This window comes from Protomyctophum bolini (assembly GCF_963924005.1).
Source record: "Protomyctophum bolini genome assembly, chromosome: 15".
NCBI classification, from domain to species: domain Eukaryota; kingdom Metazoa; phylum Chordata; class Actinopteri; order Myctophiformes; family Myctophidae; genus Protomyctophum; species Protomyctophum bolini.
The window spans coordinates 33,013,722-33,302,079 of record NC_137876.1 but is presented as its reverse complement, the minus strand read 5'-3'; the positions used below and the strand labels follow the sequence as shown (position 1 = coordinate 33,302,079).

The following is a 288,358-nucleotide window of genomic DNA, read 5'->3' as shown; positions in this document are numbered from 1 at the left end:
ACATATGTTAAAAGTAGCCTGTGGCAGGCAAAGAAGAAATTATTTAAACTGTCTACCATTAGCTGTTTCCTAACCAAGCTAGGAATGAGCTACACATTTTTAGCTGGAGCAAGGCTTGGACAGTAGCTGTATTTAGTCACTGCCATGTTTAATTTCAGCCGCGATTATAATTTTTTGCATTACACTTTCTTTGTTCATTCGGTATTGCTTTGAAAATTCTTCATCATCGCAAATTTCAGGTTTGAGAAGGTCCCTTATTTTTCTAACCCATGCTCAGAATGAAATGAACACTATAGGGGTTTTGCTGTATACATGTGTGCATTGCATATGTATTTAGCCCTACACGTCTACATTTGTATCTGTCATGACACAGACATGTGTAGGCCTACTGTACATGTGTACAATACATGTGTGAGCATGTGCGTGCTGTGCACAGATACCGGTTTGGTCAGATAGTTGACCATTACTTCTCCCGCTCTGCTTCCACTTCCACCTCTGTTGGAACCGTTGATCCCAAGTTCAAACAGCACTTGGAATCCAATTTATTGTACCGTGAAGTTTGAAACATGATAAGAAACTTCACAGCCCCTCCACGAGCAGGACAAAAGGCCACGAAACCTTTTATTAAATGTTGTCAATTACTTGACGAGGGAAAGGGGAGGAGGGCAGGGGGAGGGCAGGGGGAGGGCGGGTGCAATCTGCAGGGAAAATCGTTTTCTCTCACACTTAATCTGGACCTTCAGTCTCATCTCCTGCTTCCTCTCCTTGCAGCATCTCCTCACCCAAACCATGTGGGGCGGCCATGTTTAAAGCTGAAGGTGTATGTCAGACCTCCAGGTAAGTCACGCTCAAACCACACACACACACACACACACACACGCACGCACGCACGCACGCACGCACACACATGTACACAAATGCAGACAGGCACGTAGACAAACACATGCACTTTAACACACATGCACCGTCCAGATTGGATATCAAAGTAACATTAGGGGAGAATGAGAGGTCTGATAGAATGCCCTGGCAACACTCTCTGCTCTGATTCACTGGGTAGCCAGGCAACACACACGCGCACACACACTCTCTCTCTCGCACGCACGCACACACACACACACACACACACACACACACACACACACACACACACACACACATTGTGTGGACCTACAAGTGGAATCGAAGACACACGTAAATACGACTACGTTTTACACAGACGTAAAGAAAATATCACATGCACACACCCACAGACACGCATAAATGCGCTTACAACACTTTCACACCCATGGTACACCAACTGGCACTCACACGCATGTGGACGCACACGCGTGCGTGCGTGCGTGCGCGCACGCACACACACACACACACACTTCACATCCAATCACATCACATCTATATGGAGTGAGAGACAGGCCTTCTGTCCTTGGTTTTGGAAAGCGTTCTATCTAAAATGATATGACGCTATTCCAGTACTCTGTCAGGGCTGATTTTATAATAACAAAATCAGATAGGAATCTAGTAATAATCTATATCTATATCAGGGTCAGATGTAATGAGTCTAGTAATAACCTATCTATATCAGGGTCAGATGTAATGTAATAATCTAGTAATAACCTATCTATATCAGGGTCAGATGTAATGTAATAAGATTCACGGTTTTCAGTGAGATTCTCGTCCTCTTCCGCCATCACAGTCCAGTGTGAAGAGATGAGTTAGGATTACACTCGCTCCCTAAGTGTTCCCTCCTTTCCTCATTCAGTGTGCACTCAGGCAAGACAGTAGCCTACATTCTTTTGAAAATAGCTGGGCCCAAAGGAACATACATGGGCCCCTGATGGCAGATTAATATCGGAATACTGATATATTATTGATTTGATTTCAGCCGTTACAATTCCAAACATGACCCACTTATAACCCATTTTGACCTGAGATCAGATTCTAAAAATGTCTTCTACATCCTGACAGCTATGTTTCCATGTCAGTCGTTCTTCGATTTTTCAAAAATAGCAGACCTACAAGCTCGTAGAGCGTGTAGATCTGCTATTTTTCAATAGCTAAAGCACAACATAATGCTAACACCAAAAGGGGGTCCCGCCCAGGGGTTCCGCAGGTTAATATCGGAATACTGATATATTATTGATTTGATTTCAGCCGTTACAATTCCAAACATGACTTCAGTCTATTATTAGTAGCTGAATGACTAGTATTAGAATTTTACTGTCTTTCTGTATGTCCAATGTATTTGCATTTACGTTCATATAAAGTTAACATAAGTATAACTAAATGCATTTTGAAATTAAATAAAAAAAAATAGGTTATTGTAAATAGGCTACTAGATGAAAATGGTTAATTTTGTTTTACTTTTTATTAATAGTAAAAGTTATGTTAGAAGATTATTATTATTTTTTGGTTATGTTTGTGTTACTTTCACAAAACATCCTTATTTGTCATCGAGTATATATTTTTTGAAAAATATAATAAAAGTCTAAATAGCTAATGGTAGAAAATGTCATTAGTGTGCATGAATATACAATATACCAATGTTTCTGAAAGTAATGTGGTGCTTGACATACAGTAATACTTTTAACTCATTTGTGAACGTAATATATTATTTAAACGTCATCGCACGCATGCACGCACGCACACACACACACACACACACACACACACACACACACACACACACACACACACACACAGATAATTTTCTTGAAATCTATCTTAAGTGGTTTCCCAAGGCAGATTTTAGCCTCCTGAGTATTAAACTGCAAGCAGGCATCGCTATACAGAATTAAATTGGAGATACAGTAGTATAGTAATGTCTCACTGCCACGATGACACGGCTTTGAGGCTCTCTGGAAAAAGGAGCAGAGTCAGCCGTCATGGTTTTCCAGGACTTAAAACATGCCATATCCGGCAGAGGGTGGAGGGAGGGTGGGCGGGTGTTGTGGGGAAATGCTGTCTTCCTCCTGCATAATTACTGAAACAACATTCATTCATTGTTTTATTGTGTCATTACTTTAGCTCCACTCTTTGATTCTGCTCTGAGGCGCCAAGTGTTTGAATAATCCATCTGGCACTGAAAACCTTCATCTCATCTGTGAAATGTTGTTTTCGGCCATGAGCTCTGAGCCTCTGCATGTGCGTTGGATGTGTGTGTGTGTGTGTGTGTGTGTGTGTGTGTGTGTGTGTGTGTGTGTGTGTGTGTGCGTGCGTGCGTGCGTGCATCAGCTGCTCCAGATTCCAAGTCTCTGTGATTAAACTGTAATTAGGTTGGTTAAACCCCCCGCAGAGCTCCGTTGCCGTCATCTCCACTCCTCCCTCTTCCTCCTTCACTCTTTCCTACTCACTTCCCCTTCTGTCGTTTTCTCTCTACCCCTCTGTGGCTGATGCTGCCGCAAAGGAGGAAGAGGAAGGACAAGAGGAAGAGAGTTTCGTGTTTTGTCAATCACTTTCCAAGTCTGTGTTTTTCCTTCCCCAACAACTGTTCCAATTGTCTTACTCTTGTCTCTGTCTAAAACAGTTGTTCAGTCACTCTGTTTCATACTGTCATGTCTTTGTTGTCTTATGTGTCTCACTCACAGTTCCAATGTTTTGTTTGTTGTTTGTTTTTGTCTTTTTTTCTTTCTCTCTCTCTCTTTCATTTGTTTCAGATGGATCGGGATATGACTCTCCAGAGCCCTTCCTGACTGGTGGAGGTCCGTGTTGGAGGACAGGCTCTCTGGCTCTGTTACCTGCCCTGGCTTCACTGCTACTGGGACTCCTCTGTTGGCTGTGACCCCCACTCCCTGTCTCCCCCTGGTGCTCCCACCCGAGGCTGCTGGACTGGGCGAGGCTGGGCTGCGCTTGGCTGGACTGGCTGTCCCTACCAATCCATCACCCCTCAGGGAAGGCCCTCAGTCTCCATCCCTATACCCCCTGTAACCCCTACTCCCCTCCACCTCTGTGTTACCACCAGCCACTGCCAGCGCCAGCTTTTTTCATGGCCCAGCCACAGACACCCATCCTATTGGCTCGCCTGAGAGGGTTGCATCCCTGGCCTAGAGCTGTCTGGGGAGCTGTCCTGGATCTGTGATCCCTTCAAGCCTGGGTTGAGCGGATATGTTGCACCCACCTCTTAGCTGGAAAACACAGAGGAAATCTTTTTGCACTCATTTAAGGGGGTTGGGGTGGGGTGGGGGGAATTGGGGGTGGGGGGGTCATTGGAATTGACTTTCGAATTGACTTTCGCCCTCAAATGGGGTAGATCTAACTGTGGCTACGGTTGCACATTTCAATGCAACTTTTATCATCCGATCATTTTTATCATCTCATCATTCTTATCATCTGATCATGCCAGGACGCATTAAGTGACAGGGCTGCGAGCATGAGAATTGGATTTAGCTCACATTACTCTCAGCTTGTCGAAGCCAGATTTGGAAGTGGTCAGGCTTTTGCATTGTGATTGGAATTATATATAATATAGACAAAGTCCAGCCACAATGTGCATTTAAGAAACGCGATGACACAGAGAGTGAAGCAAAAATAACACAGACACCGTGTTAAAGTGAAAGCGGCCACAGGAGACGCTACGCAGGTCAGACATTTTGAGTGCATGCGGCAACGTGATATCATAAAATCCTTCAAATCCGATCTCTGCGATCGGGTCTCTAAAATCTAATCAAAATCACAAAAGTGTAACCGTAGCCGGTTTTAATGATGTGGGGAGTGGTGTCTGAGATGTGTGTGGGTAGCTGGGGTGGAGGGTGGGGTTACCGGGGCGAGGTGTATATTTTCAGGAGGGATGTGTTGTTTGTCTTATTCATGTTTCTAAACTAAAGCATTTATCACAGCCAGCAGAGCCTGCACGGCCATCCATGGCACTGTCTAATGTTGGTAGGGGGCCGGGTGACTTCTGGGGAATTATGACTTTTGCTCATGTATGAATGTACCACTGGTCACCCACCTTTTGTCTGTCTGTATATTATTATGACTGTGGTCACTTACAGATCCTTCTCTCGGACAGGCAGGATAGAAGGGTGGGGTAAAGGATGGAAGTGAGTCTCTGGGGAGTATTCTTTAAAGTAAGAAGGTAAAGGTAAGAAAAGGAGGCGACACTCAGTTGCATGACCACTGTGAAACCCTCTGATCCAATCCTGTTTGTAACAATGATATATTTTTTCATGGTGATAAAAAGAAACACCCTTACTATTACTAGATGTCTACGAGTGAGACCCACTCTCCTGCTCTCTCCCAGAGACTTCCAGGACATCAAAGGAATAAATAACCTCTCTTCTCGCTGCTGTTTGCTCCTGTCTGCCTTGTGGGCGTTGATGGATTAGTTTGGTCTGGGAGATAAATGGACCTTGTGGCTGAAACTGACTGGAAATCAGCCCTCAGGGCCTGGGCTAGATTAAAATGGACATCAAATCTGACTGAAGCTGGCCTGGGGTCTGCGGTTAAACCTATAGGGGAAGCACATGGGCCATGGCAAATGTGACAAAGAATATGCACGTGTGACTGTGCGCGAAAGAGACTGCCACACACAGCCTCCGACTCGGCCTCAGAGATTTTTGTGCATCCATGGACATGGCATAAAGGGAATGGCAGAAAGAGAGAGGGAGCAGAGGAAGAGAGACGGTGTCTGGGGAATGAAACTTCTTTAATGTTGGGAAGTGAACATTATGATTAAGCACTGTGAACAAGAACTCACACGCGTACGTGCTCGCTCATGCGTGCACACACACACACACACACACACACACACACACACACACACACACACACACACACTGTACACAAAGACACAAGTACATAAACATATACAGTAACATTGGAAGCCACATGCTCACATTCGCACATGAATACACACATGCGTATGCGCACGCACGCACACACACACACACACACACACACACACACACACACACACACACACACACGCACAGTACTCTCTTCCTGGTTTCATCTTATTTTTGTAGCATTTAAAATCACTGTTAATTAAGGACTCCTGTGTGGGATGCAGTGATGGAGTAAAGGCTGTGGATGATTCACACAAAAAAAAGAGAGAGAGAGAAATAAGTCTTCTTCTTCAACTCCACTGATGCTGTCCTTTTTATCATTCTTCTCTGGTTTGTGATCCATGGTTGGTAGTAGTAGGATGCTTCCGGGTCTGAGTGTCATGTATGAGTTTGTCTCCTTTTCTGTTGTGGTGATTCCATTGTTGAGCCGTCCACCGACAGTCAGTCAGGCAGTCAGTCAGTAAGTCAGTCAGTCAGTAAGCCAGTCAAAGTTAGTCAGTGAGGCTACATTTACAGTACATTAATACGTTTTTGTTTTAAAACACAACTTTTTCTACATTCGTGTTTAGCGTCCACATGCCAAACATTTTGTAACCGCTAAAACTGACACTTTTCAAAACGCTACTGTTTAAAAAACGATAACGCAAACACAGACGTTCACTTCCTGAATCCTGATTGGGTCTTAATTGCCAGTGGTGAATTCAGACTTGCTAATGCATTTGGACGATCCTAACTGGTTGTTTTTCAGTCATTCCAAAAGTCTGAAATGCCATCACCATCTTCCTGGGTGCAGACCATCAAAACACACAGTAAAGAGCCCCAAGTAAAGGATCTTGTCATCAACTTCTACCAAACACACGTTACCACAATGCTTGGGAACAATAATTGACTGCACACACATCAAAGTAAAACAACCCCTAGCTAAGTCCACAGACTACATCAACAGAAAGGGGAAACATTCTTTGAAGCATTGTGTGACTTCATGTACTGTTTCATGGACATAATTGTCAAATGGCTGTCAAATGTAAAATGTGATTCAGGCGTGTAGAAGGGGCGGAGATTATTTCTGCAAAAACGCGAGATTGTTCTCAAGTTATTTTTAAAATGGAAACGTATTATGTAGCCTCAGTCAGTTAATCGAAAGTAAACATGGAAAGTTGGAGTGAGGAGAGAAACACAAATAAAGATTGTCTTTTTGTCTACTGGGAAAAAAACAGTTCAAGTGAGTGATTCTTTTCTTTTCTTTTATATGGACGTTTATTTGCATGGACAGAGATTATTTCTGCAAAAATGCTTATGTGGATGGAGATCGTTTTCGTTTTAAAACATTTTTAATATGAAAACGTATTATGTAGCCTCAGTCAGTTAATCGAAAGTAAACATGGAAAATCGGAGCAAGGATAGAAACACACAAATAAAGATTGTCTTTTTGTCTACCGGAAAAGCAGTTCAAGTGAGTGATGTTTTCTTTTTTCTTTATATGAATGTTTATATGCATTTTCTCTCAGTTCGTTTTCATATTCAAGGGGGATGATGATATTCATGTCATTCATGTCTATTCAAGTCATTTTCATTCCCAAGTCTATCTCCCTTTGACGCCAGAGACCTGGGACTACCTAACCGAGTTCAACCCATGAAATTATTCAGATGAAATCACCCTCCCAGATCTTCAGATGTTTCATCCTGCAGCAAAAATGACAGGTAATATTCACTGCTGACAATACAGACACACAATACCTTTCCTGTCCCATAGCCATCCGTTTTTCAGCAGGATGGCCTCATTGGCTATCCTCCCACCAAACATAACAGCCAGTATGTCCATTTACATAATTTTGTCCTGTCAAATTGTTATTGGGTGTGAGGTGCCCTGTTGACTCTACCGGTTTGTGAACATGGCACATACTGTAATTGCGACATATAGATTTATATTCCGCAGATGACCTGTGTCACACATACATTCTTCCCAATGTCCTATCTATCTAGTCAACCTAATAAAGAAGAAATGACAGCCTAAAGATAATCTATAAATGCCCTTGAGCTAAACACCAAAACTCCTACCTGTTCACTCATTATACTGCTCCTCTGAGCCTAGCTAGTAGCTAAATACATGGAATGCAAAAGGTTTCTCTCTCCTGTTGACCTCAATTGGTCTTCATGAGACCCAACATGGATAGAGAGACAGATCCACGTCTCTCCATTGGGGCTTATTAGGGCACGGTCTAGCTTAAAGCATTAATAACGCTGGATTGAAAGCATCATTTGAAACCACAGTTTCACTGAATCATCATCTCCTCCTGCAGCACAACATGGAAAAAAGCACAGCACAATGTTGTTTTGGGGGAAAAAACTGAAGCACATGAATAATAGATGAGTCTTGACTAGCCATGTTTGGCTCTTTTGTGGAAACGGGGCTAATGGCTATCAAAGTATCTGGTTTCCATCAAACAGATCCAGATGAGAACTTGAGTCAAAATGAGAAGAGGTGGGGGATTACAGTGAATGGAGACATGGGTATAAATGTATTTCTGTTAAGTGCGATTGGGTACAAACCGAATTAGCCTGGCGTAAAATGAAGGCTGATGAAGAGAGACCCCTGAGGTGAGGGGTGGATATGTATAGAAGAATTGGAACGGGGCCAGATGTGAACAGATGTGCCCCCTTGAAATCATGAGAAAGCAGTGATCTGGCATATGTCACTGTCACACATATACACGTGCATGTGTATACGTGTATATGTGTGTACGTGCACACACACACACACACACACACACACACACACACACACACACACACACACACACACACAGACAAGCTGTATATCCCCTTGTGGCATTCCAGACAATTAATCATTTGATTAATTCAGCCATTTTCATTGGCTGGCCCACTTATGGAACAGTCAATGGCTAGCATAAATTTGGCCTGTGATGTCTTTTTGGGCAACAGTCAATGATGAAAGCCAGAAATGACTTCTCCTTTTTCACTTTTCATCTTTTAGTTTTTTCCTTTCAGTAGAACTCTCTCTCTCTCTCTCTCTCTCTCTCTCTTTCTCTCACCTCTGTTTCTTCTATCACACTCTCTTTCTCACACTCGCACACACACACACACACACACACACACACACACACACACACACACACACACACACACACACACACACACACACACACACACACACACAGACACACATATAGGAATTATTAGCCTATAGGGCTAATCTGTCCTTTCCGCTCCTCTGTACTTTTGTCTGCTCGTGTTCAGTTCAGTTAACTGGTATGATTTAAGAATTATGGAATTAGGGCAGCGCGCTCCCATCACTATTAATGAGGAACGACATGATGAAAGGGCTTGATCCCGAACCTGCCATCTGCTTAATTTACACTATCAGTGTCGAGCACCCAAAATAGCAGATCGACAAGCTCACAAAGTCACATTGTTTTGTACTAATCTGGCGTATACGTCAAAGTATAAACCTATGAAGTATAAGGCTCCTTTTCTTTTTGTTTCGATTTATTATCTCTGCCAAGGCCAGGAGGCAGAGATTATGTTTAATAACTAAAAAATTCTACAAAAGTCACTGTTTGTTGCAGAAGCATAATCTTTTCACCAAAATTAGTTACATTATCATGGGAGTATATGAAAATGAGCGTCAGAGTTTAGTTGTTTGCCTGTCATTGGCTTCCACAATTATAAGAGGGTCCTATTTCTTACAAACAACATATATCTTGAACAAAACATCCAATCAAACCTAAATTAGTATTGCATGTTGAGGGGCCTTTTGGAGGTGCACTTATAGAGGCTGCCTCCAAAAGCCCTTTCACTCCTGTATTGCATTGCACCATATGCCCTCCCAGTTTCCTCTGCCTTGACAGCTGCAACCCATGACTTACACAACCCTGGTTAGGCAACCCAGCCTGGTGGAGAAATGTGCGGCCCTTTCCCTTTTTTCTAGTTGCTGTGTCTTTCTCGGGCACACACAACAGCAATACCCGTCTCGGCACACACATACACAAATACTACACTCTTATTTTCCTTCTCCCTCTCTTTTTCTCTTATATGTTCTGCTCCAGGCATATATACACATTATTACAGAGGAAATACTATTAGCTCTTCAAGGACTGCTGGATGTGGCGTGAAATGGTCAAATGTTGCACAGCATTATAAAGTTAAGTGAGGACCACACAAGTGTTTGTGTGTGTGTGTGTGTGTGTGTGTGTGTGTGTGTGTGTGTGTGTGTGTGTGTGTGTGTGTGTGTGTGTGTGTGTGTGTGTGTGTGTGTGCGTGCGTGCATGCGTGCGAGTGCACACGCATTTGTATGGGTATGTGTTACAGTGTTGGGCATGCGTATGAACACACGTTTGAACATCTATGCATACAGTACAAGTGTTCACATGCACACACACACACACACACACACACACACACACGTGCGCACACATGCGCGCGCACACACACACACACACACACACACACACACACACACACACACACACACACGTCCAGATGTACCATGTGTTATAGCTAAATAATGCATGCTGTGTAGACTCTATTAAAGATACATGGGCAGAGAGAGCTTGGCACCAAGTGCTGTGGGCATTTTGTTGGGGCAACTCTAGACCATCCCTTCAGCAGCTTGGGGTTATAATAAGCAGTTCAGCTTGTACTGTATTTTGCTGTAGGTGACCTGTAGGGAAAGAAATTAACTTAGCTGCAGTGAAATGTTTGCCTGTGAGACTCAACTGCCTCCAGCTGATATGTATGCTGGCCCCTTGCCCAGTCAGCATGTGTCTTTGAATTCACCTTGTGCCAGGCTCTGCGGTTGTAAACATAAAACTTGCTGAATTACAAGGCAGATTTGTTGATAATCGCTCGAATTTCAGTGAATACGCTTAATGCACTTTACCCTACCCAGTAGAGTAGACCATCAGTAGACCATAGCAGCCTATTCATGTAAATGAATGGGGGGTCTGGGTAAAGGGGGAATGCTGCCCCCATGAGGGGAACATGGGTAAGGTGCCCCCCCCCCCCCCTTCTTTCTTATTTTTTTGCCATTGGAGTCATATGACAGGACATAGTGACCCAAATCCCATGCCCAGGACGGACTGTCGTGCTGTGGTTGGCTACAAGTTGGTCAAAAATGCAATCATCATTTCATTTAACACTCCTCGATTCTGTAAACTACCGGTAGTCTAGAATATTTAAATTGGGCATAAACACAACTCAGCTTTCAGTCAGTTTGATTGATTTAAGTATTTATTAACAGTTTGCAGAATTACAGTACATTTGATTTCAAGCACAACTCAATACAAAAAACTTAACTGTGAGTGGACGACGCAATAAAGCAGTACACTTGTTTCAAGTGCAGTCTCAAAGTATAGTTAATGTTGGAATAGCGCAGATAATTCAGACATAGAAAATAAACTATCTTATTTAAGATCTAAACATCCTAACCTTGCTATAGTTTAGTAATTGATGTAAATTATGAGGAGTTGTTTCAGAGCCGATGCTAAGAAGAGCATCTGACTCTCATGTCTCCCCGCACCAGCTGCTAGAGAGACAGTGGACAGTGCTGCCTGACAACCATCCAGCCAATCACAGCGCGACCGTACCTCTCTGGCTATGGGATTTAGATATGGAGATCCTACCCTTCCGAAGTGGCGGAGGAGTAGTTGAGTGAAGGAATCCTGTCGCCTCGGCCAAGTTGACTTACCGAAACTAGGAGGAATTCCAAAGGTATTTCCTAACAAGGAAGCTTGCCTGTAAGTATTTTCTACCTTTACCTTGATAACAATCGCAGTGTCACTCCTGTTGCCACGCAACATTTATTTGCCTGGTTAATAGAAAACGGAACTATAGCGCGCTAGCAAATGAGCTAACTGCTGTGTGCGTGTGTGAGAGAGAGGTACCAGAATCCTACTGCTCAACGACAACTTTTCAAAACAATGTGTCAAGTTTGTAAAGTTGTACTAACTACAATTGATTGATACGGCTGTTATTTTAGACATGTATTTAGCATGATGGTACTTTGCATTAGTAGATCATTCCGTGTTATTTCAATTTGCCACTCAGTTTAACGTTACCTGTTTAACGTGTCAACTCGGTAAACAAAGCAATTAGGCTATTTTTCAAACACAACAGCCCAGTCAGCCGATTTCTAATGCGATCAAAATGGTTTACAATCTCCCTGAACAGCCTACTGGTACACTTTGACTTAATACTTTTGCACAGTCGTGGTTTGTAAGAAATGCGACTTGTATAATGACATCGGCTTTGCGACATAGGATGATGTCACCGCCGACTGTTGACTGTGTAGATATGGCTGTTGAGCCCATAACTCTTTGATGTCGCAACGTAACGTAACCAAACATAGTTAATTCATTGACTGGTGTCCCCCGGGAGGACCGTTACCCTTTGCACCATATCTCTTCACAGACAAGCTCTGTGCACTTGTAGATCTATAGTCGACAACCTACGCCCTGTCATGTGGTGTATACCGGAAATTGACGTGCAAATGAAATCGTATGGGCTGAAAATACCACCCCGTATGGGCTGAAAATACCCCCAAAGTCCTAAAGTGTGAATAATGCGTTTTAGGCCAATGAGGAAGAAATGCACAAAGATAAAGACGTCAGAGTTTGTAGTCGCCAGACCTGGAGGAACAGGTTTGAGTTGATTAGCAGGAAAGGTGTGTCCCATTCTTCCAGTAGGAAGACACGGGCTAGACATAAGTTATATTGGCCTGGCACTGTGAGGGAACCGCAGTCAAGGCAACATGAATGGGTATGTATTGCAACAGCTTTTTAAATCACCCCAGAGTACCCAGTAAAATTATATTGTGTGTTTGTTCAGCCAGGGTGGGAAATTATCACCTGCCAACACTGGCTGGTTTGGCTGTTGATGTTAAGGTAGCCGTAGCCCCTTGTGTGGCCCTTGTTTACCTTTTTCTGTATTTGGCTTAGAAAAGGTAAACAAGGGTCCCGAAAGGTACTATTGTTAAGGTTGTTCTGCTCTACATACAACCACCATACAATGTGGGTGTATGTATAGATGACTGACTGGTGTAGTTCATGAGGAGGGAGTAAGTATCGTTCAGTGTCAAGCACTTGTGGACAAAAGGTGAATGTACTGTCCCTCTTGACTGTAGCTTGCTTCAATATTCATGTTTGGTGTATACCGGTAAGAGGGATTCTCATGATAACCTATGTTTAAATATATCATATTTGTATAGATGCTTAATTTAAACCAAACTATGACGTTTTATTGACCCAACAAGGGTCGTTTGTTCAATACAGTAATTCTTTACCAAAAGAATGGTGTGCAGGCCCTGGGCCTACCCCCTTCCATGATTGACCCAACAAGGGAAAGAAAACGCGTCCAGATCATGTAGGGTTAAGACCATGTATACACAAGGATGCTAGCTATTATTTGGGATTGCAAAATTTCAAGTAATCTATCTGTCAGTATTGACATTCTCAACAACAACACTGTTTGTTGTCATTGGAGTACAACAGTATCTGCTGTAAAAAAAGACTCCCATGTTTGAGTTGCTAAAAGCAACTCAAATGCATGTCCAGGCAGGGCTAGGAGTGGCGGTGGTCGGACAGAAAACACGGCCCTGAGGCTGAGGCGAGCCTATAGGACCCAATAAAACCAGAGAACCCCATGACTGACTGTCTGCCAACCTTCCATTTGTTTTTGCATGGGGTGGATTTATGAGTTGGAAAGTGAACATAGTTCAGGGGGTTATGGCAAAAACAGGAAAATGTTATTTGAACTCCAAAGGAAGAGAGCGGGAAGACGGGAAGGAGAGCGGAAATATAGCTTACTAGAAAACCATCTGTGACACATGCTTTACAGATAACCGGCTTTGTCTTTTCCATTGCAGTCTTCTTCTGTGCAACATTAACTGCTTTTGTTTTGTGAATCAACAATCACAATAATTTTGTCCATTCTGAAAAGGGCATATAAAACACTGAATTTGCTAAATCAATTTATTCCCAAACATAAACGGCTTGAATGTAGTATTTTTATTTAAAAGAAAAACTGAAACTTCTGGAAGCTTTATATCGGTTTGACATCGATATTGCATTTTTCAGGCTAACATCGGCCGATACCGATATGATTATACTTGTTTGTTTTATTTTTATGTTTATGTGATGACCGATTAATCGCCAGTCTAGTTGTCCAGGTTTTATGGCCACACAAGAACAGTAGCTTGGACCATGGAAACAATTATGGAACTACAACTAAAGTTATCCTCAAACACTACTGCTATATAAAATGCCAGATGAAACACTGGCCTGAAACCATGTTGCCAGTCACTACAAAGCCAGTCTGTTGTCTCCGTTGTCAACTGTAGTTGTTTATGTTCCAGCCATATCAAAACCTTCCCGTCAGCACACAGCCCTGTGACTGACATTGTATAACTGGGACCTTGACCATATTAGAACATACACTTCGGATTAAACGCTAACCTTTAGTTTGTATTTTTTCTAGCAGGTTAAGTTTCCAGTGCTTTCATAATTGTAAAATCCTACTAAGTCAGCCATTAGTTGTGAATGAAGGCTTTATCATTATTATGTGAATTACAGTTTAATTCTTTCTCTGAACAAGTTTCTTTAAAGCAAGTTGAACCCAATGAATCCTGGTAAAAATGTGGAGTATAATATTCTGTATGCCTTCATACTTGATATGCATAAAATAAACTGATCTCATTCATATTGTATGCATGTACTATAATTATACAGTCTAGTTTGCCCAATTATCCAAGCTTTAGAAATAAAACTGGCCAATAACTTAGAATGTAAGTTTGGTAACTCCTTATCAAAATACATTTCAGTTGCATATGGTTAAAGACATGCATTTGCTTATTTGATGGGTATCATGTATGAAGGCAATAAGACATACGGAATATTATACATTACACTCTATGTTATTATAATTAAACACCGAAATGAAGGTCTTCCGCCTGCGACCATCGCTTGGTCTCATGACCCTCATTTTGCTATGTCAACCTCATTATCACTGCCCTCTCATAGTCTGCTTCCTTGTTAGCTATACTCCAGTTAACCCTAGCAACAAGGAACTGCTGCTGGTCTTTGCAATGGAATCTGTTCTCTATGCAACACCTGCTCCTTGTGTTCAGACCCCAAACATTCTCTCACAGGTGGAGGAAAAGAACCCAATTTGTTTAGGTTTTGCATTGTATTCCTCCCCTATACTGTGCTGTGTGTAGATTCAATTATCAGTGCTATGCTATATGTCCTGAGGTTATTTGTCTTGAAGGCAGGTTTGGATAGTTATCACCAGCAGAAATTGATTCGTACAAGACTGCAAAACACACGCAGTACTATTGATTTGTTATTTTGTCAGTTGGGGTAATTCACAATTCACATGTTGTTAATGTTGTTGGTAGTCTACACGTGTGGAAGTAAAACACTGGATATCTTACTATAGGCTGCGTGGGCAGCTTTTTAGATTATATCACTTTAATTATGTTTTCAGTGTAGACAAAGACATAATTCAACCACATGGACACAGACATGTGGAAGAAGCATGTAATGAAAACCACAAGTGGCTCAGGTTGTTGCGGGTTGTCATTCATGAGTAATATAGTGACTTAGTTTCTACAGTTGATTGTAGTTTTTCATGTTTAATGACCTGTTGCAATAGAACATAGTCAACATGTATAAAATGAATTGTTCCTAAAGCAACAATCAAGTGTTTCCATTAAATAAGGAACATAATAAAATCCTCACTGTTGTTCACCTATTTGTAATTTAACGTTGGCATTAAATGAACGCTGAGGACTTTACTGTGAACTAGTAGTGTGTCCTCCACACAGCATCTTTATTATTCTGATGATAACGTCGTGTCCATCTGTCCTCCTATGTGATGATACCGTCGTGTCCATCTGTCCTCCTAGGACTACAAGTTTCGAGCTCAGTGGCACTGGAGGAGCCTCCAAAAAGAAGGACGGCACCATGCACACCAACGACATGACGGTAGAGGACATCACCATGAGGGCCAACCAAGTGACTGATGAGGTACTGTTGAACACACACACACACACGTTGAGGAAGCAGTGTATACAGTGTTGTTTTTTCCATTGTGGTGTCATACAGGCTTTTTTTTATTATGCTAGTCAGCCATAAAAGTGGTAGCATTTCCTCCCAGGGGCCACGTGATCCTAAATTGAAAAGTTTTTGCATCACTGGGGGGATAATTTCAGGGTGCCTGATCAGCAGAATTAACTAAAATGTCTGTGCCTACTTTTGAGTCTCAAATTGCTTGCATGCTCCATTTCCAATTTTCTAGGGAGCATGAATTTATTTATGTTTATGTGCTGCTAAAGTTGTTCCATTGCAGAACGCTAAGACACATACACGCACACAAGCACATGCACAGACGCACATGCATACCACAATGGGTGAGAAAATTATTATTATAAAAAAAGTATTAATTAATGTCCAAACTGTTGTTCTGGCTCTAATGATTTGCATAAGTATATTGTTATGATCTAACAAACGACACACTTGATTGAAAAACCATAACCTTCAACACAAGCATGCCCATTGCATGCACCCACCACAGAGACCAGAGACATCAAACATTGTTCTTTGTTCCTTCATGTCCAAAGTGCTAATAACTATCCTCGAATCCCCCATTAATATCAGCAGTGCTGATATATTAGACTCAACACCTTTTTATCTGAGTATAAATATGTAGATATACAAATTTGAAATGAGCATACTGGTGCACTACTCACACGCAAGCACACACTGTTATTGCAGAAGCATTATAGCTGTGTTGTTGTTCAAATATTCTGGACATGCATAAATAAATTCAACAGTGCACTGCAGATTAAAACAAAAACAAATTCTTGAGGAAAAAGAAAAGCTGCACAAATTGAAATGAGCGAGCGTGCGCACACACGCACACAGTGTTGAGGAAGCAGTATAGCATTACGCTGGGGTAATTAGACCTGTTTGTTTCAGAGTTGATTATTAGGCAAAGCCTTTATGGGAATCGTACAGTGCTTCATGCCTAATTTACCCCATATATCAAGGCTATGATACCTTTAGTATCAATAGACACCAAAGGCTTGTTGCCTGTCTGCCTATTACACACAGAGGGTGCTGTGCATACACAATCGCACAATAATGTGAAAAGAACCTTTATTTTAATGCTTTTATTGAGGCAGAAGACGCAGGACCTACACACCACACCTTACTGTCACAACACACTACAAACTACATTATTTAAAAGCATCCCAGCACACACAGGCACCAGACACTTACTATTTATAACTGTACACATGCCACACACGCACACATCAATCTATAATTGTTACAGAATCTCTGCCTCTGTCCGTCCGTCTGTCCGTGTGTCCCGCAAATCTCAAACCATCTGACCGATCAACTTCAGACTTGGCATGCGTTTCACAGAGGACCCCAGGGAGTGCTGTGCCAAGTGGGAAGTCGGTCGGGTCGATGGTTGTCCAGAAGTGCTGTGTGGCAACGGATCTCATTCTCCAAAGACAAGACGGACGGATAGAGATCTCCAAATATGGGTATAATCGGGACACGGAGAGGTGCAATGGGTACTTTGACAACGGGTATTGCATTACCGGAGGGACATGCATCCCCAACAGGAATCATTCCAAATCCACATCAGCCTAGTACAGATAAATGTCGAGGAGCTGATATCGATAAATTTGACTCTTGTGTACCTGTACATGAGATGTAACAACTTAAATCTTGAATTTTGATATCCCCACTTTGCCTCTGTGGTTTTCGCTTTTCACACATCGAGCTCTGTCAGGTTTGTTGTTTAATCAGCACTCCAAGGTATCTCATGACTGAGCATGCTGCTTCAGATGGAGCCAAATAGATCATACCAACCTGAACCTACAAAGTAAAATGTTCGTTTACAAATGGAACCAAGTAGATGCTTTTGGGTCCACTCAGAGTAGAGAGTGGCTTTCACCTTGTAACTGTTACTGTACTAATCTCATGCTTCTTCTTTGTTTCGGTTGTCTTTTTATCTCTGTCTCTTAACCAGAACTACTTCTCCTTTTTTCTTGTACTTCTCTCTCCTGCTTCCTCTGGTGACCGCTCAGGTCAGGAGGCGGAGGTCATACATGGGAATTTGCATAAGATGGGTCCCTGCGTTTACTGGGCTTGCCTCTGGCTTTTTGGGTAACTGCAACTGATACAAAAAAAACCTGGTTTAATGTTATTTTGTTGTTGTTGTGTGGTGGTGTTTACGCATTGCCAAGCCCAATTAAGTCTCCCCAAACAGCCGGTAACACAAAGTTTAGTTGTCATCTCAAACATTTTCCTTGGAGCACCTCGGAGCTGGGATGTTTGTGTGCTGTGCGACACCTGAGCACTAAATTACCAAGTCTGAGGTATCCGCTAGGCTAGAGTCTAGACGTACTGTAGTCTTCTTTATCCACCCTGGTGTTGTTATGGCTTAGTACATAGATGCCTGCTTATGCTCAACATCTCCTCATTCTCCAACCTTATTTTCTGTCATTAAAAAAAAAACTCCTTTTCATCACCCTTCGCCTCTCACTCTCGCAGTTTTAATGGATTCCTAGCAAACATAATACAGTGAGAATGAGTCAACCTGGACCCGGCACGCTCTTGTTAACCGTTCATTACACATGCTGACAATGAGTCCATGTCTTTCTCTCTCTCCCTTACACCTGCACTCTTATGTCACCATCCACCTCTCCCAACAGCCGCTTCTTGGTATTAATAGATACTTGAAGGAAGGCTTCACATATACCCGGAATGACTGCATTCCACCCTGCTGTCAAGACACTGCTGCCTTTATGTGTGTGTGTGTGTGTGTGTGTGTGTGTGTGTGTGGGGTGTCCATACGTGTCCCTACCTAACCTACTTGCTTTACCCCACTTTTTTCTTATTCTTCTGTGTTTACACATGGCGCCGGCGGCCTGTGCTTTAGGCTCTGTTTAAAGCACAGGCCACAGTACACCATGATTAGCAATGCAACGAGTTGCAACTTGTAACCACTTGGCAACATAATCCCAAAACTGTGTCGACCTGCAACGGTTTCATTGCATCACAAATCATTGGTGTGTGGACTCACTAGGCTTTATACTCTATGATGGTGTTGCGTGGCAAAATAGCCCATCTGCAAGGTCACAATGTGCCTACGCATTGAGCATAGCTTGAAGTGTGTGTGTGTGTGTGTGTGTGTGTGTGTGTGTGTGTGTCCCACGCTTGTGTTAAAGAATGCAAACCAGTGTCACTGGTTGCTTTATATCAGATCCAGGTTTCCAGAAACTTTCCACTCCTATTAAACAATTCTTGATGTAGTTCATGATACAAAGGAAAGGGCAGTAAAACATAAAATTCAATATAATTTATCACAGTAATCCGCTCTTCCTCTATTACTCCTCTATACCTACCAGCCTCAAGTTGCAGGGGCAAGATCCCAGAACGAATTTGGGTACACCGAGATCTTTGGATAATGGAGCGCAAACATACTTTTCCTTAGCATAACAGCTTTTTATCATAACAAATGTTCTCAGCTTTGGTTTATGCAATATATCCTGACCATTTGTTTTGATATAAAGTTTGTCTTTAACCATAGAGATGTTTATAATACTGTTATTTTGAAAACCGTCACGTAACCCCAGAAGTGTATCCTCTACTGCACTTGCCCAGGCACCTTTATCGATACATCCCAGTGGAAACTTTTCTCTGGCATTCTGAGTAGTCTATTCCACATAGGGCAACCAATGCTGCCTCTCCATCTTATCACGGCTCCCTCCCATCCCCTGTTATGGCCAATACAGTAGCGTGTGCGTGCGTGGTGGCCGGTGGGTCAGTCTAGGATTTGTCCCAAAAGAAATTGCAATAGTAATCATTCAAGGTTTTTTATGATCCTTAGGGTCATCCAAATAACATTAAAAACTGAATTATATAAATGTTGGATCATGATAAATGTAGGGGTTGAAAGTTGGGTGCCATTAACACATTTAGTACATAATACGTCTGGAAACGTCATATGGATTGGAACCGAGAGGTGCCTTCGACGTCTGTGGACGTCCTAGCGACGTCCAAACGACGCGGGGCGAGATAATAATATTCAGAATTATTCCTATTTTTTTTTTTTGGCATTTCGCTTTTCGCTTGCCGTATGCTAACGCTCTGTGCAACTATTAGCTTGTCATTGACTCCCATGTTAGCGCGGCGGAAAGAATGACTCGTATCTCCTCATCCAGGGCGCTCTCCGTGGTGATGAATGGATCGATATGTTGGCGCTGCATTTCTGCTCCTCATCCGTCTCTCCCGCAAAATATGAACTCTTTTTGGAGCGTATATAAATATATTAAGATGATCGGAGATTGTGAGGTCACTTTGTCAGTCAACTTTTTTAAGAAAGTATTTCCGGTTCATGGCTTTCAAATTAAAAGCGATCACTACTCTGGCGATTACTCTGGCACAAGCAGAGCCTTTATTTTGATGCAGTTCCGGTACTAAATGTGTTTAACATCCTATATTATGCTTTAAGTTGCTTGTAATGTGTCAAACTGGGGGTTATTCGTGATTCAGAATCCATTGCAAGCATTCCTTTTGCACGAAAAACACTCCTTGGACATCTTTTACTTTCTCTAAACAACCTAAAACATGAACCTTTGTTGAAAAAAAACTAAAGTTGTCCTATAATGGTACCCAACTTTCAACCCCTGAATTTACCATGATCCAAAATGTATATAATTCACAATTTATTGTGTTATTTGGATGACCCTAAGGATCATGAAAAACCTTGAATGATTACTATTGCAAATAATTTTGGGCCACGCCCCTTTTTAGCTTAGATTGACTGGCCTATAGAGCGTCGCAGTCCCTCCCCCTTTCAGAACAACGAGTGGCCCAGGAAATGAATCGCAATGCATTTCCCCCATAGGCTTTACTTAAAGTATTTATTTAAAGACTGTTACGCCACGGACAAAGCCAACTCGGATCGTGACAAATCATGACAATGAGCACAATGTTTTGGGCCGATCAAATAATTTATAAGAAGAAAAACTAAACAAATAGTGTTGTCTCCTGCCTTTATTTTCTTCTTTCTAATGATTTGATCGGCCCAAAATATTGTGTTCATTGTCATGATTTGTCACGTTCCGAGTTGGCTTTGTCCGCAGTGTAACCGTCTTTAAATAAATACTTTAAGAAATGCCTATGGGGAAAAATGCATTGCGATTCATTTCCTGGGCCACTCGTTGTTCTGAAAGGGGGAGGGACTGCGACGCTTAGCCGCTTGTGTTAACTTTATCTGTCACCTGATCAGGGAGAGAAGCTGATATATTTTTACGAGGCGTCTGCCTCGTAAATGCTCACTAGTACACAGATGTCAATCTGAATAAATAAAGTTGGGTGTTGATTTTTGAATAGATGTATATTGTATGTGTTTTGTCGGTCATACATGTACACCTTTTTATGTTCACTTATACTGTAGATCTTTCCACTCTTCCATAACCTTCCCTATTAATTGTACCACTCTGTTTGGCTTTCTCCCCTATTCTTTCCTTCTGCTTTATTATTCCTGCTTTATTATTCCTTTCCATATTCCTTCTGCATTGTGTGTTGTCGGTCATATATCCTTTTTAGAGTCACTCTTTAGATCTGTCCACTCTTCATTATCTCTACTTCAATACTTTCACTTGTCCCCTATTTTTTTCTGCCTTTTATTATTGATTTCCTCATTGCCTGTGTCCCTTTTTCACTGCATATCCCTTTCTGTCAAACTGTCTTTGTTTCTGAATGTGTGCGTATATGTGCCTTCATAATTCTTCATGCATTAACTAACCACCACACCTGTTGTCTCCCCTCCCCCTTCCAGTCACTGGAGAGCACCCGACGGATGCTGCAGATGGCGGAGGAGGTGAGTCCTGCTCCAACTCTTCATGCTCTGGATCATTTTACATTCGCATCCATTGTTAACCACCACAAAGCATGCAGCACTTTAGGTGTGGATGGCTCTTAAAGGAGAATTCCATGCTAGAAGGCTTTTTTACCTTTCTTTGTAGTCGTTACGTCCCCACCAAAGAGGTCCAGGTGTTTTTTGTGCAAAAACTCCTTATTGGCTATTTCCCCTACCATAAGCCCTCAATTAATTGCATTGAATTGAATGGGGCTATGGGGTGCTGTTCTAATTCGCTTATTTCCATCGAAATAAGTAGTAAAGTGTGCCGCTTGGGATATTATTTACATTATGAAGAGAGGATATATACAAAAAATAAATAATTTTGAGCGATGGAAATAAGCGAATTAGCACAACACCCCATATCCCCATTCAATTCCCATTCAATGCATTCATTTAGGGTAGGGGAAATAGCCAATAAGGAGCTTTTGCACAAAATAACACCTGGATCTCTTTGGTGGGGATGTAACCACTACAAAGAAAGGTAAGAAAACCTTTTAGTATGGAATTCTCCTTTAATAGAGTGAAGCTTGCCAAAAAAATAACAGATATAAAAGCTTACAGATGCATTGTTAGCTTGTAGATCCGTTCTGTTTGGCAAAAGCATTAATTAGGCAATAAGTTCAGTAGACTTTTCAGTCAATTTACTGCTGTAAATTGACGAGTAAAAACATTTGCATGGCTAATTTACGTACGTTCGTGTTTTACTTTGTATTTTTTTGCATGAGGAAGCGACACTGATGTATTAAAACCAAAATTAAGTATAGAGTAGAATTTTGTCAGAAGGATGAGAAACTAAGGTCTTCTTTATAACTATCTCACTTAAAAAACATTAAAACAGGGGAGACGGACAAATGTAAACTATAATTCAATAGCGAATAACTGAGCATTTTCACATCTTTTAATCCATAACTTTTATGTCCTATCAGAGATTCTAACCGGGCTTGAGAGACTCTGTTTCTACTGCTCACAAGAACAAATCCCTGCTTGGCCAGGGGAGATATTGCACTTAACTTAACCGTATGAACTTCAAGCCGTACTACTCGTGAACCTAAAAATAGGTGGTCTACCTGACGCATCACTAGGGTCTAAATTGATAAATAATGGAGCCTCCGGCTCCAACCCCTGCATATGTGCCCGTGTTATATTTTATTAACATACTCCCAACATACATATCGGTGCAGCTCCAATATTTAAGTTTAAGTTCGTGAACAACGTCGACTGTCCTTCAGACCCTTCTTTCCAAAGTCAAAATCACCTAATTCCTGCGTCTGAAAAAAAATATATTTTCTGTTGTGTATTCCAGAGCAAACAGACGGGCGTCAACACCATGGTGATGTTGGACCAACAAGGAGGTACACAGACATACCCACAGCAGTGGCACAGGATGCCTCCAGGATGCCTCTGATTTTCATTGCTCCCATTCTGTCATGACCGTGACAGCGATAGGCTTTAACTCGCAGAGTGATGCCGGCCTCAGTTTGAGCTGTTTGCCACTTTTGAGAGATGCACCAACTCAGTTTGGCACTTGCATAATACAGTCAATACAGTCAGTTAACTTTGAGTGTGCATGTGACCATTACGAATGGGTAAATTAACACCCTTGTTGCTTTTTTGCGACTTCTACCTTGATTAAAGTATGCAAATGTGACCCTGTATAAAATAGGCATATTTTGAAATTGTGTACAAAAATGTGACGTGAACCTAGAAACAATCATACCAAATGTATATTGTTCTAAGAAGTGGCGTGGTCAACCTCTTCAGGCACAGGATCACTTTGTTGTGTGTGATCACCCGCAGTCAGACGCTGAAGATCACCATGATCACTTTGTTGTGTGTGATCACCCGCTGTCAGACGCTGAAGATCACCATGATCACTTTGTTGTGTGTGATCACCCGCAGTCAGACGCTGAAGATCACCATGATCACTTTGTTGTGTGTGATCACCCGCTGTCAGACGCTGAAGATCACCATGATCACTTTGTTGTGTGTGATCACCCGCTGTCAGACGCTGAAGATCACCATGATCACTTTGTTGTGTGTGATCACCCGCTGTCAGACGCTGAAGATCACCATGATCACTTTGTTGTGTGTGATCACCCGCTGTCAGACGCTGAAGATCACCATGATCACTTTGTTGTGTGTGATCACCCGCTGTCAGACGCTGAAGATCACCATGATCACTTTGTTGTGTGTGATCACCCGCTGTCAGACGCTGAAGATCACCATGATCACTTTGTTGTGTGTGATCACCCGCTGTCAGACGCTGAAGATCACCATGATCACTTTGTTGTGTGTGATCACCCGCTGTGGCGTGGTCAACCTCTTCAGACACATGATCACTTTGTTGTGTGTGATCACCCGCTGTCAGACGGTGAAGATCACCAGGATCACTTTGTTGTGTGTGATCACCCGCTGTCAGACGCTGAAGATCACCAATTAAAAGCTTTTACGTCTTGTTATCGGCTCGTCAAGTCAGTGTATTGTAAGGCAACTTGTGAAGCATAAAAATAACACAGAAAATACCCTAACTAATATTGACGGTGTCAAATCAAACTTAATTCATATATAGCACATTTATTACACATTGTATTGTATTACTATACATTCAATGTTCCTGCTTTAGCAGGAAATATGTTTGCGTGCAACATATTTCAACGCTAGTGTTCAATATTGGTTTTCTGTGTGTGTGTGTGTGTGTGTGTTTGCAGAACAGCTGAGGCGTGTGGAGGATGGCATGGATCAGATCAACCAGGACATGAAACAGGCTGAAAAAAACCTCACAGACCTCTCAAAGTGCTGTGGCATATGTGTCTGCCCCTGTGATAGGTATACTATACTTCATGCCTGCATAAACCGCACAGACACACTTGGCGTGCTAATGACGTATATACACGTCTTTAGAATCAAAACCACGGGGTGCTTTGGACGTGTATAGGCGTCTTTGCCTATTCACTGCCATTCACTTCCTTGTTTATGGCCCGACTAAAAAGGCTCATAACTCTAAATCTATGGCGCTCTCCATGGTTTTGACCAAAAGGGCAATGTTCTTCATTCTGTCTTCACCATGCATCTCGTTTGGAATATTATTATTATTCTAGAGAGACATAAGACGAGGTAGTGTGACTGTGAGGTACGTAAGAACGGAAGATTATGCCTCCTGCTTTTGGGTAACGGAAGGCGGGGCTTTTCAGAGTAAAATCTGCCTCGTCTGCTGGCACTCTTGTGCCATTATTTAGAAGAATTCCCGGCAAAAATTGTTAACAGTGTTTCCTGTACCACAGAGGTCTGTGGTACAGGATGTTCCACAGATGGCTGAGCGGGTGCACACATTAAAATCCATGGTGGTAAAGTCAGACTGCGTACAAATGGAACCAAATGGACCCTTGTGGGTCGATTCTCAGAGTCAAATGAACAGGAGTTTTCTGTGCACTACCACTACACCAGGTGATTTCTCTAATTAGGACACCCTCAAGCAGAGAGGGAGGAACTAATTACTAGTGGAAGCACCCGGTGTAGCGGTGGGTTGGTACGAAAACAGCCTTTGGCACATCGTTGTGGCACCTCCGCTCTACCGTTTGATAATCAGGCTACACCGTGCACAACTAACCCTGCTGAAAAGAAATGTCACTCCCGTCAGTTTCACCAAAGGGTTTTAAAGAAGCCTGGCCTGAATGCCATTTCAGACTCCTCCACACACACACACACACACACACACACTTCTGCATGCAAGAAGGTGAAACTATAAAGTTGTGGGTTCTGGAGATTCAAAGTACTTGGCTTCTACATAGTCCTGAACCAGCCTTGGAGTCCTGCAATAGCGGCATTAACAATTCCAGCATTTATATTCATACAGAATCTTCATGACTCATACTTTCACTATGTCAAGCAATGCTACAATCTGGCCAACTTTCTTTTTTCCTCACTCACTGAACTATAATGCATAGCAATAGAGAATCCGTTTTTGAGTGCATTACCCACTTTCAACCAGCATCCCTATTTTGGACATTTCATTGTAGACAATTGCAGATCTACAAGATCACAAGCTTGTACATGCACTATTTACACTATTGTTTTTAAATGCGCCTTAAGAGGTTAATGGGTGTGTGTTTTATTACCCTGTTCTAAAGTTTTAATAAATCTTTCTCAAATGCTTTCACAATGGAGGAGCGATTTCTATGATGATTACCTGCAGATAAGGTAAAAGAACCATTAGCATGCTTTGAGAGCAGTAGTAGCAGTGTGACTATATAGTACTAACCTAGTACTGTTGTAGTAAAAAGCCTCTAACACAACTCTCGTACAATATAGTAACGTTCACCTAAGCACTTCCACTTCCTGCTTTTGTACTGATGGGCTGTTTTCTTTCTTCAGGGTGTCGTCCATAGAGCACGACTCAAAGTACAAGCGTACCTGGGGGATCGGAGGGGGCATCGGAGGGGGCGAGGACGGCAAAGGCGAGGGGGATGGAGCCGTGATCTCCAGACAGCCATCAGGGGTTCGTAACGGCCAAGCTCCCCAGGTCAACACCTCGGCGCCTTCAGGACCCTACATCAAGAGGTGGGACTCCTATCCAGATCTTAGTACTTTAGTTTGGAGATGTTCGTAATGTCAGCTGAAACATATACGTGTATAGGCTTGTCCAAAATCATTCACTACTCTCTTTTATAGGGGGTTTTGTGTAGTGGACTTTGTAATGAACTCATTGGCAAAATGAAAAATCAGACGGACACTACTCAATCAGTAGTGTCAGTAGTCACCCTTGTGGTCGCAGAGGCTACCTTTAATTAAATCTGAGAACACATTGGCAAATAAAGGAGAAACGGCACCCTACCTTAATTAGATAACTGCTGTCCACAATTAAAATGTGCCAGATCTGAGGCTCATATCACAAGTTCTCCCCTGGCCCGGGTAGACTGTTAATCTCATGCGGGAGACCAGGGTCTGAATCCTGGGTAGTTCATGAATGTTCAGAAGGGGATAAAGCACATTTTCTGTGAAGTTGCATCTGTCAACACCCTCAGAAAAGTTTTCACCACAAACACTCCAGCCAGTTACCTCAGTGATCCTCAGCACAAATATTTGACAAATGCGAGCCCTCTAGTTATGCTTTCTCAGACATAGACTAACCACCAACAGGCAGATTGCTTTATATTCAATCCCTCTCCAAAACACCCTAATTCGTTCATGACTATGCATATGTTAAAATGAATAGTGAATGCGTTTTCATGGGCATCATACACGGCCTAGTTAACTGTTGCTGCGGGAGACAGAAGCTGCTCAATATGTACACAGTAAAATCCTTTGTGTTAATTTATCTATTTGTAACTGAGTGTACAAATGGAATCCATTTGGAATTCCATTTGTAGTCAAATCAACACTGAGGATTTGACAGTGTTGCCCGCTGTGATAAGCTTGTAAGTCCAGGACAAATGTCCTCCCCTCAGAGACTCATTAAAGATTATATTCAGGCGGAGGGTTTATTAAAGGGAACGGTAGTCATTTTTTAAAGACTGACTGTAGGAAAGGTGAAGTTCTCTTGGGACTTAATTGTGGGCCACCAGACAAAGAGGGTGTTACCCACCGCACTGTTGGGACATACTCTTACGGGTCCTTTTGGTTACCGTAGCATAATTTGTACGCTCTCAAGAGTCACAAATGGATAAATGAACTTCTACTGTCTCCGTGGTGCAGGATAACCGACGATGCACGGGAGGATGAGATGGAGGACAACTTGGATGCGGTGGGCAGCATCATTGGCAACCTGAAGTCCATGGCCATTGACATGGGCGGCGAGATCGACAAGCAGAATAAATCGATTGACCGCATCACAGACAAGGTGAGACATAAGATGTGCTCTTCATCAAAGGTCATGGTCCTTCTGGCAATATGTGCAGCAATGTCCGTGTACCTGTGTACCTGTTTACGTGTGGGAGCACGAGTATGTGACTTATTTATACCAGTAGGGGGCGCCAGAAACAGAGAGAGGGGTAGTGCTGTGTCTCTAATGAGAGAGAGGGAGAGGGGGGTGGGGGAAATTGCACCACTCAGTTCACACGTGTGTGATTTTTTTTTATAATATGCTGGTATACTTATGATTTTTGCAGTGTATATGAACATTTTTGTATCACTGTTAAAAAGCAAGTAAACAGGAAAACAGGTTTATCAACAGATGGTTACTGGATGCGTTCGTGCTTTTTCCTTTGAAAGTATTAGCAGATGTAGTTTGGGGTTTCCCCTGTCCCTCACACGCCTCATCTTTTTCTCTTTCAGGCGGACATGAACAAGCATCGCATCGACGAAGCAAACCAGAGAGCCAACAAGCTCATCAAGTAGACAAAGAGAACCTGCTTCCATCTGCAACCATCTACTCTGAGTCTGAACGTCTATTCACAGTGAGATGAAGAACATTCAGAAGAAGCAGTAAGGCAATCGGTAACTGCTGCTGTATCAATACCAAATCCACAGGGCCTGTCAGGATCATATCTTAGCCTTAACAGGAAGAGTTGTGGCAGAGTTATGCTGCCGCTTTCTATCTCACCTTTCTGTTTCTCCGATTCGTTCTTTTATAACAAACCAGAGTGAAAACAATGTAGTCCAGAACTTTTCCATTTGGACACTCCTGTTGTTGCCTTTTCTGGCCTCGCTCGCAGTCCTGTCTATTGCGTGGATAAATTCAGTGATCCATAGCAATGTTGTTGCGATATACCCCCAGGCATTTGTATATCGCCCCCTGTTGGTCCTACCTTCACATGGCTGTAGGTGCTTCAGCCACAAAGCTATGGGAAATACTTCATGTTGTGTGATTTGTTCCTCTTGTAATTGTTATTATAAGTGATTGTTTTGAGATTACTTGCTTATTTAATTACTCTCGTGAAGCAAAAATGACTTGCGAATAAAGTTAGCATTTTTTTTAAACACACCCATTTGTCATTCATGTAAAAGCTGTAATTAACCAGTTTGTTTTACTTTGACTCATTTGTTTGTACACACACACACACACACACACACACACACTTTTATATTGACTAGATTTTAGCAAATACCCCCGGGTAATAAGCAACGTTATAGGAATGCAGTTTCTTTATTTTCTAACTTATATCAAGCCTATAAACTATGCTGATTACCTTCAAGATACTTGTGTGGTTCTGATTGCCTTGTGAGAAACTAATTTATATGTAAACCAATCCAAATACCTCCTAGCAAGAGACTATTATAATCCATATGAGAGAATTCCAATACAGCCTTAGGGTAAAGCAACTTGTTGATTTTACACTAAGGTTGAAATGTGAGAGCACGTAACAAACACACAATATCAAATGTGATGCAATGGATGGTCGCTCATTTTATAGGTGGACCATATTCACACGGTGGCCATTTTGCTCTTCATACTCTTAAGGAGGGTGGTAAACCCAACCCTGGCCCTTGTTTGAATATGTTTAATGGTTAGATTTGCCTTTGCCACTGTTTGATCAAATGCTGTATTTCACTGCCATGTAACCATGTTATGCCTTTCATGAGGTTTTCGAAGAGTTCTGTTCCAAAATGAGAGATCCAGACTTTTTATTTTATTTTGAAGAATGTTTTGAGGATTTTTAATTGTAGCTAAATAAATGCTGCCAGTGAACATAAAACAAAATGGTATATCTTTACAGTTCTTAGTTACCTTGATACCTTGAGATAATGTCTGTGTTTATATATATATATATATATATATATATATATAAACAAGCACATACACAAATATTTCAAATTTTCAAAATGTGTGGATATTTTGTTTTAAGTGGATTTATGGCATTTTGGAAGGAAACCCTTCATTTTATTCTAAGTGTGATACTGGTGTAAATACTTCATTATGGCTTTGTTATCCATAGCCTACACCAGTGGTTCCCAAAGTGGGGTCCGGGGACCCCCAGGGGTACCTGAGGGAGTTCCAGGGGGGACCCATCTATTTTGTTCATGTTCATAAAGTGCTAAAGTGTTTAAAGCAGTGGTTCCCAAACTTTTTTATGTCAAGGACCCCCAAATTGACACTACTTAGCCTGTGGACCCCCATTTGAAAAGATATGCCAGGGACCCCCATAAGAGAAGACGTCTACATTTAGACGTACACATTTAGACGTCTGTATACATTTAGACGTCTACATTTAGACCCCGAGTGCCTCCCCAGTGTCCCCCCGAGTGCCTCCCCAGTGTGCCCCCCGAGTGCCTTCCCAGTGCCTCCCCAGTGTGCCCCTGAGTGCCTCCCCAGTGTCTCCCCAGTGCCTCCTCAGTGCCTGCCCAGTGTCCCCCCAGTGTCTCCAATAGCAATACAAGAGCAATAATACAAATTAATCTTAATGTATTAATCTTATTAATTAATGAATCAAATTAATTAATTAATCAAAATTGCGGCCTGTGCCCAGCACCATGCCAAAGCTTTTTCCTGCAGGAAACACTGCTTGTGGTTGTAAATATATTGTTATCCGTGTTGCGAGGATGAGGGGGTACCTGGAAAAATATCTACCCCAAAAGGGGTACCTGGTCCAAAAAAGTTTGGGAACACCTGGCCTACACTACATACTATATTATGAAACTCATTCTTACCTCCTTTCTAGTTTGTAGAGGTAATTGCGGAGTGTTGCGGAAAATTGCGGAAAAAACGATGGGTTATAGCCCATGTTTGGAATGCAAAGTCAAATGATATCCGTAGTATACCTAGTAGAAGTGTGCCGGTTCGAACCCCGACATACTCAAATCTTTACTGACACTTTGCATTCCACACTAACATCAACTAGCACAGAAAATCTGTGTTGTAGTAACCAGCAGTTAGCTCAGTGTGAAGAGTGGCTGTACTTGTCATCCACAGGTCCACGGTTCAAATCCCACATTATTCATGTGTCTCTGTGATGCTTTGCTTTGCACACTGACTTTCAGAAGGACAACTTTAAAGCAGCACAGAAATTCCCCATGATTGTGTGCCTCAGTGGGCCAACGGATAAGTCAAATGATATCCGTAGTATACCTAGTAGAAGTGTGCCGGTTCGAACCCCGACATACTCAAATCTTTACTGACACTTTGCATTCCACACTAACATCAACTAGCACAGAAAATCTGTGTTGTAGTAGCGCGCAGGGTCCGGCCCATTCCTCTCTGTTATGTCATATGACGAGCATTTAACTTTTAATATCACAATTATTGTAGCTAATCATTAAACTGAATCTGGAAGTATTCCTTTATTAAATGATTCTTCATAGTCTGGAATTGTAACTGATCAATTTTCTTTTGTGACTTTCGCCTTTATTTTATATGGAGGGACAGTCAGTGGTGTAAACTTTATTTATATAGCACATTTCATACATAAAATGCAACTCTGTCACATTCTGTCTCTCCCTCAGTCTCCACACTGGCCTCCCATATCCCATTCCAGCACACCCAGTTCCATTTACACACCTGTCAACTACCTAATCAGCCCAGCAGTGAACACTTCTCCAATCAACCTGCTCACTATAAAACTGGACTCAGTACAAACACTCATTGTCAGTTCATAACCTGTGTCACAGATGTCCTGCCTGTTCATGTGTTGACTTTGATGTCATTCTGATTCATGCCTGATTCCTACCTGCATTCCCCTGTGTAAGATATCTCGTAATTCTTTATTAAATACTTTATTATTATACTCTAGTTTGTTGTGACTTTGCTCCTGGGTTCAACTCTGTCTGCATCCTTGACAACTAAAGTACTTCACATATTAAACTTTATTTATATAGCACATGTCATACATAAAATGCAACTCAAAGTACTTCACATGAAAATAAAATAAAAAATAACAAGCAGCGGAATGCCAGAAACAAAAAGTAGTAATCTACAATTAGAAAATAAAAATAGCAATACAAAACTAAAACATTAAAAATGGTAAGGAAATTTGTATTGGATAATACATTTTAGATTGATATTATTAGATATTCAACTTTATTGACATTTATAATTAAATTGGTGTCTTTACACTGTAGAATCCATTGTTGTTTGTTTCTGTTGCTTAACTCTGTTGCTTTAACTACATATAAGTGTCTATTTGTTTGTCTCTAAATGTTTTGATGAATTGAACAATGCCCTTTGTTCAATTCATGCCATACTATAGCACGCCGTTTTTCATCATTTTTGAGGATTTGAAGAAAATTCAAAATGTCAAAAAACATGGGTTATAGCCCATCGTTTTTTGAATTTTTGAAAAAAATGTTATCCTCATTTTTCATCATTTTTGAACATGGGCTATAGCCCCTACCGTACGGCATACTATAGCACGCCAATTTTCATCATTTTTGAGGATTTGAAGAAAATTCAAAATTTCAAAAAACATGGGTTATAGCCCATCGTTTTTTGAATTTTTGAAAAAATGTTATCCTCATTTTTCATCATTTTTGATCATGGGCTATAGCCCCTACCGTACGGCATACTATAGCACGCCAATTTTCATCATTTTTGAGGATTTGAAGAAAATTCAAAATTTAAAAAAACATGGGTTATAGCCCATCGTTTTTTGAATTTTTGAAAAAAATGTTATCCTCATTTTTCATCATTTTTGAACATGGGCTATAGCCCCTACCGTACGGCATACTATAGCACGCCGTTTTTCATCATTTTTGAGGATTTGAAGAAAATTCAAAATTTCAAAAAACATGGGTTATAGCCCATCGTTTTTTGAATTTTTGAAAAAAATGTTATCCTCATTTTTCATCATTTTTGAACATGGGCTATAGCCCCTACCGTACGGCATACTATAGCACGCCGTTTTTCATCATTTTTGAGGATTTGAAGAAAATTCAAAATTAAAAAAAAACATGGGTTATAGCCCATCGTTTTTTGAATTTTTGAAAAAAATGTTATCCTCATTTTTCATCATTTTTGAACATGGGCTATAGCCCCTACCGTACGGCATACTATAGCACGCCGTTTTTCATCATTTTTGAGGATTTGAAGAAAATTCAAAATTTCAAAAAACATGGGTTATAGCCCATCGTTTTTTGAATTTTTGAAAAAAATGTTATCCTCATTTTTCATCATTTTTGAACATGGGCTATAGCCCCTACCGTACGGCATACTATAGCACGCCGTTTTTCATCATTTTTGAGGATTTGAAGAAAATTCAAAATTTCAAAAAACATGGGTTATAGCCCATTGTTTTTTGAATTTTTGAAAAAAATGTTATCCTCATTTTTCATCATTTTTAAACATGGGCTATAGCCCCTACCGTACGGCATACTATAGCACGCCGTTTTTCATCATTTTTGAGGATTTGAAGAAATTTCAAAATTTCAAAAAACATGGGTTATAGCCCATCGTTTTTTGAAGTTTTGAAAAAAATGTTATCCTCATTTTTCATCATTTTTGAACATGGGCTATAGCCCCTACCGTACGGCATACTATAGCACGCCGTTTTTCATCATTTTTGAGGATTTGAAGAAAATTCAAAATTTCAAAAAACATGGGTTATAGCCCATTGTTTTTTGAATTTTTGAAAAAAATGTTATCCTCATTTTTCATCATTTTTAAACATGGGCTATAGCCCCTACCGTACGGCATACTATAGCACGCCGTTTTTCATCATTTTTGAGGATTTGAAGAAAATTCAAAATTTCAAAAAACATGGGTTATAGCCCATCGTTTTTTGAAGTTTTGAAAAAAATGTTATCCTCATTTTTCATCATTTTTGAACATGGGCTATAGCCCCTACCGTACGGCATACTATAGCACGCCGTTTTTCATCATTTTTGAGGATTTGAAGAAAATTCAAAATTTCAAAAAACATGGGTTATAGCCCATTGTTTTTTGAATTTTTGAAAAAAATGTTATCCTCATTTTTCATCATTTTTAAACATGGGCTATAGCCCCTACCGTACGGCATACTATAGCACGCCGTTTTTCATCATTTTTGAGGATTTGAAGAAAATTCAAAATTTCAAAAAACATGGGTTATAGCCCATCGTTTTTTGAATTTTTGAAAAAAATGTTATCCTCATTTTTCATCATTTTTGAACATGGGCTATAGCCCCTACCGTACGGCATACTATAGCACGCCGTTTTTCATCATTTTTGAGGATTTGAAGAAAATTCAAAATTTCAAAAAACATGGGTTATAGCCCATTGTTTTTGAATTTTTGAAAAAAATGTTATCCTCATTTTTCATCATTTTTGAACATGGGCTATAGCCCCTACCGTACGGCATACTATAGCACGCCGTTTTTCATCATTTTTGAGGATTTGAAGAAAACTCAAAATTTCAAAAAACATGGGTTATAGCCCATCGTTTTTTGAATTTTTGAAAAAAATGTTATCCTCATTTTTCATCATTTTTGAACATGGGCTATAGCCCCTACCGTACGGCATACTATAGCACGCCGTTTTTCATCATTTTTGAGGATTTGAAGAAAATTCAAAATTTCAAAAAACATGGGTTATAGCCCATCGTTTTTTGAATTTTTGAAAAAAATGTTATCCTCATTTTTCATCATTTTTGAACATGGGCTATAGCCCCTACCGTACGGCATACTATAGCACACCGTTTTTCATCATTTTTGAGGATTTGAAGAAAATTCAAAATTTCAAAAAACATGGGTTATAGCCCATCGTTTTTTGAATTTTTGAAAAAAATGTTATCCTCATTTTTCATCATTTTTGAACATGGGCTATAGCTCCTACCGTACGGCATACTATAGCACGCCGTTTTTCATGATTTTTGAGGATTTGAAGAAAATTCAAAATTTCAAAAAACATGGGTTATAGCCCATCGTTTTTTGAATTTTTGAAAAAAATGTTATCCTCATTTTTCATCATTTTTGAACATGGGCTATAGCCCCTACCGTACGGCATACTATAGCACGCCGTTTTTCATCATTTTTGAGGATTTGAAGAAAATTCAAAATTTCAAAAAACATGGGTTATAGCCCATCATTTTTTTCATTTTTTAATTGCCGTACGATATGGGCTATAGCCCACGGTCCAAAATGATGAGAAACGAGGATAACTTTTTTTTCAAAATTTCAAAAAACATGGGCTATAACCCATCGTTTTTTTCATTTTTGTCAAATCATCAAAAATGATGAAAAACGGCGCGCTATAGTATGCCGTACGATATAGGCTATAGCCCATGGTCCAAAATGATGAGAAACGAGGATAACTTTTTTTTTCAAAATTTCAAAAAACATGGGCTATAACCCATCGTTTTTTTCTTTTTTTCATTTTTGTCAAATCATCAAAAATGATAAAAAACAGCGCGCTATAGTATGCCGTACGATATAGGCTATAGCCCACGGTCCAAAATGATGAGAAACGAGGCTAACTTTTTTTTTCAAAATTTCAAAAAACATGGGCTATAACCCATCGTTTTTTTCTTTTTTTCATTTTTGTCAAATCATCAAAAATGATGAAAAACGGCGCGCTATAGTATGCCGTACGATATAGGCTATAGCCCACGGTCCAAAATGATGAGAAACGAGGATAACTTTTTTTTTCAAAATTTCAAAAAACATGGGCTATAACCCATCGTTTTTTTCATTTTTTTCATTTTTGTCAAATCATCAAAAATGATTAAAAACGGCGCGCTATAATATGCCGTACGATATAGGCTATAGCCCATGGTCCAAAATGATGAGAAACAAGGATAACTTTTTTTTTCAAAATTTCAAAAAACATGGGCTATAGCCTAGCCCATGTGAAAAACATATGAAAAACCATATGAAAAACGGCGCGCTATAGTATGCCGTACGATATAGGCCAGTGATACTCAACCTCAGGCCCGCGGGCCACATCAGGCCCGCGGGACCATTATGACTGGCCCACCAATGAAAATCTAAAAAAAAGAAGAAAAAAAAATCTGGAAAATGAAATAAAAATAAATAAATCTGAATGAAGTTATCTTTAATTACATTATTATAAGTAATACTATTAGAGTTGTACTATTACTCGAACGAAAATAAAAGCTTGGGGGGGGGGGGGGAGATGCAATGCAAATGAAAGACATATACTGTGTATCCCTATTCCCTGACATAATTTTATAGCTAAACGGACAGAATTCTATTTTATTTGAATGATGAAACCCAGCTGCCATTAATAGTTGGAAATTGCGGAAATTGTAATTGCGGAAATTGCGGAAATGGTGGAAATGGAAATTGCGGAAATGCGGAAATGGAAATTGCGGAAATTGCGGAAATGGTGGAAATGGAAATTGCGGAAATTGCGGAAATGGAAATTGCGGAAATTGCGGAAATGGTAATTGCGGAAATTGCGAAAATTGCTCTTCACTTATAGCTATCTTTTTTCAGGTAGATTGTTTTATTTTACTCAGTCAGCCATATCACTACTAATCTTTTTTCATGAAAAAGGTCATAGCTGGGTAATCTATTTTCAGGCAAATTGTGTTTATTGTATTTTATTTTACTCAGCCATAACAATTTATTTTCTGTTAACCAACTTGCTGGCTGGCAGGCAGGCAGACAGCTACTCATAGACAGGCAAGACAGACAGACAGCTACTCATGGAGAATTGGACAGGCAGGCAGTCAGCTACTCATAGACAGGCAGACAGACAGCTATACTCATGGAGAATTGGACAGGCAGGCAGACAGCTACTCATGGACAATTGGACAGGCAGGAAGGCAGACAGCTACTCATAGACAGACAGACAGCTACTCATGGACAATTGGACAGGCAGGAAGGCAGACAGCTACTCATAGACAGGCAGACAGACAGCTACTCATGGACAATTAGGCAGGCAGGCAGACAGCTATAGACAGGCAGACAGACAGCTACTCATGGACAATTAGGCAGGCAGGCAGACAGCTACTCAGACAGGCAGACAGACAGCTACTCATGGACAATTGGACAGGCAGGCAGACAGACAGCTACTCATAGACAGGCAAGCAGACAGCTACTCATAGACAGGCAGACAGTAAGACAGCTACTCATTGACAGACAGACAAATAACTACTCATGGACAGACAGACAGACAGGCAGGCAGGCAGGCAGGCAAAGAGCTACTCATGTTATGTTATTATGTTATTATAACAGCTACTCATGTTATGTGCAATAATTTGTGCAGTTATGGAAACAGCTCTTTGTGTTTATGCAAGAAAATGTAACACATTTATTTATTTACATATTGTGTGCATGCACATTGTACTTTGATACATTTTGCGAAAATAAAGCAATTGAAAGAGAGAAGTTATCAAGTATCATTAATGTCGTAATTTTATCTACTGGCCCCTGGCCCCTTGCCATTTTTGTAATGTGGCCCACAGGTAAATCTATTTGAGTATCCCTGATATAGGCTATAGCTCATGGTCCAAAATGATGAGAAACGAGGATAACTTTTTTTTTTCTAAATTTCAAAAAACATGGGCTATAACCCATCGTTTTTTTCATTTTTTCATTTTTGTCAAATCATCAAAAATGATGAAAAACGGCGCGCTATAGTATGCCGTACGATATAGGCTATAGCCCATGGTCCAAAATGATGAGAAACGAGGATAACTTTTTTTTTCAAAATTTCAAAAAACATGGGCTATAACCCATCGTTTTTTTCATTTTTTCATTTTTGTCAAATCATCAAAAATGATGAAAAACGGCGCGCTATAGTATGCCGTACGATATAGGCTACAGCCCATGGTCCAAAATGATGAGAAACGAGGATAACTTTCTTTTTCAAAATTTCAAAAAACATGGGCTATAACCCATCGTTTTTTTCATTTTTTCATTTTTGTCAAATCATCAAAAATGATGAAAAACGGCGCGCTATAGTATGCCGTACGATATAGGCTATAGCCCATGGTCCAAAATGATGAGAAACGAGGATAACTTTTTTTTTCAAAATTTCAATAAAAACTCAAAAGCACCCGGAGACATCTGCTGAATGCCCAAAGGTGCCGTGGCGTAATGGTGTGGAGCGCTTGGCCCGTTGCCTCTGCTACAGTCAGTTGGCTGGTTCAAGTCCCATGTCATGACATCAAGGTGCTGGAGGACCCCTGAAGAACATTTTCAATGTCCATCTAAATTCTAAAAGGCTTGTTAAATATGAGTTCCCGGTTATACCTTACATGCCAGTGTGGTGCAGGTGATAAACCGGGGGTTTGTAAACAGGACATTCAGGGTTCAAGTCCCCTGAAGAACATTTTCAATGTCCATCTAAATTCTAAAAGGCTGGTTAAATATGAGTTCCCGGTAATTCCTAACATGCCAGTGTGGCGCAGGTGATAAACCGGGGGTTTGTAAACAGGACATTCAGGGTTCAAGTCCCCTGAAGAACCTTTTCAATGTCCATCTAAATTCTAAAAGGCTGGTTAAATATGAGTTCCCGGTAATTCCTAACATGCCAGTGTGGCGCAGGTGATAAACCGGGGGTTTGTAAACAGGACATTCAGGGTTCAAGTCCCCTGAAGAACCTTTTCAATGTCCATCTAAATTCTAAAAGGCTGGTTAAATATGAGTTCCCGGTAATTCCTTACATGCCAGTGTGGCGCAGGAGATAAACCGGGGCTTTGTAAACAGGACATTCAGGGTTCAAGTCCCCTGAAGAACATTTTCAATGTCCATCTAAATTCTAAAAGGCTGGTTAAATATGAGTTTTGCAATTTCCGCAATTTCCGCAATTTTGAATTTTTTAAAAAATTCAAAATTGCGGAAATTGCGGAAATTGCGGATTTCCGCAATTTCCGCAATTTCCGCAATTTTGAATTTTAAAAAATTCAAAATTGCGGAAATTGCGGAAATTGCGGAATTTTGAATTTTTAAAAAAATTCAAAATTGCGGAAATTGCAAAATTGCGGAAATTGCGGAATTGCGGAAATTGCGGTAGTTTTTCATTGTCAAAATTCAAGAAAATGACATTGCCATTGTCCACGATTATAATCGAGCCCCAGTATGCAAAAACACAGACTATTCTGTCAGATGATGGTCCAAAATGCATTGCTATTTTATTATTAAACGTTTGACCTAATTCTTATCTGTAAAATTTTAGGTGGACAGGGTTCTTTCAGACATAACGCCCAACCGTTACTTTTCAGGAAACAGGGGGAGAGAGCACCGTCTCCCGATGGTCCTTCCCAGCACCTTGATGTCATGACATAGGACTTGAACCGGCCAACCGTCTGAAGCAGAGGCAACGGGTCAAGCGCTCTACACCATTGAGCCAAGGCACCTTGGGGCATTCAGCAGATGTCTCCTGGTGCTTTTGAGTTTTTATTTTTTATTCAAGCCTTGAAAAGTTCAAATTACTGCAGCATTGAGTTGTAGGAGGAACTCCCGATGGTCCTCAAGCACCTTGATGTCATGACATGGGACTTGAACCAGCCAACATGGAATGTCTGTACTGAAAGCCTGATGATTAGACCACTACACCATCAGTCAGACACTCTCAGGCAAAGTTTCCTGGTAATTTTGAAGTGATCTTTTGTTCGTTAGCCTTCAGTTAGTAAAGTTTAAATAACACAGCATTATATTAATCAGATGTTTCTTAGCGCTGTTGAGGTCTTCTTTTGTATGACAGTGTAACAGCCGGGAATCGAACCCTGGTCTCCCACGTGGAAAGCCAACATCTTAACCACTACGACAATTAGAGTTTTGAGGTAGTCAGGCTGAGGCTGAGGCTGTGAGCCACTGCTAGAATAGCAGTAAATGAAGCTCAATAACTAGCATTAAACTTTAGGAAGAGTGGGATTTGAACATTTAGGCCCAATCCCAATTCGTTTTTTAACCCTACCCCTCAGCCCTTGCCCCTTGTCCCTACATAATGAGTGTCAAGGGGTAGGGAGATAAATCATCCCCCTAGGAATTGGAACGTCCCTTGTAGATATTGATATACAACCTGTTCTCAGAAAAAAGCTGATCTGCAAGCTCACTGCAGGCCAGTGGTCCCCAAACTTTGATGGCATTTCTGTCTCTAGGACCCCCAATTTATATTGTTATATGAATGTTAATTAACTCTGAGTGTACAAACTATCATTTAGCCCATAACCCACTTTGCAATTTCCGCAATTTCCGCAATTTCCGCAATTTTGATTATTTAAAAAATTCAAAATTGCGGAAATTGCGGAATTTTTAATTTTTAATTAAAAAAAAAATTGCAACTACTAATACTTGTACTAGGTATTCTATGGATATCATCTGATTTATCCACTGGGCCACTCCAACTTTTTTTGAATTTTTTAAAAAATTCAAAATTGCGGAAATTGCGGAAATTGCAAAACTCATATTTAACCAGCCTTTTAGAATTTAGATGGACATTGAAAATGTTCTTCAGGGGACTTGAACCCTGAATGTCCTGTTTACAAACCCCCGGTTTATCACCTGCGCCACACTGGCATGTAAGGTATAACCGGGAACTCATATTTAACCAGCCTTTTAGAATTTAGATGGACATTGAAAATGTTCTTCAGGGACTTGAACCCTGAATGTCCTGTTTACAAACCCCCGGTTTATCACCTGCGCCACACTGGCATGTAAGGTATGTAAGGTATAACCGGGAACTCATATTTAACCAGCCTTTTAGAATTTAGATGGACATTGAAAATGTTCTTCAGGGGACTTGAACCCTGAATGTCCTGTTTACAAACCCCCGGTTTATCACCTGCACCACACTGGCATGTAAGGTATAACCGGGAACTCATATTTAACCAGCCTTTTAGAATTTAGATGGACATTGAAAATGTTCTTCAGGGGACTTGAACCCTGAATGTCCTGTTTACAAACCCCCGGTTTATCTCCTGCGCCACACTGGCATGTAAGGAATTACCGGGAACTCATATTTAACCAGCCTTTTAGAATTTAGATGGACATTGAAAATGTTCTTCAGGGGACTTGAACCCTGAATGTCCTGTTTACAAACCCCCGGTTTATCACCTGCACCACACTGGCATGTAAGGTATAACCGGGAACTCATATTTAACAAGCCTTTTAGAATTTAGATGGACATTGAAAAGGTTCTTCAGGGGACTTGAACCCTGAATGTCCTGTTTACAAACCCCCGGTTTATCACCTGCGCCACACTGGCATGTAAGGTATAACCGGGAACTCATATTTAACCAGCCTTTTAGAATTTAGATGGACATTGAAAATGTTCTTCAGGGGACTTGAACCCTGAATGTCCTGTTTACAAACCCCCGGTTTATCACCTGCGCCACACTGGCATGTAAGGTATGTAAGGTATAACCGGGAACTCATATTTAACCAGCCTTTTAGAATTTAGATGGACATTGAAAATGTTCTTCAGGGGACTTGAACCCTGAATGTCCTGTTTACAAACCCCCGGTTTATCACCTGCACCACACTGGCATGTAAGGTATAACCGGGAACTCATATTTAACCAGCCTTTTAGAATTTAGATGGACATTGAAAATGTTCTTCAGGGGACTTGAACCCTGAATGTCCTGTTTACAAACCCCCGGTTTATCTCCTGCGCCACACTGGCATGTAAGGAATTACCGGGAACTCATATTTAACCAGCCTTTTAGAATTTAGATGGACATTGAAAATGTTCTTCAGGGGACTTGAACCCTGAATGTCCTGTTTACAAACCCCCGGTTTATCACCTGCACCACACTGGCATGTAAGGTATAACCGGGAACTCATATTTAACAAGCCTTTTAGAATTTAGATGGACATTGAAAATGTTCTTCAGGGGTCCTCCAGCACCTTGATGTCATGACATGGGACTTGAACCAGCCAACTGACTGTAGCAGAGGCAACGGGCCAAGCGCTTCACACCATTACGCCACGGCACCTTTGGGCATTCAGCAGATGTCTCCGGGTGCTTTTGAGTTTTTATTGAAATTTTGAAAAAAAAAGTTATCCTCGTTTCTCATCATTTTGGACCATGGGCTATAGCCTATATCGTACGGCATACTATAGCGCGCCGTTTTTCATCATTTTTGATGATTTGACAAAAATGAAAAAATTCAAAAAACGATGGGTTATAGCCCATGTTTTTTGAAATTTTGAATTTTCTTCAAATCCTCAAAAATGATGAAAAACGGCGTGCTATAGTATGCCGTACGGTAGGGGCTATAGCCCATGTTCAAAAATTATGAAAAATGAGGATAACATTTTTTTCTAAAATTCAAAAAACAATGGGCTAGAACCCATGTTTTTTGAAATTTTGAATTTTCTTCAAATCCTCAAAAATGATGAAAAACGGCGTGCTATAGTATGCCGTACGGTAGGGGCTATAGCCCATGTTCAAAAATGATGAAAAATGAGGATAACATTTTTTTCAAAAATTCAAAAAACGATGGGCTATAACCCATGTTTTGTGAAAGTTTGAATTTTCTTAAAATCCTCAAAAATGATGAAAAACGGCGTGCTATAGTATGCCGTACGGTAGGGGCTATAGCCCATGTTCAAAAATGATGAAAAATGAGGATAACATTTTTTTCAAAAATTCAAAAAACAATGGGCTATAACCCATGTTTTTTGAAATTTTGAATTTTCTTCAAATCCTCAAAAATGATGAAAAACGGCGTGCTATAGTATGCCGTACGGTAGGGGCTATAGCCCATGTTCAAAAATGATGAAAAATGAGGATAACATTTTTTTCAAAAATTCAAAAAACGATGGGCTATAACCCATGTTTTTTGAAATTTTGAATTTTCTTCAAATCCTCAAAAATGATGAAAAACGGCGTGCTATAGTATGCCGTACGGTAGGGGCTATAGCCCATGTTCAAAAATGATGAAAAATGAGGATAACATTTTTTTCAAAAATTCAAAAAACGATGGGCTATAACCCATGTTTTTTGAAATTTTGAATTTTCTTCAAATCCTCAAAAATGATGAAAAACGGCGTGCTATAGTATGCCGTACGGTAGGGGCTATAGCCCATGTTCAAAAATGATGAAAAATGAGGATAACATTTTTTTCAAAAATTCAAAAAACGATGGGCTATAACCCATGTTTTTGAAATTTTGAATTTTCTTCAAATCCTCAAAAATGATGAAAAACGGCGTGCTATAGTATGCCGTACGGTAGGGGCTATAGCCCATGTTCAAAAATGATGAAAAATGAGGATAACATTTTTTTCAAAAATTCAAAAAACGATGGGCTATAACCCATGTTTTTTGAAATTTTGAATTTTCTTCAAATCCTCAAAAATGATGAAAAACGGCGTGCTATAGTATGCCGTACGGTAGGGGCTATAGCCCATGTTCAAAAATGATGAAAAATGAGGATAACATTTTTTTCAAAAATTCAAAAAACGATGGGCTATAACCCATGTTTTTTGAAATTTTGAATTTTCTTCAAATCCTCAAAAATGATGAAAAACGGCGTGCTATAGTATGCCGTACGGTAGGGGCTATAGCCCATGTTCAAAAATGATGAAAAATGAGGATAACATTTTTTTCAAAAATTCAAAAAACGATGGGCTATAACCCATGTTTTTTGAAATTTTGAATTTTCTTCAAATCCTCAAAAATGATGAAAAACGGCGTGCTATAGTATGCCGTACGGTAGGGGCTATAGCCCATGTTCAAAAATGATGAAAAATGAGGATAACATTTTTTTCAAAAATTAAAAAAACGATGGGCTATAACCCATGTTTTTTGAAATTTTGAATTTTCTTCAAATCCTCAAAAATGATGAAAAACGGCGTGCTATAGTATGCCGTACGGTAGGGGCTATAGCCCATGTTCAAAAATGATGAAAAATGAGGATAACATTTTTTTCAAAAATTAAAAAAACGATGGGCTATAACCCATGTTTTTTGAAATTTTGAATTTTCTTCAAATCCTCAAAAATGATGAAAAACGGCGTGCTATAGTATGCCGTACGGTAGGGGCTATAGCCCATGTTCAAAAATGATGAAAAATGAGGATAACATTTTTTTCAAAAATTCAAAAAACAATGGGCTATAACCCATGTTTTTTGAAATTTTGAATTTTCTTCAAATCCTCAAAAATGATGAAAAACGGCGTGCTATAGTATGCCGTACGGTAGGGGCTATAGCCCATGTTCAAAAATGATGAAAAATGAGGATAACATTTTTTTCAAAAATTCAAAAAACAATGGGCTATAACCATAGAGTATTAAAAGGATAGAGACTAAACTAACGCGAAGCTCCGCCCCCTCTGCTATTCATGTCAGTGGAAGTTGCTCAGTGGCGTTTTGAAGCACCCGGAAGGCTGCCGGAAGTACCGTCTTTTCGCTGATTCAGCATTTCACCGAGGTGCACTCTGGGTGCACTTCCGCATTTGGACACCAAAATTTGGTGTCCAAATGCGGAAGTGCACCCAGAGTGCACCTCGGCCGTGAACGCCATGTGAACGCGCCTGAAGCCTGAATCCATTCATGAACGCGCTCCGTGTCGAGTACGAGCAAAGACAAAAAAGAAAAAACAATACATAGATTTTCGTCTGTTTACATAGCGCACAGGCGCTGAACCAGAAACTTGAGAATTCTGACATTATCTAGGGATTTATATCGAAATGTTAGTAAAGACTTAGCAACTAGGTGGTCTATTTTACCCCTAAAATGTATCAATATAATAAAAACAGTTCCATCTGGGCAATGTTTAATGTTACAGTGTACTGTACACATGACATGATGGGTGCATTTGGTTCCATTGTACACTGACTTGAATTAGATTAACACTAAAAGACATTTACTGTGTATGAATTCATAAATTACAGACTAAATTAAAACCACAATCTTTGAACATCTTCTGTTTTTTAAACTCAGTACCTCACCAGTTGTGTAAAGATGCAACACAATCAACAAACTCAATGTGGGAAAATTATACAATTACGGTAGTTTAAAAAAAACACCATGTAGTGATCCCAGGAAAATATCGTTCCCATCAGAAAATAGGCTATTTACATTACTTTTCTTTAATTACCTACCCTACAGGAGTGGTTGCACAGAAAGTAGGCCTACAGTTTAATTACAAATACAATGCTAAAAGGATTGAACCCAAGAAAGGACTACCGGTATATGGCTTATTTTCCTAATAATAATAATAATAATAATAATAATAAAACGTTATTTGTATAGCACATTTCATGACATGAAATGCAGCTCAAAGTGCTTTACAGAGCAATGGAGAAAAAGGAAAAAAAAGCAAGCCAAAGACATAAAAAAACAACAAAAAAGATCAATTAAAAGCAATGTTGTACAAGTGGGTCTTGAGCTGTGCTTTAAAAATGTCTACACAGGCTGCCTGTCGAAGGTACAGTGGGAGTTACATTGGGGTGTGATTATATACCATAGAACCATATAAAATGGTTAAGTTTACTGTTGCTACTATTTAAAACGTCTCGCTTTGGTGACAGTAATTTGGAAGACGCACATATTACAGCAGTTACAATTAAGAACATAATATTAAAAGGAATGTATAGATTATAGAACTATCCTTAATTGCGTCATTATTCATGACGAGAGTCAGAAAAACACGAGCTCCCACAACACAGCAACGTGTCAGTTTTAGTACTATTAGCTGGTAAACCAAACCATGCAAACTCCGGTTTACGGTGGGCTTCTTATCTGTAATATAATAAATCAGTTATGTTTTGAGATGTGGTACATGATGCGAGCACTCGTGGTTAACAAAAAGGCTGCTTTATCCTCCAGAAAACAGAATGTAAACACAAACTGCCCTGTGCGCGTCCACTAAGCAAACCAGCGGCGCGCTTTCTTGTGCTCGTGCATGAATTTCATCCGCCTGCAGTCCCAAACTTGGCCACTAGGGATCAGCGCTTCAACATTGGAGTGCATAGCTGGCCCCTTGGCTATAACCCATGTTTTTTGAAATTTTGAATTTTCTTCAAATCCTCAAAAATGATGAAAAACGGCGTGCTATAGTATGCCGTACGGTAGGGGCTATAGCCCATGTTCAAAAATGATGAAAAAACTGAGGATAACATTTTTTTCAAAAATTCAAAAAACGATGGGCTATAACCCATGTTTTTTGAAATTTTGAATTTTCTTCAAATCCTCAAAAATGATGAAAAACGGCGTGCTATAGTATGCCGTACAGTAGGGGCTATAGCCCATGTTCAAAAATGATGAAAAAACTGAGGATAACATTTTTTTCAAAAATTCAAAAAACGATGGGCTATAACCCATGTTTTTTGAAATTTTGAATTTTCTTCAAATCCTCAAAAATGATGAAAAACGGCGTGCTATAGTATGCCGTACGGTAGGGGCTATAGCCCATGTTCAAAAATGATGAAAAATGAGGATAACATTTTTTTCAAAAATTAAAAAAACGATGGGCTATAACCCTATGAAAAACGGCGTGCTATAGTATGCCGTACGGTAGGGGCTATAGCCCATGTTCAAAAATGATGAAAAATGAGGATAACATTTTTTTCAAAAAACGATGGGCTATAACCCATGTTTTTTGAAATTTTGAATTTTCTTCAAATCCTCAAAAATGATGAAAAACGGCGTGCTATAGTATGCCGTACGGTAGGGGCTATAGCCCATGTTCAAAAATGATGAAAAATGAGGATAACATTTTTTTCAAAAATTCAAAAAACGATGGGCTATAACCCATGTTTTTTGAAATTTTGAATTTTCTTCAAATCCTCAAAAATGATGAAAAACGGCGTGCTATAGTATGCCGTACGGTAGGGGCTATAGCCCATGTTCAAAAATGATGAAAAATGAGGATAACATTTTTTTCAAAAATTAAAAAAACGATGGGCTATAACCCATGTTTTTTGAAATTTTGAATTTTCTTCAAATCCTCAAAAATGATGAAAAACGGCGTGCTATAGTATGCCGTACGGTAGGGGCTATAGCCCATGTTCAAAAATGATGAAAAATGAGGATAACATTTTTTTCAAAAATTAAAAAAACGATGGGCTATAACCCATGTTTTTTGAAATTTTGAATTTTCTTCAAATCCTCAAAAATGATGAAAAACGGCGTGCTATAGTATGCCGTACGGTAGGGGCTATAGCCCATGTTCAAAAATGATGAAAAATGAGGATAACATTTTTTTCAAAAATTCAAAAAACAATGGGCTATAACCCATGTTTTTTGAAATTTTGAATTTTCTTCAAATCCTCAAAAATGATGAAAAACGGCGTGCTATAGTATGCCGTACGGTAGGGGCTATAGCCCATGTTCAAAAATGATGAAAAATGAGGATAACATTTTTTTCAAAAATTCAAAAAACAATGGGCTATAACCCATGTTTTTTGAAATTTTGAATTTTCTTCAAATCCTCAAAAATGATGAAAAACGGCGTGCTATAGTATGCCGTACGGTAGGGGCTATAGCCCATGTTCAAAAATGATGAAAAATGAGGATAACATTTTTTCAAAAATTCAAAAAACGATGGGCTATAACCCATGTTTTTTGAAATTTTGAATTTTCTTCAAATCCTCAAAATTGATGAAAAACTGCGTGCTATAGTATGCCGTACGGTAGGGGCTATAGCCCATGTTCAAAAATGATGAAAAATGAGGATAACATTTTTTTCAAAAATTCAAAAAACGATGGGCTATAACCCATGTTTTTTGACATTTTGAATTTTCTTCAAATCCTCAAAAATGATGAAAAACGGCGTGCTATAGTATGGCATGAATTGAACAAAGGGCATTGTTCAATTCATCAAAACATTTAGAGACAAACAAATAGACACTTATATGTAGTTAAAGCAACAGAGTTAAGCAACAGAAACAAACAACAATGGATTCTACAGTGTAAAGACACCAATTTAATTATAAATGTCAATAAAGTTGAATATCTAATAATATCAATTTAAAATGTATTATCCAATACAAATTTCCTTACCATTTTTAATGTTTTAGTTTTGTATTGCTATTTTTATTTTCTAATTGTAGATTGACCTACTTTTTGTTTCTGGCATTCCGCTGCTTCTTATTTTTTATTTTATTTTCATGTGAAGTACTTTGAGTTGCATTTTATGTATGACATGTGCTATATAAATAAAGTTTAATATGTGAAGTACTTTAGTTGTCAAGGATGCAGACAGAGTTGAACCCAGGAGCAAAGTCACAACAAACTAGAGTATAATAATAAAGTATTTAATAAAGAATTACGAGATATCTTACACAGGGGAATGCAGGTAGGAATCAGGCATGAATCAGAATGACATCAAAGTCAACACATGAACAGGCAGGACATCTGTGACACAGGTTATGAACTGACAATGAGTGTTTGTACTGAGTCCAGTTTTATAGTGAGCAGGTTGATTGGAGAAGTGTTCACTGCTGGGCTGATTAGGTAGTTGACAGGTGTGTAAATGGAACTGGGTGTGCTGGAATGGGATATGGGAGGCCAGTGTGGAGACTGAGGGAGAGACAGAATGTGACAGAGTTGCATTTTATGTATGAAATGTGCTATATAAATAAAGTTTACACCACTGACTGTCCCTCCATATAAAATAAAGGCGAAAGTCACAAAAGAAAATTGATCAGTTACAATTCCAGACTATGAAGAATCATTTAATAAAGGAATACTTCCAGATTCAGTTTAATGATTAGCTACAATAATTGTGATATTAAAAGTTAAATGCTCGTCATATGACATAACAGAGAGGAATGGGCCGGACCCTGCGCGCTACTACAACACAGATTTTCTGTGCTAGTTGATGTTAGTGTGGAATGCAAAGTGTCAGTAAAGATTTGAGTATGTCGGGGTTCGAACCGGCACACTTCTACTAGGTATACTACGGATATCATTTGACTTATCCGTTGGCCCACTGAGGCACACAATCATGGGGAATTTCTGTGCTGCTTTAAAGTTGTCCTTCTGAAAGTCAGTGTGCAAAGCAAAGCATCACAGAGACACATGAATAATGTGGGATTTGAATCGTGGACCTGTGGATGACAAGTACAGCCACTCTTCACACTGAGCTAACTGCTGGTTACTACAACACAGATTTTCTGTGCTAGTTGATGTTAGTGTGGAATGCAAAGTGTCAGTAAAGATTTGAGTATGTCGGGGTTCGAACCGGCACACTTCTACTAGGTATACTACGCAATGGAATTGCATTTTTTTATTGCGGAGTATTGCGGAGTATTGCGGATGAATTACGGAGTGTTGCGGAAAAAATGCGGGAAAAAATTGCGGAAATTGAAAATTGAGGAAATTGCAAATTGCAGAAATTGCGGAAATTGCGGAATTTGCGGAAATTGCGGAAATTGGGGAAATTGAAAATTGAGGAAATTGTGAAATTGCGGAAATTGGAAATTGTGGAAATTGCGGAAATTGGAAATTGCGGAAATTTTGGACCGTGAGCTATAGCCCATATCGTACGGCATACTATGGCACGCCGTTTTTCATAGTATGTCTTCCGAAACCATGAGCTTAAGTATATCCTTTTTTCATAGTTTTAGAAATATAGTGCAATGGCCATATAAAGTTATTCAGAGTCAAGACTCAAGAGCTCATTCGACTGAGCCAACCAGAGTCAAATAACACTCAAATAACATTCTTTAGTAAAGTTCTTGCAGCACAATCAAGGTCACAAAGTAGAACATCCAAAAGTAAAGAGTGCTTAAATCCCACATATTCTGAGTTAATTTTCAAGTTTATTCTCTCAAAATGCATTTGACATTTCCTGTCAACATTCTGGATATTTTACATAGCTAGGAGAGTAGAAAATGCGGATAAAAACCACTGAACAGAAAGGGCAGGTAGGAGCACAGGAAAAAGGGAAGTGGATGGCTGTGAGAAGGCAGGAAGTGTAAAACCAGACGAAGCTGAAGAACACTTCATCTGGTTAAATATATATTTTGACTGATACAACATGACAATATAGGTCCCTAGTTTCTCAAAAGCATCTGCATGTAGGTATACACAAAAAAGGGATTGGATGGAGAAAAAAGTATGGCTACTGTACCTTTAAACTTCAGAGCAGAATATTTTAACATATGACACATTTTAAAAATGACAACAGCCAAGTCAAGATCACATCTGATCCAAAAATAAAATTAAATACATTTGAAATATTTCACCATGGCAATAGGGTAAATTCTAAAAACATAATACTTTTTTTTTGTTAGAATCGGGTGTTCAGTTGTCATGTAAATGCAGCCATTAACCACTTTAACTTTGTGCCAATTTTGTACATGTTATTATAGGCAAAAATTAAATAAAGAAAAATGAGAATTTTTGGAGAATACCAGATCACAGTGTGTTGCATCGCAAGATTCGCAACGCATTGCAAAATCATCTATTTTCTATAATATTTATAAATTGGGGTTGTGAGATTAACTCCATGATCATCAGGGCAATCATAGCAACTTTCTAGAAACCTGGGAGCAGCACAGTCTTGGGGTTATCTTTGTACTATACAAACGTCCGCAATCTAGCCTAGATGAGGTCACTTTAGTTATGTCATCGTTAGACGAGACAGAGCCCACAGTACAAGGCAAAAAAGGCAGTGTGGGAGAGTGGTGTGTATGTGTGTGTACTGTATGTACGTGTGCCTGCAAATCTCTTTGTAGAACAACTTATCATTTCCATAGATTGACTTTACATACTGTATGTATGTTTAGTTGGATTTGAATGGCTTTTCGCTTGACACTTGTAGATTCACCAACTGTTAATTAAAACTCTAATTCTCCTCCTTTCCTATCATTCCGTTCTTCCCTTACATTCATAGAAAGTAAAGAAACATCTCCCCCCCCCCCCCCCCCCCCCCCCCCCCCATCTCCATAATACTACTTGTAGATTATATTATATTATCTCCATAATACTACTGTGTGACCCTTGTAGATTATATTATATTATCTCCATAATACTGTGTGACCCTTGTAGATTATATTATCTCCATAATACTACTGTGTGACCCTTGCCTCAGTAGAATTGTGTGCCTGGTCCTGCTGTGTGGTTTAGAAAAGCAGTCAAGATCTGTCTGACCCACGCTTTGTCCTTGAATGTAGCTAATTTGAGTACCGTAAAACGTCCAATATTGGCCCAGGCGTTTATTTTCTTTTACAACTGAAAGCACCTGGCACTTGGATATACACTTGGCAATTATTAAAGGTTTTACGGGGCACTGAATCTAAATAGTGAAACTACATAGTTTATAATAACAAAATGCATTTCCATGTGCATGTAAGTAACTACAAGCCAATGAAAGACAAGGCAGGTCAACTTGGTCTTGATTGAAGGGTTAAGAATATCACCATAGCACCATGTCAAACAAATATTGAATATTTTACTTCATGCATCTGTTGAACAGTCAATACATGCTAATTTTGACAAAATAGCATTACTTTCACAGTGCAGAGAGCATTTATATTATATACCTGCAAATTTACGTGGTGCACAGTACAATCCCGTGCAAATAGAACCAAATGGACCCATGGGCCGAGTTGGTTCTATTTGTACACTCTCAGAGTTAAATGAACAATGATTCTATGGTGTGTGTGTGTGTGTGTGTGTGTGTGTGTGTGTGTTTGTGTACGTGCAGTAGAAAGCATTGCACTGTGGTTTGCATCACACCGATTCCTCAGATAACTTTTTACAAAGCATTTTTAGAGCCTGCCATACGTTCTGTGTTTTGTTTTAAGCGCTCCAAGATCAATCAGCACAGTATTATAGTTCACAACCATTTTTATAAGGCAGATGAATAGAAGTACTCGTGGGAGTCAAATACTCTTGAGTCATACTGTTTCATAACAGGCCTACATTTCATACATAGCAACATCAAAGCATGCTGGACTAAAGCAAAGTTCACAACAAAGGGGGGGGGGGGGGGGGGGGGGGAGTTCATTTTACAAATATTCTTTGGTTGAGTGTGAAAAAGAGGTTCCTGTGCTTTTATTTAATGCTTTGAACTTGGCAGTTTTGTTCAAAAGGACACGTTATAGAACAAAAATAGGTAGACCTCTGCAACGATATATTGGCTTGAATACAGGCTTGAATCTAAACAACCATATCTCATCTATGTTAAACCTCACAAACGAACGTAAAAAAAAAAAAACAACAACATAGTGATTAAAAAGCTCTCCGATTGTTCTCCACCGATTGTACACAAATACTTCCTCCTTCCAGGTCGCCTAGGGCAACGTCCCCAAAATGGCTTGCTATGTTCTTCTCTTACTTCTTCTTAGCGAAACGACTGAACTTCTTCTCCTTGTCTTTCTTGGGCTCCGGGAGGCCAGTGGAGGAGGAAGGAGGGGGCAAGGTCTGAGCCCTGGCCCCCGAGGGCCCTGCGGGCTCGTCTGCTGCTACGGTCTGAATAGCCTTCTCCATGGCTTGTGTCCAGCGCTGGAGCTCCTCCTGAAACCACAAGCACATCACAATGGTCTTAGACTGAACGCTGGGTCCGCCCAATTACAACTTTACGGTTGCGCATCTTGATTCTGTTTGTACAATCTCAGAGTTAAATTAATGCAGAGGATTTCACAGTGTAGATTGGGGTCCCAAAGATTAAAATAAAGAATAATAATATATAATAATAATAATAATAAACTTTATTTATATACAGTAGCACCTTTCAAAAGCAAGTTTACAAAGTGATTCACAACACAACTAACAACAAATCACAAAGGCAAAAAACACATGAGTATAAGCACAATCAATTTCCATTTAAAACAAAAGCAATCAAATGAGCACAAGCATTAGCCAAAGGCTCTAACAAAAAGCCATCCTGGTATCAATCAATAGGGGTTCGTGGTCTAATGTATATCAAACTAGGGGTCCTTGGAAAAAAAAAAAGAGTTAAGAATCACTGAAATAAATGATACGACAACCCCAATCTTCACTCCACAATGTGGTTCCATTTGTACACTCGTTCAGAACCAGTGGTCTTGGATCAAGTATAAAGTATGGTAGTGACTTGGAATGATTCACATAATGTAACAAGACATTCAAAGATGTGCAAATGATGAAAGCCAAAAGCTGCGGGGCATGAGTATGTGTGTGTGTGTGTGTGTGTGTGTGTGTGTGTGTGTGTGTGTGTGTGTGTGTGCGCGTGTGTGTGAGTGAAGCGGTATACACAATATAGAAGTGACTTATCGTTACATAGCGGTTAAAACTTACCTCATCTTTACACTGTAACAGATATTCACTTCCGTCTCCAAGACTGTGGAAAATAAAACAGTTGTGGCATGAGTTAGAAAAACCTCATCATCGTTTGTTAGTTTAAGGTTTCAAGTTGACTATTACAGTAAATGAAGACTAGGCAAACCTGTCAGGACTCGTTTCCCCCGTGAAGTCTCGTTTGAAGACGTTTTCAAAACTTGTGCTACACTTACTTACACTCCTTTCAAGACATAAATACAATAAAATAGTTGTGTCAGGTTGTTTGTTCCCCCGTTACTTGTTGGTATCCTGTTACAATGTCTTGGCAACAATTATCTTCACAGTGATGTGAAGAGACGGCACACAAACAGCACCATTACTTAAGGAAATAAACAGAAGAAATTGCATGTGCTTTTAAGACATTTTGTTTTGCGTTATTTCCCTTTAACTTATGACAGAATCAATAACAAACACAGCTACAGTACCAACAATTACACAAAAACTACACGCATAAATAAAAAACCTTATTTTCTTGCTGTCATGAAAGGAACCTTGGTTAGTGTTAAATTGGATAACCAACTGGAAATGGGCTTTTCTTTCTCTTGTAGATGGAAAATCGAATTTACAAACAAACAAACAAACCTGTGACATCCTCAAAATACAATTACCTACTTTTGCCAGTCACATTCAATCAATTTGAGTGTGATAACATTCTTTTGTCTAACATATTAAAAGAGAACTCTGCCAAGCCAGCTGTAAGGTGTTTCAACAGGATGTGCCCTTGGTAGCAATAACATTATCTGGACATGAACAGCATACTCACCGCAATTTGAAGACATGCTTCTTTTTCTTGTAGTTGCTGAGGATCTCCCAGCTGGCATTGTTGAGAGACAAGGGGTCCTCTCCGTGAAAGGTCACACTCTGCCCCAAACTCTTGGCATCCTTGTAGAAGGAGAGCTGGCCAGGCTTAAGTACACAGTACAAGTTGTTCCACGACCTGGGAGGAGAAGAGAGGAGAGGAGAGGAGAGGAGACAACTCAAGATATTGAGACAAGACAAGAATCATAATATCGATCTTGCCCGTTTCCTAACTGGAGGCAATAATGCAAAATCAATTTAATTTAATCACATTAAAAAGAGGAGCTTCAGAACAACTACAGCACAACTCATTGATTAAGTAATTCAGTTAACTGGAAACAAAGAAGTGTTTCCTCTGTAATAACAGTAAATAGCACAGTTAACTCAACAGCATGCTATCTGGAAATTAGGTCAGATCTTTTATAGGACTGCAAGTTGCTTGTGGTTGCAGATTTAGTTAACAGTTAAAAACCATCAGGCAGCGTTTGCATATAGAATAAATTAGTGCGAAAAGTGGGTGTTGACATTACCGATTTTCTTTCCCGTAAAGAAAGTACAAATAAAAATAGATGAACGAATTGCACAAATGATAACGAATCACCAAGAGCATCAAGCCTTTTAGACACTAAGAAGATGTGCAATACAACACATCTTCCAGGGTGAACTCTTAAAGATGTGCAATACAACACGTCTTCCAGGGTGAACTCTTAAAGATGTGCAATACAACACGTCTTCCAGGGTGAACTCTTAAAGATGTGCAATACAACACGTCGTCCAGGGTGAACTCTTAAAGATGTGCAATACAACACGTCGTCCAGGGTGAACTCTTAAAGATGTGCAATACAACACGTCTTCCAGGGTGAACTCTTAAAGATGTGCAATACAACACATCTTCCAGGGTGAACTCTTAAAGATGTGCAATACAACACATCTTCCAGGGTGAACTCTTAAAGATGTGCAATACAACACGTCGTCCAGGGTGAACTCTTAAAGATGTGCAATACAACACGTCGTCCAGGGTGAACTCTTAAAGATGTGCAATACAACACATCTTCCAGGGTGAACTCTTAAAGATGTGCAATACAACACATCTTCCAGGGTGAACTCTTAAAGATGTGCAATACAACACGTCGTCCAGGGTGAACTCTTAAAGATGTGCAATACAACACGTCGTCCAGGGTGAACTCTTAAAGATGTGCAATACAACACGTCGTCCAGGGTGAACTCTTAACGCTATCACTCACCTCTTCGTCTCAGCATGTACATTTATTCAGTTAATTAAACTCTACCTGTTGGAGGCCTTCTTCCCAGCACTTTCTGTGTCTTGTTTACGACCCAGCGTGCCTTCCTGTAGCGTGACCTGTGTTCTGAGAGGATCTACGGGCATGGTGGCGGCCCTCTCCGCTTCCCTGGGGATCTGTGCCTGCACAGAGGAGTCCAACTCCAGAGAAGCGCTCTCTTTCATCTCCGACACCATGAGTGCTGTGGAATCGCCTGCGGTTCCCTCCAGCAGGCCTGAACTGGGCTCCACTGCTACAGAACCAGACTGAGGGAGGAGGGGAGAGGCAGCAAACATGAGAGAGAGAGAGAGAGAGAGAGAGACACACACATAGCCAGGTAGAAGAGATAAACATATTTTTTGGAACAGACAAATGGAGTGTGACACAGGAGTGAATAAATTCAAACATTCATCTGCAAAATAAATAATTACACACAGTGATAATTCTTTGCCAGTTTGGAGGAGGGAGGGAGTGGAGGTGTGTGTGTGTGTGTGTGTGTGTGTGTGTGTGTGTGTGTGTGTGTGTGTGTGTGGGGGGGGGTCTCCATCAGAGTGTCTGCTTTACGCTTGAGTGACTATTTTTAAAACCACTTGCAATAAAAGGTGCTCATTAGTCAGTCTATTTTAAAGTATGGAAAGAAAGCCAATGCAATCTTTCATGTGGAACATTTTAAAAGCCTTTATATGCCAAAGAGCAACCTTGCCTTTTGTCCTCTAACGCCGTGATCCGCACTAAAATCCTCAGTGTTAATTTATCCATTGTTAGCACAAAGAGTCCTTTTGTTTATCCAAAGAGTGCACAAATGCAACTGAATGGAACCTTATTATGGGTCCCTTTGGTTACATTTGTACATTCCCAGATTAAATTAACATTCTACTTTGATATGGTTATGGAGAGACAGGTCATAGGAGATAAGCAGCAGCGGGCTGGAGGGCTGAGACAGCTCAGATACTGACCAGAGTTTGTTCCTCCACAGTGTAAAGCTGCGAAGAGTCCTCTACAAAGCCTGTGTCTTCTTTCCTGGAGGGCAGAGGGGCAGAGGGCGGCATGGGATCAGCACTGGCGGAGGCTTCAAAGAAGAGCTTTCTCTGTACTTTTTCTGTGTGCGTGTGTGTGTGTGTGTGTGTGTGTGTGTGGATGCGCGCGTGCGTGCGTGCGTGTGTGCGTGTGCGTGTGTGTGTGTGTGCGCGTGCGTGCGTGCGCCATGTAGGAAAGTAACTACAGTATGTACAATGTATCTACAATTACTTATGTAGGTACTTTTTCTTAACTTGAGTATTTCCATTTGTTACTACTTAACACCCACATATCAAATATGTATTATTTTACTCCAATATAATTATTTGACGGCTTTAGTTACTAATTTGGTTACTGTGCAGATTGATTATTACAAAACATAATTAAAGGATTAAATTACGGTGAATTATAAATTAAACTACCCAGTTTCCCTGTACTGTAAGTATATTTCAATACCCATTATTTTGTAATTTTGTACGAATATTTTAAGGTATTGATAATTACACTTAAAGCTACCCTCTTCCACTTTCCTGTTCTAGCTCGTATTCGAACCCGGGTTTTAATTTGAACCAATGAGCCTGACCGCTTGCTCAGGGGAGAAATTGTGTTTTGACCTTCAGAGGCAGTACCACTTGTTGTATTGTACTGACATACTCTTACTAGACATACAGATTTGACCACATAAAAGTTTAATCACGCAAAAAAGTTACATAGTACATCTTTAAGTGTGTGTGTGCGTGTGTGTGTGCGCGCGTGTGTGTGTGTGTGTGTGTGTGTGTGTGTGTGTGTGTGTGTGTGTGTGTGTGTGCGAGCGTGCGTGCGTGCGTGCGTGAGTGTGTGCGCATGCGCACGTGTGCATGCGTTTGTGTGAGTTTGTGAGTGTGTGTGTGTGTGTGTGTGCGTGCGCATGTGTGTGTGTGAGTGTGTGCGTATTACCTGCTGTCCTTGTCTGAGCGACTCTCCTCCGTGATGAAGCGCTCCATTTCCTGCTGTTGGTTCCTCAGCTCTAATAACTCCAGCTGGACCACAGATTCAATTTAGGATTAGTGATTTATACTTCAGTCAGTCAGTGTAGCACACTGATAATAATAACCGATCTACAAGCTCACAACGCAGAGAGACAGCGACACATTGTGAGTTTGTTGATCTGCTATTTTAGCACATCACCAAGTCCTTCCTAATTTAATCCTGTCTGTTTTACTGGTCCCTGTTCTTAAAGACAAGGCTGGGAAGTTAAACAGCATGGACAATTACAGGCCCATTGCCCTTGCCAGTATCCTGTCAAAGGTGTTAGAAAGAATAATTTTAACCAGGATTGAAATGTATGTTTTAACTACTGACAATCAGTTTGGTTTTAAGAAAAAACACAGTACAGACCTTTGTATCTATGCTCTAAAGGAGTTGATCGCTAAGTATGAAAGTCATAACTCCTCTGTATTTTTATGTTTTATAGACCTATCAAAAGCATTTGATAAAATCAACCATGAAAAACTATTCTGGAAACTAATTGCAAGAAGTGTCCCCAAATACATAGTCAGAATTCTTATTTATTGGTATGCCCAGCAAACCTTCCAGGTAAAATGGGATATTGCTGTCTCCATCCCATTTCACATGGGCAATGGGGTCCGTCAAGGTGGGATTTTATCCCCGTTTTTATTTAATGTTTATATGGATGACCTCTCAAGGCAGCTAAATGCTTGTAAAACAGTTTGTATTGTTGGGTAAAGTGTTATTAATCATCTCATGTACGCAGATGATCTGGTTATACTTATACTGCAGGGTTACAATTATTGAAAATATGCTCACAGTATGGCAAAGAGCATGCTGCATGATATTACTTATAATGCCAAAAAAATCTATCTAGAGAGGACAGGAAAGGTGGACAGGAAATCCACCTTTCCAGCATTCTGTCTCTCAGATGCCGCTGTAGCTATGTCCAAGGAATTATAATACCTCTCTGAGGATCTCAGGGATGACAGTGACATCCAGCGACAGTGTCGCAAAATATATGCTCAGGCCAACATGCTTTTAAGAAAATGTTCTATGTGCTCAGTAGATGTAAAATGTGCACAGATCTTATGTCACCCCTCTGTATACAGCCCATGGTCCTCGTACAGAGTAAAAAGAATGCAACGGCTCAGAGTGGCATATAACGATGCCATGAGGTTACTTCTACGTGTTCCTAGGTGGCACAGTGCCAGTCAGTTGTCTGTTGGTGTGCCCACATGTGACTTTGTTAATACAACTGCGTGTCCAGTGTCCAGTAACAGTATCATAGTGGCACTAACGAACCCTATGAAGAGCTGTTACCGGGTCACGTCCAGGCTGCGCAAGCACTGGCTCAGCAGCCTGCTGCTGATTAGGTTTGTCTTTTTGTACGTTGATCTTAAGTTATGTGATATGGTCTAATGTCTGAAATAAAGATTATAGCCCTTACCCGTAATTCACTAATAAATTCATAATTAATTTACAATTTGTTAAACTGGAAAAAGGGCTTTGTTAAGACCTCCATATTATTATGGTCAATGCCTGTGTGAAAAGTGGGAGCGATTGGTGCAGGCAGTGAGGAGCTACGGCAGTCACAGTGACAGACAGTGATGATGATGATGATGATGATGATATAGTATGTACAGTACGCTGCTATACTTACAGTGGTAAGGCGCTCCAGGGCTGAGAAACGCTCCTCCCAGGTGGCGGTGGACTTCTCAAAGGCTTCGTGCCTCTTGATGAGTTTCTCCACCTCGTCCACTGTCTGGCCCAGGTCCTTGCTGACCACATAGGGCTCCTGGGCTACCAGCCACGCCTCTGCCACTGAAGCGTCCCGCGCAAACTGGCACACCTCCAGCACTAGGCAGAAGAAGACAGGTGGTCAATACTGAATGTTGTGGGAAAACTACTCACTAATGTGAGGGTGCGTGCAGTTTCACAGCAATCGGCAGCTGCTTTCATGATTTGTGGCATTTTGTTCGAAACGAGGCACTTCTGATTGCCTTCCAAACTCGCCAATTGAAATGGAATATGAGAAATCTGACAGATACGTCTTGATCACATGACTAGAGATAAGGTGTACTGAATTTCCTGAAATCAGTGCAAAATCAGTAGGAATAGTAGCAAAAAATCTAGCAAAATCAGCCTCCTGGTGGCGCTATAACAGGATGAATAGAAGAATTTGGGGCGGAGACATTAAATGTGTTTAACTTATAATTCAACTTGAATGTAGGAACAGAAGGCCCGCAACACACAAAACAAAATAAAATGGTTTTTAGCTGCACAGCTTAAAAGTATAATGTCAAGAGAAAAAGCCAAATAATGAATAATTAAATAAATACAAGCAGCTGCTTTACAGATGTACAGCTGTATATGTGTGCACAGCACAATTAAGAACATCAGTAAGTAGACAGCTTGCGGTGTATGCTTGGAAACTTAATTCTCTCTACAGTGTGTTTTATTTAAGAGAATGTGAGTTATGTGACACGACTAAACAAGATGTTCATCTGATGAATTTCTAATTAATCTAATTTCTGCAGAATACAAAAATTAAACCTGAATCATATTATAGTATACTAGGTAAGTACAGGTTAAAAAAAATGTGTGTGTGTGTGTGTGTGTGTGTGTGTGTGTGTGTGTGTGTGTGTGTGTGTGCGTGTGCGTGTGTGCGTGTGTGGGAGGGGGGGGGGGGGGGGGGGGGGGGGAGTGTGCTGTAGCTGTAGTGCAGCCTAACACACACACACACACACACAGACATTAACTGTATATATGATGATTTGGGGTGTTACAGTACAGTACAGTACAGTACAGTGACCCCCGGGGACCGCCACACGGAGTTGCACACTCACTTCACACAGGTGTGGATTTTGATGAATGTTCAACTCAATGTACAAGAATAGGTACGCTATGGTTCAAGTGATTAACATACAGGCAGTAAAGGTACCTAATGTGTTAATTTTCATTTATGGATGTCATCACTGGCCTATGATGGCTAATTCAATAATTGTGAATATGAGATCATACAGAAAAAAAGGTGGATTTTGTATGCACAATGATAGCTTAGAGTAACTCACAGAGCCTGAGCCAATCCCATCGGTCGTCCCATTTGAACATCATCTCCTTTCTTTTCTCCAGCAGCTGCACCAGCTTCTCTTTGATCTGATGGAGACAGTCACCCACTCATAATTAGACACTGGCCTCATCATCTTAAGATTTACCAATAAAGTGAAGAGTGAAAAATATCAGTCCATGTTAAATTCAGTCCTGGCTGCATGGGGCCAGTTGCTCATTTGAATTATTTCATTTTCCCATTTGTAATAATTGATAAAACGCTGTTTTCTTCGTACAGCAATATGTCTTAATGAGCATGAGCTGAGTAGGGATTTGATCTTTTGTGTAAGAAAGAAATTGTTTCCACTGGGTTAAACAAAAACATCAACCCGTAGAAAATAATTTACCACTTAAACTCCTGTACTTCATTATATGTGAAACAGCGAAAATAGTTGATCTACAAGCTCACAACTCATCGCAACGTGACATGTCGTGAGCTTGTAGATCTGCTATTTTCACAGAATGTTCGCCAAATGAACATCCATTTTGGGCGAATGTTCATCCATTTTTGCTGAATCTTAAACCATTTTTGACGAATGCATGTCTATTTATCATTTATGACATGCCCAAATGCTAGTGTATAATGTGGTATAATTGTATAGTGGCTGAGACCTCACCTCAGAGGAGTCTCTGTGCTTGCGAGCCAACATGGCCTGACCCAGGTCCACACATTCTGTGAACTTGGGTTCTCTGGTCTCGATCTCAGAGCGGATCCCTTGGTGGTATTTCTGTAGGAGCTCCACCGATGACACATCCCTGCAGGAAAGCCAGGATGAGTTATTATTACAATAATTGTAATAATGTAATAATTATTACATAATACCAGTGCCCAATACCCAATATCAGTGGGTCTCAAAACCCCACAACTACTTGAGTTTACAAATGGAACCAAATGGATTTTTTTCCATGTGAATACTCTCTGATTTACAGACCTGAAAGGGTCCATTTAGAATCCCCTCAAGGAACCCAGAGAGGGTCCCTGGACCCCACTTTGAGAACCACTGCAACATCCCTAAAAATGATAGCACAACTCTTCTCTCTTTGACAAAAAATAGGCAATTAAAACAAGTTGAAAGAGAGATCCTTTTATGAAGCATATCTTGTGATTTTCCACTGTGATCACTCATCAGTAACCATTGAAAAGGTCTGAGAATCTCTTAAAAACTGAACTGAACAGAACTAGGAGTCTTGAGGGAAATAACAGAGTGCTGGCAGCCATATGCCTATTGTATCCTAGAAGTGTCTCTCGCATGGCTGATGAAAGTTGTTTGACTGCTTTGTGAGACATGGCTCAGAAATGTAGAGAAATGTATTCAAGCCTCTCTCACGCTTTACTTCAGGTCTTACTCGTTCAAACGTATCCACTCCACACGGCATAGATGGATCTGCACCAAGAAGCATTCAGCACTGCGGCATGGCCAATCAGAACAGAACATGCTCCTGATTCTGAATGCCCATAAATTATCATTTGCAACTTGATGGATGCTTTTGTCCAAAGGGATTCACAGTTAATTTATATGAATGCTTACATTTTTAGCATTGGTCTTCCTAGCTGGAATCTAAGGTCTGAACAAAGGAACCTGTGATCATCTCTCTCAGAGCCCTGTTGTCCAATTATTGATCAATGACAGTATCTAAGATGGTGATGGATATGCTTTTACCCATTAAAACCAATAAAGCATCTGTGTCACTTTATCATTTTAAACTTTGGCTATTCACTTTGGCTATTCAAAAAAATAGCAGATATACAATCTCATAGCGTGGCACGAAGTGACGCGCTTGTAGATCTGCTATTTCTGAAAAATCTTGAATGTGTGAAAATGTCCCTCTGTCCTTTCCGAAGCCCAACGCCCACTCACCTGGGCTTCTCCTGCGTGTCAATCTGCTGGATGGTGCTCTCCATCCACGCCATCAGGTCCTTGACCATGGTGAAGAAGCGGAACTTCTCTGCCGTGTCCAGCAGGCGCTTCCTGCGGCCGTCGCAGGCGTCCAGCAGACCCTTCCAGGCGTCCACCACCTCCTTTTCCGTGGCCTGGATGTCCACAGCCTTGTCCCCTGCATACTGGGCCTGTAGCCGCGCAGCTGTCTCCTGGAACTGTTGGACCTGGCCATGGGATTATAAAAACAACGTACCGTATAGTCATTCTTCATTTGAGAAATAGGAAAAAATTGCCTCTACGAGGCCACAATGAGTCGAATTGCAACATGTTGTGAACTTGTAGATGTAGGACTGTTTTTTTTATTTTTACGATATTATTAATTAAGAAATCCCAAAATATAAGGATGCCAGTGGTTAATGTGGTTTACATATTTTTATTTATTTAATTCAATTCAGTTAAATTGAGATGTTATCAAATGTAAATAGCAAACATATCAGACAATACATACTGTACATTTCCCAAAAGGAAAGGCATGTATTTAATTCAGTCTGTCTGATAAAACATTTCCCCACCAGTGATAAAAAATGAATGACCAGAGGGGGCAGAATCAAAAGCAACATGGAGTTTCCCCCCCATCCCCCTAACAAATTGAACGTTGGTGATCCAATCCAATCCCCCAGTATAATTCCAGCATAAGGCCTGTGTTGAATGTCGTTCCTACTCTCTGGCCTCAGCGCCCTGTTTCTTTACATGTTCCTATCTACATCAAGCCAAATGCTGCCCAAAAAAACAAAACTACAAAGATATCCACCATGACTGGGCCTGGGGTTTGTTAGGAAAAACAGTCTTTCCCTTTTCTGTTCAGGCCTTGTTTGTTTACTGCACACATTTCTATTATAAATGAGCATTCTGGGAACAAGGGGATATTTCCTCCATCTATTATACAGGCACTGTGGCTTTGACCCCTGCTTAGCTGTGGCTGCATAAGAAGCTGCTGAACTGAACGAGGAGTAGATAAAGATTTTACTGTCGAACTTTGATGATTCCAGTTCTTTGCGAGGTGAAGTGTTTGTTTTAGCGGGCATGGACTGCAGGCATGACTAAATTCTCTCAAATTGTGCCTTAGGCAAAAGAAAAAACAACTTCAATAACCCCTATCCTCGACAACCAAAGATACTACTTTGCGTGAACTTTAAAGTGTGGGAAGATGGTTTTTTCCCCCTCTACCTGCTGTGATTTCTCACACGCCTTAAATAATGGTAAGGTAAGTCTGTGAGTTGTTACCTGTTTTCCCAGTGCAGTGATGTCCCTCTCGAAGGCAGCATGCATGCGGTGGAAGGACTCGGCCTTGCTGAAGTCCTCTCCCACATCATCAGGGAGTTCACTCTGCTTGTCATGGATCTGTGCCACAAGCTCCTTCCCGTCATCAAAGTACCTGAACAGACAAAACACCCACAAGGGATGGGCTTATCATTGGTTCACGTTATAATATCATTACAGATTTTACCATTACGGTAATTTATTTTATGTATCAATCCCTGTAGCGGTTATCATCATCCTCATTATCTACAATCACCATTCACCACCTCACATTCTACTGATTAGTTATATTTTAAACCATATACCATCCTCACATTTTACTGCATAGGGGGGAAAAAGTCTGAGTCATTCTAATCTACATTCTCTCCCTAGGACTATAAAGATAACCTTGAGCCTTGTGGATCGACATTTACTCACCCACAAACACAAACCTTCCAAACATCAGCATCACTCTAGCTAGCTTGCTATCACTGTGTTACCTAGCTTGATATCACTATGTAACTCCTTCTGGATGAACCCAGAAACTTTACACATGTCTTTATCAGTATTATATCGGTCAATCCCACTTGGCCCATTACGGTGGATGAGCCGGTCGTACTTGAGCAGGTCGTAGGAGGCAGTGAGGAGCTGGGCTCGAGTGTCGATGAGCTCAAGGAGGTCAGCCCAGCTCTCATTGATGCTGTCCTTCCACTCGGCCATGGTCGCCGCTTCGGTGTGTCCCGCCTCGATCAGTTCGTCTATGGTCTGGTTGACAAAGTCCACACGCTCCTGACCCGCCATCCCAGTCTCCCGAGCAAACTCCCGGAACTTGTCCCTCAGAAGCTGTGCCGGTTTGAAGGGATAAAAAGAGAGAAGTCATGTCAGCAAAGGGATGCGTGACATTTAAAATAGATTAGAAGTACAGTATGTAGGCTAAAATTTGAATATTCTTTTTTATGCATATACTGCACTGTGTGCCTTTGCAAAGAAACTTTTGGTGAACACTAGAAATAATTGCACTAGTGCACCATAATGTGCATCATGCATGTACCGTACATATGCCTGTATGTGTGTCCGCCTGTCATCCCTGTGTGTGTGTGTGTGTGTGTGTGTGTGTGTGTGTGTGTGTGTGTGTGTGTGTGTGTGTGTGTGTGTGTGTGTGTGTGTGTGTGTGTGTGTGTGCGTGCGTGCGTGCGTGCGTGCGCGTCTGTCTGTCTGTCTGCCCTCAGTGTCTCACCGTGACATGGTCCAGGTCCTGGCCCATCTCCTGGGAGGAGGCCACCACGTCCCTCTGTGAGATCCACAGCTCCAGGTCCTCCACCTCGCGGCTCAGCAGGAAGTGATGGTAGGTGTGGTCCAGCTTCTTCCTGCGGTCCTCCGCCAGCTCCTTCAGCCCTGCATACTGTTTGTCTACCTGGCCTTGACGCCTGATGATGGCCTCACTGTAGAAGGAGACGGGACGGAGAGACAAAGAGCGGAGGAAGGAAGGGGAGCAAAGAAAGAAAGAAAGGGAAGGAAGATTATGGGGCAAGGCAAGATGAAAGGAGAGAAAGAAGTGGGTGAATTAATGATAGGATATTGGGCATAGAGAAAAGCGTGTCAAAATGAGTGGCTGCAAATAGACTTCTCCCCAGACCTTCCGGTGCGTTCATAATATGCTTGCCTGTGTCCCCAGTCATGTACAGTATGTATTCAGTAAAGCTCTCATTATTGTTCCTTGTTCACTTCCCATTGTTGTTTCTTTACTTGTATTTTATTTCCTGTTTTATTGTGAATATTTGTAATGTATATGAAGTTGTTTGTGTGTATGAGTATATATGAAAGTGTGAAACAGCTGAGGTTGTGTGGGGGAAAAAAGCAGTTGTAAGAAATATGTATGTTATAATTCTGTGAAGTTGCCCAAACTGAAATAAAAGCTAAGTAAAAAAACAAACAAAAAAAAGAGCATCAAAGCACTCACCCATCAGGATGGTCGTCGGCCAGCATCTTCTGGGCGCGATCAGCCAACGCTTGCATGGAGTCAGTGTAGTCATCCACCGCCTGCTTCAGGATCAGGTGACGCTTCAACAGCAGCATGGCACTCTGCTCATCCTGGAGAGATCCAAGGGAGCAGAGGTGGTTGGAGGACATGGAGAGATGATCGGGGGGCAAGAGGAAAGGGGAAAGAACGCATATGGGAAAAGTAGGAGCAGCGTGTAACAGAAACCGTTAACTCTCCAAGACATACAGTAATGAAACACTTTGAGCTCTAAAAGTTGAACCTGGCTGCGTGGGAAGCAAAACTGTTTAGAATGAAGAAAAATGTGCCAGTGAAATTATGCTAATGCATGCAATCCTGCTTGATCTTGGCACAACAACACACGCCTTGTTTAGGGTTAATGGTCCAAACAAATTCAATTTTCACGTGCTACATCTTGGCATCTGCACCTGCTGCCTTGAGTGGTTCAGGCTACTTTGCCTTCTCTCAAACTTAAAGTAAGGCCTGATTATATTTGCATCTGCGTGCGTAACCATGGGGTCCGTGGACAGCAGACACGTACAATACGCATTTCATTTCTGTTTATATCACAATTTGTCAGCATATGTGCATGTGATTCAAAAGTGCGTCACGGTCTCACAGATACTTCCACTTCTGCCTTCTCACACACTTTAATCTCTTTTGACAGTAAACAGTATTATCTTGCTAAGAATTGAGTTGTGTTTATTGACTTTATAAAGTAAGTTATAAAGATATAGGGTCTCCAGGCTCACACAACCTCTCAAGCAGAGTGGCCATGTTTCTGTTCTAGCACATGCACATGTACAATCAGACATGCACTTGTACATGCATGAAGTACACGTGGTTCTAAATATAACAGGCACAAAGATGTCTGCATCATTTGAGCTGGTGATGAACTTTACGTCATAGGACACTATATAGCGTACAGTTGTGGCTACACGGTCGCGGCAATTATAATTTTGTCCTATGGAGTTACGGTTACTTTGTTTATTCTCTTGCTCTGATTTATGCTACTTCACTATGACTCTTTGATTTATGTTGCTGGCTTATAAAAATGTGTTTTTCCTTCACAGTAGACGTCTCAACCCATTATATTTTCCTAACTCATAGTTAGCATACACTGCTGTCTTTCATCCTTAGATCTTTGTTCTGATCCATAAACATTATGCTGTGCCTCCTTTTTAACTCATCCTTAGAAATAGCCTACCCCTCTGCCCCCGGCACACACTTTCCTTTGATGCTTCTTTGCTAACACTGAAGGTCAGTTCATGGTTTCCAAAAGTTTGTGTCTGACAGCCTGTTTGTTCATGCTCCATGCAGCCTGTTTGTTCATGCTCCATGCACCTGCTGCTTGACATTTGAATCTACACTCCAAACAACTCAAAGAATGGAAAATAATTATTCCACTGAAATCAATGAGCTGTGCATGACTTCATACGCAACCCCCCCAAGGCGTCCAGCTAGTGGAGGCTGCAGATGCATAATTTGAACATCAAAAGCCTGCCACCACCCAGCCATGAACCATGTGCAATAAGAGCCTGAAATACAGTAATCTGCACTTCCCGGTCTCTGACTCATGTAAATGTGGCCCCCCGACGACGTGCACGCTCGTGCCCCATACCTTGGCCTTCTCGTCAGCGATCATGTACAGTTCCTGCTCTCCTATCCAGGCCTCTGCTTCGTCCGCATCGTTGTAATACTGCTGCGCCATGTCTGAGCCACTCAGCCTCTCCCTGCGCTTGGCGTTCTCGTCCTGCAGCCGTGACCAGGTCTCCTCCAGGTCCTTCACCTGCTCTGCGATGCGCTCGGCCTCCGGCCGGCCCTCCGCCTCGGCTGCGACTGCCATCCTCCGCCCGCGCTCCAGGACCTCGTCGACACGGGGCTGGTGGCCCTCGATCTCCCTCTGCAATGTCTAACGGGTGACGAGGACAGAACAAGGCAGGTCAGAAGTGCATATGAATATAACATACTGTATGTATGCAGTCTAGTACATCTCAGTAAAAACAAGGGGGGTGCGTGGGGGTTGTGGTTTTCGCTTGAGAATACTAGTAATCTAACCATTTAAAGGCTCGTTAAAATGTGTCTTACATCAACTTGTGGCATAAGGTATATAAATAGTATGCCTGTTTGGATGACATCTGTGAATCATATCCAGCTGCCAGCTGTCTTGTCATCTGAGGCCCGGTTTCCGGCTCTTTGATTGCCTTTCATTTCAACACTACATCACCATAGAAACACAAGTGCAGTAGTGGTTCACAGCCAAAGAGAGAACTCCCACTGTGTTCCACATTGGAATTAGTCACCTGGTTCTTTTTCAACAGCATTTGGACTGTTTGGAGATTGTGGCCATGCTCCTCTGACATGGCCAGTGGCATCCTCTCCTCTATCCACAGCTGAGAGACAGGTAAGAAGAGAGAGTGTGTGTGTGTGTGTGTGTGTGTGTGTGTGTGTGTGTGTGTGTGTGTGTGTGTGTGTGTGTGTGTGTGTGTGTGTGTGAGTGAGTGAGTGAGTGAGTGAGTGAGAGAGAGAACAAAAACAGGGACAAAACTGTTAAAACCGGCATCTTATAAAATATAAACAGTACTACATTAATTCTATCTCTACCGCTAGCTGTTAGCATAAACCCCAGTTCCCAGTGCCAGCATACGCGTTCACTTTAAAAGACGGAGTCGGACTTATAGAAAATCCTTCTTTCAACTGTTTAGCACTGTGAATATATTTGCAATCCCATAGTTGGAACAGTGGGGCGTTGCTATAGGCCTCAACCATTATATAGACTGAGTATACACTGGGGTGTATATATATATATACGGATCTGGGATATGACGCCACCTAGTGTTGACGTCCATATATATATGTACCTGGGAAAAAAGAGTTAATAAAATATTCTCATCTCTCCAAAGCTGAGCGGCCGCCGCATTTGCCTGACCCATCTCTCATCCCCTTCATCTAATTATTCTCCTCTGTGAAATTTGCACCGAGGCAGGTGTTTTCATCACATTTCAAAATCAAAACTCTGCACTAGCAGATCCATCCTCACCATCTCATCGGCCAGGTCTCTGTAGAACTGATGGACAGCCTTAGCTGCCTCCAGATGGCCCTTGCGCATCGCCAAGGGAGTGAGCAGTTGCTGGAACTCGGCTTGGAGAGCCTGCTGCTCAGCCTCCAGCTCGGGCTGGTCCTCCCTAACCCCACCGTGCTTCTCCACAGCCTGCTGAAGCTCCTCCAGCTCCCTCGCCCGGTCCCGCACCTGGTTCTCTTTCATCTGACATGGGAAGCGAGATTAGGGAAGATGATGAATGACATTCAGAATGCAATCAAAGATGTAGCACGTGGTAATCCGACTTAACACACAAAGTAACACAAAAAATACTCTTTTTCTTTTTTTATTCTATTTCTTTTTTTTTGTTAGATGGAGTAGGTGCAAATATTCTCAGCTATAAACCTTTAAATACTTTAATAATACAGTTAAATACAAATAGTAGTAATAAACAGTATCCCTCACGTGCGCGTCACCCACACACCTGGTGCTTCTTAAGCAGGATGTTGGCGATGGTCAGGTCTTTGACTTCCTCCTCACCACCTTGTAGCTGCAGTTTCAGCTCTCTCAGCCACTTTTTCATGTCGGCCAGGCTCTGGTCGAACAGCTCAGAGCGGTTGGCATCAAACAGCAAGCGTGCCTTCTCCTGGGTGGTGGACTCCAGCTTGTCCCACAGCTCATGCAGCTTGGCCAGACGTTCCATAACAATGGGCTCAAACTCAGGCTTGGACTCCATCAGCTCCTGGCCTTCCTGTATGGAGAAGGACAGGAATGTTTAGAAGGTTACACCTTGTTTGTGGCTGGAGACTCCTCCAGTGTTCTGGAGCACCAGTGCTCTCGTTTACATTAATGCACTTTAATTATCTGAAATTTCCTATAGACAATTTTTTTAATTTGTCTATAGGATCATTTTAAAGACGGAACTCAAAATTCGACATTTTTAGCTCCGTTGGTCAGTTTGTCTGTCCAGCCGCAACTTTGATCTCAAACAACATGTCTGGAAAACTACTGGCTGAAATGCCATGGAATCTTCTCTGCAACCGAAGAAAGCAGCCTGTGCTCATGTTAGTTACCGTACCTAATGGCCTTTGCTCTTGCGCAATGATTTCACATTGGGCCAAAATTTCAAATTGGCCCAATGTGAAATTACCCCACTGGCCTTGACAAAATGCACACAATATCTCAAAATCAAATTGGCAGATTACCATTGTGATTAGCACAGAATAATCCTATTGATTTTGGTGAACCCATGGCCTTTTCTGCAAGTTTGAACTTGTTAGTTATCTGAATATAAAGTGAAGATTGTTATGAAACTTGCGGAGTGCATTCATGCTGCCTGGAAGATGACCCATAAGTGAGTAACCTCATGACCTACTATGATCTAATGCCCCCCTATGGCCACTGCATGTAATGAGAAGCACAGACTCAAGGCAGAGGCTGCTTAGACTTGTTTTTATGTGGAATTACTTCGCTTTTAGTATGGCTGTAAACACACCATCAGCACAAGTCAAGCCAACGTGTTTCTTGATCCATAATAGCTCAAATTCCACTTCTCAATGCTAGTAGTTAGGATGGGTTAAATGCAGAGGACATGTTGACCGCATGTATTGTGACAAAGACACGCCCTTTTCATTCAAATGAAAAGATGTAATCACTTCTAATTTATGTACCACCACACACACACACACACACACACACACACACACACACACACACACACACACACACACACACACACACACACACACACACACACTTTCCATTGACCTGATCTGTTTTGTTGAGCCAGTCTTTGTTGGAGGCTAGTTCAGCCATGAAGGCTTGGTGTTTGAGCCACTTGGTGTGGAGGTTCCTGGCCTCGTCGTACGAGGTGTCCTGAGCTGTCAACATCTTCTCATTGATCCACAGAGTCAGCTGCACCATGGAGAGACAAATTACATCGTATAAAATTGACTCAAGACCCGCCCTTCTAACTTAAAAATCAAGTGCCTACTGTACCACTTAGCAAAATGACACAGACAGACAGACAGACACACAGATACACAGATACACAGATACACAGATACACAGATACACACACTAATCCAGGTACATACATCTCAGTAAATAAATATGCAATACTCTTGTACACAAAGAAAGGTAACATTCAAAGAGAGATCAAGATTAAAATGCATGGCATTACACTTTAAATGCAAATAGACTGAACTCACATCTTGAGTGTTTTGCAGGAAGTGCTGGAGATCACGGTTATCTTTGAGCTTCTCTGACACTTCCTTGGCTCTGTCTTTATTACTGTTATGCCTGCAAGTCAAACACACGCAGGTATACACACACAAAAGAAACAGCATCATCAATATAGCTCAGACATATTGCCCATCTCTCTGTCTTTCCACTGACTTTTACTCTGACCATCATTCTCCCGTGCCATAAAAATTGATGGTTTCGACCATCAGAAGTAAATCCATACAGTAGCAACGAGCCTCTCCCTTCTCAGAGAAACAGAGAAATACCAAATCAGCCCTCTTAGGCAGCTGCAGAGTGAAAAGTAGCTCCCTCTCTTTGAGATCAATAACCATCATTGCCGACGTCTGTCTCCCAGTCCGGATGGTGGGAATTAATGGGAGTACCTGGGCCCTCTCCACAGCCTACTATTGACAGTAATGATGCTGCGTATAGAAAGCTGCCTCACTGGTAGTGGGCTTAGCTACCTTGGTTAACACCAACATAGCTACGTTTGTAAGAGGAATAGAGAACTTTTGCTCATAAGAAGTTCAGGTGAGGTGGAATAGTTGGCACAAAAAAACATTCTGCATCTGCAACGCGGAGTGCAGGTAGCTAACAGTTCCTCATTAGCCAACTTTTCCTCATTAGAACCTGCACATCTTGGCTATTTGGGTATTTACATAAATCAAATACAGTAGTAGTAGGCTACAGATGTCCAAAAATATTTGGTTTGTTCTGCCCCTGCTTTCAATTGACACAAATTATGCAGTGCTTAAAAAGCTGTCTCAGTGTTTTGGGGTAAACAAGAAACTGAGTAAATTAACATTGACTGAAATACATTTGGAGTATAGCTAACTTTTCTTCACAGAAGTTCAGCTCAGATGTTATGTGGATAATTAGAGAAATAAAAGAAACAAGTGTAAAGGTTAAAACAGGCTATTAATATTACAGTTTCTATACTAAAAAACATTCAAGATATTAGATTTTTAAGCTTGTAATGAACTCAAGGACACAAATGCAGATTGCAGTCTCATTTGCACACCCTCATTATTTGAATTAGGCTGGAAAATAGCATTTTAAGACCAATTATATTATAAATGTATTGTGACATTTGTCTCTATTTTATTTAGCTCTATATGCCTAGTCATTTTGTGCTTTGTTTGAGGGCATGTATGAAAGTAACACAACATAGTATAATGTACACATTTACTTTTGTAGTTTTTCTCCCTCAATGTAATTTAGTATCCAATGTGATGAATAAAACCACGTGACAGACCTATCTCGGATGGAGTCCATTTTGTTTTGAACTTTCCCAGAGTTGATGTTGCCACTGTCCAGCAGCCGTTGTCCTCCCTGTAGCGTGCTCTCAATCTTCTCCTCATTGGCCTCCATGGTGCTCACAAAGTCCTCGTGCTTCTTCAGAGCCATCTCTGCCCCGTCCAGGGTCTCAGGTAGGTCTATGTGGGCCAAAGTGTACTCCTGAAACACAGACACAGTAACATGCGTTTGTCCCGGGGTGTTGAACGGCGGAGGGAACTCCAAAAGCACTCCTCTTGAATCATGGGGTTAAAAACACAATATTATTTGAAAAAAATGCAGTGTGCCGACTGACCGCGCAACATTCTTTCACACCGCATTCTTTTACCAAGCATTGGACTGTGTGATGTTGTTCAGGTTGTACTTGCTGACGGAGGATGTAGCCAACATTGTAATTAACAATAATTATGCAGTGAATCGTCTTGTTTACCTTCTCATCTTGTCCAAAGATCAAAGCAATAGAATAAAGGCTTTCCAAAGACATTATTAGATCAACAAGACGTGATCTAATAATGTCGTGGCTCCCATGTAGAGCTTTGACTTTGTGTGGCCAGTGAACTAGTTACTACTGTATGGCATATCTATGCCATATAACTCCATGTTTGGGCAAGGTTTCAGCATAATGCACTTTAATAACAATTTAGGCATTTAGCAGACGCTCTTAATCCAGAGCGACTTACATTAAGCAAGAACAAAAAAAGCATTGGAATACATCACATAAAAGCATTTATCATGAAACATGCGTAAGCTAAGAAAGTAACAGTGGAATATCTATATAATGAAACTATACATATAAACTATACATATATACTACTATGCTATACATATGTACTATGGCGTGCTATGACTACATACAATGCAATTATAGTGCTGTCTACATAACATGCTAGACTCTGTTTCAAATGCTATCCAAGTCTACAGAAATGCTATCTAAGGGGGTAGGGTAAGTGCTATGGGAGTCTGAAAAGGTGGGTTTTCAAACTACGGCGGAAGATTGGGAGTGATGCTGCAGTTCTGACTGCAATGGGAAGTGCATTCCACAGTTTTGGAGCCAGTTTAACAGTGATTATAAGAGGAATGATTATACAGTGTTAAACAGGCTGAGTGTTATAAGCTTATTACTATGAATTTATACTTGACCATATATGTCGTTTATGAGTGTATAATTATACAGTGTTAGAAGCTGATTAAAATGCATTATAAGTATGTTTCTAACACATTATAGACATGGGATGCATAGAAAGTGTTACCCGGTACCCGTTACAATATAATGAGCGCGAGAGAAAAGGAGGGAGTTACTTCCATGGCCACTGATCACAAGACCGATCACTGATCCGTCTTGTGATTTGTGATGTCAGCCCTGGACACACAGACTTAAGAAGAGTCAGGTCATGGTGAGTATCCAGTCTGTAGACTTAAGAAGAGTCAGGTCATGGTGAGTATCCAGTCTGTATTATTATATTTACCTGGTTGTTGAGAATGGCTTCTGCAGCCTTGGCGTCCCTCATGAACTGCTGGAAGCCCAGACCCTGGTCCAAGAGGTTCTTGTGACTGTCCCACAACTTCTGGAGTTCATCCAAGCCACGGTCCAGACCCTGAAGCCTCTTCTCCAGCTGCTGGTACTGAGGGTCGTCCTCCTGGCCCTGGACCACCTCGGCACCAGTGTCCTTCACGCGTTGGAAGTCCTCCTCGTGGTTGTTAATGTCTTCACGCACTGCGTCGTGGAGACTCAGCTGCTGCTCTGCCTCCTGCAGTGTAGTGGGCAGCTCTTCCGAGGCTACAGCCTTCTGGGTCTTGAAGAGCCAGGACTCCAAGTCATCCATGTCCTGGAGGAAGGTCTGCAGCTTGCTGACCTCACCCAGGGAGTCCTCTCTGTCCCTCAGGGTCTTCTTCAAAGTATTCCAGGCCTCATCCAGTTCTCCCCTGCGGGCCAGGATATTGTCCACATTCTCTGGGTGATCCTTGGCGAGCTGGTCTGCCTCTCTTCTTAAGAAGGTCATTTTAGTGTTGATGGCGTCCAGGTCTCTCTCTATGCCAAACAGTTTCCTCTGGATGGTCATGACTGCCGCCAGGTCATTGCCCAGGTCTTGCGTGGACTCGATCAGCAACGTCTTTTCTTTGATCCAGGTCTCTGTCTCGTCGCACTCAAGTCTGTAGTTGTGCAGGCTGACAGCAGAATCCACTTTCATTTTCTTGTCCTCCACCATTGCCTTGAAGGCCTCCCACCTGAAACACAGAAGATTGATCACTCAAATGCACCATAACTGAGAGTGTTATTGATACATAATATCTGCAAAAATGCAGATATTATCAAATTATTGCACGTAATCTACTAGAATTTCGCCGGCCTTTGGCCGGCGAATCCTAGTTACATTGCAGCACAATATGGGAAGAAGGAAATTGCGAGTTGACAGACTCCACTTCATGTTTCAGCTGTGTTTTTAAACTCAGTAGTGTGCCCTGCACATGTAGTAACGGATGGGTTATAAATTATTATAATAACAGAAAGTGTTTTTTATTTCTCATAAATACGCAAACATGGTGAAACAACTACAGTCACAGAGAGCAGTGGCAAGGTAGCTGCTGCCTGCTGACGATGCAAACAACAGCCTTGCCTGTCGTGTGTGTGTGTGTGTGTGGGGGGGGGGATAGCACTAATTTTCGACATTTTACTGTGTCATAAATATTTACATCTGTAGCCTATATTGTGATTACATTTGACCGTACATTTGACTCTTGTGTTATATTCTTGTGAAATATTCAGTAAAGTATTGTGGTGAAATATTCACCCCAAGTTGATAAGATATGCAGAGAATATAATACCAAGAAGCCCCAGTTTGAAATGCATTAGGCCACAGACCCCCATTTGATACCATTTGCTCTCTGGGAAAATCAGGGTCCATTTGGTTCCATTTGTATGCTCTTGGAGTATGATGACTGTGCTAACAGTATTATCATCAAATATGTCTCAGTTTGAAGATTCAAAAAAACATATTTCATATGTGTGAGCTTGTAAAGTAGAACGTTCAACCTAGAGACAGTGTTGGCAAGTCTGATCATTATAAGCTACTTTGGAGTTGTTTATCTATTGGTAGTCCTTGACATGGAAATGTTTGAGTTCCACTGCTCTGAAACAACATTAGACAACAAAGTGTGACAGTCAACACTAATTGATTATTTTAAGACTAATTTCCGGACCATTTCTGATTTACCTACTTTGAACTGGCCTATTAACATTTTTATAGACCTGTTTGCTTGTTTCACTCTCACATCCACGATATGTGGCAACCCTGGTCCCTGGTTTGTTTTGGTTTGGTTTGCGTGTGGATGTTGTTTTGTGTTGCTTTAGCATCTTTAGCACAGTAGCTATCACAGGGTGCAGCAGCTGCTGCTGTCATGAAAACGCAAGTTTCTGTCCCAGAAGCTCACGTTAGGTCTGCGCACACTGTACGTTGCTATGGCAAGCTGTCATCAAATGCTGCTAACGTTGTGGTCAGCACTGTTAGCATGTGTGCTATCAGGCAAAAGCTGAGATAGATATAAAACTACTGGCCAAAATGTCATACAAAACACAACACCTAAAATCGGAATGTGATTGTGACCTACAGACCATCATGATTTGCTTGCTGGACCTATAATTAATTTATTTGCATTAAATTGCCACTCGCCTTAGCCTGCATGCCTATTCCTGTGTGTCTGTGTGTGTGTGTGTGTGTGTGTGTGTGTGCGCGTGTGCGCAAGACAGACGTGCGTGTGTGTGCAGGCTGAGAGCTGGTGACTGTGATTGACGTGTGAGCTGGATAAATCAGTGAGAGTTGGAAAAAGTGCACGCAGAGCCAACTCGCAGGCAGTGCCTCAGGCCAGATGCCCGAGAATCGGCACAGGATTCTCTGAGTCACCAGTGTTGGTGTGACACACACGGCTTCCACATTTAGCTTCATACTGGGTGAAAGTGGCGTTCCAAAAATTATTTTTCCCCTCGGAATTCTTATTCACAATGAGATGGAGTTGAGGTGTTTGTGTTTGCTTGCTGGACCTCTAATTAATTTATTTGCATTAAATTGCCACTCGCCCATATAATTAAAAAGCAAGATGGCTGCCGATTGCGAGCGGAGAGACGGTGAGAGTAGTGACGTGTGAGCCGGGGGCGGGCCTCTGACAACAGCATGAACACAGGGCAGTGTTGCCAGGTTTGCGAATTGTAAGCGAGTTGCAGTGTATGTAAGTAGCGTGGTTAAAGTCCTTGTTTCTGAGCTTGTTGTGGCAACAGCACATGTAGACCAGTTTCTGTCCACCGCTTTTGGCACGTGACCAACTTAAGCTTTGTTAAATTAGATAGACAACAAAATAGAGGAAAACACCTTTGTAAGATTAACTGAGATTATTTACAGTATGTGGACTAAACTGTCAATTGAAAAGCTAGGCTTCTGTGGTCCTGAAAGTGCAGATAGGTTTCTTGTTTCTTTGTTTTTCCTTTCCCATCCTCTTTCCCATTGTCTGTCCAAAAATCTAAAATACTGTAGAAAACTCACCTCTTATTCAAGCGCATCTGACATTCCTTGACCTCTTTCATTTGTGGGTGTCTGCTATCCTCAAGCTGTTTTACTGCTTTGTTGACATCATCAACCCGTGACTGAACACCCACCATCTCTTGAGCTAGAATGCTCAACCTATGAATAAACAATCATTAGACACAACAAATGTAACAATGCAAACTGATACATGATGAAAACCCAACTAGTAGTCATAAACAAGTATTACGTTTGTTTTAGCCTGCCCTGAATAGAGATTAAGATGGGTGCAGTTATGGCATATATTGGAATTCATAATGTCATGCAACTTTATTACATTACAGTACATGACCGGACTGGGACTGCAATGATTATGCAGCACCCCTACCCACCTGAGACCTGAGATGACTAAAACGAACCAGAAAAAGAGATAGATCTGATACATATCATGTAGCCTCTTTCCACATACCTATTCTGTACAACTTCCAAGTCCTCCAGGTTCTTAGGCACGTCCAGGCCAACCAGCCACGTCTCCTTCTGACCCATCCACAACTCACAGGCGTCCGTCTCACTGAAGATGGTGTACAGGGCCATGGTGTCATCCAGCTTCTTCTGCCTCAGGTCAGCCAGAGACATGAGCTCCATGTACAAGTCCTTAATATCCTTCAGGCGTCTCTGGATGTCCGGGGTGTTGCGGAGCTCCTCCGGCAGCGCGTTGGCTTGCTTCACCAGGGCATCGATGGTGGCTCCGTTCTTGATCACCTCATTCTTGAGGTCGTTGTGCTTCTTCAGAAGCCGCTGGGTGGTGTACTCGTCGTGGCCCACATCCTCGCCACTCATCATCCGCTTGGTGTCCACCAACCAGGCCTTGAGGTCATCCGCGTCTCCCTGGAACTGGAAGAAACCTTGGGTGTCCTGGAGGTTCTGCTTCCGGAACGCTGCCAGCTCCTCTAGCTGCTCCCACTGTCGCCTGACGTCGTCCATGCGCTCCTGGACCTTGGGGGAGCCAAAGTGCTTGGCCTGGATCATCTTGTCGCCCTCGTCCATGACCTGCTGGAGGTGAGCGCGTCGAGCCCCCAGCTCGTCCTCAAAGGCGCTGTGCTTGCTCAGGAGGATGAGCACACTGGTGAGGTCCTTGCCATAGTCCAGGGAGGAGAAGATGTGCTCCTTCTCCTTAATCCAGCCCTCCAACTCCGCCATCTCCCACAGGAAGTTCCAGAAGCGCCGTGACTGCTCCAGTCGGGCCCTGCGCTGGGCTGCCAGAGAGCACAGCTCCTTGTAACACAGGTCCAAGTGCTGTACCCGGTCGCGGATCACCTGGGGGTCACAGGGCTTGTAGCCTGAAAGGGTAAGATTATAATTATCTTCACGTAACTCACTGAGTAACAAAAGGCACCAGTACAATGCATGCCAGAACATTATGCTGCTAATGATGTGGTGATTTTTGTTGATTGGCTATTTTGTTTTGGGAGATTTCTTCAGCCCAAGTGACAAATATCTGTAGTCCTTGTGAGTCTTTATTCTTAGCTGAGGCATTTGAAAACATTATTACTTTGTAATGTAATGCCCAACAAGAGACAAAATCCATTTTACATCACCCTGACCCAGAGTGGGGGATCAAACGCTCCATATGAGAGCAAATCCAACTCCAGTCATGTTTCACATGTACATTATCCCTTCTCTTTGACATTGGTTTGCTGTTTCTCTACAATCTACTACAGTACGTATTAAAAAGAGCAAAATAAAATATTTGAAAGATAAAATATTATTAATATTTACACTTACTTAATGAGTCTCCATTGGAAAATGTCAGTGCTGCAGCATTGGCATTTTCTACCCTCTCTGCCTGTAGGGCAATGTCATTTTCTACTAGGGCATGTTTCTGTAACAGGTCCTCAACTTCTAACAAGTGCTTTCCGAAGTCAGGAGACAGCAGGCGAGCCTGAGGGGAAAAACAAAAGGTGTGTCAGAGTGGCTTTAATCACTTTAGATGCTAAGTGTGCAGTAACCTTTAGTGCTGACCAACATCTATTCAGTTTCACAGTGTAGGTTTTGAAGTTCATGCTGACACACACGTTACAAGGACAGCATTCCTTCACTTAATATACAGTGAAAATGAATGGCTTATGAAATACAGTAGAGACATATCACATCTTTTTAAATATGTACATTCAAGCTGCAATATGGTTGATGCTGTGTATGAAGCATAGATCAGCACAGTGTCCATAATGCAGTAGGTTTCCAGGTAGTGATGGTAATATACATGCCTGTACTATGTAGTACTAGTCAGTGATATTGCTGTAATGAGTAGTGTTTAAATGAAGTGGTTACAGATCTGATTATAAAATCTATGAACTCAAAGCATTATGCTTTTGTTTTCTTGGGCTCACATGCTATGCTAGAATTAGTTACTACCACTATTTCTATTACTTACTTATTACTATTACGATATAGTGCAAATAGCCTGTGAAAATACAAAACCCTAAAGATGCACATTCATGGCTTTAGCAGGTTGGACAGTTGGTTAGAGCGTAGAGACAGTAATGCCACAGAGTTGATCCCTCAACCTGCCTGCTCACCAACTGCATCAGGATAAAAACCATCAGCTGAATGTCTAACATGAAAATGATGATATTACTTTCAATCTGCAGGGCACATTTTTATTTCCTTACTTATATAAAGTTATTTATTTATTTATTTGTATCCGTTTGGCTTTTCTCTTGGTCAGCACCTATTAATTTGGTTTTCAAATGGGCTATACCAATATATTATTATTATTATTAGTACTATCCAACAGCTCCCTACTGTACATCACCTTCATTTCATCCATCCAGCTGATGATGTACAACATCTCCTGAAAGATCCTCTGCAGTGTGAGGGTTTTCTCCAGGCGCGCCCTGCGGGCCTTCAGCAGCTCCTGCAGGTATTCCCACAGGCGCAGGACGTTGTCTTTGCGCACGTCAATGCGCTTGGCGTCGTGGTAGCGCTCAGACTCCAGCTCCTTGGAGATGGCCACCAGTGCTTGGACGCGCTCCTCGTACGCAGCGATGTCCGTCTCTATAGCGTCGTGCTTCTTCTTCGCTGCTTCTACAGCCGGCAGGTCGTAGCCAAAGTTATCCTGAGGAGACAAATTGGAGGCTGGAGAGTCTTTCAGGGCAGAGGAAATCTGAATGACCTTTAATGCAAAGGGTTTGTTGTGGTTTACAGGCAAGATAAACTGATGATCAAATTAGTTGTTCTTCATGGTTATGTGGTTATGCGTGTTTTGCATGTTTGTATAATTTAAATTATTTCTGAAATATCCTTTGAGCATGACATAACAGTGCTACAGACAAATAACGGTTCTAAATCCTAATTATCCATAATGTATAAATGATGTATTAGGAGTCAGGACAGATAGGCCTTTTCGGGGAGGGGTCAGAATAAATTATGGACTTAGACTGTTATTCGTCTCCAGGATGTAATCAAATCACCCATTCTCCTATATTCTTTAAATTATTTTAAACAGATTTCCCAAATTCATATCAACTAATACGTCATGGAGGCGCCCACAAATTGATTATTTTCAGCACAGCATTGCTATGAATGAAAAAGCCCTTTCTATTTTATTTCTATAGTTTTAAGACATTTACAGTGCAAAGTGAAAAGGCCAGGACTTTCGGTACCCGAAACTCGTATCCCGTATCACTGATCTAAGCTAAGGATGGTGTATATTAAAATGGCAAGACTAAAGGTCATTACACACTGGCGAATTGGCGAAGCGAATTGGCGACGCGAATAATTCGCATTTTTTTAAAACCAATTGAAGTCAATGGAAGCTTCCACATCAGTGGCGAATGTGCGAAAATGCGACAGTTTTCGCTCTTATTTGTTCGCTCTGGTGTCGAATTTTGCAGACATTCGCAGGCGAAATTCAACGGCTCTGACCAATCAGAATGCAGCCCAAACTTGTTGCTGTGTATAAACAGCGGCGTACCGTACAGTAGCTGTCAACAGAGCAGCCGCCGGTCCGGTTACGCAGGTCGGGATAGCACAGCAGCACACTGTTGCACACCTCCCCTCCTACAACTCTGTTGGGTGTGTGTGCGCTCGCGTGTGCATGCGCATTGCGCGAGCGTGCGTGCGTGCCGTGGACATGGCACATGGGTGTGCAACAGAGCAGCCGTCGGTCCGGCTACGCAGGTCGGGATAGCGCAGCGTGGACATGGCACATGGGTGTGCTAACAGTAGGGGAGAGCCGCCACGGATGTAACATTTTGCACGTTTCATTTTTTTACTCGGAGATCCGTTTATCTACATATGTAATATTTTCAGGCAACGGACCTACACTTGTCTGCTTCCATAAACCACTTTTTATTTTTCAATTGATCAAACAGGTCGGGAGTTATTAAACCGAAAGTGGACGCTGTTCCAGTGTTACATTTGTTGCGCCTGTCGGACTAATTGTAACAGCATGGAGTATAAATGTAACAACGCTAAAAAAACACCATTAAACATATCGTTTTCAGCTTAAAGCAATTATATTTCATTGAAGCAACTCCTTAGCATTGTTTTCATACCATGGATGTGATAAGAAAATGTATCAAACATATTGGGAAATATTAAATAGTATCGGGTGTACCAGTTTGGGCTTTTTTTTCAGTTCAATGGGGAAATACATTGATTAAACAAACGTTTGATTGATTGAGTTGTACAATGTTATACAACCCTAAACTAATTTTAGAATACACTACACAATACAATACAATTTTAGAACATATAATATTGGCCAATATGTCAAATATGTAAATATTACTTATAATGGCATTGAATGGAAGCGGACCATTTGTAACACATGTTACAATTGACCCTCCCTCCGAAGTTTTCTTTGCCGTTGCTTACAGACCAGAATGAACGTGAATTCCGTTTAAACACGATGCAAACTAATGAAGAACATAAGCATGAAGACATCCATGTGGATTTTTATTCACCAACACCAAAGAAAAATATATAAAAAAGTTAAAATGACCAGTGAACAGGCTCATCAAAAAGCTAAGATCTGCACTAGGCTATTTCTACTGTGCAGAGTCTGCAGACCCGTTTTTGACCCGAAAATAAAGACTTTATAACCGGAATATATGCCCACATGCACGGGCGCGGCCGGTACCAATTGTATACCTATGTGGGCCGGTACGAATTAATTGGACCCCTCCATCTGTGAAGTACTGGATACGGGGTTATTAAAGAAAGGATACCAAAGCGGGAGGGGGAGGAAAGGAGAGGAGGAGGGAGAGGAGAGGAGCTATAATCGCACAATACGCGTCGCATAGATGTGTACGGTGTATAGCCAAACGCGAATAAATTCGCCGGGCAAATATTTCGCATTTTCAGATCGCTTATTCGCATCGCGTCGCTAATTCGCCAGTGTGTAATGACCTTTAATCGTATAACTGTTGCAGTCACTTGACAAAGTTTGTGTATTTTCCACTTTCAACATAGCTTCCTTATTTTGCAACAATGTTGATCAAATGTTCACGGTAGTAGTACATACAGAATGGCTTAAAGACCAGTTGAAATGGCTTTGACCATGGCATGACCATAGTGGCATGACCATAGTGTGAATAATTTCCTAGTGAAACAGGGGCTGGGTATGTCATAAATAAAAAAACTCAATGCGGAAGAGTAATTGATACTCTAGGAGTCTAGGTATTAGTACATATCATGCTAAAAGTGTGGAAAAACTATTTTCATTTCAGCTGAACTTTAAGTGGTTTAATTAACTGAGATGAAAATTGTAGTTGTGCTGTTGCTGTTGTTGTTGTTGTTGTGTACCTGAGCGACAAGCCTCTGGTTCTCCAGGAGCCAGGTCTCTCTCATGGCAGCCTTCCTGTCAAAGCGCCGGGCCATCTGCTCCAGTTTCTCCTGTCTGATCAGCTCGTCCCTCAGGACACGCTCCCGCTCGTGCTCCGCCCTCTCCAGACGCTCCCAGCCCTGTGCATGAAACAAAATCACAGGAAGTCTCAGCAAAGTTCCACAACCCAACAGGGAGTGCAGTGTCTAGTCCGTTGAATAGCCGGTTGTTCAGAACCAGCACAAAAGCCTCTGCCCGGGCTCTGGACCTGATCACCATATCACTGATCTCCATATATGGAGCTGGCCTGCTCTGACATCACACCACTTCATATTTGGGCATGCCTGACACAGAACTCCATATATAGGGATAAAGGGACACAGAGAGATGGGTGAACGGGTACTCTGACACGGGTACAACAGGTATTGCATAGCCGGGTGGGGCATGGATCTCCAACTCCATCGTTACCGACTGTGCTCTATACAGCTGGGAACCGGTTCTGTAAAGACAAACGCTGTAATGACCAGGATGTCGCCAGAGGCTTTGCCAACAACTACTTAAAATGAATGTTCCACAGTATGACTTTATTCTCGGTTGTGAGACTGTATGTTAACTTTCCAGAAAAGGATACAACAATTGCTTTTCTTTTTTTAACCACATGAACCTTAGCATCCCTATTCTGGACTGGGCATACTAAGCGAACATTCCACGACCAAAACAGCAGATCTACAAGCTCATAATGTGCCATATTACCTGTGGATCGGCAATTTTAGGAATATGGATTTGTTTTTAGAGGGTGAAAAGGAGGGGACCAATAGACCCCTGGGGGACCCCCGTTAGATTAGGGTTTAAGTAGTTAAAGCAGAGTTAATTAATTTATATTAACTATGTTTTCTCAGTGTGGAGTCTCACCCTGTTGATATCTGCGACCAAGGCTCCTTCTTTAGGGGTGTAAACCCTCTGGTTGTTGGCCCGCATTCGACTCTGGATGGTGAATAGCAGCACTTCCAGGTTGCCCTTTTCCTGAAATCTGAAAACAAAGCAATCAAATCAAAACTGAGGTGGAGAAATCTAATAAAACTAAATGGAAAACAGCACAACTCACATACTGTAAATCACTGTCATAAAACAAATGTAAAAGTTACACCAACTTTATTCATAGAGCATCTTTCACACAACCTTAATTGACCTAAGTGCTGCACAGGTAAAGCAGAACACATCAATGCTAAAAACATAAAAGCATCCATGAATACATACAGGAGACACATAATGTAGTTGAATTGAATTGAATTGAATTGAATTACCAGATACTGTAGCACAGAGTTTCCCTTTCTAATTTGGTAAAACATTGTTTTTATAGAATACCCCAATATTGCATTACTATCTTATAAAAGCTGCAGTCTAGTGTACTGTGAACTCACTTGGGTGGCTTCTCTACAGTGCGGTAGGAGTTGAAGGCCTGTAGCTGCTGCTGGACTCCTGTCAGGGAGTTGGCTAGCTTCCGGTTGTTCAACACAATGATGGTTTGCTCGATCCACGTGAGCAGATCTGAGGCCAGCGTCTCATATTTGTCAATCATCTGCTCAGTCTCAATAGCATGTTCCAGAACCTAAAATGTAACGATTAGATGAGCCAAAAGTCACAGAAACAAATGCACACAGACAATTACAAATAGAAACACACACACACACACAAACACACACACACACACACACACACACAAACACACACACAGCACCATAGGTCCACATACAGTATATTCACCTTGCCAACTCTCTTGCCCTCAACAGCAAGTTGCTTCATCTTTGAGAAGTAGTGGTAGAACGCCACAACGTACGTGATGATAGACTTTTCATCAGGGTTCTCTGTATACACATCTGCAAGAAACGCACAACACAACAACACAACAGTCAGTTAAGCACTGAGAGCCAAAGCAGTGAACACAGTAACCCAACCCAGGACTCTTTTCTCCAGGGTTTATGCTCATAAATAATATAAGTTCTAAAAGAAGACCCGTTAACTTGCCTTCTGGGTCCAGTAGTTTGGTCACCCCAAGCTTCTGCTCCGCTACGTTGAAGGCGTTGTGAAGGTTGTGGGTTGGGTTGGACTTCTTCAGACTGTTATAATCCACTAGATCTGGCCTGGGAGAGACGGAGAAAGATGGAAATGGAAATAGGAGACAGAGAGAGAGAGAGAGAGAGAGAGAGAGAGAGAAAATGGGAGAGCACAAAAGAACAAGACAAAAAGAGAAGAGTGAAAGAGATGAACGATGAGTGGAGAATGAAGACGAGAGACATTGAGCAGAAAGGTTTTGCAGCGTGTTTACATTGATGGAGACAGGACCTGCGAGAGTGGATTGGGCGATTCATCTCAGCTTACCGGTGTTTGTGTATGAGGGCGTTGAAGGCCATGCCGTCTTTCCAGCAAGTGGTGAAGTTGGTGATGTTGACGTTGGGATATCTGTGAAAATAAAGCCAGGGGGCTGTCACTGGCTGTGCAGCGGTAACATTTCTGAGAAGCTTCTGGTGCAGATCCGTTGCCAAGTTCCATTGTGTTAGCATTAGCCACCATGGCTAAACAAGAGCTATTGATCCTGCAGCTTTAAGGCTTGACGATTGATTTGCATCGATCCCACAAACCTGTAGAAATGTAAAGGATACTCTGCAAACCATGAGCTCACATTTCATGTCATTCTTTCTGCTGCTCTTTCCATTGCTCGGCTTTAACCTTTCTGTGAGAGGGTATATTTCTATCAGACCTTCTTTCATGTAGTGTTTGTACAGACAAGCTTCCCTTGTGGGGCAATCAATATTTCACCTTCACTTTTTACTTGTCTTGAACTAGAGCTGGACCCAGACGCAGTTGCAATCAATATTAAAACCAATCCTTGGGAATCCTGTTAGACAGAATGTGAAATCTGCAGAACTATTCAGCATAGAGTAAATTGGGGGTTTGCAACATTTTTTCAGGCCGAGGGCCCCTTAGATCACACATATTGTATAAAATATATGTTGGACTCCAGCGAAGTTCATTCCCTCTTGTACAATGAAAAATAGCAGTAATTTAAACAATTTGATCTAAGCGTGAAGTCGTGTGTGACCAATATAATCTTTATTCATTTTTCGTCTAGTTTATTTTTGTTGACAAAATATTTGTATATCATATTTAGTCATAGTTTCAGTAGTGTTGTGATTTGGAATGACCTTCTATAAGGTCTCTAGAAGTCTCTATCAGCTAAGGTAATCTATCATGACGATAAAGTTGGATTACTATACCATTGGTATTTTTGAGTATTCTGAATGTGGGTATTGCTTCCCTCTTTGTTTAGTATTGATGTGTGAATTGTGTAGGATTGATGTTTTTTTGTTTTGCCCCACCAAATCAGATAAAGAGTTGATCTGTGCCTACACTGTAGTCCTCTGTCACTCAGCCTGTTAATTCCTGCTGCTCGAAAACCTGCTGTTACTTTGAACAGTGCACTCCATGGTGCTATACAACTACTTCTTGTACTCCTGCCATATTCCCTCCCACTCACCCTGCCGTCTTCATCTGGCACCACAGGAGAAGAGCGTCCTTGGCCGAGCGGGTCTCTTTCTGGTCGGCCTGACCGGTCTCCACGATGATGTCCTGGATCTGAAAGGAGCCAGAGGCCCAGAGCAGGAGAAGATGAGTTGAAAGGAGCCAGAGCAGGAGAAGATAAGTGGGGAAAAAAGCTTAACTAATGACTGTCAGGAGGTTGATATCAAAAAGAGTGATTCACAACAAGCACATCACTCATACATTCCAAAACATGTTATTTGGGGCAGTGTATCTCCAAGTGGTGTCTGGAGACCCCCAGGGGTTCTTGAGGAGCTTCCAGAGGGTCCCAAGCAAAATCAATTTGAAATAGCATAAACATCTTTTGAACCACTTCCGACCCAGCTATTTAAAAATAGCCAGTCTACATGCTCACGACGTGTCACATAGCTCACCGTTGTGAGCTAGTAGCTCACAGGGTTAGCGTTGAGCTTTTTTTAAACACAAATGTTCTGCAAATGAGGGTCTGCAGCAAATCGAGCTGGGAGTCCTTGACATGAAAACATTAGAGAACCGGGCGCAAACAGGGAGCATTTCATGTTCAAGTGACATATACACATCCCTTCGAAATACATCATTTATTTACATCATGAGACTAAATTTGTGTTTAATTTGTGTGTTTCGTTTTTTGTAAAACAAGACTGCAATGTCAGTTCAGTTGTTATACATCGGCATAGTTATTTCACAGTCTGGATCTGTGCCAATTGAAAACGTAGTCAAATTGATAGGAGGGCGAGGAGGTGGGGGCACTTTCATTATCAAGGTTCTTCTTATTTTCCACACAGTGGGATAGTAATTAGAGCGGTGATGTGATCTGAGAGACAGGGCCCACGGAGAAGACTAAATTTAGCCTGCTTTGGTTCTCTGGCTGTTTTCATATCATAAGGAAGGAGACAGGAGTGAGTGACTTGCTTATAGTTTGTCTATTCTTTTCTTTTTGGTGTGTAAAAGGGTTGAAAAATGCATACTGTTTGAACCAGCGCAGACTAAAAATAACGGGGTTGCTGTCAAATTAAAAATAAATACACTATTTTTCAACTAGTAGATGAAGCGAATCAAACTGACATGTTCTGATATTCTCCGTGAGCTGCTAACAATCTATCTATTTTCAGTATTTTGGTTCCCAGGGAGACGTGAATTTTCTCTTTCGAGTATCGAGCAAAGCATTTTGGGAATCACTGCACTAGATTATCCTGAATGATTGAATGTGTACGTTACACATGACCAGAATATAGAGATGTGTGTAGTAATGGTGGACTGTAACCACATGAACACTAGTGCCTCTATTCTGGGGCAAACATACAGCGGAAATAGCAGATCTACAAGCTCATGCGTAGCTCCAGAGTCCAGACTGGACCAAGTATAAAGCGTAGGGATTAAGTTAAACTCAGAGATTAGTTATTTGACATCATCGCCCCATTCAAATTCCTCTGAAGGAGCGATGCACAATTATCTTCACTACTCAGAATTGATATTCAGGATATTCCGACTGAAAGGCATTCATTTTAACAACAGCAGAACTGGGTTTACCTGGAAGCGCAGGATGATGGTCCAGATGAGACCCAGGATGAGGCGGTGGTTGCCATCCACGATGTCATGGGACCCCATGTTTTCCAGGTGGACTCGCTGCTCCTTGAGGAACTGCAGGGCCTTGTCCACATTCTCCAAACAGTGGATGCGCATGCGACCCTTAGTAGGCCTTGGCTGGGAGAGAGAGATGAGAAAGGGGGAAAGATGACAAGGACAAGAAAAGAGACAGATGCAACCATATAAAGCTGGGGATTATAGTTATTGTGTAGGACTTCAGAGGAAGACCACACACACACACACACACACACACACACACACACATACACACACACACACTAGACAGGACTGTTTTCCAGCTAGTCTGGTCTCTTCTTGTGACCACCGTGCTCTGACTTCTGGTGCGTTACCCACTCAAAATAACATCATGAAAAATGGAGGTGATGGATCACACAAAGTGGCAAGAGTCAATTTAAATTATTTTTATTTTCTACATAGCAGATGAGGCAGACGTTTCGGCTATCCAGCCTTCATAAGCACACTGAATTTAAATTGACTCTGTATCACTTTCGTTTTTCAGATTGTCTGGTCTAACAGCAGCATCGTACCAGTCGTTCCCCAGAGAGAACCTCCAGTAGTTTGATGAGCATGCGTCCATCTCTGAGATCCAGATAGAGGTCAGAGATCCGACAGCCAACCCGAGACAGGATGGAGTTGACCCACTTGGTGAAGGTCTTCTTCTGGACAGCCTCACGCTCATCTGATGAAGTTAAGAATAATATAAATGAAAAACATGATCTCCTAACACTAATATCTTTCTCTACTGCTCATCGCAATTTAGCTAAATTAACCAAGAGAATAGCAACAAAATTAAATTAAACAAAGATTTTGCTGAGAGGCAGATGACAATGGATACAATTTTGCAATGTATACTGCACATACATTTAATTTTCCTCACATTTTTAAAACAATACAAAAACAGTACACAAAATAATAAAGGAGGGAAAAGTCCCAAGAGGAGGCAAGAAGCAAACAGGCTTATATGAGCCCCCCTAACTATAACAATATATAATTAACCAGTATAATTAACCACATTAGTAGGACATGATTTGCAACAACAATTAGCCAACAAAGTTGGCACGCATAATTATATAGAATTACAACTGACATGATTGTAGCAAGGACATGAAAGGACATTTCATACTCACTCTAATGCAATAGCACACTGCAGAACATACTGTAGTATCAGCACGGTTGGAAAGTAACACAATAATTAATTGTGCTCTCGTTAGTGTAATTGAGCAGCTTATTCATTTAGTTTTTTTTTAAAACATTATAAATCTAATTCTACTTTCACTTGAGTAGACTTCTGATGAAGTATTGCATTCCACTACTTTTGGAAAGGTATGGATTACAGAGTAGCCTCCAGTTATGCGGCTCAATCAGATGGAGATTCCATTGAGGTTTGCGTTGAACCTATTTTCCCTCATAGGTCAATCTTTGAATAAGCTTTCTTATAAACAAAGCTACAGTCAGAATGCTACATTGATCCGTGTAACAAGAATCTGTTACTCAGTCTTCAAAAGAACTACACACTAACCTTACTTCTACTTGAGTAGTACATAACTACTATCTATGTTTGTAACAGTATTTCTACGACATTACACTACGACTTTCCATCCCTGCATATCAGCACACTTATTATCATCAATATTACCAATGAATATTCCCATAGCACAGATTAGCGTTCATTTTACATCTCTACTTATACTGTACCCCCGATATGGCTGATAAAGCTCTGTTGTAATTATGCTTAGAAAACATAACTGTGGAGTCGCGTAGGTGTACAAATGTAAATATCTCGGCACCTGTAGTGCAAATTTGGTATGAAAACGTACAAAGGTCCAAAGAGAGTGAACAGCACCATTTGACCAGACTGACACATTAAAACGCAGGCAGATGTGACACCTACTGACACCTAATGAAAACTGACTTCCGCTGTACCATATGTGCATATGACCCACTGTTCTCTGTTCTGAGGGTGGGTGATGTGATGCGGTAGCAGTTGCTGTGTGGGTGGGCATGGGGATTGATTAAATGTACTAATATTTATAAAGAAAGAGACTAATATTGATGCTGAGCAGATAAATTATCGTTTTCTGTAAAACGGTTAGGAGCAGGGTCAAGCAATGTAAATATGTAATGCTAATACACTCCCATTTATAATAATGATACATCAGACTTTGGAGATCGCTATTCTTGGTACTCAAAGATGCTTTACATAAACTAAAGAAACAACTCTGAATGAAAATAAATAAATAAAAGTGGTATAATAAAAGCAACAAAAAAGAAAACCCTCCATCCACTGTGGTGCATGCGGCTTTGTCAAGCATACATGAACACAATTGGAATTGGCCCATAACTTTGTGAAGGCAATTGCAGCCAAAGGGTATGAAATCCATGTTTGAATCCACAGTGCCCTAGATTATACAGGTAATTAGCTGAAAGATGGACGGAGGGACAGACAGACCCACAGGAGTGAAAAGAATAAAAAAGTCCTTCAGCTTTGCCTGTTCTCGCCTGGCAGGGATAAAAACATGTTTAACAAAAAGCACAATAAACAGTCTAAAAATGTGGGTTTTGAGGGTGTTTTACTCCCATTATTAGAATAAACAATTATATAGTAGATTAGTAGTAGTAATAACAACCAATAAGACGCACTGAGGGCTGAAACAACAGAGCTTCTTAATATGGTTAATACTGCTTCAGTTAAGAAGCAGGAGTTAAAATATGAATTTGGTGTCCGTGAGGTCATATGTAGAGTTGCTGGCCGGCTCCATATATGCAGATCTAGGTGATAATCCAGTCTTCTCCATATATGGCTATCCAGGGTTTGATGAGGTCAGTGTCGTGATCTTCATATATGGAGATCCAGGTGATGATAGTTAGCGCCACATATGGAGAATTGGAGATCCATGTGTTGTACCAACTTGATTCATTTGCAAGTGTGACTCACGTCGTGGCAACCACACTGGTTGCATGAGACACAATATGTTTTCGGGCCAGGAGGGCGTAAAATGTGTGCTAATTAGTAAGGCCAGACCAGTTAGGGCCCAGGTAGGGCAGGGCCTTAATTTTCGGGCCTGTTGAGAACTCTAGACTTCAGTATGACAGGATCACAACGTTTCGACCGCCTATGGGTCTTCTAAAAAGATAAGTCTTAAAAAGACAAAAGAGTGGCAGCACACTGATAGCCAAAGTGCCGATTATTTATTAGGATGCAGAGTAGGAACCAACGTTTGGCAGATGCAACTGCCTTCTTCAGGGTATGTGACACCCTATGGGTCTTCGTCAGGTATGATGATTTATGTCTTTATAAACAGCCAATTAGCTACTACAAAGGTTATGCAAAGCTCGGCCAATCACAGCGGAAATTAGGTAGGTTACTCCAGTGACCACACTAATAATTATTATTATTACATGTATTATTATTATTATTATGACCGTAGGTCGCCGTTTGCTATGAAAACCTGCATCTCCAAACTGTCGGTCGGTCACGCCTCCATATATGGTCAAGCCTCATGACATCACGCCTCCATATATGGTCACACCTCATGACATCATGCCTCCATATATGGTCACGCCTTGTGACATTACGCCTCCCTATATGAAGATCACGAGACTGACCTCATCAAACCCTGGATTGGAGAAGACTGGATCACACCTAGATCTGCATATAGAGCCGGCCAGCAACTCTACATCTGACCTAAAACCTCAAACCCATAGATCTCCATATATGGAGCTGACCTGTTCTGACATTCCATATCCTCCCTGTGATAATGCTGGGCGTTGGCCGGAGGTTCCAGGGAGTAGACAGGTCCACAAGTAAGTTTCAGGCATATTATTTACCTCCAAAGTGCAGTGACAATACAAAAAGTACTAAATACTGGCCAAATTAACATTCCAAAAATAGGAAACAAAATACACCTGCTGGCTAAAGTTTAAGAAAACACAACAGATCTTTAGAGACTGTTACAGGCTAGTTAACCTTCGATGAGGTCCTGGCTTGCAGCTCTCCCTGATGTCTCTCAGGTAATACTGAACTGCCTCCACCTGCAGCAATCCTGCTTTTATACAGGTGGGGCAAACCATCCCCTAATCAGCAATTAACTCAACCACACGGCCAACTAAAGCCTATGAGTAATCTTCCACACTACTATACTTTAGAGGAATATACACTCAAACATATTTCAAAGGCCCAATTCATTCACAGGGCCTAACATAAAGACCAAACATAATACACACAGGAACAAACACCCCTCCTCCTCTACAGTACTTGGCACCCTCCAATCTAGAGAGGAGTGCCAGTACTGCAGAGGAGAGGCAGGTGACAAACATACAGTACCAATGCAACTCCAGTATCAATAAATACATACATATAGGGCACAAGCTGGCCTGGCCCGTGACACTCCCCACCCGTTCCGCTTCGATGTCTCCCTTTTGACTGACTTTGACTTTAAACTCTAGACAGGTTCTCAACTGTCTCAACAGGCCCGAAAATTAAGGCCGGGCCCTACCTGAGCTCTCATTAAACCCTGACTGTACACTCAAGACACTGCCACCGCTGCCACCCTTAGATCTCCATATATGGAGCTGACCTGTTCTTACATTCCATATGTTGATCTGACCTAATCAAACCCTGTACATATTCCATATGGAACATATGGAATGTCAGAACAGGAAGGACGGGTGGGGTAAGGATCAACATATGGAATGTCAGAACAGGTCAGCTCCATATATAGATGGGTTTGAGGTTTGAGGTCAGATGTAGAGTTGCTGGCCGGCATCTAGGTGATGATCCAGTCTTCTTTATTATGGTTGATGGACTGACAACCATATATGGAGATCTATGTCACGACTCACGAGAAGCAATACCATATATGCAGACGTGGTAACGGACAGGAGATTCAGGTTTTCATAGTAAACGCGACCTTCGGTCGCAATAACACACTGATAAGGAAACCTGTGAAGCTATCCTCTATGACAAAAACGGTTTAAGTCAAAAGTGAAAGTTTTGGCTTAAAGCACTGCCCCATATACAAATGTCATATTTCAGATGAAAGCTGGCCAAGAGAAGACTTGGGGGTGACATTATAAGAAACTAGGACAGCGGTGGGGTGGTTTTCCTTGTGGAACAATACCAACTTGCTTATAGTTGATTGCACACCAACACATCCCTCAGCATTGACACACATTTGAGCTGGACTCAAAAACTTTGTATTTCCATATGGGCACACTAGGGCACACTAGGGCAGTGTGCTGTCACCTTTGTTATATTTTATACACAAACTATTGTCATAGAGGATACCAAGGACATTGTCAAACAGGGTCCAGTTCTAAATGACATCATCGACTGGTTTGAGGCCTCACATTTGTATCTGAATACATCAAAGAGAAAAAAGCATATTTTATATGTCTATTATCAGAGGAGAGGAGTATATATATATATAATATTTTATATTTTAGACAGAATGCTCCAACCCCCACTGTCTATTAGAGGAGTATGAGGTGGTGGCAGAGAGTATAAATAGTTCGGTCTTATTATAGATCACAAACTACAGTATGCTGGGACAAATGTGCTGATGCTATTTTTAAGAAGGGCCAACAGCGCAGGTACATTCTTAGAAAACTGAATATTTGTAACATCGATAACGTAATTCTGGCCAAGGGTGGGTGATTTCTGTCTCGACACTGCCTTCTCCTATAGTCTGGTCAGTGGTCTGGCACGGTTCAGTAGAGAGCACAATTGGGAGGGATAGCATGTTCCTCCGCAGTCCGCACACAATATATGCCCTTTGGGTGAAACTCCTCACTGTCAGATAAAAAGAAGCAGCTGGTGACTCCATGTATAACGTAGAAGACATGCTTGTCTACACCCTCCCCAGACCAAACAGTAGGGGTTGGCAATGACAGGGACAAAAAGTAAAAAAATAAATCATGTACCATCTGTACCTGACTGAGAATGCAGTCAGCCTGGTCAGGTACAGGCTGACCAGGATAGTGGATAGCATGTACAACATGTTATCCACTTTCAGGGGAGTTCCAGCCACTGCCTTCAGGTTGGAGCCGAGGCAACAAGCAATCTAATGTATTAACATGGCAATAACTCAATTAAACAAGATGCAGGAAGCAATGGGGAGTTTGGGAAAATAGAGCGAATAGAGTATGTGGAATACATCCACTAAATTATGTAGAATTACATGGACTAGGATGTGGAACACATGAAGAAGGGGATGTGTGTGTGTGTGTGTGTGTGTGTGTGTGTGTGTGTGTGTGTGTGTGTGTGTGTGTGTGTGTGTGTGTGTGTGTGTGTGTGTGTGTGTGTGTGTGTGTGTGTGTGTGTGTGTGTGTGTGTGTGTGTGTGTGTGCGCGTGCGTGATGTGGGTGTGTGCATGCATGTGGTCCCCTCATCTCCCCCGTACACCATGTTTATTCCAACTCCCAGATATGAGTGCAAAGGACCGCATCCTTAATGACTCTTGTAATAAATGATTTAGACCCCAGTGCAAGGAACAGCCTGAGAGAAGAAACACGAGGAGAAGGAAAGAGAGGGAAAACATGCACAGAAATAGAGGCATAGGAGGCAAAGACAAACCAGAGCAGGGCAGAGGAAACAGAGGGAGAAATGAGGGAGTGAGAGAGAGAGAGAGAGAGAGAGAGAGAGAGAGAGAGTGTAAAGATAAAACAGAGAAGTAAAGTTGGTTGGGGGGGCAGACACAGACATAAGAGGGGAAAAGTGATCAAGGAGAGAGAGATAGAGAGGCACATGCTTTTAGATTCAGTCTACAGAGACCAATCCAGGAGAAAATCGAAAATAAAGAACAGTAAAGAATCATTAGCTGTCCCCTGAACAACTCAGTACCCACTGATACCATCCATGGCCTCCTAGACAGTCAAAGTGAGCCTATAGCTGTGTTTACTGTTTACTTAGCCATAAGCTGCAAAGTCCATTAAATAAATCATGCTCCTCCCTACTCGCAAAAGCAAAACAACAGCACGTGCAAGAACAACCATGAAGGTAACCATCCTATGCAATAGTAATAGCGGTTAAAACATGCTATAGTCATGTACCTCAGGCTCTGTGAGGCTAAAAGCTCCATTAAGAGCCGCCTTTGCATCAGCAATTCAGAAACACTCGCGTCACATTATGTCAGCAGTATGGGAAAGGGGAATAAGAGGTAACACATAACACGACCAACCTTAAGGTGGTATCACAAAGCAGGCAAGAGAATAATACAATTACAATACCCACCATAAGGTGGAACCAGTACTTGTGTGGTGTGTGACAGAGAGCGTGTGTTTGCACGCATGGACCTAGTTAGAAACCCATGACAAATGTGGTGTGAGATATTTGGGATGCTATCTGTTATGGGAGAGTAGAGAGACGTACTGAGGAAAACCAAAAGACAGAAGAATTATGGGATTGAGGAAGAAGACCGATAAGATCAGTACACTTGTACTGGTCTTATCGCTGTGTGTATACGTAACGTACGTACGTATGTACGGGGGCGTGAGTTGAACACTACTCTACTCTAAGTAACTTTAGTCTAATACACTTTAGTGTAATACATGAGCTCCTTGACAAAAACTTCCCTGTGAATAATTCCTGTTCAGTCTCACCCCAAATTTTCATAGGGGTTTTAGGAACATATACACACAACGTGCAAGCAGGAATTAACATTAGCAGTGTGAAATAATAATAATACTGTCAACATAATAGTGAAAATGCATTTCAACAGTCTATTAAGTCTGTTCTGTATGGCACATTGCTGGAGCTTATAATAAGATGTAAACAAAAACAAGTTGTTTTTGCATACCCAACAGATGTGACCCTTGACCTTGTCAATAAATGACTCTCTCTCTCTCTTTTTTGTTTTACAGAAGCCAACTATTTTACTTTCAAATCATTCCTGTAAATGTGATGGCTGTTCCAGGCTTCTCTCTCCCCAGCGTGCCTGCCTGCGTTATGGTAGGTACAAGTCTTACTAAACACTGTTCTGTTTCACATGCTTTTACTTAGTGATCTCTCGTCCACCGCTTTGACTCCAGCGACAGACCCATGACTTATTCACGCTGATGGATTTTTCCTTTTCCTTCCCCCCCCTCCCCCCCCCCCCCCCCCCCCCCCATAGTCAGCTGCCCCAGTATTCCTGAGTCATGGCACGTCACACTGTCACACACCACTGTTACCTCCTTTTTTCTATTTAAAAGAAAGTTTTATCCCACGATTTTGCAACCCATTTTTTCACCCAGTGTCAATTATCGAATGTAATCCTGGGCGCTACACTTCCTCTGCCAACCTGGGGGGGCAGCGGACTGACCTCATGCTTCCTTCTATGCATGAGGAGTCCAAGCTGCTTCTTTTCACCTGACAGGGGAGAGTTTCCCTGGCCGGACTAAGTGCGTAGAAGGAACACGTTATTTCAACCAGTTCCTTTACCCTCCATCAGGCTGGCCAGGGGGAGGTACCGGTCGTTTAGAGACCAGGATTACTACTTTTTTATTACTGCATGTTTTTTGTGAGGGTACCTACCCTAGGGGACACGGGGAGAACATGCAAACTCCACACAGAAACGCCCTTTCGCCAACCCCCGCCTCGGGTATGGGCACTGATGACGCGGAGGAGGGAACACGCCCTCAGCGCCCACAGCGTCCCCAGTGGGAATCGAACCCAGGAACTTCTACCTGTGAACTCAACCCAAGATTTGGGTTGAGTTCATTAAATTTGTTTTTGCAACTCAGTTAACTCAGACAGCTTAAATGTGAAATCTAAAATGATTTAAGGGATAGCAAACATGTATCGTTGTTATGATGGGTTATGGAAAGTTGTAATTGCTTTCCTCCGTACACAGTAAAATCCTTAGTGAAAATTAACACGTTTTTAAGTTCTGGGGGAACATTCACCACACGTTGCAAGATTGGATTATTTTCAGCGAAGATTTGGTGTATAGGGGTAAAAGAGCAGACCAAGAGTCAAAGGTCAAAGGATATGTGTAAACAGACAAACAAACTAAATATATTAATTTACAATACACAGATGATGGTGCTGTCAAACTAATTTATGAAGCTATCTATGGAATATATGAACAAGTTTGATCTGCAACACAATTGCAAATAGTGGGGGGTCTCTGCTTTGCATGTCTCTCAGCTAAGGGGTCCTTAGCCAGAAACACATCGAAGACCCCTACTCTAGAGCAAGATTAAGGTCTCAATCAAATGGAGATGTGCAGTATACAGTACTAAGTAAGTACTAAGTAGTGGAGTCAACAGAAACCAAGTCAACACTGTCAATACCTGATGGACATCAGGAAATGAGCCAAAGGCTTAAGTACAGTAAGAGACAGCCACTCATTGTAAATTGTAATCCCCCCTCCTCTCACGGGCACTTTCTTTCTTTCTTTCTTTCTTTCTTTCTTTCTTTCTTTCTTTCTTTCTAGCATTGTGTATAACTACAGGTGCTGCTCTGGACTTCACCTCAGCATCTGCCAGGTAGAACAGATCCTCCAGTAGTATTGTCTGCGACTTAGCAATGTCCTTGATCATTTGGAGAGACATGGGGAGCCACTTTCAGAGTTTTCCCGCGTATCAGTTTCCACTGCACTCTTCAGAATCGGTCAATACTTGAAATCTAGCAGACTGAGGCACGGGGAAACAGGGTTTCTCTGGCGCTCTGTCCTTCATCTTCCTATGCTCACTAATGCATTCCTGCACATTGGGGAAGTTGGACAGCAGTAGTGAAAGCCAACAGACAAACCACAGTGATGGATGGACAACCACTCCACTAAAGTCCTAATAACACGGAAAGTGAGAAGTTGTTGTTGGAGATGGATTTTTTTGGATGTTTTGTTTATGTTGTCCACAGAGTCAAACGCGAAAAATCGAAGAATAAAAAATGTCAAAAAAGGATTCTAGAGCTAGAGAATAGAGATTCCATTTTTGGTAGGCTACACTACATACATTTTTAATAAAGTAAGACGCACAGAATGGAGAATAAGTAATGAAATGAGGAATTTTCTAGCTTGTAAAGCATGTAACACATGGCATGCTGACAATGAATGGCAGTGAAGGGGAAACAGCACAACCTTTTTAGGAGTTTGCTTCATGAAATATTCAAAGGCAAGTCAGCAAACAATTGGGGCATGGCGGTGGGATCCGGAAATATTAATAAATAAACACCAAATTATACGCACGCACGCACGCACGCACGCACGCACGCACGCACGCACGCACGCACGCACGCACGCACGCACGCACACACACACACACACACACACACACACACACACACACAGGCCACACAGGTTCTCACTACACTAACCTCCCACAAAAAAGTTGCATCACAGCCCAACCCCGCTGCCTCTTCTCCTCCCAGCTCAGGGGAGGGGGGGGGGGGGCATTATGAGCAAAGGAATTGGCAAAATAAATATGACTTTCATTTGTAGAAACGCACGCACACACGCACGCACGCACGCACACACGCAAGTGTGCAACTTCAAGAACTTCCACCCCAACTTTGTACCTTGCAACTGTCTGAAGCGTCCATCCAGGATGGAGTTGAAGCAGATGTTGGAGGCGCTGTAGCTCAGCCAGCGTGCCCGCTTCATGCTCTTGGCCGAGGAAGAGGAGGAGTTGGAAGATGGGGTGGCAGGGGGAGGATGAGGACGAGGGTGAGGATGTTGGTGTGAGGCGGAGGAGGGAGAGGGTCGCTGCCGTCTGGAGGAGGACGTGGTGGATGAAGAGCACACCGTGGGGGTGAGTCCCGCGGGGCCCCCAGACTCGGGGAGGTGCAGGAGTGTCCCATTCTTCTCCGGGTGATGCTCGGGCTCGGGGCAGCGCTGCTTACGCGAACCACCGTCCCCCTTGTGCAAGGCCGTCTTCTTGGGGTCCTGGGGTCCACGGTGAGCCGGCGGGGTGCTCCTGCTCCGGCTGGTGCTCAGACCCACCCGTACCGGAGCCGCCTCCTTCTCAGCGGGCGCGGGGCGGCCGGTGGATGCCTCCTTGGTTGCCGCCCCGCTACGGACGTTGGATGCGGTCTCCCTGCTGCTGGCTTTCAGGGTGAGCTTGACCTCTCTAAGCCGTGGCTGGCTGATGGGGGTGGCGCGCAGCAGGCAGGGGCTACTCATCCTGACCCCAGTCAACAACAACAACACACGGCCTGTGGTGTCTGGGAAAGGAGCTGGGCTCTCTCAACGTCCCTCCTCGTCTCTCTCCTCTCCTCTCACTGTGTCCTCCTTTCCCGCTTAGCGCCTCATGCTCGCTCCCTCCTCGTCCTTCCCTCCCTCCTTGCCACTTCCCTCACTCTCTCTCTCTCTCCATTTTCTCTACCTCCGCTGCTGCGACGATGCTGCTGCTGCTCTCCGAGGCTCAGACAGCCTTCGGTTCAGCTCAGAGTGGTTTCTCCAGCAGCGCCCCAGCCATGCATACAATATGATCCCGGCTGCACAGGTCCACGTGCTCCCAGCGAGGGCTGGGAGACTCCCTCCCCCTTCTAAACAACACTCCCACATGACGTCACCACACTGGGAAGTGGCGATGCAAGTCAGATGTGACTTGACAAAGTCAACAACATTCAAGAAGTAAGTACTGTAGCGATGTAATGTGCCAGTAATCGAACAGGCACACGTCTTTGCCAGGGGAAAGAGGGGGTACATACAGTAAATACCTCAGAGGAATGTGTGTTTGTGTGCTCATGCAAGGAGCTGTGTACAGTGCAAATGCCATTTACATCTAATATGGTTGTGCCTCAAAGGCATGGTGAGACGATGCCTGGGAGTTCACAAGCAATAAATCCTGACTAGGTGTCAGAGCGCTCTCTCTCTTCTTCACTCTCTCTCTTCTTCACTCTCTCTCTCTCCTTCCCCCTTTTCCTTCTGTCTCTCTCCCTCCCTGTCTTTCTCTTTGCTCCCTCTCTCCTTTACTCTGCTGACAGGAAACTCTGATTGCATTACCGAAACATCAGTGCAGAAGCACTCAAATACAACAGCACCAACAGCACCCACACAGCCAGCACTCTCCTCACTTAAAGAGACAGAGAGGGAGAAGGCATCCAGAGAGAGTTACTGGGTCTGGAGACTGCTCTGACCCTTCAAATCTGTCATATCGACATAGTCAACGTAGGACCATGACATCTGACCCCTTACGGTGTTGGTGGCTTTAAGAGCTGTATGTATATATGGTATGACACTCACCTTCCCTTAAACTTCTGTGATATTTACCTCCGTTCCAGAACTGCTGCTATTTAAAAAACGCCACACTGAACGAAAAGGGATGCAGCCTTCACAGGTGGGTCACAGCTTACAAGCTTAGGGAGAAATCCCTGAAATGTGTCCTATGAGAGGCAGGCAGGGCAGCTGTCCAGATCGGTCAGACACGGCATTCTGAGAATGTGCAAGCGATCCCAGTAAAGTAGTAGGGCACGGAAGGGGTGACAGGGCTCAGCTGCTGGGGTGTGTGTCTGGGACCACGAGATGCACACGGGACACACAAACACACACACACAAGACACAACACAAGGCCTGAATCTTGAGTCTGTAGTAGGTTTTGACCCACACACGACAATGTAGTGCAAAATAATGATGAAACATTTTGGGATGCCTTTTCGCAATTGTCACTTTTTCACTCAATGATCTGCTGATGATGACATCACCGGCAGGCATGTCAACCTAGATTCATTGACATGCCTAGATTTCAAACAATAAAAAAAAACCAATTCAACAACAGTGGCTACTATTTTAGCTTTCCAATATTCCAGGAAGAGAGACAGAGCTTGCCAGTGATGTCATTGGCAGGAACGTTTTGGAGAGCAACCACAGCCTGCCTCTGAGACAGGGAGCGAGTAGATGGAGGTTGAAGTGCTCCTTTTTACATCTGTGATGTGTCATGTAATGATGACGCACGCACTCACGCACGCACACGCACGCACGCACATTGCACGCGCGCACACACACACACACACACACACACACACACACACACACACACACACACACACACACACACACACACACACACACACACACACACACACACACACACACACACACACACACACACACACACACACACACACACACACACAGGCACACTTCAGACATTGACCACTTATACGCCATACAACGAACAGTGAAAATAGCCAATCAAAAAGCTCACAACACATTGTGATACAACATGTTGTGAACTTGTACATAGATGGCCTAATTTCTCATTCTTTTGAAAGTCTTTGCCTATAATGACATGACAACGGCAGGTTGAAAGAGGTTAACCCATTGAAACTGGGAAGCATATGTGTCATTTTAGATTTTAGCGTTGGCTATTAAAAAATAGAAGATCTACAGTACAGTAGTTTGTGAACTATACTGATTTAAAGACGTATTTGTAGAACCGACCTCAGGTCTTCAAAACGCACCCGTCTCAGAACTGTGCACACCATGCTGTCCCCTACCTCAGTGGTTCCCAAACCATGACCCAAAACAGAAATTAAATATTCGCCCGGGACCCAAACTAGTGAAAAAATTGCAGATCTATGCTTATAGATCTGCTATTTTCACTAGTTAGGGTCCTTTACTTCTTAAAGACATTTCTCAGATTTTTCTTTCATTTCTTCATGACATTAGTGAAAGAAAATCATTGGATTTTGTTGTTAATTCATGAAAGGTTTTTTGTTTTGTTTTGAAATAATAATAATTAAAAACCAAATGTAGGAAACATAAACTAAGGGGACCCATAACAACGTGGCCCAGTGTTTGGGAACCAGTGCCTCTATACTGTAGGTGACTCACCTGCCAGGGCCTTGATGCGCGAGCGCTCAAACAGCCGGGCGGAGCTGTTGTCGTTGTCCAGCCCCTCGTCGGGCAGGTCAAAGCGGGTGTTGATGCGGCTGTACTGCTGCGTGATCTCCACGTTGTCAAAGTCCGTGGTGGACGGCATGGCGGCGGTCGTCATGGCGGTGGCCAGCGTGGCAGCTCGGTTCGGGGTGGGGAGCGCCGCGAGCGCGTCCTCAGGTGGAGGAGGAAGGAGGCGAAGTGAAGATGGGCCGGGAAATGGTACGATGGAGCCGGAATATTACAGGAGGGGGAGTCTGGAACACAGGTGGAGAGGTGGGGGTGTGTCATTAAGACTAACGATTTTCGTGTGATTAATGTTCCTCTCTGTCAGCAAATGGCGTTCAGTTCATCATGCTCCGGACACTGAATATAGCATCCAGAGTCACTGGAGTGGTTCAGTTCGCGGAGGGTATTTATAACAATAATGGAAGCAACAATAGAAATTGAATAATCAAGTAAAAAGGACAACTGCAATACGCATATGACAATGTCAAGAATAGACTTATGTGGGAAGGACTGCTGAGATAAGAAAGAGAGCCCCCAGTAGGCCTTGGTGTTACCCGCCCAAACCTATTCAAACAGAAATATCTCTGTCCAAAATAAACTAATCAACCACAAATGCAGCTCTCATCCCCTTGTGACACACACACACACACACACACACACACACACACACACACACACACACACACACACACACACACTAGGGGTGTCACAATTCTCCAAATCCACAATTGAATTTGACTTTCAATATTAAAACCACCATTCAATTCAATTTAAAAAATGTACATCACACTGTCAATTTTTTTAAACCATATCCAACCCCTCCTGCCTCTACCCCATAGGAGCTCCATTTTGTGCACAACACGTTGTCCAACTGTCACCATTAGTGTGTCTTTGTATTCTCTGCATGGAATGGCGGGTGAAGGTTAGCTACTAAGATAGCTCTATCTGCTCACAGCATGCTTCTCTTATCATCTCCCACATGGGGAGGGCAATCCCTCCTTAGCGGAGTACATGACGAAAGCCGCTCAAACTGGCTGTGCTCAAAAGATGCAGCTCATGTAGTTTGAGCTGTGAATAATGAGCGCGTTTGTGTATGTACGTGTTTCCCTTGAACTCTGGAGGCATCTGTTGCATGTTCCCCTGAGTTGCTGTTGGTGGGAGAATGACGGTGGTGCACAAGTGCATAATGTTGAGTGAACACAACAAGTAGAGCAATGGTTTTCAAACCTTTGTGCCCAAGCCACACTAAAGGGCAGGTCAAAATACCATCTATAACATTATCACTAGTAAATTATATTTAGTAACAATAACAACAAATAAAAAGTTTAAAGACTTAAACTTAAAGCCGTATTTCATAGTTCACTACTTTTTGCCTAATGACATGCCGAAAATATTGGATGCCAGGTTGAAAGTGGCTTAGGTGATTCTGCATTGGGTTAAAGTAAAATTCAAAAGTTAATTACTTTTTGTATGGTTGTATTTTCAATAATAATGAAAGTGATTGTAAGTAAGTCCCAAGGCACACCTGGACTTGTCTGATGGCACACCGTTTTGGAACCACTGCAGTAGACTGTCCTCCTGTGGGGCTCATTAGAAGTGCATGCATTAATTACTTATCATCAAAGAAGACTGAGAGAATACTGTCTTAGCTATCTCGTTAGAGTTTAGAATGATCAAAGCAATAATACAAATAGCAGCACTAAATTTAAATGAAATACCACCAAGGTGATACCACCAAGAATTTGCTCAGATACAAATTCTCATTTATTGAGAACGCTTATACGCGTTTCAGCCTCAGCCTTCCTCAGAGCAGATTTATAGTCAGGTTTTTGTGTTACTAATACACTATAATAACTATATGTTTCTTGCCTTGATGCTTTAGAGTTGGGGGGGGGGGGGGTAACGCCAACTTCTTCAAACGTAATCAACAGCTCAACTCTGCATTTAGTTTGTGGACTGGGGCAGGTTATCCAAAATCCATCAAGGTACTGTACTGGTGAAACCAGTGGTGGTATTGGTGGAAACCACCAATACCAAGGACTACTCTGTATGAGAGTTTCACAGTCCGCAGTGAGACAAACGGAAGAGGTTCTGTGTGTGTCTGTCTGAGTGCTCAGAGAAGAGGTTCTGTGAGTGTCTGTCTGAGTGCTCAGAGAAGAGGGGCCCTGGGTGGTAGAAGAGGTTCTGTGTGTGTCTGTCTGAGTGCTCAGAGAAGAGGGGCCCTGGGTGGTAGAAGAGGTTCTGTGTGTGTCTGTCTGAGTGCTCAGAGAAGAGGGGCCCTGGGTGGTAGAAGAGGTTCTGTGTGTGTCTGTCTGAGTGCTCAGAGAAGAGGGGCCCTGGGTGGTAGAAGAGGTTCTGTGTATGTCTGTCTGAGTGCTCAGAGAAGAGGGGCCCTGGGTGGTAGAAGAGGTTCTGTGTGTGTCTGTCTGAGTGCTCAGAGAAGAGGGGCCCTGGGTGGTAGAAGAGGTTCTGTGTATGTCTGTCTGAGTGCTCAGAGAAGAGGGGCCCTGGGTGGTAGAAGAGGTTCCGTGTGTGATGTCTGAGTGCTCAGAGAAGAGGGGACATCCAACAGGTCTGACTCAGTATCAGAGTCCTGCAGGGGGATGTTATCAGCCCCCAGGATGCTCCACCCTCCACTGGGGAACCCCTTATCAACTCACACACAACCTGGAGACTGAGCGGCCACGCTGCTTCTCCATGCAGACACCATTATAGACCCATAACCACAAAACCAATATCCACGAGCTGTCAGCATGCAACTGCACTGTAAGCGATACCTACAATACCGTACAACTCTAATTATGTCTGGGGGATTAATAAGCAAGTCTTCAACTTAATCCACAGAGCTGAGACAACAACATATAGCTGCAGGTGCAACAGACACACTGTAGCTCAAGCTGATAGGACATTAAAACCCATTTTGGGCGGGAACCCCTTTTGTTGTGAGCATTATGTTATACTTTAGCTATTGAAAAATAGCAGATCTACAAGCTCGTAGCGCGTCACTCGGTGGCGCGCTATGAGCATGTAGGTCTGCTATTTTTGAAAAATCGAAGAACCACTGACATAGAGACAGCTTTTTCAGAAAACTGTCAGGATGTAGAAGAACGTTTTAGAATCTGATCTCAGGTCAAAATACGTTGCTTTTCTCATCTCAAATGAGCTGTTAAAAGACCCCCAAAAGAATGAAGACAGACACGTGTTAGTGAAGTGCTGGCAGAGGACCGTGTTGAGAAACTTGTTCTTGGCTAAACAGTGCCTCTAGGATATTGTGCCACTCTGTGTAAAACACCTGTTGGTGTCGTGTGCATGTCTGTCATTGATGGAGCTCTCTCTTAACATGTTCCAGTAGATGTCAACAGATGTGAATGGGACACAAATTATGTTTGAACAATTGCTCTCACATTTCTTAAAAGATGAATTGGGGGAAAGTTCATCGTTACTGATGAAAAACTAAATAAACTAGTTGTTTTGAAGAATGAAGAATACAGTAACTGACCTATGAAATATTATGATGTGAGGATGAAATAATAACATTGAAATTAAAATAGGTTCTGTTTCAACTTTCCACGAAGAACTGTACATTCTAGTCGCTTGTGCTTCCAAAAATGTTGCAGAGCATCAGAATACCTTAATTGTTTATGAGGGGAGATGAAACACCCGTTGCCGCTGATGAAAAATTGCATCCTCTTGCAATCTGAATAATCTATTTGCAGCCCAAGTACCCCCGTAAAATAGGGTTGCAAATTTATGCTTACGAGTGAGATACCAAGATACCTTTTCTTCCCTTCAAATCACCACTTGAGTAGAATTATGGCTCACTGGCAGGAATTCCCACTGCTGTAACTAAATCTATGATGTTTCTATACCCAGAAGAATGCAACGCATTAGCTGGCTACTGTCTAGGGGAGAGGGTGCATTATTTTGAGTAGCGCAACAAGTCAAAAGAGAAGATGAAATAAGAGATGGGTGTAGTCAAGACGTGTGTGTGTGTGTGTGTGTGTGTGTGTGTGTGTGTGTGTGTGTGTGTGTGTGTGTGTGTGTGTGTGTGTGTGTGTGTGTGTGTGTGTGTGTGTGAAATTGTACCAGAGACCAGAGAAAGATTGGGCGTAGTGGGAGGGAAAGGGAGAGGGGGTGATGTCCAGTGCAGACTGACAGTGTAAATCTGACACATAAACACAGAGTACAAAGAAATCGATGAGCCCGGCTGCAGGATTGAATGTCCATCATGGTCTAGTAGTGGAGTGGATATCTCACAGGCTGGCTTGCTTTAGCTTATGCCAATAATGAACAATACACAAAATAAATTCTATATATTCATCACTGACGAGGAAGGAATATGGCAGGCCTACATTGCTGTAATGAACATACTAGTAGGCCTACACATCATGACCTAAACAATGAATTGATATTGGACGTTGCCATCTCAAATTTGCTATTGTTACACTCAAACTTGTTTTGACTGGGATTGACTGAGCTGGCTCAGGGGTCATGACATGAGGAATCGATAGTAAACTTTTCCTGGAGTGTTTACACTACATCTGTAGTCTGTAGACATCCAGAACGTTCGACTGGTTAGGCGGCGCACCACACACTTCTCCTTTTAAGGGGAAATGTTATTTGCACCGGGTGCATTCATGTCATTGTCATTTCAGCTTGGGCACCACAGTTGTTTTCATTCAGCCATGATGGATGAGACAGGCCTTGGGGTTTAGCATGGCAACACAGTCATGAAGACAAAACAACAATTAACAGCGTTGAGAAGTAACTATAGGGCTAGATACAGTACTGTATGAGTGTAGGCTACAACATAGCCTACAAAAACCAACAACGCAGAGCAGAGGTTATTGAACGATAACGACTCGAGAAGCGCACTGTTCTGTGCGCAGGCGCGCATTCAGGCTACTATATTGTGTCTCGCAAAACAAAAGTTCATCAAAGTTCATATATGTTGATTAAAATTATGTTTTTACACAAGTTATCAACGGGCAAACATATGAATGCATATATTTATGAAACATGATATTTGAGCGTTGTCGTTAAATTACAAAAGAACTACATGTCCTCTCTCACATGGCAGTGCCAATGAGCAACAACAGGTGGTTTGGAGGAAAACTACATTGCAAATCAAACGGAACGTTTGTTATCCCGTGACCAATGATAAAAACTATTTGGCCAAAGATCAATAATTCCATTTGTCTAGCGCATTAGGCCCGCAGCTACTTTCAATTTACACTTACTTGGTTCTGGATGTTGTCCTGTCCGAAGGGCTGTTTATCTTGACACTTTTCCCTGCCAATAAACCAATTATAATCCCATCGAAACAGCCTGGTCCTGATCAGAGTACTAGCGGGGTCCACCACATGTGGAGGGACTGGTGGAACTGGGACAGGGGACTTGGGAAAGGGATTGTAGGCGCCACACCACGGTCATTCCCGAAAGCCAGCTTCTGACCCACCCTGTGTGTTAAAAATAAAGTGGGCGCACCGAGTACATGATCTGTGCGCGCAGCGCAGGGGACGCACATTCCTGACAAGAGAGGGTGACTCTAAATGGCAGACGCACTTTACTCTCCCCCCACCCGTGGCCCGTCTGTCGCTCTCATCGACCAAACACCCCCGCCCCTCAGAAATGTCACCTCTGCAACACACAGCCACCGCGTATTCCATTGATATAAGTCTACTGTAGGCCCACTGTAAGGAACACGAGTAGTATACCAGTACAGCATACTCAAGTTTTGGGTGCAATTGAGCTCAGGAAAAAAAAGCCTCTTAACACACCAATATACATGGAATTACTTTTTTTTACACTCAGGACACTCTTTATTGTGCAAGCAAATTAAGCTTGAACTAACATCAATAGCAAAAGCTCACTCTTCTGTTGATTGGATATGGTTGATGGGCCTACTGTTGAGAGCAAAAAAATTACTGCACATAAAAGTCATTTCAAAATGTCAAGTGTATTTAAAAAAATAACAAGCATATGGGCTAACTTGCATCTTATTAGTAATAGAGACAGTCATGTAATAAAATACATTTTAGAAAATATTACCAATAGATAAAAAACATAAATAACAACACTTTGTACAGGGTGAAATAAGCACGTGGCCTATACAAATTCTGATAAAAAAAATAAAAAGTAAAATTAAATTAAAAAAATATTAAAAGAGAAAGGCATTCAGCTCCTTCATGCTCTGTCCTGGGGGAATCGAACCTTCATCTTTTTGTTGCATCTTATTCTTTGGTTCCCCAGGGAGTCTCCATCACTCACAGACTATGAGCAGTGCAGCTGCAGCCTTCATACTGCAGTAAATAATATGGCTTAAACTCTGGATCCACACAACGCACAGAAGTCTTGAGAACAGTCAGGTCTTTCATCAGCTTCTGCACAGTATCAAAATTGTACAAACAACTTAGTTTTTCCTATGTGTTTCATCAGAAATGCATGTGCCGTACTGTGCAAGCAACAGCTGCGTGGGGGAAGTAGTAATGATCTTTACTGCAAATTTTAAAAACAATCAGACATAATTATGACATAATAAAAAACAAAAATCACAATAACAATGACAATAAATATTACAGACTTCATAATCAGATGAGAACACAAGACCGTATTCAGCTTATACAGAGGCCCCCGAGGGGTACCTTGCAGTTCTAAGGTAATTATGAAGAGTGTCATTCCACAATGACATAACTAATCTACAAACTAACAACGCATCAAATTGCGAGCTTTTAATGTCTTTAAATGTCTATAATGACATACCCAAAGGGGCGCCAATGTGTAAGTGGCTAATGTAGTGTTGCAGACAATAAAACAGCTGTTTATGTGTGTCACATATAGATGGACGGGCGTGGAATGAGATGAATCTAGATTAATCTACATAAACGTTCAGGAGAATATATGCATAAAATAACTGAATTGGAGGTTAAATGCTAGGACGCCAAATCACGGCCCTGCAGTGAGCATTATACAATACAGCCATTCCATAGACTTACTATGAAGAATGACTCCATATTTGGGCGAGGATTATCTGACCGCTATTGACTTGCAATTATATTTTTTTTATAAAAAAATAATAGATATGACCTACGTATACTGGCAGTACATGAAATGTGCCACTGATTGATCCAGTGGTTCTCGAGTGGAATGACACTCTTCAAATTCTACATATTAGTTTCCCTCTGTTGCAACAGAGCACATTTCATAGAATATATTCTGCAGACAGAGGGCCGTTGAGTGCTAAGAAACAAGCAGTGCCGACTCCGAGGGACAAGAATACAAATGGAAGGTGTCACACAGACTTAAATGGTGGTGGTAAAGAACCCTTCATCGAGTTTGTTTTAAAGCTACAATCAATAGTGTGTGAAATAAACTATCCAATTTGTATGGTACAGTATGTTAATAATACATTATATCACTACCACAACTGCATTCAGTGGTTGGAGGAGGTCTCACACTGTTTTTTGAGAACTTCAGATCCTGTGGTTGGGTAAGACTAGTACTGGTTGCCAAGTATTGCATGAAACCCAACATGCAATATCTAGCCTGACAAAACAGAATCTTAACTCAGGAGTAGAAATGTTCGTGCTCACATAGCAGACACGGGTTTGGACAAAAGCCTTATGGATTGCAGCTCTAACAGATGCACACTAACAGATGCACAGTAACATTCTTATGGAACCGTAAGGGTATGAGTACTGTGTGGGGGTTTTACTGCATCAGCATCATTATCAATAGACTCCACAATAACTTGTCAGATTGCCCCAATTACCCCTCCTGTGATGTGTGGTAAACCCTATGGACATAAATACCATGTGCACTTCTGTCAGATTTGTGTTAATAAATACAAGTTGTTTCACTGAATAAGTGAATTGATTACAGTATGTGGACAGGAGAGCTTTACAGGACTGGACATCCAAACTATACACAGTAACATCCTCAGTGTTCATTTATCCATTTATAACTCTGAGAGTGTACAAATGGAACCAAATGGACCTGAATTCTCAGAGTTGAATGAACATTCAGGATTTCACAGTGTACCATAGTCTAAAGGTGAATGCAATGTGCATTAGCACTAGTTGTGCTGAGTGGGCCATGCCCCAGAAGCCCTAAAATGAGTCACATACATCTTTGGTAAAACAGCTTTAAATACGTGAAATGGATTCACGTACATCAATGCACAAACATGTAAATACAGTTATAAGCTTTATATTTACAGTTATGATTTAAAAAAAAACATTGTATAAAAAGCTGCTTGATACATTGTATCTTTGTATCTTATATCAACATAATATCAGTGCTTTTGAATAAAAGAAAGTCAAGTAAAATCATATTCAGGTGCAAATTCAACTATAGTCCATCCCAGGGCAGGGACAGTTTGTCTAAGAAGTGCTCACTGCTACATGTGTCTTCATGTGTCCGGTGGTATCACTGGGCAAGGGCAGCATCCAAATCAGCGATGACAGCTGCCTGCCTTCGAGCCACAGTCTGCAACAGTCTCTGAGGAAAAGATGGAGTTCCTACATCCATCTTCATTTGGTGAGGAGGAGAGAAGGGAAGAAGAGTGAGTTAAATTCTTTATTGACAATATGAAAATATATCACATGTCATTTACAAGAGCTTGTGACTAAATAATAACTAATAATTAATTAGATTTAGTGGGAAAACTGGTTCTAATCATTTTTACTTAAAATAAATGGTTTTGGATATACAGTATAAGGTTTCCGCCCAACAGTGATGCTACACAATATATACAGTAAAGAGAAAAATGCATCCTCACGCCAGGTGGACTGTCAGTACACCATACAGTATGTCGTGTAATTACAGTTACAGCTGTGGGGATTAGTCATATACTTTCTGCAATGCATTTCAGACAACCAACCATCTGTTAACCCATTTTGGGCGGGTGTTGGTGTTAGCATTATGTTATGCTTTAGCTATTGAAAAATAGCAGATCTACAAGCTCATAGCGCACCACCGAGTGGCGCGCTACGAGCTTGTAGGTCTGCTATTTTTTGAAACGACTGACATAGAAACATAGCTTTTTCAGAAAACTGTCAGGGATGTAGAAGACATTTTTAGAATCTGATCTCAGGTCAAAATGGGTTAACTAATTTTGGGCGGGAACTCCTTTTGGTGTTTCAAACATTATGTTATAATTTAGCTATTGAAAAATAGCAGATCTACAAGCTCATAGCGAGCCACCGAGTGGCACGCTACGAGCTTGTAGGTCTGCTATTTTTGAAAAATCGTGAAAATGTGGCACAAATCCTGACAGTCTGTCAGACATTTCTGTCAGCATTTAGAAGACATTTTATAAATTTCGACGTCAGGTCAAAATGGCTTAAACATAATCTCACCTGCAGCAGGCAGATGACGCGGACCACCTCCTGCCCATTCCGTCTGATGGGTTGAAGGACCCAGGCGCTGGGCATCATCTCCCCTCGCACAGCATCCGCACGGGGACGAGGAAGAGACTCCTCAAACACAGACTGCATGGCCAGCACACACAGGCCAGCCTGGGGGAGAGGGGAGGAGGTACATGCATGTATACAACTTAACAGTGGAGAGTGTGTGCCCTCTGCTTGGCCAAGAGGCAAATGTACACTCTGTCTCAATATGATTCAGTTACTGTAAGGAGAGCTGCACTTAACCACCTAAAGTAAACCATATATAGCATGCAGTACTGTATGCTAAATTGTAAAAAATAGACAATCAACAAGCTCACAATGCGTCATGGTGCGATGCATTTTTGCTAAATGTTCAGTGTCCTGTAAGTCCATATGGGCTGGGCTTCTTCGGAAGCATGACACTTAAATAAAGAATCAATCAAAAATCATGTTTATCTATATTTTCACAGAATTGTTGCCAAATGTTCTTCTATCTTCATGACATGCCCAAAACCAGGACATTAGTGTTCATGTGGTTAAAAGTTAACTACAGATATTTTTTTTGCCACACTGAGGACTTGCTGTAAAATAGGTATCGATTACAAAAGCACTACAAAATTCATGCTGACAACGTACTTCCTGGTTTCATGCCAGACTATAAAGAAACTCTTTTATTGCAGTGTGACCTTGCCACTTGATGTCATTCAGCGGAAGCTCACTGAAGCACAGACACAATGACTGACGGGCTGCCTGTAATTATGTGTTTGTTGCTGGGGGATGATTGTTGTGGGAATGCACTGTGCGGTACTGACCTGCTTGGACTCGACGCTGATGCAGCAGAAATCCCGCGGCTGGCTGAGGTGACAGACAGACGGGTCTGTCAATAGGTACACTGAACAAGGACACAGAGAGAGGCAGACAGACAGAGAGTGGAAGAGTTAGACAGGCAGACAGAATAGAATAGAAGAAAAACATATAAAAAAGGAGCATTAAACAGAATATAGAATAAAATTGAAAACAAAATATAGGACGTTGTTAGTTGGAAAATTTCCTGCATCAAGAATGATGTATTAAACTAAAGAGAAACGACAAAAAAAGCATACTGCACGAGAATAATACACATATGAGACGTGCATTGGGGGGTTGGCAAAATTAGATTAGGCCATATTCATATATAGCATTGAAACTGTGAGTATGTTGAGGTGCTATTCACCAATGATAAATGAGAGTCTATAGATAGGTATGGTTCAGTAAGAGAATGCCGTCCTTTAAGTGAATGTATTAATTATGCTATGGAGCTACCAGGCTATATTCCCCAAGGCAGGCAGGCAGACTGCCTGCCAGCCACCCAGACAGGTGTGTGTGTTAGCTCACCCAGCTGAGTGCTGTCATCTAGTGGTCGGGTCCAGGCAGAGCGTATGGACTGGTGGTACAGGTTGGCCTTGGATGGCTGTCGGACCATATTCCACAGGCTGGCCAAGGGTCTGCTCAGCTCCCCGGCCCCCAGGAAGCCATGGACAGACGGGCTAGAAGAGGGCTTATAGTAGGCCTGGATACCTCGCTCTGTGCCCTGGTACCTGTGGTAAACACACAGAAGGAGACGTATATGTAACAGGTTCAATTCGTACTGAAGACCTGTGCCTATAATGTCATCTCTCTCCTGCCTCTCTCCATTGTATCAAATACAATCAAAAAGGGTATATTCGGCGAGTAACCATGGTATGAAATAACTCAAAGTATTAAGTAGAATGCTCACCTCCAGCCAGCAGAGCTCCTGCCCATGATCAGGTTGGCCATGTCTCCAGCAGCAGCTAGTCGCACCTGTGTGGACACAAGAGCTTGCTTTTATCCCTCATCTATTATTCATGTAATGAAACAAATGAGTGAGTGAGAATACTTATGATGATGTGGTGTGGATAATAATGACTCATATTACGGCTTCAAGTATAAATAAGAGAAAAAAGAGAATAAAATAGCACGAACCCTAGTCAACCTACTACAGAGTAAATGTTCAGACTCATTTAACTAAACATTTGCTGCTTGTACCTGACAAATTAATACAGTGGAAATAATACAATTTACTGCTTCAAAGAAACTAGGATACCAGGCAAACATCAAACATAGCATCTGTTACAATCCTGGATTACACCACAGTTTACATAAGCAAGCAGTTCCATTCTTTCTCTTTTTTTAAGATTTATTTCAGATTTATTTCGGACTATACTGTATTAAATTGTCAATGTACTGCTGGGTTGAAAGAATACATTGTGTAAAGCTGCTTATACTGCAGTGTTATGTCTGAGGAGAACAGTTAATCTCATAGATTATATAAGATTTTAATTAAATAATAGATTTTTTGGGGAAAGATTTTAAACCTTTTCTCAAAATGTTTCAAAATGTTAGCGAGACTACTATAAAATAGGGTTTATCAGACTAATCAATTTAGTCAATTATAAAAAAATATACACAAAATAAAACAAAATATATAAAAAATAGTTTGATTAATTGAAGTCACTGATAGAATATGTGATTATATAGAATAATCACTAACAAATACCCTACCGTAGTCTACAAGCTTCTCTTCAGTTCTCATTTGTTTTTACCTCTGCCAGAGCTCGTCCCAGAAGAGTGGAGGTGATGTCCTGATAGGCTGTCGATATGGACGAGGAGGAGGAGCCGAACGAGGTGGTGCGCTGGCGTAGGCAGTTGGGGGACAACGGTGATGAGGTCATCTGGGGCTCAAACCCTCCTGCGGCGGGAGGCTCCAGGCGGACATCTGCAGTAGATCAAACACGCAGATAGCATAAATGCACTGCAGAGAGAGGCTGCACGAAAGCGCAGAGCTTTAATTCAATACTTAAGTGAGGAGAATTTACTTCAAAGCAGGGCTGCTCTCTTGCAAACAGAGCAGTACAGACAAAAACATCCCCATTTTGGTTGTTATAGACATTTAGACAAATATTTCTCAGGCTAGTCGTTACACTATAAAGTGCATATGGCTTACTAACCACTGTTTAGACACATCAACAGAAATTCATATACTATATAAAGCCATTTCCACAATCAAGCAGACAAATTGCAGTGCTTTACAGCGCAGGACATCATAAAACATAATTACCGTGGGCAGACAGCCAGGCTCTCTGGGTCCTCACACTCTGAGGGCCACATATTGGGGGACGCGTCTTGACCTTCAGCACTTCATCCTGGAAGCTGGCGGTCTGAACGAAAACAGCAGAGTCCCATGCAGTTCAAAGACACACTCTCATCCAGGAAGTGGTTATAAGGTGATGTGATGTCCTCCATACGTTTGGTATTAATTATGTACAGTATATTGAATCGCTATATTATAGCATTTACATTTACAGTACATCGCTCAAATGTTTTTGTTTTTTTAAATGTATCCTCTCTTCATAATGTAAATAGTATCTCACTTTACCACTTATTTCGATGGAAATAAGCGAATTAGCACAAAAACCCAACCCCCATTGAGGGATTATGGTAGGGGAAATAGCCAATAATGCACTTTTGCACAAAATAACACCTGGACCTCTTTGGTGGGGACATAACGACTACAAATAAAGGTAAGAAAGCCTTCTAGTATGGAATTCTCCTTTAATACTTTTTGATTAGTAAATATTAATAAAACCCACAGACACGACCCTATTTTTGGGCATGTCACTATAGACATGTGAATCCCTTGACTCCTTCAAAACCGCTCTCAAAGGGTACCTACGGATGGCTGCAATTCGAAACTGGCCTCTGTAAAATCTGAATCCCCCCACCGCCCCCCCCTTTTCCCCTCACTGTATATGTATCCTTTCCCTTTTTGCTTCCTACATGATGAATTCCTGTTCTGTTCTTTAACTACATAGAAGTGTCTATTTGTATGTCTCTAAATGTTTTGATGAATTGAACAATGTGGACCCTGTTGTAAACAAGTGTAATGCTTAATTGGGTCGTCCACTCACAGTTAACAGTCTCTGTATTGAGTTTGTGCTTAAAATGTACTGTAATTCTACAAACTGTTAATAAATATTTCAATCAATCAAAATCAAACCCATGAGGGTACTTTCTGCAATATACATAGCCTATTGAACTATAAATGTTTTCATGTATAACATCTTCCTACCTGTCCGTTCAGCGTGGGCCCCATGCTGTCTTGTAGCTGAGTAGTGTTGCCACTGTTGTAGCCTGAGGTAGGTCCAGACGACAGGCTCAGGCTGGAGCCAGTGCACAGGGTGCTGTTACTCACCCTGGTTCCATACCGTGGGTCGTCCTACATCACACAGGAGAGGGAAACGGCACAATAACTTCTACGGTAATAGGAGAACAAATCACTACAATATTAGATTGAGCCGTGGAGGAAACTCATTAGACTTGTCAGGTATTGAAAGCCTTCTCTATAAATTATCCTGAGGCGGCATGTGGCACCAAGCAATTACAACAGGCTGCAGTATATCTAGTTCTGGGCAAAGGATCTCCAGTATGGTACAAAATACAAATACCTGGTCTGACGTCGAGATAAATAAAAAGTCATCTGAAAGAATATATTATATTCAAAGATTTGTGACGCATTTTTACGATTATTCAAAAATAGCAGACCTACAAGCTCGGTGGCGCGCTATGAGCTTGTAGATCTGCTATTTTTCAATAGCTAAAGTATAACATAATGCTTAGTTAAAACACCAAAAGGGGTTCCCGCCCAGAATGGGTTAAGCTCTGTATTCCGATTTGAATCATTGTTATAGTGTTGGTTCATTAACATTTCCACGTCTCAAATATGACTTTTCTGTTTGGATGTATGGGCTGTCAAGGCCAGAAAGTAGTTTTTTGCCACTCAGTAGGCATTTCCGCATAACTTCCTGGTATGATCATGATGTCACGCGCATACCCTCTATAAAATAGGTAGCAATCTGAAAATACATAGTCTGTTTTCCGAAGAACATTTTATGTATTATTTCAGATAGGTCAGTACCATAGGTCAGTACAGAGACAGGAAACCAAGGGCAGACAGAGAGGAGACAGAAAAATAGAGTCTGTACACTGGATCATCCTCCCATGTATATTTATGATATTACCACCAAGGTGACATTTCATCTGGCTCTTCCTCAGTCTGAGTTCCTTGTTCTAGGAAGAGCTAGACCTTTGGTGGTAATATATTAAACTAGAACTGCAGTGTTAAGTATGGTAAAAGCGACGGCTTTCGATGGTGACGTATATGTCGATCATATGTCGATGGTGGATTAAAGGAAATGCCTCTATGTATATTATGTATATGTAATTTGTAAGTTGATTAGCGGTATACTGTGGTTACTTTGCGTATGCCCCGTTTGATGCCGTAATGATGACGTAATAAATGTGGATTAAAGGACCCAATGTCAGGGTGTAATTGGTTTTCGATGGTGACGTAATGACGATATGTTTTAGTGTCGGGAGGATTAAAGGTAATGCCTCTATGTATACATGTATGTAATCTGACACCACTGCCATATCAAGCACAAGTAGTCATTACGTCATATGCTGGCACGGCGCATACACATCAAACGGCGACATGGACGAAAACTATTACTTGCGCGCTCTGCTTGCGCAACCCAGGTCCCTGGACGGTCCCCGCACTCACAAGGAGCATATGGCCCATCAGGCAATGTCTTGTCTAAAATGAAACCATGTTATAACTCATCAGATTATCAGCATGACAATGAAGTGTGCTGCTGTGATCCATGATGCAGTCACCTTGACAACCTGTGACAGAGCCTGCTGCTGAAGCCTTCTCTTCTCCTGCTCTGTCCTCTCTCGGAGCCGTTCCCGTGCCTTGGCAATCTCCGTCCTGGCCTCCTCTCGGGCGCGGCCGTAGTCGCGCAAGAGCTGCTCAATCTCAGATGGGTAAAGGCCTTCTCCCCTGGGAGGGTCTTGGGTTCTGAAAATATAGAAGAACACTTCAGTGAGATTATCAGTGTTCAATTTGCTGTGGGAGATCCATACCTTTGCTGCTCTGGTCATTCCTTTGTACTGTTGAACATGTAGACCATGTAGACTACATTTTATTTATGTTTGATAATATCACAATATAATTACAAATTTATGTTAGCCACATTAACACCCGGGCCTATTTCATCCATTAATAAAATGTGCCCATCGTCAGCAAGCGCCTCTAGGCTTGCTGACGATTCATAGCACTAATTTGACAGAGGTTATCAATCTCCGTCTCGGGCACATGACCGTGCACTTGAACTTGACGGTGATTTACGTCATGGGCCCCGATGGCCCCACTGGCTCCCATATTTTGGACAATTTGTGAAACATTTTCCAAAATAGCGCAAACAGAAAATCTGCAAGCTCACAACGTGTTGCGACACATCGTGGGCTTGAAAAGGGGCCTTCATTTACACTTTTAAGTATATAGACACTTAATTCATCCTCAAGGGGTATACTCAGCTACATAATAACACAAATAAGGATAATAATATTTATACAAATAGGAAAGTCCTGCCCTGTAGAGTGTATTACCTGGTGCAGTCGACCACCTCTTGTCGGAGCTGCAGCAGATAGTCCCTACGGTGGCTAGGCATAACCAAGGCCCTGGAGGTGGAACAAGTGGCCTCCTGAGGAGGAGGGGGCGGAGGAGAGGGAGGGAGCTTGCTGGGGCTCAGGCTACGAGCTCTCCGAAAATCCTGGATACGCTCCTCTCTTTCCTGCCTCAAGCCCTCAATACTCCTCCTGTGCCTGAGAGGAGCAGAAAGCAGAAGAAAGAGAATTAAACAAGTTATTCATTACCTTATTGCATTCACACACTACATACTTTATAATTATAAGCGCAGATAGAGTGGTGTGTGTTTTCAGGACCATTCACATTTTGGCATTAGTTGGGCTTTTAAGATTTTGTACTTGCTTAATTTGTATGTAAATCTGTTATTTTTTCAAACACTTCCCTATATAACATATAGATTTCATCTTTACCTGTCATAGAGCAGCTGTTTGGTAGGAACAGAGCCATCTCGCTCCAGCTGCCTGTGTCTGGCCCCGACAGAGAGCATCTTCAGCAACGTGTCTGTCTCTCCCAGGCCATAATGCATCTTGGCCTCAGTCAGTTCAATAGTCAATGGTGGAGGGTTCATGTTCAGATGAACCGTAGCCATCACCTGCTCCCTCTCCTGTCTCAGCCTCTCTATCTCCCTCGTCTTCCTCTCCCTCCGCGCCAGAGACTCTGCATTTGAACCGTAACTTTCCGGCACAACCCAGTCTTGACAGTTTCTCCTCTTGTCGTGGCCATTGTCATGGTAACTGGACTGTCGTTCCTGCTGCTGCCGACTGATGCCTGACCAGTTGTTGAATTTATTGTGCATGGGAAGGTCCTCAGGGACCCAATGGGGATCAGGTTGTCGGGAGGGACTGGTCACGATGGGTTGAATATTGACGAGGATATCTGTATTGCACTCACTGGGAGCGACAGACGCTATGTCATCCTCTTCACCCTTGACCCCGCTGAGAGGGAAAGGGTCATTACAGTAGTCTATGGAACCATCTGTCACTCTGAGTTGGTCTGACTCCATCATTTGTGTTCTACAGTGTTGAGAATTTTCCTGTTTTGATCTTCCTTCGTGTTTGCACACATCAGCATTCCTGAATTTAGGAGAGGCCTGATTATGCATAGTTATTTCATTAGTAGGACTGCTCCATTGAGGACTTTGCCATTTGGTACAGTTTGGGCTGGTAGCCTTCTCTTTTCGAGCAATGTTTTTCCTATCCTTATCCATTGATGTAACCAATGATGAAACAAGGATTTTGTCTGATCCCCTGGTACTTGAAAAACTAATTTCACTCATATTCTCGAGTGATAAACATTCCTTTGATTTAATGGAGGTGTTATTGCATGATGTCCTGGACATTTCGGTGACGGAAGCAGATGTGGTTGGTGATTGTCTACTGGAGTGAAGGCAATGTGCAGACATTGGGCATTGGTTTTCATCTGGCATCTTAGATGTTTGATGTTTTTGATGACATGGCGTAGATTGCGTGCCTCTTGGCTTTGTGCATGTCCGCGCTCCCAAAGTGAGAATGGGAGACGACGCTCGGTCTGTGAATTTAGCCTGTTGCTTGAAACCATTCAATTGTTTCTGGCAGCTACTTTTTGATGACCTGCCTGTATTTTCAGACACTCCAACACTTCTGGGGGACAGCGTCTTAGCTGTGCTCTGTTTTGAGATTCTGGAACAAGCTGATCTTATACGCTTCTGACCTTCAGCTGCAGTCTCCGGGGAGTGTATTTCATGATGTATGCTTTCTGATCGTATACCGGTTCTTTCTGTTACAGGAGAGGTGTTCATCATCAGGTCTGGCATGTTCCTCCTTTCACTTGTCTCAGCTTCAAATTTCTCCATTTTGAGCAGGTCCCCCACCTGGGAGATACTGAGCACTTCAGAACCAATAACTTTGACAATTACATTGATCTCATGCGATCTGGACATTTCACTGCATGCCGTTTGATGTTTGAGAGTCATTTCCTTCTCAACGGGTGTTGAGGACAATTCTGTCTGGATGCCAATATCTACAGCTGTTTGGCTTGAGCAATCTGTCTTGGTCCAGTCTTTAGAGTAGCTGTAGGAGAGACTGACGTTGGAGATGTTAGCATTCCTTCTTCCCTCCCCTGTCCTCATCCCCTGGACGTCCCCCAGCAGGTCTGAAGTGCTGTGAATGAGCTGGGAGAGGTGAGCGGACATGTTCTCCAAACTGGCCCACGTGGGACAATCTTTAATGTCCTCCATTGCCTTCCTTGTTGTGGGTACATGAGTGCTGCTCCTTCGGTGGCGTTCCTTTCTCTTTGGATCACTGTCAACCACAGTACTTTTCAGGGCGCACTGAAGGCCACGTTCAGTCTGAGTGCCATGTTCACATGTTGTTCTGCTGTGAGCCTGGGTCTTAATTGCTCGTGACTCCTGCTCAGAGGAGTAAACCAACATGATCTCGTCCACCTGACCAGAGCTATGACCAAGGCCTCCAGGAGCATCACTACTTGAAGAATCGCTGTGCATTGTTAGGTTAGCCAGGTGACCGTCAATACCAGAGGACTGGTGACACGGTGAATGGTGAGATGTGGGAGTCACTCTGTCTTTGTAATCCTCAATGCTGCTGAGAGTGCTAGAGAGCCCCTTGTTGTTGGCATAAGTGCTGAGGTGGGAGTTGAAAGGCGAGTTATGACTGTTTAAAATGTCGACACTACAGCATCTTGTTATGTGCTTTTCAGCACAGTTTAACAGTGGAGATTTGCAGGTTAGGTCAGCTGCACTCCCAAAAGCTGGGCTCCTGTAACACCTTTGACTCGTTTCACCATCTTGCCACTGGTGAACATAGGGGTTAATATCGCTCGAGGCAAAATGCATTGGGGAGTCCCGAGGCTTTAGCGAATGTTGTGGTTCACCGTCTTTTGCGCAAGATAATATTATCTCTCTATTCAGCCTTTTCTGTGTTGTTTGAGATGGTAATGTGTAACGTTTGGGACTCTGCTGTTTAGAACCTCCAGCTTGACTCACATTTCCATGCAGCGTTTCAATAGAACAAGCCTCCCTCGTGGAGTTTACCTCGGACTTCAAGGTGGAAACTTCTTGTTTGCCACAACTCTGAGTTCTGGGCTTACTTTGTGTTGATGATGGCCTGCTACGGTGTACTCTGGACGACATATTATCTTCTTCCTCTGATGACGACTTCACTATTGAGTCAGAGGAGGAGCCAAGGTGTTCCTGAGCCTGAGATCTTCTGAACCGTTTAGATTTTCCACTTCTAGGCTTAACAATAGAATGACACTGTTTACCAACATGGGTCATTGCGTTTCCTTCTCTAGGCATGTGATTGGCACTCCCATCAGCTATATTTGTCTTGCCATTTCCTTGATGTATTTTAGATATACGAGACGTAGAGTTTCCTGTTCCTTTTGGTGGTGTTGATAAAATCACAGGACTTTGCGTCAGGGTTTTGCATGTTATTGTGCCACCTTCATTTTTGACCACATCACTTCCTTTGGTATTGTTCTGCATATAGCCGTCAACAATGTGCTGTGCACTGAGCCACGTTTCCATGTGGCTTTTATTGTTATAATTAATATTAACCACACAGGTCTCTGCCACGTTGTTCGAGTGGGGTTGTGAACCCCTAGATGGACACTGTGATATCATAGGTTGTTTGTCTCTTGTTTTTATCCCTGTATCATCACTGCTGTGATCAGCCAGATGCCTACAAACAACAATACGATTCTCAACATTGACAGTTCTTTGACTGTCTGGGCACTCGTCAGGAATGGTTTGCTGAAAACCTCCATTCAACAAGGATTTTACAGCAACAGGCACATGGATGCCATCTTGGGAATGTAGTCCAATCATCCTTGCTGAATTCAGTTTATATTTATCCTCAACCAAAGCTGCCAATTCCAGGCTAACATCCATTGTATGGGTAGGCCTACTATTCATATTACATTCTGTGTTAACCATGGAGGATGATGTGTTTGCTAGGGTTTTGTGAGGTTGTGGGGTATCAGGTTTCATTGTTGGGCCAGTCAAACAGGCCTGGCAATCAGACTGTTTAGAGAAAACACCATGATGTCTAAAAGTAGGATGAGAGAGCAACAGAGAGTCACCTTTGTCTAGAGGCTTTCCCTGAACGCACTGATTGGGTGAAAGGGAATCATTTTCTGAGCAGCCTCTAATAGTTTGGAACGAGGGGCTGTCAGAGAACTCACACTGCGCTTGGTTGTTTGGTGTCAGATTTAATTTGATCGTTCGGCACTCAGCAGACGAGGACAGGGAAATGGAATGATTATTCACTGGCTCTTCTGACGTGCTTTTGGTAAAGCCGTGAGCATCCTCTTTATTGTGTGTGATATCAGCGTGCATGGGCAACTTGCCAGCACCCTTGCAGATTAGCATATCTGACATCGTGTTGTTGCTTTGGTCTAGTGAGTTTTCACTTGGAACCTCTCCCTGACATCTTTCAAAGTGCATCCGTTTCTGTTCACTTGTCTCATTTCTCAGTGGCCCACCTCTCCCTCTCACTTCACTGTTATGGCCAATGTCAAATGTAGAGGCAGTGTTTTGTTGCATGTTGGAAGACAGGGCACCCCAGCTTTGTCTCCTGCTCTCACTGATGACACTGCTGCCTGTGTCCATCGATGACATTTTCAAGTGCTCGTTCATCACTTCAGAGATCTTGAGGTCTATGGCATTACAGATAGCACCCCACTGGCACGTGTTTGTTCTACCATGTTTTCTCTGGTTTTCTTTGGGAGAGTTCCCAGCCTGCATTTCTACAAACCTTTTCACCCCTTTTACATCACCGTTTTCACATTCTTTGCTCTCGCTGACACAGACACCTTCCTGAGAGCTTACATAAGCGCTTTTATGACCACATTTAGACTCGTCAGTTATGTTACAGGGCAGTTTGAGCGTCTCACAGATGCAGTCATACATTGGTAATGACACTGCAACGGCATCTTCTCGTTTGAAGCTGACATCGGTGCTGTTTGAGTCATATGTAGAGCTATCAGTTTCCAGTTCAGATTGTTTGCCATTTACATCACTGGTGTAATTATTGCCATCGGGTCCAATACATTCTGTGCTGTTCATTGGTGTGGAGCAGAATGTTACAGACTCCCCACTGTTGCTTCTTTTTGGAATTTTCAAGCTACCCATGAAAGCATCCTGTTGGTCTTTGTTCCTCTTTCTGGAATTTTTACAGGCGGATTTAATATGTTCCTGCTCTGTGTGTATGCTGTCCTGCCTGGGGCCTTTGGTTTCCAGCCCTTGCATTGTTTTGTCACTTCTAGGTAACACATCTTTGGTGCCGTTGTCCCAACAGAGTTTGTCCTGTATATTTTCTGAGTGGCCAAATTCATTGCATAGTGCAGCATCTTCACCGTTATGCTGGAAGGCACTTCCAATGTCAGACATGTCACTGGATATTTCACTCTTGTTAGAATTTGAAGCCACAAAGTCTTTTGATTCATAACCGGTGTCGCAAATACCAATAGCAGAGGAATTAGTCACATGCACTACATAGGGCACATCTGTGAAGGACTGATGTAATTGCATTGGCTCGGGTACTGCAGGTGTGGTATGCCGAGTCTCACAGTCAACGTACGTCACATAAACACTTCGGTCTGTGGGGAACTTGGACAGAAAGCCTATACATGCGTCGCTGCTGCTTCGTTCATCCATAGACGTCTCACTCATACTTTCTGATTGGATCTCATGGTGGTCTGCAGACTCTGCACTACACTGTGTCATTTCCGCCGTCGCTCTAGTGATTGCATCCTCTGGTTGTGATGATAGCACCTTGGAGTCTTGGAGAGCCAGTGTGACTGACATGTCACCTGACACCTGAGCACTCTGCTCCTCCACCGTTATATTTACAGCCTCGGTGCTGGTGGATGTAGAGCTGTAGCTTCTAGATATGGTTTGACACTCCGACAGATCTATGCTGCTGGGACTAGGACTGTTGCAGCTCACTGTTGCTCTGGCCACCGTTCTCTTCTGGAGAAGAACGTCCCTCTGAATCCTGGGGCTGTCCGCTGCATCCGTGGAGGACCATGCATCAGTGAGCACCAGTTCCCGAACACTACAGCTGCTGAGAGAGCGAGGGCTACTTGTCGATATGGTCTGAGTGCTTCCTAATTCTTCATTCGCTTTAGACATCACTGCATCTCTCCCTCTGAAATCCGGTGCTTTATGACAGGTTTGCTCTCTTGTTCCTGTTCCAGCTTCCCCACTCACCCTTGTTCTGGAGCAGGCATGTTGGTTCCAGTGTGCCTCTGCAGGGAATTCGTGGGTTTTCTGATTGTCGTTCCTCACTGAAACAGGACTGATTTCAGGTATCCTGCTCTGCCCTGCAGAGAAACATAAGGAATCCCTCACTACTGAGTAAGTGGGCACCAGTGTCCGACTCGGTCTCTCTACTGTTGAGTGTTTCGAACAGAATTCTGTTCCCAAGGAGTCTTTGGACATGTGGCTGGCTTCGCTCTCCCCCTCACTCTGTGCTTCCTCCTCGTGTCTCAGTTGCTCTGTCAGGGCTGTGGCATAGGCAGAGGACAGGGAGTCCAGGGACAAGAGGCTGTCGCCATCAGAGGAACCGTCATCCCTTTCTTGTTCATCTTCCTCGTCGTCTTCGTACCACCCAACAAACCCCTGCTGCTTCTCCACCCACCTGATGGTCTTGCTCATCAGGGCGTCTGTACTGTGCCACCGTCGGTTCCTTCCATCACGAGAGAAAGTACACTGACTGAGTTCCTCGCAAGAGGCACTCGTATTTAGTGAGGTTTTGTTTCGGTTCATTTTTGTGTCTTTTAGGTTCCTGTTTCTGGCTTGCCTCCAGTGAAATTTGCTCGTTATCTTCACTGAAGATTTGGAGCCTTGTTCTCTGCTTGCACCTGATGGGGGTTTTCTAAACACTCTGGACAGAGCTGTCTTTAACCCAGGAGCGACAGAACGCGAGAAAACCTTCTTGATTGTTTCAAGTCCTTTGATACCTCCTTGGGATGGAGTCCTGACATTCTTATCAGCAACACTCTGACAAATTGATGTGTCTTTATCTGGAGGTGCCTTTATGTTCTTGTTGCTGATTGGCTGTAAGGCACGTCTGTGTGGGGCCTTAAGACTAACTGATTGACTCTGGTTTGTCTTGAAGGTTAGGCCTCTATTTGGAAGCAGAGGTTTTCTCTCTGGTCTTTCCCGGGAGGGTTGAGCAGGGGGCTCCTCCTTGGCGTCTGTCTGTTTGAGGTTAACAATGGATGCTGCGTGGCTCCTGAGACCCTGACTGTGCCCAGAGGAGACGGTACTGGAGCGACTTCTGGTCCTCTCTTGTGGAAGACACTCATCAGAAACCCACTTCCTGCTCCCACTGATATCAGAACTTGTCAAGAACTCCAGTCCAGTCAGCTCAGTAGATCTGTTTCTCTTCAGGAAATGGCTGTTGGGAACAGTTAAGAAAAACTGTAGTAAGTGATTTTAAAAAGCAATGTCATGAACAATTCACTCAACATTGAGACATTTATGAGACATTGATGTTGAGAACTATTATGTTGATATGGACTGCTTCCAACTGTGGCCACCCTCCTTAAAATGTGACATAATAAAAGGTATATATGAATAGCTCTCAGTGTGCTGACCTGAAGATAGGGGTGTTTTGGGGGTAGAGCCGGGAGAGAAGGTCTGATGAGAACGAGTGTCTCCGTAGGCGGGCTGGTGTTCGTCCCCTAGGCTGAGGAGGAGACTCGGGGGACTCGGGGCTCTCCAACCCTGGCGGCAGGGCCTTCTCCAGTCTCTGCAGCTCCCTCTTGGCCTCCAAGAGATGGCGCTTGCGAGCGATCCTCTGCAGCTGGTAGTGCAAGCGTTTCCGTCGGACGCGGCTCTCGGCGTGGCGCAGAGCGTGGTGCCTCAGCAGCTCCTCCTGTACCGCCTTCTTCCTGGCTCTAAGCACCTTGGACAGAGGGGCTGCGGCGGGACCACCCTGGTCCTCCGGCCTCTGGGCTGTCAGTCTCTCTAGGAGAGGAGCGGGGATGAGGTCGGTCTGAACTCCAAACTCCTGGGTCCCTCTCTGCTCTACAGCTGCCAGGTGCTGCTTCTCCTGCAAGATCCACTGATGGACTGTAGAAAGATCAAACGTAGCAGATAATTATCCCACATGAATGATTTACAATTCAATAAATTGCTCTGCCAGTCAAATGTCAAATGAAGAGTTTGGTACCAAGCTGAAAGAAGAACTACTTTTTTCAATGGTATTATTAGGCTAAATGGTTGTTTGAACATGCTAGCATGGTAATGTTTTGTATCAATAATTCAATATACTTTATAATGAACTTCAGGTAATGATATTTTTCAAAGATGCATACTTTGGGAAAGGCTCCTTGAATGCTTCTGCAAAATGTAATGACATGAATTCTGGTTATTTCAATTTGTAGAAAGTGAACTTACTCTCAGTGTGCTGCTGTCGGAGGAGGGCCTGCTCTCTCTCCAGCTCCCTCTCAGCCTGTCTCTGCTCAGCCTGGATCTCCCTCCGCAGACCCTCCACGTACTGCTGCTGCTCTGCCACGCGCTGCCTGGGAGGAGGCTCCTCGCTGGGGGAGAGAGAGGCACCGGGCTTCCCCTGGAGATCCTCCTCGCCTACAACGCTGGGAGACAGAATTAAGAGTTCAGGGTGAGAAACAACAAGACAAAACAAATCACAGAGGATACTGTAAGCAAAAGGAATAAGGAAAAACACATCCTCCACCACTCTTCAAAGGTCTACAGTAAACATATCCTACTGTACAACAATACCAGTCATTTTACCTCCTCAAAAGTTACAGGGCAGCACACCACTGCAACCACTGAGTGAGTTATTGGCACAGGGTGTGAGTGGGAGCTACTGTTGTTGGGTTAAGTGCAGTGTGTCTGGGCTGTAGCCGAGCAACGACCCCAGCCTGTCCTGTAAACAAGCTGTGACTGCTCATATAAGCACATACCGTCTCCATCCAATGGAAGGAAACAAGTATTCAGCATTAGTCTATTTCTATTGAATCTACACCAAGTGGTACACTTGTACTTTGCATCAAATATGCATAATGTGAGTTGACAGAACAAGCTCAATCAGGCACACACAGACAGGGTTAAAAAGGCACCCCCCACCACCATGCACGCACGTGATATCTTTATATTTAATATCTTAGTATCTAACCTGGAACCATTGCTGAGAGGGCTGAGGTCACTGTATCTGCAGGTCAGCACACCTTCACTGGCCTGAGAACAGAAGAGCAATAATAATACAAATAATGCTATGAATTAAAATATCATCAAAAAGCCATATAATCATCACAGCCCAAATAGAATTCTGTACCTGTAATTCTTCTTTAAAATGTTCATCAACATTGTCACTTTATTCAAAGCAAATATTACCATGACAATTCTATCATTCAAAGTGTTGCCCCTGACACTGCCTGACAGCCTCCAAAGTATGTTGCCCCTACTGCATATTGGGGGACAGTTTTTTTTATTTGTCTAAATGTTTTTAATATTGTCTGTGTGAGAAAGTTAAATTTCAGTTCATGTGCAAACTTACTTGGCTGATATAAGTAATTCTGCTTCTATATACAAATTTTCATGTTGATCATTTTCAGAATACAGTAAGAGAAAAGGAAATCTCTCCATTACCATCATCATAAACTCTCCTCCCATCCACCAGACAATGATCACTATTCACTAGATCATTATTATCACCAACGTCATCATCTTTAAACTGTGAGCTGCACTCACCCGTCTGCGCTCCATGAGGATGGCTGCCTCAGCAGGATGGTTGAAGCGGAATCTGTGGACTCCTCCCAAGGTGATCAGTGTCCCTGGAGACAGACACAGAGAGAGTATGGGCACTGATGATGACGCCCCCAGCACCCCCAGCACCCCCAGCGGGAATCACCATGTCACATACTTTTGAAGCAATATCCAACATTTGTGGTGGGAAATTGAATTCTATCCCCATATAAATGCTGTCTTTGTGGTCTTGCCATCTGAGGAACTGAAAAATTACTGTTTCGCTTGATTACTTTATCTAAAACATTTACATATACAAGATAGCCAGTTTAACACAATAAAGTGCAAAAAGCTATCAATTTATCAATCACTGACAGAATCTATTTTGAAACAATTCTATCAGGAATTTCCAATCTATGAGCTGTGCACAAAATGTACAGTATGCTTGCGTTACTCCAGGTGTTGAGTACATATAGTTGTGTCTACGTGTTTACCAGTGGATGCATGCGGGTGGTGTGTTTATGAAATCACCACCTGCTGTGTAGTGAGTGTGTCCGTGTTTTGGTAGAGAAAAGCAGCATGTAGGTCAGAGTGTGTGATGCATTTCAAGTCGAAAAAGAGAGGTGAGAGCATAAATATGCATCACTGTCTGTTTGAAATGTGTGTGCATGCACGTGCACCCATTAATATTTTACGTGTGTCTTCTATTTGTGTGCTTTTTGGATCGATTTGTGCATATTCATGTGTGTGTGTGAGTTAATGTAATAATAACATGATTTGATTTGAGGATGAAACCTCACCTTGTGCCAGTCTGCACGGCTCGGTGACCTCCCTGTCGTTGACCAGACAGACACACCCTGGTAATGGCCTGAGGGTCACCACCCCGCCCTGGTTCTCTATTTCACAGCTGGCACTGCCCTGCAGGACTGGAGAGACAAGAGATACACAGTCATACAAAATGTGGTTTATGTTGAAGTACCGTCTCCAAATGTGGCTTCATCATTTATTCATTGTGGTGCTTTATAATGTTGGGAGAGCATCTATCATTTATACCTATCTGCGGTTCTTCTAATTGGCCTTGAGGTCCGATGCTGGTGACTCCTTCCTATAACGGAGAACAGAGATTTAAACATAGAAACCACGCTGTGCATTTCATTCACACAAAACGAGAATGAAAACAAACATCAAACATAAATACCCAGGCAGGCCCCGAGCATACATTCCACAACAGATGAAAATGAAAACAGCATTGTGTTGTGTTCTCGGCAAAGAACTTTCTTCCTACTTCTCTACCACTTACAGAAGCTGTCAGGAAACTGATCATTTATTTACAGTGAAGCCCAATCCAGCAGGGATAAAAGGCTTTCTAAGCTCATTTTATCTTCTTAATGTCAGAAACACATGCGTTCCCAAGTGGCCTTGGCTCTTCTTATGCAGGAAGAAGTGTATTGTCAAGACCCTGTCAGGCCTAAGGGCATACATGTCATTGTCAGAATCAGAATCAGCCGGGCTTAACCCGCCCCCTCCCAGCCTCGGAGCTAAGAGCCTCTGATCCAACCATCTTGGCTTTTACGCATTTCAGAACAAGACACGCAGCGAAATCTACAGGACAGTTGAAGGGCAGAGCGAAAAAGAAAAACGAGCGAGAGAGAGAATAGAAAACGCACCTTGTATCGAGAGTTTTTGGCAAGCGGAACAGAGATAGATAGAAGGAAAAGCAGGGAGGGAGAATCTAGTAGACACAAAAGATAAAAGATGGGTTTTAGTCGAGACAGCTGAAAGGTAAGCAGATAGTTGTGACGATGACGAAGCAACTCTACAGGTTGGATTTTATGAGATTTCATCATGTGGTTAATGCGAATGTGTATGCAAATGTACAGTATGTGCGTGTGTGATGCAAGTATGTGTGGGCATATACAAAGCGTGTGATGTGCATCTTAGATAAGAGAGAAAAGCTGAAACAGGGGAAAGAGAAATAGTAAAAGTAAGAAATAGTCATTCAATTCAACAAACAACAATACTAATATTAATAATGATACTAATGGTTATGCTAATAACATGAGCTGTAACACACTAAAAGCAATAGTGCCAATCGGCGTACCCTGAGGTGATAGAAGATGACCCCGGTGCTGAGGACATCTGTATCCACAGTGAGTAGGTGTGGTTGTAAAGAGTTGATGAGGAAGCCTGCTTTGTCTCTGTTGATATCAACACTGTACTGCTCCAGGAGGGCCTTCTTGTCTCTCCAGCTCTCTGACCAGTCCTTGGTCAGCTCTTCCACCTGACGGAATATTCAGAGTTTTAACTTGAGTTTAAGAATTCAACCAAAAGGCTCCGTTTCAGAGTTGCATTAACACAGAGTACTTCATTATACTGTGTGTAGTGCTGTTGATGAGCATTTCAGTTAATTGTTTATAAATTTTGTTTTTCACTATGATTGATGATCATGGTGAACAACAATATTTAAGGTACAACCTATATTGACAGAGAGAATACTGTCTGGTTTGGCTGTTTTTGGTGTTCCCAATTCCCATGATTGCATTTTGTGGGCACAGACATGAGCCTAGCTAGCACAACCCTTACGGTCTATAACCTAATTCACATTTTTGGGAAGCCAAGATCACTAGTTTTCCATAAATGTCATGCCATATGGACCACAATGGAAACAAGCCCCCTGGGGCTATCCTTTTAGAATAACCTTTGACTGTACTACCTGTACTGCTAACAAAACTGGTAATAAATCAATCCAATCAAACACAGAGACTGGGGGAAAAAAACATTATAGAAGGCAAACTTTGCAGTCCAAACTGTACTCCAATATCTGTGACTACTCCCATTAATATTCAAAAGGGTTTGCCAAATAGTTTAGGAGGTTAGAAGGAGCATAATTGTGCAGAATGAGTGGCAATGTCACCCTCTTTCCCCCTAATTTACATAATAATGTACTGGCGAGATCAATGAAGTACAGTCTGGTGTTGTCAATACATACGATCGGATCTCTGCACTGTGTTACCTTCAGTTCATTCTGGAACACAATGTCAGAGAGATTTCCATCCCTCTCATCGCTCAGGGAGGGGCTGGTATTACGCTGCTGTGAATGAGAGACAAATGACACTTCAGTCAAATCATTTCCAAAATAGGTTAGAACAGAGAGAGTGTAGCCTTCAGTGGTGGAAAAAGTATTCACATTTTTAAGTAAAAGTATCAATACTGCAATGTTCTCTGTTACAAGTGAATGCCAAAATGTATATAGGGCTGAAGTGTGTGTGTTTTGTAATAACTAGTAAATAAAGTTTTCAGATAATTAGTGTGGAGTAAAAGTACAACATTTGCCTCTGAGATGTAGTGGAGCAGAAGTAAAAGTACTGAAATTTTGAAATACTCTCGTAAATTAAAAAAGAAAATACCTCAAAATTGTACTTAAGTACAGTACTTAGTTACTTTACACCAGGCGAGACATGGCCACATCATTTCTGGGGGTACCGAGCCAAAAAACGTTGAGAACCCCTGCTTTACAACACTGGTAGCCTCTAACCTTGTTGGTATTAATGCAATGTTCTGCCTATTTAACTATTCAGGGCCTACATACCATTTTGAAGCTTAGAAGCATGCTTTTCAGCCTGTCAATCTCTTCTCTCAGTTCCCTGATCAGCTTGACACTGGCATCCTGTAGAGACATATGAATAGTCAGCAGACCGTCTCATATTTCATTTCTCATGCAGATAATGAAGTGAAACAAACCCCCATTTAATCAGGCCACTGCCGCACCAACTAAACGCAGACAAGAGAAGCCGTGTAATAGATAATGAACAATACAAGACTGATGTGATGTGACCCTCCTCCCCATACAAGCCAGCTGGAGAACAAACTAGAAGAAGACAATAGCACAGACCTCATTAACGCGAGGTTTGTTGACAATGTTCCTGGCGTGCGCGGCATAGCGCAAGGTGCTGAGGGTCTCATTGTAACTGCTGCCAGAGGGGGACACAGCTGCAAAAGATACAGCAGTCATGTTAATCATAAAGAATTAATCACCCAATGCTACCAGCCTTCATTTCAGGATAAACAACACAAGTTAAAGGATCAGTGGTCTTGTTCACCTTTAAAGTACTTTATTTTCCTTTCAGAACTTCTTTTGTGCAGTGATTAAAAAGACAACATACATTCACAATACATAGATACCCAGCTCTAAAAAAAACACCAACTACATTTAAAACTAGTACTTAAAAAGCATCATATACTGTATATTTCTCCACAACGGACACGTCCAGGACTCACTTGCGATCATGATGGTCTTGGAGTTGCCTCCCAGGCTGTCCTTGAGGAGCCAGGTGAGAACGGAGTCTCTGTAGGGGATGAAGCAGTGCCTCCTCCCTCCAGACAGGGAGCTGCTGTGGCTGCCCACCGTGCTCCCAGTCCCATCACCCTCGCTGGCTACACTGTTGATACTCTGGCAGCTGTTGGACATCTGGGAGTTCTGGGCTGAGGGAGGCATGGAGAAGGAGCAGAGAGATGAGATGATGATGATGATGAATCAAACAGTATGGTAGGGGCAGCAGCAATAGAGTGAAATGTGGGGGAGGGAAAGGTAGAGTCATAATAATTCCCAGTGTACAGACGATAGTCAAGACTTCAAATTCAATTAATTAAATTGCAAAAGTTCAGAAATTTCAAGAATAACTAGAGTACGGATTATTATTAGATTATTATTACAGACAATAATAACAAAAACAGCAAATAAAATCAATTGCAACAGTTCAGATAAGAATAATATTTTTTTGATTTACCAAGAGCAGAGATGACAATGCCAAGAGTGACTAGAGACTTGTTGATGTTGGAGCCTTCTGTCAGTCTGTCTCTGCAGTAGTGGGGGTCAGCCCTCTCACTGTTACACCCAACACAAAGAAAATATCTAAATTAATGTCCAGAATATTGTGAAACAGTCATCTATGAACAACATGCAGTAAACCTCAGCATTGCAGTAACAGACCACTAGGGGGCAGCTTTGGCAATAACATCTACTCATTCAATTAAGACTAATAAGTTATAACACATTACCCTTTGCTAGGGCAACTCTGATTGCGGATACGATTATTTAAAAATAACCACACCAAATGTGTATATGTCAAAAAGTACTGAAAAGAGTGAGAGAGTAAGAAAGACCTCACCTGCCAGCCAGGTCAACCAGGTTGATTTTACTGACAATTTCTGAAGGAAGATTATTCTCTAGGATAGCCTGCAGAGGGAAGCAAACATAATCAGATAGAGCCATGCAAACTAACACAGATCAGACTGTGATAGAGGTTCACAAACTTAAAGTTGTGGTTTGTACATGATTATAAAACATAATACAAATAAATATTAGATGCAAGCTATAAGGTAAGATACAACTATTAGATTTGACACAAAGCTCTGATGTCAGCAGGGATAATGTACAGTAGGGCTGCTATTGATTATTTTCTGAGCGAATATTCAATCAATTAACTATTAAGCAATTAATCAATTGAATAATTTTGAAGCGTGTTTTCTCATATTTTCTTTTTCCTTCTTGACTGAATCGAAGGGGGAAACAATTGGATTGGGTTTTTATACTCGACTAAATACATTAGTCTGATTATCCACTTAAGCCTTTTTATACTTTGTATTTTAAATCACAACTCACATCGCAATGTGACACGCTGTGAAAATAGGCTATATTTACAGTATTTTCAAACACATTTTTCCCATATAAATTAAATTGATTCAACTGTTTCACCCTTACCTGTGTGTACTGGATGGAGAAGATGGCATGGGATCTGCTGCTGGCGTCATGGTTGTGGGTCGCTGCAGTGATGCGGTTGGCGATACCTTCTTCCAGCAGACTCATGGCCTCTTTGCTGCCAGACACCACATGCTGGGACAGGTCTGACAGGGCAGATTAATGGACAGACCATGAGTGACTACACGTTTGGGTTGACCAAGGGCCAAGCTTTGATGACAGAATAGCCATTAGATCCTATTCAAATGAGAATATGAGAGTCTGCGTTATGTCTTTGACACAGACAGGCCCTGAGATAAGTAAGACAGTCAAAACCCAAGCAGTGCATATTTAAATCCTCAGTGCACACTATATTTCGGCATGCGATGAATGGAAAAATAGACAATCCACAAGCTCAGTGACCTCGTAGATTGGCTATTTTCTAAATATTTGCCAATAAGTGCCTTAATGACATGCCCAAATTAGGGACACAAGGTTGAAAGTGGTGAATGTATCTACCGGTATTATTTGTAACTCAGAGAGTGTACAGATGTAACCAAATCCGTTTGTACATTTGTACACTCCGAGTCAAATTAACAGAGACATTGTTGGAGGTAGAGAATTATCCATAATGATAAAGTGATAGAGACATTTCTTTAGGCAAAGGAAATGTGTCTCATCAGCACATGGTATGAATGCGTCTTCCCTCTGGATTCTCTCGCATTGGAAACTACGTCAGACTGCTCCACATCCGGGTGAATCAGAATAATTAAAAGTGTTGTACGCACACACACACACACACGCACACACACGCACACACACACGCGCGCGCACTGGCACACATACAGACACGTGCATGATTGCAAACACAGAAACAATCTAATAACCATCCACTTCCAGTTATAACATGTACAGTAACATTAGCCTTTATATCATTAGTGTGTGGAGCATCTCAGTTGAATATTTCTGCAGAAGTGAGAGATTGGATGACTGTGATGTGTGGACAGACAAGGACGGGGGGAACGGAGGGAGGGAGAGTGAGAGCATTAAACATGACAATGTGCTCTGTGTGTGTGTGTGTGTGTGTGTGTGTGTGTGTGTGGGGGGAGTGTGCTCCTTGGAGCCACGAGGAAGTGACCTCACTTCCCCCGGGCCTGCTGGGATTTCTCCTGGTGCAGACAATGAGTGGATGTTGGACTTTAAAGTCATACAGAGAGGGGAGAAGGGAGGAGGAGAACTTCAGAGAGAGAAACAAAGTGGCATAACGGTTTGAAACAGAGAAAGGTTGCACTGCAGAGAGACTGGAGGGGAGAAAGCAAAAGGAGATCAAGAGAGACTTCCTACAGTAACAGTAATTTCTTTCCAAGAATTTGAGCACATTGGGAGGTCTTTATAGGCTTCCAATTGTGACTTGTAAAGATGTGGGTAGCGACAGATCTCCTCACACAAACTCTCCTCAAACACAGCGTCCTTGCTTCTGTTCTAACTTCTAGCACATGAGCAATCACCGTAGTTGTATGCACATGTAGTACGTGCGCCATGCGGTCACAAAATCTAAGTTACACGTGGACACGAGCTGGTGACGAATTTTCCATCGTACAGTATGACGCGATAACATGGATATGCGAATGCAACAAGTATAATTTGGCCTTAACCCATTTATACCGGAGGCCGATTGTACAAATGCATTCTAAATCCTGACTTAAGTGTGAGAGAAGAGAGAGAGAGAGAGAGAGAGAGAGAGAGAGAGAGAGAGAGAGAGAGAGAGAGAGAGAGAGAGAGAGAGAGAGAGAGAGAGAGAGAGAGAAGGGGGTGGGGTGGGGGTAACGATGAAGAGAAAGAGAGAGGCAGGGGAGAAAGAATGTGAAAGCCAAAAGCTAAAAGGAGGGGTTGGAGTACAGCCACTAAGACCAATTGTGGATGTAATCAACAGTTAAACTCGGAACACAGTTTCACCACGCACACCACAGTGCCCTACAAACTAAACATACAACACACCAAGCATTACTCAAAATGCTCTAGACTGTGTCCCAAGTCCAAATCCATAATTGGACCAAATTATGAGGCTGTGTGTATGTATTGTATATCACAAAGAAAAGATTTAGTGTTCAGGGAGAAAAACATTTAGCCTCATGTGTCCGTTCTCCCTTCACCTCCCAGAACCACAACCCGGGAATAGTTCATTTCACAATCAATCCAGACTATGCCCGAGTAGAAACGATGGTCTTTTGGCCACAATGGACCTCTATTTACCACTTTGTCCTCAGCTTGACCTGAACTGTGAACCTCAAGACGTTAAAACACATATTGTCCTGATCTGAGCTACCGCTTAAAGGGATTAAGCTAAAGTGGGGAAAGCAGGGGATTGTTACATACCAAGTAAGTGATGAAATATTCAGACAAGGCCATGGCTAAAGAACATGAACATAATGATATCAAGTCATGGTTGAAAATGGCTGAAGTTCTCCTTTAAGGTACAGGTGACTGAGTACTTTGACAAAGATCTAGCAGGATCTAAAAGTTAGTATCGTATTCAATTTGAAGCTTTCCAAGAGCATTGTGCAGGACTTTGGTTTAAATCACTAATGTGTATATTTATATAAAATGGTCCTTTAGACTCATATACTGTGCCCAGTTGGGACAGCTGCCTTACCTTGTACGTAGGGTCCTTTCTCAGGATGTTCCCTGACCCTCAGAGAGGTTTTCTTCTTCTGCTCTCCACCACTCAGCAGGTCTCTCACTCTCTCATTATAGATCTCCAGGAAGCTGCAGCGGTAGGAAGGTAAGATATTATATATTGAGATTAGAAACATACCAGACATGAAGTCAGGAGAGGGTCAGTGACAACATTGATGGAATCAGCTAAAAATGATAAATTGGGAAAGGGCAATCTGACCTGAGATCAGATTCTAAAAATGTCTTCTACATTCTGACAGTTTTCTGAAAAATCTATGTCAGTCGTTCTTCGATTTTTCAAAAATAGCAGACCTACAAGCTCGTAGCGTGCCACTCGGTGGCGCACTATGAGCTTGTAGATCTGCAATTTTTCAATAGCTAAAGCATAACGTGATGCTAACACCAAAAGGGGTTCCGCCCAAAATGGGTTAAGAACACTTTAATTAGTATAAACTTTGCAATGTTAAATTAAACCAAATATTATTTTATCGTAACTGATATAATATTATTGCATGCTGAACTGAAGTTAATAACTGAAGTTGTTTGACTCCAACCATCACATTCAACATCAGGGACACTTTCCTAATAAGACAACCGATATTTGGTTCATACCTGATCTCCACTCTGCTTGTGTTCTGCCCATCTGGGGAGATGTCATCAGACCTGAAGAGTCCCTAACATGACAGGAAGAAAGATGGTTAATTGATTATACCACCTTACTAATACAATGCTTAATGGATTATATACTGTTGCATATTACATGGAGACATGACATGAACACATATCAAAAGGCATGGCTTTTTTTATGGCTAAAACATAACCGTCTTACCTGGCAAATCCTGGGTGTCAAGCCACTGGACTCCTGCAATCATAGACAAAAAAACAAATATATATATATATATATACTGTATATATAATTATATTATTATTACCTCCACCAAGGAAGTACATAGTACAGAGAGATATCTGCCTGCTTGTGTGCCTAATGACATCTAAATTCAAGAAATGCGGTAAAGCTGTGTGGAAACAATTTGGAAATAGGCAGTGGCCGTAGGTTTGTTAGCAGCGTGTAATATATTGAATTTAGATTTCCCCAGACTTTTAGTCGGCAGAGATCACGCGGAGCCACCAAATTGCTGGTCAACAATCAAAGTGTGGACTTTACAATTATGTGGCAGAAATATTATCAAATCAGCTACTTTTTCTGTTGTTAACCATTTGATAGTGACAGTTGAGAGAGAGTAGGGGAATGATACCCAGCAGGGATTTGAACCAGACACTCACTGATCAAGACATTTTGCGTCCATATGGTATGCACTCTAATCACTATTGGCTATCTGCCTTCACATGAATCCTCTTTTTTACTAATAGGCTCTATGCACAGTTGCACACACGCCATTTTAGAAAGAACTTGGGCCCCTTCCCTACTTCCTTCACAGGTGTTACCGCTGATACTAATGAAGGCTCTGTTCCATTCTGGTCAAACAGAGTCAGTGTTAATGATACTAATGAAGGCTCTGTTCCATTCTGGTCAAACATAGTCAGTGTTAATGATACTAATGAAGGCTCTGTGAGTCTGTTCCATTCTGGTCAAACAGAGTCAGTGTTAATGATACTAATGAAGGCTCTGTGCGTCTGTTCCATTCTGGTCAAACAGAGTCAGTGTTAATGATACTAATGAAGGCTCTGTTCCATTCTGGTCAAACAGAGTCAGTGTTAATGATACTAATGAAGGCTCTGTGCGTCTGTTCCATTCTGGTCAAACAGAGTCAGTGTTAATGATACTAATGAAGGCTCTGTTCCATTCTGGTCAAACAGAGTCAGTGTTAATGATACTAATGAAGGCTCTGTTCCATTCTGGTCAAACAGAGTCAGTGTGATGCTACTGTGCGTGTTGGCTCACTGGAAACACTCTGCTACACCAGCGGGTCTCAAAGTGTCCTTCAGTGGTTTCCAAATGGCCCAGTACGGGTGTGTAACTCTCAGAGTTATGGGGATCCTTGAAATTAAAATGTTTGAGAAACACTGCACACTAAATGGAACAGAGCCTTAATTAGTATCATCGGTAACACCGGCCCGGAAGTAGGAAGAGTTATTCTGTGTGCATATACATGTAGCCCATTCCATGCAGTAACCCGAATTTCCCCCATGCTCACCGGCGTTCCCATCATGGTATAAGTCTTCCCAGATCCAGTCTGGCCGTAGGCAAATAGACACACATTGTAGCCCTCAGAAGCTCCTGCCAACACAGACGCACCCAGGTCCTGGAACACCTAAGACAAACAAAACACACATAAATGATTAATTTACACCCAGAACCCTGAATATACACATATATGTAATCCTGCATACACACCCAGGCTGACCAATACAAATAGTTACAGGTTGCATATGATAGAACCGGTAGCATCCAGCCACTAGAACCAATTTTGACACTTGACACTACCTGAGTCCCATCATCACACACGTGTGAACTGAGTGGTGCAATTACCCCCCCCCCCCCCCTCTCTCTCTCTATCTCTCTCATTAGAGACACAGCACTACCCCTCTCTGTTTCTAGCGCCCCCTACTGGTATAAATAAGTCACATACTCGTGCTCATTTACACAGGTATGTACACAGGTACACGGACATTGCTGGTTGTAGGAGTGGTTGCACCACTCAAAAATTGGCTAATGGGAGAGCCGGCCGTCCGGCGGACAGATGTCTGACGTCACTCTGACAAAGCCGCCAAAACTATGAGCAACTGATAAATACAGTATATATAAAAAATATAAAAGATATATATAAAAAGTATTGTGAAATGCTGATAAAAGAAAATCAAAAAATAAAAGATCTACTGAGTGCTATGAATGGCATGTACTTTCTCAAATTAAAATAATAATCGAATAATCTCTTAAAATGAACATAGAGTATTTTGGAACATGTCGTGTTGTGATGTCAAAAACAGTGGCAACTGCTTAAGTTGTGAGAAAAGACCACACGTATGCTGCCGTTATGAGCCGAGAAGGTGTTTACACTTAGGTTCACATTGTGTTAGATCATGCGTGCAGATTGGAACCAAGGCTTCACAATCACAATAAAGAGGCACCAGGCCAGCATTGGGGAGGGAGTAGGGAGTCTGGACCTCTCCTTCCTGGCTGAGGTGTTTGGCTAAGGAGCAGGGAGGTTTCAGCTAATACTCAGGGTAAACACCTAGTGGGGCGAGGATGTGTATGTGGTGTGTACTGTGTACTGTACTACTGTGTAACGTTCCATTTATACTTGGTCAAGCATTGTGTCACGCAACAAAAATAGGCAATCTACAAACTAATGTGACACCGCACACTAAAGGCCAATTTATGCTTGGAACGCCAATTATTGTTGTACGACGCGTCGCGTGACACTTCCAGCAAGTGTGCGTATTTGTGCACGTACTGTAATTAGAAATGTGTGTAAACTTCTGTGTTATGCTTGTGAGTTTGTATGTTGTTACTGCATATAGTACATACTGTAGTCTACATGAGTCAGTGTGTATGCATGGTGTGTGCAACTACAGAAAAAGTGTGCGTTGAGAAACTTTCAAAGTGACTGCGTCAGGAAAATAAGCAGTGTGGTGGTGAGACGGGGGAGGGAGAGGAGGTCTCATACAAAACAATCTAACCGGGACCCTTGTTTTCCTTCCGTCATCGCCCGCCTCTGAGAGCCAGAGCCTGGGAGGCTGTTGGCATCACAGGGGGCCGAACCCAGTCACAACCACCTACGTATGTTTTTATGGCCAACATTGCATGATGTCTTGGCAAGCAACGTTTAGCTCTAGGTACAGTGTGTGTGCGTGCGTACTGTAATCAATGTTAAGTTATATGTTGAGCAAATGGACAATAGAAATTAAATCTTGGTAAAGGCACAGTTGCCCTTGCTGTACAGTTTTTTAACAGTGAGCAAGATGTGGATGTTCAGTATGTAGTTTAAATTAACACTCTTGCTTTTACTCTGTAGGTGTGTGAAGTGTGTGAACACACTTTCGTCGGTGCAAGATTAAAGGTGGAGGCGATACAAGATCTCTATCGTGTTCTCCTGCTTTGTTCACCCTGGATATTCAATAAAAACACAGAACCAGTTCCCACCCAACATTAAGGACATGGCCTCTCCATCGTCCATGGGGGGCCCCCACAGCCTCGCTCCCAAGCAAACACAGGCCTGGGAGCAGCAACCTGATCCGAACCAGACCCCAGATGCAGCACATTCTCCCCCAGAACCATAACACACCCTGGGATCAGTGAAGGGTTCCCCTCCCTGGCCCCTGGACCAAGGAGACCGGTGGGCATGTAGACAGGAGAGGAGAGGAATGCACCCCAAGCTTCCAGGATCTCACAAGTCCAAACACTGGAACACTTTCAACCTAACACCCCTTTTTTGGTGGGAACTAAAATGTGTCCTCACATGGATAGCAAGATGAATTACAGAAAGTGAGGACATTTTCCTAAAATTTCAAGCGGCTGTTTTAGGATTAGGACTTGCGTATTGGGGTTATAGGCTTTGAATAAAATGTATGTTAAGGTTTAGGTTAGGGTTAAGGAAGGTTAAGGATGTAGTCTTGAGAGTTAAGGTTAGAGACTACTGGACTAGAGAATGAATGTAGTCAATGGAAATCAGTCAAAAGTCCTCAGAAGACACATGGACGTGTGGTGTGTGAGTGAGTGATTCAACATGTAAGTACCAGGTACTAGTAACTAGGTACTGTACAGCATGTGCAGGTGTCAGCGCCGTATGTGCATGTATATGTACATGTCACGTGTGTGTGTGTGTGTGTGCGTGCGTGCGTGCGTGCATGTGCGTGTGTGCGTGCGCGCGCTACCAAGCATCAGGAGGTATCAGAACCTGGATCTAAGCCTGGGTTACTGTGGACTTACAAACCCTGGGAATGGGTTTAGGTTGGACGTAGATGAAAGAACCCTCTCAGTGTTCTGAGGCCTCAACATTGTGAAAGAATCCCAATGGGACTGAGTGGTAACAAAATGGTTCTTCTTTTATGTCCAGAAGTGTGTGTGTGTGTGTGTGTGTGTGTGTGTGTGTGTGTGTGTGTGTGTGTGTGTGTGTGTGTGTGTGTGTGTGTGTGTGTGTGTGTGTGTGTGTGTGTGTGTGTGGTAACGTAAATATATGCAAATCCAACAATAACCATGTTATCAAAGCAGTAAACACTTAACAACACTCCTTTGGAAGTGTATGGAAGGGTATGGGCTGGTCAGCCTGCAATGATATGCATAAGATCTGGTCATCTAAACTTAGTAAGAAAAGTAAAAATATTTAGAACGATCGTCGAGCCAATTCTACTCTATGGCTCCGAGACATGGACACTTTCAAAGAAATTAGAGAAACAGGATGGCACACCGGCCTTCTAATGAGAGTGCAAAATCTCTCTTGGAAGAGCCACCCATCGACTTCTCTAATATACGGCAACCTTCCCCGTGTTTCTTCACTAGTCCGATCCAGAAGAACACAGTTTGCCGGCCACTGCTACAGAGCTGATCATGAGGTTATATCTTCCCTTCTTCTCTGGAATCCTGCCTCAAAGCAGGTAGAAACCTCGAATCGTTCCCTGACATCATCGCTAGGGACACATGCATCAGTAGGCAGGAACTGGGGATGGCAATGAAGGACCGGGAAGTCTGGCGTGGCATTGTGAAATTCATGATTTCGACCGCGGTCGAAAAAGGATGATGATGTGTGCGTGTGCGTTCGTGTGCGTGTGTCTGTCTATCTGTCTGTGGCCTAACTACACCCGGCAAGATGACTTTGCAGATCGCACAGAGTGAGGGCGTTGCTACAGTATCAAAATACTGTGTCTACACAACTATTAAGTCCCATGTACACCAAGACAAGCTAAAATATGAATTTGCTTTTATTTTAATGTAATCTCTATGCAAATTAGCTTTTAATGTTTATATTAGCGTCCAGAAGTTCGGAAAAAAAGGCTTTCTTTTTTTGAATATTATATATAATATATTGAATATATTAATCCACACATTTGGGATTGGGTGTTCTTGTATAAAAGATATGATCCTTAGTTTACACATTACTGATTTTCTTTTCAGTTGAAAGTTTTCTTTTTTTATTGTTGGCTATATTCAATGGAATAAGCAAAGTCATATATAAATAATCTGACTGTTTTCTGTTGCACTGTAGTGCATACATCCTCACTAATGAAGACGGTTTGCTCTTATATAATGTTTTAATGTTCCAAGATGTGGGAATAGTCAGATTCATGTTCTACAGTCTTTCAGAGTTTTTCCGCGCCTGCTCGGAACATCTGTTGCTCAACGCATGGCACTGGGCCCATACATGGACACAAGTCCAAGCAAGTGGACCCCAGACCACCACATTTGGCCCCCTACCTCTTGTCTGAATGGGAGCTCAAACATGGAGACAAAGACTAGCGCCTCCCCGTCTTGTCCTCGTCCTACCATTTAAAAACAAAAAAATGGCAGACAGACATCTCCTCCTTAAATAGACAGAATCAATACAGCCATTGTTAAAGTTGACCCTCTTAAATAGCTCCATGTGGGGGCAAAACAAGACTGAGGGTGCCTCCTGGCCATGCTTAAAGAGCAGGAACTTCACTTCAATCATTCCCTCGCTCCCCAAAACCGTTTCTCTTTCACCCATGTACAGGATCTCTATTGTTTTAATCCGTGCTTTCATTTGTCGCCAGAGTGTTCCTTTTAACCATGAGTCGGCAAAATGCCTCCAAGCGGGAGCGTAAACTTTAGTTCAACCTCTTGAAGTAAAAGAGCGAAACACAAACCAAGCAGAAGCTGGTCCAACTGAATATGAATTAGACAAGATAGGTTACCCCGACACAGTACTGATGGGGTAATGTATGTCACTGTTGGACATAAACCTTATTCATCTTTATTCTCTAATGTTTTATTCATCAATGAGTGCCCCATTTTATACTTAATCATATGACAATGTCACACAAAGTAGCAAAAAGAGCAATCTACAAACTCTTAAGTTAACACATTGCAACGCGTTGTGAGTTTGTAGATCTCAAGAGTTGAAAGTGGTTATATTGATCAACATTGCTCGGCAACACGCTGGAGTGACCCTCAGCCGTGAGCCCAATTAACTTGATTAGTTTGATTAGTGTGATCGTGCATTGTGTAGAAATTTCTATAAAAACTACTTAACACATTGAGTACCACCTGGTGGACGAAAGTGGTGGTGCTGGGGTGCCACCGGATCAGAATCTGTTTTAGTATGATGATGCACGTTCCATTTTGGGTTCCATTTTGGATGCTAAATTATTAGTTAATGCTAGCGAGCTAAATAGGCCAATCCTTGCTCTAGAAAACGCCAATGTTCCAAATGCAATCACCGGATAATCACAAATGACCTCCGAACATCGACGATTTGTTCAAAACCACGGACAGCGCTGTAGTTTCAAGAAAAGAGCGTGCAAAGGCCGCGGCTAATACAGAAGCAAATTACTGTGCAGAAACAGAAACAGTGGTGGCGAGGCCTTAGCAAGCCTCCGTAGCAACCGGAGCGTTTCCAAAGATGGAACAGGCCTTCTTATAGCGACATCAAACGCCTTAAGACGAGCCTATAAATGTATAGGACGAGTATACCTGTCCTTAGGATCTATGTGTTAAACATGACCTCACTGACTGTCTCAACCTACTTGTGGAACTACCTACACATTACAGTAGCATACAAACTGTGGATGAACAATGCAGATGGGGTAAGGGCCCAGGTGCATTGTGGGGAGGAAAATGGATGTTCTAGTGTAGAGAGCCAAGCAGAGCAGGAAGGAGCAAAACTGATAAATAAGTAATAAAAGAGACGGGGGGGCAGAATTACTGCTACAGTACATAGCGTGCCTTGCAGGCTGCTGGGCCCCAAACACGCAGGAGATAGACTTAATTAACCCAAGCAATAACACACACACACACACACACACACACACACACACACACACACACACACACACACACACACACACACACACACACACACACACACACACACACACACACACACACACACACACACACACACACACACACACACACACACACACACACACACACACACACACACACACACACACACACACACACACACACACACACACACACACACACACACACACACACAGCTCCTACCATGTGAGGGGCCCAGTACAGTATGTGGTTTGTCTATATGTGAGAGAAATGAATGCGTGTATGCGCTATTGCGCTTGCACACAAACGTCTGCAATGCAAGTTGCACACAAATGTCTATAATGGTGTGTGTGTGTATTAGTGTACACTAGTATTCCTTTGACTTAGTTGCATATATGCATGCCTTTGTAAACTGTGTGTGTGTGTGTGTGTGTGTGTGTGTGTGTGTGTGTGTGTGTGTGTGTGTGTGTGTGTGTGTGCGCTCATGTTCGCATGTCCATCCTGTGAGGAGCACAGCTCTCCGACGACCGACCAGCCAACCCAGAGGAAATCCCATCTAAAAGAATGACAAAGGCCCCAGTAGTGCCGCACTAGTTTGCTTTTCCTCACAAAGAAAACACACAAACAGTCATACAATGAGAGAGAGGAAAGCAGAATATAGATTTCATACTTGGCAAGGAAGTACAGGTTAAAGTCATAGGGCCAACCAGGGGGGTTAGGGGGTGTAGAATGCAGTAGAACAACACCCAAAAGTAGGACTAAGTCCATGAGATCAGAATGTTGAGGGTTTGAATCCTTTCACTGCATACAAGGAAAACATTTTAAATATTCTACTATAATACTGTTAATCCTACTATTAGATGAACAAAACAGTCAGTCCGGCCTCATTCATCTTTCTCCTTAGTGGGTTGACCAATCGATCTTTGCACATGGGCATTGAACATTGACATACCATTCTTCACATTTTCCAAATGTAAGCTGTTTAGTAAAACTTTGGCCACAGGCTATGGGATCTGCAGTCGTGGTCGCATTGCCTGGTGGCACTGGCAATGGGATCTGTCGTCACTGTCCAATAGCCCGGATGGACGGTGGGTGTAGACTAGTAATTCAATTACAATGAGAAACCTGAGCACTGCAGTCAGTCACACGGACAGATGGGAGGGACAGACATATTATGGTAGAGAGTAGACACATCTAAAGGCGAAAGGCATGAAACAATATATTTTGAAGTGAACTATGAAAAGCCACAAACAGAGACAGATAAACTGACAGACAGAAAAAGCAGTTAGCATACAAAACTCGAGAGTCAGAGCAAGGACAAAATGTCTGTGTTGTAGCAGAAGTGGATCATTTTTTAAACAGAACTCTCCGAGGACCATGACGTCTGCTGATAAACAAGGAAACAGCTGAGTCCTGTGCCAGAGATCTGATTGAGACCCTGATAAATACAGGTTGTACAGAACGAGGCTGGTCTTAGGACAGAAAATAAACAGAAAAGGAGGCAGAGGGAGAAAGGGAGAGAGGGGGAGAGAGAGAGAGAGAGAGAGAGAGAGAGAGAGAGAGAGAGAGAGAGAGAGAGAGAGAGAGAGAGTTTAATGTCTCAGTAATAGGTTTAGGCCTCTAATCATTGGCTGTTGAGGACTTAAGTTGCTGGGCTGGTTTTATGTGGCCTGCCCTACACTAAGCCCTGAAGGACTATATTTACGTGTGTGTGTGTGTGTGTGTGTGTTGTGCTGTAAATGTATGCCTGCTTGTAAAATTGTGTGTGTGTGTGTGTGTGTGTGTGTGTGTGTGTGTGTGTGTGTGTGTGTGTGTGTGTGTGCGTGCGTGCGTGTGCCTATGTACGTGCGTGCGTGTGTGTGCCTATGTACGTGCATGCGTGCGTGACGTCATCAGGAACGATTGCTGCAGGCAGGCTGAAGCCAGGCAGCGTTAAGAGTCCTCACCACATTTGAAAACATCAGCTCTCCATGACTGCCTTCTCCAGCCTTGACGTCACCCAACGGCCCCAGATTCATAGCTTCACTCAGTGGGAGGGAGTCTCTGAAGATTAGACTAAATCTGTTGTAGGGCCCAGCCACTGAATATTTAGAAGGAAAAGAAGACGGCCAAACAGCCATGCAGAAAGAGAGCTGCACTCTTTCTAGCTCTCCCTCCCTCTTAACAGTTCAAAGAGAATAGACTTCAACATACACTGAAGTGTGTTTCATGCCAATAAAGCTTATTGAAATGTAGCGACTGCCAAGAAATAAACTTCATCTGCTTCTCTGTGCTCCATCTGACATTAATGTACATAACTACAAAGCTGTCTCTCTCTCTCTCTCTCTCTCTCTCTCTCTCTCTTTCAAGACAAGACAAAATGAATTTATGCTGAAGTATAAAGTACATTGTATCAATAAAGCTTGAAATTGAATTGATTGCAAAGGCAATGGTCATACTGTGGAAATGTTTCTCTGACCAAAAACATCAAAACTTGTCTCTCCTCCTTTATGTCCAGGAATAGAATTTGATTGAGGATACAATGCGACTGTAAAATAAAAATAGCCAGCAGCCATGCAAAAACAGCTAGAGGATTGCTCATTGTCATTCTTCTCATCCCTGTCCCAGGCCAGGACTAGAGATTGTGATATTTTGATTTGTATTTAGTGCCAGTATAAGAAGCTTACTGATTTAATGTGACTGCAAAGAAAAAACGGCCTTGCAGTTCCAGAGGAGTTGATATCTTTCTTGCTCTGTGGAACAGACACAACAGCTGCACAAAGACTTCAATCCAAAGAGAAAAGAAATCTCCTTTTTCTTTCCGTCTCTCATTCCAAATGGAAAACACTGCAGAATCTATAATTAGTTTTATTGCACTTTACACCAATAAGGTGCAATTCCTGAATTGAATTATTGATTGGAAAGAAACAGTCCAAAAGCTACTAAAAGAAACCTTCTCATTCAGCCTCTCTGCCTCTCTGTCTCCAGGACTGGACAGCTGAAAAAGGAGCCTAAGGTCAACCAGTTTCCATCCCACGCTTTCCAACTGGACTACACAAACACTAGAGCCGGTCCCTCAGCAAAGCTGCATGCTTATGTGTTTACAGATGGGAAAGAATTAGAAATGTCATTGGACAGATCCTTGACTCGTCCTACAAGTGAAATAGTCAGGGTCAAAGGACTAAGGAGTGATACACGTGAAGTCTGAGGGGAACAGACAGACAGACAGACAGAATAAACAGCAGGACAGAATAAACAGCAACAGACAAGAGAGGAAGTTGTTTGGCTGGAATTCAATAGCACAATCATTTGTCACACATTTGCAGAATTTGTAGGTCAAATTTGCATGGAAGGCCAGAGAGGTCGATGTATTGGGTGGGGGGGCAGAGAAAGACAGGCCGCTCTTTATTATTCAGGAACTGACTACACATGGGAGAGAGAGGGGGGGGGGGCACTAGTAGAGGGAGGGGGTGATAGAGAATAAAGGGGCATGGTTCCAGTGCAGTCCCAATGTTCCCCTGGGGGCAACGACTGGACTTTAAGCAAATACATTTAAAAAAGATATCTGGAAAGAGCCTTTGGAGGATTTTCGATTCTCCGCCCACAATACTAGTTAAAGCAGCCACGGCAGAGCGTACACACAAACACACACAGGACTGAATGTTACCGTCTTTATGGACGGCTGGGAATGAGTTCTCCAGCCTTCTCATCTGGAACCCATAGGGCACTGTACTAGAGCGGTATAGGCGATAAATCAGTGCATACTACTGTAGCAGACCACTTGTGTCACATTGTAGGCATATCCGCAGATGCAGTTCATTGTTTGTTGCATCATGCAAAGAGAAAACATTTCATGCTAACTCTGATGCCAGATGGGTGGGGCTGTTTGTCACATGGGCTTTAAATAAGGAGCGGCAGAACATTTTGACAATTAGTAATTGTGTTAACTTATTTCTGTGACTGACAGCTTAATTGAGCCTATGGTACCTGATTTGTCCTGATGCAGTAAGGACTACCCAAACATTCACATCTTGTAACATTCCTCCCTTTCCCAGGCTCTGCTGTGCAGCACCTCACCACGCATGTAAATCACAGGTGCCCTATACCTGGCCCCATATGGGCTATATTTCAGTGTTGACAGCACTGCGGCTCACTGTCCCGTCTGTAGCTAATGGGACCCAGGCTGGGTCTCAGACAAGCCCTGACCAATGTGTGTGAAAGGGATGAAATGCTCCCGAGTGTGCGATTGGGGGATTCCTTCCCATACAGAGAGACAATTCTTCCCCCTCAGTCAGTCTAGATCCAGAACAGCACTGCTGACACACAGACCCAGATACACCCAGAGCATAATCAAATCCTGCACACGCACTGTTATTAACAAGGAGAGAGAGAGAGAGAGAGAGAGAGAGAGAGAGAGAGAGAAAGAGAGAGAGAGAGAGAGAGAGAAAGTGTGGAGGAGGAGAAAAAGAAAAAAGAGAGAAGCAAGCTGACTGAATGCGCTTGGTAATAAAACACCAGCATTGTGCTGCAAACTGAACCCCTGACAGTGACGTCTTTGCGCTGAAATGTAACGGCGAAAAATGACTTAAGCGAGGCAGCTGTGAATTTGGCAGGCGAGGGTTGGGGTGGTGGTGGGGAGGGGAGGGGCCAGGGGGCTGGTCAGTGAACCCCCTCGCCTTTCCCAACCCCCTCCAAACATGGAATTCTCTCCGCCTTGTCTCCATTTATTCCCTCGCTCTCTCTCTCCATTCGCTTTTCTCTCCATCTATCTAAACCCTATCCTCCTTCCCCCTCTTTTTCATTTCCCTTTCCCCCCGTAGCCAATGACAGCAGAGATGTACACTGCGTTGATTAAATAGTGGAAAATACTGTAGTACATTAAATGATATCTATGCCTGGCAAAAAAGGCAGCATGTTTAGACAAATAGCCCCCACTTCTCCATCGTGTTAATTCAACAGCTGGCTTCCATTATAGACCCCGGCTGAGCGTCTGCCCTGTTCCAACATCTTAAGAGTACCTCGTCTCACCTAACACAGCTCTCCCCGCCCGGCCTTCTATCTTTCCATAATCTACTCTCTCCCATAACAGAGATACTAGCTCAGCCTGCGTCCCCGAGTGAGAAATTACAGCTATCTTTGAGCCCTGGAACCACAGTCATAAAAACCGTGTCATGTGGGGACCCACCAGTAACAGTAACACACAGCCCTATTTTGGCTCCCAGACCATAGTTTAAAGACACCAGCATCCACGTTAAACACCCCTTTCTTATTTCTGTTTAAGTAAGGCTCGACCATATATGCAGACGTCTCCCTGTTGGAGAACATACTGTATAGTGTATACTATACAGTATCAGTGATCTGTCCAGACAGCACGGAGGCAGCAAGGGGAGCTGGAAGGAGTGGGCTGGGAGGGGAGGTACAGTACAGAGTCTACAGACAGTGCATGGGGGGCTATGAGGCTATGGTCTCTGAGGAGCTTACTGGGTGTGGTGGGATAAGCACTGGACTGGAAAAGCACGCGTTAAGATCCAGATCCTCATGTTTCGTTCCACCACAGCCTCGACTGTCTCTGCCCCACAGGGACTTTACAGGAAGAGAACCCAGATCAATTGTCTCAGCTCTGAGACAAAAGATAGGCCAAATATAGTACGAAAAGGCAATATTTTTGTATGAGAAAAGGTGACGTCCTAATTAACACAACTAAAGCATGTGTTGTCGATGATATTGGCTGTTGCTCCATAGCTGACCTTTCTTCAGATGACACCCATTCACCCAACAGTTCATCCAAATGTTTTCAACTGTGATGTTAAATCACGCATGTTGCCTGACGAGGCCATCGACCAGATTCCTCAATCATGAGACCAGTTTATTGACATCCGGGCTGGGAAAAATAGGTCAGAGTGGCTCTGGTTTGTATTAACCCCTCCCCCAATATATATACATTTCTCTCCCCCTCTCTTACACACACACACACACACACACACACACACACACACACACACACACACACACACACACTCTGACCCTCGTCACCCACCCTGCATCACCAGTGGAATGTGCAGTCTGTGGCCTCCAGGCCATTCTGACTGGACTCAGTCAAGGATGGAGGCTGAGAACCAGGGCAGAGAGACTGACTGACAGACAGACAGAAGATAAGTACTGTACTGTGTCTTGCTCTGCGTTTGTGTGTAGGCTGTAGTCACAGCCCAGTCTTTCAGCAACACGCACAAAGAACGGCTCAGAGAGGAGGAAGGTCAGTCCTGACGGGAGTGGCATGGAGTGGATCTCCATAAACAAAGACAGTAACATAGAAATAATGTAAAGCCAATGACGCAGCTATTGTGTCGTACAGTCAAACTAATAAGAACGAAAAGACAATGAGAGATACTCTAGGCCTATAAAATAGGGCTTTCAACATGAATACATTTTCAAGTGTTATTCCTGCAATAATAATGATCAGGCAGGACACTTTGTCCGGTTTGCTGGAGGTGTGGTGAGGACCCCGGTACACTTATTCATGTATTGTGGGAGTGCCCTAGGGTACAGACTCTATGGTGTGCTATTCATGAGAATATTATGCAAATCACAAACCAGGATATTCCTTATACACCTGCTCTGTTTATTCTGGGTGATCCATCGCTATTAAAACACCTCCCCGCACCTCTAGCTGACTGGATTCATACAGCATACAGGTGGACAGGAAAATCATTGTTAAGGAATGGAAGTCTGAGGATTTGCCTCCAGCACATGTACTGTATGGTTCACTCAGCTTGGAATTGTGGCTGCTCTGTTGAAGTTTTCTTTCAATATGAATAATCAGTTAAATATATGATATATATGATTTGAAGTGGAACGTGTTCCTCAGTCATGTTGCAGGTCCTTGATGTGATCCATGCCATGGTCAGGCAATGCCCTTTTGATTGTTTACCGTCTTAGTAAACATACGGTTGATGATGCTGCTGCGTGTTTGGTCGTGTAAACTAATTTAAATTGTTAATTTCATTTATTTGTATTTGTTCATCTTGTCTATCCTCATACATAATGTCCATGCATACGTATGCGTACGTTTTTCTGTTTTATTTGTAAAGAAATCCAAATAAAGTACTGATCATAGGCAGGACACTTTCTCTTGATTTGGTTTGGGCAGCCAGGGCCCCTACTCTCCGGTTCCAGCAGCAACCTCCAATCAGAACATCACCAAAGAGATAAAATCATCCAATCACAGGACAGACATGAAAGGCTATGGCCGTGCCATGACTGAGGCACAGAGACTTCTGGGTAACAGATGGAGTGATATCCAATCCCCTAAGTCTAAGAGACCATCTGTAAAGTGGAAAAAAACACAAACACACACGCGCAGCGCACGTGCACAAACAACCTCCTTGTTGTGGTTTGTCTTCAAGGACAGCATTTCCTTTTGGCTCAATGTCCATTGGTACTCGGGGATTGTGACTGCCCAATGTAGAGTCCTGGCCAGTGTTTAGAGTTCGGCCTGGCACGCACATACACACAGCCTACGCCCTACACCCTGTCCAGGGCACGGACCATAGCATGACGACAGCACGCACATACACACAGCCTAGCCCTACACCCTGTCCACATACACACAGCCTAGCCCTACACCCTGTCCACATACACACAGCCTAGCCCTACACCCTGTCCACATACACACAGCCTAGCCCTACACCCTGTCCACATACACACAGCCTAGCCCTACACCCTGTCCACATACACACAGCCTAGCCCTACGCCCTACACCCTGTCCAGGACACGGACCATAGCATGACGACAGCAAACATCCTTAGATGGCACTACACAAGTGGCCGCCTGTAGCAGCAGTTGCTACTGTCCCCAGCTTTGTGCTTTTGAAAGTATGTAGGTACGTAAGATATGATTGATTGGTTGATTGACATTTTATTAAGTATAATATAATATAATATAATATAATATAATATAATATAATATATCTATTTGGCATCAATCTTTCCATCCATCGAACCAACCATCTGCCTAACCATCCGCCTTTCCACCCGTCCATCTATAATAAAGGGACACGATCTCCATAATGTACAGTACAGGTGTCTTACCTCCTCTTGTGAGGCATAGCGGGGATCTGCGGGGTCAGCTGACCAGTAGCAGTAGTCAAAACCAAACTCTAGAAGCTTCTCCCTGGAATCTACAGCACCGTCTGTCCGTCCATCCAGCTAGGCAGAGTTAGGGGAGAGAGACACGAAATATTAGGGATCAATCCCAATTAATTTTAATGCTGTGTTTTCTTAAGACGCTTCATTGTGTTGAATTGGGTTAATGACCTGTGTAATGACCTGTGACCAGTGTCTGATACTGACCAAGTACAGTGTTTTATGCTCCGGTGACAAAGTCAAGTGAAGTCAATGTAATTTATTGTGATGAGTGCCATCTCTTTACATAATAGAGCAGGTCAAGGCCATACTCTGCTGCTCAACATAATGTATTTAAACTTTTAAAATGTGCTGAAAATACATTATTTTTGTGTGACATGTCATACAACACTTAAATCAGGCTTTAGTAACACAATAGCACACACAGTATATAATATACCATACCGTGTGCATTCTGTAGCTAGTAGCTACTATATTGTACTGAAGTATGGACATTTGACAAACAGCATGCCATGTGATAAACAAATAAAACAGTAAAGTTGCATTAAATATATTATACAGGCCTTCTTCTAGCATTGTGGTACTGCTGTGGAGTGTGGACTTGAATTTTAGACAAGCCTTTTCCATTCATTACAAGCATTGAAGCATTCAGTACATTATCGACCTCACTGGGTTAACACTAATCACATCCTGTTCACTATAGGTGCCACTGCCTACCATCGCAAGACAAGCCCAGGCAGAGCTGTTGTTTAGGACAACATTACGCATCACTTTATAATCTGTATTCACTGTTCACCCTCTCGTATTAAACTGACTGTGATAAACTGATGACTCAGTCAAATTATGTCTGTATCAATTCCTCACACGCAATTAACTGACCTTTTAACCTGTTTCTTTAGCGCCGAAGTACTGTTATGATACTCAACAATGGCCTTGTGGCACCCAGATTTCGCTAAGAGCAACAATGCCCTGTTAGTGCTCTCAGTAAAAGACACAGATACACAGCACTGAAGAAGGCAGCAGAGCCAAATCTTTTGGTTGATTTTAGCATATAATCTTAAATTGGAACATAAAAATTAAATGAACATAAAAGTGAATACTGTAAAAGTGAATATAGTATTATACTAATAATACTAATTAATACTAATAACTAATCATCCTGAGCGTAGTCAGCAAGATTTGTATAATCACTCACTTATTGTTTCTCTTTATCGTTTCACATTTCACCTTTTGCTCAGTTCAATTCAATTATAATGTTGTGTGTCTTGGTGTCAGTATCCCTGTAGTTTATTGTCCTCTAGAAATCCCTCTTCTCTCTGTCTTGAATTACTCCAAAAGTGTCCCCTTTTCCATAAATAATGATTCCCATGGGAGTGGGTCCCACCAGAACCACAGCGGGTTCGTCCCACTCCCAGACAGAATGAGGCCATATGTGGCTCTTCTGTCACCATCATTTTGAACTGACTTCCTGCTCGTCCCTTTGTCTGCCGTCTCTTCATACAACCGTGTAAAAGCAGAGCCAAATGTAAACAATACAAGCATCAGGTCTTTTTCCAGTTTGTGTGTATGTGTGTATGTGTGTAAACACAAACACATTTTATCTGATCAATGCTACTATTCTGTAATCACTCAGAACATGTGCATATGTCATTTACAAATATATCCATAAATGATACAATCAAACAAAAGGATGAAATACATGCATACATTTATTGCAAAATGCAACCACATTGAATTTGTCTGAGTATGCTCAAACTCCAATCCTAGAAACTATCAAAGGAATTCTTTCCTCATATAAATCACAACATATTTCTTTCTTTAGAATAACACCCTGGTGGCTGGTAGTGATTCAGACACGGTAGCAGGCGCCACTCTGTTGCAGCAGCATACAGACTATAACAATGTGGCTTCAACAAATCACAGCTACTCATCTATTGAAGCTGACTGATTTATAAGTGAATACAGGGAAAGCGTTGAGATTGGGTGCCTTTGTTAATAAAAAATGTATAACTTCACATCACTTGTGATAATTGGTAACAGATGCTTTTTTGAATCACATAAAAAATTACCTTCAAAAGCACATCTTTAAGACTTAGACTATGCTTTATGGTATTGCAAATGTGGTGAACTTTATTTAGCTTTATGGATTGTTTTAGCTCATTAATGATCATCTTTTGGTCCTTACTAAAAATGGCCTTTGTTACAAACAGAGCCTCGTATTTCACGTATCTGGAGTATCTTGCCAGTGCTGTTGTTTGTGTGTGCTGTGGTCAGTGTGTCAGTGCTTGTGTATGACGGGGAGGGTCCGTGTACTGTATGTGAGAGCAGGCTCAACACTTTTATAATAAACGCCAGAGGAATCAAGCAGGAAGTGGCCGCTCCAAGACTGTAAACATCCTGTCAGTGAGATAGTCTGAATGCACCCACCTCACTGGGAGTCTGGGACCTATACACCCCACACCAAAAAAACTAAACATGTAAATCGTAAACACACAATCACAGACTCACTCGTACTGAAACTCAATCACAGATGTTTGCGCACAGACACAGGCACATCCCATAAACAAGGGAATGCACCCATGCAACACATGCAGGCACACACACACACACACACACACACACACACACAACTCCCTAGTGGAAGTGTGTGTTGTTGGTCTGTATTCTGCAAAAGCACTCACCTTCACATTTCGGATCCTAACTAACTTGTCCTCCACCTGTACAGCCAACTTTCCTCCATCCAAACTCTCCCTGTGGACAAGAAAGGAATGACAGCTTTTCTTAACTCATCTCTCAATAAGCATCCATGTTAACATACCCATATTAGGAAAAGTAATGTCAAGTGATGAATGTTGGTGAAAGCATACTATAAACACATAGTGTAGATCGATTTGTCTTGAAAGTACTACCTTATCTAAACTAAAAGAGATTAGGCTACGTATCATTTGTTACTGTTCTTCTGGTTATGGGAGTGTGCAGAAAAGTTCAGAACAATTCGAGCTCATTTGAGAATATGACATTGGGCCATCATATGACAGTTGCAACAATGTGTCTTTTGTGTGTGTGTGTGTGTGTGTGTGTGTGTGTGTGTGTGTGTGTGTCCATTAAACCGCCGAATCGAGAGTTGTGTCAGTGTGCAGTGTTGACCAGTTCAGATTCAAATGAAAACAGCCCCACACACTCATGAGGCAGTTTGAAGTTGAACCCTTTCCAGAACAAAAATGTGCGCACGCACGTGTGTGTGTGTGAGAGAGAGAGAGAGAATGCACATGCATGTGAGAGAGAGAGGAACAGGGCCAGCTGTGTGCACCCCAGCTGCTGAACAAGGCACAATCTGATGCAACAGAGTGAAACTGGAAGAAGCCTCTCAGGGTGAAGCGGAGTGAATTTAAATGTCCAAGGCAAGGGTGATGATAATAATGGAGAAATGCTACCATGCCGTGCAACATCACGCAATACTCGGCACTTTGATGGCCTCCGTTTGCGGCACGCAGCAGACAAGGAGGCTGTCGTAATCGTGTGCCTTTCCCCGCGGGTTTCTTTTTGCCACCGGCCCTGCCCTAAACCACAGCCTTTCAATCTCTAACCAGGCTCTCGTCAACATGGAGAGAAGAGAAATGCAAGGGGGGTGGTTGGTGCAGATCAACCCCCTTGCATTCTCTGGTTTTACTATTTTCCATGGAAATTGGGTAAAACCCCTAAAACTCTGTTTTGATTACAAACCCAAATAGAGCACTTTGACAATATTGTTTTGAGATGTTTTTTTAGCTCATGTGGAACATAGTAACATACTGCCTGCTCTTTTGAGGGGCCCATAATCCTCCTATTCCATATAGTAAAGGGAAGGGAGATCGTTCTTAACAGGGGATGTTCAATTTCAGCTTTGCCCAGCTGCTGACTGCTCAGATGGTCATGATGAGTGCTGAGGGATGAGCAGTTAGTGGTCAAGTATTCAGTAGTATTGCTCAGGGACACTCACACATAGCCGGGGCCTGGACAAAACCAGCTAGGGCCTTCTGTTACCCACATGGCCACACTACCCATTCAGTTATGGCCACTGTAGGCTATTGGTCAGCTGAAGTCTGAAACAAAAGACTGCATGCTTATGCCAGGCCTATTGACAAACACGGCTGGCTGGCTGGCTGGGCTCTCTTTATAACGTTATCTCAGTGACACAGAAGGTCGTTTTCTGAATAATGTAATGCCAAGTAAAAAATAATTAGTACTTTTTCCACCACTAAGAGTACTTTTGAATTGCAAAATGTCATGAAGACGGTCTATTATATTATTTTCCTGTCCTTCATAGTGTACCTTTAACATTTATGACATGCTGTAGTAGCTTTTAGATGAATTACATGAGCAAAAATAACCAGCAAGTACAGTATGTAATATCTCCCAACTCTGGCTCCCCTAAAAGACGTTAAACTCAACATGCTGTAGTAATTTGGCCTAAAAGTAGTGGCAGTAGTGGGGGTGCTCTATTGAGACTTGCTGACTTTACTGCCTCCCGGTGTTATTGTGCTACTTCAACATTGAATTTTACAGCACTGTAAAATGGGGGCTTTTTCTCCTCACGTTTTTGTTGTCAAACAAAAGGTGAATAGTCAACCAAAAGTAATAAAGACATAGATTTATAGTCAAATGTTTTGTAATCACAATTCTCTATAGACTAAAGCAAGCGTCTGTAAGATTAGATATGGGGTAAATGTGTGCAGCTTTATTAGATTACTATACTATTAGAGGTAGACCTAAAATTGCTTTCCACGTAGGATTAGCCGTAATTTGATTTTTTTTTCTCCACATTAGTAACCACACTGTTGACTGTCCCCCTCCCCTCCCTCTCTAGTCTCTATACTGACAGCTACAGTTGCTGTCTGTTTCACCAATCACCATGTGCCATTATAAAGGCCCGCTCTTCAAACTCAAAGAGTTGGAAACTGTGTTTAAAGTTGATAACAATCCATAATGCTTATGCTGTAGCAGTTTTGCCTACAATAATTATTATCTTCTGCACAAGACAAAACATAATGCATGAGGGATGAGAGTGAGTCGTTCGGAAGCGGACTTCATTGTCCGCGCAGCGCTCACAACTTGACAATTCCCTTGGAAGTTGGTTGGTATTGGTAACAGCACTGTCACACAAGTCACACAACAGATCCAGTGGAATAGAATCGAATACGCAGGCTTATTGTTGACGTCCCGTCGCCCATTTATATATAATTCGTTTCAATACAAAATAACAATGTTAGAGTAAGAACATCGGCTTACCTTGCAGTGAGGGGACGAACTCGAATGGCAACTTTAACATTTGCCATGTTGCCATGCGAAGAGTTTTCGTGTAACTCCGTAGACAGGCTCGTAACTTCAAGCTACCCATGTGAAGACATCTCTCTCTTTCTGTAGTTATCCGGTGAAAACGTCCGAAAGGCGGCTCGTTGGCAACCGTCAATCACATTCACGCCATTTCTCCCGGCAACCGAGCCCCCTCCTCCCCAACGCTCAACTGTTAACTGAAACTTCCTGCTTGATGGCAAGATAGGGTGAGGCGGAGCGCAGATGCTGATCATGGCTACTCCTCCTGGCTGTAATATTCTTTTGGGGCCATTGGTTGCAATTGCATGATGTATAATAATTTTAAAACTGCCTACAAACAAAAGTATACATTTACATTTTTCGTTTTAAAGCCATGCTTTTTCTACTAATAAACGAGATGGTTGCTATTCAATAAAGCACAATACGCTTTTAATAGAATACATCTTTATTAATTAATTGTGCGACGTCGACATAAAATTTCAGTAATTTAGAAGCAAAGTATAACACGTTCAACATGAACTAAAAAAGTGTCACAAATGCAGCCTTGCATTCAATAAACAAACATGTGCTGCCAGTCAAAGGAATTATGTAAAAAGTGCTGGACTAAAACAATTACCCTTTTTCTGTGTTGCCTGAAAGAGTAAATAACTGCCCACTACAGTATTTCTTACCCCCGACACATGGTTTATGATTCTGCTGGGTCCCCAGATAAAGAGAATGTTTTAATTCTAGGCTCTAGCTGTGCCATAAACCCTCTGGTTCGAGGAATGTCCTTTCTCCCATTTAGAAATCAGGACAATGTTACAGTCATTAATGGGATACACCATTTTCGTGTTTTCCACAGATCATCCACATATGCCCCCATCTTCTAATCCTAAGTGGCAGGACTTCATGGTTTATTTGCACCTTTACAAAGGAGCAGAGTGTTGTGAATAGGTGGATGTCGCATAGCAGGTACAGAACAATGGCCAGTAGCTTGCACAGCCACCTGTGCCCGAGTGTGGGGATATACAAACCTATGCACAAAGTCTGAACTGAAGAGGGGCCAGTTAACAATAACAGATCACTGATGTGTCTTTCACAGCACAGTAATAATGCCCGTCAGTTACAAGGCTGTGGTGATCACTCTGAGATGCAATACAATGGGATCCAGGGAGGACGGTATCTCAGTCAAGTTGCTCCCTCTACTGTTTGTTGCGAGACCTGCAGCATGTCCATGCCACTCTGCACCTCTGAGGGGCTAGCAGACTCTGACCGCAGCTGAAGGTTCTTTATGAACTCCTGTGGAGGGGGAGGGAGGGGGAAAGTGAGAGAGAGGAAATGAGAGAGGGTTGAGGCCGGACATACAGTAAAACAGATAAAAGAACAAAAAAAGAGAGAAATGGGAAAACAAAGGAAAGACAGGAGGAGACCAGAATGATTTTACAATGAGAGCATAATGATAAGTACTATGGAAAACAACAACAACAAAGAAAGACCCTCACCACTGGTAATGGTAAATTGGACAGCTTCCTCCATTGAGTCATAACCTCTTCCTCCTTCAGCAAGCCTTTGTCCACCAGCCGTCTTACCAGGAACAGATAGTTGTTCCACTGATCACATATGGAAACATGAAATGATTAGACAATACCAATAATAGTGTGTGGGGAGAATTAATGAGATTAGGTTATCATTTGGGTGTTTTCGGACAGACAAAGCGGTTTTGTTTTTTATAGTTATTTTACTCTAACTTTGTGTTTTTGTTCACCAACATTGATCATGCTGTACTGCATTTTATGATTTGTATTGTGATGTTTTTTGTCTGGACCCCAGGAAGAATGGTCTCCACTACGGTGTAGACTAATGGGGATCCTTAATAAATAAACAAACAATAGACATAACGACTAGATAGGTAGGGGGAAAATACAGTAGAAATAGAAACTAAGACAATAACAAACAATAGAATCAAATGTAAGATCTGTAAGAGGGGTTAATCTAAATAAATGGATCACACACATTCACATTTCACACATGATCCGTAGGTATCAGGTTAAAAGTAATTGTGATACCTGATTCAGGTATCACTATTACTTTTGGTTTCATATGCTATCAGGACAAGAAGAGGACACAATGCATGTGAATGCAATTAAGGAAACCCAGGGGTTGCAAGAAGTTGGGATCTACTGCCATGTACAGTTGTACACCACATGACAACATACGTTTCAATCACAACAAACACCAAAGTATCATTTTTTAAAATGAAATGCTGTGTGATCTTCTTACCTCTACGTCACTGGCCTTCAGCACAGCAGTGACAGTGAGCTGGGTGAGAAGCAGGTGGAGCGGTGCCGATGAGCAGCAATCTCTCTCCCAAAGTGTAGCCAGCTGCTCCAGCACACCTCTGACATGCGGAACAGACTCTGCACCAGTGCTTACAGCAGCAACCCTACTGCCACTACTGCACTCTTGGAGACAGGCTATTGGCAGCTCTCCAGACACTAGAGTAAAAGCATGGCAGTTTACAGTGTTATAGATTAAAAGTCAAATGAAACAGGTGTGATATGGCGTTAGAATGAGTCGAGAAATATACAGAATTTACAAAAGGTTACAAAAAGGACATAAGGAGATAGTGACACAAATTTGTTCAATAGTTTACACATAAGCCAAATCATAACGATTATAGAATATCGGAACATAACATTTGTTTTCCCTACACACACATTATTTAGTCCAGGCTTGGCTCACTCACCTAGTTTGCAGGCTAGAAGGACAGTGGAGCGAAGCAGCATCTGCTCCGACACTGGAGTTAAGAACTTTGAGGAAAAACAAGATAATGAGCGACAGAGTCCACTAAACTGACTAAAGGATCAAAGGTTTGATCATACTGCTGTAGATCAGCCCAGTGATGGGCAAGCTACTTGGAAAATGTAGTAAGCTACACTACCAGTTACTCTCTATTAAATATAGCTCAACTACAACAAAGCTATCCCCAGATAATTATAGCAAGCTACACTATAAGCTACATGGCAAAAGTAGCTAGCTACATGGACACTACTTTTTTTTTAAATATTTTTTATCAACTTCATGATCAAGTTTCCACCGAACAAATAGCCTAATAGGCAGGCAAAAATGCTGAGTTTGGTTGTTTATTAAAAAACAAACTGGAAACAAGCCCTCTGTCTGGCTTTTGGTATCAACTTTTTCACATTTACTTGTATTAATGTACCTTGCGGTGTGGCTGATTCATGTGTTCAGTGTTGGGAAAGTTCTTTTTTTTATTAACTATAGTTCAGTTCACAGTAAAAAAAATTTAAAGGAACTAATTCAGTTCATAATTCAACATTTTGAACTAAAGTTCATGGTTCCAAAAAATGAACTATTTTAGTTATTTTTTGTTCTTTTTTTTAATTATTATTATTGCCACAGCCTAGCCATTTGCGCACCAGCTGAGAGACAGGGATTTAGACTAGAGCAGGTGTTCCCAAACTTTTTTGGACCAGGTACCCCTTTTGGGGTAGATATTTTTCCAGGTACCACCTCATCCTCGCAACACGGATAACAATATATTTACAACCACAAGCAGTGTTTCCTGCAGGAAAAAGCTTTGGCATGGTGCTGGGCACAGGCCGCAATTTTGATTAATTAATTAATTTGATTAATTAATTAATAAGATTAATACATTAAGATTCATTTGTATTATTGCTCTTGTATTGCTATTGGAGACACTGGGGGACACTGGGCAGGCACTGAGGAGGCACTGGGGAGACACTGGGGAGGCACTCAGGGGCACACTGGGGAGGCACTCGGGGGGCACACTGGGGAGGCACTCGGGGGGACACTCGGGGGACACACTGTCTAAATGTATACGTCTAAATGTAGACGTCTAAATGTGTACGTCTTCTCTTATGGGGGTCCCTGGCATATCTTTTCAAATGGGGGTCCACAGGCTAAGTAGTGTCAATTTGGGGGTCCTTGACATGAAAAAGTTTGGGAACCACTGCTTTAAACACTTTAGCACTTTATGAACGTGAACAAAATAGATGGGTCCCCCCTGGAACTCCCTCAGGTACCCCTGGGGGTCCCCGGACCCCACTTTGGGAACCACTGGACTAGAGAATGGGGGTGGTCTGTTTGTTTGTGTCAGACTCTTCTTATCTAAACCAACCAATCATGGATTTCTTTCCAGGGATTTTTTCCCCCCACAAAACTTTATTTAACAGTAAATTTGTAACTTTGTAGCTTTTGTTGAAAGCTACGTCACTACTTGGGTCTAAAAATAGCTACACTACAAAAAACGCTACTTGGTTCAAAAGGAGTGAAGCTACCATCAAGCTACTGATAAATGTAGTAAGCTATGTAGCTTCGCTACTTGTAGCTAGCTACTGCCCAACACTGGATCAGCCTTTATATCTGGGAATGTGATTAGAAGCACAAAGGCGAAAGACAGATAAACAGTAATATTCACTTACAAATAACAGTAAATAAACACGCTACAATAATCCCAGACAAGACCACATTTGTCACAAACCAGCTCAAAGATGTATCCAAGCTCAGAGACACAAAGTTAAATATGATTTTTATTTACAAACTATAAAGAAACGGCTATGGAATAATAATCCTATGTGTGACTATTAGTGCTGTTGTATTTCTCTCTCTCATATCGTGTTCCCTCTTGTACCTTTCTGCAGGTCAGTGTGTCTCCGAGTCTCCCCAGTAAAGTTCTGAGTTGGCAGCCAGAAAGCAGTTCCTTGTCCGTCCTGGGTCCTACTGCGATGCTCAGAACCTCCTAAACATAACCCAGAGGCACAGAAATAAGCAGAATTAAATTTGGACTGATACCATATATCTATCTATAAATACACCAAGCCTCTGTGTGTACGCATGCATGTACGTTCGTCTGTAATCCACGTAACTCGAGAACCGTTCACCACACCGACACACGTGTTCCACACCCCCACAGAGAGTGCCCAGTGACGAGTCCGTCGGATAGCCGGTTGTCCAGAACCAGCACAAAAGCCGGGCTCTGGACCTGATCACCCCTATATCTCCATATATGGAGCTGGCCTGTTCTGATCACAATGCTTGTTCTGACATCTGCATAGACTCCATATTTGGGCATGCTTGACAAAAAACTCCAAATATGGGCATAAAAGGGACACAGTCAGACATAATAACTGGGTGGGGCATTAATTTCCAACTTGCATTGTTCGAAGTAGACCAGTGCCAACAGGCACGGCTCTAGTACATTATAATCAATCCACTTCTATGTTAACAGGTTTATATATTTGGAGCCTTGTAGGTTAGATTATCATTTGTGAATTATGTTTCCTACCCTAGTCTAGGCAATACCAGTAAGACGCGCAAACGCGGGAAGCGAACGCAGCTGAGACCCTGCAGATCATGTCTGTCTGTCTGTCTGTCTGTCTGTCTGTGTGTCTGTCCCGCTGGTACTGTATATGTGGACCTGGCCCCTTTTGTGCCCATATATGGAGCTGAGTGGACCTGGCCCCTTTTGTGCCCATATATGGAGCTGAGTGATTGCTGATGCAACACACTCCATATTTGGATAGCGGGACAGACACACGGACAGACAGACACACGGACAGACAGACATGATCTGCTAGGTCTCATAGTAAGTGCTCAGTGCATTCGCAATAATATGAGATTGGACGTGAGCTAAAATTTCACCTGGGAAAAACAAAAACAGGGAAATATCTATGCTTGCAGAAAAAAATGGGGAAAGTTACATTGTGTGGAACTAAAATGTATATTTATTTACATATTTTACATCAAACTATGTAGTTACATTTCATACAACACAACACATCTCCCTCCCTAATAAATTAACTTAATGTAAATAAAATGTTTAGCAACTTATCCTCTCACATTAGTGTACCTTAATATCGATGAGGACATCAGAGGGCAGAGGGGCACCGTGGCTGCAGTCTGCAGGACAGGAGGTCTCAACATCCTGTCTTTTCTTGGGGGTGATGGGCTGTTCCTGGGTGGCCAAACTGGCCATGCCGACTACAACCCCCTCCACATCCACTGAATCCGACCCTGGAGGATTGGCCTGAGACTTCATCACGCGATCAAACCTGCTCTTCCATTCACGCTTTGTAAGGGCTGACAGTGAGGAAAGGAAATAAAATGGATTAAGGGACAAGTATCGTGAACATTCAATGCATGATGCAAATAGATGTGCCTGATTTTAAATATTCTTCTCTATCCATACGTGTGACGATACATGGCAATTAGGTTGAAAAAGACAAATGTTTCAGAAATAATGTACTGTAAGCAATATACTTCTAAGAGTGCATTCATTCTTGTTCTACAACTACCTGTGATGTTGGCAGAGAGCCAGGTGCAGGCCTTTTCAGTGGCCAGCCGTTTGGTGATGTTTTCAGCTGTGGTCAGGACCTGGCAGGGAGACACAGCCATGAGTTGTTCATTGACCAACACACAATCTGGCGAGGTGTTTGGTTATTTAGGAACGTTACGAGCATTATAGAACTTACAGCAGGGGAGGTCTCTTCCGGTAGCAGCATTCTTATGGCTTCTGGGCTCTTTTTGCTGCAGAATCTATCGACAGATTCGACACAAATTAGAATATGACGAAAATAAACATTTAATCCTACTCGAATAGGATCCTACTCGAAACCCTTTGAAACTGATAAAAACAGTAACACACAGTTGTGTTTTCTTGTCTGTTCTTCCTTCAATAAAAATTAAGTGAAAAAAAAAAAACAGTAACACACATATAAACTGACAGCAGCAAAATAACAGTTGTGTGTGTGTGTATGTGTGTGTGTGAGAGAGAGAGAGACTGTTCACTACTATAATGAGCTGTCGTACCTGGTGGCTCTTTTCAGGGCCTCCATTCCTCCATCACACAGCTGAACGCAGATGGAGTCATTAAGTATAGGACTCGGAGCATTGAAGGTAGGTGACGCCAGTCTATCTCTCAGCATCTTCTCTCCTCTCTGGACCAGTTCATTCACATACGTAGCCCTGAAACAACCCGACCATATAAAAATCACACCCGTGTGAACTGAGTGGTGCAATTCCCCCCCCCCCCCACCTCTCTCTCTCTCTCATTAGCAGGCAGCAGGCACATCACTATCTCTCTGTTTATGGCGCCCCCTACTGGTACTAATAAGTCATCGTGCTCATGACAACATATCCACATAGGCACGGACATTGCTGGTTGTAGGAGTGGTTGCACCACTCAAAAATGACATACAATGACGTACACTCATGCTCATGGTAAGACACCAAAAGGGGTTCCCGCCCAGAATGGGTTAACGCATTTAGACCTGAGGCTGATAAAAAAGGCTTCTAAATCCTAACAGTTTTCTGAATAACTGTGAAAGAATATATATTCAAGATTTCCGCCACATTTTCACGATTTTTCAAAAATAGCAGATACAAGCTTGTAGCGGGGCATGAGCTTATAGATCTGCTATTTTTCAATAGCTAAAGTATAACATAATGCTTAAAACAACCAATAGGGGTTCCCGGCTGTGATGAATGGATTAAGGGTACCGTTGATAGTCAACGACAGATTCGCTGATACTTTGGAATTGAAGATATGCTAAGGCTAGTGGACAAAAGCAAAGTCAGGTTCATGTCATGGACACATGCATGTGCAATGATACTAACTTCATATGCTTGACACAATTGGACCCAACCCTCTCAGCAACAAACTCCACAGTGCGCCGCAGAGATGGAGGCTGGTTGTGAAAGAAAGCTTGTTCAAGGTCGATCTTCATTAAGACAAAAAAACAACAAAAAACATATACAATTAAACTTATGAGGTCGGATTCACAAAATCATAAGAACTTGTTTAAGAAGAAAACAATCATATTAAGAGCTTCAGAAAAACAATGGAAACCATGATCTTCTAAAGTTGTGGACGGTGTACCATTAGGAGGCTATAGGAGGAATTTAAGTAAAGGTGTCTTAAGAAAATACTGAATGTCTGATAATATAAACTCTGGTTATCCTTTTTCTTACATTTAGACAGTATGACATGCTTAGAAATTGCTTCTTAAGGGTATTTCAGGAATCTGGTCCTTGATTTTAAGACAATGAATCACGATTGAATGGATTCTCATTTTGGGTATAGTAACATGCAAACAATTCAGTCCATCTCATAGCTTTATTTGCTGCCTCTCTCAGTGACTTGCCTCTAGTTTCTGCTGTGACCTGTTAATAGTGGGCTTATCTTTGGGCTCAGCAGACGTCGGAGTGATTTTGCGGATAATTCCTCCACTTTTTGCTGCGCTTCCAGACACAAAAGCAGCCAGCAGCTTACGGAACTCACCTGATAAGGTTAAAAAATTATACATATATATATAAATACTGTTGAAAATATATATTATATAATATAATATTAATTGATAGAATGAATAATAACTAGACAGAATTCAATACAGAGGAATGTTTAATGTATAATTATTAGTATCAAGGTATGAAATGCAATTAAAATGCAAATTTTAATAATAAAACTACCCACACTTACCCAGAAATGGACAGCAAGTATAGAGAAGTTGCTGGTCCACGAGGGGAATGCAGTCCTGGAAAAAGTAGAGGAAACCCCAACAAGCAGGAGGATGATTCAGTAGAAATGAAACAGAGATCAATTCAATGGGGTTACAGTGTGATTTACAGATATCTCATTAAAATAATTCACTTACAAGTCCCTGAGTACTTGGACTGCTGTCCTCCAGCTTAGCCACGGCAGTGAAGTCGCTAGTAAAGAAAATGTCCTCCGGTATCACTGGGATCTGGAAGATACAAATAAAATGGTATAATTACACCTGATCCTTAAGTTTTAAGGTGTCACTTGTTGAATATAACATATGACCTCTGATATGACATCAGAGGTTCAACAGATTTGTCAAGCAAAAGGGTTGTGCTATGCTGTATGAATTAGCCTTTAAAGTGATAATTATGAATCCAAGTGGTCTATAGTGCAAAAATAAGGGGTACAGGGAGGGGTACATTAAGTATTTGGATGGTTCAATACAACTGCATGGTCCTGTACAAGACTCACCTGGAAGAGCCAACCCAAAACAGCCACCATGAGGAGCTGGTTTAGGTAACAAACTTCACTGCTCTTGCCCAGGACCATCTGCCTGAATAGAAAGAAAATAAATAGGAATCAAAGCCAGGACATTGCAGATATGGCAACTTTGGCAAGGCAATTCAATGTGGTTTACACAAAACATCAATCAAAGGAAACATGTCATTAGGATGCATAAAACAAAATAAGTAAAACATAACAAATACAATTACAGTGCAGAAGAGAAAGAAAAAATACATTTACTTAATCAAAGGCAGCGGCAAACAGAAAGGCCTTTCTCTTTAGTTGTGATTTAAAAGAAATAAGAGTGGTAGCAGACTTGCAGTTTTCTGGGAGATATGTTTTAACAAAATGCTGCTTCCCCCAATGTTCAGTTTTGGTTTTAGGGATCGAAATCAGACCTCCAGATGCCCTGAGAGATCTGTGTGGTTCATAATATCACACAAGATCAGAATTATATTTTGGCTCTTATAAAAACACACAGCGAGCCAGTGTAAGGATTTTAAAAAACTGGAGTGAGTGATATACAGTAGTAAGGACACCCCAAAAACGCAGTGTGTAATTTCCCCATGAGTGGCAATGCTGTGCATTGAAGCATAAATAACGATTTAAGGAGGCTACAGAACATGCAGACAGACCTATACAGGAGCAGGAGCATGCCCAGTGCAGTCCTGTAGCACAGCAGCAGGGGTCCAGTGAAGTCCATCATGGACAGGAACTCCACCAGCCAGGGAACAGTTAGAATGGTCCTCCTTCTCTGCACACTGTTACGCAGCACGGCACACACATCTAGCACTGGAGCACTCTGAGACACCAAGAGGACAGAAGATGAGTGAGATATTAATTGAATACAATGAAATGCACTGTGTAACTGCCAAAACAATTACGTTCACAAAATGAAACGCATATAACCTAAGAAGAAACTAAAATGTGTCAAGAGAGTAGAGTTCCACACAAGGGACAACAAAAAATGTAGGCACTTTTTTGACAGTGGATTTGATTACATTCGGTACATCCACACGACATTTGAACCAGAAAAATGCTGCTACAGAGATATTTTGTGTCATTGCTTTCCTACTTTGCTGCGGAGGGCCACCGCACTCTCCTGTATCTCTCTCGATGGCCTCTCAGATGTCTGGTAAGGCAGGAAGGAGATTAACCCCAGGAACTTGGCCAGGAGACGGGCCAGGAGCAGAACTGAAGAGAACCTCTGCTTTTCGTCCTGAATGAGGAGGAGTAGTACACAGATACATGATGAGTTAGAATAGCTAAAGAAGTGTGATTCATATTTTAGGAATTAATTCTTCTGTTCTTTTTGAGCAATTACAAAAATATTAATAAAACTTTTAATTTATTTGTTTGTTTTTCAGTATCCATGATGCACCTGCTGCTCTATGTCTCCCTCTGCCTCCTCTTCTCCCTCCCCAGTGGAGGCAGTCGGGCCCAGGATGGACACCTCGTCCAGCTGGAGAAGCTGCTGACACAAGCTGTCTTTCAGGTGCTGGTTCAGCTGGCAGCTGGCATGCAACACATGACGATGTTAGGTCACATACAGGTCAAGGCCAACATAGTATGAGTGGTCCAGTGAGGCAGTTTGTTGTTGTAGCCTTGTTGCTAGTAGCCATACACAGTAAAAAGATCAGCGTTAATTTAATTTTAACACAATACAAACGTAACCAAATGGTCCATTTGGCCTGTAAGTGACCATTTGGGTGAATTCACACTAAAGATCTCACCTTGTACCTTCTGCATTATGATAAATAGTCCATCACATTCACAGTGCACAAACGCCTATTATATACAACCATATTATAAGGAGTTGTGTCACCACCTTTACTTCATCGGGCCAGTCTTCTACAGACAGAGCATTCTATTGGCAAATAGTGACAAAGCCCTTAACCAGAAGTTTACAGAATGCACTGGAGTCTATGTGAGAATTAAGTGAGTTACATGAACCACGTGACTGCCGCAGTTTCTGCCCACTCATTTACACTACTCTCCAATAGAAGTCTCTGGAATAGATGAAGAAACATCACATTATAGACTAGTAACTGATAATTGATAAGGTATCAAATTATGTAAAAATTCAAACCGGGAAAGCATCTGTGTAATTCATTTTAGATTTGTGCGTACAATATACAAGCTCGCAGTACTGCGACACAAAGTTACAGTATGTAGGCCATGACCTCACTGTATCTTAACCCCCCCCTGCCTGCCCCTCAAGCGGGAATCTACTTCTGGCCAGACAATAACACTACTTGAATTAGACTGTGACAACATATTTGATCTTCGCAATAGCTCCAACTTTTTACTTTGAGATCTCTCATCTCTCACCAGCTGGCCATCTGAAGAAAGTCCCTGAAGAACTCCTGGTGGCCAGGAAACGATGGTGGGGGACAGGGTCCAGTGATGCCCTGGGGCTGAATCAGACGCTCCTCCAGACGCTTCAGTCGTCCCAGGCTGTCAGCTCCAAACATGCCCAGTAGGTCAGCGTCGGGGGGGTCCCCGGGAGAGCAGTTCACACGGGGACCCTTACACATCTGGAGGAAAGGAACCAAGGACATTGTCACGTTCTTTTTCTTCTTCTTTTTAATCCCAATACTTTTAGAATGTACTGGGAAAATAATGCCTGTGACTTTGCTGGGATTTCAACCAACAACCTACTGGGTGTGGGACCTTCCAACAAACGGTTTACCTGCTCCAGCTGCTTGAGGAAAAGCCGGGCAAAATGTGAGTGGTTTCCTGCAGACGTCAGTTGACTCACCATCGCTCTGAAAGGAGAGATTGTGTCATTTTAGCATCAGGTGGCTTGCAGCTAGCAAGTCTTATCACAAAGAATGTGGAACTTTATGGCTCACTAGGCTTACCTGATCCTGTTTCCTAAAACCACCTCAAAGTTCCACCCAGGTTCTTTGTGACAGTCCTCCCACTCTCGTAAGATTGCATAGAAAATATCCCTATAATGCAAAAAGATAAAAAATGTCTTATGCAGGAATTTACCCATGCATTTTACATGTCACTCTCCATGTCTTTAAACCAGAACATGTAACAAATGCTTATACTACTACTACAATTTACAATTTAGGCATTTAGCAGACGCTCTTAATCCAGAGCTACTAGAAATAGAATGCACATCAAAGTATAAATAAAGTATATACCGGTACATTACCTCTGCTTTTTAAAGATGTGGAAGGACTTATCATTGGTGAAATTGGACCTATTGTCAGTGGCAGGCTGGAATGGGACTGAATGGATGAATGTGGAAACTGAAGGAGAGAGCTGGAAGGGAAAAACATGAATGGCATGTTTGATAAATTCCAAAAACAACAATGGTAGGTTGTTACTGTAATTATAATTACAATACCAACCTTGCTATTTTAATTGTGATTTTCATTACATGCAGAATTCTATGTAAAAGTAGCATGTATGTGTTGTACCTTGGCTGTGCTGGTGTCCTGAGCCTGTGTCAGGCGGTCCCTGAGAGCTGGAGAGAAACAGGCCACCCTCTCGTTCTCAGCCAGCAGCCGTAATGTGCACTTGTCTAGCTGAGCTACCAAGCTGTCACATGAAGAAAACTGGTTAGGAATGTGACCCTAGTAATCAAACAAATCGCAATGGGGAACTTTGTGATGTAGTCAAATAGCCTATTACTCAAATTTATAACAAGCAGAAAATGTGCGCTTCAAGCCGCATTATCAGCTTGCACACAGCCGTTCACAACATGTTCATCAGCGTGTTCACATTTCCGTGCCTAGCAGTGTCTCACTCTAACTGATCAAGCTCTGGTCTACACAACAGGAACCATTGCTGGGTACCGAAACCTTAACACGGCAATTAACAATCGACACATTGTCAGCGCAATAACCCTGGCAAGCTGATATTTTCTGCTTTTATCTATAAATGTACTGTACATTTAGCAAGCTTTTTTTTCAACAACAGACTTTGTGGAGCAATAAAGGATGCAAATACAGATACGAACGAACACATTACATACAATAACCTTGACTTCTGCATTTGTGTGTGAGACTACATGGGCCAAACATGTGTGGATCAACAACACTTAAATATACAGACTTGTGCATATGGGACAAACGCCATAAACACTGAAAACAAGATAATTCAATTACTCACTGAAACTGGTTCTCCAGCACCCTCACTGCAAAATACACACAGTTGTGTATGTGCCTGAGATAACCTCTTTCAAGAACACCTGAAAAAAGAAAGAAAAATGCCCTGGGTAATCATTGACAGTACTGCATTCATTCAGAACTTAATATAAATCGTATTATAGGCCAATGTACATTCATTCAAACAGATCATTTATAACAAAAAAGAATCACAACCGTGTGAAGTCAGGGGTGGTTTGTGTTTTTTACGTCATATTTGGTGGACATTTTACCTAATTTCTCCTTTCATTGTCAATGGCAAATATGAGATGTGTGGGGACAAAAGCTGTATACAGCCCCTCAAAAAGGCAATTCACTACTAACCTGGGCTGACCGCACCACAGAGATTTTCTTCATCTTCCTCAGACGTGGGTGGGGAACGGGATGTAAGCAACTGCACCACAAAGAAAAGCTCCAGGAATATATTTGGCACCAGGTTTTCTTTAAGACAGAAATAATAACAGGTTTGATTGATTGAGTGATTGATTGAGCACTTTGAGGCAGGGATTATAAAAGGCATTTCAAAGAAAAGAAAATGTTGCGAGTTACATCCCTTCTAAAAATCTGTATATCAAAGCTAGCCCTTGTTTCTAATCTTGTATTTGTATTTTTAATTCATGCCTGACTTTTAAATCATACGGCCTTTTCATTATCTTACTAACATTATCCTATTTAAACACTGGATGAAAATATTCTAACATCACAAATTGATTGTGGTTATTTACCAGAAATGCAGATGCAGTACAGCTCTGCAAGGAGGTCCAGTTCAGACGTTAGGGTGACTTTGGTGGGTTCTGGACTCTCATGTGTGTCTGGGGTACCCTTAGAACTCATTCTCAGCCCTGACTTGGTAGGGGTGCACACTATTTCCAGAGAGGAGGGCAGAGGGGACTGCTGAGCACGCTTAGACCTGGAGACAAGTGATGATAAAACAACATGGCTTGAATGTGTACACTGCATACCCATGGGCGATCAGTGTTATTGATTGAATGCATGTACTGTAGTAGTATTTATGTATATCCCGGTTCCCTATCCACTCCTACGAATTTCCTACAATTTACTGTCCAACCTATCCATTAGTTTATTTACTTTTGACCAGCATCAACATTGCTGCAATAAAAATAGAATCTCCTCTAAAAACTGGGCAGATTGCAAAATAAGAGCCACTTAGTGTGTAAGCATTAAGCAACTTGTAATATGATCAGTCAACACAGGTTTTAGCCTACAGTCTACCTTCTGAAGTAGATAAACTAACTTAGAAGTACAGTGGGTAAAACGTAACGCAAAGCTATTTGGGATTAAATCAAAATAATCATTGAGATTATTTTTTTAAATTACCTATAACATAAAATTGAACTTTTTCAATTTCTTTTGTGTTTTTGGGGCTCCCATATTTTGAACAATCAGGCTTTCATATCATATAGGTGCTTTAATGGAAATCTCAGGAACAGTTCAACTGATTTTGTCCTCATCCATCAATATCCTACTTTGTATAATTCCTCCTCTTCTTCAGTTCCAAATTTGCATTTCCACTTTGTTTACAATGTCCACCATTGATGATTTTCCAAGCTGGCATGGAATGGAAACAAGCCTGGTTTTATCTAGCATCAGTATTATAATGACTCAAATATTAAATAATCTGAATATCAGCACCCCCACCACCTCAGGAGTCAGGACATTGTGATACTGCAGCTAAAACTGCTTTTAAAGTCCAGAAAGAAATGACAATGACTGGTTATATCAGAGAGGTGATTGAGGCTCAAACCATTAGAAATAACTTTGAGGGACATAGACAATATGATATTAAATATTAAAATCAGTTTTAAAATGCATGTTATTTGCACTTTAACACAAATCTTCTCTTCTGGGGGTCCCTGGCACAAGACATTTCCAGATGGGGGTCCGTGGCGAAATATCAATTTGTAGGTCTTTGGCAGGAAAACGTTTGAGAAATTCTGATTTAGAAGGCATTTGTAGAATTGGCCTCAGCTCTTAATGAGTTAAAGAATTAAAAAGAATGTCCACTTACTTTTCCTTCTTTAGTAGTTCCCTTTCCTCCTGCAGACCGAGAGGGCTGCCTACCCGCAGTGGCCCCTCCAGCACTGAGGCTTCTCCACTTGACGGAGGGGTGGAGGGCTTGCTGAATGGGGTGGAGGTGAAACAACTCTTTGGTTTGGAATGTGGCCTCTCAGCACTGACCGGTGTTGGGTTTATTCTTCGAGATGGCTTGGACATTCTGGAGGTCACATTAGAGACAGTAAAGGAAATATGCAGGGAGCCAGGCAATCATGTCCCGTGAAATCAGACTGAATTAATTGTTTAGGTCTAGTTACTAATACATGAATAGTCAGTGGACTCAAAGACAATCTGCTGTTAAAATATATAACTGACTAAATGAATGAATGAATGAATGAATGAATGAATGAATGCCTTTATTGCAGACTCAGGGTCCATAGAGAAAAAAAAGGTCCAAATGTTAGACAGACATTTGTGACAGTTATAAATATATAATAAGGCTAGAGGAGTATCTAGTGCAACTTTTGACAGGGTTATTTATATTGACGATGATGCTATTTACAGACTCATCCAAGCGACACATGAATCTAATTGCATTCATTTCCGGAGAACAGCTTGAAAAGTATTGACTCTTGCAGCCACAAACATTTCACTTGCACTGCACCATCTAGGCTTTTTGAGTAAAATTATATATATATATTATATACTGTGTATAGTCAGATTTATGAATATCTATATGAATATATTAAAGACGATTCATATATATCTTTAAATTATCCTGATTCCTGATGTGAAATTGTTATCACTGTGTACACTACTTACGGGGTTGAAACGGGTGATGAGCCAACAGGGGGGAATTCCTCCAAATTGTTGAAGTTGAGTTGACCTGGCGTCTGAGAAGGTGAAACCTGATCACTGACCCTACTGTACCCTAGTCCTGCTCCTCCTCTACCACCCGATCTCCTTCCACTACTCTCCCATCGTCCTGTGTCCTCACTCTGGTGTCCGGCACGTCCCCCTCCATGTCTCCCCTGTCCTCCTATCCCTGTACCCCCACCACCCTTCCTGCGACCCTTTTGTTGCTGCAGGCCGGGGCTGTGCTGCACCTCGGGAGGGGAAACCAAGTAGTCCCCGAGACTGATCCTCTGGGCTGGTCGGCGCTCTGAACCTGGGGGCCTGCAGGTGGGACTCCACGCCGAACTGAACGAGGGGCTGCTCAAGTCGCTGACCCCACTGTGCCAGTGGGACCCAGATTGGCCAACAGGCTCCCACTCTGCTCCTGGAGACACAGAGGGAGCAGGGGAAAAGAGCTGAACCCTGCTGGCATTACGAGAACCTCCTCCTGCAGACCTTCCACCCCTGCGCTCGCTGGGACAGCTGGGGGTCTTAGCGGGTGTTGCAGGACCATGGGTCAGGGCTCGGCTGCTTTGCTCCCTCAGGAAGTTCAAGAGGAAAGGGACAAACTCTTGCCTATGGACTGTCGCCACATGTTCACTGAGTGACAAGCACTCACCCTCCTGTTGGAAAAAACAACAAGTCTGTATGTTTACGTCTGCTGGATGACAATACTATACAATACAATACTAATCGAATTTATCATATAATCAACATTGGTCATTTTAAAATACTATGTCGACTCAATTCAATGTAATTTAATTAAATTCAATGTAATTCAAAAGAACAGTTGAAAATGGAGAAAGTAGGCTATATACAGTTGGAGGGGTACAGCATTTTATAAACAGTGCTATGTCAAATTGCATCGTTATATACATGTTATACAGGGTATAACTCATATAGACTCATAGACTATAGTCCAACCCAACTTGAACATCTGTATCTTTCCGACAGTACCCTACCCTGTTCGCTCTCAGAAGGACACGGGTTGAATGTAAATTGCTTGCGGCTAGGTTGAACTTGAATATACTCTAGACTAGTGTTAAAGCCCTGCACACCTGGGGAGTTGTAATTTATATGTTGATAGCGAACAGGTATAATGAGCGTTTTAGGTTCATTTAGAATTCTTGAATTTTAGTGACTAGAAGCAAAGTAATTTACCAACGAACGTATAGTAGCCTAGGTTGTCAACCAGCCAACGTTACGAATAGCATAGCCAGTTAGCATGCTAGCTAAAAGTTTTGTTTACATCGGTTGTGGGTGGTGTCATCTCATATCTCGGATAATGCTAAGGCCACCTTATGTCGAACATTACACCCGCGCGTCTTTTAATTACTGTGTACTCACCTCTGTATTTTTCAGCCAATACAAGGCCATGTTAAGCTCCACTTTCTTTAGAAGAAGCGATTCCAAAAGAGCCGCCATTCTGGCGAAGAGGTGCGTGGCTGCAGGACTGATGGGAAAGGGGAATGACGTACGTCACTTAGCTGGGTTCATTGTCTCCACCAGGCCGAAAGGCTAGTGCTACTGACAGGCACGCACACACACACACGCACACACACACACACACACACGCACGCACGCACACACACACACACACACACACACACACACTCACACACACACACGCACACACACATGCACACACGCACACACACACACACATACACACACACACACACAGCTCCGCCCCACCCCTTCTCGCTGCTACGCCGAGGACACGTGATCCAATATGTGGTGACGTAACGGCTCTTTCGGCTTCAGCCATTGGCTGACGTGGACTTTAAAGCCAGGTGTGAATTTCCCCACAAAAACTCGACCACAAACACACTTGGACCACTTTTATCCGTGTCTTTTACTGTCTTAATCGTCTGTCTTTTTTTTTAAACGTCGAGTTTTTACGTGGAAAGTTAGTGTTTGTAGTGTGTTCCTGCTTGTAGCAAAAATGGCATCAAACACGAGCATGAAACGAGAGGACAAGCAGCAGGGGAAGAACGTTCAGGTTGTCGTCAGATGCAGGTATTTTACTTTCATTACTATGCTAACGCTTGTGTTTATTGTAATTGTTTACCCCACTGATTTCTGTTGGTTGGTTGTGGGTGGGCGCGTTTTGTGCGGTGCCCCTGTAGACCAGTGGTGGTACTTGCATGTTCTTGAAGCAATGTAGAATTAATATTGCAAGTAAAAGGCAGAAATGCAGGAGTAAAAGTACAAACTTGTATTAAAGTACCCAAAGTAGAAGGCTGTCGAAATACCTCAAAATTGTACTTGAGTAAATGTAATTGGTTAGTCTTTACACCACTGGCGCAAACGCCTCGTCTACATGCAGCTTTGTTGGTCAAGCAATCCCCAAATATATGGGGAGAAATTTGTCTCAAATGTTTTTACAAATGTTCCATGATTTACAAATGTGTTTACAAGATTTACAAATGTGTTTCCAAGATTTACAAATGTGTTTACAAGATTTGCAAATGTTTTTCCACGATTTACAAATGTATTTCGTATTTTTTCAAAAAATATATAGATTTGTGTGTGCGTTTATCCTAAAATACCATTTGTAAATCCTCAATTCTGCGTGTGAATTGTAAATCTGCATTTGGCATTCCTTTTTCCTGTTGAATCATTTTGAGACAAACGTCACGCTTTTTTATGATAATTTTCACAAATGTATTGTCCTATCCACAAAAAAACGTGTAACTTGTAAGTTGGCATTTAAATACATTTTTACAAATATATGACAATTAAAAATATATATATATATACTTGCAGGCGCATTTATCATAAAATATAATTTGTAAAATCAACTCTGTGTGTCAGAGTTGATGATTTGTGGATTTTCTCAATGCATTTGTGACTCCAGCCACTTGTGGATTTTCTCAATGCATTTGTGACTCCAGCCACTTGTGGATTTTCTCAATGCATTTGTGAAACCAGCACAAGGTAAAAATGTCTCAAAAAGGCGATTGGCTGCCTCGTTGCTAGGCTGCCTCTAAGCCAATGGGAGACTTACCATAAATCCCATAGTCTGACGTCTTCAGACTATGGGATTTATGGCAGTCCAAGTTCCAGTAGATGAGTTGGATGCTCATTCATTATTGAGATCCTTGGTCGTCCAGTTCCACACTGTATTTCAAGTTGGACTGGTGTTGGAGGATGTTGTTGCCTCTCCAACCTCCTGGGACATGCTGTGACAAAATATCAATGAAAAATATTTTCCTGTGCATGTATGCAAATTCCAGGTAGTCCACATCCAGGGGTGCTTACTGGAGAGAATGTGACACCCTGTCATAATTTCCAAGACCTGATGTCTAAGCAATTCCTACAATGCAAAAATAATAGGACAAATTTGGTGAGAGGAGCCAGGCTTTTACAATAAGGTCATAAGTGTCAGTATAATATTATGACGTCAGTATCACAGTCAGTGACATGTCAGTGTCATATCACAATCAATCATGTCATCACGGTCAGTATCATGATAAGTATCTGGAAACAAGTCCACAGCAAAAGGATTTCAGTTCAACCACTTTAACCCCCTATGTACAAGCTCACTATTGCTATATACCACAAGTTGTGAGCTTGCAGATCTGCCATTTTCAGAAACATTTAGATAAAAACATTTGGAGGATCTTTATGATCTTCAGACTGAAGATCATAAAACACAGCAACGTGAAACTGTGAGCTACAAGGCAGAGGCTGCAGCAAAACAAACTTTAGATAAACGTGAGATTTCTGCACAGGTCTGTTATGACTTGTTATTCTTATTTAGTCACTACATAACATAATGGAAATGGAGAGTGTGCTATGTGGCATAGCAATAGTGAGCTTGTACATAGGGGGTTAAAGTGGTTGAACTGAAATCCTTTTGCTGTGGACTTGTTTCCAGATACTTATCATGATACTGACCGTGATGACATGATTGATTGTGATATGACACTGACATGTCACTGACTGTGATACTGACGTCATAATATTATACTGACACTTATGACCTTATTGTAAAAGCCTGGCTCCTCTCACCAAATTTGTCCTATTATTTTTGCATTGTAGGAATTGCTTAGACATCAGGTCTTGGAAATTATGACAGGGTGTCACATTCTCTCCAGTAAGCACCCCTGGATGTGGACTACCTGTAATTTGCATACATGCACAGGAAAATAGTTTTCATTGATATTGTGTCACAGCAGGTTCCGGTGTCCCAGGAGGTTGGAGAGGCATTAACACAATTGTGCGCACTGCAGTTCAGACCATGAGAGTATCAACAACATCCTCCAACACCAGTCCAACTTGAAATACAGTGTGGAACTGGACGACCAAGGATCTCAATAATGAATGAGCATCCAACTCATCTACTGGAACTTGGACTGCCATAAATCCCATAGTCTGAAGACTTCAGACTATGGGATTTATGGTAAGTCTCCCATTGGCTTAGAGGCAGCCTAGCAACGAGGCAGCCAATCGCCTTTTTGAGACATTTTTACCTTGTGCTGGTTTCACAAATGCTTTGAGAAATCCACAAGTGGCTGGAGTCACAAATGCATTGAGAAAATCCACAAGTGGCTGGAGTCACAAATGCATTGAGAAAATCCACAAATCATCAACTCTGACACACAGAGTTGATTTTACAAATTATATTTTATGATACATGCGCCTGCAAGTATATATATATATTTTTAATTGTCATATATTTGTAAAAATGTATTTAAATGCCAACTTACAAGTTACACGTTTTTTTGTGGATAGGACAATACATTTGTGAAAATTATCATAAAAAAGCGTGACGTTTGTCTCAAAATGATTCAACAGGAAAAAGGAATGCCAAATGCAGATTTACAATTCACACGCAGAATTGAGGATTTACAAATGGTATTTTAGGATAAACGCACACACAAATCTATATATTTTTTGTAAAAATACGAAATACATTTGTAAATCGTGGAAAAACATTTGCAAATCTTGTAAACACATTTGTAAATCTTGGAAACACATTTGTAAATCTTGTAAACACATTTGTAAATCATGGAACATTTGTAAAAACATTTGAGACAAATTTCTCCCCATACAAATATGCTTACAAAATAGCGTTGAGCTTGTAGGTTGGCTATTTTCGAAAATGTATGAAAATCTTGACATGCGAGGGACTGATGAGTGTTTAAGCTGCTAAACTACACCTAGCTCTGGTCCATAGCTCCATATGCCGTTACATTTGCAACGGACCCGAGCTAAGCTACACTAAACCACGGAAAGCCCTACTGTCGGATGTATTTCATATGGTTCAGACTCTATAAAATACATCTCCGATAGCCTTGGTCCTGGGCTACAGGGCTAGCAAAATGATTTAGTTTCGTTGAGGGCAATTTGTACTTCCACTGTTGTGGTTTGTTTGAGTCCATGGTTGAATTTGTGATTATTACGCCCTCCGGCTGGCCCTGGACGCGACCTTTTAAAATGTCTAATTTGTACTTTTCTGAATCTCAACATCGTATCCAAATTAAACCAAATTCTTTATTTTACTTAAACATCTGATCTTTTTGTCAGCCGCGCCGAATCTAACTTTCACATCGGGAACGAGCCCTACGTGTAAATTTCAGCACGGGCTTCGCAAAAACAAAGCAGATTAACGGTTGTCTCAAACTTCTTCTTTTTCTTTTTTTCACCCCAGTGTTTTAACGGGACGGCTCACAATGCGCCGCGATGTATTGTGAGCTTGTAGATTTGATATTTTCAAGAAATGGCCTTAATGTTAGTTTTGTAATCCAAATCCACAAAATGAATAGTAACTACAGCTGTGACTGTCAAATGAGGTAGAGTAAAAGTACAATGTTTGGATCATTGTGATGTATTGGTAATGCTGAAGCAAAGTACAAGTACAGTACTTAAGTAAATGTGTATGTTGTGCCACTAACTTGAGTCACTTATCCTTGTGTTTTCAGGCCCTTCAGTGCAGCAGAGAGCAAGGGCACCCACAATGCAGTCAACTGTGAGCCCAGCAGAAGGGAGGTGATTGTCAAGTCTGGTGGGGTCAATGACAGGGCAACAGCCAGAAAGGCCTACACCTTTGATATGGTGAGCAGGCTTTAAAAAATACATGCACAACTGATTCCACATTTCAAATGTTTGTTCCATTACAACGTTTCCCCTCAATCGTCTCTTAGGTCTTTGGTCCCGCAGCAAAACAGATCGACGTCTACCGGAGCGTAGTGTGCCCGATTCTTGACGAGGTCATCATGGGCTACAATTGCACAGTCTTTGCGTAAGCAAGCATTTGCACTAAACTTGTGTTGTAGCCACTTGAGGATGTGTAGTGGTGCAGCAGTAACCAACAGTTGCTGTCGCCTGCCTAGTCTAGGGTTATGGGATTGGGATTATTACTCCCTCCGGCTGGCCCATGGACGCGACTGTTTAAAATGTCCACTTTTTACCCTTTTCTGAACATCGTATCCAAATTAAACCAAATTCTTTATTTTAGTATTTAATTTAACTAGTTAAATAATTAGTATTTAACTAACTGTTCAAAATGGCACAGTACATGATCCGTGGCTGATGTATATTTGTTGTGATTGGTCAGCTATGGACAGACTGGGACCGGCAAAACCTTCACCATGGAAGGCGAACGAAGCCCGGATCTGCAGGTCACTTGGGAGGAGGTAAGTTTTTCAACTTTTTCACACAACCAAAGTACTGCAGGGCATTGTTCGGGCAGTTACAAGCTGCATAATGAAGTGAACATGGTGATTAAAACAAAATATTCCTTTTGGACTGAGGTTTTGTCTGCTTTCAGTTTTCCATTGATGGATACTAAATCAGTCACACAAATGCATGTGCACAGTGCAATCATGTTCATTTGGGTGCAGTTAAGTTAATATCTGCCAAATGGGCAAAACTCATCGTACTGGTGTTCCACAACCTTGTGTTTGATTTCAGGATCCACTGGCTGGGATAATCCCCAGGACGCTGCATCAGATCTTCGAAAAGCTGTCGGAGAGTGGCTCAGAGTTCTCTGTCAAAGTGTCCCTCCTGGAGATCTATAACGAGGAGCTGTTTGACCTGCTGAGTCCTGGAGATGATGTTGGCGAAAAGCTCAACCTCTTCGATGACCCAGGCAAAAAGGTAACGGTCTCTGAAGTACTGTTTTACTGTGGCTATAGAGTGCTAAAGCTTGGTAGTTTGTGTGAAATTCTAGAAGTTCTCCGATCAGGTTTTTCCCCCCACGATCGACCATCGTGCGTAAGGGGACAATCGGATATTTCCAAAATTATTAAAGGGTCAACATCCTTGCAGCCATGTGTATGCTGTCAGTAAACGATGGGTGATTATTATTATTTTTGTAAGTGACTAATTAGCTGTGTATTTGTCAGCGTGGCGTGGTCGTTAAAGGTCTGGAGGAGATCACAGTCCACAATAAGAATGAAGTTTATTCCATCCTTGAGAGAGGCTCTGCCAAGAGGAAGACTGCTGCCACACTCATGAATGCCTATTCCAGGTATTCAACAGAAAAAATAAATATATATATATATTTATGATATACACACTAGTATTAGCAAGCCTCTTCAATTACCTTGTTTGTATTCATGGTAACATTTCTTTTCAAGTCGATCCCACTCGGTGTTCTCAATCACCATTATCATGAAGGAGATCACCCTGGAAGGAGAAGAGTTGGTGAAGATTGGAAAGCTTAACCTGGTAAACTAACATTACTACTAAAAGTTGTAAAAATGTGTAAATGCCTTGTTGGCTCAGTGAGACCTGCTGAGCTCCAGTGGACCACAACTCAACCTGTCCCCATGTCTTTAGGTTGATCTTGCGGGCAGTGAAAACATCGGCCGCTCGGGGGCACAGGACAAACGTGCCCGTGAAGCAGGCAACATAAACCAGTCTCTGCTGACGCTCGGCAGAGTGATCACGGCCTTGGTGGAGAAGAGACCTCACGTCCCTTATAGGTAAACTGTGGTTGTGTTGTACGGCAGTGGTTCTTTAGGTGCGCAGCAAAAACAAAAACAAAACGTTGTACGTTAAGTAAAGCTTGTGGGGAGACTTCTCCCTTCTGCCCATGACTGACGATTCTGTGATCTCGTGAGACCAGCCGTTGAACGTTAAATGGCTCAGTCTTGCGAGAGCTCTCACAGCATTTTTTTTTTTAAATTCGAACCTTTGTCTATTCTTTCATTTTTTTATATTTGAATATTCCTTCAAATATGGAATATTCGTTTGCAGCACTAGTAAATGGTACTACCAAGGTAATCTCCTGACATGATCTTAATGTTCTACAGGGAGTCGAAGTTGACGAGGATCCTTCAAGACTCTCTTGGGGGACGGACCAAGACGTCGATCATCGCCACGGTGTCTCCATCTTCCTGCAACTTGGAGGTGTGTTCATCAGAATTTATTTTTGTACACTATTTCCCAATTTGTGTGATTTGGTCAAAAATGATATAGCAAGTGGCGACGCATGTCTGACAAACTCATTGTCCGGCGCGACGGGTGATTTCAGTATGTCAGACCTGTGGTGTGTCGGATCTGTGTGTGCGTCCCAATATAAGATTTACAGTTAATTTAGCCCATTTAGACTTGATACTGATTGTATAAACTCCTAAAACCTGACCTAAATATTCAAATAATGTGCTTACATGTATAGCAAACTAATGAGACACAGAGGTAGCTACTGGATTGAAAGGTTGATGCCTTTCAAAAGTTTCAATCCTTTTATGGGTTAGACTATGTTGACGTTGGTGCTGCGTTGTCTGTGCTGTGTAGGAGACATTGAGCACCTTGGAGTACGCCAGCAGAGCCAAGAACATCATGAATAAGCCAGAGATTAACCAGGAGATGACCAAGTCAACGCTCATAAAGGTACATGGAGAAACAAGTCACGTTAGGAATTTTGCCTTGGGACAACAGTTTTTTTTCAACCAAGGTTCATGTTTTTTTTATTAGAGCAAGTAAAAGATGAGTCTTCATTTCTTTTTTGAGAGATTAATTTATTTACTAGACCTCATAAATTTACATCTGGCCACAAGATCACGGGTTCTAGTGATCTACTGAATGTGAAGGGCGACGTGTCAAACTGACATTGAGCCTATTTGACACACCGTATCATCCCCCCCCCCCAGTACTCTACCTTCACATTCAGTAGATCCTGTGATCTTTTGTGGGCAGATGTAATTTCCTGGAGTCTAGTAGGACTGGTAAAAAAATAATCGCTATAATTTGTAAAATGTTCAAATGCCCCCGCCCCCTGTAAAAAATTGCTAAAATCGCTAAAACGAAAGAAGCAAATGAACAAATTAACACTAATCTTTTACTTTCTCTAAGAACCTAAAACATGACCCTTGGTTGAAAAAAAACAAAGTTGTTACCCTGCCGTGATGTAACTCCAAATGTGGACAAGAAAAATGCTCCAATGATTCAAAATATGCTCCTCATATGCTGAAATGGCTCTCAAAATCACACTTTTAGTAAATCAACAAACACAAAGTTGATTCAGACAACATGGTAAAAAACAGGAAGTTAACATTTTTATGAAAATGTTTTGATGTTCCAGATCCAGTCTGTTTTAATAAAAAAAAGGCAAAATCAACAGTTATACATTTTCTTTTGGTGATATATATTTGTCTGCATAAACTTGTTTGGTATGTACTAAAAGAGTGACTTTGAGAGCTGTTTCAGCATGCAATGTAAGTCAATGAGGAGCATATTTTAAATTATCAACTTCTAATCACTGGAGCAATTTTGACTTGTCCACATTGGAGTTTCATCATGGCTAGGTAACTACACAACCCAAACTTCTACCAAAGTTGTCTTGCCTTTAAAACTATACACTGTAGTAGACTGTACAGATTCACCATCTGTTTTTGACAAACGCACAAAGCTGAATGTCAGTCATCTTATATGTGGACTCCATTCTTGCCCCCACTCAAGGAATACACCGAGGAAATTGAGCGCTTGAAGCGTGACCTGACTGCCGCTCGAGACAATAATGGGGTGTACTTGTCCACTGAGAACTACAGGTATGGCACTGGGGGAATACAACATTGGATGCCTATCCAAACGTGTGAAAAATATTTAATGCAACTTCTGCCCTTTTCACCATTCCTGATGACTTTGTAGCTCAATTTACACTCCCCCCCCCCCCCCCCCCCCCCCCCCCCCCATTTCATATTTTTACTCCTTGTGTTACAGCCACATGACAGAGCAGATCACCTCCCAGGACGGGACTATAGCTGTATATTTGGAAAAGATCTCTGCTGCAGAGGAGGAGCTGAAGAAGGTATGTTACAGTTTTGCACCACAAGTTGATTAACTAGGAATCTTAACGCAACATATTACTTGCCCAACTACTGTAATCAGCTGGCATTTGTAAGTGCATATTCAAACTTTTATACACACCAGACTTGAATTCAGTTTGTCTCATCTCCAAGTCAATAATTTGATGACTGGGTCAATGTGAGTCTAATCTCCAACCCCATACCATCAAATTATTTGCTTGCAGTGAAAACAAAACAATGAATACAAGGCTTTTTGACATGTGTATTTATTTGGACAGAATCTATATTGATCTACTCCTGTCTTTTCTCATTTAATTGCCCAGACCATGAACGTTCTCCTTGTGTCAATGCTATAGCCACTCATTGGGTCCATTTCCTCTCCCCAGGTGATGGAGCTCTTCACCGACAGCCAGAGCCAACTGGAGCAGCGCACTGTCCAGCTGGAAGAGCGAGACCACAGGTTCATTACAACTATTTACTACACATGTGCACCACCTTAGTTCAAAAAGAAGCTGACCAGAGTGGTGGTGGGATGGATGCAGTACTTGAAAGTAATAAGTGTCCTGGTTTTCTGTTTACAGGCTAGATGAGACCACAAAGGACCTCGAGGAAACCGCACAACACCTAACAGAGGAGCAGTTCATCTGCTCTGACCTAACCTTCACCCAGGAGAAGCTGTATAGCACTGCTGACCAGGTGAGGATTAAAACAAAATAATATATTGTTGCTGTTGGGCAGAACCCCATGGGTTGTCGGGTTAATTGCACCCTGCCCTGTGAGGAAGCTGAACTAGTCTCATCACTACCTTAATCTGATGGGTTGTCTTATCTCCAGCTGCTGAATACAGCCCACATCAGCACCAGCCATGTGTCTGTTCTCCATGACAAGCTGGACAGGAAGAACAAGGTGCTATTCAATTCTTTGCTTTCACACGTTCTGTTACTTCATATCGTTGCTGTAGGACCAAACATTTATTCTATATTTTGTAAAATAATGGCTATACACAAGTGACAAAATTAGCCAGTATCATATATTAGCGGTGGCCTGGATAATTAAGATTTCGCTGGGTTTTATAAATCAAATAAAAGTAAACAAGCTTGTGATTAAGAACTACATTGGTAAATGCGCTTATTTTGTCCATTTCCTGAACACACAAGGTGACTGACGATATATACATGTTCTGTGGATGGAACGTCAAGCATGCATTTAAGTCAAGAAAGTGTAACTGATTTCATTGGGTTGCTAAGGTAAGGCAGTCCAGTAACGGTCTCCTTTTTAAACTCCAGGTGGACCAACAGAACACTACTGTCCACCAGAGTTTCAGCCAGAGGATGGACCATGTGCTCAGTGACATGGAGGGCAGTGTCTGCCAGCAGGCCTCCAAGCACCGCAGCACGCTGGCCAGCTACACCTCTTCCATGGGTGAGTTTCAAGCGGTGGAATAATGTTTTACTTCTGCAATATTTTAGCAATGCTCCCTCTGTTAAAAGTATAGCCGAAAACAATGTACTTGAGTAAAGGTATTGGCATCCATGTGTACTAAAAGTACTCATTGTGCAGAATATCCAAGGCCTGTGATTTCTTCACTTGGTTAGCACTATGTAGATGGCAGGAACACATAATTGTACATGCTGTAATTTAGGAAGCTGCTATTGTGCATGGGGGCTGCTTCCCCCACTGACTCACAAATCGCACTTTAGGACCTGGCCAGTCATGAGGTTTTATTTAGCTTTAACCCATCATCCCTCCATAGACGCAGTGCTGTCGTTCAACGAGGAGGCGATGCGTACCGCTGTGGCCACCATGGAGTCCTTCATGGGAGGAGTCACACAGCTGGTGGCCCAGGGTGTGGCTGGTTTCCAGGACAAAGTCCACCAGCAGGAGGCGCTGTGCCTGCAGAACAGAGAAGGCCTGCTGGAGCTGCAGGTGAGGACCTTAATCGTCGCCATTAATCACCATTTTGACAGAAGGCAGCTCATAAACACGTCGTGATGCGTTTGTGACCATGTAGATGGTCTAGTGTAATTTCTTGGAAGTTGGTCTTCATATCTGCTGTGTGTATTAGGAGGAGTTCAAGCAGGACCTTCAGGAGGCTCTTGCCGGCTCCCTTCTTCCCAATGTGGCAGCCATCAGAATGCTGAATGAGGCCATGAGGAAGACCGTGGAAGACCACAGAGCCCAGGCTGACAAGGTCCGTATGATGCAATTACATTTACCAATGTGTCAGTGGTTCTTAAACTTCATGTCAAGCACCCCCAAATTGAAGAATGTATTTTGCTATGGACTTTTTTTGTCTTTTAGGGACCACCATACAGGATTGGTCTTAACAATTCTGATGCCCAGGACGTGTCCACATTTTATCAAATAAAACCGTGGGGTGTGTGGCGATGTCTTAAGGTCTTTTTTTTTTATCAATACAATGGGAACACTAAAATATATATTTTTTAGGGGGTAAACTGCAGCCGCTTGCTCCCGACCTGTTTCGCTTGCCTGAGCGCACAATTTACTTTATGGAATCTACGCTGCCTCTGTGCAGATTGATTCAAACGCTTATGACTAGACTCATTTCTGACTGCATCATGCACCACCTCACAATGTTAAGGAGTCTAAAGAGTTCACTTACTGGCGCATTGTAGTAATGGAATGGATTTAGCTTCATGTATTTTCTTTTTTCCTAAAGGGAAGGCAGCCGTTATCCCAATAAAATATTATCTGCTTGGCACTGTAGCACCTTTATTCTAAAAGATTCGGCAGCACCATAATAGTTACATTAAAGTAGTGGATTTTGAGAACATTCAATTGGTCCATCGCATTTTAATTGGCCATACAACAGCTAAATCATTTGGCTGACTGTAGAACCCCACTCCTCTGGGTCCCCAAACCCTACTTTGAGAACCACTGAGCTATTATATTTACTAAATGCACAGTGATTATTGCACTCACTTGATGTCTGGCTTTACTCCCCGTCATCCAATCAGGTGGAGGCAATGAAGGAGGTCAATATGTTTCTGACCAGTCATGTTCAGGCACTGGCTGAGCTGAGGACATCCTCCCTGGATGCTCTCTGTTCATTGGAGGCCGAACATGACAGTCTGTCTCAACGGATCCAACAAGAGTCAGAAACCCAACAGCAGGTATGCCACACACATTTTCTAATGCCCCCTTTTATTTAACCTAACTCATTTTCTATGAATGCCTATTCTATGAAGGCGCCTAACACCGGTCTACAGCCAAGTTAAATCGGGCATTACTCAAACCCCAACCCCTAAACTTAACCTCTACATAACTCCAAACTGAATATTTTCCTAATTGTAAGCCTAACCGATATGCAAGTTATGGGACTAGTTATCGGGAAAGAAACTGGTATTGGTATCTATTTGTAAATGAAGCCCTTGTTCTGCTACCAACAGGAGATGGATCAAATGATCCACTGTCTCCAAAGCCAGCTCAGCCTGATGGCCATTAACAACAAGACCCGCTTTGGGGGTCTGGCTACAGCCAGCAGAGCTCTACAGGCACCTGTGCTAAGCATGAAGGAAGCAATTTCAACGTGAGTATACCACTACCTTCACTCCAACCATACAATCGCACTACACAGGGTTTCCACGGTCATGAAATTCCTGGAAATATATTGAAATGAGAAACCTTTTCCCTTTTTTTTTTTTCAAAAGATGTACAAAATGATTATTCAACAAATGATAATCACAACTTTTCATCTATTACAGCAATTTCATTTAGTTTGAATATTTCCATAAATTAATTAAAAAGAAACTCAAGGCAGATCTAAAAGTTCACATGCTTCGTTTGTGAGCCTGTTGATGCCATTTTCACTCTTTGGTCCTAGGAAGACTTCTTGAGTCTTGTCTTGAGCTGTAAATGTTTGGCAACCACTGGATGCCATGCTTATTATCAATCCAAACGCAATCGACCCTCTGTCCAGATGTTGCAGTGAAGCGGAGAAGAGCGTAGCGGTCCAGGCAGACGACCTGTCCTCCACCGTCTCCTCCCTGGCCAACGCTATCCGCTGCACTGCCCAGGTGTCTGACGAGGCCCTGGAGGAGAGTACCGGCTACTGCTCGCTCCTGCACCGCTCCCTCACTGGTAGGACTTTTGACTGGTGTGCTCATCGTAACCATTTATAGTTTTTATACCTCAGTCCGATAAAAAAATTAACTCCTAAATCCTACATATGCTTTCTGGAAATAACTAAATGTATGTTTCTATATATCTGCCGGGTGGAAACCTCATGTCCTGTTATAGATTCAGAAAAGTAGCTGACATACAAGTTCAAACTGTTTTTGATGCTTTGCTTGTGTGATGCTGTAGTATGATCAAGTAGGGCAGTATGTGAACAATTTAGAATACTAAATTCAGTGGGAATTAAGTTGCCAATTTCATCTTGAAAGGGGAGAGACTTATCAGCTTCAATTTAATGGCGTTTATTTTCCCTAGAGTTATCTGATTGGATAAAATTCATATCCTGACCTAAACATACATTTTCTCTTTAAAGTGCCAGAGATAGACTCACTATAGCAATGAATAGAGCTATAGGCTATCTTATATACAAGTGAAAAGGTGTACCCATACTCATTCTTCATGCTCTATCTCCGACCGAACCACACTTTCACCACACATCTCTATATGCAAAATAAATTCGCCACCCTCCCCGAACTGACATAGCCTATTTTTTAGCCGTTCAAGTTTCTTAGTTACTCTGCAAATATTACTTTTATGAAAATCACGATCGAGCCAGCAGATAAACGGGTGCCACAACACGCCGAGAAACAAGGAATTTAACCACGCTACTTGCATACACTGCAACTCGCTTACAATTCGCAAACCTGGCAACACTGCCTGCCTCTTACGTCACCAGCTCTGTTCCTCCTGGCCTCCGTAGTCCGTCGCGCTCACAATCTGTCGCAGCCATCTTGCTTTTCTTTTGGATGGGCGAGTGGACATTTAATGCTAATAAATTAATTATAGGTCCAGCAAGCAAATCATGATGGTCTGATTGTGCTCAATAGGTCACAATAACATTCCGAAATTAGGTGTTGTGTTTTGTATGGCATTTTCCCCAGTAGTAGTTGCATATCTATCTCAGCTTTTGCCTGATAGCACACATGCTAACGTCAGCAGCCATAGCAACATACAGTGTGCGCAGACATAACATGAGTTGTTTACAACACAAACACACGGCCTTTTAACCACGCAATACACACAACAGCTCGGGAGTTATTAAACCGAACGTGGACGCTGTTTCAGTGTTACATTTGCTGCGCATATCGGAATAATTGTAACGGCATGCATGATAAATGTAACAACGCTAAAAAACACCATTAAACATATCGTTTTCAGCTTAAAGCTATTACATTTCATTGAAGCAACTCCTTAGCATTGTTTTCATACCATGGATGTGATAAGATAATGTATCAAACATAAGGGAAATATTAAATAGCATCGGGTGTACCAGTTTGGCCATTTCTTTTTTTTCAATGGGGCAATACATTGATTAAACAAACGTTTGATTGATTGAGTTGTACAACGTTATACAACCCTAAACTAATTTTAGAATACACTACACAATACAATACAATTTTAGAACATATTTTGCACGTTCCATTTTTTTACTCAGAGATCCCTTTAGCTACACATGTCATATTTCCAGGCAACGGACCTACACATGTCAGCTACCATAAACCACTTCAAGTTATTAGGACGAAATAACTGACAGGAGTGACGGTGCTGTGCTGTGAGTAAACTAATAGGGGAGAGCCGCCAAGGATGTAACATTTTGCACGTTTCATTCTTTTACTCAGAGATCCGTTTAGCTACACATGTAATATTTTCAGGCAACGGACCTACACATGTCAGCTACCATAAACCACTTCAAGTTATTTTTTTGATAAAACAGGTCGGGAGTTATTCAACCGAACGTGGACGCTGTTTCAGTGTTACATTTGCTGCGCATATCGGATCAATTGTAACGGCATGCATGATAAATGTAACAACGCTAAAAAACACCATTAAACATATCGTTCTCAGCTTAAAGCAATTACTTTTCATTGAAGCAACTCCTTAGCATTGTTTTCATACCATGGATGTGATAAGAAAATGTATCAAACATAAGGGAAATATTAAATAGTATCGGGTGTACCAGTACCAGTTTGGCCATTTCTTTTTTTTCAATGGGGCAATACATTGATTAAACAAACGTTTGATTGATTGAGTTGTACAACGTTATACAACCCTAAACTAATTTCAGAATACACTACACGATACAATACCATTTCAGAACATATAATATTGGCCAATATGTCAAATATGTAAATATTACATATAATGGCATTGAATGGAAGCAGACCATTTGTAACACATGTTACAAATGACCCGCTTTTGCAAGTTTTCTTTGCAGTTGCTTACAGACCAGAATGAACGTGAATTCCGTCTAAACACGATGCAAACTAATGAAGAACATAAGCATGAACACATCCATGTGGATTTTTATTCACCAACACCAAAGACAAAAATTGTACCACACATATACTCCAGGTGTAAAATTAGACGCATTTTGAAGGTAAACACTTCAAACTTCAAACTCCTGGCCACGTAGAGTACGTTGCTGTACACATACTGACGCGATGGCGTCATGGTGGCGTTGACCAATCAAGATATAACGTCCATGTTACAACCGTGAAGCGTTACAACCTTGGCGGCTCTCCCCTACATTTGTTACTAACATTAGGTTGTGGCGAAGTAGACACGTGGCCAGCAGATACTGTGTTTTGGACAAACAGGCTAGGTATTGGTGTTGATTTGGGTCAACTGGACAAACAGCGTGGTGTTGTTTTGTGTCTGTGTTTGTGTTGGAGCGCCTCAGTGTGGCCGTACAGGTCATGTGCAACCTCTTCCACAGAGAGATGGAGACACTAAATCTCAGCTGGACAAACATGTTTGCATGCATGCATCGCTGCCTTGCATGCTGTGTGCTACTGTTGAGTCTGTCACTTACTTTGACTGATTTATGGCATTGTCTTTCTGTTAAAATCCAACTATGTTAATTTAAGAACTCTGGGCATATAGGTCATTGTTTATTCACTGTGCACACGTGTAGCCTATTGTATGTCAGACTGTATGTCTGTCCCACAGTCACAATCCTTTAGTACTTAGGCTGTGGAAATATTCAGGACAAAACAATGGTACATTTCCAATAACCCATTCGTTACTACATGTGGAGTCAACTCCCGCCATTTATTTCTTCCCATAGTGCGTGGCAAAGTCGCTCTGGGATGAGTGCGCGCGTAGCGCGCACGAAATTCTAGTATGACACATAACAAAAAGACGGAATGGCTTTACTTTACTTCATTCTAGTGTTTGTTCACTTCTGTCGTGCCTGTGCACCCCAACAGGTCTCGGAGAACGCAACGGCAATCACTGCTCCAGAGCTCAGGAGAGGGTCCAAAACCAAGCCCAAGAACAGATGGCCCTCCTTGGGCAGAACTCTGCTGCCAATCTGGCACTCCAAGAGGTAAAATGACAAAGCAGATGAGACAGTCATGTGGTTTGGCCCTGCGACACGTCGTCTGTAACCTGTAATGATCTCTTGATCACAGGTTGACATGCAAGTGGGGGGGGGGATGACATAACAGAACATTTTTAATATCTGTCGATACAGAGTACCCTTCCTGTACCAGTGTATAAACTAATCTAGGACAGTGGTTCTCAAGGTGGGGTTTCCAAATGGACCCTTGCAGGTCTAACCCTGAGTGTACAAGGCAAATGGACCCTTACCATTTCACTCACTGACTTCTGGGTCCTTGAAGTTAGGTTTGATAACCACTGATCTAGGGGGGGAATGGTCTCCTGCCCTTTGAATTCTCAAAGCTTACTGCGCTTTCAGAAATTCCATAAAATCAAAACCTCAATTTCTTCAACTGGTTCTGGTTGCCTATATGTAGACTGACGCCTTAACATTTGTATGGTTTCTTTCAGCGTGTGGAGAGCCATTCCAACACATTGCTCCCAGACACCAGGGCCCAGCTGATGGGGCAGCAGGAGAAGGTGACCCAGACGGTGCATTCACTCCAGACACAGGTCTCCCAGGACCAGGCTGTGTTTGACCAGCAGCACGCTGACCTCCAGAGCCACGTGGAGAGCGCCCAAGAGCTGCTCCACCACTTCCACCAGGAGCTGCGACAGGACGTCCCTACTGGTAAGAACCAACAAAGACATGTTGACAAGCCCACATTGCAGGTTTGACTACAGTATTCATATTATTAGTACATTGCTATGTTTCAAATTGGCAAATGTACATGCTTGCAGCACAAAGTGATGCACAGTAAGCTTGTACTGTATCTGCTTTTTTTCTTTTCTTTTAATGGCAAGACACTGAAATAAAAAAATTACACTGATGCTTTCCCTGTTTTTAATGGGGCAAAAATACATTTCACAAAACGTGATGGCCCTTTACTGACGGATCCCCCAAAACCTCTGTGGTCCTCCAGGTATGACTCCTCAGCGAAGGGAGTTTGAGTACCCCAGGGAGCTTGTCAAGTCTCGCAGGCGCTCTGAGCTACTGGAGAGCCTGCATCTCCAACAGGAGGAACTGCAGGCCACCATTGAACTGCAGGCCGCGACTGACGCACTGGAGGTAGAACGAGAGCTGGAGGCTGAACAACACAGAGTAGAGCAGGTAAACGCTTCAACCCATTAAGACCTGAGGCCAACTGACTGCCCTACAAAGCCAAAATGCAGTAACGTCCTCTTTGGACACGCAGGCTAATTTGACCTACCTGGCAGTCACTGCACTCTGGCTATGTAGGGCAGAACAGTTTTCTTTAAAATGTATGTTATGTCAGTGGTTGTGTTTTTGGCTAAGGACCCCATCTCAACTTCAAATTCCATGTTGGCCATCTTGGACTCACAAACATCTACTGTTGACTGATGGGGGGAGGAGGCTAATTTTCAGAGAAACTTAGTGTTTTATTGTGTGCATATATATGAACTTCTGAAATGGAATAGTCCTTGGCTTCTAGGTAGCATTCTAATGATCGAATGTGGTGTCTAGGATTTGCTTGAAGTCTCGGCGGAATCGTTCGAGAACGATGAGAACTTGGTCTGCAGCAACGACAACCGTGGACCCTTCTTCAAGGTGGGTAGTACCAACCGTTAAGATTATTCTGTGCAGTGGTTGTCCAACATTTTAATCTCAACCTGAGACCCTCTTGGGGTCATGGCCATGGACCCTTCCTGATTTCAAATGGACCATGAGGGCATATTCATACTACAGTTTTAGGTGATGCGGTGAGCTGAAACGGTGGTGGGTAAAAGCAGGCGTGTTTGGATGAGTGGTGAAGCACTTGCCACCACAGCTTTGTTCTAGTATTTGGTGGTCACCTTATCAGCTAAAACTGTAGTCTGAATATACCTTAGGGGCTCTATTTTCGTCACCGCTAAACCCCTTATCTCTACATTTCTTTGCCCTTTTTTTTTTTACTATTTTGCAAAACATTTTTCAATGCTCAACTAGCCAATCTACATTGTGAGCTTGTAGGGCCATTTTAACTATTCAAATTTGTTTTGCAAAATGGTAAAAGGCAAAAGTTTATGGATAAGGGGTTTAGCGGTGACAAATGGAGCCCCAAGTCTCTAACTGAGTGTACAAATGGAACCAAATCTTGTACACGTTTTGTGGGGGTCCTTGAAATTGAAGTTTGAGAAACTACCATCAAAAGTTGTCTTTAGAGGTTGTCGGTTTTTGTAAATGTTATCCTGATTAACCTCAGGATGACTGCATTCAATGCTGAATTTATAGCTTCATTTCAGTAATCTCCCCCTTTTCCTTTCAGGCATCCCAGCAACGGAAGAAGAAGAGAGTCCCTGCTAAGACTGAAACGCTAACTCCGAGGTCCAAATTGCCGCTACGTCATCAGAATTAAAGCATTTGGCTTTTTTCATGTTCCGTGTTAACTGTTTTAATGCATTATTTTAATTTCTAGCATTTTAGTGTTTTTTGTTTGATTTAAATAATAAAACGTTTTCATACATCCTTTTTGTAGCTTATTTGAGCTCAAATCACAATCAAACCAAATTCTCAGCCACTAGCCCACTACTGTTGATCCGTTGGTCTTTACCAAACTCTTGTTCACAAATCATACCTTGCACAGATCCTGCTCAGAAAATTCCATTGTCATGGATAAGTTTTATATTTCAAAATGTGAAACTTTCATGTATCTAGTTCTAGATTCATTGCACAATTCTCATTGGTCGGGCCAGTTTACTGGTCAGTCGAGCACAATACCATTGTAGTTTTGCCACTGGGCAGGTGGCAAGTGCTGCTTGATCATACTAGGTGCCAAAAGTCATTCAACAAGCTCAAAATGTGCCACAACACTGAGCTTGTAGATCTTCCCCTTAAGTACATTCTGCTCACTTTAGCTATATGCTTTGAATCTGCAAGTTTGGGACATATGAGCTTTCCACCTGATGTGCAGAAACGGGTAATTCACTGTTTGCATGTGCTTGAACTTTCTTTTTTCCTGTATAGTTGAGGTGCTTTGGGGCAGTTTTTATATATATTTCACTTTAAGATCTCTTTGAAATTGGTCACAAGTCCATACTTACACTGCATCACATTAAATGTCCAATCTACAAGATCCCATGGGAGCTTGTAAATCGGCTATTTTCGAATGACCAATGTACTATATTGGGCTTGTTCATAGGCCTGGCTGTACGAGCGAGGCCTGATGCTGCCCCCATGTGGGGACAATGGTTTCATGTACCCAAAAGAGACTGAAAACAAAGCCCCAACCATTTAATTTGGTTTTAAAAGCTTTATATGAAAGGCTATACAAACGTATCAAGCTTGCTACCCTTACTAACACATTTGCCTTACACTCTGTGGGACGAACCATGACGACATGGATAAAAATAGATGGGATAAATTAAATGTATAGGGAATTACATTAAGCCTAAAGTTGTGATTCTAAAAAGAAATGTGATTACATTTAATGATGCATAATAGGCTAGACTGTACATGCAAACTGCAGAACTCATAATTAAATGTTTGCACTTTTATTGTATTGCTGTGACAGCTAGTATGAAGCTCAATGGAGTGGAAATAAAGCTTAAATTATTATAAGAACCTTTTATTGGGCAGTTCACACACCACCATATAATCTATTTAGGACAAGGTTATCAAATCAGAAACAAAGTGCACACCAGCCATTTTGGAAAGAACTCCTACTCCTACTTCCAGGCCCCTTCCCTACTTCCTTCATAGGTGTTACGGAGTGATTAAGGCTTGATCTGTTTCTTTGGTCTATAGACCTAGTGTTTCTCAAACATTTTAATTTCAAGGAACCCCATGAATCTGAATGTGTACATATGGAACCAAATGGACCCTTATCTTTATGGATCCATTTGGTTCCATCTGTACACTCTCAGAGTTACACACCGGTATGGGGCCATTTGCAACCCACTGGGTGTAAGCACACTTGGGCTTCCATGCGTGGAATGCGTCTCTTCCTGGTTTTTAGAAAGCTGGTGGTTGGAAATTCAGCTCTACCTAAGCGGCAGAATGCCGCGTCGGCCAGATTCCCGGAAACACTTGCTCCCGCGGCAAATGGAAGCTGTGTGCAAGCTTCATTTTCCATCCACCAGCTGTCTAAAAACCAGGAAGAGTGTGCCTGCGCTGACTCGAGGACACTAGTGCAGCAGTGTGTTTCCAGTGAGCCAACACATACAATAGAGCGCCGTGGTACGTCCCCATTTCATGACGACTTATATTAGGGGAAATAGCCAATAATGCACAAAATAACACCTGGACCTCTTTGGTGGGGACATAACTACAAATAAAGGTAAGAAAGCCTTCTAGCATGGAATTCTCCTTTAACACATTGGATCCGTATGAGGAGTATACCTGTCCTATAAATGAACACCGAGACACCGAGCAGACAGCAGGATGAAGATGGTACTGTGGCTGAGTGTGACCTCAGTGTGTAGCATCATATACTCTTGTTTCCTAACACTTGTTTTGTGATTTATTTGATGCCTTGGAAAAAATTCAGACTCTTTAAGGAAGTGTGTAATATAGTATAGTTAGTCTAACTGGGTCATGGTTTACCTTGTTTGAGTAGATTGTCCAATTACTGTGGGTGGGTCTGGTATATAAGGGAGGCTGGAAATGTTGAGGGGATAATTGCTCAGCTGGCTTGAGACAGCAAAGAGACAACAGGGAGAGCTGCCAGGGTCTTCATGGAAGACCCCCCCCCCCCCCCCCCCAAAAGCAGTGGCTCTCAAATTCCCCCAACCCCCCCCCCCCCCCCCTCTCTCCTAATGCCCCCCATGTGTACTCTGTGACCGTCACGCTCATATTTGATATTGTTTCTCTTCAGCTCTCCAGGTTCAACCAACACCAGGTAAACAAAGATGAAACAACAAGTTACAACACTCTCTCAAAGTTAAATTAACTCTGAATTAACAGTGTCGAGAAAAACAAATCATAACACACACACTGCACGTGGGGGTCTTTGGGCGTCCTTGAAATTACTGTAGGCCTATAGCCTATAAAAAAAGTTGATAAAATAACGGAGCTCTGTTGCGTCGTTACTCGTAACCTATCGCTAGGGGTCACTGTTGTGCAGGTCATATTCCAACCAGGAAGCGCTAGATAGTGGAAACAAACTATCGCACCCAAACCAAGTGATTTCCAGTTCCACACACACACACACGCACGCACGCTGGCGGCACACTCACTCACAAACGCATAACATACAGCAGCAGGTCGCGACGTATCTGACAAGCCGTCAACTCCAGCAGCAAGAGAAGGGTTTCTTCTTCTGTACGTGGTGGGGAGTGTCCTGTCCGAGACGGAGAGCCCTTACTACGGGAACAAACGAGCAGTCACCGACCGCATTTATGAACAATCAGCTGTGATTATTGATCTTTGGCTCTGCTTTTCTTTCCCCCCTCTGCGGCTACAAGTGCCACTTTGAGGGACAGGATCTGCGTGTTTGGAGTCAGTCTGGAGAGTAAACAGCTAAAAGGTTTTTTCCAGTCAGTCTCTCCTCTTGTCACCTTCAGCATGGCTACTACTACCTGCACCAGGTTCACCGATGAATACCAGCTGTACGAGGAGCTGGGCAAGTAAGTGTTCAATGTGGGAGTCAATCATTGCCAATGGACTTATTCGTATTGTTACGGACAAATTTCCGTGAGGTTGTGTAGTTATAATGTTCAAGCAGCACCAATGTGTTTTCGTCATGTAAAATTTGAGGGTGATCATTATTTTCATTTTTCAAAACAACCCAAACCGCGGGAACCTTTTTTCCCCACTTAAAATGCTATTTCATAAATGAGGAAAATCTTATGCAAACCCCTTGTAGGCTAAGCTTGGAGATCTGCTATTTCCACTGGCTACTTTTGACAATTTCTTGTCATTTTTTAATTGATTTTTTTTTTAAATGATCATTTTCACCCTGGATTTTTCATCTGGATGGGTGACATTCATGACCGCACCTTTCTTTCAACAGACCTGGATTTGTACTGTAGCCTATGTTAAATAAAAAAATCACACCAGTGTGAAGTGAGGGGCGCTAATATTAAAGTCTAACTCATGTTGATTAGGTGATGTAATAGTGATGTAAAACAAACGTTGACAAAACAAACATTACATTATCTTTATTGTTAATGGCATTTAATGTTTGTGTTAGGGATAAGATGACATTGAACTAAAAACAAACATTAAACCTGCAGCAAAAAGCAGCAGCCTTGCTCTTACATTTGAATTACTGTGTAGCTCTGGTCCATAGCCCTACTACTTAATGTGGAACGTTGACACAGAAGGTCAGCACAGCAGTGTAGCATAGAGAGGAATATTCGAGTTGTTTTGCAACCCTTTCCACTCTGACTAGAGCCAACCTTAGGGAGGATAGTTGACATTCCACAGTGCTCTGTGTGTGTGTGTGTGTGTGTGTGTGTGTGTGTGTGTGTGTGTGTGTGTGTGTGTGTGTGTGTGTTGGAAATTATACATTAGGAATGATGGTCTTCTAGAATCTAGATCAGTGGTCACTGGTCCCCAAACCTTTTAGCTCAAGACGCCAAAACAGAAATAGATGTTTGCCTATAGGACACAATCCAGTTAAAATAGCTGCGGTGCGAGCTTGTATAGATCTGCTAGTTTCACTAGGCTACTTCTATAGTTTCTTCAGCCTAATTGGGAATTGAATTGTAACCAAATATTAGCCACAATTTGCAACACTAGATTTTTGAGGGGCCTGGCTTTGAGGGTTTGTGTAAACACAAACATTCGCTGATGATTGGCTGATCACCCCATAGCGATTTGATTGGCTGAGCAAAGTATTGCTTGTTCCCAGACATAAGCATCAAGAGGGTTTTTACTTTTTAGACGGCTGGTTGGTGTAAATGACACTTTTTGTTGCTGACGCAAGTTGAAGCCTTTCCCTCCACTAGCTGTCTAAAAACCCGGAAGAGAGACCTGAACTAGGGGCTTTCTTGACACTTATGTCTTGATGTACCCATTGAGGATGAAAGTGAGGGCAGAAAAGTGAAGACGGAAATGTGATTGGCCGGAATTACATTTGTGTTGATTTGATTGGCGTAGCACAAAATGTGATGTATGATGATAAGAGCACCCCTCACTTCACACATGTGTGATTTTTTTTGTTGATAAACAGCTTTTGTCCCCACATGTCTCAAGATTTGCCATTGACAATGAAAGGAGAATTCAGGTCAAATGTCTACTAAATCTTGTCCCGACTCCCCACACGTCTCAAGATTTGCCAATGACAATGAAAGGGTAATTCAGGTCAAATGTCTGCTAAATATGACATAAATTAAACATCAAAACATTAAACGCCATTGACTTTGAAAATGTAAATATGTAAACGACCAAATCAGCTAACCAATCACAGGCAACAGGTTGAGGCCAGTATGAGATGATTCATGATGATGTACGATGATAAGAGCGCACCTCACTTCACACGTGTGTGATTTTTAATAATGGGTTGAATCTAGAATTGCAATATACCCTCCATTGACAGCCCATTGATCCAAATAGAAATGTCTGCTCTTCTTGTATTAAATTACGTTAAACTCACCAACATTGCAGCTATAGGGGAATCTTGAATTATCCTCTTTCGATCTGCAAAGCGTTTGTTTCATAAAAGTCCATCGTAGACATGATATGAGCTTTCTTTCTAGCTACTTTCTGCTAAGAAATTTCCTGACGTGATTATGCGCTCGTCGGAGGATGCTGAACGTACCACCTGTTTCGAATTTGAACATAATGCACAAATGAATTGTGTTTCTGTCATATGAACATTGGAACATTATGAATAGAAATTGTATTTGTTTAGCTTTTTATGATTATCTCAAATAAGTACTTGTCCCACAGGGGTGCATTCTCAGTGGTGAAGCGCTGTATGAAAATCTCCACCAGCCATGAGTACGCTGCCAAAGTCATCAACACCAAGAAACTGTCTGCCAGGGGTGAGTGTCTGTGTATGTGTGGATGATGCTGCCATGACAAGCTTGTTCTGGTTCAATCTCCGCTCTTACATTGTTCTCTGCTAATGTGCTGAACTAATGTATAGCAGAGCCTGAATGTCAATATCAAATTTAATATTCACACTTTTTTATTAAATCCAATGTTCTCAAGCTATTCTTGGTCTCAAACTATGGTTGTCATGTCTAAGCTGCCGTCAGACTGGGATGAACTTGTTTGCTGTACTATAGCCTATTGATTGAGTGTGTTCCCCAAAACTATTCCCCTCGGAAACCTGGGGCGTCAACTCGATTTGGAATTCTATGTCGGAGCAAAAATAACATGGTTTCGTCGACCTGGATATGGATATTAGTAGTAGGTGATCTCTGGAGTAGGGATGCTGTGCTGTTGAATCAAATAACGGTCTCTGTCTGTCTCTCTCTCTCTCAACTCAAGTTTTCAAGAGTTCCTACAATCATGTTTTCGGCTTGACAGTCCTCCAAAAACTGTTGGAAAGAAATGTCAACATAGTTTGAACTCTGAGAGTGGGTACATTTCTATACTCTGGGGTTAAATTTACAATCAGGATTTTGCTATGTGGTTAGGTACACGTTTGAGTTTGATAAGGAGACCTCCGTGTGAGATGTGAAAAGAATTGTGCATGTTTTCGAAGGCTTCCAAGTTCCAGGAGGAACCACGCATACTCTGTTGCAGCTGTGGGAGATAAGATAACACAGTATTGTGGGGGAATTTGCTGACCACAGCAAGCATGAGGAATAGCGGTCCCTTCTTCGTTCAAGTCATCTCCACACCAACTTCCCACGTAATTTTTTGTGGTGGAAAGTAACTAGGTACATGTACTAGTACAATTTTGAGGTATTTGTACTTTACTTAAGTATTTCCAATAATACTTCTACTCCACTACATCTCAGAGGCAAATGTTTTTGCTCCACTACAGTTATTTGACAACTTTAGTTACTAGTTGGTTACTTTGTAGATTTTTATTATTATTACAAACTAAGCATATACATTAACCACTTCAGCCCTATATACATTTCTGCCATTTGAAAATAGACGATCTACAAGCTCACAATCATTCAATTCAAAAGATTTGTATAGGCTACATTTTATTTGAAAACTTGTGAAATGGGACATTCTACACATAATGAGTACTTTCTACTTTTGGTACTTTCATACCAATACTTTTGTACTCAAGTCAATTTTGAATTCCGGACTTTTACTTGTAACAGAGTATTAACATTGCAGTATTGATACTTTTACTTGAGTAAAGATTGTGAATACCTTTTCCATCACTGGTCATTATGTACTTTTGTCTTCACTTTGCAACCCTTCCCGGTCAGAGCAATTTGAGTGCACACTGCTCCAGTCTCAAAAACTTTCGCTATCTCATAATCTTTACCTTTGTACAGTGAGTGAATGTGACGTTAAGCTGAGGGGAACTTGATGACTCATTTTCCCATATCACCACTTGCTAAATAAACCCTTTGATGTTGGCCTTCATGTCCTTCGTGACAGGATATATAGGCTTTATTTTCTTTAGTTTTTTTGTAAACCCCAAAAGGGTTTCATTGGTTGCATTGCTCCCAAAAAGATCCAACTTTGCAATAGGATGCAACTTTACTCTGTTATCTAGTTTGTCGCTGTCCGACATTCCTAGCCCATGTTATTAAAGTTAAATTAAATCGGCGAAAGTGGCCGTTTTCAAGATGTTTTGGCCATTATCTCTGGAACGGAAAGTCCAATCTGCTCAGTTCATAGCTTGTTGGATGCATGACTTTGAGGACATGTTCGGGGGGACCTCTAGCAACTCCCGGGGTCCTAGGCGGTCATGTAGTTCGCATATACGGCGGGCTGGCACTGTGGTTGCTTGCAACTACATGTAACCACAATCCAATGGCAGTTTCCCCCCCAACGACCCCCACTTTGAGAACCCCCAGTGGTTCACAAGTCGTGCTGCCTCAAGCTCATAAGTACGATAGGGGTATCACCACTTGGGGTGAGCGGTAGAAATGATGTCTCTGATGCATGTTTGAATTCCGGGTAGGAAATAAAATATATTGATGTGTCCTTCCCCATTTTCTGTCCCAGGGCCATGTAAGTGCTGTAACGGAGAACAGAGAGACGGTTTCTGTTCACTCTTTTCATCTATTCTCTCCATGGTCATTATTATCTCTCTGTGGAAGGCAGCCGTGTGGGGAGGTGGCCTCCCGCTGTCAGATTGTGGGTGGGTGGGAGAATGACACACACACACACACACACACACACACGCACACACACATGATTGCACATTGCAGCCTCCCATAGTAAAATTAACTCCTAGAGTGTACAAATGGACCAATAATGTATCGCTTAAGATGTTATTGTGCGGGGCGGTTTTCCTGAAGATGCAAGGATAAAAGCTGAACACTCAACGGCTGTAGTCTGAATATTGACTCCACCTCTCCCCCCCTAGCAACCACTCGCATATTCAGCCTCCTCCTAAACCCCCTAGCACTCACCTCGTCAGATTCTACCTCACCCCCTAGCACTCACCTCTTCAGACTCTACCTCACCCCCTAGCACTCAACCTCTGCAGACTTTTGAGAATTCTTACTGTTCTTTCAATGCCCCCAATAATGCCGGGTTCTATTTAAGTGCACCTAAGTAAGTAAAAGCGTAATAATGTGAATAAAATGGCACAATTGATGACTGTAAATGGAGAGAGAGAGAGAGATTTTCATTGGGAGATAACTCTTAAGACAGTTAAGAAATAGTGTGTGTGTGTGTGTGTGTGTGTGTGTGTGTGTGTGTGTGTGTGTGTGTGTGTGTGCGTGCGTGCGTGTGCGTGTGCGTATGTGTGATTGTGTCCGTCCGTCCGGTCTGTGTACAGCTAATCTCTCTGGCACCGTCCGTTAACCTAGCCTGGTAGAACCACTCCCCCTGCTGGACAACGTTAGTACTGCCGCAATCTGGCGGAGTCAGATTACCGTTAACCCGGTCGATGCAAAATTTTGCGCGCACACACACACACTCCCTGGATGCCAAGATGAATCTCTGCCCCACATTTTCCAGAACGGCCTGTCATAGCGCCACGAGGAGGCCACTTTTTTTTTATATTACTCCTCCAGATTCTGTCCAAATATCACGCTTTAATGGGCTAATGTATTTAACTGCTACAGTTTGGATTGGAGGAGGACCACATTGCAGTATTTCATGTTGTGATTGGAAGCTTTCATTTGTGTTTGGAAAAAAAAGTCTAAAAGTATAACTTTACAAAATAAGTTAGAAATGATTTACTTTAAGAATTCAAAAGACTAACTAAAATGTGAACAATTCATTTTTCACTGTGTTAAAGGTTTAAAATGCCTAGTTGGAAAAGAGCTGAACTAATACAAGCTCAAGGATCAGCTAATTATCTGATTTATTTATTCCAAGTGTTTAAATGGGTAATTTGAAATATTTAATTAAAATGGTTCTTAAAATGACTTTGCTAAATTAGTTTAAAAGTATTTTTAAATAAGGCATTGGATTGCTTAAAATACATTTAATTGTTTAAAATACTTTATTGCTTAAAAACAAGACTGGTTAAAAATAACTTAATGATTGGAAAAGTGTTTAAAAAGCATTATCATTTGTTGTTTGGCATTGTTGTTCATCTTTGTCTCTCTGTTTTCAAAGGTTTTCAACCTAACATGATTTACGAACCAACAAATGAAGCCAACTGTGCACAGCATGAAAAAGTTGGAAAATAAAAGTTGAATGAGTTGTAAATCTTGGAGTTGTTTCCTTAATGTCCTTTGGAGTGGAACAGAGTATGACTTAACAATAATAGTATTTGGCTGCCAAACATTATAAATGCAATGTGAATATACCCCCACACACTGTGACTACTTAACAGCCTGCATTCCATGTGAGTAGAGTAACGGCTCTGATGCTGTCAATGACATGATGGAGAAGGAAAAACAACAGCCTCTCAGTAAACGGATAGGAGCTGCCATAACTTTTTGTCAGGAGTAATGCATACTGCATTTAATGTCCATTCTTATATTGGTCTGGCTGGGCTATAATGTTTGAAATATAACACTGAAGAAAGAAACCAAGTCATTTTGAGGCAGAAAGATGCTATCAGTTACCAGGTAGGTGCTGCAATCACTTTTTGGCAGGAGGAAAACAGTATATATGGCCTTTCAGAGCCAGGTATGTCCACATACTACATAGTATACCTGTATTGGTCTGATTGGTCTATAATGTTTGAAATATAATCCTCAAGAATGAAACCAAGCCATTTTAGTTCCCATGGCTGGCCATTGAAACTAATTTTATGTCCAAACATTTTCTTCACGCTCTGCTCTTCTCAATCCTAAGGCTTCCTGAAGGAGGAACCATTTAATCAGAGAACAGGGTATGCATACCCAATGGGCATCGCCATAGTTATTAAGAATTATAATGTATACTTGAACTATAATTATCACTTTGTGGTCATTTTGGTCAATGCATAAAATGCTTGAACAAGTTGTGTTTGCATGCCGAATGAGTATTTTATTTATAACCAGTTTATAAAAATAAAATACAAAATAATTTGAAACCAACAGAAAGAAACACTGTACAAGGCATTGATATGATACAAATGATAGAATTAACATAAATAATTACAGTTATGTACAATGCAAAACTTCCACTTATACATTCTTTCCTTGCGACTGTACAGTTACATTTCAAACCCATAACTAACATACATTGCATTAAACACAAACAATATCAACCATTCAGAAACAAAACAAAATATTAATAAGATAAAAAATAAATAAACATTCAACAGTTGAAGTCATACCGGTGGTTGGGAAAATGATCAAATCTGATCAAATTATTATCAAATAATTGTCAGTATTATTTATAGTATAAGTATTCCAATATCAGTTTTGGAGTGTGACAGTACACTCCAAAACTTTGATTAGTTACGCCTTGACTATTTGTTCAAAAACATTGCCTTGCTGTGTTAACTTGTCTGACCTGCAACGGAAGATGTTCTGACAGGGCAAGTTTAACAGAGGAATATTGTATTATTTAATATATTCGGTCCTTAATTTACTTCGTGGTCAACACAAAATGTGAGTGCAATTGTGAAACCAGTTGAGAACCACTGGATTAGACCATAGACTGTGGATTAGACGCACATTAGAGAGATACTGGCAAGCTACTGTGTATGACTCCCTTGCCATCAGCAAGCCACTCAAAAAAGTGACAAAATACTCATCTGATTGGTAAGGTAACACTAGTACTACAATTACACACAACTTTGTGCAATAATCATAATAAAGATTAAAAACAAAGAGAGGAAATCCGATTATCCTTTCCTAAAACAGAACTGTTTAAACTTTAAAGTGTCCGTTTCTCACTTTAACCAAAGCTTTTTAGCAAATAAGTTATCGTTTACAATAGTGATTCTGTTTAAATAAATACTTTAAACATTTACAGGTATATATTGAAAGGTCTGAGCAACTGTGTTCGGAAGGTTGTAAGCTTGAAATACCTTGAAAGTTCTAAGCTTAAAATAAATCAAAGAGGATGAATTCAAAGATTGATCATTGGCAATATATGGAAATTAGCAAGCACCTGTATTAAAGTATCTGTCATCACACCCCTTGACACTGTGCTCTTGTTTCCCACAAGTTTGCTATTAAATCATTCAATTCTCACAGAAACAGAGCACTCTCCAGTATAGCCATAGCAATCACAAATGAACAATACTATTGATTCTGAAAGCGTCAACAGCAAAATCCTGCCTTGATTTCAAATGTAGCCATAGGCAGCCATAGCGACAGACCACACATGCCATTCCAAAGACAAGGGTCAGCTGACCAATCACTGGAATGATCTCCATTCTCCAGCAGACAGACAAGGCTCAGTCATCCCTCCCTATGCACGGAGGGGGACAGAAGAGACATTAAGGCGGCTGACTGACTGAACACTGTCTGACCTCAGGATGAGTCATCATTATCTGACTGACTGAACACTGTCTGACCTCAGGATGAGTCATCGTTATCTGCTCCAGGAGATTGGTGCAGGTACCTGCGCGATCCACACGAGCCGAACAAATCAGAGAGAACGCATGTCTACAGTGCAATGCCTAGTTAAGATACTAGAGCATACGTATATTAGAACGTTTAATACTCACATGTTCAATATCAATCAAAATAACTGTAATATCATTGTTCTTATCTATATGTGCAGCCATATACCATACTGTGGCTCTCATCCCAGGTATACTGTAGTCTCCTAAAATGCATGTTATTAAAACACAACAAAAACAAAAGCCTTCTCTGTATATGATAACTGTATGCATTATGTATGCAACATGGTCTTCAGCCAAATGCACTGATGAAAATATACAGGCAGTCGTGTTCAAGCGACATTCTAGTCAACAGTTTTGAAACGCTTTTAAATAGTGTTCAAGATCAGATGAGGAGAGAGGGAGAGGAGACTATAAGAGCAAAGTAGCAAACTGAAATTTTGCGGAAAGGGGAAGAAAATGAAGGGGGGGGGGGGGCGTGTCAAATAATAGTATATTGCAATTAAAATACACATGTAATATGTTGAAGAAATCTCTTTGACAGCACAAATCTTCATAAGTTAAATGGAGGTTGATGGAACCAGGCATGGCATTTTATCGCAGAAGATTGTTCTGATGAGGGTTTCCCCACAATCTTTTCTCTTTGGAGCATGCATGCAAAGCGTAGAATTGTAAGCTTGGGAGCTATATTACAGTATCATACAAGCAGAGGAGTGGCAAGAAGGGTGCTTTTGAGTAAGGAACATGAAATAAATAGTGTAAGTGGCTCTCAAAACAATAGTAGAGCTACTTTGTCGTTTTTGTATAAAAGACATTCTCTGGCGCAAGGTAAATGGATAAAAACAAAACACGTTCTTCTTCACTTCAGAGGCATGGAACATAATTTGGTATGACATACAGTAGCATACATGTGGAAAACCAGTACTTAATAATGACATTGCATGACATGACTATTTCTTGCCGTTTAAAATTCACATTTATTCCAATAATGTTATCGGAAAAGTAGTCATTGGTCCTTTATAAATATCACACGACAGTTAAAGTTGGCTTTGCTCAAAAGTTTCCCTTTTCATCATCACAAATAGTAAATACTCATTATTCAAGTAAACTCTTGCTCAAACTGAGATTTGATTTACAAACCTTTGCAACACTCACTTTTTTTTGGCAAAAACAATACTGTTACATCAAGGTGAAAAGGGTTGTCTTAACAAACTGGCACAAATTAATGCTAAGTCTATTTGTTTTTGGCTCCCTTTTGTTCTAATTACAAACATACCGCAGTGAACCCAAAAGCTGCCCAAAGTGCCAAGGCACACGCTGAGACACATCTGTGTCTAGACATTAATAATAAATTAGTGTTTCTGTTTCATAATAAATGTGCCTGTGTTCTTTAGGCCTACCACTACTGTAAGAAGAGTATTGAGAAACATGTTACAGTACGTCGATGGGGTCAGTCTCTAAGCAATCTCCGTAAAGGAGTAAAGCTAAAGTAATTGTGACTCAATCAGTGTTAACATTCCCCCTTAGCAACACGGTAAGCCTGAGTTATACATAGTTGCGCGTGGGTATCGTACACTGAATACCACTGATCTACAAGCACATAACACATCACGCTTGTGAGCTTTTAGATCTGCTATGTTCGGTGCACAACACCACCACACGCAACCCAGTATAAATCAGTCAGTAGGCACAGGTACAGTAGGTGTGTGTCCCCCACAAAGCTTTACATGATTGTTATAAAAGGGTCACCTCAAAGCAACTCCTGATAAACCTTTAATATTAATGCCAGGGACACAGGACCATACATCCACGATCTGAGGCGGGGTGGGAAGCCTTAACCACTGCTAAGAGTTATAATAAATAATAACATTTCAATAAATAGTACTGTACATTTACTCTGGCTTAATGCATCTATCTCATACTGTACAGTAAAAGTGATACCCTGCCTGCATTCTCCAATGCAAAGGAGATAATTGGGTTGACATTGCACTAGTATTCAATTATAAGTAGTTATCAGCTATACTGATATACCATCAGTATAAGACAAGTGCATTAATAATGGGGTTAAATGAGTTACTGCTTACTGTGGCACAGACTGAATAACCAGAGCTGACTTATATGAGTATGGCCACTGTCCGTTGGTTGATAAACAATATGTACTTCCTTTTATTAGGAAAGCAATTGGTTTAGTTTTACAGCTATACTACTTTTACTCTACAACATGGTGGACAATCTTAACTAAGTACCCAAAAACGTCCCTCCCACCCCTTTCGATTAGGTACCATCGAACCGGGAACATAAAGGAGAGTCAAAACAGTGTGCAAAATGGAAAGACTGTGGACAATGTGAGGGTATAGGAGAAGTGGGTGAGGATCCAAGGCGAGGAGGGAAGTGATAATTATCTTGTGTGACCAACTACACTCTAACAGGAAGACTTGGACATTCATCATCCTGATTGTGGCCTTCTTTCCCAGGGACTCAGTAAAACGACAGGTGTTTCACTCAGATGGGAGTGGTATATAGCAGGACATAGCAGTGCATGCTTTTGAACAAGGCAGGCGGGCCCACAGTGAGGCATTTAGAGGCAAACCCCATCGAGTGCCCCCGCCAAGCAGCCTCTGGCGTCGACCAGTGCACTGTCTGAGTTGCATACCGATAGGGTGGGAATCAGTTATTATCTATTTTGAAATTGCATAATAGTACTTGATATGAAACATCATTTTGGTTCAGAAACCTTAACATTCAAAGTATTTAGCTTAGTTTAGCTTAGCTTGACAAGACGACTCTGTGCGAGCCGACGAGAATGCGAATATGTAATGGCCAGTCCCCAGACGAAACACCTATAGTTTTAGGGAGCCCCTTCTTTCCCCATCCCGATTGTTGTCTTCCTCTCCTCTGCTGTTGGCTATTGCGGAATTAGCGTCCGGGCGGTCGGATGGCTGACTATCTGCTAAGCTTGCTGGAGCATTTGCCCTCCCGGCTACATACTTTCCCCCTGGACAGGTGGAAGGGCCCCACACGGGCCTGACGGCCGCAGCAGGTCTCCTGGTGGTGGGGGTGGGAACGCCGGGGAGGGGGCGAGCCAGAGAAACTGGGCGGCGAGCGGCTGCAGCCACCTCCCCCGCCCCCGCGGTGCTCGTGGCGGGAGGGCGAGGAGCTGACAGAGCGCTGCAGGGAGGAGGAGCTGCGCGGAGAGGCGCTGGAGCTGCGGTGATGGTGGTGGTGGTGAGGGGAGCTGGTCAGGCTGCAGACGCCCATCCTAGAGCCTCCATGATGGGCCGAGGAGCGGTGGTGAAGGGGCGAGCCGCGAGAGCCATGCATCAGCTGAGCCAGGCAGCTGAGCAGGTCTGAGTCGCTGTTGCTTCCTGCTCGGATACGGAAACGCCTGAGTCTGGGTGGGAGTCGTGGGGCAATATAAGACAAAACAAATTAACTGTGTTTCAACGTTGGAGTGACTGAGGAATTGGGTCTCGTCTTGGTATAATGGTAGTATTCATTTGTTGATTATTGTTGAGTATTGATATTTTGTTGCAAATGGCTGCAAGTTTCAACATCTTTGGTCTGAACTATGGTCTTAATGTGTCACGGTGAGATAATGAAGCTACCTTTAAGTCATTAGTCATTCATTCGTGATTATTTTAATGAAATCATACAAGAACCAACCTGTTTTCTGCTGTGGGGCGGCTTGGTGGCTTCCCAGGCGGTGGGCGGGGCAGGAAGTGGGCAGCCAGCTGCTCTGGAGCAGGGGTGGGATTGACCGGACGAGGGATCCTGCTCTTGCGGGACAGAGGACTAGAGGAGGAGGACAAAGAGGGCGCATCATCTCCCTGTCGGTCAGAATGGGAGCCCAGGAGGGAGTCCTCATCCTGGGAGCGGTCAGAGGCGGAGGACAGCTGGTCCCTGGGAAGGGAGGCTGCCATGGGGCCACGCCGGTCAGTGGACAAGGACGGAGAGGCAGTGGGAGAAGGAGCAGGGCCATGGAGGCTCGCTCTCTTCTGCAGGAGCTTCTCTTTAGCAGAGCCTGGAGGAGGAGGTTCCAGCAAGCTGGAGGGCTCCAACACGGGGATGCGGCTCTGCCTGCGGCTGGGGTTCTTACGGGGGGCGATGGGGGAGGAGGCTGAGGAGGCTGGGCCATTGGTTTCCTCTAGAGCCCATCTCTGTTCTCTTCCAATCTCCTCCACTACTTGGGGCTCGGTGGCACAGCAGGGGGAGCCAGAGTCATTCCCATTGTCTTTTGGTTTGGAGAAGAAGGCTCTGCTGCTAATGTCCCCCTGGCCATGAACAGGAGGGGACAGGTGGCCATTTGCAAACACAGGGCTGTGAGGGGAGAGGGGAGAGTGTGGAGAGGAGGGCGAGTGAGGAGAACGTGGAGAGTGAGGGGAATGGGGTGAGCGAGGTGAGGACACTCGGCTTGGCACGGGGCTTTGGACTTTGATATGGCTGTCTCCGTTGACCAGGGTCTCTGCCAGTGGGTCAGTGGGCGTGCCCGGCTGGGTGGGCACATGGTCCTGGGGTGAGTGTATGTCGGCGGTGTGTTCCAGGGCCTGCTGGGTCTCAGCATCGCCACGCCTCTCCAGCAGGAGGCACTGGGGAACGGTGTCTGATCCCGACTGCGAGGACAGCCCAGAGGGTCGCTGGGCCGTCAGCTGGAAGAGGGGAGGGGAGAGGTAGAGGGATAGAAGAGGAAGGGAAGAGAAGGAAACACGGGTTTCAGTATAAATGTAGAGCCACACTATAAAATGGGAGTAATATTCTAATTGTCAATGGCCTGTTGCTGACCGACTACAACATGTCGAGTTGTGCTGTAGTTCTGCAGCAAGAGCCTGATAGTGATGTGTCAAAAAAAGAGGAATTTTTATATTATGGGGTATTGAAAATGGAGATTAGTTTGGCAACCGCATGCAATGCCATAGCTACCATTATCGGACTGACACACACAAGTGCTATGGCAGTGTCAGTCAAGCTGTGAGTACTAAACCGGCAAGTAGGACAGGAAACGTTCACGCAACTTCGCAGGGGGCTTCAACGAAGAGAGGGTGAGAAACAAATAGAGGGAGAGAGAGAGGAAGAGAAGGAGAGAGAAGACAAAGACGATCTGAAACAAAAGAGACCATGCAACCTGTAGTCATGACTCCACATTCCAAACACACATGCCAACAATCAGACAGACACACGCCTACTAATTCAACAACAACAACAACAACAGCATGTCCAGACACAAGGGCACATCTGAGCATGCTCTGCCTGGCCTGCATAATGCCCTTTCCTGGTTTCTGGAGAGAGCCGCCTGACAACAAAAACAACAACCAAGTCAACAAAACCAAACAAAGCAGAACGAAATGAAGAAAAAAGCCCAAATTAAAAGCAACCAAAAAGAATGAGGAAAGAAAAACCATTGGTAAGCAGCTGACAGCCGGTGTATGGCGAGTGATGAGAGTGAGTGAGAGAGATAAGAAGCTGACTGGATGAAAAGGTTCCCTCTCTGACTATGCAGGGATGGCGGCTGGCCGGTCACCTGCTGCAGCTGGGCTCGGGTGATGCGTATGACAGAGGGGAACTTGGTGTTGGCGGCCCCCGCTGGGATCGCAGGCAGCTTCCTGCGTCCGGGCGAGCGGGCACCAGGGGCGGGAGAAGGTGGCAGCGGTAAGGAGGCATGGCAGGAGGAGGAAGAGGACGGGCGCTCTGGCTGCTGCTGATCAGCAGACTGGCTGCGCCGCATGCCCAGCGGCTGCCGCTGATGCAGGGGGTCCGACAGGGTGGTCAGGAGGGTGTGCGGGCTGGGAGAGCGCAGAAGGATGGGGCTGGAGGTCCGGGCCGCGAGCTCCTCGGGCAGCGGAGACGGAGGAGAGGTGGGGAACTAAGAGAGACGGTGGGGTTGGGGAGTGGAGAAAGGTGGAGAGATGGAGAGAGGAAGTAGGAGGGTGGTGAGATAGGTGAGGGACTGGGATTTCTTAGGGGCAGGACAGTGAGGACAGCAGTAGGTGGGGTAGCGCAGTGCTGAGACGCTTGAGAGTATAGGTAGGGTGTTTTGGGTTTTGGCCAAACGGGGACAGAAAGATTAAAAGGGCACTGATGGGGTGGGAAGAGGGGGATGTAAAGGGGATTAGTGAGGGAGTGTACATATGGAACTTAGAGGGAGTGGCTCTGGTGGTAGTGGTGTTGGTGGTGATGATGGTGAGCAGGGTCAGGTCACAGTCATTCATTAGAGGGAGTGGCTCTGGTGGTAGTGGTGTTGGTGGTGATGATGGTGAGCAGGGTCAGGTCACAGTCATTCATTCCTCTTGTATAAAAAGACCAGCTCGACATTTGAATGAAAGGTGCATGGCATTAGACTGGCTGAATACTGAAGGTTATGAATAGCAAAAGGAGCAAGTCATTGGTAATTGTAATTCCAGAAATAAACCACTGACTTTGAAATCAAACTAAAACAAATCTTAAATAAATTCAACTAAATGCATCGCAAATGAGTGAATGCAAATAAGACCAATTGAATGTGTGACATAAAATGCAAATCAAAATGCATAAGCCATTGGGCTCTCTCCCTTTACCTTCCATCTGGTTAAAGCTGTGGAGCTGTCTCAGTAGTATACTTAGCTAACAAATACACACAGAAGCACAGAAGCAAGCACACAGAAAGCACTTAACATTTTGCTTCAACTTAGAGCAAGATGCAGCTGGTGGAAAACTACTTATATGATATTGACCACTGACGTTCTATCGCTAGAACTCTGACTGCAGCTTTTTAACTTAGTAAAATGCTGAATGTGGTCAGTATAACGTATGTTATGTCATGAAATGGAACTCAAGTCAAGTTCAAAGGGCCTTACCTGAGTGATAACTCCCTCAGCCAAAGCACCAGATGGACTGGTGGGAGTGATGGGGGGCAGGTTCCCTGGATGGTCCACACTCAGCTCCAGCCTGTCTACCTTGGGGGCTCCTGTCGTGTCCTGTTTAGCTTTGCCAGAGCTGGGGCTGCCCCTCCCCCAACCAGGAGACTGTTCCTCTGGTTGGAGCACCTCTGGCTCCTCCTCGTCCTCTTCCGAGGGGCAGGTGGTGGCGGCCTTTGCCCCCGGCGAGCCACTGGGCCTTTCCACCATCACCCACTCCCTAGAGTCCACATCCTGCTTGCCAGAGCTCAGATTGAGAGCCACAAAGCCCCCGCTGCTGGCAGCCCCCTCACCCTGCTCTGGGGAACCGGGGGAAACTGGCTTAGGAGAGCCTCCACCAGACATGAACTCCTCGTCATAATGCCAGACTCTCTCAGGTCGCTCCCCAGTGGGCAGAGCTTCACCCTGGGTTACAGGCACCACCGCAGTCCCCTCAACCACCTCCGTCACCTGCTGCTTGTGCCCCACGTGCTGCTTCACCGAGCTGGAGACAGACACACACACACACACACACACACACACACACACACACACACACACACACAATGGGGGGTGGGGTGACACTATATTTATTTGTTCTGTTGTATTGTATTTGGGCCTGAATTAGGTCAAGGTCAAGTCTTGATTCTAGAATGAAAGAAAATGACATTACCAGTCAGAGGATAAAATGTTAATACCGTATGAGTATATACTGTTTATGGTAAGTGGTAAAAAGTCAACTTGTAAAGTCATATTTCCAAGTTCAAGTCAAACTTGGAAATACAGTGAAGGACAGAGTGACCCTCTTTTGATGAAGATACAACAAATATAAAACAATAATAAATGAATTAATAATAATAATAATAATAATAATAAATACACAAATAAATCACAATAAAAAAATAACACTGCTGTAACTATAATTTACAAGTAAACATGAGCATGGGAGGATAGAAGGTGGACTCACCAGGCCTCCAGGAAGCGTTCTGGGCTGGGTTTGGACTCCAGACCCATCCTCCTCTCCAGCTCAAAGCTGTGGATGTTGCGGAGCTTCCTCAGCAGGGGGGCGTCACGGTCAGAGGCCACCAACTCAGATTGGCCCTTGATGGGCGAGCCCAAGCTGGGTCCTGCGTAAGGGCCCTGGTTGTTACTGTGCTCCTCCTCTGTGGCAGCCTATGGCAAAAAAAAGATCCATTGATTCATAGTTATAAAGATTTATTCATTATATAATAAATAACACAGGACTTTTAATTGACCTAACTGTAGTGTGGATGAGGTATTCATAACTGTTCTATATTTATCATCAGGTATAAAACATCATATATGTTTTATATCACAAAACCTTTATGACTCAATTTGGCAAAATGAGACAATTCCAAATCCCTGTCACTGCTGACCCATACTGTTTGGTCTTTGGGAGCTAGGCTGTACAACCATGTGTCCAGTGAGGAATTTTGGGGGAGTGTCCGTGCCAGTTCCGCTCCCTGAAGAACAACCCTTAGGATTCGCTATTCCCTCCACAACCGGCCTCCCACCCACTAACACGGACAATTATGTTTGTTGGAGCCAGAGGCACCATGTGTGAAACTATTCTAATAAGACTGTCTTTGTCTTGTGTAGCAGCCTATGTACAGTATGTCGTTCTGTCCACCAGAGGGTGCTGCTGCAAACGCCCAAAAATAACTTGGGCTAAAGCACAGCCATGCAGCTTATATGCCTTAATTGGTTGCCTTGTTTGGTTATAAAAAGCACTCTCCATACTCAATAAGTAATCCTCCTTCCCCCGTAGGTTATATGTACCTTCCATACAGCAGTCCTGATTCGGTTGCGGTTGCGATCCAGTTCCTCCCATACATCGGCCTCCTGATTGCGGAGAGGAGGAACGGGGGAACCATGCAGGCGGTCTGGAGCCGGGTTCGGGTTGTTCTCCCCGTCACTGAGCTGATGGTCTTGCAGGACATCGTCTGTGTTCTCCCTCATATGGTCCCCAGGAATCACAGAAGCATTTGCCATACTGGAGCACAATGAATGCAAACAGCAATTTTACATTTAAATTTCCATTTAAACATCTAGGCGGGATTGAGGTTAAAACGTTCATTCAATGTAATTTTTCCCCCCTTTTTTGTATAAAACTATGCAAAAACTGGAACTTTAAGCAATATAAAAATGACAGTTCTCAGCTGATGTATTAATGAGAAATAATTATGAAATAAATACAAAAAGGTTCTTATCTCCAGCTTAGAAAAACTACTTCCTAAATGATCAGACATCATGAATCTTGACATAAAACCCCAACAGTTTCCTCTGAACTCACCCCATGTGTGCTGGCGTGAGGCGTGTATGGTGCTGTGGTGTAGTGGCACTGGCATTGATAGTCAGAGTGCCATCTGTGCCGGTCCTCTCCCAGTCGTAAGGGTCGTTCTCCACTACGTTGTACGTTTTCATGCTGTTGTCAAAGACTGACATCAGCAACTGTTAACAAAGCCAAAGGAAAGAACAACAGCACATACTCAGTTACTTGAGATACTATGACGATTACATTCTGTCAACAATTATTGGTCCACATAAAACACTTTGAGATACAGTGAACTTTCAATAAACTCAATTTGTAAGACTTAATTGGGTTGAAAAATCTAATTCATTTCATGAATTAATCAACCCAGTTAACTCAGTTAATACCCAAAATCATTTTGGACCCTGGGCTATTTCCTACTTCTTACTTTACTAGTTTTCTGCATTGTGGCTTTGACCGGTGGGTTACAGGTTACTTTTAGACAGTTTATATGTTTCTCATTCAGGAATTGATCTCACTCTAAGTTGTACTTACTGTTTTTTCTGTAAGTACATTTAGCTTACATATTTTAATTTGAGCTTTTATATGGCTATCATATTGTTGCTGGTCATTCTTGATTGGAAATCACTTTGGCGGTCCTTTATTAAATGTGCTATTTAAATAAGACTGGCCAAGAGCAAGTCACCTGGTAGTCAGGTTTGGTGAAGTAATCCAGATTGGCGATGTGGTCCAGAAACACACTGAACTCGGCAGGCAAGTGTTTGAGCATTAGCCGATGGTCATAGGTCTCCTTCAGTTTCCCAACATGCTCCTGAGAAAACGCACACACACACGCACGCACACGCACATACACACACACACACACACACACACACACACACACACACACACACACACACACACACACACACACACACACACCATCATATGTCATATTTTATCACTTATCACACAGCTACCTAGTCATGGCTGATTAGTTTCCAGATTGGCCGTCCTTACTTTGTCCTTGATCTTTCTCCATGGCAACTGGCCAACCAGGAACTCCACCAGCATGTAGAAGAGTGACCAGAGATCATCATGACGACCCATTTCCTGTAGAATTGCAACACAAACGTGGTGATGGGACACCAGACAGAAACAGTACTGGGAATACAGACAGCAAGCAAAAACGCAGCGGTCATGTAGTCTGTTTTGTTGTTAACTCACATTTTCATAATTTAGAATGATTTAGGGGGGTTCATGAACCTTGGCCCCTTGCTACCTACTATATTAACAGCCTATGATAGGCTATAAGTCAATGTATTGTAACGATACATGCAGATGAAGGATAAATAAATCATTTTAGATTAATCTTCAATCTGGAATAACGTTTGGAGGAACATGGATGGATAACAGTGACCACATGCACACAGGCCCTGTGTGCAGGGCTTGTACTGACCTTATTCTTGTGTGCATTGACAGATGCGTACCGGACCGTCCCTCTGAACCCTGCAACTGGACGGGGCTGACAGGAAAAGGGAAACAGAAATCAAACACAGTTGCTGATGCAGTGTGCTAAACCAATAAAGACATTCAAACAGAAGCCGCAGACACCCAAAACCTTTAGTTTTATTTATTTATTTTAATAACTGTAACCATATAGGCTATGTGGAGGTCTTCACCTAGAATGACATGCCCAAAATAGGGACGGCAGGCGTACACTATCATATTCTTCACATATTTGAAGTTGATGTTTACTCACTGGTCGGACCTCCTGGCAGGAGTTGGTGAACTGTCGAGCCAGGCCGAAGTCAAGCATGTAGCACGTTCGACAGGTGCTGGGAAATCGGCCCATGGCAAAGTTGGACTGAAACCAAGGCAGATAATGTCACAGAAGTGGGCTTAATGAGGCGACGAATAAAACAGATTACCCAGACATATGATTCTTTTTTTTAAAACAATATTTGTATTATGATTCATGATTGAATAATTTATACATTATAATTATATTAATGTATCCCTGAGAGAATCAATTACATTTCCATGTGGGGAGATAATAGCATGGCAGCGTAGAAGACAACACATTTACATTATGTTACCTTTCAGGCACTTAGCTGACTCTCTTATTCAGAGCATCTTACAGTAAGTGCAACTTAGAATGAGATCAATTCCTGAATCAGAAATATATACACTGGCCAAAAGTAAGGTGACCTGCATGACCACAATGCAGGAAAAAGTGCCAGATAAACAAAAGTCAAATTCTCCACTGCCATGGCCAGGTTTAGGCTGCTACAGTATTATCATTATCATTATATTGATTATAAATATTTATCTCACTGGTTTGATGTCACGATGCAGGAAGCCCACAGAGTGGATGCTCTCAATGGCCTCCAGGATCTGACGCCCAAGCCTGAGGGTGGTGCTAACACTGAAGGTTCCCCGGGTCATACTCCTTCTCAGGTCAGCCAGGTTACGGCCCTGGAAGAGCCCATATACACGTCAGAATAGCACAATCCTCTCTGGTACCTGTAGAAATCTTGATTTTTGTTGTTTTACACTCATCGTAATTATTGCGTTTGCTCTGACAGTAAAACTCATTTGGATCAAACTTGCAGATGAGTTCAGGATAGGGATCGGAGTCAGAGCTGCAGTATAAAAATAAGAATGACTCAGTCATAACTGCCAGGTGCAACAAGCTCTTGCAGCACCCGCTTTTGTTCGTTTCCGACGTTCTTTTGTTGGTTCACTCATTGTGTTTTGTTACGGCTTTCCTCTAGTTCCAGTTAGCTCATAACATTAGCTTCTGTTGCCACTCGCTCCGCGTTGCGGTGTTCAGAGTATGAGTTTTTATGTTGTTTAGACTATGGGTTTCATGGGTAAGTCTCCCATTGGCTTAGAGGCAGCATAGAGGCAGCCAATCATGAAAAAGTGTCCACTACAGGCCAGTCTTGACTCCCGATCCCGACAGCCTTTACTGCATGTCACCCCCCCCCCCCCCCCCATCTCTCTCCCCATTTCCTGTCAGCCTACTTTCTATCCCTCCATAAAAAAAATCAAATAAAGGCGAAAGCCACAAAAAATCATAAAGAAATCAAATTAAATAAAGGTCCACTACAGTCGTCAGTAGTGGTGCGTGCAATTGTACAAAAATAAATCTCTCTCAAATGGGTCAAAGTCACAGTTCAAGGTCAAAGTTCTAGTTGTAGCTAGAATTCAGATCCATAGGCATTAACCAGAAATCAACCATTTCTTGAAACCAGTTACTGAGGGAAAACTGATAAGTTACAGGTCATTGGCTAATACTCATCCACTATCAAAAGTACCCTAATAAAGATTGAATCTATAGGACCAATTAAATGTTTTTTTAATCAAGAAGAAATCATACAGTACATAAAACAGTACCCATACCCAAACATTTCGCAATAAAACAGGTGCAATTTTCATCCATCAGTGACAGTGTTACAGGACAGACAATTTATTCCCACAGGTGACCTCCTGAGCTAAGGATCAAGGACACTCGACTGTGACAATTAAACTCTCCATTAGTTTCAGTGACATGGTGATGATGAGTTGGCACAGGGTGTACCCAGACCCAGTGCCTATTTTCTCCATAGGCATTTCAAAACGTATTTATTTAAAGACCTTTAAGCGTCGTACGAAGCCAACTCTTGTCGTGACAAATCATGACAACACACACAATATTTTGGACCAAATGATTACAAAGAAGAACAAAACGTGTTGTAACCTGCCGTTTTATCTACTTTCTAATTCTTTGTTTGGCCCGAAAGATTGTGTTTGTCATGATTGGTCCGAATGTTCACTCGAAAATTCCTGCCGAAGTTCGAGTCCTAAAATAAGGGCTAGGGTACAGCCTTAGCAGTGATAACGATAATAATCCGCCTGTTGGTGTGTACTGTATATCTGCATAAACCAAATATTTATATTATTAATTATATTTATTATTAGAAAGCTTCACATTATCTAATATTTATTTCAACTTGGACTCACCTGAAGCTCCATCACGACGTAGTTAAAGCGGTCGTTTCGCCCACATCCCACAAAGCGGCACACGTGGTCTTTACCTAAGAGGTGGAAGGAGAACATTAGGTTTGCAAAGTAGGCTCTCCTGGGAGAACAGGGGCTTCAATGACAGGATCAGCAGTACAGTGTCATCAGAAGATGACCTGCTGTATGAGTCACTTTGGGCGTGGGGCCATATTTCTCCTGCCCTTTCCCCGTCATTACAGACTATATATCGCCCTCCCTCGATCAACCTCGAGCTCAGCGTCCCTACATGACTACCTGCAGATTTATAGTGCGTGACTGCATGGCGACCTGCGTGTGTGTGTGTGTGTGTGTGTGCATGACTACATACTGTAAGTGAATTTATAACACTAAGCGTGTCTGCATCGCAATGTGTATGCCTGTCTGTCAATGGGCGTGTGTGATGTATGTTTGTGTGTGTGGGGGGGTGTATGCGTGTAATTGTGTGTCGTGTCTTGACTGCATGTGCGTGTATCAGATGTGCATGTACCTACTCTGGTGTAACAGTGTCAGCATGTATGTGTACCTACAGTATAGTGTGTTGTCTCTGGGGGACACTGTACTGCCAGGCTGCCACACCCAAATGTCTTTCACACTGATACGCCACAACAACTCAGAACATTGTGTATACTGTAATATACTGTATAGTATACACAGTACAGAATGTATATATTGTACAGGCAAGGTAGGTTTTGTTTTTTTCTTTAAAGATATATAGTAGAGGAGAAGGGACAGCCAGAATCAAACTGGGTCTGATTATGGTCAGCGCTACCCCATCCAAGGCACCTTTTACGAACACACCATTTGAAACCAAAATTCCTGACCCTTGCAGCATTTGAGCAATATGGGCATCACACACAGATTTTAAAATATAAGAGGGGCCTATAGAAGCTAATTTAGGACTATATTTATGTTTTAAGTGTAATGTCTGTTGTTTTCGCTGTCTTTTAACCATATTGGAACACATGTTTAACTTTGACATGCATGTCTGATTTCATCAATCAATCCCTTCAATACACCTCTGAACTGTGGCAACAAAAATAAAATCACCATAACCTTCTACTGTTTAGGGGTTAAACAGTTCATAGGAAGAAGAAACGTTTATTATTAGCCCGACATAAAACCACCCATATTCCTGTTTATGCGATTCTGGGTCAGTGTTTATTGTCTTATTGTGGGGGTGGGTACACAGCGTTATGGGGGATGGGGTTCAGCTTGTCTCAGGTTACATCCTGGTTCCCTCAGGATGCAACAGAACCATAATGCTTCAGCTTGCCATTAGGATGGAAAACATGATCCCTACACATTGATTTTCCCCACAGAGAGAAAGAGAGAGAGAGAGAGACCGTAAGAGCAAGAGGGGGGAAAGGGAGGGTTGAGAGAGAGAAGAAAAAGAGGCAGTGGTAAAAAGGCAGGAAGGAGGAGGAGAGGTAAAAAGACAAGGTTAAGAAGAAAGAACCGAAAAGATAAACACAGCAAACAAAAATGCCCCCCCCCCCCCAAGGAACTCTCCTAATTACCTACTCTCCTAATTTGTTGATCCTTTGCTCGTTATGAAGGATTGGGAGTGTCCGCACGCACACACACACGTGCACACACACGTACACATGCATGCACACATGCACATGCACACGCACGTGATACTGATACTGATACTGGCATAGACATCCCTAAAGATGTCATAAAACCACAGTACCACACCTTTGACATTGTTTGAGGACTTAAATCTACCCCTTTTCCATGATACCAGTCATCAAAATATTTGACAGGTGTTTACAAGAAAATGAATAACAGACATTAAATTGTGAGCAAATTAAGTGCTTGATTGACAAATGTATAACTATTTTATCTACATTTGATTATTATGTAAATGTAAACTGAAGATAATACAAACTGTAGATAATGATGGTTTCCCACCCCAAAATAATATATAAAGTATTATAAAGGATATGACGCCTTTTATGGAATATAATCCTTAAATATACAATTTAAATCGAATGGGATACGTGACAAGGATATATATCAGCATTTCCTCATTTTTTGATGAATCATGGTTTGCTTCGCATCGCAGAGACTGAAACAAACTGAGCTGAGTGGCTGAGGCTATGACCACAGAATAGAAAAGCAGCACTGTACGCAAGTGTGCTATGAGTCAGGTCAGTCCTGTCCAGATCCCAGATTATTGTAATCGACATTGTAAAATCGTGAGTGTCAATTTAACTCTGAGGGTATTTAGATAGGGATGCACACGCAGATCCGACACACCAAAGGTCCGACATGCGGAAACAGCGGTCTGACATGCGGTCGAACATGCGCTGCTCCTGTGCTTGTCTAATGACAGTCGGACCAATAGTATGTGGGAAAACTTCTAGTGCTATAGCTGCACAGTGCTTCTCTGAGTGCTCAGTGCTAGTTCAGAGATTGGTTTGTTTTGGTCCTTACATTGATTAGTACTTCATCATAGTGCACTGTTAAGTAACAGATTAATTTGGAGGAGACGCAAACTGCTGAGGAAAATTTGATTCTGAGCCTCTACGTTAGTAGATGTTAGTAAACAAAAGCTCTCTGCTCACCAGAACTTCATCTGGAAAGGAGAGGTAAACCAAACACAGTGAACATGCTTCTGCAGTCAGAATCACGTTATGTCTCCTGAGCTGCTCTCTTCATGTCCAAGAGACATACATGATGTCTTGAAATATCAGCTTAATATTCACATGCTCATTCTCAACTAGGTCATTTTTGACAGAGACACAGCAAGAATGTGCTGTGTCATTGCATGCCCTGGGAACTCCATTTGTAGTTACAGATAGACAGGTAAAGAATGCCTGGAGGCTATGGATTCACAATTTGGATTTTTACATGATGAGGTATATATTTCTATGAACAATAAAATGTCTAAATAATAAGGAAATATCTGCACCAGCACTGCGCTGGCTGATAAGACCACCTTGAATCTGGGAATAAGATGCACCCTGATTGTGCCATACCAGACGCACCATGGGCACTAAATAGGATAGGAGCAAGATGTATCTAGACAACATGGGCACCAGGTATAAAGATTACAACTGCGTCGGTCAGAAGATACACATAGCAATGACAATTACTCTGCCCGGTTGTGGCAACTTGAGCCCGGCAGAAGAGTCTACAAAATGGATAAATGAACACTCAAGACTCAACACTCAAGTCTTCTTGTTGTACCGACGGAAAAACCCTTCCATTCCATTCAGCATTTTGAAGGTAAGCATGCCAAGCAGGGACAACTCAATAGGTTATACCGTGTCAGGTCGAGATCAATCAAGCCCAGAAATGTAATTTGAATCCATCGATGGTTGAGTATAGTTAGAAACTAAGTCTGCCTCCTTGGAATTCTGGCACAAATGCCTGGCCCAGGGTCAAATACCCCAGTCTCTTCCTCCTGTAAATCCTGTTCAATATCTCCCCCTGAACTTCTTAATCCTACACTGTCCCTCAACAAAAAAAGAGTAGGGGTTGTCCTGGAAGTTCATTCGGTTAGTGCTTTCTCCGTTCATAATTAATCTTCACCCGGTGTCTCTGTATCAACATAAACACGATGTCCAAAGTCTAACCAGTTAAACCCTTTGTCTATATTCGGTTCGTTTCCTCCTTTTTTCCTTCTACACCACATCTCTTCGCTGTAAATAGCCAATCTACAAGCTTACAATGCTCCCATTGCATGCAACGTGTTTGGGCAGCCATAGCTGAATGGGAAGAGAGGCCGCCTGGGAAATAGGAAGGTCCCCAGTTCACCCCCGGCTCACCCAGTCTACGTGTCCCTGGGATACTTAACACCTAACTGCTCCCCAGGCGCTGTATTAATAGCGCCCAGTTAGGATGGATGGGTAAAACAAATTTCACATATGTGCAAATGTGACATAAAATACTCCAAGGGAGTGGCGACTAAATTATTATATGGATTTCAGGAATGCTTACAATAATTTAAAATAAATAATATTTCAATTAAAAAAATGCATGGTACAAAAGGAGAGTGGGCAGCTCGCTAAATGCATTCATTTGAGCTTTCCTTTGTTTGGACTGACCCTGGAGTTTCTTTAACACGGCCACCTCCATCTTCAGAACCTGTTTGGGTTGCTGGGCTGACTCCACCTTCAGCGCCACGCTGACCCGGGTCAGCAGGTCCAAAGCCTCGTAGATCTCCCCGAAACCACCTCCTCCGATCTTCTTCGCCTGGAGGAAGAGGAGGATGAAACATTACGGGAAAATCTGATTTGAATGGCCAAGTTTTCCCTTTCCCCAATTCAACAGTGGTATTATCACAATGTTTTGAACTATTAAAACCCTCGATACTGTACTTCGTTGATACAGGATTTCACAGGTGTCTGTACTTGGCCCCTTCACTTTTGTTCCTTCTCTACACGAAATCTCTTTGACAAGAATAGCCAAACTAATTAAAAGCTCACAAGTTCTCCCAACTTGATGCATTGTGAGCATGTAGTCCTGCAACTTGTTGACAAATATTCAACTTCTTTTGGTGAATGTTCACCTATTCCTGGAATCAGGACATGCGTTCATGTGGTTGCTAAATAAAAATCTAATTTATAAATAGCTCGATTTTGGTTTCTGTTACAGTGATGAAAGATACAAGTGTCATTCATTAAAATAAAAATCATACTGGCCATTTTCATATATTAATAGTACCAGATGGCTTAGGCGAAACAATACAACACTCAGTCAAAAAGCATTTATTTAAAGCCTTTATTTTCATGTTGGAAATATTAAAAACAATACATACAACCCACGCAACAGCCTGTTGTATTGCTGTGAATGGGTTCTATCCCCTTGTTTTCTAATATCGCTTTTCCTATTATAAAGAGTGCGTTTTTCGGATTTCTAGCTGCGTTTCTCCATCGGTTTTCCGAAAAACGCGTCCAGTGTGCAATCACCTTTAGACTTTTTTCCCTTTTGAGTCCTCTACCAAAGAACACCTTCATTACACACTTTTGGACTTCCGAGCACTCCAGACCTTCTCAGAGCCCACTGCTTATTGTAGTCTGCTACATTACAATCTCAATCACCCCACCGGCATCCATATTTATTTCTCGGAAGTAGCATTAACAGCTCGCCACGTGTCCTTCACTGTCCTAGTACATGTTATAAGTTGTACACACTCACACACACACACACACACACACACACACACACACACACACACACACACTCTCTCTCTCCCTCACTCTCTCAAGTCAAATTAAGGGATTAGCTGCAGCACTGTTACGTAACTGCGTGCGCTCCTCAATGAAGTAGACAGGAAGTGGAGCTGAGCTGCATTGCCAAAGAGAGGAACAGCAGCCTCACATGGCATCCAGGCTTGCAGCGCAGCAGGAGACTCGGGGACCCTGGGGGCTGGGGCAGACTCACTGCTGCTGCAGCCGCTTCTTATTCTGCCTGTAGCACACTGCACTGCCACAAATAGCTCAACACAGTTTATTTTAAGTATCTCCCTTCCAATGCTGCGCCAGCACTACCTGTACAACAGAGGCGTGATCCCATACTGTCCCAGGCCACGAGTGAAGACAAGGGGAAGGTGAAGGACTTCTTATATGCAGTGATAGGCATTGTTTCATTATTTATTTTTTATTTTGTTGTTGTTGTTGTTAGCTATGCTGCTGCATTGTTTGAACTAAAGGAAGCCAAACTAAAATAAGTTTTACTCTTATGTACCTGCACACAAGATGTAACAATAAAGTACAACCTTGAACCTTGATTGTTAAGTGGGGGAAAGAGGGAGTACTGTGTCGTGGACCTCGATCGTAATTTGTGGGGATGAAGGGAGGCTGGTGAGGATGGGTTAGGGACAGGCTGTGACCGTGTCAGAGAGACAGACCATCCATTGTCATATCTCCCTATCTCTCCTCTCGCACGCATGCACGCACGCACAGCAGATACAACTTACCACTTTCCATCGTTCTTTAACCAGAGCGAGCACAGTTAGGATGTCAGCTTGCTCCGCTGCCCCGCTCATCCCGTCAGTGGACCAGGACCGTTGTTCTCAGTGCTTCTGCTGCAACCTATTACAGCCTTAGACTGGGCTGGTCATCTGGGCTGGAGAATCCTACAGGAGAAGCCCATGGCAAACACAATAATCTCTCTGGTTAATCATAAAATAAATAACACATTCCATAACCCCTGAATGTGAAGAAAATATAACCTTTGAAAAGAATCTCAATATGTTTTGGAGACATGGCTTATTCATAAAAAGTCTAGTGAAATCTAGTGAAATAACTAGTGTTACAAATTGTCATAGCATGAAGAATGAAAGCGCCTAACCATAGCCTTAAGTGTGACTAAAGTAATATTAGTAGGTTAGCAAGGTTGTATGCTGCATGAAAGAGAGAATGAAAGTTTATCTTCAATGGGTGAAAATGTATCTGTTGGTTTAGGAGTGAGTAGTTTGTAATGCATTGCCTTAGCTACAGCTGTTACACCTGCTGGTTGCAGCTGTCTTTCTAGACAAGCACTCCCTCAGACAAGTCAGTCAGCCAACTCGCCAACTGACGCCATGATAAGAAGTAGGCTACGTCTTGTCTGGAAGTAGCCCAGAGACAAAATTATACAAAACAAGTACAAGCTACTGTATGCATAGCCAAATTGGCATTAGGCTAATATAAGCAATATGTCACCTTGCCACGGTGGTTTCTGCAAACCATGGATCAGTGTTTTACAATTTTCATGCTTCAGTGACCCAAAGTTTCAGATAACACACTATTCACTGACATTGTTTTTCTCCAAAACACATTGACCCATTTCTGTGTCCCAACCCCACCCACTGACCATATTCACATGACAGCCATTTTCCTTTACATCATACTAACTTGGGGGTGTGAAACCCCACCCTGATGCGACAGACATAAGATAGCAAAATGGCAACTGGAAATATGGTCCACGGTGAAGTGTTTGCTAGAGTAGTTCTCTGATTCTCACTGAGGAACTGAGGAACACAACTAGTGATGAAATTATTACACTCTGCACATTGCTTGCCCAAAAATATTGTCTTGCCTCACTAATCAGGTTGAAATGAGAGACCCCCTGCGAAAGCAATGTCTGGGGACGTTTACCGACAGTCACCTCAGAGATAGATAACCATCTCTCAGGTGAACAACACGTTGTCAATTTCAACTTTCTCTGGTCTGGTTTCAGACAAACAACACACAGTGGATCCGGTAAAAACCATGCTTCCAAATCAATCATTCTACAGACTAGGGTTATGCAACAAGTGTTTACAACACTATTCAGTTACAGTGAAATGACATCAAGGATGAAATCAATCCCGTCATCATGCATTGGGAGCCATAAGGACAAGCTGACTACATAACACGGAAAATAAGAAGACTGTGAAATCTGACACAGAGGGTGACACTCGGGTGAGGTGGCCTGGAAGCATCTAGCATTGTTGCAGGTAGTAGAACAATGCTGTGGTAGGTACTAAATGGTGATGAACTCAATATTTTATTAAATTACATTTCAGATAAGACCATAAGAGATGCTGTAACTGAGGACCTATTCACAAGCTATATACGTATTTTCTAGACCACCACTAGTCTTAACTACCGGTATACTCTTATATTATTTTTAGCTATAGTGTAGATTTTCGTCTTACTGTACACAAACATTAAATTCCCATTGACAATGAATGGAGAATTTACGTCATATGTGGACGAGCAAATCGCCTATTTTTGTCCTACACAAAGATTTTAATGTACAAATATGTATACTTTCTACTTTCCTAGTATGTAAACATACTTGGACAAAAAACAAATCCAGAGTCTTCTGATTCTGATGGTCTGTGTGTCTTAGTAGATAAGGTTAAAGAAACTTTTGGGACATGTAAAAATCCTTTTGAATCGGTGTTGACATGCACGAGACAAAACAAGGCTCTGGAGCCAAACAAGAAAATTAAACATGCAGTGATATGATTCAACTCCATAATCCCATTCAATCCCAAGGATCTGTAGCTTGCTGTAAACACTGGGATTTGACCACTACTCTGTACGGAATTGCATGTTAAACTAACTAAACTTAAACTAACTTAAAACTAAACTAAATGGTGCATTTATGGGTGCTCTCTGGCCCGCTGTCCAGGTCCATGCCACTTATAGGTGTTCGAGTCCCATTCATGATGCCCTTTGCTGCATGTCTCTCCCCTTCTCTCTCTCTCCCTCTTTCCTGTCAGTCTTCACTTGATAATATCAATAAAGGCACTAACCCTAACCCAAAAAACCATTAAATGGTGCATTTATAGCTTTTATCCAAAGCGATTGCTATCTCTCTGGCTCTTTCAAGGTAGACCAACACAGATGGTGGGTGTTTTGTCAACATTTATAAAAAATACAAATAAGGGTGGGTGCTGGGTGAGGGGTGGGGAAGCATCATGTCCCCCCCCCCCCCCCATGGGATTTGTTGTGTTTGTGCGAAAGAAGGTTACTCTACTTCTGTACTTCTACTTCTCTTCTGTAAATCAGCCCTGAGTTAGACAGGAAAGCATAAGAGACTATCATCGAATGTGTGGAATTCAGCAGGCTATAGCCACCTCACCATGACACGCACGCACGCACGCACGCCTGCGCGCGGGCGCACACGCATACACACAGACTATAATCTCACACCTCACAGACGCATGGTACACTGTTGTTCTTCTTCAACCTCTTCCTTCTCCTCCATACAAAATCATAAAAAAAGAAAACTAACAGGAAAAAAAACAGTAACAGCCAGGCTTTGTTTCAGTAATTAGACCCATTATCAATAACAACCGCTCCTCTCTCACAGTGAATCACAGATGCTGACTGTACTGTGCAATGCCATTTTCATTTGCTGACTGCAGCTTGTCCTATCCTCTGGCCTTTTGCTCTGCAGGAAACATGACTTTATAAAGCAACATGAAACGTCATGCAGTGACAGAGCACATCCTAAGATCTGTGTGCTTTTTAAAACCAGCCCAGAGAGATGTTTTGTCAGTAAAAATTAAGCAAAAAAGGAGAAAAACAACTACTTTGATCTGAAGTTTGATTTGGAACTACTTATTATGTCGTGACTAACAAGGATCAACTTTTGTCAATTCTGAAAATCTGCATGCAGACACACATGTGGATACACATTACACACTTATGCATGCGCCCACAAAGTTTGACTGTAAATAGGCCTATAGCATATCAACTCATTACAATCATCTAAACAGCTTTCCTGTTCACTATGATCTAATTAATTAGCAATACAATAGTATGTCGTCAGCTGTCTGGGTTAAATCTGGACAATTGAAGGTGAGGTGTGTGTGTGTGTGTGTGTGTGTGTGTGTGTGTGTGTGTGTGTGTGTGTGTGTGTGTGTGTGTGTGTGTGTGTGTGTGTGTGTGTGTGTGTGTGTGTGTGTGTGTGTGTGTGAGAGAGAGAGAGAGAGAGAGAGAGAGAGAGAGAGAGAGAGAGAGGTTGTATTCCATTATGGAATTCCATTATGGAATACAACCATGGACCATCATAAAAGACTGCCAGTCATCTGTGTATTTCTGTAATGACCTATAGCTGCTCGTATATAGAACATACATACAGAGCACTGCAGATACCTTTATTCATTTGAGAGATAAATGGTGTTGGCATTTTTTTAAATTGTCTGTATCTTTATCTATCTATAGCCTATACCATACAGTACACTGTTAATTATTCTGTTTGTATTTTAAGTTAATTTGACCTATTTCTTGCAATGTACATCTCTATAATTTAAACTTTATTCTAATATGCCAATGTCGTTAATTATACCCCCCCCCCCCTCCCCTGTACAGAATTGAAGAGAGACTTGCTGGATGGATGGATTGCTGGTGGTGGCGATGGCCTGCCGCCTGACAATGACAGCCCCCCTCTGAAGTCTGGAGAGGTGCCAAAGAGTGGAGGCCCTCATCTCTGACTCCATCCAACTCACAGCATGATTGCAATGTATACTTTACAGCCAGGGAAAGCCCTGTAGGCTACATAACATGGTAATGCGGCAGTAAATAAACCCGCGTCAGTGCATACATAATAATGGAAGAGTGACTGTCTGAGTAGGGGAAATGTTATAGCCGGGGATCAAGATAGATGGTTAAGTTCATTTGAGTGCTTTCAAATTAAACAAATGCAGTCACTATAATAGCCTATAGATTATGAACACCTGTCTAGTACAAAAATAAATGAATAAATGCCTGGACAAATATAAATATAAATGCCTATATACGCACACAGCAGTGACGAGGTCAATTTTCGATGGACTCTGGCAGATAGCAGACTGCAGTATAGTATCGTTTGAGCCAGCTGTCATGCTGCTATTCAGCAAAAAAACCAAAAAAACATCAATTATTTGTCCCTTGGACAGTCTGACTGCATGGTGTGTGTGTGTGTGTGTGTGTGTGTGTGTGTGTGTGTGTGTGTGTGTGTGTGTGTGTGTGTGTGTGTGTGTGTGTGTGGAGCTGTTGCATAGCTACAGCACAGCAGATTTGCTGATGCGCGTACACGCACAGCACAGGCCAACGCCAGCTCATAACAAACTCAACGCATCAGATTATCTAGTCTCCGGAGTGCCGACGGGCTATTTAGCTACTCTTTAGCTACTAGTCCGAATGATGCTTATAACGTATTATCCGTCGTACGAGGGTGTCGCGTGCCAAAAATAGAATTATAGTCTACACAAGCCTCACGCACCAGTCACCACGCACGCATTGCATCCAACCAGCGGTGTGTGCGCTTGCAGACCCGACTGACTATTTTCGTGCAATATTGTGTCGAGAGTGGAGACAAGAAAGAGTATCGCTGCGATCTAAGACTATGATAAATCATAAATAATATTAGGGCCGTTTGCCTGTCATTCCTACGGCATGGCCGCTGTATGTGTATCCTCCTCCTCCTCCTTACCTTGGTCCTTGATCCGAGCAGAGCCGGGCCGGGCCGTGCCGGGTGTGGTTGGTTGCTTGCTTACAACAAATCCTCTATACGTTCGGAGGCTGATGTGACCGCAGCGACGTCGAGGAGCGGAATCCCATGGCGAATGGACGTCCAGCACAATAGTGACTGCTGCGTGCGTGTGATTATTATAAATAAGGGAGGGCGCTAAATGTGTTTAGGCTATATATGATCGTCCCCTTTTCTCCTTCGCCCTGTCACCTCAGCATCTCTCTCTCTCTCTCTCTCTCTCTCTCTCTGACTCTCTCTCTCTCGATCGCTGCAGATCCGTGACGTTGACGACAATCTCTCCCTCTCTCTCTGAAGATCAACCTTCCTGCGCGCGCGCTCACGACTCGATCGCCCCTCGCAACAGCCTCGCGTGCACGCGCAGTGGGTCTTTAAAGCTCGTGCACGGACTCACGGAGCCTTCCAATCGGAGAGCGCGTGAACGTGTCTTTTTTAGTTTTAGCCCACTCATTAAAGTCAAGTGTTGAGCAATTATTTATGTGTTGAGTGTGAGCAACATATAGCATGTTATATAATGTAAACACACGAGGCAGTGGGTGCAGGCCTGTATTCCTGACCATGAGATGCAGAAGAGCTTCAAAGCGGAGCTGTCTAGGAGTTGGGCAGAGGATGGATCAGAGATGGGAGTGATCTGTTTGGAACGCGACCCCAAAAAAATGACACTTCCCGCAAAGACTTGTGGGAGGATGCATCAAAGCTATGACGACTCTAGCTATGACGACTCCGAGTCCAGCCGGTCAGTGTGGTGGCTCTGGTAGCTTAGCGAGCTAGCAGCAGGCTTCCTCCTCCTCCTCCTCCTCCTCCTCCTCCACCACCACCTCCTCCTCCACCACCCCTCCTCACTGACAAGAAGACACCTGAACGGAGCTCTGGATGAACGTTGAGCCTCGATGCCACCCTCCGGGCTGCGATGGACACAGCGACAGCGGTGTGAGCCTCGGCTTCTAGCCATGTAGCTAGTTAATGTTCGTGTGTTTTGTATAGTAGTTAGTCCCCACCACCACAACCACCAGTAAGTAACTAGCTAGCTATTGTGTCCAGGACAAGCAGCAGCAGTTAGCCGAACCTCTCGCCACTACAGGAGGAGGATGCTGAGGCTGTTCGGGTCGTTGGTTCTGCTTGGATTGGCCCTGGCGTGCATCACCTCCTGGGTGCTGGACAGCTACGACACGGCTTGGCACCCCAAGCGGAGCATCCAGCGCCCCTCTGCCCGAGATGTGTCCGGGGGGGCTCTGCCACCTTATCCCGATGGCGAATTGGACAATATATTCTGGTTCATACAGGTGAGGGAGGCGTTATTTATGTCTTGTTATAGCTATATGCACTGTCAAATTGACTTGACAGAGCATTGACTTCATATCGAGTATTTATTGACTAACATGGTCAAAGCTATGAATTAAGTAGGACATGATCTACAGTAACAGTGAATTGCTGGCTATAGCTGGATTTGATGCCCTGCCAACCTATTTTAACTCCTTACAAACTGGGTCACTGACCGGAGAGCTATCATTTAAAAAATAAATCAGCTTGAGTCGACCACAGTAGTGAAGACTTTGAACTCTGCTGGTATCCTCTATGAGTCTATGTACTGTGTACATAGTAACCTGGGTATTATACAAGGACAAGCAAGGCGGATCTGAGATAAGTCCTTATTGTCACTCTGCTATGATGTTTCATCTAATATCAGGCCTTGTTAATTGAGTACCACAGACGAAAAACAGTCTTAAGTCCAAATTTCATTCTGACCCCTCCACGAAAAGGCCTCGTTGTCCTGACCCCTTATCTATCATTTATACATTATGGATAAATAGTGTGGACTTAGACTGTTTTTCATTCACCCATATTTTGGTGTTGTTGTTTTGTTTTGTTTTTTGACTCAAGGTTTCTGACATTCACATTAGCCGATTCCGTGACCCAAGACGCATTCCAGACTTTGAAAAGTTCTGCACCAAAACCATTGAGGTTATCAAACCAGCTCTGGTGCTTGCAACAGGTAATTGGTCATTCTCTCCTGCTTGTTAAGCTTGTAAAGCTTGTTTTTACACATGGAAACTCGATGCTTTTCACATAATCAGATGCCTATAGGAAGAGCCTTGTATGCACTGTGGCTGCACCTTGCCTTACCGGAGTGGGTGGGGTCCTTATTTTTCTGACTCTTAGTCATAGATCTGTCTGACAGTAGTGCTGAATGTGCTTTATCCCTGACCTTGTATCGTCAAGCATCAATATTTCCCTCTCTTTGTGTATGACAGGAGATCTGACGGACGCTAAGACAGAGAGTAAGGTTGGGTCTCTTCAGCACGAGGTGGAGTGGCAGGCCTATCACAATGTACTGAAGAGGTCCAGAGTGATGGAGCGCACAAAATGGATCGACATCCGTGGAAATCATGGTGATTAACGCTAGAGCTATACTGTATGTAAATAATCTGTAGGGGGGAATAAATCACAAAATGTTGATTTTTTTAAATTACAAGCATCTCTGAACACTAGATTTCTAACAAATGTTTTCTTGCTTCCATCAGAATGAATCTCTTGCCTACATAATGAAGCTGCATGTCAGAGAATATCCTTTGTTATGTTGATATTTCCGTTGTTACGTATGTTGATCTTGAATTTACGTCATTTTTTCCACTGACCACCCACATATTTTGGAGCATTTATCAGAGTGCTGAAAATGAAAGCATTATTCAGCAAATCTCTAGGCCAGTTTTCAGTCTAAACCAACACTGCATAATGCTGTTCCTTGAACTGAACGAGCATCAGAGAAACAGATTACAGCATATTGGAGAATGGAAAGAGTCCATTGTCCATTCAGCTGTTTATTGTAGCATCATATGAAAAGAGCCCCCCCTCCATTATTAGATTGTGGGCTATTAGATGCGAAACAAGATATCCCCACTTTGGTACAGACTAGAAAAATCCATGGTATTGTATCTGTGGAGGCATTTCTTTTCCTGACAGATATTCTTATACTATTGATCAAATCTGTTTAACAAATGTCCTGTCAGTTTGTCATGGTTTTTTTTCTTCTTCTTCTTCTTCTCTGGTAACGACGAGGGAATGATGTCGATCGATATCTCAGACTCAGAGTAACACGAGGAAATGTAGTCGTGGAATTAAACATCCATTGTCTCGAAGGAAATTCTTCATGTGAATATTGGACTGTTCTTTGGTTAAGACATCCCCATCCACTGTCCCTCTGGACACACACATAGCCCTCCTGCCCTGGGATTGAATTCTGCTAGTAGGCTACATTCCCTCCTTTGAGCTGTTGCCCTCTGTTTTCCTATAAACGGCAAGGGAACTAAAAAGAACTGCCCCCTGTCATTTTTATAATTGGTCTGGTCTGTCCTGTTGGTGTTCATAACAGTTAAATGTCACTGGGCTCTGATGTGCTTGGAGCTCACTGTTCAGTGTCTTACCCCATTTCCGTTCTCCCAACAGATGCCTTCAACATAATCTCGTTGGACAGCGTCAACAACTATTACAGGTCTGTAATATGGTGTGGTCAATACACCATTACACCATGTTCTAGAAGAGGGCCTAGGCATTAACTGAAGCTTGCATATGCATGCAACTATATCTAAATTGGTGTCAAATAATTGATTCAACAATGCATCGCGATTCGGCCATGCACAATTCTGCATCGATGCAGCAACATGACATAATCGATTATAGCATATTATACTGTAAATACAATATTATATAAACGGTAATATTATATAATTCTAAATAAAATATGTTGTTCATATGTTGTTGACTTCTTGTATCGACGGTAATATAGCATTTTGACCTATGCAGTCTTCATCAGAGTCATTCCTCTGATGAAGACCGCATAGGTTGTTTTCTATATGCTCCAGTGTCCTCTCCTTCTGCAATGTTGTGCAAGAATTGAAAAAATTTAAAACACCATGTGAGCTTGGCTATTTTCACTATTTCTGAACTATTTAGTCAATAATGACATATATGATTGATTGATTGAATACTTTATTAGTCGGAAATGTAAACATACCTAAAAAGGATGCCAGGTTAAAAGTAGTTAACGTTAGATGATAATTTAATTTATTAAAAACGTAATTTTTTTATGTTGAACCCGTAAACTGAAAGTATGATTCGTCTAGTCTTATCTGACTATTTGTAAACCATAGTGCACATCTCTGTACTGTGTTGCCTGTCTTTGAAACATGAGTGGTAGCAGGCCCATTTATTGACTTTAATCCAAGCTATCTGAACTATCTGAAAGACAGAAATAGAAGCCTACGTGGCCAGACTGCTGCTCCTGTCCTTTTGACATGAACAATATTTCATGCCTCAATTGTTCTGTTGCTCTTGAAGCTGATTGATGTCACGTCTCATTAATGTTTCTAATGTTGTGGTCATCTCCTGCAAGACAAATTCCCTCAGAGGCATTAGAGGCCTCATTCATTCATCTCTATAGCTTCGTGAATTAGATTATCCTCGAGATCATTCTGGAAGCCAGCCGCTGGCTCAGTTCCAAACTGTGCTTTTGTTTACTACTTTGACTTTCTTTACTTTGATGTTTCTCTAGAAAGTACTCGGCTAATCAGAAAGTTGGCTCCTTCCATTATGTTCACAAAACTCCCTTTGGAAACTATTCCTTCATCTGTGCTGATGCTACCCTCACACCAGGACCCAAGAGGCCATATAACTTCTTTGGGATTCTTAACCAGGTAGGCCTGCTGGGTGGGAGAGTGGAGCAGAAGAATAACATAATAAAATGCAATCAGTGAATAATATATAAGCTGTAGGCATCATAAGTAATTTTCTCCCTCGTTTATTAATTTTGGATCTGTTTTAATCCCTGCCACTCTGATCTGTCTGGTAAAAATGCTTTTTCTATACGTGTGTCTGTGTGTGGCTTAGAAAGGTATGCAAATAATTCTATACCTGCTGTAACTACAGTGTGTACTATGGTGAGATGGTTGAGTGCTCCTCTGTGAAAATGCATCACTTACTGTACAACAAGCACAGAGTGACAAAAGCTCCTCACCTATGTTTTACCCCTGCCAACCCAGACCCAGATGAACTTGCTTGCATCGTTTAGGGCTGAGAGTCGTAGCAGCAACCAGTCCATCTGGTTTGGTCACTACACCACCTCTACTGTCATCTCTCCCTCTCCCGGAGTCAGGGACGTGATGAGGTAACTAACAGTGGAATGCATTAATTAATCGGTATACCTCCGCTAAGGCTGTTGTTCTACTGTTGTTAACTTGTTATACTGTTACATATCAACTGACACATAGTTTGCTTCATGTGGTGTACAGTATATACAGTACTGTAGTTAAGTGTACCCCTCCCCCCCACGTGCAGCTCAGCTGTCGCTTATCTGTGTGGACACCTGCACACTCTGGGAGGATTGATGCCAGTCTTACACAGCCGACACCCCCAAGGTACCCTGGAGCTGGAGCTAGGGGACTGGATGGACAACCGCAGGTAATACAGCATGACATTCATTATTGAGAATCGTTTGAGAATGGATTTTTTTATATGGATCAACGAATCGAATAATTGTAATTTTAAGTGTTATTTTTGTCAGGCAACAGTGTCAGAAATAGTCAATATAGCCGGTCTTTATTTTGTTTTGTATTGACATTATTTTTTTAAACGTTTAGCCTTAAATAACGATTGATTATTAATTGAATATTTTATAAATCGACCTATTTTTTAAATCGATTAGGTTTCATGAACTGTTTCACACCCCTTATTTCATGGTTCATTCCTGCAGGTATAGAGTTCTGGCCTTTGACCATGACATGCTGAGTTTCTCTGACCTGACGTTTGAGCAGTGGCCTGCTGTGCTCATCACCAACCCAAAGGAGGCACAGTACCTGCACCCTGGCCTGGAGCCTCTGGGTCGAATACAGAGATCAACGCACATCAGGTCTCCCCTCTGTGTGTGTGTCATCCTGAACCGTGACAGACTCCCACACTACTGCCCTCTCCATCTTCTTCAAACTATGCATTATCTGTTGATTTATGTAAAAATGTCCAGCCAGTGTTATCGTTTATCATAATTATAATTGACCACCTGTTCGTCTGCATGACTATAATATTCTATAGGGATGTGAGTATTCAGGATCTTTGCTTTAAAGTTCCGTTTTCTAGACAGTACATTGACATTGATTTTCTTCGTTTACTGTTGCCCTGCCACCCCAATACAGCTTTCTTGTGTGGTTTCACTACTATTCAATTTTAACTTCTGTTCCTCCTGTTTTCCACCAGAATTCTGGCCTTTTCTGACGCTCCGGTCACGGCAGTGCATGTGAATGTGGACGGGGAGCCGGTAGGAGCGGGTCGTCCTGCTGGGGGCCCTCTGTATGTGGTGCTGTGGGACCCCTCTCTCTACCTCACTGGACTACACAGCATCCGGGTCAAAGTGGAGGTTGGTACTGTTCTACTACACATGCTGAGACTCTGGAATGGTTTGTTTATTTGTGTTTGACGTATGTTCTGTGCAATGGAATCATGACTATGATTTGTGTGTGTGTGTGTGTGTGTGTGTGTGTGTGTGTGTGTGTGTGTGTGTGTGTGTGTGTGTGTGTGTGTGTGTCAGGACTCTGCAGGACGGTCAACAGTGCGGGAGCAGGAGTTCACCTTGGAGGAGGACCTGTCGCCCAGCTTCGGCCTCTTTCAGTCCTTCATCCTCCTCACAGACCACTACATCCTGGGCCGTGTGGCCTTCATTATCATCATGCTGCTGAATGTCGTTACACTGCTGCTCTTCAGGTTCCTCCCTGTTCCCTCTGGCAGAGGTCAGTTACACCTCCCATCCATCATCATGACAGTCTCGTAAAACGAGGATCCGTTCTCCTCAGCCATTCACTTCTTCTCCTTCTGGACACTAATGTTATATGTCAATTTTTGTTTTATTACGGCATGTAGAACAGACAGGCTTTGTCTATCTCTATAGCTCTGTTTCTATATGTGTATCTGTCCGCACATGCAGTAGACCAATCACAGCACAGCTGTGTGCCACATGCATTGAACGAACCACACAGCTCAGCTGATGCTGCTACTCTGTACGTCAACCACAGCACTGGGACAGAGTTTGCAATATTTACAACTTGTTATCAAATCAAAGAAAAAGGTCCCGCACACACAATTTGAATTACTAAATAGCATCCTTTTTTTTTGCAAGTTTCAGATAGTGTGCAGGACACTTTTCTTTGATTTGATATCATAGATTCCTTTCTAAACAGCCATGGCATATTGAGCAAAAACCTGCAGTAGCCAGTGAGAGTGAGCTGACAGAGAATCGTCTCACCTCCAGCTTGAGCTGCAAAATGTATAAATCATGCTTTTTCCGTCTTCTCAACCATGACTTGTGGACCCCAGAAAGACTAGTGACCGCAGCAGCGGAAGCTAATGGGGATCTGAATAAAGAATAAAGATAAATTAAAGAACTTCATCAAAATAGTAATTTAGTTCATTACGTCATTGAGTCACTATAAGTAATTTACTGCCATTCCTCTCCAGCATCTACAGGGCTGTCCTCTCAAGCTTGCTTCTCCCTGCACCTGGTCAGTAAGATGAACACCTTCTACTATTCTCTACTGCTCTTCAACCTGTGTACGGCATTGGGTGAGTCCTTTGTGTCGGTCAGACAAGAGTAGGGTGTACAATACATTTTGATATTGTAAAAGTTCTTCTTCTTCTGTCATGACGGCTGTCGTGGGCTTGTTCTGTCATCCCACAGGCCCGTGGTTCATAGGAGAAATGATAGATGGGCATGGTGGTGCCTGCTTCGCATTTGGAGTATTCATCGATGGCCACTTCCTGGAGGGCAGTCTCACTTATGTTGTTGGTGTCATTCAAGTAAGTAGACCTTTCTATAGATGGTGTGGAGTTTTCATATTAACACTGGTGGAATGTGTTGACAGCAGCATTCATGGTGTGCAGTTATAAAGCTGAATTCCTTCCTCCCTGCTTCGTGTCCAGCTGCTCTTCTTCAACATGCCTCTCACCTGCTACCTGTGCTGGAGCCTGAACCAGCGCTGCCGCGGCAACACCTTTCGTTCCCACTTCCTGCGGCCAGGCTGCCGCTGGCGGACCCTCACGGTGCACGCGGCCATGCTGCTCCTCCTGACCTGGCAGGCCTACTCCTGCTACTTCCTGTTGGAGACTTACGGCCCGCTGGCCTTCTTCCTGTCTCCGGTCCGCACGTGGGCGCTGGGCCTCAGCCTGTTTCTGGTCTACCGTGCCTGGTCGGGCCCGGCACCTCATCTCCGTGACAACAGCAAGACCACCTCTCCCTCTTGACAGTAACATTTGTTTTTATTTTTATTTTATTTTGTTGCACTGTGCCAGCCCAGTTCTCCTTGAGCCTCACTTACGTTTAGCTGTTTCAACCGTTTCAAATGAAATGGGTTGCCATGGTGGGCAGTCTTTTATTTGTATTCCCCAACACTGGTCTGTACAAGTAAAGCAGATCAACTTATCATGAATGATATTTCCTTTATGTCTAATTACAGGGTTTCCCAAACTATTCCATGCCAAGGACCTCTCTGGCTGTGGCCCCTATTGCGGAATCACAAAAACAAAGGAAATGTTTGTCAAGATTTGGTGAATTACTTCCCTAAAATATTATGAATGCAAAATAGGGATGCTATAGGTTTAATTGAATTTGAATTGATGAAACCTTTTATACCTATATTTCCAATTAGCACTGCCCCTATGACAGCCCCCACTTTGAAAACCACTGTCCTTTTACAAACCGTTTCAGCTCCAACACAGGTCCTGTAGAACCTGAGGAGTGCAGGACACACGAAGACATAATATTTTGAGCATCACAAACATTAATATATTTCTACAGCTATGTTAAAAAAACATCAGCAACCAGTAAATCATTATAAAATCGCACACTGTATATGTGGCCTTAGCGCCATTGGATTTTTTATTTTTTTAATTTATTATTATTGTACGGCTTTGCACGTTTCTGTGCTGCGCTGATTCCGGTGAAATCGAGAGCCATTACAGAAAGCTCAACAGCTTCCAGTGAGTCTGTGCGGCACTGGCGGTTCACCCAGCAAAGCAAATCGAACATTCATCCATCCTAGTTGACGGAATATACAGTTTAGTGAATACACAAGCTGTAGAGTTCGTCTCATTTGTTTATATCTGTAACTATGTGCGACATACTGCACAAACCACAGAGTTGCATGTACAAATTGCTTAGTCAGTCATCAGAGCATAACAGCATTGTCATAGACAATCTCAAACAGGAGCACGCACAATTTAAGTGCACAACAACACAGAAGCTCACAGGGGAAATGCATGACACATGAACATAACTATTATTTCATCTTTGTGGAGTGTGGACACTGTGGGTGAGGATCGCCACACAACAGCAGTGTGAAACGAGTCTAAAAATCAATTTTTACTCTCCTCATGGTTATATATTTTGTCATTGCACTACCTACAAGCCACCCCCATTCCACACACAGCATTTGTACTCCCTTCACCTGTCTTTCACCTCCTTCCAAAGTCACTTTATATCACTATCCTGTTTCTAGGTAGTATTGTTTTAATATGCATGTTATTGTTTCTGGCCATGTTCATAGCATGTGTACAGTGTAAAAAGAAAAAGAAAAACTATAAACTTGGATATAATGAAGGAGGATATATAGCGTTTTGCTGTATGGGAACTGGTCTTCTGTATACAGCAGATGATACTACTATATGAGAGCTGTGTTCTGCCATGGTCTCAGACAAAAATAAGCTGACTCATTGACTCTAGATCTAGCACTTTTTTGGAAGGGTTGCCTTGGCCAACTGCCACCTTACCTCTGCCAAAGGATGAATAAGAGCTTCAAACCCATTCTCCTCACTGTTGAAGGCTGAACGTGCCAAAGCACTGACCCCCCCCCTGTGTTTACTGACACATTGGTGACCCTCAATGAGCAAGGAGTATAGTGTATCAACACCAACTGGTACGAGTTGACCGGGGTTATGTTCTTTACTTTTCCCTCGTCATCAATCTCTTGCCCCCCCCCCCCCCACCCCAGAATGGGATGCTAGGGTTCAAGTGGTTACATTTTATACAAAATGTTTATTACTACTAGTACATATTTAGTACGCTTACACACAGATCAAAACAGTACTTAATTCATCTATGAATATTTAAAATATGGTGTGTGTGCAAACCTTTTTGCCTGCCTGGGCAATTGAAAATGTCCTGCCGTTTAATTTCTGGACTACTGTATTGTAATGCCAAACATGATGACACAGAGGCTGGCCTGACTTCTCATACTCCTTGCTAAATGTCACATTACATCAGCTGTGCGTTTCTCAGGAAAGTGAGCACTTGAACATTAGGCTGGACCCAGTAGTTTTTCCAGTAACTGATGTTTTTATACTGCAGTAGCTCAGTGATAAACCATGTTGAACAATGTAGACGTGTGGTGGCTAAAAATAAGTTTAAGAAATGATGAATGTGATTATAGCTGTGGTGAAATGAGATGCACTTGTATTATGCCGTTTATTTATTTTGTTTGTACTACTGTGTGATCCCATGTCTGTATCACTGCACTTGGTGGGGATCTTAATCTAGGAGGATTGTCCTCCCTTGCAATCAGTCTGTTTAAGTTAAGCAAAGAATATGAAGTATGAAGTAAAATGTTCCAGCTTTGTTTGTGAAATCATCCTTGTTCAGAATGTAACTTCCTTTTGTGAGTGTGTGAGAGCAAGCAACAGATACAGTATGTATGCAACTACAGATCCATTCTGGGTGACCATCAGAGGCAGTGTTTCTAGCACTGGATGCTTCCATCTCGTGCATGGGCTGGTTGACAAAGACAAAGTCACCTGGGACGACAGGTTACACGGCCAGTATAAAAACCTAATGTCTGTTTACAAAAAACTAATTTTTGCTAGCCTTCCGAGTGACAGTATTCTGGCAGTCATCCAGAATTCATAGTTGCATCCATAACTCTCTGTCTATATTAGTTTTAAATGTTTTTTATTTTGTATTCAAAGCTGTAATAAGACATCCTAATTCGAATCTGCAAGGACATTGGAACTTGGAAACTACTGGGAATTATGTGGCCAATCACAGCTTATACCACTGGACCACTGTATTTTTTTTAAAGCCATGTGAAAGGGACCATGCCTTCAATTATGGCATGTTTTCCCACCTGTTTCTCACAGATCTCTTGATTATATTTCTGTTTTGAGAAAACCTTTTAAAATCTGTATAGATGCTCATTCGGTACCTCTCAAATGTTATCTGACAAGTCCACTGGGGGGCAGTATTCTCAGATCAATGTTTTTTACTCCCCCCCCCCCCCCCATTTGTCATTATGCTAATTCCAAATCCCTGTAGTCTGTCACTGCTGACCCCTACTGGTTGGTCTTGGAGAGGGTGAAAAGATAGCCTCATGGACCCGGGCGTTTTAATGTAGTGACAACCACAGCCTTGCTGCTGCAATACACCTGATGTTGCTAGCTGCTTCTTTTCACCTGACAGTGAGGAGTTTCATTGGGAGGGCATAACCCATTCAGAGGAATTCGTTCTCAGTTCCACTCCCTGCTGAACAGGCACCCCGACAAACCTGCAGTGACAGAGATTGCCATCCCTGCCCGGGATCCTATTGAAAACACGACCAACTGTGTTCATTGGAGTGCCCGGCCCAAGCCGAATGCACCGTGGAAGATTCAAACCCCAGTCCCTCCACGGTGGTGGGGAGGAAATGTATCCTTGCGCCACCCGGTGACCCGGACATCCTGATTGGATCTTTCTTTTAGTTCAGCTCAGTTTCCCCATTTTTATGCATGGACTATTATTTTTCAGCATCATCATAAGCACCAATGCCTTGTCTAAAAGGGATAAGCCTCACAGCTCTACTTTCATCAGCACGAAATGCCACCAATCATAAACTAGAGACAATTGTTTTGTACTGTACATTGAGGATTAACCACCAGAAAAGTTCACTTTGACTGTACGGACTGATGTAAATCAGACTTTTTCCACATCCTGTGGTAAAAACGACTACTTCAATATATATATTAAGAAATCAATGATTTTACACATGCCACATGTTTTAATTGTGACAAATGAGAGGAAACCACAATTTGATTTCATTAATGGTTTATAGTGCTGTGGAATAAATTGTTCATTATGATAAATCATATGTCCAGTTTTTTTATATTCATAACATGAAAGTGCTACTATAATCCTTTGCCATTACCACAATACTTTGCCCACTAAAGTATATCAATTAGGCCTATGTAAACTGTAACTACTGCTATAAGACTGATTTACAATTAATACTTGTTTTTACGTGTAGGTACAGTGCAAGTTCAAATTCTAAAATCAGTGATTGCATAAACTTCCAAATTTACAGCTAGTTAAAACTATTCTGAATTCAATCATTTCATATACTGTACCCACGCCAGAAGTGTTAGCAAATATGACAGAATCTCTTCAATCACATCTTAATGATCTGCTTGCCAATGTTTCCACCTTTCATCATGGAGCAAAACGCCTCTGCAAAAGAACAAGAAAATATTTCTGTATTGATTTGAATTAAATTAATTTCCAAAAACAAAAACATCACTGCTTTGAAAATAGTCACTTGATGAAAATAGTCACTTGATGTACAGTAAAGGAAGAAAATGGACTGCATATCTTTTTTTCGTACGAGTGAATACACCAAAATAATCATTTCAACAGTAATGTTACAGATATTGTGCTGGGGTGATCATAAGGTAATAAATTTTCACACATTACCTCCCGTATTCTCAATGCCATCCACCACCGTTTCCAAGACCTGATAAATGCAGACAATTATTAATGTTGGACACACACACACACACACACACACACACACACACACACACACACACACACACACACACACACACACACACACACACACACACACACACACACACACACACACACACACACACACACACACACACACACACACACACACACACACACACACACACACACACACACACACACACACACACACACACACACACACCTCACCTTCAATTGTCCAGATTTAACCCAGAGGCTGAGCTGAATGAGGGCAGCATCAATTTCATCCTTGTAGTTCAACACCATGAATCGCTCCCTAGTGATATTCCTGCTCTGTAGAACTTCCTGCGTTTCCTTGCTCAGAGGCGGAGGGTAAGGCACATCCTTGTTGTATTGAGATATCTGACCGCACAGGACCACATGACCACCATCATTCATCTGTAGGTGGAGGGGAAGTGGGTGAAAGATGAGCGTCCACCACTTCTACACAACTGACCGTCGTGCAGATGCATGAGGAATATGGAAGTTCAGCTAAATCTTCCAACCCCCATATGTCATCTATTTCCTGCAGTAAAAGCTATACTTGAAATGATTATTATAAGGAAGTTCTTGGATCCAAGTAGGTGTAGTGTGTCCATAACTGTACCTGTGCTATTATAGTATCACTAATGGGGCCTCCCACATTGTCAAAGTAAACATCTATCCCGTCAGGGCAGCACGTCCTGAGCCTGGTGGAAATGTCGTCCTCCTGACGATAGTTGACTGCCGCAGAGAAACCCAGATCCTCTACGAGAACTTTACATTTCTCATTGGAACCACAGATCCCCACCACCCTCGCACAGCCATCCAGACGCCCTATCTTGGATAGAAAGAGAAGGATGAGATTTTTTTTTATATTATTAGGGTTTCACTTCAATTTTCAAGAACATTTCTTGTCACATGCACACTTGATGTTATGTGAAAATGGCTTGCTAGTATTGTCCACGGTCCTATTAAATAATATATATATGCTTAGTATTGCCAAGTAAATGCTTACAAGGACTCAGGAACACTGTTAATAAGGCTGCCAAAGCAATTTATAGGGCTGTAGAGGGATAAATATAGAAATCTCCCCAAATCATGAGAAGTTCATAGTAAATAAAAATAAAAATACAAATGCCTGGTTCTTTCCAAATGATTGCAGGTCTCTCAAGTTTCTATGGAAACTTGTAACAAAGTTGGAAAGCAGATGCTCTTTACTCAATATTGTAAAAACAAAGTAAATGGCTTATTAACATTAAGAAGACATTTGGCCTGCGTACACTAAGAAAGATGTCACATTTCAGATTATGCATGTGTAAAGCATGTGAATTTAAAAAAAAGTGTTATATTCACTTGTATACTGTACATATACTGTGTATATAAAATGCATTATTATTGTACACTTTGGATTTACCTGCCCAGCTATGGACCCACAAGCCCCAGCTGCTCCGCTCACCACCAGGGTCTGATTAGCCCCTTTGACCACATGACCCTTCTCTCTCATGCCCAGAAATGCAGTGAGGCCTGTCATGCCAACTGCACCCAACAAGTGGGACAAATGTCCGTCAACGGACTGGGGATCAACCTGTGGTAGAAAGATTATGACAGTTTGAGTGTACGGCAAAAGCTTGTGTTAATTTAACCTGATGCCGATTCTAATGTCTTCTAAATCCCAACAATTTTCTCTGTTTTCAGTAGTTCTCAAAACGTTTTCATGTCTCAAAATATGTTGTTCCAGGGACACCCAGAAGCAAAGATTTGAACAAAAGAAAATCACACCCGTGTGAGGGGCGCTCTTGTCATCATACCTCATCACAAAGAATTTAGATGTGGATGGCTATTTCGGTCCTACACGAAGATTAAATTCCCATTAACAATGAAGCAATAGACAGTGGTCCGGGCGCATGCCACATATAGGCTTTGGCCTAACAGCGCGTCGCTGTTCGAGTCCTGTTTATGATGACCTTTGCTGCATGTCTCCCCCTTCCTGTCAGTATTCAGTTGATACTATCAATAAAGGCAAAAAAGCCAAAAACAAATCTTTACAAATAGACATGTTACGTCATGATGACAAATCATCATCGCCACAAATATTTGTATCAGGACACTGTCTACAATGATAAGAGCACCCCTCACTTCACACGGGTGTGATTTTTATCCTCAATAAAATTTGCTCAGCCAATCAAATCACCGCTATGGGTGATCAGCCAAATCATCGCTATGATTCACACAAAGCTGTTTGTGTGAATGTTACACAGATGCTTTCCCGGAAAGTGCACAAATTGATCTGTAAATTTGGGGTTTACATGTGTATTACATAGCGGCAGACCGGCAGTGCAACATGGTATAACGGTAGTTCTAACAAAAACCAAGCACTGTATACATACACTAATATTACCTTTTGTACACAACTTGCTTTTATAACATTATGGGTCTGGAATGGCCACATAAACGAAGTCACTGTATCTCCCTCAGAAATGGTGTCGCAGCAACTGGACTCCACCACCCCAACACCTCCACCATCCACACACTCAGACAGGGCCCAAGGTGTCAGGTATTCAGCACCTGTGTCCTCATTCATACGACATCTCTAGAATCACACAATACAAATGGTGTCATAGAATGGTTTAGCTTTAGGGATGCAACACTTATAATCAATTTAACAAGTGATCTTGAAGATCAACTACTTTCACTATTTCTGTGCGAGTGCGACACTGTTGTAACAAACAATTAAATAGGGCTCAAGTGTTTCTAACTAATCGATTTAGTCTAGTCTATGAACAATCAATTAGATGTTTTTGTTGATATATAAACTACCGTATGCAACTTCTCGATTATTCAATCACCAAAAACATTATTGACAAAAGACAAACCAATAAGAAGATAACCAATAGTTGCATTGCATATCAGAGATGGGTTTCGTGCTTATGGTTTTGCAAAACGGGAGCTCTAACTGCAATCTGTTGCAGAACAATTCATTATTAATACTGCTTATTGCTCCCAAACCTATGATTGTTTCATAAAAAATAATGCAGATGTAAAGTTACCAATGAACTTACCATGTAAGGGTCGACAGAGAGGTAACAAGTTCGCACGAGGACCTCTCCCTGCTTCAGGTCGCGTGATAGAGTAGCGTTCTCAAGGCGGAAATTGTCTGGAACTGGCACCCCATTTGTACCTTAATTAAGAGAAGGAGTTACAGAAGTTAGAACTCTATAAAAGTTGGTAACAACCTGGTCTACTTAAGCAATATTACACGAGAGGGTGTGGGTTAACGTGATTATTGCCACGACAGTGATGCGGTCAGGAACGAGACGGAGTCGAGTTCCGCAAGCATCACTGAAGTGGCAATAATCACGTTAACCCACACCCTCGAGTGTAATATTGCAATTCTACCACAGTTACCCTTAAAACTATTAAAATCGCTGAAAGAATATTTTTTTTTAATGACAGATGTAGTCACTACGACCACAACCTTCACAAGAAACTAGCTAGCCTAGCCACCAAGTTTGCTAGCGCTCTGGGAGAACAGAGCAGCTGAATCTTTGTTTTGATTAGGTGGTGAACAGTGCTGGTTTAACCCACGGCTAGAAGGCTGTTTCAACCAATAAGATTGCTTCCTCGAAACGACCTGTGGTAGAATCTACATACATTATACATACCGCATGCATACATACATACCGGGTCGAGAGTTTAACACCACTCTTTGCACCTGCAACATATTCACACATGCAACGACCGACGCCTGAGAGAGTCCTTGAGAATCAATTCACCAAACTCTTAAGACAGGAGACACGGTACAGCCGTTATAAGCAAGCACACTATGAGTAGCTGTCTGACTGCCTGCCTGTCCAATTCTCCATGAGTAGATGTCTGTCTGTCTGCCTGTCTATGAGTAGCTGTCTGCCTGCCTGCCAGCCAGCAAGTTGGTTAACAGAAAATAAATTGTTATGGCTGAGTAAAATAAAATACAATAAACACAATTTGCCTGAAAATAGATTACCCAGCTATGACCTTTTTCATGAAAAAAAATGAGTAGTGATATGGCTGACTGAGTAAAATAAAACAATCTACCTGAAAATAGATAGCTATAAGTGAAGAGCAATTTCCACAATTTCCATTTCCGCAATTTCCATTTCCGCAATTTCCTCAATTTCCATTTCCACCATTACCATTTCCGCAATTTCCATTTCCACCATTTCCGCAATTACAATTTCCGCAATTTCCATTTCCACCATTTCCATTTCCAACTATTAATGGCAGCTGGGTTTCATCATTCAAATAAAATAGAATTCTGTCCGTTTAGCTATAAAATTATGTCAGGGAATAGGGATACAGAGTATATGTCTTTCATTTGCATTGCATCTCCCCCCCCCCCCCAAGCTTTTATTTTCGTTCGAGTAATAGTACAACTCTAATAGTATTACTTATAATAATGTAATTAAAGATAACTTCATTCAGATTTATTTATTTTTATTTCATTTTCCAGATTTTTTTTTCTTCTTTTTTTTAGATTTTCATTGGTGGGCCAGTCATAATGGTCCCGCGGGCCTGATGTGGCCCGCGGGCCTGAGGTTGAGTATCACATAGTTTGCAAGACATTTGTGTTTCAGTTTTCTGAAAAAGAGTTCGTCAGTCGTGCCAAGTATTTGGCCACAGACCCACATATGAAAATATGTAGTTCTAATCTAGGGTCTACCCAGAAGCAAAGATTTGAGTTTAATTTTTATTTTATTTGTGGCATATGTTTACGATAAAAATCTACAAGATTGTATATCTGCTATTTTTGAAAAGCCAAAGTATAAAATAGTTAATAGCTTTATTAATGGGATACAACAAACAAGCAATAAGAGACATTTTAAACCATATAATCAGAACAGTATTAACTTTATTTGTACAAAATATTCCAAGAAATCTAATCAGAGCGACAATAAACATCAATAAAACAAAGTGTGCCGTTTTCAGCTCCTCTGGCCATTTTAGATGAGTTAATCACAGAACAGCAATAAGAGCAGAACATAAAACATTAAACGCGTGTGTATGTGATGAGTTCGTCGCAGACCTCTCTAAGCTCTTCACACTCTTTTCCCTGAGGTACAGAGAATGGTGAGAAAAAGGCAGAAAACATAAGTAGATATCTTCAGTTTAGAGAGTAGATAATCAACTAATGTCATTTTTATTCTGCTTAACAGTGTTCACTTACTTTCTGGTCAAGGCTCTTTTCCAGAGAATGAACCTTTAGCTGCTCCATGCGCAGCTGGGCTTGAAGTCCTGCCATCTCAGCCTTGAACTTTGACCGCACCTCAAAAATCTGTTTATTTGCCCTGAAAACAGCACAAGCACAGTCAGTTTACAAAACCAGTGTCTTGGCAGGGCTCATACAATAAACAGAATGGTAGAGTCTAGTAAATCTTACATCTCAAATTTCTCCTCGGCATGGGCTTTCAGTGTCTGATAGCGCTGCTCCTCCTTTTTGATCCTGGCCAGGGCATCCTTTTCTTCCAGGAAATAAAACGTCTGGGTTTCCGAGGCTAGGGCATCCTGAGCGCATGCTTTCAGAGTTTCTTCATTCTAGTAATTAGGCAGATAAAACAATTGTGTCATAACAAAAATTTCAGTTTATAAAAGCAAATCCTTTTTTGTACTTTTCAATCGGGCCGGCTATGCAAGGACTGAGCCTTAATAGGTGAGCCTTAGGTAGGTGAGCCCAGGCAAACGTCACCCACATTCCTAGTCTCTGTGCAATGTGTACAACTGTAGTCCTGGGGTTCTCGAAGATGGCATACTAATTTCCTGTTCTGGATCATTTTGGGTTGTGCATGCTTATCTGACCATTGGACAGACATGGGGAAACAACGATCGGATTAAGGTTGGTGAACAAGGTTGGTGCTCCCCGCTTGCGGTTATGGTTAGGGTTTGAGGTAGGTTGTCGTTCTAATGACAGTCGGGCCAATAGTATGTCGAAACTAAAGCCTGTACTGGGTGTACCCGATCATTTTACTATAGCTTTGTTTGATTGGGTCTGCAGCAGATTTAAACTGGGAAACACATATCAGGTGCAGGCGTTTACACAATCAGTTCAAATCTGTTGCAGAGCTCTCTCTCCATACCAGGCAGCCTACTGTATGTAAAACTACCCAATTCGATAAGTTTTAACACAGGTTGGCAGCGATTTTCAAGTGCTAGCTCTTGACACATGACAAGTTCAAGAAGTGTTACATCAGATCTTCAACATGTTCTCAGAATATGATGCGTGTTAAAAATTTGATATGTTCAGCATGACCTCCAAGTCATGCTGTGATGACTATTACTCACCTTTCTGCAACCTACAATGACCTCCTTATATTTGTCCAGTCTCTTTAAGACTTCAGAGAAAGACCTCTCCAAGTTACTCAGCTCGGTTTGCACTTGTTCCTTCTCCTGCAAGGCCTCCCTCAAGGCCTCCTTGAGGCTTGTTTCCATCTTCTGGCGGTCTCTCTCTTGTGTAGCTGGTAGAATGAGGCAAGATTGACAGAGACAAACAATGATCCATAAAGATGGGGGATAGTGCACATTCACAGAACCCTGCCATCAAATACAAATTCGGTTTCAATAACTTACATCTCATCTTTGCACTTGAGCTCTCGAGTTCAGAAACGATTCTCCTGTGCAAGAAATTGAAAAATTGCTTAAACTGTACATGAATAAAATTGATAAAGTAGCAAATAACAGTAATAAATGGCTCACTTCTTGTCCTCCGATTCTGCAAAAAGCTTGTCATATTTTGCTTTCCATTGCTTATCTTTTTCATTTGCCTGTTGAATAAATATACTCTATTGTTAGAATCAGTGTATGTCTGAATTTAATTAATCTAATTATTTCATACTCAAGACATTAACTTGACACTAAAAGTAATACATAAACAGTGGCAATGAGAATTAAATCAGCTCTTAACTTACCACCGTCTGAACCAACGCAATGGCTTGATCCATGTCTTTCTGACTGTATTTCAACATTTCAACAATTGCATCCTCTGTATTTGTTGGCTGGGGAAGAGCGACTTTGCACACATGCATTTCAGAATCCTGGACAAATGGATCCACAGTCTAAATAAAAATGAGAGTTTACATAGCTTAGATAGGCTGATTCAACAGCTTTGATGCAACACAAATTAACTCCATTTAATGTTACAAACCCATGAATTTCAGAGTTTTAAAATTGTAATGCAGCTGGTGGAATTTTAAAGCTTTTGCAAATCAACTGAAATGAAAAAAAAAGAAAAAAAAACTGATGCGATTTCCCAGTTCTGTTCCATCCCAAGGTTAAACCGCTTCCCTCTTTCTTTACTTTCACATTCCTTCGTGGCTAGCAGAAACATTGTCTAAAGTGTTTTACTGATGGGGTAGACAATTTTAGTACAATTTAAGAAGAAGTGATGGATGATCCAGAAAAAAAGGCTCTTGCATATATTGCAGGAATGGTTCAAGTATGACCAATTACAGTGGCAAATGTGACAGGTGACTTACTGATTCTATGACATCAACTAGCTTGAAATCATCTTGTGCAGCCTTTGTATCAGCAATCTGTGGAGCTTCCAAACTGAAAAGAAAGCACAGTTTAATTAATTGACTGGCTTTAAAGTAAAGACTATTTGATGCTCAGCATAGAACAAGTCAAGCTAGGGCATCTGGCGGGTGAGGTTGGTGCAACATACCGTGAAACAAAGGGGGCTAGACGAGGGATAGGATTCTGTGCACCAGGGCCCACTGCCTTTTTTGGGCTCTCTTTCATCAGGGGGTCAAACTTAAGGTAGAGAGACTGTTTCCTTAATTCAGATTCCTTGAACTGTTAACAGCAGATTAGCAAACAAAAAACACATTTAAATTTAGTACAAAAGTACAAAAGTACAAGGAAAACAAAAGAGAAGAAGAAACATGAGGGCAACACTCACGCTGCCAGTCCCACATTGTTCGAGGTAGTCCATTTGACCATCAAAGTAATTTGCCATGACTAGAGAAAAGATAACATAGCAAATTAAAGAGGGCAAATTAAGGTAGCTTATATTCAATGTATGGAAGAGAAATTTTATACTTAATTTAGTTATTTTTGAATATACAAATAAAAGAGTCCTCAAATGTACCACTCAAGAATACAAAAGATAAGTAAACATTAAATGTCTGTAGGTTGAAGTGTCCTAAAATGTGAGACAATATGACTTACACATGGTTCCAGGAACAAACTCCTCACTGGGTTCCAGCAGCCCAGTCTGTGAGTTCTGACCCAGTGTAATGAATTCAGGAGTAATAAACACAGGTTGCTCAGTCTCAAATCCCAAGTCAGGGCCAGGAGCAGTCTCCATCTTCTCAGTAGTCATGTTATTCTAAAAATAAAACAAAAAATATAGGCTTATAATCAGTGGTGTACAAACTAAGTACAGTGGTGGACAAATGTGTAAAAATACAAAGACTCAAGTTTAGTACAGATATAGTAGGGGGGGTTGTTAGTGTCCGCCACGGGTGTTAGAAATTTGCTGATTAGCATTGCTGCACCCCGCGTTGTTTTTATCCGAGCTGTTTTTTTGCCATTGGCTTTCAACTACGCGCCCCTATCGGTCGGGAGGAGTCTCAGGAGTGTGGCACTATCGGTGTGTTCGATATACGCACGCTGACCGCACTGCCAATACAGACTTAATAGGCAAGTGCGCTCCCGGTGTGAAACTGTGGTTTCCCAAACGAACCCCGTTTGAGAAAAGTAGCCGGGGCGCTCGGATAAATATGCTTTTTATTAAACAACGCGGGATGCAGCAATGCTAATCGCTGTACCAGCACATTTCTAACACCCGTGGCACATGTGGCGAGGACTTTATATTTGAAATCGGAATGTTTATATACACGTTTGGACTGTTATGTAGAGATTGCGTAAAGCAGTCTGCAGTTGCGCAATGACTGTCATGATAATCATGACAGTCATGTTTCAGGGCTACTGTTTACCATGACTGCCATCTATCGACTAAGGTGGCGCAAGGCCGCAAAGGTAGCATTGTGCAGGGGAAGAAATGGAACGCGGCCTCGCTCTGGCACTGTTGTTATGTCTGTCTGGCTCGCATGCATAATCGGCCAGTTTATCAAGAGCGCAGCGGATGAACTGATTCAACAACAGCAAACTGCACTCGAGCAGACCGGGTGCTTTTGTAACAGATCGTTCCCTAACAACAATAGAGGATTATTATTTCGTTAATCGTTGCTTTTTTTGGTCCCGGTGAAGTTTAGATTTTTATGGACGTTTCTTAAAAGAAGTGGAACTGGGAAGTGAGTGACGCTTTGCTGAGGAAAGGAGGGGGGGGTAAAAGTTTCAGGGGGTTTCTTCTGTCATCTAACGTTATAACACACAGCTGCAGCGGGCAGCAGAGGAAATGTTACAGCACAATGGGGATAATGGCGTGAAACAAGACAACAACATGTGTGCGTCGTATCATGCAGAGGACATCGCGTTATTAGGATTACATGATGTAAGTACTGGAATTGCATGGTTTAATATATGTATGGTAAAGCTCGAGCCTCGATCGATGCCTTATGTTGTTCATGTGCAATTATAATTTAACAGTTGTTAAGCTCAGTGTCGAGTCGACTACACACAAGCTAACCTAGCTTGTAGATCCGTTCTTTTTGGCAAGCGACAGACAGCCTCGTGCAATATGGGTATATGGCCTTCATTGGCCTACATATCAAATCACCCATGTCTCCATCCTGCACAAATGCACAGTATCTGGATCTTACAGTATACTGTTATATATGTCCGCCACCATGCATGCGCGGAATTGATATCTATAAGATTGGCCATTTATTTCTGGGCACAGGTATGACAGGAAAATAGTCGCGCTTCTATAATGATTAATGATGCAACGATAACGGACAGGGACACAATAATGGCAGGTCAGGTGTACTCGACATGTACATTTTAAGCACCATGTTGTCAGGCATATGCCTGCCTGGTCATGCCCATAGGCCATAGCCATGCTGTCTGAAAAGGTAGGTAAGTAAGCGTGCATAAATAAACGTATTAAACTAGTTAAAAAAAAATATATATATATATATAAGTGTGTGTGTGTGTGTGTGTGTGTGTGTGTGTGTGTGATGGGGAGAGAGGGAAATGTGCAGTATAGGCTTATTGTTATTATGTTGTGATCATTTTATGTACACTGTACATGTAGGCCTCATATTAAACATAAATTACATGACACAAAACCAGATTGAGGCGAAACCACTTAACCACATGCTGCAAATAGTCATTTCACACCTATAGATGTAATGTGTGTGATTCCTCTTTAATATAAACTGGAATGCTGTGGGCTGCATTTTAGGAAATGGAAATCAGTGTAGGCTACTGTAGGGCTATGTATCTGGATATTTAGCCCGCTGACAAAACAAAACTTGTGTTTGTGTTCTCAACGGTTTGGAAACTCGTAACCACGCATGGGGCCAACAATGCGGGGTCCTCTCTGCCCCACTGACTGACTGTGTCGGAATTTCCCGCATGGACTGAGTGAGCTTGCTCCGTAAATTACAGCGGTTTGCATGCAAGGGGAAGGCCATATATGGGCATGGAAGTGGGTGTGGCGAACAGGCTAGAGAGAGAGGGAGAGAGAGAGAGATGATCACAAGACGGGGAGAAATGTGTTGTTTCGCTACGAAGAGAAAAGGCCGCATTGCCAATGCGAGCGAGTGTTTTCGTGCAATCGTAGTGCAATAATGTGCAACGAAGGCGGAGTGGCCTCCGCGATTCTGCAGATCGGCGCCTCGTTTTGGACCGGATAGCTCGCTGGTGTTCGGCAAACCCAGAGCCCACCCCTGCTTCTTGACTTGAAAAATAGTCGTGAGGTCAGCGTTGCATGAGTCAACCTTGGGGATGTATGCAGTCATCATCGGGGCTCAGTCTTGCACGGCCCAGTTGGCTGCTTGGAGGACCTGTAGTTGGTGGTGATCTGCGGCCAACAACGCTGTTTGCACCAGCTATTATTATGACAGACACCGTAAGTACCCGAGCTGAAAACCTCATCGTTGCTGCTGGTTGTAGTGCAGTGTGATCGACAAGCATGTGGTTATTTTGGCGACAGTTTGTTGACAAAGTTTGTTTACCTTCTCTTCCTTCCACGGACCCCCTCTGCACTTCACTTATTATTGTTCGACCACATCGACGTATGTGCTTATTATCACTGGTATATATACTATACACTAGGAATAAAGGGTATTTTCCGCACGGAGAGTGGATTATATTGGACGTGTGGCGTAACAGATGTGTTGACAAGTAATAAGTGAGTCCATGACATTATTGTATTCCAATACTTCAACTCGGGACTCATGCTACTGCTTCTAGGCGCATTGTTGCCTGGGTTGCAGTGGCATTAGTAACTGGATAATCCGTTTTCTGCAACAAAGGGCTTCTCGTAAATAGCGCTGAGTTAGCTGGCAACAGAGGAGGGGGTCCGGGAAAGGTCTATATAGTAGGTGTTTTTCCTCTCTCTGTCTTTCTCCATTTGTCTGATGATGACAGCCCAATTCACACTTGTAGTCTATTAACTATAGTAACTACAAGATCATGTCTGTCTTGACTCTTGCATGTTCACTTTCGCCGCGACTTGGGGTGGCATGGGGTGGTTTAAATTGGGAAACGGTAATGGATTTACGCCTATTTAACGCGTCGTCTTGTTTATTGAGTTAAACCCATGATGCTTGTGTAATACTGTACCTGTGATGCGTCATGATCCCTCACCTCAGATAGAGTCAGTGTGCATGCTCACCGAGCTCCTCATTTAAAATAACTGTTTCAACACAGCTCGTTGGTGCATGCATTCTGCAGAAAGATAATTATTCCTTGTGCATTACAATTTTGAGATTTAGCATTATACACATTTAGAAAAACGATATAATTGCTCCCCAGACTATGGCGAAGTAGGCCTATATACACAATGCATAGCAGGTTATAAGCATGCATGACATGTCTAGCAGTTTGGATCACCACGTTTTTGTTGCCCTGGTCAGTCAGGTTCTTCAGTCTGTGTGCTGCCCCACAGCGGAGCCAGTGCAGGATCTGAACAGCTGCAGCTGTCTATTTTAAGGTGTGTGTGTGTGTGTGTGTGTGTGTGTGTGTGTGTGTGTGTGTGTGCACGTGCACATGCACGTGCACGTGCATGCATGCATGCTCGCTTGTTACATTAGTGGGGCACCAGAGTAAAGGGTGACAATAAGTTGATCTCTTCTTCAGATGTCAGAGGTAGCCTCAGTGTACCCCATATCTTAGATTCCTATATTTATGCATGTCATCCTGACAAATTGCATTGTGTAAAATTCTGCAGTAGGCAAGGTTAAGGTTTGCCCATTTTTGCCTTTGCAGGAAAGCTTCAAGTATTGCTAATGCCACACATAAGCATTCTAATGTTATCTGATACAAAATATTGCCACAGGCAGTGTTTCAAATGTTAAGAGATATTGAGTTAAGCTATGCATCGTATCACTAGGCAAATGCAATTGTGTCGTAATCTTTCTGAAACTCTTAACAATAATTTATGTTTTTATATTCTGCAATCTGTTGCCATGGCAGTGCAAATGTCTTTCTGAGTACCAGTTCTTGCAAGGCATGTAAAGCTGCTTTGACTTACAAGACTATTCAGCACTCACTTTTCATTTTTTACATTTTCCTTTTGTAATGACTCAGCCTTGCTCAGTTTTCATTTACCCTTCCCTTTTGAGGATGCATGCATGGTTCAAAGGGCACTGGCTTCCCTTTATTTCTGTGACTGATGAGTCAGAGGCTGTTGTAAAGAGTAATTTGCTGCTTTTGACCCATTTCTTTCTATGTTGGTGTCGACAAAAACCACAGGGGGGCTTCAAGAAAAGTGCAGAAGGTTTCTGTGAGCTATAGTAATTAATATTTTTAGAGTGCACACTGCACAGGGAGAAAGTGCTCCATTTACCAATTAACTCCACATATTGAACCTGAGTTGACACACCCACCCATGTGTTCTTTTGTAGCCTGATAATCTTTGTGAGAACCAAAATGTCCTCAGAAGGATATACAGAGCTTAAAATAATGGGAATTGGTAAGTGAGGACACTTGTCATGGGAATGTTTTAGTGTTGGGACATAGTTTTCAGCTTATAATTAGATTTAGGTTAAGCTCAGATGTAGACATGTATAAGTGATGTTAGGGTTCTGGTTAGGGAGCTTGACGTTGTCAATGGAAACCATTCAAACGTCTTCACAAGGATAGAAGTGCAAGATTTATTTTAGTCTGTCCATTTATGTGTGTCAGTGTTTCTGTATGAGCTTCAGTGCTACGCCCAGGCTGTCATAAACTGTGCCGTAATATCACCCCACAACATAATTGTCAGGAACCATCGATTGAGACATCTCTCCAAACTCCCACCCGGGTCCCTAAAGAGCTAGATCATCTATCTGTACAATCGACTGTTTGCAGGCCCATATCCCAGTGTCATGTGAGTTTAGCTAATAATGACATAGCTTAGCCCGCCCACCCCCTCTTATCTCTCCGCCCCTCCTCTATTCTCCCACCCAGTACCTTTCAGCCGAGGTCTATTGTTGAAAAGGCAAACGGCAGGTTTTGACATCGCTGAGGCGGGGCTGACAATGGAAGCCCCCTGCAGGGGACCTCTTTAGTTTGAGTGCACCCTGCTTGACCTCCCCCCTCTCCCATTCTCATTTCACAGGGAGCTGTACATGAATCAGCAGAACACATGGACTCCTTCAAGCCGGCCACTGAGTAGATCACGTACAACAGCAGAGGGAAGAGAAGAGTACCTTGTTTGACCCAGAGAACTGCTCTTACCACCTTTTTTATGCTATTGTATGTACCCTGTTAAGGGGTATACGCAAGCATTTTTTCCTTGCTGTTTCATTGTATAGTGGACTTATACAAATAATAATTAGCTTCAATAAATAAATAGATAAATAATAGCTGGTGGACTTGTTGGGGCAGGGAATATCCTTTGCTTGTAGTTGTAACCCCCCCAGTCCATAAACCTGCACACATTTTCATTCATGCTGGCCATGAGCGTACCGGCCCAGCAGAAGCCCAGCACTAAGAGAACAGGAAAGCGCATCACTTTTTTCACCGACCAAGGCTTAACGATGAAGGAAACATCTCAGCACCCAGATGGCCCATACTATGGTCTGAGTGGCCCTGCCTCAGAGCCCGGACAAAGCGAGGCCGCTAGCACCGTGTCCTCCAACCCAGAGGCCCCTCACATGTATCTCAATTCGGTCATCTTCAGCCCGGATAAGGGTGACCAGAGCCGGGGTCACTATCAGCAAACAGTGCCTATGAAATGGGCTCCCCAGGAGCCTGGCCAGCCACAACAGCCGCCTCAGCCCCAGCAACAGAGAGCCGTAGCTTGGACTGCAATGGCTAACTGGGGACAGAACTTTGCTAATTACCTGGGAGGTGTTAATGTGACTGACTCAAGGCCCCAGGCTGGGACGTTTGCAAAGGCGCTGCACGAGACCCCTGGCTTGCAGCAGCCACAACAGCAGCAGCCACAACCACCTACCAGGGCTCCAGACAAGCCAGTAGGGGCCAACCCTGCTGGTGAGGTCTACAGAGATGTGGCCAAGGCCAGGGACCTGGAGTGGGACCAGCAGCAGCAGCAGCAACAGCAGCAGCAGCAACAGCAGCAGCAGCAGCAGCAGCAATCCCAGGCGTTTCAGCAACCTCTTAAACCAGGGGTACTCAATGCTCAGCAACACAATGTGTCCAACCCAGGGGGCAGCTCAGTCCTACAGCCGTTTCAGTTAGCCTTTGGCCAGCCCAAACAGCACCTAGCAGGCTACTACCAGACCTTCCAGGGCAACAGAACAACCTTACCCAACCTGAATTACTCAACACAGGCAAAGCCCCCACACCAGTTGCAGCAGCAACAGAAGCAAGAGCAAATACATCGGCAACAGCAACACCACATTCTCCAGCAGCAGCAAATGCAACAGCAGCAGCAACACCATCAGATGCAGCAACAGCAGATCCTCCATCAACGACATGTACAGCAACAACTACAGCAGCAACAAATGCAACAGCAACAACAAATACACCATGAGCAGCAGCAAATACAACAGCAACAGCAGCAGCACCAAATGCAGCAGCAAATGCAACATCAGCAGTTGCCACAACAAAACCCTCATGTGCTTGACTATTACCCCAGCTCACAAAACACACACCCTCACCCACACGCACAGCCTCCCGTGGTGGTACACTCCCAGGAGACTACTGTACCTGCTCCACCAAAGGTCCAGGAGCCCATCATCCAGGACATCACGCCAGAACCACAGGAACCCAGTGAGCCCCTGCAACCTTCTCTCCAGCCTCAGTCTCAGCCCCAGCTACAGCCTCGCAGATCCAGGCGGCTCTCCAAGGAAGGTGGGGCACCGTCCGACAACCCCTTCCTCATCTCTTCCTCTGATCAGTTGGGCCCGGGGCCGCCAGGCTCCTCCCAGAACGGTGCAGTGGAGATCCAGGCGGCGCCGACAGGGGTCATCCAAAGCACACGCAGGAAGCGCAGGGTCTCTCAGGAAGTGAACCTGGAAACACTCGCACAGAAGGCCTCAGAAATGGAGTCTCTGCCATCTCATGTGGTTAAGGTGAGTAAGCTGGATGTCAGCAGCAGTGGGTCAGTGGGTTAAGGCACTCTCATGGTGCGTTTGTAAGGTTGTGAATGTTTAGTCTAGCTTTAGTACTCTAGTCCAAATCTGTATATCGGATATTGCTGCTATCTGTGTCTCTCTGTCCCTGTCCTATTTTCTCTTTCTAAATCATTACTTATGCTTTCATTCCTTTCAACTGTTAATAAACCTGAAAATCTACGTATATAAAAAAAAAACTAAGTTGTAGGACAGTCTGTGACAGAGCATACAGTATTTACGCTAGTGTATATCTATCACTGTAAGCTAAATGCCTTTACTATAGCTTCAGAGCCACTTTGTGAGAGCTAAGAATCCATTTTGATTATGGTAAGTCAGGGTATAATTGCAATGGGATTTCTTAGCTCCCCAAGCAAATACGGGTATGGGAACAAACTAGGTCTAATACATCTAGTGTCAGGTAAAGCCTGCCAGGATTTGTGTTGTTTTGAAAATGATGCTTTTTCAGTAAAAAAGACTGTCAACACTCTGTGAACACAACAAACCACAGCTGAATGGTACAGTCCACTCTGTCTATGTAGATGGTTCTGTCTCTATCTCTCTTTGTACACAGTGCAATCAGTATACTGAGTAACGGTCCCTGCAGACTGCTGCGTTTTTATGATTTCCCCCAAAATGGCTTGAAATGTCATATGGCTGTAGTTTTAGGTTAGCTTTTAGACTAGCTGTTGCTTCAGCATGGCCATGCCCTGGGTTCGCCACCACAAGTTGACTGAAACATACAGAGAGAGGCTGTGTGACTGTGTCGGTTACATGCCTGTAGTGTACACCCCCCATCCCCCCCGCGGTAGAGTGAAACTCCACCCTGGCAGCACCCTCCCCCTTCATACAGGGGTGGGGGGGCTGGCCTGCTCTGCTTGCAATGCTCAGCAGAATACTGCTCTCTCCCTAGCCGTGGTGTAGGGGCTGGAGTTTTCCATTGGGAATAATGAACAAGGGACCCAGCGCAAGTTTGCAACCACAGTCCTAAATATGCACGCTTCTCCTTCCGCTGTTAAATACGTTGGCGCAGTATGGCCACATCGTGCAACAGTCCTCATCTGACACACAATGTGGTCTTGGTTTTCATGGCTTCAGAGTCTTCTTCAAAGTTGATGATTACTCAAATGCATACGCATGCCGGTGCAACTCATGCCCAATCATTATGGTTACTGCATGCAGCAATGTGAAGAATGCCATTGCAGGCATACCCTTTGACGAGATCCAGAGCAGCTTATCTTTCAATAAAGTATTGCGTTTCAGCTGGCAGAATTATTTTGGATTTTGGTTAATGTCATCATATCTTGTTGTGGAAATCTTACAGATAATGAGTGCAATATACCACCCAAACCCTTGTCTTAATGCATTTTCAGCAGTATATTTTCTATTTAGGGTTTCTTCCTATTAATAATGCATGCATAAATCAGTCTCATGATGTTGTATTGACTTCTCTGATTCATACCGCATTTGCTTGCTGATTCTATATCCTAGTAGTTTTACCGTCATCTTGGTTGGGGGGCCCTTATTTAGCCTGTGTTCATTTTAATTGTTGTTATAATGTGAATGCAAATCCAGAATCATCTGAAGTGCCTAGCTCATCAATATTAAAATAGTAATGGCAATGAAATACAAGTGAAACTCATAGCTAGCATATGAGACTGTCAATGATTGATAAGAAAACCTTTGAAGAATATAACATTACAAAGAAATTAAGTACCTCCTTAGCAGATTTACTTGAAACAATAAGCAGCATAACCAGTTTTGATGTCACTATATTAAAATACTGTGCACATAAGAATAGCTTCCTATTCAATTACAGTTGTGTTAAGCCCTAACCACACCAAAGGGTCGCCATGTAACTTCTTGGGTCCAAACGGTTGCAAGGAGTTGCATGGTGACCCTTTGGTGTGGTTTGGGCCATTGAATTCCATGCGTTGAATCACTAGGGAGTAGGGACAACACGCGTCAAGGCGTGTCAACGTGCAACAGGACTCATATCACACCGCAGGGACAACGCTAAAACTGTCTCGACCCTTTGGTGTGGTTAGGGCTTAAGTCAAGTTGTTATGTAATTTGGTTTACAGATCAGCAGGTTCACACAAAGGTTATCAATATTTTACCATTAAACTTAAAATCCCACTGCCTCTCATGTACCTGTAGTATCCCTGCTTACCCCCTAGGGGTACACATACCCACATTTAGCTGATGTTTACTCATCCAGATTGGTTTGGAAATAGATCAGTGGAATTTAAAAACACAGATCATCCACAACATCATAGAGGTTTCCACTCTATGTATTGTTTACAAAACTACAGACACTGTAACCTAACAGATTACCCCCCCTCCCCCCATCCCCTTCCTTTATCTTCCTTAGGAACCACATAGGCCATGGAGCCCCGCTGAAGCAGAGGGTCTGAATGTCAAGAGGCCGAGAGATGACAGCCTCCTGCCTCTTGTCATCCCTGTGTCTGTACCAGTGCGGAGACCCGACCCCTCATCCCCAAACGGGGAGGATGGGGCAGCTCTGGACTCGACCGGCTGGCCCCCGAGACCCCAGGACTTCCAGGACCTGGGCAGAGCCGACCATAAGCCCTCTGTCATCGTCACCCGGCGACGATCGCACAGAAACAACTTGTTAGAGAGCTCAGGCCAGGTGAGTCCAGTGTTACATTTTTTACTTTAAATGTCATGGCCTTTCTGGTGGCAGTGAGACTATAGGGGGAAGTAGTGGGATTTTGCCTTCAGTACATTTCTGTTTAAAATGGAAGTGAAAGTACATTTTGTTGTGTGACACTTTATTCTTCTATAATCTTTGCCACAATCTGCATCCATCCTTCCTTTTTTGTTTTTATTTTTTGCTTAGCTTCCCTCTCCCGATCGACGGCACCCCACCCCAGTATGTTCCTGAATCCGTCTGCCCCCATTTCAGCCCCCCACCCTTTGTCCCCTACTCTCTTTCAGCTGAGGTAGATTTAGTGAACTGGGTGCCCTGTCCCAGATCAGGAAGATTAACAGGGCTTATCCATACTACAGGATAGAGTGGACTATATGGTACTGGTACATTACTGTATGTACTGCACTGCACAGATATCTTGCTCTCTCAAGGATTTCCCTGGATAAATAATCCAGGGAGTGTGTGTGCGTGTGCGTGTGCCCACACTACCTATACTGCATCAGTGTCTTTTCTTTACATTTAACATTGTAGTCCGCTTCCTGTCTACACTGTCATGTAAACAAAAACAGCCTGAAATACATTTATAATGAATGTCCAAAACATAACCCTGACATCACTGGACCTCTCCCCAGAATGGCGGGACAGAGGGCGAGAAAGAAGACGACGGCAAGAAGTCCAAGCGCCGACCACGACCCGAGCCTCTCTTCATCCCGCCCCCTAAACCCGGCACCTTCATCGCCCCGTCTGTCTACTCCACCATGACTCCTTACCAGAGCCACCTGCGCTCCCCAGTCCGCCTGGCCGACAACCCCCTCACCATGCCCCCTTACACGCCGCCGCCCATCCTCAGCCCTGTCCGCGAGGGCTCCGGTCTCTACTTCTCCACCTTCCTGTCTTCTGCTGCTGCCAGCAGCCAGGGTCTGCCTCCGCCCGTCACTCCCAAGTCAGCCACACGCAGCCTGCTACGCTCCAGTGAGTCTAAAAAAAGCCCTCCAGTCTTCCTGGATCTAGATTGCATTGTTCACTTGCTGGTTCTTCTCAGACATCTAGCCTCTGGAAGACAAGTTGAATCATAATTTAACAATCACAGGAAACAATTATTTCCTCCTGCCCATGAATATCAGTGTATATCTATTATCTAGTCAGGAATATAAATGTTCATTATTTTCTGGAGTAGCAATCTAATGATTAGCTTAGTGTTACAAGTGAAAAGTCAGAATATTTGACTGTAACGTGAAAATGGAACGGTAACTGAATGGTGTACTCCCTCTCAAAGGTGACAAGTCTTGTACCTGTAATAGACATCTATTACCACTGTTTACAAGAAATATGGTTTGATGATATTGAGTGGATATTACATTTTTCTGCTCCTTTAGACAGCTGCGACATCACACCTCCTATCCTATCAGCCATGGGCGAGGCCACTCCAGTCAGCATAGAGCCGTGAGTACTCTGCAAGTCTGCAAGTGCATATCCACATTACCCTCCTGTTTACAAAAGACCAGAGCTGTGGAATTGGTCTGTCATTCCTCGGTGAAACGAATTGTGAAATAGTGAAACTTGCAGTAGCATTGCTATGAATCATCAACAGCAGCTCTGCAAGCGGTTTCTCAAACTGTACACACTGGGATCAAGACTTGAAAAGTCTTGAAAGGAGTCCCGGAATGAATAATGGTGACTTCTGAAAAACCATAACCCGCCCTGCCAAAGAAGCTTGCAATCTACCACTGTTGCCACTGGTATCTCCTTCCCTGTCAGGCATCTAGCTATAGCCATAGACACAGATAATAAAGTGCCTCTTGTCAGAACAGGCCCCCGTTATTAACTACTGAATGAAAGCCTAAAAGCTGACTCAGCCTCAAAACTAGCTAGTGCCACAACTGTCTGTGTGTCTGCTCCCAATGATAGCATGGACATTATTTTGTTTGGAAAGTTGGGATGGCAGAAGAGTGTGTGCTGATTCCCGTGGGCTTGAAAGGAACAGAGTTGGATCCCATTGGATTTGACCCAGATAGAGTACATTTATCTGTGTCTTTTCTACCAGCAAAATCAGTGTGCTAGGGTGGGGAAAGGGACTGGGAGAAACCAGGATGCATTGTGGGAGCCGTTCACTGACTGGTACCAGCTGTTGAACAGTCAGGCGGGGACAAGAAGCAGCCAGCGCCCCATAAATCAGCCTTTCTGCCCAGCCTGCTGCTGCTGCTCCCATACATGCACCCAGCCATAGAGGCTTAGCTTACCCCAGCCCACCCACTCACCCTGGGGGTAGTCTGCCAGAATACACATATACTCAGCTGGAAATACTGCAGGCTATGAGGCCTGAGAGGGGCAAGGGAGGGTGGGAGGAAAGTAACATCCTTGGATAGGAATAGTCTGCCAACATGATGCAACATGATTACAGCTTATTTTCCATTTCCAGTTTCCATTTTAGCTCTGAATTGTCTGCTTTTGAATGACTTGTGATTGCAGAATCACAGAGTCAACTTTTGAGTTCGTAGGGAATTGTTTTATCGATAAAGATTTCTCAGTTGACATTTATGTCTTAGAACTAAATACGAAAGCATACGATAAAATATCGTTGACTTACTAGTACATTAACCGCAGACCTTAATTTCTGCATAACCAAAAAGGCACTTGGCTTTAGCTTATTATTCTACATTCCCATTTCACTATTTCTAGGTACTTTCAGATGGGCAGCGATTAACGCGCCCCTCATGAGCAGACCCCTCGTTGATCCATGCCCGTCTGAAAGTACCTTAATTCAGAAAGTGGATTCTTGTTTTTTAAATAAACATTTTGCCCTTAACAAGATTGCCATGAAATACTGTGTGTGCAATCTCAAACCGAAATATAGAGTCTTACATTAGTGAGTCACAATTTCACTTTCAGCTGAAACTTCCACACTGTCTGTCGCTCATTGATGTCATGATGTCATGTCATGTCCCCCAGGCGGATCAACATTGGGCCTCGGTACCAGGCAGAGATTCCAGATCAGAGGCAGCGATCGGATGTCCACCTGGACCAGCACAAGGCTGAACTGGTCTGGGCTCCACTACACGATCTTGAGGAAAAACCAGACTTCCGGCAGAAGGGTAAATAATCCTATGCTTCCCTTCTCTTCTCTTTCCTGTCTCTCTCTCAACTATATTATCGAATAAAGCAGATATGCCATAAAAAATAATCTCAAAACAAAACATTTCCTTTTTTGCTTAGATTGTTTGTTCTGATTTGTGTCTGGAAGACGTCTAAGGCCATTGAGGGGTGTCTCCAACTCCATTTCATTTTGCAGTGATGCATGTCACGTGTGTTGATTGTATATAGCAGCCCAGAACATCCACTCAGGACAATGCTGCACTATTCATCACATCTATAAGTGCTTTGTGATGTTCTTCTGTAGTCATGCTTCTCTCTCTCTCTCTCGCTCTCTCTCTCTCTCTCTCTCTCCCCGCTCCTCTCTCTCAGTGGAGGACCTTATGCACCTGGCCTGCTCCAGTGCAGTGAGTGGCGGCGGGACAAACCAGGAGTTAGCGCTTCATTGTCTGTACGAGTGCAGCGGTGATATCATGGTAAGCATTATGGGAAATTCCCGAACTGACTGATATAGTCTATTGACCAAATATATGCAAATATCTTGATATAAAATGTCTTGATATTATCGTGTGCATTTATGATGGGCATGACAAAATCCTATTGTTTTAATTTGAACAGCACTGAACACAGTGATCATGCAGAGTTGCAGACATTTGTGTAGTTTCACTGATCTTTAAAACATCTGCTAAGGTTTCTTACAGGAGGCATGTTCTGTGAATCAGTGGAAATATCTGCACATTTGATCGCTGTCAATAGCACGATCCTTCCGCTGCTGAAATTTCCCTAGGTACTGTAAATGGTAATTCAGCTGGTACAATTATGAGGGAATAATACGTTCTTAAAACCAGCACACTATTTTTCCACCATTAATTGAGACAAAGCATGGCAGCATTTCAGTACAACATGGCAGTGATCCATATAACAGTGAGTGTGCAAAGTTTAATGGTTTTCTACTGTTTCACTAACATACCTTACTGTAACATACCTTACTGTAAGTACTGTATCTACCCTAGATGACATGAATTTATGTTGTTTCTGTTGGACTTTGGCAGTTTTGTAAAACAAATGTACTGTATGTTGATGTAGCGCATGATGACCCAAAAGCTTGCAATCCAGTGAATTCACAGTTGATAGAATTCACTGGGAGCTTTTTTCTTTTTTTTTATCAAAAGGAGATTAGCACAATGCACCTTATACAGGCCTCATCTGTGAGCCTTTTTATACAAAGGACATGAGTTGTAGCTAGAGTTTCAGTGAAACTCTGTGGCAGACTGAGATGACCGAATGGTCCAGCGGTGAAGTGGAATGGATAGTGGCAGCACTTAACCACCACTTGAACCCTAGCATCCCAATTCTGGATCTCTGGGTATGTCATAATAGTCAAATATTCATTGAAAATGGGTGAACATTTTGCAAAAGTACCAGGTTTACAAGCTCTCGCCTTGAGTCTTGCAACTCAGACATGCGTTGAGATGGGAAACTTTCAGTGAAGGGATTTTGAGTAGAGGGCACCTAGTATAGAGCCCTGTTGGACCCCGAACAGCAACATATTTGGTTTGAGATTTAAGTGGTTAAGAAGTGCACACCAGCTGCACAGTCCAGACAGTTGTGGTACACGGGGGCTATTGGGTTTTCACTGGTAGCCATGTTTTCCCGGACGGTTTGACTTGTTTTGTTATCCGATATTCTCAACGCTGTCCCTAGCACACACAAGAAAGCTCCCTCTCTGTCTGAACACTGCCGAGTAAAGGGCAGGGTTTGTATCCACACAGGCTCGTTTCAACCAAGTTGGCAAGGGGCAAGATTTCAGTCTGTAAAGAGAGCGGGTGGGGAGATGCGAGCAATGTCAAGCTATGATTTGTTGTTTTGCTTCTTTTTTGTGACTACTGCTCCCATTTCTTTGCCAGGTCTTGCTTCAGGTGATCTTTCGTTCTTTCTTTCTTTCTTTCTTTCGTTCTTTCTTTCTTTCATCTGGTCACTATCTGGTTAATAAACATTTACTTAGAAAAAATATATATCAGGGAAACTAATAGGATTAGCAAGGAATGTATATAAACAAAATTGCACGCATTTCTGTGTGCAAGGTCTATGTGATATAATTCTGCTTAGTCTACAGCGCTTCCTATGAATATTTATGACTAGGATTTAGACAAAAGTTCAGTGTGTGCTGTGTGCTGTTCAGTAATCAGACAGAAACATGGCTATTATAAATATACATAAAGACATTTCTTTCACAAATTTCCCAATTTTGTGTGTGTGTGTGTGTGTGTGTGTGTGTGTGTGTGTGTGTGTGTGTGTGTGTGTGTGTGTGTGTGTGTGTGTGTGTGTGTGTGTGTGTGTGTGTGTGTGTGTGTGTGTGTGTGTGTGTGTGTGTGTGTGTGTGTGTGTGTGTGTGTGTGTGTGTGTGTGTGTGTGTGTGTGTGTGTGTGTATGTATGTACCGGTATGTATGTACACAATCTGCCGTGTTCCAGTAAAATATGCCTTATCAACACAAATATTACTCCACTGATAGAAATGAATAATAAGACATGCTGTCAGCCAGATGGGGTAACGTTAGATCCAAGAGGGGTAAAGTTTAATCTGTAGCTAAATGGCAGAGCTCTACAAAGTCTTGTTCTTGACCACAGTATCATCAAGCCAATACTAAACAATTAAGAGTACTCGCTGGTGTAGCATACTGTAACTGAATAAAAAACAAGTTGTGTTTTACTGCTGGATGGGAGACGTCAAGTTCCTTTAATGGCACAAAGCCTTACAATGGTGTTTGGGGTGAGGTGGGGGGGTGGGGGTGAGGGGTAGTTGTTTGTAACTAGCTTGTTATCTCTTCTCTTACACCTATCGCCATCCTCACTTATAGGCTTTGCAGTAGGTGCTCAGACTGGTGAAAGTCAAACCAAAACACAATACCTTAGAAGCAAGTTCATTCATATGTGCTTCATATAACCTAATCACCGATACTTCCTAGATCATACTTCTGTTATTAAATCTCTAATGTATACGAGCCCCCGGACAAGAGCACTTTTTTTGTAGAAGTGGTTGTTGGTTGCAGGCCTTAGCAACCAGCAACTGGTCCAGAGTTGTCAAGGAAACTGTGTGGGGGTTTGTGAGGTAGGGGTGATGTGTGTGTGTGTGTGTGTGTGTGTGTGTGTGTGGGGGGGGGGGGGGTCTGTCAAAGCTCCCACTCTTCTGCAGTCGAGAGCCTCACTGTTTTTCTTTCAGCATCCACACACAGTCAACTAAGACAAAATAGCTTTAATGAGAATGTTAAAGTTTTCCCTTATCACAACGGTTCCCAAGAGGGCAGTGGGTGTGTGTGTGTGTGTGTGTGTGTGTGTGTGTGTGTGTGTGCGCACGTGCATACATACATACAGGGTGTTCACAGTGCTAACATGAAACTTAATTTCCTAGTTACCAGTCGCTTTGTTCAGCGTCCGTTTGACAGCATTTCAGAGTGGTGCTTTACAAGCTCATAAACTAGGGCTGGAGTGCCTGTTAGTCCAATCAGATGACTTGGTTGCAACTACCCATTACATAAAGACTCATAAGGCACACAATGGGAGTTATTGCAGTGTATTTTGTGTGCAGTCTCTGTACAGTTTCAACGTGATGAAAACTGACATTATGCATTGGTTTGCTTTTTCAGGCTGCCCTGTCTCTCCTAATGCTGAAGGACCCCATATTCCCAAAGCCTCATCACTTATCAGAATACCACTACTCAGGTAAGCAAGCACCCACTGTATTGGTCACTACTAATGAAATACTATGCTTGTGTAAGTACAGTAGCCTATATACTGTATTGTTGCTGTTGGATGGAAAACGTGAATGTCCAAAACCGTTGGATTTTCAGAAATGGAAAAAAATGAACCCTGTGTTCAGATGGATACAATGTAGTTATTATTTATTTAGTCACACGAAGCGCTTGTTAATACTTTTCATTGGCTAAATATTTATAATTTATAATTACTTTCAAAGCAAAATAATAATTAATAATAATTGCGATGTGATTCGTTGTAGATCAGCAATTCTTGGTACTTTTTACACAACACTGACTTTACGCAACATAATTGTCATAGTATAAAATATTGCATTCATTTATTAAAAAAATATATAAACAGACGAAATATGGACCTTCCTGACAGCAACAATATATTGTTTGTGTACTATATATGTAACTACTTCAAAGCGTTAAAAGCTGCATGGAACAGCAGAGTGTGGTGTTGAGTGACGTCGAATAGCGTCCGAGATTGAGTTTACTTTCAAATACTTTCTAAACTTGAAGGCACTGGTTATGTTCTATCTAAGCAGTAGACCCCACCCATCTGGTACAGCAAACATGTTAAAACAAACAGAAATATTTCTTTGCAAATACTGTTTCACCCAAGGCTGATCCCTGTATCACTTCATACATGTCTCTGCAAGTGTGTGTGTGTGTGTGTGTGTGTGTGTGTGTGTGTGTGTGTCCATGCGTGCATGCGTGGGTGTTATTACTTCATCTTGTGTGGTGTTATTATTTAATCGTGGGTGGGTGTGTTCTGTTATGTTATCTAGTTTGTGTGCTGCCCTCCTACATTGCAACCTTGCTGGATATTGTGCAGCCCCCACCCCCCCTTCTGTTACCCTGTATCTGTACAAAAGCAACTGCAGCAGCGAGAGTACAGCTGGGGTGGTAGGAGACAGCTTGTGTGTGGGCAGGGAGGACAGTAGGCTTTGGTGTGATGATGAGGAACGGAGGGGACATGGGGCGGTGACTGGAGGATTGTCAGGGTCACCACGATGAGGGATAGATGGGAGGAAATGGAGAGCGAGGGAGACAAAGAGAGGGAGGGGTGCGTTTCCAGCATGTGGTTAATCCCAAGCAGAAAACAGGGGAGCCTTTGTTTATCCAGCCATGTGCATGTGGACTCTGTGTGTGTTTATGTGAGAGTGGGGGGTAATCGGGGTCTGCACACGCTCTGACACACACTTGGACCGGTCACGTTTTTCTAATGCCTAACTAATGCCGTTTCTCTCTCCTGTGTGTGTCTCTCTGCTCCTCAGGATCAGACAGCTGGACCCCAGCTGAGAGACGCCACTTCAACAAAGGCATCACAACCTACAAGAAAGATTTCTTCATGGTGCAGAAATTGGTATGTGTCCCAGACCAGAGGAAATATTAACAGATGGTAGTAGTAAAGCTGACTGGCAGCTGACATGTTGTTTAGCCTGTATTTGTTTGTTTCTCCAAGGACAAATGGCTGATAAAAGATAGATGGATGCAGTACAAGAAGGTTAAATTGTGTCAACCAATGTCAATGTCCAGTTCATCCCAGAACTTGGGAATTGGGCTGTATGCTTTCCAACCTACAAAGATAAACATGTCAGACGTTTTCAAGATATCTTGTTTGGGAACTGAAGTTGGAAACCTAGATGGAAAGACCAACTAAAATGCGATGGGAAGTAGTGTTTGCTTCCTGCTAAATTCTCTGGTACAATAGACTCACTTGCTAGAATTTAGCTGGTGATTAGTGCAAATTCCCCACCCTGTAGATTATAAACACATTAGCAGGTTTACACAGGGGTAGCAGCTTGCTTAGAGTGGTCAACCTAATGGGTTTTCTGATGGGAGACTGTTGGGTATTTTCACACGCCATCATACTCTGTAATAGAATGTGAAAACGTGTTTAAAGGCTTCATCCTGTTTATTAAACAAGTCAATGGATTAAAGGCCTCTAGCCATTATTCAAGTCCTTGAAGGAACTTTGATCTAAAAAACAAAACAACAAAATCTTTGTCTTTGACTAGCTCTGGTGGCCTATAAGCTGTTCCGCTCCCAGATGTGAATGTACAGTATGTGTGTAATGTATACATTATATCATCACTGCCATGTTGCTTATTGCTATGAAAACCTGTCCGTCAGCTCACGCCACCACGTATATGTCCGTCCGCCTGTTGCGCCTCGTGACACGTCACGCCACCATATATGGTCGACGCTCCATATATGGCCGTCTCCATTATATGAAGATCATTACACTGACCTCATCAAACCCTGTATAGCCATACATGGAGAAGACTGGATCATCACTTAGATCTCCATATATGGAGCTGACCTGTTCTGACATTCCATGTGTTGATCCCTCCCCACCCATCCTTCCTCTTCGATGTCTCCCTTTTGACTGATACCTGTCCATTCAACTGCCCCGAAAATTAAGGTTTGGCCCTACCTGTGCCATCATCAAACACTGTACACTCAAGCCACTGCCCCCGCTGCCACCCTTAGATCTCCATATATGGAGCTGACCTGTTCTGACATTCCATATGTTGATCTGACCGTATCAAACCCTGTACTCTCAAGACATGCTCCTTAAATGGCCAGTACAGAATTAATTCCATATGTTGATCTGACTCTCCATGCCAAAGTCTGCCAGATGGGCAGATGCGTGCATGCAAGAAGCGACCTTGCCCTAAAGGGCGAGGTCGCTTCTCACCCTCAGGGCGTCTTACTGGTATAACATATTGTATATATGTTCAGTAAACCTTCCTTTGGAACATGATGTAAAAAATAATAACACTACTTAAACTCCATTCCCTGGCATTTGTGTCTGTGTAATTATATAAACAATTTACATAATGACGAACTCAATAGTAATAAGTGTTTGTGTTCACAGGTGAGCACTAAGACGGTGTCTCAGTGTGTGGAGTTTTACTACACCTATAAGAAGCATGTGAAGATCGGTCGTAGCGGAACGTTGCAGTACGGAGAGGCCGAGGTCCCAGAGACCAGGACCACTGAAGAGGACCTGGACCACAAGGTCAGGCAACAACCAATCACATTCACTTCTCAGTCGCCACGACTGATTTCAGTCATTTGGGTTCCATAGAAGCCGCAAAAACCGTGCACGCGGCCGTGTGCACGCTTAATAGTCCTTTTTCTCCTCAAAATGAGACAAGCTGCGATATTTGAGACCTTATAAAAGTCTAAACTTTGATCCCGCTAAGAAAGTGAATCCACCACACAGCAACTCAAATATGGGCGGCTATCACTTCCCGATCGGGCGGAAGTAACCTACCTGTCTTGTAAGCTTATAGAGCAGATTTCTCTGGCACTGGCGCCACGTTCTGGCCTAGAGGGGAAGCACACATTGGGCAGTATTTTGCATGTCTTAAGTACCAGGTCTTATTACTTAACTTAAGACCTGGAGGCGTGGTCAATGCTCTTCGGCCACTCAGAATAGCCAAATGGCATTGATCACGCCTCCAGGTCTTAAGTTAAGTAATAAGAAATTCAATGCTTAAGACATGCAAAATACAGCCCATTATGTTAAATATTTTATTTATTTGAGAAATCAACTCAACAGGGACAACTCCTGTCACACATTGACGGTGTCATTTGTCTATTATGTGGTGTGCCCTATGGAATTTATGGAATGCACATGTTGACAAAAAAGTATTTTAAATATTGCTTTGATCCTCATATTAACCGTAGGAAGTATTAAGTTACCACTACCAGTAACTAAAATTAGCACAGGCACATGATTAATCACAGAGATGAATCTGTTGGTTGCCTTTATAATAATAAGATTTGTGCTTCTTTTGGCCCAACAGGGTTCTCAGAGATTACAGCAGGAGGACAGCAGGAAGTGGGAGGGGTCAGCTGACAGGAAGCCGGAAGTCGGTCCCAACAGAGTGACACAGAACCTGCAGGCCACTGAGAATGTGAGTGGGAGGAGGGCACTCACACGCCAATGCATGGGAGGGCACTCACACGCCATGCATGGGAGGGCACTCACACGCCATGCATGGGAGGGCACTCACACGCCATGCATGGGAGGGCACTCACACGCCATGCATGGGAGGGCACTCACACGCCATGCATGTGGAATGAATATGAATGATTCTTTCTATACATCGTCGCTGTCGGCCAGAAACCAGCTACCGGTATCTCCATTTTTCAACTTTTTTTCCCTTTCTTTTAAATCAGTTGCTATTGACCACACTTTGTGTATGGATTTTGGGTTTTGTGCAAATTATTATGTATACAGTCACTGTGACAAGTTGATGGGGCAGTATTGTGTTCTAAAAACATGTTTTTCTTCTTTTTCATTTCCTGAATAATTTGAACATTTTCTGGTTTCTGCACGACAGCAGAGAATGCTAACAAAATATCTATATATCTATCTATTAAGACACACGTTAACGTTGCATTCAACAGGATGCTTATTGCAAGGGACATTTAAACTTGTGTGTGTGGGTAGATCTTCAGCATAATGCTGTATATTCCTTACATTCATCATTCACTCCACTAAGGGGAGTGCCATCTCTTTACGGAATCCCCTTATGTTTTAATAAGTACCATAGTTTTAATCTGATCCTGTCTATGCTTTCATACTGGTATATGCCTTTTTTCACATGGATGATGGATGCTTCATTTAGGAACAAAAGAACAAAAGTCTGCACAACAGCATTGCTCCTCAAATGTTTACTTAAAAACACAGAAAGAATTACATGATGAAACATCATGTAATTTTTTCTTGTTGTGTAGACTTTTATTCTTTTGAACTATCACTCTTTGTCCAACACCAGCAACGAACTGGATGTGCGCAACCCACTGTTTTGAACTCATTTTGGAACAAGCCCATCCATGTACTTCTAATCAAAACTAGCCTGCTTTCAGCCTGCTATGCTCTGCCATGCTGAACCCAGTCTGACTCAACAAGAATGTCACAGTTAAGAGAGGTCATAGGTTTGCTGCCCTCTACTGGTCGTTATTATTAGTTGTTTTGGCTGCCGTTCCTGGACTGGATTGTGTAACCTCAACATGTCTGGGCAAACAATGACCCGGCAAGAAACCTTTATCCCATTTTTTATTAAGTGGTGCAACCACTTCTACATCCAGCTTTGTCCGTGTACACACGTGTGTGTGTGTGTACCTGTGTCCATGAGCCTGAGTAGTTACTTATTTATACCAGAAGGGGGCGCCAGAAACAGAGAGAGGGGTAGTGCTGTGTCTCTAATGAGAGAGAGAGAGAGAGAGAGAGAGAGAGAGGGGGGGGGCGGGGGAGGGAATTGCACCACTTGGTTCACACAGGTGTGATTTTTAAGTGGTGCAACCACTTCTACATCCAGCTTTGTCCGTGTACACACGTGTGTGTGTGTGTACCTGTGTCCATGAGCCTGAGTAGTTACTTATTTATACCAGAAGGGGGCGCCAGAAACAGAGAGAGGGGTAGTGCTGTGTCTCTAATGAGAGAGAGAGAGAGAGAGAGAGAGAGAGAGGGGGGGGGCGGGGGAGGGAATTGCACCACTTGGTTCACACAGGTGTGATTTTTAGATTGCGCTTGAACTCGATTAGCGTCCATAATAAGCTGTTGACAAAAGTGCTCAGGTTCTTAGTTGATTTGGCTCGTCAGCTGTGCCCCATTTCAGCTCATTGTGATTTGCACCCAGCGTGTATGTCAATCACTTGCTCTTGCACTTGTAAGCACTTGCATTATCAAAAAATTTCATATTGCAACACCTTTACATGATGTGACTGTATTTATTTGTGACGACTGGTATGATTGACACTCATGTGTTATACACGATACAATTTAAATTTAGTTTCACTCAATGTGTGTGTGCAGGCTGTAGCATTGCTGGTTCGGAAAGGCCAAGAGGATGTAGGGAGGGAGCAGCTTCTTTCCCGGGTCATCCAACCTCTTCAACCCCCGCCTCCCAGCTCCATACCCAAACCACCTCCCAGCTCCATACCCAAACCACCTCCCAGCTCCATACCCAAACCACCTCCCAGCTCCACACCCAAACCACGCAAGCCCGGCCCTCCTGCGGCCAGTAAAGCCCCTGCCAACCAAGAGGGAGAGTTCCCCTGCAAGAAATGTGGCAGGTCAGTGTTTGAATCACACGCCAAGCAAAATTCAGCTCTGTTGTTGTAACTCACTGAGTTAAGATAACATGGATTTCAATGTCACTAGTTCTACTTAATATAATTAAGTTACACAAAACATGAGTCGCTCTCCTTAAATTAATGGTATTTAAACAAATAAATTATGTGTGAAACAAGAAAAGCTGCAATGTTCAAGAAATCAGTAAATGTTTATTTGCTTCCAAATTGTATGATAATCCCATTACGACACAGCACCAGAAATTTGCATTGCATAACTTGCTTACATAATACCTAATGCACTTAATTTGTGCATTAGGGAGGATTAAATAAATCAGTGATATTGAATGTCCTCCCTATCTATAGCTGTATAGGAATTTGTCTAAAAATATCGATGCAGACTTGGTAACATAAGATGAAAATATGCAGATATACTATGCATACATTCAGCATTCAATCACAGGATGCAAGCATGCAACAGTGCATTTGAACACCGAGTCAGCAAGCATGCAACAGTGCATTTGAGCACAGTCAGCAAGCATGCAACAGTGCATTTGAGCACAGTCAGCAAGCATGCAACAGTGCATTTGAACACCGAGTCAGCAAGCATGCAACAGTGCATTTGAGCACAGTCAGCAAGCATGCAACAGTGCATTTGAGCACAGTCAGCAAGCATGCAACAGTGCATTTGAGCACAGTCAGCAAGCATGCAACAGTGCATTTGAGCACCGAGTCAGCAAGCATGCAACAGTGCATTTGAGCACAGTCAGCAAGCATGCAACAGTGCATTTGAGCACCGAGTCAGCAAGCATGCAACAGTGCATTTGAGCACCGAGTCAGCAAGCATGCAACAGTGCATTTGAGCACAGTCAGCAAGCATGCAACAGTGCATTTGAGCTTTGAGGCAGCACTCATGCAACAGTGCATTTGAGCACTGAGTCAGCAATCATCATTTAAGCAACAGAGTTATAGTTTATAGTTGCAGTGAGTGCACAGTAAACTTCTTTGTCCATTAATCCATTTGAACTACATTACATTTGTACACTCTACAAATCAACGCTGAGGATTTTACTGTGCATTGCCATTGCAATTGCATGCCATTATACATTGTGAACATAGCCATGCATGCTATTGTCTTATGGTTTTAAGGTCTGTGTCCACAGAAAGCGCACCTTCCTGCCATGCATTTCTATGGTAAAGACAAGCTAGATGTCCTCTTCCCAGCATGCATTTGTGAAGCGCACTTTTGGAGAGTATCGCTGCTCATCACTTTCCTATTCAAAGAGTTGGATTGACACAACCACAAGCGTCTTGCTGACAGTGCATGTGAAGAGCTCTGGACATGATTTACAAAGTGCTCTGCTGCTCAAAAAAGTCGTTGTGTGTCAGCTGGGTCCTGGCTAATGGGGATCTGAATAAACACAACATCTCACTGTCGTCCTGTTGCTTAGGGGACTCTGCTTACTTATGCAAAACTAACCTTCCTAATGCAATAGGACACATTAAGTGTGGCTAATTGCTGGGATTGCGTGCAATGCAACTGACTTTGAATCCACTGATCATACCAGCTGTGGGATTCTAAAACTCTTGAGTGACTTTATCCACAATTTATGAACGAGTACATGTGGTACAATAGCAAGCAACCTCAGCAATCAGGATAATGTCTTGTAGAGTTGACAAGTCACCAACCATGACTGATATCTACCAGTGTTTGGCAGGTGGTATTCAAAAGATTTCAAATGAATTCAAAGAAGCAATAAGAAAATAATCGCTAGTTGCAGCCCTAGTTTGGTATAATTTTCCCTTAGTAAAATCTCATAATTAGAGACAGAAGGGATGAGATTCAGATTCAGATACCTTTATCTGCCATTTGTGTATACACACATAGGAATTTGCTTTGACATAAGATGAGTGCATTCAATTATTTTTTCACAAATAAACAGACATAAGACAACACCGTGCAGGGAAATAAATATAAAGTGCAGGGTTATAGTAGGGTATATAGCATAGGCAAATCCTGTGTTGTTCCAAAAAGAAACAAACCACCGTGGCGATTTAGTCAGATATGTGACTGTGACGTCTATGATATTCAGTTCCATTTGATAACGTCAGTTACTCTTTAGATAAATTAGTATCTTTTCACCGTCAGTTGATGTCTCATCAATATGAGTAAAATGGCCGCAGTGATTTGTTTATTTCTGGAACACAGTTATTACTTGACGCAATCTAAGATTCCCTTATGGAAAATTCCAATACCAAAAAATAACGCTGTGGCCCAGGGAGAGAGCACCCCCTAGCGGCAGTGATGTCAGACTTTGGTGCTCTATACTTTCATATACAATGGTGGCGTGCAAAAATAGAAAAACCCGCTCTTTGAGCTTGTAGAACTGCTTTTTTGTATTGCACATTACTCGTAAAGTTGAATATAATTGTGATATTGAGTTGAGGTCATATCCCCCAGCCCGAGCAGGCACCCGGGTATTACTAGTGACACTCTTCCAGCGATTGGACAAGGTGTCAGTAAATAGTGCCAAGTGTCTCTTGGTGTGTATGTGTGTGTGTTTGAGCAGGACACAATAATACCTGCCTGACTTGCTCTGATTAACTAGCCAGATCTCCCATGGCAACGCAGGCCTGTTATTGCCAGCCGTCTCCTAGCAACTGAAACACAGAGCAGCAGATATGGCACGCTGTGCCCCCTGCCAATGCAACTCTGCCCAGCGACTGTGTACATGATCTGAACACGCCTTCTTATCTTGATGTACTGGTACTTGTGTTCTGGTGTGTTCACAATTCTTATTCATTTATTTTGAGGCATTTTATGCCTCAAAATTCAATTATTCAATTATTATTAATAAATAATTATTCAATTATTTATTAAATGTAGAAAGACAGGAAACCATGGTCAGAGAGAGAGAGAGGAGAGGCTGGATTCGAACCCAGGTCCTCATGCGCACTAGGAGCATATACTGTATTGTAGTCTGTGCACCAACTGGCTGAACCACCAGGCACCTGTACACATTTTAATTAAATATATCACAAGATTCCAAAGCAAGAGACTTACTCTGTTATTTGGTCGGAGCAGATGTCATTACTTCTTAGATAAAAGTATCCAATGACAACAATTCTGGCGCCCTGTCCCTTCTACCCTCCCAGGAAGTTAATTCCTCCAATACTTAATTTCCCACCATGGTGCCCAAAGCTAGCCAACCGCTAAATGACTAGCAGGCCCGCTCTGACCTTTAACCCCCCTCTCCCCTTCCCTACTCTGCACTCCATGCAGAATCTTCCTGAAAGTGAAGAGCCGCAGTGCCCACATGAAGAGCCACGCCGAGCAAGAGAAGAAAGCAGCAGCGCTGCGGCAGAAGGAGGCCGAGGAGCGGGCGGTGGCCCAAGCCGCCGCTACTGCAGCGGAGGCCGCGTTGGCCGCACGGCAGCAGAACGGGACACGGCAGGTTGCCAGGGGTGAAAGCTCCAGCGACGACTCGTCGGAGGACGAGGAGGACGACGTGGACTGGCACTGAGATGTAAGACGTCCCTTCCCGTTCGGGAGAAAAAGGGTGCGTGATGGGGATTATGTGCCTGAGAGACTCAACTTGGACTGAGTCAACTGCGCCGGATGCGTAGCTGCTGTGAACTGCAAGAGGAGCTGGTCATCCATATCCGGGAACTCTCCAAAACGGGCCAGCAGCCCTGCATCTATGATCTCCTTCAGAGGAGGATCCCTCTGCTGCATATCCAAGGCTAAAGCTGGGTGAGCAGCAGCCCACACTCCATTTGTCTCTGCAGGGACATGGAAGAAGTACTCACGGAGGGGTTGAGAGAGTCTCTCGTGGACAGCATTGTGTCTTTTTTTTTTAATGGCACAATGGGATTCGCCCAGCTTGAACCGTTCACAGACCTGTGCTGTTGAGCCTGGGTGTAGGTGTGTGTCTGTGTGTACTGTGTAGGTACGTTGTGTGTGCTTCCCAGAAGCTCCCTTTCTCTCTTTACCGTGCTTGAAAAGCTTTCAAGAGTTACTGCGTATACACACATGGCTCTATGATGTCAAAGCAACGCCACTGCGCCGCCATCCAGACTTCACATACCCAACACAGTCTGCAACCCCGCTCTCTGCACTTTTTGAGCCTCATCCTGCTCAGCCAACATTGGGAATTGTTAGACAGTACCCCACCCACCTACCTTTCTCATGATGAGCCACAGTATGCATTCATTTGCACTCATTTTGACATATGATCGTTATTGTGAATAGGGTGCAATTGGCGACAGGAGCAGTGCAATCTTGAAACGAATACATAACTGCAGAAACCTGGTGGGGAGACTTATAAAGACAGGCTGTTGTCACAGTTTCTCTCCATGTGAAGGATCACTTCAGACACAGCCGGGCCTATAGGCCTTCTGGTCGGATCCCTTCCACCCACATGGCTGTGGCCTTCTGGTCGGATCCCTTCCACCCACATGGCTGTAGGCCTTCTGGTCGGATGCCTTCCACCCACATGGCTGCCAAAAGCTCACTATGAAAGCATGATGCACACCAAACGGGTTCCTATCATTCTATGTGCCGTTCATTCGGCTTGCGTTCTGTGAAATGCCCCGTTTGTCACTTTTATTTTTTATTTTTAAACATCCCCTTCTCCATTTTGTTTCTGTGTTGATGCCTGTAATGTTTTCAGCGCTTTTCATCTTGAAATGACAATCAATTTTACAGCGTTGTTTATTTTAATTATTATTATTATATTATTATTATTTTAATCTGCCAGTGTATCTATAATTGTTTTTTTGTGAATATTCATATTGTTTATTATTACAACATGGTTTTCAACTGCAAAAAAAGATTTGCAGCTTTATACAAGTTTTTCATTGTTTTTGCTCCTTGTTGCCTGTTTTGTAACTGTGAGAAGCCAGAACAAAGTGAGAGATAAAAGCAGAGATTATGTGCAATAGAACAACTTGACCCATGTTACCATGTTCTCTATGGTTGCCCTGACATTCACTGGAAGCACTGATGTGGGTCTGTTGTAATGTGGGTAACTATACAAACAAAATGATAACTGAGCAAGGTTAACGCTCATATAGTGTCCAACCGCAAAATATGTATTTTCAATTTGTGACTAAACTAAATCTTAAGTATTTATTTTGTGTTTTCATTACACATCATGGTAAAATCTGGAGTGTTTATTTTGATGTTGAGTTTGTTGTGCCATTACCTTACGAACGTCTGTTTGTGTGCTGTCAGTAGCCTGTAGAATCATTAGAAGAATGAATGTTAATGACTGTAATGATACAGAAAGACAAAGGCAACAGTTCCTTGTGGGTCACAAGGACCCCAAGGTGCATCTATGGTTTTCTCAGTGTCAAGTTGTCCAACCTATAATTTCACTGACGGGTCTGCTACCTATCAGCATATCACTTTAAGACCCCATTAACCTTAAGTCACATTCTGTCGCCATGGCAGCAAAAGGGCTGAAGGTGTTTCGTTTTTTATAAACTATTACAATGGGAAGTTGGAGAGAGAGCATAATAGAAACGGCTATCCTATTACCCATTAAATCCTCACATATTACTGGGTCTATGCACTGTGTGTGTGTGTGTGTGTGTGTGTGTGTGTGTGTGTGTGTGTGTGTGTGCGCGCGCGCAAGTTTGTGCGTGCAAGTTTGTGTTTATGAGCGTGCTTCGAGGTCAGAACTTTAAAAATAGTCATCCAATCGAGAGAAAACAAAAGAAACATTTTTTTATGTTATAATTTATATTTGGAAGTTCTTGTGTTGCCAGATTGTCAGGGGGGACATTGTTCAGAAATGGTTTTCATGCTGTTTGACAGAATTACGGATGAAATTGAAATTGCCACGACAAGCCTAGCTGTAACCTTCCTCATTTCATCTGGACATATTAAGGGAATTTGCAGAGGAGAAAAAAAGGTTTATTTAGTTAAAGAATATGAAATATATATATGACTGAAATTCTATGTTTGCATACTTTCTATGCTATTTTCCTATGGGGTTCAACTAAATGATGAAAATGGAATGGAATCTCAAGCTTTTTACTACAATGTAAGTTATTTGTTTTCAATTTGATTTTTACCACCTGTGTTTATAGTAATGATATACAAAGCACTGTATATTAAAGTTTTACAATATTCACGAAAGAATGTTATTCTCATCTTTTTTCATCATTAATTGCCACATGCTTATTCAGAACGACTTGAAATAAGTTGGCTGGACTGGCACAGGTTTAGGAGGAGATGGCATATTTTTTGCTAACCAAAATTAAGATTTTTTTCTTTTTAACCAAGGGACAGAGTTAATTCACCAATTTGCCTCAAGAGGACAGCATTGACAAAGCAGTGATGGCACTAACATTACATAGGAAGACCAGAGGGGGGCAATGTTGTGCAGAAATGACTCCGGTAACTTCCAGCCTGCTGTGTTCCATTAGTGCCTGTATCTGATGGCTCTGATGTTGTGTTCTTCCCAGATGTGGTTGTTAGGCGGAGTCTCCAACTGTATGGTTACAGTTGGGATGCAGCGCTGGTTTGTCTCTGTGAGTGTGTGGTGGCCATAACCGTTACTGTAGTGGGCTGGCGCTGTCTTGTGGCGATGAATGCATCGGTTCCACCTTGATTGTGGGTTATGCATTGTGTGTGTGTGTGTGTGTGTGTGTGTGTGTGTGTGTGTGTGTGTGTGTGTGTGTGAGAGAGAGAGAGCGAGAGAGAGCGAGATAGATACAAATCAACTTTATATAGCACTTTTCCAAAAACGCACTTTTACAAAGACACACATTTTCCTCTTACTCAAGTTTGTGGGAATACTATATGGCACATGGCACGATGGCAGCACCTCCAAGCGATGTGCCATATTGCAGTGTAGTTTGATAATAATCAAACTTGTCACCTGTTTAGGATGTGGAGATGGAGGGGAGAGCTGCCAATCGCAATATGTGGCTCAGATGTGTCCTCAAACACACTGCAGTCTGCATCCTGCATGCCTGCTCCAAACCGTGCACTCTATAAACCTGAGTGTTCATTTAACTCAGAGAGTGAACAACATCTGCACACTCTCTGAGTCACAGATGGATATAAGTTAAGGAGGTTTCTGAACACAGCGAGAGTTCATCGGTTCATCTCACAGCTGGTGAAAATCACAGATCAGTGTGACTTCAAATTATTTTAATGAGATAAAAATATCTCATTAAAATATATCTGTCTGTTCTCAATGGCAGAACAGACAGAACTCGGATCAAACGAGTTTGTCTCGCGTGTGTCATAATCTTGGATTCTACTTGGACTATTGTGCAACTTTGTGCAACCGTTTTTAAATATGGCTCGGATCTCAAAACAGTATGAGAAAAATTATCATAGGAAATAGACTCTGTCTTTCTGTACTTTGTACTTTCTGCCAAACTCATCATTGATGATGTTAGGAACTTAGGATGTGCGGTCCATTCATCAGCGAGATGCACAAACCACAGGTTATTTTTCATTTCCACCCTTGTAATCATTCCATCTCCATATCTCTCCAGGCACAAGCTGCGTGTGTGTGTGTGTGTGTGTGTGTGTGTGTGTGTGTGTGTGTGTGTGTGTGTGTGTGCGTACGTGCATATGTGCGCTTGCGTGTGTGCATCAGGGAAATGATGCAGGCATTTCTTTATACTTTGCTAGAAAACTCTTGTAAAGTCTCCCCACTGTCGTTGTCTTTCATTCTTCCTTTCACATTCCCTCTCTTTTCCATCCTTCCCTCTAATTCTCTTTCGCTCCTATTTCACTGCCTCACCGACACCGACTCTCCTAACCTCTTTTTATTTCTCACACACAAACACACACACACACAAACACACACACACACACGCACACACACGCACACACGCACACACGCGCGCCGCACACTCTTGTCTTGCACCAATATGTTATGGCAAAGCCAGGCTCAGCACTGAACAGTAAATGAAAGAAGACCCCTCTGCTCGCCGTCTCTCTCAAATGGAATCCATAAGTGGTGCTTCAGACCCCTGTCTCTGGAACCAATTGTACTACACCCCCTCCCCCCATCCCCAAAGCCTTCCCCCTGTGCCTCCCCTACTGTCTTAATTTTTTCAGCTTTCCTACTAATCTGTCTGTATAATATGACGGCAACTGCCCTCTCTCCTTTTAAATAAAAAAAAGTCTTATCTCTGTTGGCTGGACCGCTGGAGTACTGTAGCCATGAACTGGTCTCTCCTGCCAAACAGAGTGTGCGTGCGTTTGGCAGGCCCCTAATCCTGCAGTCCAGAATTAGCCACTTTCCATAATACTACAATGACTTTAAATTCCAAAATATGACGCACATGAGTAATTAGATTTTAGTGTAATTGTGTTTTTTAACGTTGGAATGTTAATTTATTATTCTGTGCGATAGACAGTTTCCAGAGGTCTAGTGGTTAATGAGACCACCCGTACCACCTGAATGTTCCCATGCATGCGTGAGCCATGCAGCCAGGTGTCCTGGAGCAGGGGGCTTATCTGCTCACTCATTTTAAACTGCTCTGCATAACTGCATAACAGCTTCATGATGCATCACCATGCTCAGTGTTTCCCAGTGTTTTTATGGGTCGTAAGTAAAATAACCCCCATTCCTATATACCCAAAAATCTATATATCTTTTGTTCATAATTGTTTCAGTTTCGAGTTTCTAAAATAAATCTCTACATTATTTTGAAAGAAATGAGGCTCCAGTTTGTCGGGCACTCTGATCCTTCCCACCACTGCAGATACTATAGGGCTTGGGTATGAACTGTGAAGCCTCAAGCCAGGTGGGGAGTGCATTCTCTGTCCATAGTCGCAACTGCTAGGTTGGTCAAGGAACCTGTTCAGTGGGGTGACACGTGCATCAGAGTAAACACTCCTATACCCTCACAAGAGTAAGACCAACGAGTAGGGGATAGCAGCGATAAGGAACTACAGAACAAGGAGGTGGGAGGGGACCTATAATTCAGCAGGGAAATTCATTACATTATCTTCACTCAGCCGATGGCCGCTCAGAACATGGGGGTCTTCAGAATTGAAAGAATGACTACATGGCGAGACATAGGAGAAAAGAAGATGAAAAGAATCGAGGAAATGAGGCCCCAGTTGGGAAACGTCATTATCCATCCCAGTGCAGAGGCGTCCTCCTGGGCTGGGGTCTGGAGCCACTGATGGATCCCTCTCTGTGTGCTTTTTAAGGAAGCCGTCTGGCTGCCAGGCAGATGCTTATGGCAGCAGCTTACAGGGGCAAAGCCTCTTTTCTCCACTTCCTCCACCCTTATTAGCAATTACACATCTGCTGAGACGGGCTGAACACTGAAAACAGATGCCCCGCTTCTCTGAAATCATCCAGATCCTGTCCGTATAGAGAAGACAGGATGGAGAGAGAAAAACAGGGATGGATGGAGAGAGGGAGGGACAGATACACAGAACATAGCAGGAGACAAGGATGTACAGTGGGAAAGAAAGAGTGAGTGGGAGGGAAGGGATACATAAATGAGGAAGAGAGTGAGATAAGAGCGGTAGAAGGAGAAACTGTAGGGACAGAGGATTGATGGGAGGGTGTAATAATCGGGGTGGGAATAGAGTGGAACATGAAGGGTGGATGGAGAATGACAGAATGAGAGAGAGATGCAGAGAGGAATTGAATGTGGAGGAGTTTCTGAAACAACCATGCATAGACAATTACAGAAATAAGGAACAGATTCTAAACAGTAACACACACACACACACACACACACACACATGCACGCACGCGCACACACATGCACGCACGCACACAACTCCCCCACATGGGGGAGTTGTGTGCGTGCGTAGGGTCACTGGGGAATATTTCATAGGGGTTGCAGTCAGTCCCAGTCTTATAACTCTATGGTCCCAGTGTTGCCATTTCTCAAGACAAAACTTCACATAACACACGATTCAGGATTTCATGCTGCACAGTGATTAATTTGACCCCGGCGTGAAGAAATACTGATGAAACGGTGATAAACTAGATATACAAGTTACTAGATATAATACATACAATACATAGGCTACTACACATACATACATACATACATACAATACATACATACCAGATATATACAAGATATACTAGATATACAAGAACAGAGTTAATTTTTATTTATTTTTCAATCGAAAATTGACGCATTGTCCTGATTTCTTTTGTGGGCTAGAAAATTCGAAAAAAAAAAAAAAAAAAAACCTGTTTCTTTAATTCCTCCTGTCGATCAGATTATACTAAGCTGACCGTTGAGTATACATTTTATTGAGGAATGTGCTGGACAAGTTCCTGACACTAGAGACATGCATAGCCTGTTTAATGAAATAACTGAAAGGGCATTGTCCTCTGTAGTCATACGCACGTCTTGAATCTCAAGATTTCAAATGATAAACATGAAGAATTCATGTGAACTTTTGAAAATCCTAAAACATAGCCATCCACAAATGAGCTGTTGAGCATGTAGCCTATATGCTATATGGTTACATTGCAGAGGTCCATGCACTGGTCATAGTCATTCCCAGGTTCACATAAAGGTGTTTGTAATCTGTGCTGATCCTGGCCTCTAAATCAGTTTAACCTCATGAACCCTAGCATCTCTTTTATGGGCATGGCTTAATAGGGAAACATTCTGGCATAATGGCAGCTAGATCTCCAACTTGTAGTGTGGACTGTGCGGCTATTTTCGGCACAGACATTTGGTGTAGGGGAAAAGGTTAGGAGGGGACAGAGTATCTAGACCCTGGGGGACGAGATGAAATGAGATATACTTTATTGTCCCACGAGGGGAAATTTGTCTTGGGCAAAAGTGCATTAGTATATCAAAGTTTTTTAAAACAGACAGACAATACACAGTAGCAGCAATGTACAAGTATAGTATCACAAGAGTGTCACAAGAGATCAGTGCAAAATTGCAATCAGAGGAGGTATAAAATATAAAGTACTAGAGTATTCACAGTTTATACTTTATAGTATCACAGGTGCAATAAATAACTGATGACGGTCAAGAAGTCCCTTCCCCACTAAGAACTATGAATTATGTGGCGGACCTGCCGGTTGTTTAGTAGAACAATTGAAGTGGAAAGAAAAGAAAGTTTGAAGCGGTTGCTCTTGCAACGACACGCTCTGTAGCGTCTACCAGAGGGTAACAGCTCATACTCTGAAGATAATATATGTGAAGGATCAGACGATCTATCTGACAGACTGAGCACCGTTTTCTCAAAGATTGTCTGAAGAGATGGAGAATCTTTCCTACCAATTACCTTCATGGCTGTTTTTTCCATTTTAGCTATTCTAGATTTGAGCTGGACAGAGAGTGTCCCAAACCAAGCTGACACGCCATATCTAATAATGCTACCTAGCACTGCATCATAAGGTCCCTTGCTCACACCAAAGAGCCTGAGCCTGCGGAGAAAGTGCAAGCGTTGTGCCAATTTGGCACACTACAGATAGTCCACATGGACGTTCCATTTGAGCTGGTTGTCCATTTGGATCCCCAGGTACTTGTATGATACAACCTGCTCAATTTCCGTGACCCCCATGACCCCGGTCAATTAATGAGAGTGGTAAAAAACGTCATGTCTTGGGTCTGTTCCCAGCCCCTTCCCTGTCATACCACTTGTCTGCTCGCAAGGGCTGAGCTGATTTCACCCTTCTGCAGTCTGCTTGCCCCGTCCCCACCAGGTGAGTCCTTGATTGACAGTCTGGGCTCCACCCGTGTCCACAGGTGCGAGCTGTTGGCCAGAGATTCTGTCTGTCTGTCTGGGACTGCTCTTTGTGGTTATTCTTCTGTTGCTAGTTTCTAGGTCTGTTTTTTCCAGGTGTACCTTGTTTTGTATTATGTTATTTTTAAGTAAAGTTGTTGTGTTGCCTTAAGGCAATTCTATTCTATATTGTGTACCATTGCTTTTACTTTGAAAACTGTATTTAATGACTCACTTCCTGTTAGCACCATTTTGCATGCAGCAGAGGCTGCAGAGCATAGAGAAGACAGACCTGCTCAGAGCTTGAGCCTTGAAACACATCTTACCCACTTGGAAGCATTTTAGATGCAATGTCGTAAGTTGTGCTGGTGAATTCAGTTACTGTAACTTTCTGTGAATGTTTATTTGGAAGTTTGCTTGAGAACTACAGTTGTTGTTTATGTAGTCCACCCAGGTTTCCTGGTTTATGTAGTCCACCCAGGTTTCCTGACGTTGAGTTCCAAAACAAACACTTCCTGGGTCCTGACAGTAAAGTACGGTATGTATAATCTATTATTATGTATACATACAGTTCTACCAACAGTTATTAATAAATGTAAATGAATGCATTTATAGTACACTATCCCCAATGAATATATTGTACAGTCTATCATCAATGATGGATGGATACACGGCTACACAGCTTTTGAATTTGCAAGCCTGCTTTCTTTTATGACGAATTCTGTGACTTGATGTTTTTTGTGCATCAAAGTATACTCTGATACTCAGGATAATAAATACGTTCCCCAGGTCTCCAGTGGTCATATAGTTGTACAGTCAGTTATTTTCCGTTTTACTGCAGGAACTTAAGAAATATCCTGTCATAAAATCGAGGAAGGACAGACCGCATGTCTGCATGCTGTGGTAATATCACGCTCTTTAGGCTATCATGATCTTATTCATAGCTGTACCAAGTAGCTTCTACTACTACTTTGGCCAGAATGATCATGCATGATAGCACAAAATAAAGAAACAATAACTGGGGACTGACGGCCATTAATTGCCTCCTTAACAATTTCCTCTTAAACAAGACAGGAGCATTAGCATGCAAATAGAGGAGGTGCAATATAAAGACCCAAGCATATCACTGTAGACCAGGTAAATCACACCAAATTGAACCCTCGTCCCCTTCCAGCTCTCTGAGTTATAAAGGCTGGAAGACACTTGCACACTAATTTTCCACCATTAACAGTTTTATGGGACTCATTTTACAGCTTCATGGCAGAGGATGAACTGATTCATGCTGATGCAGCAAAACCTGGTTGGCAATTCAATCAGATTTTCCGACCTTAATCCTGAACAGGAAAATTGGTAATACGTTATGCAGAATTGAATTGCAAACCATCACTTCAGGAATGTGTATGCCTTATTATCACATAATGAGCCACTTAAACTCATGAGTACTTTGTTGACTGGCATCTCCCAGGGTTTTATCCTTGACCACCTATTATTTCCTCCCTCTACACATTTTTGCTTAATGTTTGCCTATTTTTGCCAAATGTTCACCTCTTATAGTTTACTTATAGCATGCCCAGTACACTACAGTTGGGGATGGGGAATGACAGCAGCAAAGGTCATCCGGATCTGGAATTGAACCCACAACACGTTCTCAAGCTGCATCAGCAGCCTATAGGTGCCCAGATCGCTACCCTATAGCCGTTTGGGCCTGTGCAGAGCCATAGAGTAAGACAGTTACGCAAACTCTGTTCACTTTATAGGGGCCAGTCCAATGGTGGCTCTTCTACATAGACTTCTATTGAATGGAGACAACCGGAAGTTTACGGAGTCTATGGGCTCACACAATTACATGAATACTTACTTAGACCTACTCCTCCTCCCAAGCCAAATCACACCTTGGAAAGCATGAATGTCTATTTCAAACAAAGTGTTTTTTGACTGGGGGGTCATATTTTGACAGCAGGAATTGCCTGTCATAATTTGCCCCCTCAGTATCAGGAGGATGTTGATATTCATTCATCAGCCAACACTCCCCACTCACAGTGAGCTCCAGCTGTCTGAGGTCACCTCTCTTCCAAGTCCCTGACAGTTATTTGTGCAGAATATACAATCCAGTACAGCACACGTAAACCACGGCTTCAAGTCCATTTGCTTGTTTACTTTCAATTATCTATCTACTGTAGGCAGACATACTGTACACACTGTATGCACATTACCATTAAGGAATGGAAAGTCCCATTCTTCTCCCAGCTGATGGCTGCTCAGATGGTCTTGATGAGGATTATTACACAAACAAAACAAATGAACTTTTGACCAGTGGTTCTCAAACTGGGGTCCTTGAGGAGTTTCCAGGGTCTCCAGCAAAATGAGGAACAGTTTAACTCTCAAGCCCCATTTTATTGAGTGTTGCAACCACTCCCTTACGGAGCTGTGTGGGTGGCTGGCTGGCTGGCTGGGTGGGTGGATGCGTCTGAGCACGAAAACAGCATGGTTGTTTTTCACCACCTGTGTGCAACCTATTTCAGGTGTAACAGTACAGTAGGCTACAGTACAGTAGAGGGTACAGTAGAGTGACCACCACACGGTAACTCTGTCATTTCTCAACCGTTTCGGACGCGGGGTGGCTTGCCGGAATCGTGCCGGTACCCTGGGTTCGTTCCTGTGGGTCTGGAGCTTCCCCCTCCCCCCCTTCACATGGAGTTGCACCAATCACTTCACACAGGTGTGATTTTCTTTCAGCTATGTTTGAAACAAACTCTTCTTTTCAAATGTATACATTTGGGGGTCCTTGACATGAACATGTCTGAGAACCACTTCTATTGGCAGTGTAGCAGGCTATACAAACTACTGTAGCAATGTATTTTGTATAGTCTTCAGATACAGTTATGTGGCGTTAGTTGCAGAGTGAAGTGATCGTAGGAGTGATGCACTGCTGCTCAGACCACTTGGACATGTGCCTTGGTGTCTGGGTCCATTTTGGTGCACATTTTGTGTGACAGTGAAGTTCTTTGTTGGAGAGAACCGGGCTAGGGACTAAAGGGGATGGGCCTAGTGCGAACACCGGGTGTCTGTTGGGTCCTGTTTGTGTCTGTTACCAGGCAACCGTCGCACTGTGACGGCAGAGGCGTTGGAGGAGGGCGGCTGTCGGTGGTCCGCACAGTGCATATGATGTGTGTGTGTGTGTGTGTGTGTGTGTGTGTGTGTGTGTGTTACCTTCTGTGGCGGCAATGCCCATGGAGGATGGTAGTACACTCAGTGGTATTGACCATGACGGCGTGTGTGTGTGTGTTTGTGTGCGTGTGTTACCATGGAGATCAGGCTGGCCCCTGCAGAACCATGTAGTGGGAACGGAAGCCGTAGAACCCGCCCGGCAGGAAGGATCTGGAGATCTGATATCTCAGAGCTGGCACACTCTCAGCCCGTTTCCTCAATTTGCACCAAAGCCCTGTCTCCCACGCTGTGCACTCCACTGTTCCACCGTCATGCTTCAGAAACTGCTATAGTACTTAAACTATAACCTATAACTAGGTGTGTGTGTGTGTGTGTGTGTGTGTGTGTGTGTGTGTGTGTGTGTGTGTGTGTGTGTGTGTGTGTGTGTGTGTGTGTGTGCGCGTGCGTGCGTGCGTGCGTGCGTGCGTGCGTGCGTGCGCGCGCGCGTGCGTGCGAGCGTCTGCGTGTGAGAAAGTTCAACATTTTCTGGTTAAAGTGACACTGTCACTGTTTTCAACATGTCTTGTTGTAGGTTATGAGCAGTCTTCTGTGTCCCTGAAATCTAATTTCAGGGACCACTTAGTATAAACTGTAACGGCCCGCTATTGACCTTTGGACTTCGGTTTAGGTTTTTTATTTTGTTTGCCTGATTTACATTCAATGCCAAATTTTGCACACACAATCCCTGGATGCCAACGATGAACCTCTGCCCCACATTTTCCAGAACGGCCTGTTATAGCGCCACCAGGAGGCCGACT

General features: G+C 42.5%; 11 protein-coding genes across 19 annotated transcripts in view; 5 read left to right on the top strand and 6 right to left on the bottom strand.

Moving 5' to 3' along the window:
• The window catches only part of efna2a (ephrin-A2a), an 87,088-nt gene extending 82,943 nt beyond the window's left edge, over nucleotides 1–4,145 (top strand). Inside the window, exons 3-4 of the mRNA XM_080783922.1 lie at nucleotides 772–837; nucleotides 3,654–4,145. Coding sequence (XP_080640048.1) covers nucleotides 772–837; nucleotides 3,654–3,778 — 191 coding nt within the window. The 3' untranslated portion in view covers nucleotides 3,779–4,145. The remainder of the gene's footprint in view (nucleotides 1–771; nucleotides 838–3,653) is intronic.
• Nucleotides 4,146–11,428: 7,283 nt separating this feature from the next.
• snap23.1 (synaptosome associated protein 23.1) lies at nucleotides 11,429–28,662 on the top strand. 3 transcript variants are annotated; one of them, XM_080783920.1, is made up of 9 exons: nucleotides 11,429–11,536; nucleotides 15,703–15,823; nucleotides 21,660–21,701; nucleotides 23,047–23,095; nucleotides 24,452–24,569; nucleotides 25,908–25,940; nucleotides 26,115–26,300; nucleotides 27,435–27,579; nucleotides 28,014–28,662. In XM_080783920.1, the coding sequence occupies exons 2-9, from the start codon at nucleotides 15,761–15,763 to the stop codon at nucleotides 28,074–28,076; spliced, it is 699 nt and encodes a 232-aa protein (XP_080640046.1). In that variant the 5' UTR covers nucleotides 11,429–11,536; nucleotides 15,703–15,760; the 3' UTR covers nucleotides 28,077–28,662. The 3 variants fall into 3 exon arrangements, with proteins under 3 accessions (XP_080640046.1, XP_080640044.1, XP_080640045.1); XM_080783918.1 differs by lacking the exon at nucleotides 11,429–11,536 and adding an exon at nucleotides 12,428–12,557; XM_080783919.1 differs by lacking the exons at nucleotides 11,429–11,536; nucleotides 25,908–25,940 and adding an exon at nucleotides 12,428–12,557.
• Nucleotides 28,663–49,246: 20,584 nt separating this feature from the next.
• On the bottom strand, nucleotides 49,247–106,633 carry sptb (spectrin, beta, erythrocytic). 2 transcript variants are annotated; one of them, XM_080783909.1, is made up of 37 exons: nucleotides 106,296–106,633; nucleotides 101,005–101,303; nucleotides 87,775–87,926; nucleotides 87,170–87,343; nucleotides 85,599–85,696; nucleotides 84,443–84,523; nucleotides 84,089–84,204; nucleotides 83,828–83,940; nucleotides 83,485–83,672; nucleotides 82,976–83,093; nucleotides 82,045–82,203; nucleotides 79,049–79,351; nucleotides 78,019–78,175; nucleotides 76,703–77,573; nucleotides 76,255–76,392; nucleotides 73,189–73,948; nucleotides 71,682–71,884; nucleotides 70,393–70,483; nucleotides 69,950–70,096; nucleotides 68,667–68,933; nucleotides 68,183–68,407; nucleotides 67,446–67,535; nucleotides 66,764–67,054; nucleotides 65,104–65,234; nucleotides 64,381–64,585; nucleotides 63,763–63,986; nucleotides 63,129–63,279; nucleotides 61,824–62,068; nucleotides 60,582–60,720; nucleotides 59,928–60,012; nucleotides 58,517–58,713; nucleotides 56,803–56,885; nucleotides 55,806–55,869; nucleotides 54,859–55,115; nucleotides 53,535–53,708; nucleotides 52,730–52,772; nucleotides 49,247–51,967 (listed from the first exon to the last, which is right to left on the bottom strand). In XM_080783909.1, exons 2-37 carry the CDS (start codon nucleotides 101,165–101,167, stop codon nucleotides 51,785–51,787), a joined length of 7,086 nt encoding a protein of 2,361 aa, XP_080640035.1. In that variant the 5' UTR covers nucleotides 101,168–101,303; nucleotides 106,296–106,633; the 3' UTR covers nucleotides 49,247–51,784. The 2 variants fall into 2 exon arrangements, with proteins under 2 accessions (XP_080640035.1, XP_080640034.1); XM_080783908.1 differs by lacking the exons at nucleotides 101,005–101,303; nucleotides 106,296–106,633 and adding an exon at nucleotides 97,746–98,452.
• Nucleotides 106,634–106,995: 362 nt separating this feature from the next.
• On the bottom strand, nucleotides 106,996–156,651 carry stard9 (StAR-related lipid transfer (START) domain containing 9). Of its 2 annotated transcripts, none has more exons than XM_080784504.1 (32): nucleotides 156,432–156,651; nucleotides 153,845–153,914; nucleotides 151,110–151,226; nucleotides 137,276–137,392; nucleotides 135,949–135,981; nucleotides 135,732–135,793; nucleotides 135,097–135,209; nucleotides 132,468–132,610; nucleotides 131,875–131,942; nucleotides 131,494–131,591; nucleotides 130,985–131,188; nucleotides 130,599–130,696; nucleotides 130,296–130,373; nucleotides 129,720–129,797; nucleotides 128,808–128,987; nucleotides 127,760–127,811; nucleotides 127,507–127,632; nucleotides 126,713–126,795; nucleotides 126,138–126,199; nucleotides 125,396–125,592; nucleotides 124,591–125,068; nucleotides 117,402–124,391; nucleotides 116,952–117,167; nucleotides 116,178–116,361; nucleotides 114,574–114,720; nucleotides 113,563–113,662; nucleotides 113,048–113,220; nucleotides 112,201–112,265; nucleotides 111,819–112,021; nucleotides 111,257–111,336; nucleotides 110,415–110,573; nucleotides 106,996–109,584 (listed from the first exon to the last, which is right to left on the bottom strand). In XM_080784504.1, the coding sequence occupies exons 1-32, from the start codon at nucleotides 156,476–156,478 to the stop codon at nucleotides 109,483–109,485; spliced, it is 10,923 nt and encodes a 3,640-aa protein (XP_080640630.1). In that variant the 5' UTR covers nucleotides 156,479–156,651; the 3' UTR covers nucleotides 106,996–109,482. The 2 variants fall into 2 exon arrangements, with proteins under 2 accessions (XP_080640630.1, XP_080640631.1); XM_080784505.1 differs by having other exon boundaries at nucleotides 129,720–129,794.
• A 263-nt stretch (nucleotides 156,652–156,914) lies between these two features.
• On the bottom strand, nucleotides 156,915–174,128 carry cdan1 (codanin 1). Its single transcript, XM_080783544.1, has 28 exons — nucleotides 173,967–174,128; nucleotides 172,548–173,242; nucleotides 171,739–171,945; nucleotides 170,435–170,619; nucleotides 170,034–170,150; nucleotides 169,675–169,753; nucleotides 168,981–169,101; nucleotides 168,713–168,822; nucleotides 168,411–168,500; nucleotides 168,239–168,314; nucleotides 167,878–168,083; nucleotides 166,928–167,060; nucleotides 166,622–166,765; nucleotides 166,182–166,348; nucleotides 165,514–165,595; nucleotides 165,155–165,244; nucleotides 164,980–165,034; nucleotides 164,645–164,781; nucleotides 164,118–164,221; nucleotides 163,311–163,466; nucleotides 162,974–163,037; nucleotides 162,797–162,875; nucleotides 162,352–162,581; nucleotides 161,134–161,241; nucleotides 159,205–159,268; nucleotides 158,739–158,953; nucleotides 157,961–158,068; nucleotides 156,915–157,757 (listed from the first exon to the last, which is right to left on the bottom strand). The coding sequence occupies exons 1-28, from the start codon at nucleotides 174,042–174,044 to the stop codon at nucleotides 157,647–157,649; spliced, it is 4,011 nt and encodes a 1,336-aa protein (XP_080639670.1). The 5' UTR covers nucleotides 174,045–174,128; the 3' UTR covers nucleotides 156,915–157,646.
• Nucleotides 174,129–174,582: 454 nt separating this feature from the next.
• LOC308329835 (kinesin-like protein KIF11) lies at nucleotides 174,583–192,857 on the top strand (the record flags this gene model as incomplete). The annotated part of the gene is made up of 26 exons (XM_080784337.1): nucleotides 174,583–174,638; nucleotides 178,550–178,682; nucleotides 178,772–178,869; nucleotides 179,185–179,263; nucleotides 179,541–179,726; nucleotides 179,975–180,099; nucleotides 180,209–180,299; nucleotides 180,411–180,556; nucleotides 180,887–180,983; nucleotides 181,371–181,466; nucleotides 182,535–182,623; nucleotides 182,796–182,883; nucleotides 183,268–183,341; nucleotides 183,463–183,577; nucleotides 183,716–183,787; nucleotides 184,168–184,303; nucleotides 184,635–184,807; nucleotides 184,947–185,072; nucleotides 185,860–186,015; nucleotides 186,292–186,431; nucleotides 186,822–186,982; nucleotides 190,288–190,406; nucleotides 190,871–191,090; nucleotides 191,383–191,570; nucleotides 191,946–192,029; nucleotides 192,727–192,857. 26 exons carry the CDS (start codon nucleotides 174,583–174,585, stop codon nucleotides 192,814–192,816), a joined length of 3,138 nt encoding a protein of 1,045 aa, XP_080640463.1. The 3' UTR covers nucleotides 192,817–192,857.
• Nucleotides 192,858–202,907: 10,050 nt separating this feature from the next.
• Nucleotides 202,908–228,831, bottom strand: ttbk2a (tau tubulin kinase 2a). Of its 2 annotated transcripts, XM_080784415.1 has the most exons (16): nucleotides 228,544–228,831; nucleotides 223,568–223,726; nucleotides 221,694–221,841; nucleotides 217,600–217,673; nucleotides 215,929–216,069; nucleotides 215,354–215,458; nucleotides 215,051–215,116; nucleotides 214,612–214,704; nucleotides 214,298–214,423; nucleotides 213,634–213,791; nucleotides 213,120–213,333; nucleotides 212,287–212,492; nucleotides 211,281–211,824; nucleotides 209,969–210,310; nucleotides 208,117–209,099; nucleotides 202,908–207,844 (listed from the first exon to the last, which is right to left on the bottom strand). In XM_080784415.1, the coding sequence occupies exons 2-16, from the start codon at nucleotides 223,634–223,636 to the stop codon at nucleotides 207,397–207,399; spliced, it is 3,717 nt and encodes a 1,238-aa protein (XP_080640541.1). In that variant the 5' UTR covers nucleotides 223,637–223,726; nucleotides 228,544–228,831; the 3' UTR covers nucleotides 202,908–207,396. The 2 variants fall into 2 exon arrangements, with proteins under 2 accessions (XP_080640541.1, XP_080640542.1); XM_080784416.1 differs by lacking the exon at nucleotides 209,969–210,310.
• A 386-nt stretch (nucleotides 228,832–229,217) lies between these two features.
• tmem62 (transmembrane protein 62) lies at nucleotides 229,218–239,249 on the top strand. Its single transcript, XM_080784399.1, has 14 exons — nucleotides 229,218–229,528; nucleotides 229,642–229,883; nucleotides 230,482–230,593; nucleotides 230,853–230,990; nucleotides 232,045–232,090; nucleotides 233,150–233,291; nucleotides 233,637–233,761; nucleotides 233,932–234,054; nucleotides 234,347–234,502; nucleotides 234,844–235,003; nucleotides 235,175–235,373; nucleotides 236,098–236,202; nucleotides 236,318–236,436; nucleotides 236,560–239,249. Exons 1-14 carry the CDS (start codon nucleotides 229,474–229,476, stop codon nucleotides 236,878–236,880), a joined length of 2,043 nt encoding a protein of 680 aa, XP_080640525.1. The 5' UTR covers nucleotides 229,218–229,473; the 3' UTR covers nucleotides 236,881–239,249.
• Nucleotides 239,250–239,904: 655 nt separating this feature from the next.
• ptgr2 (prostaglandin reductase 2) overlaps nucleotides 239,905–288,358 on the bottom strand; it is a 174,759-nt gene continuing 126,305 nt past the window's right edge. The window contains exons 1-8 of one of the 2 annotated variants that reach the window (XM_080784403.1): nucleotides 245,090–245,243; nucleotides 244,468–244,586; nucleotides 243,807–243,998; nucleotides 242,823–242,993; nucleotides 242,034–242,246; nucleotides 241,616–241,825; nucleotides 241,349–241,388; nucleotides 239,905–241,105 (exon numbers count right to left, since the gene is read on the bottom strand). In XM_080784403.1, the coding sequence (XP_080640529.1) occupies nucleotides 241,047–241,105; nucleotides 241,349–241,388; nucleotides 241,616–241,825; nucleotides 242,034–242,246; nucleotides 242,823–242,993; nucleotides 243,807–243,998; nucleotides 244,468–244,586; nucleotides 245,090–245,129 (1,044 nt within the window). In that variant the 5' untranslated portion in view covers nucleotides 245,130–245,243 and the 3' untranslated portion in view covers nucleotides 239,905–241,046. Of the gene's footprint in view, nucleotides 241,106–241,348; nucleotides 241,389–241,615; nucleotides 241,826–242,033; nucleotides 242,247–242,822; nucleotides 242,994–243,806; nucleotides 243,999–244,467; nucleotides 244,587–245,089; nucleotides 245,244–288,358 lie in introns of those variants that run through there. The other variant, XM_080784404.1, reaches the window with a different exon arrangement.
• On the bottom strand, nucleotides 246,435–249,761 carry LOC308329834 (transforming acidic coiled-coil-containing protein 3-like; the record flags this gene model as incomplete). The annotated part of the gene is made up of 9 exons (XM_080784336.1): nucleotides 246,435–246,497; nucleotides 246,612–246,732; nucleotides 246,825–246,979; nucleotides 247,724–247,896; nucleotides 248,343–248,472; nucleotides 248,914–248,986; nucleotides 249,102–249,232; nucleotides 249,339–249,397; nucleotides 249,608–249,761. 9 exons carry the CDS (start codon nucleotides 249,759–249,761, stop codon nucleotides 246,435–246,437), a joined length of 1,059 nt encoding a protein of 352 aa, XP_080640462.1.
• mideasb (mitotic deacetylase associated SANT domain protein b) lies at nucleotides 250,572–277,184 on the top strand. Of its 3 annotated transcripts, XM_080783228.1 has the most exons (14): nucleotides 252,049–252,416; nucleotides 253,426–253,502; nucleotides 255,111–257,031; nucleotides 259,445–259,723; nucleotides 260,377–260,716; nucleotides 261,121–261,187; nucleotides 262,694–262,836; nucleotides 263,207–263,310; nucleotides 266,480–266,555; nucleotides 267,874–267,962; nucleotides 269,481–269,624; nucleotides 270,418–270,528; nucleotides 272,436–272,695; nucleotides 275,976–277,184. In XM_080783228.1, the coding sequence occupies exons 3-14, from the start codon at nucleotides 255,442–255,444 to the stop codon at nucleotides 276,214–276,216; spliced, it is 3,444 nt and encodes a 1,147-aa protein (XP_080639354.1). In that variant the 5' UTR covers nucleotides 252,049–252,416; nucleotides 253,426–253,502; nucleotides 255,111–255,441; the 3' UTR covers nucleotides 276,217–277,184. The 3 variants fall into 3 exon arrangements, with proteins under 3 accessions (XP_080639355.1, XP_080639354.1, XP_080639356.1); XM_080783229.1 differs by lacking the exons at nucleotides 252,049–252,416; nucleotides 253,426–253,502 and adding an exon at nucleotides 250,572–250,895; XM_080783230.1 differs by lacking the exon at nucleotides 253,426–253,502.

Excerpts from the sequence above, each read along its gene's own strand:
- snap23.1 (XM_080783918.1), top strand. Across the intron at positions 15,824-21,659 it reads CCAACCAAGTGACTGATGAG|TCACTGGAGAGCACCCGACG; the intron begins GTACTGTTGAAC and ends TCCCCCTTCCAG. Across the intron at positions 25,941-26,114 it reads GATGATTACCTGCAGATAAG|GGTGTCGTCCATAGAGCACG; the intron begins GTAAAAGAACCA and ends TTCTTTCTTCAG.
- sptb (XM_080783908.1), bottom strand. The coding sequence starts at position 98,349 with ATGAGTAGCCCCTGCCTGCTGCGCGCCACCCCCATCAGCCAGCCACGG. Across the intron at positions 87,344-87,774 it reads TTCTCTCTGGGGAACGACTG|CCAAGGCCTACTAAGGGTCG; the intron begins GTACGATGCTGC and ends TCTCTCTCCCAG. Across the intron at positions 60,013-60,581 it reads AGCACAGAGACTCCTCTGAG|ATCAAAGAGAAGCTGGTGCA; the intron begins GTGAGGTCTCAG and ends TGTCTCCATCAG.
- stard9 (XM_080784504.1), bottom strand. The coding sequence starts at position 156,478 with ATGGCAAATGTTAAAGTTGCCATTCGAGTTCGTCCCCTCACTGCAAG. Across the intron at positions 112,022-112,200 it reads AGGAGCTCTGCTGGCTGGAG|GTACCAGGGCACAGAGCGAG; the intron begins GTGAGCATTCTA and ends TGTTTACCACAG. Across the intron at positions 111,337-111,818 it reads AGATGACAGCACTCAGCTGG|TGTACCTATTGACAGACCCG; the intron begins GTGAGCTAACAC and ends GTCCTTGTTCAG.
- cdan1 (XM_080783544.1), bottom strand. The coding sequence starts at position 174,044 with ATGGCGGCTCTTTTGGAATCGCTTCTTCTAAAGAAAGTGGAGCTTAAC. Across the intron at positions 165,596-166,181 it reads ATGCTCCTGCTCCTGTATAG|GCAGATGGTCCTGGGCAAGA; the intron begins GTCTGTCTGCAT and ends CTTTCTATTCAG. Across the intron at positions 165,035-165,154 it reads GTCCAAGTACTCAGGGACTT|GACTGCATTCCCCTCGTGGA; the intron begins GTAAGTGAATTA and ends TACTTTTTCCAG.
- ttbk2a (XM_080784415.1), bottom strand. The coding sequence starts at position 223,636 with ATGAGCGGGGCAGCGGAGCAAGCTGACATCCTAACTGTGCTCGCTCTG. Across the intron at positions 214,424-214,611 it reads GGAGAAAGATCAAGGACAAA|GAGCATGTTGGGAAACTGAA; the intron begins GTAAGGACGGCC and ends GCGTTTTCTCAG. Across the intron at positions 211,825-212,286 it reads GAACGCTTCCTGGAGGCCTG|CTCGGTGAAGCAGCACGTGG; the intron begins GTGAGTCCACCT and ends GTCTGTCTCCAG.
- tmem62 (XM_080784399.1), top strand. The coding sequence starts at position 229,474 with ATGAACGTTGAGCCTCGATGCCACCCTCCGGGCTGCGATGGACACAGC. Across the intron at positions 233,762-233,931 it reads GGAGTCAGGGACGTGATGAG|CTCAGCTGTCGCTTATCTGT; the intron begins GTAACTAACAGT and ends CCCCACGTGCAG. Across the intron at positions 234,055-234,346 it reads GACTGGATGGACAACCGCAG|GTATAGAGTTCTGGCCTTTG; the intron begins GTAATACAGCAT and ends TCATTCCTGCAG.
- mideasb (XM_080783229.1), top strand. The coding sequence starts at position 255,442 with ATGCTGGCCATGAGCGTACCGGCCCAGCAGAAGCCCAGCACTAAGAGA. Across the intron at positions 266,556-267,873 it reads ATCAGAATACCACTACTCAG|GATCAGACAGCTGGACCCCA; the intron begins GTAAGCAAGCAC and ends TCTGCTCCTCAG. Across the intron at positions 267,963-269,480 it reads TCTTCATGGTGCAGAAATTG|GTGAGCACTAAGACGGTGTC; the intron begins GTATGTGTCCCA and ends TTGTGTTCACAG.